Here is a 234,828-nt window from a genome sequence, read left to right as displayed (position 1 = left end):
CAGCTCTACTATGCATAGAATTTGGAGTAATTCATTTCACAGAATAAGGTTTTCTGTGAGAAGAATACGCTGAGAATTATGAAGTATGAGGGAAGGCTAGGAATTCAGAAAAGACAGTAAAGAGAGTCATGACTATGCTTCCACTCAGTGAGGAACCCAATGTCATGATTTCAGGGCTAGAAAGTGACTTTGGTGACGCTAAGCTTGGAAGGATTTTGTCTGGTTCTCCCCCCCCCCCCAATTAACAACCCCTATCTCATGGTTCCCATCTTTGTATAAAGTTCAAACACAGTTTAGTTCCTCAAAATGATGTATATACACATACATGCTAAAAATTAAGAGGTTTCTTTTTAGATTTCTCTAACTGCAAAACTCTATATAGCTTCATCAAAGTTGAATGGTTGTGTGTGTGTGTGGGGGGGGTTCCTTTCTTAACAGCTTCCCTAAGCACCCTATGATTTCCTGAGCTTTTGTGGGAGACAGAATAAGTACTAATTATTTTAAATAATTTGGAAAAAGAATTTTGTGCATTAGTCTACTTTTCCTCGCTTATATGAAAGCAAAGTTGACCTCACTGCAGGGAATGCAAACTCAGGTCTATAGTGATTAAGCGCGAAGCATCAATAACATGAAGGGGGACAGCTGTAGCTTGACAGATGCTGTGCTGCCTGCACTACTAAGCACCTGCCTAGTGACCTTGCCTTTCAAGCCCTGTACAGGTCTATATGACCAAACAAAATACTTCTGAAGTTTGGTTGATTTAAGGGTCATTAGTTTGCAACAAGAAGGTTTCTAATATTCAGTTCTTCCCAGAAATAAACTGAGAAACTGCCTAGCAAGAAAAATTGACAAAGGTTCACAAAGGTGGACAAGTAGCAAAAAATCCTCAGGAAAAATGACCAAGAATTACGAGGCTGAAGGTGCCATTACTGCTTTCTGCATTTAGGTGTTTCACCAGTTCACGATCATGTGCTCTAGACTGTACGGTGAGGGTCTTGGAGTATTGCCATAGAAGGATACGGCGACGTGTAGAAATGGAAAGCTCTACATGCAAGGTCCTCACATTTACAGATGTGGCTGGAACCCAAAGAGCCTACTTAAGTAAGCCTAAATGACATGAGCCAGGCACCTCAGTGAGTTCACATCAGAACCAGGCCTGGAAACCGGTTATCATGTGTCTCCAAATCACTTATTATTTGATAGGAGAGACCAGAATACCAATTTACTCTTCTTTTCATTTTTCCCAAAATGAAACTACCGTTAGGTGAGTGAGAGTCTATGAACATCGTTTATCAACTTGAGTCTGCCCCCTTTTGGTCACTCAGAAAGGCAGCTTCCTTACTTGCAGCTCCTGGGATTTAGAGTGTCATTCGGTCTATTGGCAATGGAACTAAGATGTTAAGAACCAGGTGGCAATTTTGGTGAATGATAGAAAACAGGGAGATGCCTCTTTGCTTTGTTTTTAACTTTTTCTTAATTGCTTTTGATTCATTAGAACAATAGCACATCTCTGATATTTCCACCAGTTGTAGGTGACCTCTGGCAATACCTTTAATCCTGTCTGCCAACCATTTCTGTGGTCTCTTAGTCAAATGCTATTCAGTCTAATTCCTGGTCAGATTTTCAGTGGTATTAAAATTTATCTTAGGTGTGTTCTTGGTTGTCTAAATAAATGACGTGTTTTGTCACAGAAACTGATTTGATTAAATGTTGTTGTTTTTTAAAAAAACTTCCATTGTTAGTTGCAGAAATGCAAGATACAAAAAAAGGCTTTTTGATTTATTGTATATGTCCTCGTTTAATTGAGCTATCCTTCCTTCCAATTCATAATGAAGTTTTAGCGTCTTGATGAATATTGATTAAATTTTCCTACACCATATGACAGTAAGTTATATTATGAAATTTGTGTCTAAAACTTTTAGGCACTCTTGTCTCAAAGCATGTAAATTTTCTAAGAACAAAGTTTTTGCCATTATTTAGGTTTGTTATTTGTGGTTGCTACTATTCACTCATTAGTTCTCTGAATATTTGATGCCTTTTCAAATTCTAAGTAAATTTAATACATATGAGTATATTAATTTGTCAAGCTGTTGTTTGATATTCAAATGGAGAGCCTTCAAAGCAAAACATTTTTGAGCTGAAAGAGATCCCAAAGATAATCTAATTCAGCTCCAGTATTTCATTAAGGAGAAACCCAAAACAAAGGAAGGAGACATAACTTTTCCAAGGTCTCACCATTAGTGTGTGATAGAACTGAGACTACTAACCAGCACTGATCTATTCACTCTTCGTGAGGTTTGTGACACATCATGCAGACTCAGCCATAGACCCTACCCTTTTGGAGATCACTATTTAAGAAAAGAAAACCCTGAGAATCCACTCTGTAGACATATAGTATAAATAGGGGCATGCCCTACACAATTTTTTTTATTAATTTCTCCAGTGAGGTATAGCCAGGGGCTTATTCCTTCACTCCTGAAAAACATCAGAAATGCCAGAAATACAATGCTTCCATAAAGTATACAAGAGGCACAATCCTAAAAAAAATGCATATCTTAAATATCAAATGTGTAAACTTCATATGGAAGTCTCCTGAGGTTGTCAAGAGAATGTGCCTTGCAGACCACCAGCTATTGAAAAGGTCATTGACCAAGGGCCCAGCTACTGCTCTGAAATTCATCACTACGTTCTGTGAAAACCATGCCTTCCAACTGATGACTGAACACAACAGGGAAACTCAGGCAGGCCCATTCACGGGAGACATGGGACTTCTCTGATGACTGAACTTGGCTATGGACTTCCAGATGGTTTTGCTGAATTTCCTTAGACTACATGGCAGTGTCGGGGGCTACACACTAGTATGGGGTCTTGTCTCCCATCTTCCCTCTCTGTTTTCTTCACTCAGGGTCAGTGTTGCTTCATAGTTTCACAGCTCTCCCAATATTATTTCAGTTCCTTCTCCATCTTCTTTCCCACAGAAATTTCCTCTATTAAAATCTTTGCACATTTAACTTGCTGGGCTGCAGAGTTTTAAGAATTCACTCCAGGATTCCAGAAAAAGACCATTCAACCCCTTAGCTGTTCTTCAACATCTTTATTCTTTCTCTTCTTTCTGCTTTTTAACCTCTGTTGACCAGTTAGCAACTTCTATCCCACTGGCCTCCAGCCCAATGCCCTCCACACCTAACACGCTGCTGCAGTATATACATCATTGGATCTTAATCTTGCTACACAAATCTGTTTTCCTAGTGGGGTCTTGGTAGTCTGTCCATCTGCCTCCAGGATAGGATTAGAAAGCTTTTATTGGAAGCAGAAGGACATACTTTTAGGCTGTTCCAAATTAGTAGCTATCTTCAGCCATAATTCAGAAAAACAACCACATGTGATAAACAGGAGCTTTAAACAGATTCATCTTGATGGACATTTTGGGTTTTAAATTATAATAAAAACCTTGGAAGGAAGCATTATAACTATTATATGAATGCAAGGTTTTATTATTTGCTATATAACAGAAATAGGAATGATCTCTGACAGTAGGAAAGGAATGTGTTGTAATTAGTCCTGCTTGGTAACTACCTAGAGATGGCCACTGGAGGAGTCATCAGGGAAATAACATCACTGGGGTCCAGCAAAAATAGAAGTGAGAGGTAATGAACAGTCTGTGTGATATCAGAACACCCACAGTGGGAAAGTAGTGGCCCTCACATCTAATACCCTAAGTTATTACTTGGAAAAAAAGTAAATAAAAGGTTTGCCTGTGAGATTGAGAAAGGTGCAAAGTGTTAATAGACTGCTATCAAAATAGGGGGAAAGTAGCCTCTGTAATCCCAGCTTTCTGCCTTATACTGAAACCATTAATGGCATCAGGTCCCTTTGCTTGGCCTTTGTGTGAGATGCTCTATATTTTAAAGATCATTATACTTACAGGGTAATAACTGAATCTGAATTAAAGGAAGCAAAGTAGTTATTGAAGGAAGGAAATGATTTCACGCAGCCATCATTTTCAAAAGCTATTCAACTTTACAGTGAAGAGAATATTTTTACCTTTTCATAGGCACTTGGTTTTTCCACTAGCCTGGCTTTACCCCTCATTCACTCAATGACCAGTTTTAATTTACGGAAACTCCCACTACCCTAGTTTTCTCTTCAGAAAAATCTTCCTAGGAATAGTAGGGATGATTTTTATGTGTTCTTTTCTTTGAACAAAAGCTAGCGTGGGTCAAAGATATAAGTAATAATAACAAAGTGACACTGCTTTAAAATCTGTATTTGTATTTACTCATATATTCTTCACAATAACCACTTAAGATACTGTCAGTATGTCCATTTTATAGAAGCAAAAATTGACTCATAGGAGGTTAAGGAATTTAATCAAAACCACACATTTTGATCACACAAAATCGCATCTTATGTGGCAGTCACAAAATGGTGTCAAACTGAACAATCTGATTCTGGACCTTGTACTCTTTTCTCCAGGACTCTGCAGCTCATGCTTTCTCAGCATTGTCATTTCTCAAAATATCCCTTTGCTCTAAATTATTTTTCAAATTCTTTTCAAGTGCTACTTCCCATATGCTCTCAAATACTCTCAGTGGCCCACTTCCCTTCAAATATAAAACTCACTGATGATGTCCTCTTCACCCGTGTCCACTCTTTACCACCTTCCCCACCCATTCTCTTTCTTAACAATCCTGCTCACTTTCTCCTTGAATCTCCCCACCAAAACCTACATAGCTCCCTCTGTCTAAAACTCTCTGTGACCTACTGCTCACTAAATCCAGGGGATTTGTCCTTGAGTTAACCCCTAGCAGCATCTGACACTATGCCCTTCTCATCACTCTTCACCCTTCATCCAGAGGTTATATCATAAGCTGACCTCTTCTGGATTTGCTTTCTTTCCTTTTTAATTTTAGTGTGTCTGAATTAAAAAGAAGCTCTTTCCACCCCTCACTTTGAATATTTTCAAATATTCTTTGCTTTGAGCATTTCTCACTATAGTTTCACACTCTGTGCATGTTCTCCTGACTTGATCTTCCCCAAATCTAAATCTCTATAAGAGGTAACGAAATTAGTTACAAATCAACTACATTAGAATCTTTTAGTAAGGCTAAGCATCATATATTTTAAAAGCTACCCAAGTGATTATAATGTACAGGCAGGGTTTGGTTAAAGTGACAAAGGTCTACATATTGAGATTTTTAAATAAATGTTATTGTTAAGACAAGAAGTCATTATACAATTTACAGTGTGATCTTCTATTATAACTAGCAGTAGAGAAAAGAGTTTAGAGAGAAAGAGCGTCTGTGGGAGGGGATAGCTCCTGTTTTTAAAGATCCTTCCCAGGAATAAACCACACAATTTTTTGTGTTTGTTTATAGCATTTTTATTCATAATTGCCATGACTTGGAAACAACCAAGATGTCCTTCAACATGTGATTGTATAAACATATTATGGTTTGTATATAACAAATTATCTAGACAATGGAGTATGCAGCGCTAAAAAGAAGTGGGCTATCAAGCCATGAAAAGACATTAAGGAATCCTAAATTTATATTGCTGAGAAAGAAGTCAATCTGAAAAGGCAACAGTGTGACACCAACTGAATGACACTCTGGAAAAGGCAAAGCTATGGATATAGAAAAAGTATTAGTGGTCAGGGGTTGGATGGAGGGAGTGTTGAATGGGTGGAGCACACAATTTTTAGGCAGTGAAACTATTTTGTATGACACTACAATGGTGGATATGTCATTATGTATGTGATAGCAGGGAAAACAAGGGAGTGCAGGGAGCAGTATTTGGGAACTCTAGTTTCTGCTCAATTTTTTTCTGAAAGTCTAAAACTGCTTTAAAATAATCTATTAATTAAAACAAAACCAAATTATATTCTATATAGCTAAATACCTGAAGCAGCCGTGGCAGTCACTTTTTGGCAAACCTCAGGTGCAGAATCTAGACATTCACACCTGTATTCAGTGCATCAGGCAACACTGAGGATGGTCAAGACAGAGCAATCGTTGGCATGCAAGTTGTTGGCATGCAAATCAAATCAGCTGTGAGGTGTCCACCATGTATTCTTAATTAAGACATGGCCCATCCAGAAGGAATGATGTGGGTGTGTTCAAACCAGATTGCTTGTCCTTCCCCATCATCCTCTTATTCCTCTTAACATATTCAAGGCACAACATATTACATTATCTTCTACTGTGTTTCCTCGAAAATAAGACCTAGCTGGACAATCAGCTCTAATGCGTCTTTTGGAGCAAAAAGTAATATAAGACCCAGTCTTATTTTACCATAATATAAGACCAGGTCTTATATAATAAAATATAATTAATATAATATAATGTAATGTAATATAATATAATATAGTCATGTCATGTCATATCACATCACATAATATAATATAATTATAATATAATACTAGGTCTTATATTAATTTTTGCTCCAAAAGACACATTAGAGCTGATTGTCCAGCTAGGTCTTATTTTTGGGGAAACATGGTAGGTCTGGGTATGGGAAAGTGCAGGCCAGTGACAGAAAGAGAGGCAGCCAGGGCTGACCTGCATAGAACTGCAAGTGAACCCAACACTTTGGTTCTGCCAAGAGAGGTCTTCCATGGACCACACGCCACCTGACACCAGAGGTTTGCAGCAGAAAGTTCTCAGCAGAAGTAGGAATGGAACATGAGTTCACAGCCTTAGGTTGAACAGCTCTTGCAGATTTCTTACCCTTATTGACAACATCACCTCCTGAGCTGAAGTTATTGGTCAGCTCAGGAAGTTATGTTGGCAGTAAGGGCAAGTCCTCTCTATTGGTCGTTTCCTTTCTTTCACTCATTTTATAGCTTTTCTGACTCCTTGCTTCCTTAGCCACCATCTTGCTTTCCTTTGAACTTCACTGCAATGTGGCCTCCTGTGGTGTTTCAGGAATATTCTTTACACTGTCTCCATACTCTTCACTCACTTGTTTCTCTTCACAGTAAGCTTGTTACTTGAGCCTCAGATAAACCTTTATCTTCTTGCCATTGGTACTCAAATTAAATTGTTGGCACCAGTTCTGCAAAGTGTCCCAACCACTTTATTAATTGGAAGCAAACTGGTTGCCAATGAGAGGATTGGTTTGGGGTAAGCTTTGAGCTGTTCATTCCTTTAAGCAAGATAAACTTTACCATCTGTCCTAGGAGTCTTCAGGTTGGCTTCTGAGGGTGAAGAAACGCTTGGTTCTATTTGGTGTTCTTCATTAGCTTCCTCATTAACTGGAACCGATGTGAGAGTCACATTTTCTTCATCTAATTCATCCTCAAAGAAATCCTTTCCGCTGCTATCAGAATTTGTGCTTGCCATTTCCAGGAACACTCAGAGGACAGCAAAGCCAGCATGGTTAAGGATACCCACAGTTTACTCCTTTTAACCTCCAGACATTCTTTATTTTATTTAGTTCAGTAAAGGGATTATCTCACCATCCAATAACAGTGTCCCTCTTCTGTACCATGCTGCCAGAGATAGGGAAAGTCTTCTTTTTACTGGATTTCCACAGACATAGACTCCAGAATGTGTGGTCTCCTGAAAATTAGAGGAAAGGAGTGTGTTTTGCAATGCCCAATAAAAATAATTATAAAGAGAATGTTAGATAAAATATCATATCATAAAATATCTTTCATCTTCCTCACCCCATAGTCATGTTTCATTGCTTTCTAAAGACTTTCCCTTATCTATTTCTGGAAACTTCATCCTTTGGCTTCATTCAAATACCATCCTTCACACTTTATTTTACTGGAAAAGTTAGTTCCTAAGCCTCTCCTCAGCTACAAGTCTAACTTTGCATGTTGAAAGATTCTGCACCACCCTGCCATCCAGGTTTCTACTTTTTAGTGTAATAATAATAATAATAATAAACTGGAAGAGGCTTAGAAATTTTCATATTCTCCAGCCAGTGCCTATAGGAATCAGCATATATTATCCATTAATATAAATCGTGGGAAGCTAAAAGAATCCTACCTTCTAATAATCATAATATTACTTTTATTGTCCTGCTATCATTGGGTCTATTTGTTGAATCCAGCATTCTCCTATCAGTTGATGACACCCTCTACTCATGCCAGTTTCTTTCTTGATACGGCTTTCCTGTTGCTATGCTTCATCTGCCTTTGTTCTTGAAAGACCTGTAGTGACTTAATTTCAGCTGCTTCCTTGAATGGCAGCACAACAGAAAGAGTAGAAAGAATCAAGAGATTTAGATTCCAATTCTGACTTTGCTGATACGTAACCAGCTTTGTGTTCTTGTGTCAGTCAGTTATCTTCTCAAGTGCCTCAGTTTCCTGACATATACAATAGGTCAGGTAGTACCTACTGTGCATGTCGCTGAGGTTGTTTCATGTGGTAGAGTTCAACACAAGAGAACTATAACTATATTTTTGCCCAAACTTTTGCATGTTGTATTCTGTCCTCCAGAATACGCTCCTTCCCAGCCTCTAGCTGGGTTCAGCCACCTAGGATTCACATTTTCACCTTCCCTAATCTGTTTGTCTGCTTGAAATCACACCTAAATTATTGTTCTATGTTCCCTGATTACTGTCTGTTCCAAATACCAATGATCTTGCCTGTTACCTCTAAGATAGTCTTTCTCAAACACTCTTTTATCCTTTCATTGCCCTGGTCATTAATAACTCTATTGTCTAGTTTACAGAAATAAAGTTTTTGAATTGTTTGTCTTATAGCATTCCACAAAAATGGTTGGATAGATGTTCACAAAACTTGGAAGTCATATTTGGGATGGTCTGATTTAAAATCTAAATGTGTGGTTATACCCAAAGTGCAATCAGAACACCTTGAGACAGCCAATTTTAGGACTTCTACCACTGTGAAAAGAGTATCCTAAAATTTGAGAATATGCTTGATGTGAAATGACTTAAAATTGGCTCCATGGCTTATGTCTAATTAGCTTTCAGAAGTCTTAGTGGGCACCTCAAATAGATAGGCAGCCAGCCCTCTGAACTGCCGAAACTGAGGAACAGTTAGATACCATTTTGAATCACATACTGCAGAGAGAAACCAAACTAAACAAAAACAAGTAAATTGACCTACCATCAAAAATCACAAGGACAGAATATTGAATTGCTGGTGTTGACACATATTCAAGCTGTTTGTCACATGAGCAGCTCCATGTGGTCACTGCAAAATGAGTAAAAACAGAAGTGACTTTTACAAATAAGGTTGTTAATGACTTTACAAAGTGTCATTAGGTAAACTAGCTGGTTGGCATATAAAACAACATTCCCCCCTCAAAGGATACCAAAAACTGAATTTAAGTTTCTAAAGTAGTTCTTAACCAGGAGAGCCCAGCAAAATCACCTGTAGGTGTTTTGAAATAAAAGCCCTAACATCAAAGATTTTGATTCCGCAGACCAAGGGTGGCATCTGGACCAGAGCTTTTGAAGAAACAATGAAAATAAGACATTTAGACAAGAACTAATTACCAAGCTCCTTGAAAGAACAAGAGTGCTGCTATGTTTGAATTCATTCTTAGCAGGAGCTGTATTTGAGAGAATTGATTTTTGCTGCAGAGTACTTTTGAATACACAACATAAAATTATTCTGGTATTTATTGTTTTTAAAATCAAGACATTTTCTCAAAAATACATATTTCAGGACAGATTTTAAAAAATTAAAGTAGATTGAGAGATATTTTAAAAGAAATGTAATAGGAGAGAAAAAAGCATCTATAATGCCATAAAATTTTTAGCACAAATTCTAAGGATTAAGGAAGGAAAAAGTGGGATAGTTTTCATTTAAATTGTGTTGACTAGTTACATTCTCTAAACTGTAAACAAAACTGGAAGATTTCTTTCTGGAGAATGGTAAGAAAAGCCAGTTTCAACTCTCAGGTGGGTGCCAATAAAAGTCTGGCAATCAGTCTTCAGAAAATGTCTACTAATATCTTAGCAGAGAGTCTTTTGTTTGTTTGCTTATTTTTTCCCCTACAATTCCAAGGTTCTTTCCTTAGAGAAAAATAAAAACAAGAGATTGAGGATGGATAATTTTTTCTAGAAATTTAAATGTAGCAAATGAGTCTTTAAAAATAAAGATAACTAAGAGGCTCCATCATTTTCCCACGTACGGTGTTTCCCGAGCGCTGTATTGAACAGCTCACTCCACATAGTGCCTGTTATCTGGGCTGAGGCTTGAGATTTCTAGAGCTCAACACTTTAATTATAATGCCATTGCCTAAGCTACTATATCACAGTGTGGACCACTTTTTAGTGTGCAAAGGGCAGTTAGTTCTGAAGAACTTACTAGGTGTATCTCATGACTCTATTTCAGTCTTAGAGGGTCAACTATCTTTGCTCTGATAATAAAATGAATGCTTACAAGTTCCCTTAAGAAAAAGCAATGTTTTATTAAAATTACCGTTCTTGGGATTATCATAACTGGAAATATTGGGTAACTAGCTAGTCACAGCCAAACTCTCACTCCTGTTGTACATCACCTTTATTCCTTTGCATATTTCTTTCTCTTGAAATAGAAAAAAAGGTGAATCATCTGGATATGTGATATTCAATCAAACAAACAAGCCAACGGACAACAATAGCCACAACCGGGACACATGCTCCAAGTCTCCATGATGTCAAGCCTGGGTTAACTGCAGGAGTATCCTAACGGTTCTGTCCTCTTCATTGGTTCAGCTCACAGCTGTTCCCATCATGGCCGCTAGAAGGAGCTAGGCTACATGCAAAGCTGTGCCCAGCTTTTCCTAACTTAAAACCCTCCAGTACCTTTTCATTTATCTTTGGGACAATGACCAAGTTCTTTCACAGAACCCCTGGGTTTCTACAGGGCAGGTTCTCTCTCTTCTTGGCTTATCACAGCCTTCTCAACTTTTGCCCTCTAGGTTCTAGTCACCTGCCTTCTTCCAGCGTTTTGATCTTGTGGCCCAGGCATCTGTACCCGCCTTGGACATCTTCTATAAAGAACACTTCACAACCAGTCCTGCTCCCCATCTAGCCTCTGTTTATTCTTTTCATCTCAGCTGACACTGTTTCTCAGGGAAGCCCTCTGTGACATCCCAGTCCCGATCAGAGTCTTTTGTAATAAGCTATCAAAGAATGGTCTCCCCTTTAACACTAATTTCAGGTATGATGAACTTATTCTTTTCATTATTTGGTAAATTCTGTCCCCCAATAAATATATGTTTCATGAACCTCCACTATGTAATCCCCCACATAAGTAACACTAAATAAATACTTGTTGAAAGAACACAGAAATTATAAGTAATAATTGGCAAATACCATAGGAGAGTAGATTTCCCTCGATTTATACTAACTAGTCTGAATTAACCAGTGCTGGTGTTTCCTCCTGGTGCAATATTCCTCTTGGCGGAGGTAAGACTTTCGTCAGGAAGTTTCCAGTAAGAAGAATCATGGGATTAACAACTTAATGTCATGCAGTCATTATCAGCACAGGGACACAGCCACAAATTTCAGAGAAACTAGAGAAAGATAAAAATCTCTCCTGTTTACCACATTCCACTTTTAAGAGACCACAGGAGGCTAAGAAATTGTCCACTGACAGAGTCATTTTTGACATAGGGGAGAAGATTATCAGTGGGATTTTATGGCACTTTTGCGGCAACTATTGTTCTCCCCCAGACTGCACCCTGAGGGGACGTTTTCTCATGATTGTTGCTGAGGACCACTTGTACACTCCTGTTATAGCTTTAGTCCTTAGAGGCTCCTGTCATCGCACACCAGGCCTCCAGGTAAACTACTCTAGCTGAATTCTTGCTGGTGTCTAGCTGCACCTGCTCAAGGTTATCAGGGATTTGCCCCCCATGTCTGCCTGCAGGCTTCTGCCTCTCCTTAGATTTGGGTCTTGCTAGTTCTCCAAATCTCAGCTCTCAGATAGGTTCAAGAAAAATCATAGTCTATCAGCCTGTCCAGATTTTTGGTTTTGTTTTTATAAGGATGGAAACAACATTCTTTTGGGCTTCCTGCATTCCCAAGTGGAAACTGGAATTCAATCATTGATGTTTGAATGTAAAATAAAACTTTAATTTTAGGAAAGTCCCTATTTACTTGGTCATATTACATTAGTAATTTTTTATATATCACTGTACTTGATGTGCTTATACAGAGGGTGCCAAAAAAATACATACACATTTTAAGAAAGGAAAAAACTGTATTAAAGTTGTAATACTCAATATATACCGATAACAAGAAATGAATACAAGTCATGTTTGACTTCTGCATTACAAGAGGTGCTCAAAGTGGTTACCATCAGTGTAATTTTAACACAGTTTTTTCCTTTCTTAAAATGTGTTTACATTTTTTTTGGCACCCTCTGTATTTTGTTGAGGATTTTTGTGTCAATATTCATGAGGGATATTAATCTATATTTTGCTTTCCTAGAAATGTCCTTTATAGGTTTGATCACAAGTTTATGTTGTTCTCATAAAATAAGTAAAGAATGCCTCTCCTATTCCATATTCTGAAGGAATTATAATTTGGATATTATTTTATACTTCAAAAGTTTTATAAAATTTATCAGTGAAGTAATCTAGGTCTGACTTTTTTTGTGTATGGGAAAATGTTTAGTTACTAATTCAATTTCTATCTAGATATAAGACCTGTGTTAATTTTGGTAAATTGTGTCTCACTCACACGCTGGGATTCACCATGCTCCAAGATCTTTGCCTCTCAAGTCTGGGCTTGATTTCAGACTTTGTTTTCTTTTTCAAATTTCCCCCTAAATTTTCTCATTGTTCTTGGCTGGAAAACTGGTCTTAACAAGGTAGCTCACCACTGCTAGAAAGACAAAAACAGAAGCTCTTTATTAAATTACAGAGCTATGTTCCAATCACCACTCTGTGTGTGTGTGTGTGTGTGTGTGTGTGTGTGTGTGTGTGTGTTCAAAGATTCATTCAGAGATGAATTAAAAGATTTATTCAGTATTCAAGTTTTGGATATGCACACAAAAATGAAGATATTTCTCTCCCATATAAATTGAAATGTCAGGTCTTATAAATACGTTCCTGAATGCACCATGAATACCAAGGAAATTTCCTGTCATCCTTGACTATGTCATCTGTCACCTATTCATGGGAACCAGTAAGATTTCTAAATTTGGCTGGAATGTGCCAGTAGGATATCTGATATTCTGTAGTTAAGATCAGAAATAGAATAAATTCACTGAGAATTATCAGAATGTGAATATTCCATACTACATTTTATCCAAACTTAATGAGAGCTATTTTAGCCTGCTTGGAAATGGAACATAATTTTGATGGAGCGGGTCCTTGGAAGAAACGCTGTAACTGAGAGTAGGGTAATTAGTTAAATGCAGTTGGATGTCTTAACCCTTCAATTATACCGGTAAAAATAGCCATCAACATTCACCACTTGGATCCAAAGGACCTTTTGTTTTTATATTTTAAGTTATTTCATGAATAATTTATAGAAGTAAGAATAAAGGGATAGTTAACTTTACTGAAATTGTAATAAAATTAATCATGACATCCAAAGTTTTATTCTACATTATCTTGGTTTTAAGAAGATGATTTCAATGCAATTAATGCTTATTAATTGGAATATATCCATCTTATAGATATTTCAGATTTAAAATGCATCTCTAATAGGTTCTAGGGTATGCTCACTTCAAACTCTTCTCCTTGTACTTGAATCATCAAAATTCAATACTTTTGAATTGCTGACATCTCACAATTTTGTTGGAGAGATGATAGCCACTTTTGCTCCATAATTACAAAAAAATTTTCACATTTAGAAACCCTATTTAGAATGGTCAATTGAATATATATTTTTTGATTTCTACATCTTCAGTTTCCTTCCAATCACCTTCATATACATGCCCACCTTTAGTGTTTGTCCCTATAAGCAGTAGCAAGTAAAGTTTGCAGGAAAAACACTATAAAAATAAAAGAATATGGTCACATACTCTTTCAGGAAATTGGGAGGTTCAGGTTTTTGTCACAAAAACATTGTGTGAAGAAGTGCTTACTATAAGATGACTAACTGGATAATAATGCAATATTTCCCTTTTGTACCTAGGAAAATTCTGTTCATCCATTAGTTCTTGACTTTGAAAAAAAATTGGTGCAAAATTGTCCTGTGCATTAAACAGAAATGTCCCACCCAGTTCTGATACATCTGCCATTCTCAGTTAATGCTGGGAACAGCCTGGGGAAAGTGTGGCCTTGATGTGACACCTCAGTGGCTCTAAAGGTGTGACTGATGGATGCTGTCAGTCAGTTATTCCTTGCAAATCACTCTCAAAAAATTTGGGTGGCCCAGCTTCATAGTGACCAGTGAATGGGGACCAGAATAAGACTAATTTTCTTTTGTTTTCCTTTTTCTTTTTCCTTTTTTTTTTTTTTTGCATGTCTGATCATTTTTTATTGAATGCCACATCATATTTATGAAAAAATTGTACAAACAAATTGAAGCTATGGATATTACTTTCCTTCAACCAAGATTTCCATTTGTTTCCGAAAACCTAGTACAGTAAGGGTAGGAACACATAAACCTAATTTAACCAGTGATTGAAGGGACTTGGACAGTAATTTCAGTCTTGAGGACTGTTCTGTTTCTGTTTTTCCATTATTCTCAGTGCACAACCCCTCAGGAGTCCCTATGAAAGCCTGACATCTTTATCACATCATCCTACTTAACAACTTTGGACCTCCTATTTTTCCTACGAGCCTCATAAGGCTGCTCAAAGCCTGTCCGCATTCTCCATCTCTCAGTTGCTAATCTCACAAAGCAAATTCCTCGAGAAGAAAAGCAGTGCCAAATACCACGCTTATCCCTTGGGTCACCTTTCATTGCACAATTCTGGCCCCTCAAGATTTCCCTTGACTGCAAGCATTTCAGGTTTTCTTCTAGATTTTCGAATTGTTCTTGATTGGAAAAATTGGTCTTGAACAAGCAAAGTAACTATTGCTGGAATGATATGTTATTTTATTATTGTAGTAACTCTGCTATTATTTTTTATTGGAATATATATGTATTTTCTTAGCATATATCCTTGACATTTCATTTTGTGTTTCTGTTGCCAGATTTTGGTATTCAGTTCAAGTCATTTAGTATATTTATTCTGCCTTAAAAATGAATTTAAACTCCATCTTGAAATGAGGATGTTTTGAAGTTTATAATAATTATTGGGGGAGAGAAGAAACTTTCCACTAATTTCTCCATAAATTATAAAAAAATTATCTGCTTTTGTAGCATTCTTCTCTGATCTTTCTCAAAGACCAGTTATAGCTATATTGTTGCTCTTCCATTGTTCGCACTCCATAACTAGTATTTTTCTATTTTTATTTTTTTGTCCTTCACCCTGACATATTTTAAGTGCATGTTCTATGCCACTATTTAAATTTCTATACCACATTTTATGCATTTGTTTTCTTTTGAAATCTACATAAATCCAATTATGCTGTGATTACTTAAAATCTATACTTTTTTCATCCATCTCCCATTTCATTCATTTTTGATCCCGCCACATTTCATTGCCTCTTAATTTCACCCATTTCCCTTCTATGTCATTTTACCCCCTCACCTAGGGGTTATCATCCTCTTTATTTTCCCACATCTGAAAAGTGGTGTACTCTTTACGCAATGGAATATTCTGCCTTAAGAAAGAAAAGATCCTGGCATAGGCGACAACATGGATGAACCTGGAGGACAGAATGTTAAGTGAAATAAGCTAATAGCAGAAAGACAAATACTGATTCCACTTATACGAGGACCTGAAACAGTCAAACTCACAGAAGCAGAGAGTAGAATGGTGGTTGTCAGGGGCCAGAGGAGAAGGAAAGGGGGAGTTCTTCAGTAGGTATAAAGTTTTAGTTGTGCAAGATGAGTACGTTTTAGAGAATTGTTGTACAACATAATACCTGTAGTTAACATATCCGTCACCTCACATGCGTGTGTGAAGAACATTTAAGATCTACTCTCTTAGCAACTTTCAAGTATACAATACACTGTTGTTAAAATATAATCAGCATGCTGTACATTAGATTCCCAGAACCTGTTTTTATTATAACTGAAAGTTGTGCCCTTTGACCAACATCTCCCCATTTACCATACCCCCACCCCTGCCCCTGGAAACCACCATTCTACTCTCTGTTTCTATGAGTTCAGCTTTTATTTACAATAGTCAAGACCTGTAAGCACCCTAAGTGTTAACTGAGAGATGAATGGATAAAGAAAATATCATATGTAAAACTGGCATGCCTAGAATATTGGTTGTCACAGTATACGTTTAAAAAAACAGTTCATTTCCATCCTAAAGAATGGTGGTAACCCCTTCCCCCAACCTTGGTAGGAAAGGTAGTAATGTCAAGTTGACTAAAACCTTTAGATATATTCTTTCATTTACAACGTAAGACACTCTGAGGTGGGTACTATAATAATCCCATTTTACAAATAAAGAAATCAAGGCTCTTAGTGATTAGGTAAAACCCCTGACTTCAGAGTCAGTGACAGGAGCTAGGATCCAAGCAAAGGAAATTTCCATCCAGCGACCACACTAACCATTGCACCATCTTACCTTCTACCCACCTTCATTCTCTCGTTTGCTGCATCTTCTCCACAGTGGGAACCTAAGTGCCCAAACATTCTCATTTCCTGACAGCAGTTCTTATCATAATAAATGTTAAGGAGTTTCTGGTGAAAAAATGTACGGCATCAGAATCCCATCTTAATGATTGATGATGCTGTTAATTGTCTCATTTCCTGGGTCCTTGACATTGTCAGGCTCTATCTGCAGGAATCTGTTTTCTAAAAGGCTTGGCAAGGAACTTGTATGTTGCTACTGCATTAACGTAAAATTGAAAAGAACATGAGGTTTTAGAGTTTTCACATTTAAATCTTTATATAGCCAGCCTGACACGTAAAAGTTATATTTGGACCTTGTCCTGATAACTTTCAGAAAGAAAAAAAGAATTGCATTCTGAGACATCAACCACATAAGCCTCAAAGAACCAACTTGTCATGGTGAAAACTATGTTTCATTCTCTCATAGCCATTTTTTTTATATTCTATAAAATGTTCTTTGCCCTTTTATGGCAATACTTTTACTTCTTTCACAATACAGTTTTATGGGAGTTGCACATCTCATTCCCATAGAAGAATAATGCAGTATTATGTGAAAATAAGAAAATATAAGTGGATTGAAACAAAAATTGAGTTTCTGGGCTCAATTTTGGGGATGACTCAGTAGATATACTTTTCCCTATTCCTCCTCTTAAGTACAACTAAAAACCCTGGATATTATACATAAAACGAACATAAGAACACTCTGGAAGGTGAAGCCAAGGAGACAGACCACCTAGAGACCTCAGAGCCTGAGGAATGAAATGACATGCTGATGAGTTCCTTGGGCTTTCTTTTTGTCTTGTGTATCCCAGTCTAAGTATTAGAGAAGTTGACAGCCTGAAATTGCCAATGGTCTAAGGAAAAATAAATAAATAAATAAATAAATAAAAGCCTGTTCTCACTAGTAAAAAACAGGAAAAGGCATCCTAGCAAGACAGAAAACTTTTAGCTAATCGCTCGGCTTTGCCAAACACAAAGTAAAAAGCTGCAGCCACACTCCCACCTCGACCAGGAAAGGTTGAGAGGAAAGGCTAGTCTTCCATTCTTGCCAGGCACTGATGAAGTGCCTCAGTGCCCAGTCAAAATGGTGTCAGAGAAGGTCAAGTGGAAGCCAGGACATCCATCCCCACCAGGTGGTAAGCAGATCTCCTCACTCCCATGGCATCAGTGGACTTCCACCGCTCCCCCTCTTTACTGGGGTGGTGTCAGAGGCAGTGTACTGGAGAGTCAGGGCTTCCTCCAACATTCAGTGGCAACAAAACCACCCAATACAATATCAGAGAGACAGTAATGAGGAGCAGTAATGAGGTCCCCCACCCAGCCAGGGTGATATCAGCGAAAGCCTAGTGGAAAGCCTGATCTGCCAGCTTCCCCCAGCAGTAGGAAGAAGCCCGTTCTACGTCCAGGTGGCAATGGCGTCCAACAGGAGACTCTAGATGTCCATACCTAGCTTTGCCTATTAACCTCTCAATTTGATGAAAGAGCTGCTTAATATCTGTGTGTAACCTCAGCACTGAAGATCACCACACCTATGCTCATGGGCATTTCTGCTCCCAACACATTACTTCCTTTAGCAGAAATCCAACCCATCCCCTCCAGCGTAATATATCGTACACAGTACGACAGCATTATCACTTCCAACAAGACCACTCCAAGGGCAAATATACAAGAAGAAGATATTGCTAAAAACAAAACAGAGTAACAAAAAATAAAACAAACAAACAACACCCCCTCGCACACACTACTTCTCCATAGCATCATGGTACATGGATGAAAGGAAGGTAAACCTCATTAATCCCCTGTTGCCTTCCTCATTCACATTCAGCTTTGGCTGCTCACACCGCTGATGTTTAGGGTCTCTGCTGTATAATTCTCATGCTCAGGCACAAGTCATATGGGCAAAAATTGCATCCAGCCTAATATCACTGGACTGGCTATGCAATGGGATCTTGTGGTTTCTCTTTCTATCCATTTGAAATAGAGTGCTAGTATAAGTGACACTGTAGGATCTGGATGAGACATCACAGAAGCCCAAGCTCCAAGGTCATGATGGAAAGTAGACCCTCTGACAGCCTGCTATGGACTCAGTTGTATCATCCTCAAATTCATATGTTGAAGCCCTTCCCCTGCAAGGTGATTGCATCTGGTGATAGGACCTTTAAGGAGGTAAATATCAACTAAGCATTTGTAAGTGTTTATCAGATGTCGAGAAATGTTCTAGATATAAAATACAACTATGCAAAATAGATCATGTTCTGATTTCCTTAAAACTTATATTCTAGTGAATAGAAAGAAAATAAATTAATTAATTTCAGGTAGCAAAAGGGTGCACTGAAAAAAGCAAACCAGAACACTAATTGATAATCTAGAGAGTGACAGGAGGAACGTGTGTGTCTTCATATGATATGGTGTTTAGAAGAGGCCTACCAAAGGCTCATTTGTTGTTTTATATGTATGTTAGGTGTACTTCCGTTTACCATCCATTCATTCTCTTTTGAATAGGCTACACACTTTTCTCATTTCCAGGACATTTATCTTCTTTTTGTTCTGTAATTCCCTGATCAGGCAATTTTATAACAATTAAGAGAGTACCTTAATAAAAATTGTCTTTTTGAATAGCCATCTATTACTTCACTCACCCTCTCAGTATACTTCTATTCACATAATTAGAATAGGAGGCAACCATGGATGAATAAAGATTATAAAATAGCTTCGGGGCTCTTATGGGATTCTGATTTATTGGTTTTTCATTTTGAGATAAATAATCTATTGGGCACACTGTGTGTTAAGTCTCTAGCAGATGTTTAATATCCCTATTGCAGCAGTTGAATTTTTGAAAAAATATTTGTATAAATCATATCATGCCACTTTTCCAAATACTTCAATTTCTGTCTGCCCAACTCAGAATAAAACTTACTGTGCCTTATATTATTGGGAGGTGTGGCATAATAAGGAACAGGGTTTATTTTCTTTTAGATTTTGCTTACAAAGTATAAATATATTACTGTTTATATGGCACTCTTTCAAATTTTACTAATTTGGTATCTCATAAAAATTCAAGCTTCTATAGTTTAAAACCTATTGATAGCTTTCTTGGATATATAATAATATGACCTATAGCTTTGCCTTTCAAAAACTGAGAGGAAATTAGCATTTAACATTTCTAAGTAATGATATTACCATGCATATCTTACATTGGAAACTTACCTGCTTCTGATCTGAATTTCCAGTTAAAATTAAGATTTTTCTCTGCATCTTGGCACTTCAGAAAAAAAGTAGAACAGATCCAATTTGGGAAGATAATTTAAATGCCATTGAAAATATGAATGAAGTTGCTTCCATCTCTAAAATTCTTCCAGGAATGTTATCTGATCAAGATAGGATAAAATAAATGAGTTTAGGTTAGATAAATAAACCTCAAACATGGGTAATATTATTCCTCTTTCTTTTCTTGTTACAAAAGCAAAAGCACACGTGAGCTTATTATTGTCCCCTTTACTCTCTTTTAGACAGGACATATTATGGAGATTCTGGTGAAGAGAGTGGGGTGAGGGGGTCTGTACATTTTGCCCTTTTTTATCATTATTTTTAACCATTCAGCAGGAATGGTGGGCCTACAACTTTAGAAGCAAATCATAAATGGGCAACCTCTACAATTTCTGGAGCACGTCTGTGTGGATGTCAGGACCATGCCTTCCACACCTGCCCCAGACCTCAATCAGTAGTTGAATTGAGCAGACAAGATGGCATTCCCCCGGAGAAATCCCACAATCTCACTGTGAAAAGAGTGCATCTTCCTTGTTCCATCTTGTAGAGCGAACCTCTGTCTACTATTGAGACCACTGAACTGTATGTTCACCACCCAGGCCTAAATCATTATTGACATTCACATTTGTATTTTTTATAGGAGTCAAATTGCCTTTTGTGAAAATATGAATGAGGGCAGTTTCTGAATTGTGTTGCTAAATGTGGTGTTGGTCAAAACAACTTCAGCTAAGGTAGCTGAAGAATTAAAGAAAAGCCAAGATCAATAGTGTTTTCTTAAAAAGTCTAAAATGGTAGTTGCCTCTCTTCCATCAAAGGACAAATTTGAAACTTTGACATATGACACCAAATAAGTCCATTTGCACATGTTTTTAGGTATTGCTAGCTTTGACCCTCTTCTAAAAACAATTATTTTGCAGTGTTAGAATTGTATAATGGAACCCAGTAATTTTAAAGGGGCTGTCAGTATGCCAAAATGTCAATAGAGCAATTTATAGATCATTTCCCCTAAAGAAGAACATAGCGAAGATATCACAAAATGTCAAAAACTGAGAAGTAAAGATATGAAAGCCAAGAGCTGTGAATCAGTGTTCAATTTATAATCACACAATAAAAGGCATGTTCCTTAAAAGAGAAAGTCTTTCCAAAGAAGCGTAATACATATTCTGCATAGCTGTCATAACACTGTCATTTATCTTACCTGTAGTCTTGAATAATGTAAAAATAGGTACCTATATATAACTCTAGGCAATGTACAATAATGAGCAAGTTTCCAATTTCCATGATGTTTTTCTTTGATGTTCTTTAGCTTGACAGTCAAAATCAGTTACTTAAAATGTGAATTTTATGTTGGCTTGACAAGACTTACACTTTAGCATGTTTAATATAACTTTGGTATAGTCTCCATAGTATACTGTGCGGCTAGGTTTTTTATGTACTAATATGCAGATATTCAGAATATACTGTTAAATGAGGAAAGCAAGTTGCAAAACATTGTATATGCAGGAAAGAGATAATTAGGAATCTGTATTATTTTTATTTGCTTAATAATGGCCTGAGGGAATGTCAGAGGATGTATAAGGAACTAATAAATAAATTTATATAGAGAGTGAAATATATATAGGTGACAGGAACACAGAGATTGAGACTTCTCAAAGTATGCCTTTGTACATAATTTTGATTTTTAAAATGTAAAATTATTACCAATTTGAAAATTAAAGTATATTTTAAAATAGTTATTAGATACTCTTTTGTCTTCCAGACCCAATTCCACTGTGAGGTAGGGTTTTTTCTCTACATACCACCAAGCATTCTTGGACACCAGTAGGGTAACTTAAAAACTCAACTCAGTTCTGACTCAATTCTGACACTATCTACCCTAGTGACAGAGTCCACAGGTTAAGTAAGGTTAAGGTCTCAGTCCTAGAAGACAACCCTCTCACCCCCACTTCAGACCCAGGTTGCTACTTGTGCTTCTAGAACCCACTGGCTGTCAATCTGATATTTCCACAACCCCTCTATGTATCCAATTAATTTTCTAGAGCAGTACATAGAACTCAGAGAAACATTTTACTTACTAGATGACCAGTTTGTTATAAAAGGGTATAATTCAGGAACAGCCAGATGTATACCCTTTGCATACATAGAAATGCATAGGACAAAATATGGAGAAATGCATAGGATATGCACAAAATATGGACAAAATATGGACAAAATATGGAGAAATAGCTTGGAGCTTCCAATCCCTCTCCAGAATACTACTCTCCCCAAATCTCCATGTCTTCACCAACCCAGAAGCTCTCTGATCCCCAATCTTTTGGGTTTTTATAGAGGCTTCATACATAGACATGATTGATTAAATAATTAGCCATGGTGATTTAAACTCAATCCCTCTCCCCAAAGGTCAGAGGTCAGAGGATGGGACTGAAATTTCCAACCCTCTTATCACAGGGTTGACTCCCCTGGCAACCAGCTTCCATCTAAAGAGGTCCACAAGTAACCTCATGAACATAACAAAAGACACATTTATAGGTCTCCTCACTTAGGAAATGCCAAGGGATTTAGGAGCTCTGTGCCTAAAACCAGACAAAGACCAATTACATATTTCTTATTGCTATTCACAATGTCACAGATACTTATTAAAAATCTGTGACCCATCCAAAGGAAAAGATTATACCCTTTTATCATTACTAATGCCAAGTCCTTCTTGATATATTATCAAGAATTTTTTTAAAAAAAATAACACTAATTATCTCTCTAAAATTTGTCTTATAAGCTCGTCTTTACTTTTACCATTATCAACACTGGACAGATATGCCTAAATAGAGAGAAACTAAATCCTTTTGCATATTATATTACAGGAAAAGAGGGTCTTGGCTTCCTGTAGGAAAGAATTCAAGCATGAGCCCATATGGAGTTTAAAGTAAAAGTTAAGTTTATTTAGCAGAAAGTAACTGAGAAAAGAAAGACCACCCCACAGACAGAGTGACGATCTATAACCATCTATAACCGCTAGTGGAAGAGAGATTCTCTCCATGCCCCAGGCTAGGGTTTCTAAGTGTTTTCTGTTTCCATGGAAAATTTATTGGCATGGGGGAAAGAAGAACAATGGTAAGTTTATCTTTAACATCTGTAAGCTACAAGAGGAATAGGGGCAGGTTTGGTTTTTTTCATTTGTTTTTTTAATTAAAAATGTATTGGGGTGACAATCATTAGTAAAATTACATAGGTTTCAAGTGTACAATTCTGTAATACATCATCTATATGTCACATTGTGTGTTCATCACCCAGAGGCAGGTTTATTTTTAACTCTTGTGCCTAAAACCAGAACCTGTGTTTTATTTGCAGTGGGCTTAACTACCTGTAAGGCCACAATGGAATCTCTAGTCTTTGGATAGTTTGTTCTGCATGACTGATTAACGTGTTCGTGAGTTCTGTGTTGTGGAGCACGTAGGCAGCAGGCTTGGAATCCAACCTCCTAGTTCCTTCTTCTGTAAAAATAGTCCTCATGCTCCTTCCCTATAATATTTATGTATCTCTTAAGAAAGAAAATGTATTTTTCAAGGTGAGTTAGATATCTTCATAGAGATACAAACTCAATGCTATGTATTATGGTTCCAACCTTTGCACTTACAACCTGGGTTGAGATTGACTCAAGCCTACTTTGAATTCTATTTAATCTAACAAATATTTTTGGAGCCTCTACTATATGTCAGTGAATAAAGCCTACAGATATCCCTGTCCTTGTACATATAACATTCTATGTTGTTGAGAAGGTTAGGGAAACAAACCATAAATAATAAATGTAATAATTTAATAAATTTTACATTATTATTATGAAGTCCTATGAGAAAATGAAAAAGTAGAGCCATGTAAGAGGGATTCAGAGTACCAGAAAGAAGGTTGGGGAATTGATTTTAAATAAAACAGTTAAGGTGTACCTAGCTAAGAAGGTAGCATTTGAACAAAGACAAAAAGGATGTGTATTAGCCCCATAGATATCTGGGCAAAAAAGTTTTCTAGAGAGATGGATAGCTAAAACAAAGGCCCAAAGGCATAAGCATGCCTGAACTACTTAAGGAACAGCAAGAAGGCCCTTGTCAAACATGGAAAACAGAAGAAATTAGGTGAAAAAAAAAAAAAATAGACTAGAACATATATGTCATGTGGTCTTGGTTTTTATTCTTGAAGTGGATAAAAATGAAGTTGGAAATCATTGTAGAGTTCTGAGCAAAGGTACCATGTGATCTGATTTATGTTTAAAAGAATAAATTGAATCAAGCTTACTTTGGTAGAAGGATAAAGGCAAAAGTAGAAAGATAAAGAACATTTACGTATGAGGTTATTGCAATAATCCAGGCAAGGGATGTAGTGGTTTGGGCCAAAATTGTAGGTGGAATGATGGGACGCGTTATCTAGGTAGAGCCAATACGATTTGCTATGATTTGCTGACAGATTTTCTATGAGAGAAAAAGATGTCAAACCTGACTTCACATCTTTGGCCTCAATAACACAAAGAATGAAATTTCCTTCAACATAGACTGGGAAATGTGGTACAAGAGAGAGTCACAGGCACACATCAGTAAGACCAGGGGAAATACAAAAACACCAAAGGTGGATTAGGAAAAACTTTTGAGAGTAGTAGGATGTAGACCAGAGTAAAGTAGTTCTCCAGCTATCTGGTCCAGTAGTGCAATCAGTGATATGTGATAATCTCATTGCTTCTATCCCATTCACCATGTCTCTTGGGAGACAATGACTTCTACTGCTGTTTGTCTTGGAAACTGAGGTTCTAAGCTCAGCATTGTCCCAGCCAAGAGTTAGGACTATAACACTTCCTCTGAACTAAAGGTTATGACTATAATGCAAGCTTATAATTTAGTTAACCCTCCAATGTCTATAATAAAAATGATAACAAAAGGTAATGATGGCCCACATGTCTTTTACATTGAGTTTATTGTATCATGTAGAAGTTTATGAAGCAGATTTACTTCCCTGTTTATTTTTTATAATTAATGTTTAAGGAACTTGATTTCATATAACTGAATTAAGTATTGTTTAGGATTGAGAACTGAATTAATTCCGTTTAATTAATTAATTCTAAGTGGATCTGAAATCTTCCATTAGGCCTATAATTGTAAAAGTTGAGAATGAAATATTTCCAATATCATAAGTACTCATATGTATGAGGCAAAGATAATCTTGTTATGGGGGAAATGCCTAATTCCAGACACAGACTTTTATTACACTGTTCTTATTTTGGCTAAGATGTATGTCTTGTTTGTGAATCTGTGATCTGTATATGAGAATGGGGATACAATTTTATTGAAGTGTAGTAATATAGTAAAGGAATATTGAGAAGGCTTTTAAGATTTGATCCACTGAGGGCAGATTATTGATTTTTTTTTAAGATTTCTTTTTTTAATTGGGGAAGGGGAGTAGGACTTTATTGGGGAACAGTGTATACTTCTAGGATTTTTCCAAGTCAAATTGTTGCCCTTTCAATCTTAGTTGTGGAGGGAGCAGCCCAGCTCCAGGTCAAGTTGCCATTGCTAGTTGCAGGGGGCACAGCCCACCATCCCTTGCAGGAGTTGAACCGGCAACCTTGTGGTTGAGAGGACACGCTCCAATCAACTGAGTCATCTGGCCACAGGGGAGCTGAGTGGAACCTCATTGACTTCATTCTAGTTGCGGGGGGGTGGAAGAAGGGGGTGCAGCGCAGCTCACTGGCCCATGTGGGAATCGAACCGGCAACCCTGTGACCCAGAGCTCGTGCTCTATCCAACTGAGCCACCTGTCCGCCCAGATTATTGATTTTTTAAAAATATATTATCATGTCTAGGTGAGTGTCATCTAGGTGTCCCCTGTGGTGTGGTGTAGTAGGGTTCAAGACTAGTTGCACAACATTAACATAGGTAAAACAATAAGCTTCATTAAAAAAAAAAAAAGAAAAAACTTCTAAGACCAGGTCAGCCATAAGAAGAGTGAAGGCACAGCTTTCCCTCTTCCACAGTCATCCCAAGGAAAGCATGTCAGAGACAGGGCACTGCTGCTGCCGCCCACATTTCAGTTGGAGGAACCCGCTTCATCCTTCAGGTCTCCATCTATAAAGGTTACGTTTATAAAGGCATCCGTGAGAAAGTAGCTTTGTCAGTGAGGGAATATACAAGCTGCTTGGTGCCAGAGAGTCTAGATTTGGAATGGTAACTTTTAACAGGAGCTGTCTTGGAATCTAGATGCCCATCTCCTGGCGACATTGACATCACCCTACCAAAGCCCCTGTTCTCTGACATGGTTCCAGTCCCTCCTGGTTTATTGTTCAGGCAACCCACCATAAGCTCCCAGAGTCGCATCCAGACAACTCTGCTTGTTGCTTCACATAAACTTCCCATGTGTGTCCATGTGTGGGTTAAGTCAAATATTTTTTATACAAAACACAGAGCATTTTCATAAATGTCTGTAACAAGAGATATTGAAATAGTTCCAGTCTGACAGTACAACTTTAATTTTATTCATGACTGAGTCTGTGACATTTCATGTAAACTTCTGAAAAATTTAACCTTCTTGAGTGTGGGAGGACTTTTGCTTATCAAAGATGTTTATGTTATTGTTCATTCCAGTGATAATAAATAGCTTTATAACTGCATTGGGTTTAGAAGACTGTAATTTCCCCTGTGGCTTTGAAAACTTTGTTTTAACTCTTCTCGATGTAGAGATCATTTCATCAATAATTAAAACAGTACACTTGTTCCCAAGAGCTAGCTAAAAGAATGAAAACCAGGCCCTATTACAATTTTTTATTAGCTAGAATGTTTTAAGCCAGCCTTTTTTCCTATTTGTTCCTTAATCAGCAGTCAGGGAACAATTACATAGAGTATTTTAGGAAGTCTTAAAATGCTATTTAATATTTACTGCTTATTTTCAATTACTCACAAAATCCCTTTAATCATGTCATAGATGCTGGGAATAAGACAAATCGCACTACTCTCAGTTTCCAGTAAGTACTAAAACTTAGAGAAATAATTGTTTTATTTCCTAAAATCTGTGACGCGCTCATGTATACCAAAATATTTGAAGAGAAGAATTTAGAACAGTGATAAGGAAAGGAGCCAACAATAAGAAAACCCAGACAGAAACGAACTACCCTCCCTTTAATCAGCTAGCACTTGGTGTTAATTCCAGGGATTCGAAAAATCTATGAACATACATCGAATATATAGCAAAGAGTGGACCCTGGCGGCCATGAGAATGCACTGCTCAAATCTCTTGCTGCAGTGAGCACAGCTGTGTGACAAGCGTAGCTACTGCCTCTTTGCATCATCTCCCACCATGTTTTCCCCGAGACCGTGCTGTCTGCACGCTGCCCCCAGCCGGTGACTGAACACAGCAAAAGTATTAACTCAGGTCTGTTCCCTTGAAACATGTGTTTCCTCTGATCTGCAACTTTGTCGTCTCCATCAACCTGACAGAGAGCTCCTTAGGACTGTTTCTTACTCAGTCCTCTTTTCTCCCCAGACTCCTTCACAGGTATCAGATCTGCATCATGGTCTGAAGCTTCTTTCTGCCTACTCCTGCTCCTCTCGTCTCTTTCATATTTCCTAATACATCTATCACATTTCCCCAAGAAATCCTGTATCTTTAATTCCATCTTGGCGTCATCTTCTTGGAGGGCCCAACATAATGCACGCTTATTCCTCACATCTCATATCACACTAATCCTCCTCTCACTCCACCCAGCAGACACAGTAATTTTGGTGGAGTCCCTAAAATATGGTAAAATGTTTCTATTCCAGAGCCTTTGCACTATCCTGGATTCCTGCTCTCCACAGCTCTCCACATCACCAACTAGCTAACTTTCCTTCTTTCAGGTCTCAGGTTAAAGAAAACATCATCAGGAAGATTTTCCATGACCATACTATCAAAAGAATACCACCATAGGTCAGCCCACTGTTTATTTTATTCAGAGCACTCAACAAAATCTACATATGTGAGTGCTTTGTGTTGCTTAAAAAAAACGGTTTTGTAATTGAATTTTGACTGTCAATTCCATTTATAGATATTGAGTTACTAAAGTCCTTTTAGTATCTTTACTTTGTGGTAGCTTTATGGAACAGCTAGGGACATGTGGAGATTCCAGTGTACTGAAATGTATTGCATTGCTTCTCACAAATGTAAGATAAACTAAAATATTTTAAAGTATTTCTGAAGATGAATGCTTATAGAGAAAGAAATATTGCAATGGTGTGGATGGAGGAGAAACAGACAATTCCAGAAAATAACTTTTTTCAGTGAATCTCTTAACAATTTACTAGGGCAGTGTTTATGAAATTCTAATCTGTGGGCAACTATGAGATATCTTCTTCTCTACATTACCACTTGGCGGACTCTTCTTTAGCATGAAGCTTAGGAAACTTCACTGCCTATATTAATTTGGATTAGTGGCATCTCTCATATGGTCCTATATCACCCAGCATCTCATAGTACTTGTACCAAGGAATTTATCACTCAAGCTAGAAATTGTCTAGTTATTTATCACTGTCTTGTAAACAAGACCCTGAAAAGCAAAGAATATAACCTTAGTCCTACCATCCTCCAACATTATTACAATACCAGCCACAAAGTAAACCCAAAAAATACCAACAAAGAAGAAAGGGTTTATATGAAATCAAGGGTTGGATAACTTAAGTTACCATATACTCCTTATATAACAAATTATTAAAGGAAATTCAAAACATCTTTTTTTTCTCTTTTTATTGTATGAAATATATGTGTGTATATAAATAGACTTCCATTCTGTTGCTATGTTACATTTACAGATCACTAAATCCACAAGCAAATAAGACACAATAAATGAGAGTTAGCACAAATAAACAACAATGAAAATTTTTTAAAAGATTAGATCTGTAAGGACTTTGGATATTAAATAATCAGAAACATAATATAAAATAAGAATATGTGAAAATTTTTAAATAATAAAAGATGACCAGTAATACCATCCTATTTAAAAATGACTAGAGATTTTAAAAAAGAACACATAGAATTTTTATAAATGAATATATACATACATAATTGTTGATGTCAGAAACATACTACATTATTAAAGAGCAAACAAAATGTAGTTGAGAATAGAATTAATAAACTACAAGATTGATTTCACAATATTCTAGTTTTCCAGAGAGTCAGAAAATGGAAAATATGAAAATGGCATTAAGAGATATGGGAGAATGGAATGCAAATAATTCATGCATAACTTCTATGAGTTTCAGGAAGAAAATAAAGAAAATAAAAGGGAGACAATATTTTCAGAGATAATGCCTAAGAAATTTTTAGACCTAATGGAAGACCTCAATTTTCTGATACAGGATGAAGAATAAATAAATTCTTGCATAAACACATGAGAGTACAACTTCAGAACACTGAAGACAAAATGGAACTACTAAACACCAGCCACAGAGGAAAACAATAGAAAGAAATGACAGACTTAAAGCAAACTTCCCAATATCAGCAATGGCTTACAGGAGACAATGGAAGGGTATTCTCTGAGTTAAGAGAGAAAATAACTGTCAACCTTGAATTGATACTCAGAAAAAGTATCTTTCAAAAACTGGAATTAAATTCTTTATTATATTCGAGATAAATTAATAGGGGGAAAATTACCTGCAACAGACTCAAGCGTTTGCTTTAAATAGGCTATAATATATTTCAGGATGAAGGAGAATGACCATACAAAGAAGATCTGAGATGGAAGAAAGAATAGTAAACATTGAATTTGTTCAATGAATGGGTAAATTCTTAAAACCTCTATAAAATAAGAAAAATAATAATGGGTAAGTTGTAGAGTTTTTAAAAAGCAGATGTAAAGATGTTGGGCAAAAAATAATTTGACGTTCCCATGTATCTGTAAGAGTGGCTGGACAGAGCCACTCTTACATGTTTAGAAATGAGACAATTCTTCTTTTTACCTTTTCTTTCTATAGGTAATCAGAACCCTAAAGTACCATATGATTGTTCATATTTTTCTTTTATTTTTCACTCAGACTACTAAACTTATATCTGATTTAATATGAAAATATCATGCAGTGGTTTCCAGGAAAAATCACTTGGGTTTTTGTTTTTGTTTTTTTGAAAATTCCAAGCTATAAAGGGCTTTAGGATCATCCATGCCAAAAGCTCAGTTTACTGTAGAATCGGAGAGGCTGTGACTTGCCCATGCTGATCAGGCCAGAAGTGAACCCGGAACCCCATCTCCACACTCCAAGCTTCATGCTCCTTCCCCTGAATTAGCACAATGAAGCCAAGAAACAGTGATGATGTTGATGTAAAAAAACACTTAAACCCTGCTTGCCATCTACTGGGCATAGTTCTAAGCCCTTAATTCATTTAATTCTTACAATAACTCTATGAGGTTAATACTATTATTATCTTTGTTGTAAAATTAAGGGAAAGAGAGGTTAAATAATTTGCCCAAGACCTTACAGCTAGGAAATGGTGGTGCAGGGATTTCCAAAGCAAGCAATTTGTCTCTAGATTTCATGTTCTATAGCATTTACAATAGAACCCCAAATTGTTGATAACCCTCAGTATTCCCATCCACTCATATGGCTCACCCTCCGTCACCACTATCAAGATGTCCTTTTTATTGCTATAGGTTGTCTAAATGGCTCAGAGCCATTCTACTTACTACTTCCTCCCCCTGCATGGCTGAGGTACTCTCCCTTTTACTCATCAACTTAAATACATACTGGAACAAAGAAGAGATGAAACAAAAGCCTAATCAAGTACAATTATTTCTGAATTTATTCTGACACAGAACTTCTGATTCTGTTTCTCCCAGCCTGTTCATTGTGTAGGTAGGGAAACTGAAGCCCACACATAGGCAGTTCATCCAGTTAGTGTGAAAAAAAACAGAGACAATAAAATTTCTTTGGATTTTCAATCTGGTGCTCTTTTCATTTGCATTCAAAACATGTCAAACTCTTCCTTAAATGCAAGTGAAAGCTTATTTGGCAATATTTGTAGTTTTCTGTAATCTTTAGCCTTCAGATATAAAGAACTTTTTATTTCTTCTTCTTCTCTTCCTCCTTCATTTTCCTATTCCACCTCTTTCTCCTCCTCCATTTGCACTTATATTTCCTTCTCCTCAATCCTGCATTGGATGTGGAACAAGTGGGACTCTCATGCACTGCTGAGAAGAATGTAAAATGGTGCAACCACTTTGGAAAACAAGTTACTTAAAAAGTTCAACATGCACCTACTATGACCAGCCCTTCCATTTCTAATTACTTAACGCAAGAAAAATAGAGCATAAGTTCATACCCAGCTTATACAAGAACATCCAGCATGGCTTTATTGGCAATAGCATAAAAACTGGAAACAATCCAGATGTTCATCAATATGTGAATGAATAAAAAAATTGTGATAGATGCATATAAGGAAATGCTACTTAGCAACAAAAAGAAAGAAACTATTGGTGCGAACACAAATACAAATGAGTTGCAAACAATTATGCTAAATGAACAGAGCCAGCCAGACCCAAAAGGATATATACTCTGTGGTTCCATTTACGTAAAATTTTAGACCATGCAAGCAAATCTATAGTGATAGAAAACAAGGCAGTGTGTGCCCGGGCATGGGGGTGGGGCAAGGAGAGGGGACAGTAATGAATTACAAGAGAGGTTGAGGACACCGTGGGAGGTGGGTTTTTATTGTTTTGCTTATGGTGATTATTTTGATGATGTGTACATATGCCCAAACTTATTACAATGTATAATTTCAATTTGGCACTATAGTGTATGGAAATTATACCTCAGTAAAGCTGCTTTTTATAAAATTTTTTTAAATATGTTCTTTCTGCTTGCCTTAGTTATTCTTTTATGTATTAAGATGGTATCTAGCTTAAAAATTCCATATTTGATTAGATAATTCCTCCAAGTCCTAGAGAAAAATATCGGCACCAGAAGACAATGATCAGCAAATTAACCATTTTATTATTTCAATCTAGATCCCCAATAGGCTGGTCTTGAACACATGGGAAATGCCTTATTTATATGAGAGCCAGTCTGGAGCCTAGAACTGAAAAACTAAAGTGCTCATTCTTTCCATTGCCCCACTTTATTCAAAACTAGCCTGGAGAAGCAAAGAATGGCCATACCAGAACATTCTAGCCAGTAAGAAAAAAAATAGAAAGAGTTCTGTTGGGAGCTCGACCTCTCCATTTTCTCGAGGTTTCTATGTGGTAGAAAGACAGGGGTAGGGAGTTTCCAAGTAGGAGCTGCCTTCCAAACCACCTGACCTAGCACTGTGACAAAGAGACTATGTAAAGACAAGGTAGGAAACTAAAGAAGTCCCAGGTCTGCCACAAGCAAGTGACCTCTGGCTCCTCCTGACTTCTGTAGGTTTTATTGGTGGTGGTGGTTTGCTGTTTCTTAAAAAAATAAATAAATAAATAGATGTATGTAAAGGGGAAATTACCTTATGTGTTCTGCATAAGAAAGTCTTTACACCCAGAAACGTGTTCCAGTAATATGTACCCAAATTTAAAGAATCCATATAAAGACATACCTCTTCTTTGGGTTGGGCAAATATACAAAGACAATTAGGAAACATGGGCTTTTTCTGGGCATCTTTGTAAAAGTTAATAGCAAAAGCAGATTATATCAGTATTTATTTTAGTATGGTACGGGATAACCCAAGTAGAGGTACAGGTTATTATCATGGCTGTTGGGAGTTTGGGACCCTTCACATAGAGGGTTTTTAATTCCAAGCTATTATTTTATTATTATTACTGCTTCATTCATAGTGTTCTTGGACCTCAGCAAAGGTGAAGAAGCTGTTGTTATACAGTTTTGAAACAGAAGTCCAGTCCTCCTTAATGCGGATTGTGATTCGCCACATCTGCCAATCAGGGTCTAGTCCTTACCTAAGCTTTTGGGAAGAACAGAAACTGTATTTTCTACAAGTGAAAAGCAGGACCATGTGCTTAGACGCAGGAACCAACAGAACTGTCCCAACTGGTATTTGGCCCAAAGTAGACCAGAGAGATAATATTTAAAAACCCTGAAGGGCATATGCAAAATTTGATAGCATCATGCTGAAAGGAACTTCATGTTGCTAGAGTAGATAAGTCTTAAGTGATTTTCTTCCATCAGATAATTTTTGGTCAAAAAATAAAATGATAGCTGTACGAGTTTCAATATTTATTCAACAAGCAAACATCAAGTGTTCATATGGCACCTGCAGTACACTGGACATTTAGCTAAGCATGAGACATGTCTAGCAAGATATTCATATGATTCAAAGAGCTGGCAGTACAACTTGAAGAATAAAGACTGACATATTTGAAATAATTATAAAATAATAAATGTAAGTATAATCAAGTGTGTGATGGTTTTCAGACTTTAGGGTGTTCATGAATAATCTGAGCTTCTCAGACCCCAACACCAGATATTTTAATTCAGTAAGTCTGCGGTAAAACCTAAGAATGTACATTTTAAACAGTTACGCAGGTGATTTTAATATAAATGGTCCAATGTCTCACACTTTGAAAAAGAGTAACAACAAAAAATCTAATGGAAAGATGTGTTGAGCTTGTAGCAGTTGGTAAAGTTTTGCTGAAGAAATGTGATTTAAAATTATTATTGTACAACATGATAATAAGTTTGATTTATTTTTTTTCCTTTGGATGTTTGGAAAGGTGGGCTACAGATTATTGCATTTAGGGGAAAATAAAAATGCTGTTGTACAGTCATTCACTTGATTGATCTCTAATTCCCTAACCCAAGTAAAAAAGGGAAAAACAATAAGTGAAGGCAAAATTAGATATAGATATGGGAAAATTTAATGATTGCCTTCCTATATTACGTGGAAGGTGTTCATACCCAGAGACTCTTTCCCCACAACTTCCTTCCTTGGGATAAAACACTGAAGGCTTGAGTTAAAATATAAGTGCTCCACTGAAGGGCAGTATGGAGAGATGGCATGAACCCTGGAAAGACACCAAAACAAAAGAAAGAAATAAAGCTTCAGTGAGAGCAGCTGGTGTTTTTGTTGAAAAAAATCTTGCGATGCATGACTAATTCCTCATCAGCAAAAAGGCATGACTATTGGTGATAAACAAACACATCTCTCCTTTGTCTGACATAGGAAAAGAAATGTATTTATTTCAATTAGTAAAATGATTTTTATGATTCTGATGTCAGGGGACAGAGGATTGCATGAAACTCAGAAATGAATGTTTACATCTTGGCTTTTCAGAGAACATGTTTTTGTGGGGGAGGGGCATTGAGTATAACAGCCAAATCAATGATTATAAAAACTAATATTGACATATCAGTTTAATTGATACATCAGATTAATATTGATCAACATATGTGAGACTTGATTTTTGCTTTAGTTTTGCATTACATAAATCACAGTGGAATGATATTATTGTTTATTTGATCTTTACTCCATTCTACACCCAATGTTATGACAGCGTAACTAGGGCAAAAACTTAGAGGGGACATCTGTGTACAAGTATAAAGGGGCTCTTCTCTTTAAGTCTATTCTTACTTTCCATGGAAAGACATTGAACCTAGTATCTGGATTTTCCCCCTACTGTAACAATTTATCTTCACAAATGGTAATGTAAGTCGCATTATGATATTTTCCCTCCTTCCTCTTCAGAAGAAAGGTAAAGGCATTCTCATTGATCATTATTGCATAATCTCATGTCAAAAATCTTTTACCAATTCTAAAACTCAGGGCTTTTTAAAATGGAGTATTGCTCTTTTGTTGTGTGCTGTGTTTCTGACCCTCTGGAGGGAGATGCATTAGTTATCTGTGAAAAATCAGTCTCAAATCCCAAGTCTGTGGAAAGTTCTCTACATTCTGTGCTTAAGCATTAAAGGAAAATCTATTCAGAGTATTCAAAGTAGCTCTGAGTTTTCCCACTTCAAGGAGGGAGTACGAATGAGAACTGTGGGTAACAATATTGGTAACCAAAGCAGCCTTTCCCTCAGACCTACTGACAGCATCACCAGAACCCCACACACCTGACCCTCTTCCCTTTGGTCATTCAGAATCTCTGGAAGTGGCCCTTTGGGCTGCTGAATTGTCTCCTTTTTGCTATTTCCAGTGATCACTGAATGATTGCAGGAGTCTCCATTATTCGTCCTGTTGTTGGCTGCACACCTTACTGGCATTGCCACAGAAACGTTCTTCTCATTACTATTGCTAATGCTTTTCTGCTCCTCTCCACCGATAACTGCAAAAAAATGGATGAGAAGTACCCTCGCCCCACCTTCTTTATTAAACTCTTTGCATTATACTTCTGAGGTGGCTGTAGCGCTTAGTTTCTACGTGTTTTTCGTGATGTGAATTTTAAATGTAACTGACTCGTTCAATTCACTATCACTTTCATTTTATGCCACTCTCTCCTGTCTTCCAGAAGCCATGCACAGGTTTCCTAGCCGATCTGATGCTAGGGTAAGAATCTGACAACAGATTTGAATATGTACAGCTGATGCTATAATGAAAATCTTCACTCAATTTCAAAATAGATAATGCAACTTCAAATTCCAGCATCAAGTTAAATGTATACACCTCCAATCTGAGCTCACTTACTGTGAGCCTTGCCTCACTTGCCATCCCCTTATATAGCCTGAAGTACATTAAATCGTTACGTCTTCCCTAAGGTTTCTTATGTCCTGTGCAGCCCACCTCCATTCTTCTTAGCTAAGCCACCTCAAATCTACACATCCAAACACAACCTCATTTGATTTGTTCTGAACCAACTCTGCAACTTATGGGAGTCTCATACTGCCACTCCTAGCCATGTTGAGCTCGTTCTCTGGTGAGTCTCCTTTTAGAGTACTCTGGTGTTTTTGCATCTTAAGCTTCTGGTTTGTAGCACGTCTCTCACTGGCTTGGTATTTTTTGGATTGCAAAACCAGTAACGATTCATCAATCATGACTGAGTTCTTCCTCCTGTTAAAATGTCCCTACAGAGACTTCCGAGAAATGGGGTCAATGTCTTTGATTCTGACCACTGAGCCATTGACTAGCTCTAGCTCCCGAAGAGCCTGGGGCTCCACACACCCAAATTAGAAAGATATAGTCAGTCATGGTCAAATATGCAGTATGGTCCCCTCACCTGGCATGCTGGCTTTGTACAGCAATAAAATCATATCTGCTCTCTATGTGCTATAACCCATGTAAAAGTGAATGAAAAGATTTAAGTGCTGCATTATAGTCTATATTAAGTTGTCACAGAGTCCCCAAAATATAGTGGCTCAAACAAGGTGTATTTCTCTCACACATAATAGTCACGAATTGTAATCCCAGGGGATTTTGCTCCAAGAACCCAGGTTCATCCTGTTTTATGCCTCTTCAGTATCCTGCGATGACAGCCTGTCTGATCAGAGATGACTTATGACATTTACATTCTAAGCCAATAAAAGGGAGGGAAGAGAGGAATGGAATGCAGGAAATGTTCTTTTTAAGGAATTTGACCTGAAAGATACAACCGTTTCTTCTATCATATATCACACGCTGGAGCTTAGTCCTATGGCTAATTGAAGCTCAAAGGAGGCTGAAATACTAGTTTCTGGCTGGAGAACCATATGTTCAGCTAAAACCTAAAAGGGAGGTTCTATTACCAAAAAAGAAGAATGGACACAGAGGGAAATTAACTATGTCTGTCCCGGGTACATATTTGTGCTATTAAAACAAAGGGGGGAAAATCCATCCCATCTAGCTTGAGCACAACCTTATATTATGGTGATTTGAGATACCTGCAATGTGCCATAGTATCCCAAGAAATTGAACTTCTTAATGAGATCATAAAAAACCAGATGGTCCTTAATTAAAAGTGAGGAGATTTAGGAGGTGCTGCCATTTATTCCAGGTTATTAGTTACCGTGCAAAAAAAAAAAAAAAAGCCAACTTTGAGAAAATTGATATAAAAGTGCATCATAAAGACTAACCTTATCTCTAATGCCTATACTTAATACTTCTTAATTAAATTCCTCTGATAATATTTAAATAACATAAATAGTCAAATTGGGCAACAACACTACAGAATGTAGATAAGAAGAGAATGTATGTTGAAGTCTGCATGGGAATGGATTGAGAAGCACAGATTTGAAACAGCAATGAAAACAGTTCCACTTGTCCACCTTTACCTTCCCCCACACATACACAAATGCACAACATAACAAAGGCTGCAGATTTGGCCCTGAGCTTTTTGGAAGCTAACTTTTAAATTAACAGGTCCACTGAATCATAAAATCTTTAAAACTTGATTGCTTCAAACTGAATCAATAATCTAGTTATACTGAATATTTATCAAAAGGAAACAAGAGGAAATAAATTATAAATCCATTTTTTTCTCTCTGTGTTATGGTCTTTACTGAGTGGTAGGTGCTTTGCGGTCCTGAAACATTTTCTTACAGTAAATCTTCATATAAACCTAATTAAACCCTTTTTTTCTTTTGCTAAAAAAGTATATTCAGGGAAAATAATACTTTTTAGTCTAATGCAAGGTAGTTGTCACGAAGAAAAACAAAGAACAAATTGGAAATAAGGAATTACAGATAGTAAATATGTATTGGCTCACTTTCCTCTGTCTACTGGAGAACTGGGCTGAACAGTGGATCTGATCATTTTGTCCTGGCACTCACGATTGGTTATGACAGTCCTGATGGCGCTTTACCTACGACCAGTCCCAGTATTTATGCTAGAGGATGGATCTTAGAATTCTTTCTACAAGGAAGGTACCAAGGCCAGAGCCAGCCCATTCTCCAAAAATATAAATACAAGATTTAAGTTATAGAGTGATCACAAGGGGTGTAGGAGACCTAAAAGAGCTAAGTGGGAGGACCAGAAAGAGGAGTCACCCCTGCAAAGGTTGCGGGAGAGCTCCAGAGACTGTAAGCTTCTTCACACATTTCTCTCACGTTTGCATAGCAAGCCCTAGACATTAAGGGGGCCCGCACATGTAGGATAATGCTTCCCACAGAGTTTTCTCCTCGAGTAAGATACAATAGACACTTACTAGCTAATAATCAGTAGTTCTTGATATCAGCTTTAAATGGCACTGATGCTGGGGTTCCATATCCAGAGATTCTGATTTAATTAGTCAGGAGTTCAGACATCCATTGGCAGCCTGGGTCTCTTTTTTTTTTTGCCAATATCTATGCTACATTTGGTTCTTCCCCACCTTTCCCAAATACAGATCAAAGGTAACAATGCTTATACAAATCATGTGTAGTTTTATGAGAATATGGAGAAATGAGACTACATGAAATGGCAAGACTTTACGTAAAATTAATTTTACAGAGTGTATTAGTTTTCTAAGGCTGCTCTAACATAGGGCCACAAACTTGAGTGGCTTAGACAACAGAAATTTATCCTCTCACAGTCCTCGAAGCTAGGAGTCCAAGATCAAGATGCAGAAGAGTTGGTTCCTTCTGAGGACTGTGAGGAAGAATAAGTTTCATGCCTCCTTCTAGCTGATGGTGGTTTGCCAGCAATCTTTGACATTCCATGGCTTATAAATGCATCCACCCGTCTCTGCCTGGATGTGTACGTGGCATTCTCCCTGTACCTGTGTCTCTTCACATTGTCTTCCCTCTGGCCATGTCTGTGACCAAAACTCCTCTTTCTGTAAGGGACATCCATAGTACTGGATTAAGGTCCAGCCTAATGACCTCATATTAACTTAATTACCTCCATAAAGACCTTATTTCTAAATAAGGTCACATTCTAAGGTACTGGTGGTTAGTACTTCAAGATATCTTTTCTGAATTCAACCCATAACAAACTATTTATTTTTCCCAAATTTCTCTTGGAGCTATAACACTATATTTTCAGTATGGCTGTTCTTCCCAGCCTCTGTGATCATTTCTGTGTTCCTCATTCATGGTTACAAATATTTTCAGTTTCAGCTAGCTGGCATATAAAAGACTTAAGCAGTTCTCCAAATAAGTCAGTAAAGAAAACCTGCCAGACGTTTTGGGAACAGAGGCCTCCCACGATGCCTACTGTGTCTGTAACATTTACATGTGGACATTTTTCACCATTGGGAGCTCTGTGAAAATCAAGAGAAACAATGAGAGCTTAAAATTATAATGAATACCCAACGCTTACAGATAAAAAGTTACCATGATTTTAAGAATTGTCTGTTGAATATTAACAGGATATTGAAGTGAAATTTCCTTATAGGCCTGACACAACTGAATTCCAAAAACCGCTTCTTCTTACCATGATTTCTGAGAAGTTGTTAGGTTTACAGTTGGTTAAACTTTCAGTTTGACAGCTATTTTCAATAGTGTTTATGTTATAAAATGTCAAAATTGCAATGCCACTTCCCCAATGGAATCATTACCTGATTTTTCACTTTCCAATAAGTGACTATTTCTCACAGAAACGTTCTGAATGGTAGAGGTGCTACTTTAATCAATAAAGGACAAAGATTTCAGAAAAATAAACTCAACTTTTCAATATTTGGGTTTCACCAAAGAAATATCCCATAGCAAAAGTTTATCGCAGGCCACAATACTTGACCCAATTGCAATTCTTTAGCGAAGAAGGAGGAAATTTAGATCACATGCTGACTTTCTGGGAGAATATTGGCCTCTTTAATGCGGTTCTTCAGACGTGGGTGGGTGTGGAACATCGCCTACAATTTCTCTGCGGAACAAACCCATGTGGTGAGGGCTGCTCTTAAAAGGATAATGCCTAAAGTCAATATGAGTTGCAGTTTTGGAGTTCTGTTACTGAGAACCAAAGAATATGATGCCCCAGCTCCAACCTCAATGGTTGTGATTTAATTTTGTATAGGACTTGTGCACTGGAAATTTAAATATGTTCCTCTGATGATGCTAATGTGCAGTCAAGGTTGAAATGTTGAGTCCGAGAGGAAAAATCATTCTCTTGTGCTCCATACCTTCTTCTAAACATTTTCTATGCAGGTAAAATTTGGATTAAGTATGAACAGGCAAACAAAACACAGAAAAGCAGACTGCAGCCAATAAAGATTATTGAGCAAACAAGTATTTGTTGACTATCTACCATGTTCCAATTATTTTGTTGGCACTGGGTTTACTGTAGTGGAAACTATAATGTTTGTCACATGAGTTGGTCTGGGCACACACAGTCTGACAATTTATTTCGCGAACTTGTAACGATGTTACTAACTCTTTTTGATATCAGAGAGATTATTCATTATAAATTTGCACCAACTGGAAAACAGTTAACCAAGTTTACTATTTGGAAGTGCTGAAAAGCCTGCATGAAAAAGTTAGATGACCAGAGCTTTTTGCTGACAATTCATGGCTCTTTCATCATGACAACGCACCAGCCCACATGGCACTGTCTGTGAGGGAGTTTTTAGCCAGGAAACAAATAACTGTATTGGAACACCCTCCCTACTCACCTTATCTGGCCCACAATGACTTCTTTCTTTACCCAAAAATAAATGAAATATTGAAAGGAAGATATTTTGATGGCATTCAGAACATCAGGGGTAATACGACAACACCTCTGATGGCCATTCCAAAAAAAGAGTTCCAAAATTGCTTTGAAGGGTGGACTAGGCACAGGTGTCGGTGCATAGCCTCCTAAGGGGAGTACTTCGAAGGTGACCATAGTGATATTCAGCAATGAGGGATGTAGCACTTTTTCTAGGATAAGTTTGTTAACTTAATTGTCATACCTCTTACAGCTAATTTCATCAACAGTAGCATCAGTTAAAAGTTATAATCTTTAAATTGAATTCATACAATCTGGCAGCTTGCCATTCAAGGCTAACTTATTTTAGCAGTCAAGAATCCTAATATAAATTGATCCAAAGAGAATCTTCAAAAATAACTGCATTTATAGCTGCGGAATAACGTATTTCTTTTCTCTTCTACCTTTTTACAGAGATATTGTAAAAATTTATTGGGTTACACTTTACATCCAAAATATCTGTAAAGACTTTGAGCCCTTTAAAATTAATTCCATTTTAACCTGCTTTTTTATTATTGGTGCTTTACTGTACAGATTAGTTTGTGTATGCAATGTGTTATTTATTAATTTAATATTTTATGTTACATTCTATAATTATAACTTGTATTAAAATACTTCAACTAAAAAAGACAAAAAGCAATATTTTTAATTGTACCTACTTCATTGTCAGAAAACACATAAACATATAGAATGTCCTTCACTAACTGATCAAAAGTTTAAATGATTATTTGTGACAATAATAATTATTTTCTCTCCTAAAACAGTGGTTTTAAAAAAATCAACTCTATTTGTAGGTTGCTACACTTACATGCTAACATTTCAAATGAGAAGTAAAATTAAACACTAACATAACTCTAAAATATTCTTGAAAATAATTTAACTTGATGTTTTACTGAAATAAATTTTAAGAGACATTAAGCATAGATTATTATAAGCCGTTTTACTCCACAGTGCATACAAACATATACATGCATGCACACATGCGGAAAACTTTTTCCTTTTCACGGTTTCATTTTAAACCAAATTTTTCACTCACTTCAACATAATGAAAAAATTTTAAAGAGATTTTGAAATAAAGTAATTGAAATATTTTATCAGTTTATTATAGGGACATATTAAACCAAGTCAATAACCAATTGACTGCAATGTTCAATTTCTCCTCACTCAAATGTGCCTGGAGTTAAATAGCTTTCCTTCTCTATTTTGTTTGTCTGACTTGCCAAAATTAAAAGACAGTGGAGAATTTTCTTTTAATAGGATGTGGAACACAACCAAGGAGAAACAATCACATGTTTTGTCCTAACGATTTTTTTTTCTATTTTAGTTTGTTTGTAATCTCAACATGCTTTTCCACTAGTGACTTCCAAAAATTTCATTGTTATAAAAGAAATATTTTCTTGTTGCATAATCTAAACAATATCACTACTTTACAATACTTTAATATATTCAAACATGCAAACATATATTAAAAATACATATTTACATAGATAACAGTCATTATATTAATATTTAAACAATAGAGTATTAAAATATAGTACAAACAACACTTATTTCAGTCTCATTATTCAATACATATTAAATACAAAATACACATTAAATATTATTTAAAGAGATATGAAACCTGCCTTCAAATTATTCTAAATGATAAAAAGCAAATAGTATATAAAACCACATCCATATAAAAAGCATTTGCTACACAATAAATGTTTTAAAAAAGCAAATATAATTAAGAAGTTTAAAACACTTCAAGAAATTGTAATACCTTCACTTTTTCTCACTGCACTGTGACTCAACAGCTAGAAAATCAAGGACAAGTAGAAAATTACAGGATGGGAATGTAATCAGACGTTTGTTTAGAATTCAGAGAGTGGATCTATTTAGATGATTCATGGAAGATCTATTAAGAGTTGATAAGACACTATAATGTAATTTTTTTTTAAATAAAAAATTGTGTAGGACTCAGAAATTTTTCCATTTGTGGACACTATGTTTTTTGTTGTTTTTTAATCTATATCATGAAGGAAGGGATGAATATGTTTTTCTTTACATTTTTCACCCATTTATCACCAACTTTTATGTATTAAATTGTTGAGTTTGCAAAGGGGATGTGAGGTTTGCCAGACTGATGGTAATTAACCAGAATACCTATAGCCTTCCTTACATTGCACAAAATGCTCTCACATACAAAATTTTGTTACAACAGCTCTGTGAGGCAAATATCATAATCACATCCATTTTATGAGAAGCTGAGGCTTAAAGAAATTAACTGACTTACCAAGATCAATCAACAACAGAATGGTGAAACTAGAAGCATGCAATCACTCCTTGGTATACCTTCACAGTACTAAGTAAAGGTATTTTGTGTGATGTTATAGACGAGATGTAGTTCTGATGAAGTTTATAGGACACCCTCACTTCCCCTTTAACTCCCCCAACCCTTGCAAAAAAATATCCTTGGTTTACATTGTTCTAACCTTTCAGTGTTTGGCTGAGTTAATGGCCCCAATTCACACTGCTCACAATATCCCTGTTGGTTCTTTCATTGTAATGTTGTGGTATGATCCCAGCTTAATTTCCTGCCTATGAGTTTAGGGGTGTGACTTGCCAATATGATGTTAGCAGAGGTGACACCAGCAGTCTTAAAAAGTGCTTGTGTCTTTGGGCTGGCTAGCTCTGATGCTTATTGTTGCCAAGAGAAAGACTTACCTCAGGATGCCTTGCTTATTTTAGAAGGAGGGTAAGAAAATCCTGAGGTAGAACTGTCCAGCCACAGTGCCCAGCCAAGCCCAGGACAGAGCACAGCCTCCAGCTGACTGCAAACACTTAAGTAAACACTGCTGAGACTAGTAAGACCATGACATTGAATACGGTCCAAAAATTTCATGGTTAAAACAGTCTAACTCTGAACAAGTCAGTAGAACTCAAGAAATGTTTGAGAACATTTTATTGTTGTTTTCTGCGGAAGGTTTGTTGTTGTCTGCTATGTGTAATAAATTAACTCACAAATCATCAAAAAGATGGCATTATGATTCAACTATGAATTCCTTTTTCTTCCTCCAGTTTTATTTTTACCAAGTTATCCTCTCCAATTTTCAAGATATCAGAAGCTCCTCAACAAGAACACAATCTTCTGATTATAAAAATTCACTCTTAAACATGGAGAAATTAATAGTGCTTTTCATGATCTCAAAAAAACTTCACTGAACTGAGTCAATAGGAGCAAAAGTATTTACTAATTTTTCAGATACAGATGGAAAGATACAGATGGGAAGCAGTATTACATGCTCATAAGTTAAGAAAGAAAGCCCAATAACACAATGGTCTTATCAGTCCCATTTCGGATAATGAAAGTTGTCTCCCTAGCAAAAATGTATTTGTGTGTGGAAGATAGTTGTATGTACAGTACACACACAAGCCACAGGAACAACGTGTTCTCTGAAAATTACAATATTTCAACTTTCTACATCTACTTGCCATTCCATGCCCTGATGCTTTTTATTATTAGGAAATATCTTTAACAATCAATGAGCAAATTTGAGCAAAGAGACCAGTTAGTGATCTCTCAAAGGGTAATTGAGTATTTGGTGTTGCTACACCAGCAGTTGGTAGCCAGCATATTCCATCTGCTGCAATTAATTTACAATTAAGATGTTATAGCTGATGTCAATGGCCTTTTCAGATTCTTAAGTACGAATATAAGGAAGGAAAGAGACGGCACAAACTGAAGCTGATAGATGGGTCAGGTTTAGAGGAAGTAAAACTTTAGTTGTGTTCTGCAGAAGGAAAAGAGTTACCAAATCAAATTGTACATGTCTGCTGGGAGCACATGGGCTTTTCATGGAACACACCTTTCTTTTTGTATATAAGTATAGAAATGCCTCCCTCTAAACGTTGTAGGATGTGATACCCATCATTTTCCCACTATATGATGTTAACCTGGTACACGGCTGGCATTAAAGAAGATATTTTTTATTGACTTGTAGAATAAATGACCATGATGTTTAAATTTGATTATTGGTAAAATTACAGCATAAAAAAAACTATTAATTACAAAAAATGCACATCATTCTTTGGTGTTTGACTCCAAAATTAAACTAAAAATTGTTACTATGCCTCTTAAAAGAAAAAAGGAAGTTGAGCAATATTTTAAATTTGCCTTTGAATAAATCATTTTTCCCAGAGGAACTAGTTATTCATAATCAGTATTATTTGAATATTCTCACAATAGCATTGGTAAATGCTTTGAATTTATCCTAATGGCTAATTTTTCTCCAAAAATATAATTTTCCACTTTAATCTTCTTCTGCTTTAAAAAGAAAATATTGCTTCCTGACAAACAAAAAAACCCACCAATTTTTATGCTGTTGAATTGATTTAAATGCTTAAATATTTCCAAAAGTTGTTTGCTTATGTCTTTAGCATGTCAGGAACTCTAATACGTGAAGGTGTCAACTGGACAAATAATTCTCCAGGTAGTCCACCAAAAGAACAGTTTATTCAGGAAAAGAAAAAGAAACAAAGCCACCAAAGTGTGAACGCACACTTCCAGCCGGGGCTCCAACCAGCCACCCACATGCAAAAAGAAGACAGAGCCCACTCCCAAGATGGCCTCTCTATATAAATGAATCCCTCCCCCAGAAGTTACCACAAAGTTTAACAGGAAGTCAGGACTAGAGAATTAACAAGGGGCCCAACTCCACCCACAGTCCTCCCAGCTCTATGGCTGATCATCTTAAGCTGCCAGTTCACTTTTATCAAAGTTTTGCCACATTTTGTAAATGCGTAAAAAAATATGGAGTCTTTTATTTGAATGTCTTTTTAGTAGCAATATCACACCATACAGAAAAGCAGAGTAGTTGAAAATTAGACAGAAATTTCAAAGTAATAGCAGAAAACATTAAAAAAGTGTGAAACTGCTTGATTTTAAACTAAATTATACAAAATGAAATTATTATCTTTGCCTTTTAATGAATTATCCTGAATAAGCTTAGTTCAATAAAACAGAAAATTTTCTTTTTGTTTCTAACCTTTTATCCCTAAAAACCAGTGATACCTAGTATAAATTGTGCTACCCAGTTTTGTAGCACAAATAAAATTGATTTAAACCTTATCCTATATTTTCATCGGATCTCTAACATTTGAAAATTCCAATTTCTCCAAGAATTTGCTTGCAATCTTGTATTTTTCCTGGTTTCACTGTTCAGTGCCTGATATGTTCATTCCACATAGTCTTATTTCTTTTCATTCTTCCATTTTTGATAGTCTTTGCATGACTACCAAAAATAAAATAAATGTTAACCTCACAAGTGCTGTGTGCATGTGTATGTGCATGGAGAAGGTTTTACAGAAGACCTGTGGAGACAAAAGTTCTTGTATCCCCATCTGCTTGTTTCAGAAACAATACACCTGACTGATTTTGTGGACTGCTTTGCTCTTTTCTGAATGGTACTAGAATCTAAAATATATTTTCAAGTGATGAATTATAATGTATTTTCCCCTGTAGAGTTTGATAAAGAATCTGAAGATTCTGTTATCACATCAAATGATAGAGCAATATTTTGCTTCTAACTGCTCTAACACAACCACCTTGCAGTTGCTCCTCTATTTACAATGATTCTGAATGTGTCTTCAGAACTTAGGCTGCTGCTCTTTACACATTTTTCAGCCTCATGGTGAAAATGTCCAATCATAAATCAGATGGAAAGAATTATGGACAATCAAATCAGTCAAAATGGTTCACAGATGTAAGAAAAATTTGGTTTTACAAAGATCAAAGGCCATATATTTATTCTAACAGTTACCTTTCCTGTATGAAAGTATACACTCTGTAGATATAAGAGGAAGCATAGCTTAGTGCTTAAGAGAGCACTAATGGTCTAGAATTAAATATGCTAGGTATTAATTAGTTATGAAACCACAATAACGTGGTTTTAAAATGAAAAAAATCGTTTCTACATTATCAAGTTGTAAAGTTTAAAGATAATAATGCATGGAACTATTAAGAGCAGGTACATGATAAGTTCCAATAAATTATAGCAATTTTTATTTTTAAAATATTACAATGTAATTCAGGGAATGATGGATAATCTGCAGTTATATATATTTGGGTTTCAGCCCAGATAAATCATATTTCCAAATGAAGAATTATAAAATGTGGCTTCTTAAGTTACTTCTGAAACTTACTAGGTCTGTGGCCTTTAGCATGTAATTTACATACAAAATCTTACCTCAGCCTCAGTTTATTTACATGTATGTAATAAGGTTATGTCTCTATAGCATCTTCCGGCTTAAAACTACATGACTTCATTTTGTACTCAAGTTTTTTACTTTAAGTCTCTAAGTTATTTATAGTCTGTATTTGACACCTTTAAATCTCTATCCCTACCTATCCATATCTATATATCTCCATACCTTTATTTGTTTAAAAATAACACATTTAATCACAAAGTGTTGGAGTTATTATGTAGTATAGAGCCACTAATATTTCATCCATCTCATTGACAATATGCATCAGATTGAATTACAAAAAAAAATATGGCCCCAAGGTTTGTGGATATGGAATTGTGGACCTCTGCTATTGCTATAAGTAGGGCAATATTCCAATTTGAGAAAGTCCCAATAACACCCATTGCCTTAGCATACTTATTAGCATCCTTATTGACACCCAAAAGTATCCATTTTGAACAATAAATTATATGGTCATCCTAATGACAAACGAAATATAATTTACAGTTCCTGCCCTCAAAAACATTACCAAATAAAGGAGGATGGAAAATAAAATAACATTATATTACGCAGTTGGAATATTGGCTCTCAGTGGAGAAGGCACCCTTCTAGAAGGCATTTTGAAAATTTGTAGGCGTGTTGTGAATTATTACAATGACTGGAAGATACACTGGCTTTTAGTAAGTGTGAATTAGGGATAATAGATGTGCTTCAATACATAGGACTGTCACACAATTGTACCTGCTTCTTACAACTTTCAAATGCTCTACTGGATAAAATTCACTACAAATATAAAATGGTCATACTTTGGTCAACGGAAAATTAAAAATGTATCTTCATAAAAATAAACAACCTATGTACAAAAGCAGTAAGTTAAAAAAAATTGTAGCTGAAGGCATTTGATACTCTCTACCCAAGATATAACTGCAATAAGATAATAGTAATTCTTATTAACCTGGCCAGTAAAAGTTTGTTACTGATTCAATAATTTTCACTTGCCCTAGTATTTCATCCATCCCATTGGCGACACACAATAATTTACCTGTATGTGGTAGTGTTGACATGGGAAATGGTGTGCAAAATAGATCCCCCAAATCAGGCAATACTAGAACGTTTGCAAAACACGCCATGTTTCTTCATTGTCTCCATTTGAAAAACCTCTCATTTATTTTAGCAAGTTATCCTTTCTACAATTAAAATAATTACTATTTATTTCTTATATTCATTTAAGTCTGTGGTATTACTAATTTTCCTAATATGAGGTTTTATTCTATTGTTCACCTGTATTTCTTCTCTTTCATTGTCAATTCTAGTACGAAATGGATTCTCATGTTCATAAATTCCATTAATTAATTGCTCATGCATTAATATTATGTTGCTGCAATCAACTATTTCATTACGTTTGAGATCAACATGCCCAACCATGTAAATAAAGAAATGCAGGGGCCGGCCCGGTGACTCAGGCGGTTAGAGCTCCATGCTCCTAACTCCGAAGGTTCGATTCCCACATGGGCCAGTGGCCTCTCAACCACAAGGTTGCCAGTTCAATTCCTTGAATCCCACAAGGGATGGTGGGCTCTGCCCCCTGCACCTAAGATTGAACACGGCACCTTGAGCTGAGCTGCCTCCCGGATGGCTCAGTTGGTTGAAGTGCGAGTTCTCAACTACAAGGTTGCCAGTTCGACTCCCGCAAGGGATGGTGGGCTGCGCCGCCTGCAACTAGCAACGGCAACTGGACCTGGAGCTGAGCTGCGCCCTCCACAACTAAGACTGAAAAAACAACAACTTGAAGCTGAATGGCACCCTCTACAACTAAGATTGAGAGGACAACAACTTGACTTGGAAAAAAGTCCTGGAAGTACACACTGTTCCCCAACAAAGTCTTTTAAAAAATCTTAAAATAATAAAAATAAAAATAAAATCTTAAATAAAATCTTTAAAAAAAAAGAATGACATTAAAAAAAGAAAGAAATGCACATGATTTTATTATGAACTATCTTCCTATATTTTACCATTATATTTAAGTTAGGGCATCCTAAAGTTTAATAACTTTTTTAAAGTGTGGAGATAGGTTATACTATTACCCATAAATTTCATTTAAGAATAGTAAAGATGGATTATGAAAGATTGGTTCTAAAAGGGGGCATTGAATTTCTTGGGGTTGCTGAATCACTGACACAAGATGATGTGACATAACGTGGAATAAATTCCAAGTTATACATTCAGTAGATGCCCAATGAAATATCAGACACAATCTATACAAGGGAAAATTGAAAACAACCAATGTGCCCACTCTTAGGGAAATGATGTTATGCTGTATGGTACATCAACTTAATAAAACATCACGTAGTCATTAAAGGTTATATTTGTGAAATCTAGAAATACATGTGTGATACAATATTAAGTAATGAAGTTAAGTAAAATAATAAAATTCAAAATGGTATGGACTGTACAATTTTGACTTTGTAAACCTAAGGGTCCTTGTGAAAGAAAATATGTAAAAATCACAAAATGTATTGAGCTTGGGTCGTGCATGATATTGGAATGTTAAAATATTTCATAAAAACGTTTTCAACAATTTGAAATTATAGTTTAGAAAGAGGAGAGATGAGGAATGACAGTTAGAAAATATAGCTTAGCTGTTTGTTTCTTGGCCTTTTGGCTAAGATCAAGTGTAGAAAATATAGCTAAAGTTACATGGTGACAATGGCCTGACAAGAGTTGAGCTTTATTGACTATTGGACTTTTATTGACCATGTTCATTTGACTTGAGAGGTGGTCAAATAAGCAAAAATGTCACAAGGGGAGAGGAATAGTGATGGCATTCATGGCAGAGAATTGGCCTGCCAGAGGAGCTCTGCCCTGGTTCTCATTATCTGGAGCAGGGGACTGCCTAGAGCCAGAAAGAATTATGATGCAATTTAATAAAATTCTGATGAGCATACATTAAAGGCTAAGTAGGTAATACAATTGACAATGAGGTCAACAGCATAGATCCCAATGGGATGGTAAGATGAAAGCAGTGTCGTAGAGGAATTGCATGCACCATCACTTATCTAAAATAAAATCCATTATTTTGGAATATACACACTTCCGGAACAAATAGCTTCCTTGATTTGTAAAACAATTTTTTGTAATTGGACACTTCAAATGAAAATATATTTATTCCTTTTGTTTCTTTAGTAATTCATTTGAATAATCACTGCTAAATAAGAAAAGTTCAACAAAATAATGATCTAGTTTTAAGAAATTCTTCTCTGTGAAAAAGTATCACCTCCTATTTTATTAGGCAAGAGGAAAAATAAAATAAAACATTCAAACCCTTGAGGGTAATTTAGGAATAAATGTTAAATTATGTTAATTCATGATGTTCATTGATAATGCTTTTTTAAAAAAAGAGCCTTTCAATAATTCTCTGTAAAACTCATGCAAAGCAAAGACACCAGTAAGTATGTAATTTCCTGCTAGTGTTTTTGGGGTAATTCTAACCTCAAAACTAGAGCACCTTCATGAGAAATGTGTGATCAAAATGATTAAACAAGAAAAATGTTCAGTTGAAGAATCCCAGAAATTTCCCTTCTTTCTTCTGACTCTCTCCCTCCTTATCAGAGCATTCTATAAGGAAATGGAAACTGGGTGGACTACAAAGGTTATTCCCTGTGTAGGGATTTCTAAATGGTAGAAACAAGAGCTGAGAGGTGGAATAGAGAAGCAGCACAGCCAGCATTCACACCATAGTCTCAAAAATGTCCCAAACTAATTTTGCTTTTTTTCTTTCTTCCTCTCTTTTACACTTCTCTTTCCCTTGTCTCCTCTTCCTTCCCTTTCCCCAGAAATATAATCAAAATATTTGACCTCCTTTTCTTTCCTTTAACAAAATGTGATTTCCACCCAGTTCCTTCTTTATTTCAAAAGCATTAATAATTATTTTATATGCATTTAAACATGAAGCTGAAAGCTGCGTGATATTAATTATATTTGTTCAAGTGAAGTGCCTACTGAAGAACTTACTGTCTTACATTTACAATGATGAATTACTTTTAGGAAGCTTAAAAATTGTCTCAATTTATTCAACAGTCATGAATCAAATGAAGCTTAAAAATTATCTACTATTGCTGCCTGGGAATTATTTTAGGAAAAGATAATCCAGATGATTCCGATATTTATTTCAATTTATATTTAGTCCTTCATCTTTTGGTGTAGCATTTACACACAATGAAGTACATAAATCTTAAATAAATATTCACTGAGAGTTAATGAATGCAAACTTCCATGTAATCCAAATCTGTGTCAAGATATAGGGTACTTTCAACACCCCAGAAAGTTTCTTCATGTGGGAGGGTCAATCCCCTCCCACATCCTCTGCAGAGACAAATGATGTTTTCATGTTTTCCAATAGAGATTAATTACGCTTCTGCCAGAACACACTATAAGTAGCATTATTCAATTTGTCTTGTCTTTGTAAAGTTTCTTATAACGGTGTTCGATTAATCCATATCCTTCTGTGAATCAGTAGGTTGTTTCTTTTTATTCATAAATAATATTCCATTATATGAATATGCTATAGTTCATCCATTCTAATGCCAGGTACCTGAGCTGTTTCTAGTTTGTGGTCATTATAGATATAGCCATTTACATGTTTGTAAGAATCTTCTTGTGAACAAGATTCTTGAATCTTCATTTCAAATAGGTAATGATCTGGAAGTATAATTTGTGGATCAGAGGTTAAGTTTTAGAAGCAATTGCCAGAATTTTTCCCAAATGGTTATGCAATTTTTGAGAATTTCAGATGCTTCACATACTCTCCAACAGTTAGTGTTGTCAGTCTTTTTTCTTTTATTGAGCCATTAAGGTGAGTGTGACGTGTTACCTCATTAGACTTTTACTTTGCATTTCCCAAGTGAAAGATGATGTTGAACACATTTTCATGTGCATATTTTCCATTTGTATATTTATTTTTGTTCAGTGCATGTTCAAGCTTTTTCCTGATTTTTCATTTAGTCATTTTTTCTATTTTGTTGTTGTTGTTATTAAACTCTAAGTGTTCTTTATTTACGCTGGATACCATTTTATTGTCAGATACATATTTTGCAAATATTTTCTTTCACTCTGTCACTTACTTTTTCATCTTTTCAAATGCATTTTTTTGTTAATATATATAATTCATCATTTTGAAGAAGGTAATATATTGATTTTTTTCTATTACTGCTTTTGCTCTTCGTGATCTAAGAAATATTTGCTTATTACACCTGAGTTATGAATATATTCTGAAATATTTTCCTCTAAAATGTTTATCTTTAGTTTTTATATTTAGATCCATCTTGAATTAATTTTTGTGTATAATATGAAGTAGGATGTGAGGTACATTATTGTTTCTATGTGTAGGTCAAGTTATTCTAGAACAATTTAATGGAAAATCTTTCTTCTCAATGCTGGAGGATTTTAGCAACTTTTTTGAAAATATCAAATGATTGTAAAGGTGCGCAGTCCATTTTCTGGGCTCTCAATTTGTTGATATATATATATATATATATATATATATATATATATATATATCCTTATTTCAGTATCACACTCTATTGAGTACTGTAGCTTTATGAAAGTCATTAAGACATGTAATGTAAGTTCTTTAACATTTCAAGACTGCTTTGGATACACTGAGCCATTTGCATCTTCTTGTAAATTTTAAACCAGCTTTTAATTATTATTTTTTTAAAAGCTGCAAATATTTTCATATGAATTAAAAATAATCCACAGGTCAATATTGAGAGAACTATCTTCCTAGGAGTATTAAATGTTCCAATCAGTAAACGTAAACTATCTTTCCATTTATTTAAGACTTCTTTAATTTATCTTGGAAATGTTTGGTAGTTTTAAATATAAATATCTTACATATCATTTTTTAAATTTTAGTATTGTTGAATGGGTGTTATACGACAGGGCATATTGCATTATTCCAGTCTTATGGAAAAATCCTTTAAGTTCACTAGCAAATATGATATTAGCTACAAGTATATAGATACTCTTTATAAATTGAAGATGTTCCTTTTGACGCCTATGTTGGTAATTTGTGTTCTTTTCCATTTTTTTCTTCAGTCAATGTAGTTTAAAATTTATCCGTTTTGTTGAACTTCTCAAAGAACTAAATTTTGCCAGTGTTAATTTTCTCTATTGTTTTTGCCTGTTTCCTAGTTTATTTATTTCTGTTCTTATGCTTATACTTTATGTGTCAATTTTGGTAATTGTGTTTTGAAAGGAATTTATCCATTTAAATTATGTAGTCATACTCATTGGAAGAAAACGTTCATGGCATTCTCTTACTATAATTTTTAATATTTTTATAATGCATAATCAGGTGCAAATCCTCCAGAGTAGTGGGTTTATAAATTTACCATACCAGGTAATTTTTACCTTGAAGTGTTACTTTATTTATTACTGAATACCTTAACTTTTATGTACTGTATACAATTTAAATCTCTGATAGAGTGTGGTAGAAAATCACAAAGAAATTTGTTGTCCTTGTTTTACTTAGAGGAATGCCTCAACCAATCTTTTCCTCACAATTTCTTTCTCAAACAGAAAGGAGATTTAGCAAAAATGCTACCTGAGAAATACTAAGTTCAATAAGAAGTTACATTTTAGATAAAGGATTTGAGGATACCAGCAAGTTGTTTTTTCTCAGAAACTAAGACCAAGAAAGTGTGACTTCTGTTCTCATCTCCATTACTAATGAACCACGACTATGTGTAACATCTATTTATTCAGAAAAGCCTTCTTATCAAGTTGACAGAAATAACCAAACTTAAAAATCAATTAAAGAGCTTAAAATATCAAAAGATATTGATTAGTTGGGTTATGTTTGTAGAACCAAATTAAATGGAATTGTTTATGTCAGAGACGAAATAGAGACAGTCAATACAGGCACATAAAGGAGAATAAAATTTAACCCCACCTAACAGGAGTTTACAACTCCTCTCAGAGATCAGCAGAGGATGCCAGCCAATCCCCAAGGGCAAGTCTGTTCATGCCACCTCTGGACTTCCTTGTTCCCCTGATCCAGCCACCCTCATTCAAAAAAGACAAAAGACCACTAGGCAACCAATCAGCTGAAAAAGCCGAATAACTTTCATATTTATCCCATAAAAATCCCTTAATTTCTGAGCAACTTGGAACTCATTGTCCCTATCACCCTAAGTTTCCCAGCTTACAGGTCAAAAGCTTTCATCTTTCTGCTTTGTTTTACTTGGAATGAAGACTTTGGCTTTTTTTTTTTTTTTTGACGTGTTGAATTGAAAATGGAGGAAAACACACCTAGCTTTGTCCTTAGGAATGTACTCAGCAGCATTCCTCTACCGTTTCCACAAGGTCCACTTTGTTTCTTTAAGTCACTGCACAAAGTTTCCTTTCCTTGATTAAAGAAAACATCTCCTGCTCCCATTCATACAGCAACAGAATATCCATAAGTTTGTAAACAAGGAGCCTAATGGTAAATTTTTGCACAAGTTTTGCTCTAAGAAAAAGTATATCACTAAAATGAATGTGCATGTTTTTTAAATCAACACATGAAAATGTGTGGTCCACAATTTATCCTTACCTGCATTAGATGTAAAAAAATCTCCGACCCAAACTCATTGACTAACTGCTTTGAGGTGCATTTTCTTTACTTCAAATAGGTTGTTTTATTTTAGGCTTGAATGTCTTCTTTCATTTTATATTTCAATTTCCAAGCCATTTACGATCTTTTTAGAGAGCGGCATGACATAAATCTCTAGGGGAAAACATATGGAAGACTTTATTAACAATAGAATCACTTGGGTTTTTTGTTTGTTTTTGTATTTGTTTTTTTGTTTGTTTGTGCTTTGTTTTTTCATGTGCAATAGAGAGAGCATGCAGCAGTCCCTGGAAATGAAATCTAAAGATAGTCATGGTTTCTTTATTTCTTGAAAGTACAGATGTCATCGCCAACAAAACGTTTTGTAATGGGAAGCGATGAAATTCTTCTGAGTGAACAAAGCAGTCTGAAGGGGGCTTTTGAGTTAATGAAAGTGAGATACAATCAATCCTTTTATTTACAGAGACTTGAGCCTCTCTCACCACAGCGGAGCCAGAAGCTTCTGTTGGATGAAGACCCGTTCAGTCTCTCAGCCAGAAGAGAATGCAGAGGCAAAACTTCAAATTAGACTTGGGATTTGTCAGATAGACTCAACGCTTCTATTTTAACAATCCCCTCTTTAACCCTACTCCTTGTTTTCCCTACATTCACCTAACGATATCCCTGACAAAGTATTAATTTAGCACGTTTTTCTCCACAACCGCTGACACAGAGATACTGACATTTTTATAAGACAGGTTTAAAGAATAAAAACTTAGAATACCAAAGAAATGCTTCCATAATTGTAGAGTCCATCGCTAGAGGCAGTGAGAATATTTGGTGGTGTGTTTTTTGTCTGTTTGTGTGTGTGAGAGGGGTGACATTCATTCTCTTATTCAAATCAGAAGAGAACTATGCTCTGATGAATATAGTTTCCTCAGAGTTTCATTTCAGTTTTTGAAATGAAATAAAAACTGCCATTACCAAACATAATTACATACCATATCACCATATCCACCAAAATGGCATTATAAATTTGGCCCATTTCCATAAGCTGAATCCATTCTCAATTCTTAAAAAATTGTCATAGGCAATAATCAAAAGAATATGTAAGTCTATAAAGGCATTTCCCAAAGAAAGTCACCACAAAAACATTTCTGAGTCACAGAAGAATCACCGAAAACATGTTTTAATGTCCCAATAGAACCTCTCTGAATGAGCTAACATTCACATTAGTTTTTAACTATTTCATTTAAAAATTGGATCATGGTATTATTTAAATTGAAGCTTTATTAATATTAATATATGTTGCATGTTCTAAAATTTATCATGGGTATTCATGTCTGGCCCTGAGAATAGGAAAAAATCCACCAAAACAGAAATCAAGATGATTTTTGCCTCTTAAATCTCGTCTCATGACACTTGGAAAACTCAGTGAAAAATAAACATTTTTTTTTTTGATCATTTGTGCCTCTACAAGTGTACATTGCCTCAGGAAGGGACTCTGGACAAATTATGAGATTCTGGTCCTAGCTGAAAGAGCGAAATAATTTTGACATTTTCTCCTATTAGTGTTTATAGTCACTTATGTTTGCTGGTATGAGAATTTCTTTTGTTTTACTTCTCTCTTTTTTCTTTTTTTTTATACATGTGAGAGTCTCTGATATTTTCGTACTTTTTAATCCTATTCCAAAACCCTAGATGTCCTCAGGTTGTTGCTTATACACACAATAAAAATTCATCCGGAAATATACCAAAGATAATGTTATTTAGAGACAGAGCTATTTCGGCTAGGTTGCTTTCAGTTTAAATTCACAGAAAATTTGGTCAGAAAATGACATTTTAAAAGCAAGAGGAATTATTAGCTCGTGTATCTGAAGTGTTCAGTGCTAGATGTGATTTCAGGACTTTTTTTTTTTTTCCCCATGAACTCAAACAACAGGACAACATTCTGTTTCTCTTCCCCCCATTTCTTGGTTCTTTCTGTGTCAGTGTTTTCTTTTTTAAACAGATTCTTCTTCTTCTGATCTCTATAAAACTGTCAGCTGGGTTATCCACATCCTTATTCATGTCTAAGGGAAGTAAAAATAATCTCTCATGAAACACGCTAACCATGAATGGGCTAACCTAGTCACGTATCCAGTCGGAACTCCCATTATGAAGTAGAACCCCACTAAGGCTCCAAAAGCACCAATTTAGTTCCTTTTGCATAATGACTTTCCATTGGATTCCCAAATTCAAACCAAATAATTTTGTAATGATCTTGAAAAATGTAAAACACCAAAGGAGATAACAGACTAGTAACGTAGCATTAGAGAAGAAACTGAGAGCTGTTGATGGCAAATCCAGCATCAGTATTTTTTCCTAAGACTTTCCAGGAGTAAGCTTGTGAACATGTTACTATATTGGTTCCTGAGTTCTACTCACCACAGAGGAAGCTAATCCTTGAGGAAGTACAATTGTTGGAAGTTTGTATTTTGGATGGAATGAAACCTGTGATGGTTAATTCTATATGTCAACTTAGCTGGGCCATGATGTCCAGATATTTGGTCAAATGTTAGTCTGGATGTTTCTCTGATATTGTTTTATGGATGACATTAACATTTAAATCAGTGGACTTGGAGTAAAACAGATTAACCAACATGATGTGTGTGGGCCTCATCCAATCAGTTGAGGGCCTTAATACCACAAAGACTGACCTCTTACAAGGAAGAAGGAATTCTGCCATCGGACTGCCTTTGGACTTAAACTGAAAACCCTTCCCTGAGTCACCAACCTGCTGGACTACTCTGCAGATTTTAAATTTTTACCTCCACAATCATATGAGTCAATTCCTTAAAATAAATCTCTCTCTTCTCTCTCTCTCATACACACACACACACACACACACACACACACACACTTCGTTCTGTTTCTTTGGAGAACCCTGACTAATACAGAGTCTTAATTAATAACCATAAAATGTGTCTTTTGCATAAGTTTACGAAGAAGTGTGTGAGCCTTTTATATAATTATATCAGATAGGTAAGTAGAGGTAGATAGATAAATGAGAGAGATAGATGATAGATAGATAGATAGATAGGTAGATAGATAGATAGATAGATAGATAGATAGATAGATAGATAGATGATAGATGATAGATAGATAGGTTTTTATTGACCTGAGTCACTTGCCATCTCCCCATCAAACATTTCCAATCATTAAGCAACGGAAACTTAATTGATAAAAATGTACTTTAGTTTCTCTATGAAATTATTAGTATTAAATACATCCACAGCTCATTTCTTTATGACTTCTTTTTGTTTAAAACATTTGCAGTTCCTATTCTCACAAGGAATAGGATAAAAAACATTTCCATGCTTCAATAGCTGTAGGGTTTTCTGTCCACCCTCTCTCAGCCTCTCCCTCCCAACATGAAGACCGGAATATTGCTCTGCAGCAAGACTGTAAGAAAGGCAAATATAAGTATCCAACTGTATTGATTTTGCCTTACGTATTACAATCTCTGAGAATTCAACCCAATAAGAACATTTCTCTCTAGTAATTTCTCTCCATGACCATTCTTTATTTACTCTTGTACGAAGATCCTTTAAACAATTTAATGATTGAACAATTTTTGTTTACCATTCTGGTATAATCTTTGTGTACCAACTACTGCATGTTTTTGATTCTACAGTTATTTCAAAATGTCTGCTTTATACTCAGCATATAATTGTGTGTTCACACAATTAAAAGACAGAAGATTTTACTTTTTTATGCAAGCCATTTCAGAGACAGAGATTTCCTTTTCTATATTTCCTTATTAAGACTCAGCAAGATGTTTATATCAGTATGTTTGCCATCTTCCGTTACAGAAACTACATGTAGGACCAATGGTTAAACTAATTAACTAATTAAATTAATTTAAAATAAAATACAAATTAGGAAAGAGTCGATTTGACTCTAGAAACCATGTCATGGACAGCAGGATATTTCTCAGAAATACTGTGAAAACTAAATTCTCTTCTAATCTTATCTCCAACTTTTCAATTCTGTCTCTGTGCACCCAACAGTGCAAGGACACACTCCAAGACAAACTGAAGTTCATAAAATCGCACATAAAATTTAACAAGTGCCATGTGTGTTGGAGGCAGCTTCAGTCTTGTCAGCATTGCCAGCACTTGCAGATTTCTCTGTTCTTTGCCAACAGAATCAGAAATACACTCGATTAATTATACGGTAAGGCGCATTGGACAACTAATATGAAAGAGAAGGAAATCACTGTATATAGGTTTAAAATATGTGTCAAGATTGACTATTACACTAGAATGTTTATTTCTGATCTGATTACAGATACATTACTGAGCCAAAGGACCATTTCATCTTTTTCTTCATATTAGAGTCTTTCTGGAAGAAGTAGAAATTGGACATTCACAGGAACCTTTTATAATACAACAGCAGTAAAAGTCAGTTGAAAAAGAACAAAATCTCAACTTAGTCTAAAATAAGAAAGTAATTGGTTGGTTTTTGTAAGGGGAAAATCCAGAGAATGGAACTAGCCTTAGATGTGGCTGAGAACTGAGATTTAAACAAGTGCAACAGGTATCTAGCTCTCTCCTTTTATCAGCTCTGCTTAATATGCGGTGGCATTATTCACAGGCCAGCTGTCTTCTCAGGGTGACAAAGGGAGTCCCAGCAAGTCTAGACTCTCCCACAACTCAGTTATCACTCCTAATGAAAATGAGCTTGCTTTCCCCTGGATTTGTCATAAAATCCCAAGTAAGATTATAATTAGCATGTCTTTGGTTATGTAAACACCCTATGGTAAACTCATTATATAGAATGGGAGCCCCTCAGGCAAGAGAGAATGTGATATTAAAAGAATGAAGAAGGAATTCTAGGCAGGCAAAATCAACAGATGGCTTCTACAAATGCTCAGCCTAGTTCTTTCAAAATTAGAGTCCACAGTATGGGGGATTATTGCAATGACAAGAAGTTCCGCTTAACAGAAAAGGAGAGACAGAACTGCTGTGGCTAGTGGAATAATCGCTATTCTGGGGACACTTCCCCTCTATTATAACGTCTGTTAACCTGTCTCCCTCACTAGAATTCGAATTTCTTCTCAGTAAGGATTCTGAATATCTATCCTCAGTGTGAGCCAAGTGAATGTTAGAATTTAATACTGAGTCCAAATTAAATATTTGAGACATATCAAAGGGTGTTACCACATGGAAGATACAGAAATTATCATATTACTCCAGAATTTAAGCTTCAACTATTTCATGAAAAACGTTATTTAGTGATTGTTGCTGTTAGCTTTAACAATGATAAGTCCTTGAATTTAATTTTCACTTTGTTGATTTCCAAGCACTTTCACATACTTGATTTCCTTTGGACTTTCAACAATCTTGTGTCTTTCACAGGGTCATGGTTAATACATTTGTTTAAGGGGATATCATTTTATGTCAAAACTGGTTCAAAGTTGACATCTTCTGGCTATTTACCCAGACTTATTTCTATTATCTGTGCTGGATTCTTTCCATATTACATGTAGGGTATGGTAGCCTGGGCGCCTAGGTCATTTAAAAGTGAAGTAGAATCTGAAGCAGGAGGAAATGTTCAGAAGACAAAACCAAAATGTAATAGTGCCAATGGCAACAAAAATAATCTAACAGGAAGAGCAATAACAGAATTTTAGACTAAAGAAAATGCTTTACATTGCAATTTCATTGGTTCATGGTACTTGCTAGCCATATGACCTTGGGCCAATTAACCTTGGAAACTCAGTTTCAAGCTCTGTCACAATCTGGTACAGTAAGAGCATCTCACATTGTTCTGATATAAAAATCCAAATCACCACAGGCAGAAAGATGACCAAAAAGAGGAAGACAAATAAGATACCAAAGAATCAACCTGCTCCAGGATACATGCCAGTTAGAGTTATCCTTAACAATTTATAATTTATAGACTCCATTTGTGACTGACCAGCCCTAACGCCAACAATCTTCAAGCCTTATATCTGGTAAAAACATTGTACTAATATTAATAGTGAAAATACAAAATGCAATTTCTTCCCTGTCTCAGGGTACATTCCTTGACAGTTATTAAAATTTAAATAACCACTAAAAATTAGTCTTATGTGATAAAGTCCTATACAACAATAAACCAATCACAGTGTTCAGCACCACGTAATATTCCCATTCTTTTGAGACAAGCCTTAGAATTAGTGACACCTAGAGTCAAGATGAAATTTGTGACGATAGATAATTGGCTCAAAACCTAATACTAAAATGTTATAAACCTTTTTTTAAAGAAGGGACTCTTAACCTGAATACCTTGAGTGCAATTCAGGTGAACAATAAACCTCAAAACTGAAGAAAAGTTGTATATGTATACACTTAGAATAATTTTTCGAGAGAGAGAACTTATATCTTTCAAACAGATTTAAAGGGTTACAGGTTATGAACCACTGTTGTAAAATTTTGCTATTAACGTGCCTCCCACAGAATGTTTAAATACTAAAATCTTGTTTGTACTTAGCTCAGTACACTTAGTAATTCTTTAGTGTGCCTGAGATTAAAATATATTAATTTTAATATTAAATATTGGGTTCTTAAATTTTTTCATCTCTAGATAAATGAGTTTACATTTATCTGAGGTGAGTTACATTCAAGTGTTTCTTGGACTACTCAAAAAATGTCTTGCAATAACATTCTTACTTTCTTTCCACTTATACTGAAATTGGAAAATACTCCCAACTGTACTCTTCACCATATTTAGAGGATAGAGATTAAATGAAACCAATCTCTATGGTAATTCTGTCTATGTTTCCTCTCATTGGAGCACATTCCCAGTGTTGGCTAACATCCAACTGCTTTGTGCACCTGAGATAAAGACTTTTCTGACCAACAGAGCCTGAAGACCTTTTTTTCTTATCTGAATTCTTTAAAAAACTTACAATTGATGACTCTTAGTTGGTAATTAATTATTTTCTGCTCTGCCCATGACATTTCCTAGCAGATGGCTTAATGCTAATTCAAATTAAACGAAATTGGTGAGTATGTTACTATTGATGTTGCATTAGTGCTCCACTAATTAAAAAAAAATGTAAAAGGGCCTTTTCTATTCTTTAAGAATGGATTGATGTTTTTTCTCTAGAAAATTTACATTTTTATGGCATGAAATTTCTATTTAGTAAATGAGGCCTGGGTCCTTCAAAATTGGAAAGAGCTGCCCTTCAACAGAGAAATTACACCATATGTAATAATCTGGACAGACAATTATTTAGTTAAAAAGAAAGGCAATGGTAAGTTTTGTTCTTTAATTGGAATGTGACTGAATCACAAGAGCAGTTCAACAAGTGTGCTCTGTCCCTGCCATTTCTGGCTTTTTTCTTTAGGTTTCACTTCTATCTCCCACTAGAAAATACAGAGCATAGAATTGTCACGGATGGTTTCAGGTCTTAGCTAGAACATTTCTTACCTATGACATGTTGTTCCCTCATCTATAACATTAGTCCATACCCAACTGGCTTACTGTGATTTTTCTGAATAGCATTGTCTAGAGACCTTCAAACCAGTACCTATACAGAGTGGCAAGCCTAGGCTAACCATTTGTTTAAGAGGTATTTTATATAAGCCATATCAAAATAGCCTGCTGCCTATTCAATGGATGACATGTCTTCATGGAGGTGAGAGGAATGAGATTCATTAAATGCTCAGGAAGATTGTTCACCCATTTTAAGAGAAGAAGAAAACAAATTAAAAATTATTTTCTTTCTTAGTGGTCTGATTTCTTTCCACCTTTCCTTGGATGCAATAATACTCATTGAATCTTCTGCATTGCTGAGCCTCCATTCATTCATTCCATTGATTAAACATGCTCCAGAAACATTCATCGTAACTCATATTCCTAACTCCCAGCCATAGAATCTATGGCTTGACGCCAAATATTTCACAGTGTAATTTAACCTTTAGAGTATCAAAAAAATAATAAATGGAGCCACTTTTAAATGGAGATGCAACTGTCTTGCCAAAGGAACTGCCTTGCATGTCTAACGCCTCAAATCTTTGGAATGTTAAAACAAGGCAAAATAATCTCTGGACTGGGCCTAAAGCAACCTTGTGTCCCAAAGAGCTGTTTGCAAATATAATAAGAAATCAGATATTATGACTACTGGATTGACGACTACTGAGCTGAACATTAAAAACATTCTTTAGAATAAAAATCACTATATTATGTTATCAGCATCAATAACGTGCTTTCCTTCTGTTGATGTAATTGTTCTCCTTCCCTTTCTCATAAATACCACTTGCCTTTTTCTCCTAATTGGAACACTACTTGGGGTTCTGCCTGAATCAATGTGTCCCGAATAGTTATTTTTTTGATCTCAAATAAATGCTTGTTGCCTCTTACTTTGAAAGGCCTTTTCTATTTAGGTTAACAGCAGCATATACTCTGAAATATTCTGCTAAATCTACCTTATCTAAACTATTAGAGAACACTCAAACTTCAATAATAAGAAAATGAGAGCCCCACCTTCCAAAAAATAATGGGCAAAAGATTTGAACAGACATTTCACCTAAGAAGATGTACAGATGGCAAATAAGCACATAAGAAGCGCCTTAAAATCTTTGGTTATAGTTAAATGCAAGTTAAAACTGCAATAAGCTATCACTACACACCTATTAGGATGTCTAAATTTAAAGGGATTGACCATACCAAGTATTGGCGATGATGAAGAGAAACTGAAACTTGTATACACTGCTGATAGGAATGTAAAATTGTGCAACTGCCTTGGAACACACTTTGGCAGGGTTTCTAAAACTTAAAAATACAGCTACCATATTGTCCAATGCTTCCACTCTATGCAAGAAAAATGAAAGCATATATTCATACAAAGATTTGAACATTTGTATGGCAATGTCAACATTAGCTTTATTTGCAAAAGTCAAACACTGGAAAGAACCTAAATGTTTATCAGTAAGTATTTAGTTTATATGCTCAATCTTTTAAATGGTAGACATTTTAAAGAAATGTAATGAGTGATTGCTTGCTGTTTCTCTCAACAGTGAATGGCAAATATGCTAAGTTTATCTTTCATAATTGTCAGATTATACTCAATGAATACCCAAAGCCTCTTAGGTAAATCAATACCTTGCACCTGGTGGTAAATTACAATAAAAGTAAATCCTAGATCAAAGTCTGCAACACACCAAAAAATCCACTAAAAAGGGGGTTCAAAAATAGTTCAACTATTACTATAAACTTGAACTCTCTCCTTTTATACATTCTGACTAGCACCTTGCTAGTTTACTCTGAAACTTGCATGACAATATTCTTTTGGTGGGACTAGTTAACATCCTGATTGGACCACACAACAGAATCCTCTGCTAAATGATGGGTGACAAGAGAAAAAATAGGGAGTTCTGAATTGCACATGCTGCTCCAAATGTGGGGATAAAATCTAGCTACCCAGCTTGCTTGGTTCATTAACCACCTTCATGCATGAGTACAGGTGCCTGTACAAAACGCAGTCAATTCACATTTTCTGAAAATTACTCAATTCATAAGTAATTTGTTAATCCCTCATGTTCATCAATGAATTCTTTAATACGCAGATATAGTTATTTGAAATGTAAGCCAAAGCAGCTAATTAGGGACTTTTAGTTCTTCCCTAACTGGTCTTAGAGTTTATTTTTCTAATTGGGATAGTTCAAATTTAACTTTTCCTTGGGTGCAGATAAATAATCTACATATATACATATCACACTGTCAATGCTGAATTATTTTAAAATAAATTATAACTAATTTTTTTGCTGATAATACGTTTTCTAGACAAAACAAAACATTGTTTTGAATCCTTGTACACTTTATATCTTTATTAACCCCACTCTTCACCCAGAGCCTGTGGGTTCTGGGCATTTAGAGATCTTTCTATCCTCATCAAAATGTATTTTCTGTGTGCTCTAATTTTTCACAGCACTCTATCCTACTGGTACAAATCTGTTGCATTATCACTTGTTGAAATAACTGGCTTAGTCATATCACCCCCTCTCAAGTAACAGTTTTCCTTTAATGGGCTTAGCAAAATGGGCAATCTTAGTGACCTACAAGTATCAATGTAAAAATATTGTTCACAACAATAACATTTCCTAGTGCTTCCCAGTACTACCTGTAACTACTCTAATATGAGAGACTGAAAATTAAAATAATCAGTAGTTTCATGAGACTGACTAAAATGTACATCATAGATTAGTGATTGGAAAATAAACAAATGAATGTGACTGATAAGTGTAATGGGAGGAATTCTAAGATGACCCCAAAGCTTTCAATTCCCTGAGGTACATGCTCTGTATAATCATCTCTCCTTGGATGTAGACGGATGAGCTAGTTGCTTGATTAGATTATGCTATATGACAAAGGCAAAGTGATTTTGCAGATGTGATTAAAGTTCCAAATCAACTGACTTTGAGTTAATCAAAAGGGAGATTATCCTGGATGAGCTTGATCAAATCAGGCCTTCTGTCAAGAGATTTGAAGTAGAGAGATTTTTCTGATGGCCTTGAAGAATAAAAAAGTGTCCATGATGGGAGCTGCTTATGGAGAGGGCCACGTGGCAAAGACCTGAGAGTGTTCTGGGAGTTGAAAGCGCTTCCCTGCCAACAGCTAGCAAGAAAATGTGGACACCAGTCAGAGAGTCACAGGTAAATGAATTCTGCTAGCAACCTAAGGGAGCTTGGAATCACATGTGCCTTTAATAGAGCTTGAAGATGAAGACACAGGCAACCAACACTGATTTCAGCCTTGTAAGGCTCTGAGCAGAAGACCCTGCCAAAATTGCCAGACTCTTGGCGCATGGAAACTGAGATATTAAACATAAGATGTTTAAAGGCATTAACTCTGTGGTCATTTATTTTGTAGCCATAGAAAACCCATAAACTTCTACAAAGATGAAAACACAGTTCCTGGTAGGTCTCTCTTCCTCAATTGAGAAAATTCCAATTTGGGAATAATGCTCTAACAATATATATCAGGTGACATGAAAAGCTGCTAACATGAACAAATATTCAAAATCTTCATGTCACCCACCACTGTTCCACCAACAATTCTCTCAGCTCACACCTAGAGCTTTCTTTATATGGGGAATCACTCGTGATCAACTGATGAAGGAGGAAATAATCCAATGGACCAAGCTTTTGGGTCATAAATACGTCAGCTTGGTATGTGGGTGCAAACTGAAGGTGGATAGTGGCAGTTGCTTTATAGCCTCACTAATGAATGACCTGGGAAAACAGGGACAGATGAACTCCTCCCACTAAACAGAAGCTTGGGAATTGTACCTGTTTTCCCATTTTCTGTGGGCAGATAAGTGCCCCAAAATTAGAATATACAGGAACACATGGGCAGTAGCAAGTGGTCTGGCTGGCTACTCAGTAGATATACATATGGGAATAGATACAATGTGTAAACATCTTTATATCACATGTACATGCCCACCAGACACGATTTACAACCAAGAGTCACAAAAATAAACTTGAAGATCAAATGACTTGTCCAGTTGATAAAAAACAGCCTCTACCACCATAATGCTGCCATGCTGGCACATGAATGCAGTGGCCATAGAGGCAAAGATGGTGACCAAATAGAGGCTCAACAACATGCCCTACCTCCTTACGAAGTCCATGTAGCTGCTGCCACGGCCAAATGCCCAACATGCCAACAATAAAGACCAACGCTGAGCCCCCAATATGGCACATTTCCCTTGAGGAGACCAATTGTCAGTTGGTGGCAAGTTGACTACATTGAGCCAGTGATTCACTATGACAGGAATAGACGTGCCAGTTGGATATGCGTTTGCCTTTTCTTACAGGGCTTCGGCGAGCACCACCATGGAGCCTTTGAGCCATTTTCACAGGATCTTGTATAACATCATATCTGCAAAGAGTACAACTGTACAGTAAAGAAGGTATGAGAAAAGCCCTGTGTTGCCACCCAGAATCTGCCAGCCTCATGGAGCATCGGAACAGTTTGCTGAAGGCACCATTGCAGCACCATCTCAGAAATGCTACTCTGTGAGCACGGGGACCATCCTCCAGAACGTAACTGACATACGGAATCAAAGAATTGTACATAGCGTCGTCCCCAGTAGAATGCATAGATCTAGGAGAAAAGGGGTGAAAGCAGGAGTGACCCACTTATACCCTCCCAAAGACCCAGGTGGAGAATTTGTATTTATTGTCCCCACAGTGCTAGGCTTCAGCATTAGATAACTTGGATCCCAAAGGATGAAAACTTACACCAGGGCTGCAACAAGTGTCTTGTTGAACTATTAGATACGACTGTTACCTGGGCACTGAGGACCCCTTGAGTTCATGGACCAGCAGGTGAGAAGCGGGTCTTGGTCCTTTCAGGAGAAACAGGAATGTGTTACATTACAGGGACTGGGAGAAATATGTTTGGCATCTAGGCGATCCTCTTGGTACTCCTTTCAATTCTCCTAGTAAATAGCCAAATGTAGCAAGTATTTGGGTCTGAGAAAGGCATGGTGGTCAGGGATTCAGGTTCTTCTGAATGAAAAACCTTTCATAGAACATTTTTTATTCCCATTTTCTTTATATTCATTATAACAGGGCTAATATCTTTATTAATTTTAATATTACAAACTGTAAAATTTTAACTGCTTTTTGCCTTATTATTTTAAGAATTACTAAGCATTTAACTCCAACTCAGATAGATGAGGTACATTCTTTCCTGGTAGAAAAAAATAAAATAAAAACAAAAGCAAGATACTGTTTGCAATTCATTTTAGAAATTAAATATTTACTGTGTTATAGCTTGAGACGAAAATACTTTCCAAGAGTAAAACTTTGATCATGACTGCTGATTGATTTTCTTGACCTTTAAGAGTACACAGTTTAATTGTCATGATATTTAAGATAACAAAAGGCTTTTGAAGCAATTTTGCGAGGAAAAACAGTACTTAGCTACATAATCTATCTTAGAGTGACCAGTAAATTTTTATCTGTTTAAATTAGATATAATTTAAAAAATACAAACACATCTAATATATTTGATGTTTAAAATTATATTTCCAACAACAAAAAAAGGGAGGCTCATAAAGCCACTTGAAAGGTTTATTTCTGAATTGTCTTTTTTCTTCCTCTTATTGTATAGCAAAATAGTAGAGAGTTAAGGTTTGAAAATGATTTTCAAATCATTTGGTTCAGCTCCCTCATTTTTTAGAGAAAGAACTTAGAAAGTTTATTTGAGTTACCTAGGGTCATGCTGCTAATTACTGCCATAACTCCCAACTAACATGTGTCAAAATCTATTGTAAAATGTTCTCTGTCTCAATGTTCTTGGAATAATTATAGTCAGTGTTTATTTTTTCCATATTTCTTGGTGACAAATTTCTTGCTTTCATTAGTGTGCTTGTTTTTCAATATCTAAGTAAATCGAAGTAGTCTGCATTTTTATTTCTTCCCTGAAAAATATTTCCCAGATATAACACAAGTATTTAAAGAGGCTTGCTTTATATGTGCCCATCTAACATTAAAATTTAAAAGAATCATCATATATAAAAAAGGCTATTCACCCAATACCTATTTTTTTGTAACTCACAGTAAGTTTAGAATTTCTTTCCCATATATTTTACATAAGAATGATGCTCCTCAGGAAACCAGTGCCAGTAGTTCAAAGAAGAAAAGATATTTAAATTTTTCAGAGTTTATTTGAGCAAGTAGCTATTCGAAGAGGGCAGCACCGAACTGAAAGTGGTTAGGGGCGCTGCTGAGACAGGCATTCAGGGAGAGAATTTTACAGAGAAAAAGTGGAAGCAAAGTAAGAAAATTATTGATTGGCTGTTGCTTAAAGCCTGGTTGACTGTGATTGATGTCCTTAGGTTTGGATTTTGTAATCTTGAGGCATTCACAGACTTATATTTTGGTTTGCTGATATAGGTCGCCATGGCATTAGAGCCACATCAGTCTAATGGTCTCTTTGTTTAATAATTAACAGTATGAATGTAAATAGATTCTTATTGAAACTCTTGTGTTGCTTAGATTTTGATATCTCTTAAGTCTTGGAAAGGTTTTGCTAGACACAAGGTGTTTTTTATTGTTGTTTTTAATTCCCACTAAAAGTATTAGTGATTCAATGGAGTTTGCTAATGGTTAGAAAGTTTCTAATAACCTACTATTGCCAATTTTTCTCCCCGGGTTTCATTTGTCCTTCCCTCTTTTTCTTTGGAATTATATGAAATCTAATACCTTAAATTTATTAGAGTTTGATAGGTTTAAAAATAACTTAGTAACTATAAAATAGAATAACTTGATATGATTTTAAATTTTGATTATTCTTCACCCTACCCCTTTCCTGTCAGAATTTCTCTCCATTATCCCTTCATCATAGATGTAATTGATGTTTTGAAAAATATGAGATATTTGTGATGCAGTGCTTCTATTTGACATTTTTTTCAGTGCTTTACAATTGAATTTTATTTTTATTACCTTTTTTAACATACTGACACTAATGGCATTTATGTACTTATTGCTTATTGTATGGTATACATTTCATAATGTTTTCCACAAATGGAGCCAGAAAGCAAATTACTTTTGTATGATTTATTGCTATTGATATGGGTGCTATAAGCGTCAAAATAAGTACAGTTTTATTTATATTGATATTTGCGAATGGTTTATCTGGTCATTATAGGAGAGGTTTCTGTGTGGATCATAAAAGACATTCTCTCTGCTGCAGCTTATTAATATCTGTGCTAATAAAACCACTTTGCTTTTATGTGACATATTTCTGTTGGGAATTTGAGCACTTTTCCTGTGATCAGTGTCAGAGAACTGCAGCTGCCTCTAGCTGAGAGCACCTCAATTACTAAATTATGTATAATTTCATGTAGGACACCATATATTTTATTTTCAGCATGCTTTAAGAACACTCCAATATGAAATACAGTTACTTGAAAATGTAATGTTTGAAACTTGGGCATAAGTAGCTTCAGTGTTAATCAAGTAGATTGAAGTAATAAAATAGTACCCACTACTTATTCATTAGAGACTTAAGCTTGCCACATTCTTTGAGAAAGCATGTTAAAAAGCCTTAGCTCAACAAAGTAGTTTGGAGGCAGAGTTATTCATTTTCTCTGCTGATCACTCAGGAATGTGTTCATTTTTTAACTTTTTGCAGGCCTCCCTTTACCTCATTTTGCACCATTTCTTTTTAAAATACCCCTAACTCAATCATAAACTTGATTATCAAAAAATACTTTGGGGGACAAAATAGATTTTATGCCTTGATGTTAAATTCTGTGTTCAATGACTCTCATGCTGTCTTTATAAATCAGCATAAAAATCATAAGAAGGATTTCATCAAGATTTTCCTAATTCATGAAAGGACTGATGGTGTTTATTTTTAATTTCGCAGAAACCTGTACTTAGAAATGAATCTATTTAACTAAAATCTTGCATTATTATAAGCTTGATGTTGTGTTCAGAAATGAAAAGTATCATGGATAGCTAAAATAATTTATAATGACAGAAAAAATCCTAAGCACATCCTCTAATATCTCTAAGAGAATCATTTAAAAACCTTGAAAATAGACTCCAACCTGAAGTCATCACCTACATCCAGTCATGAATTTGTAAAAGCTCATTCGTAGCATACTCTTTTTTCCAGACCTTCAGAATCCCTGACCCTCCTGCTCTGAATCCTTAGCTGAAATCTGGATGCCGGGATCTTCAACAGGGATTCCCAATCATTTTTGACCTTTTTAGAATTGTGCCATGAGCCAAACATTTTCCAATTTCTCTGCGTCCGGAGCTCTCATCTGTATGTTGAATTTTCTAAACAGGAGTCTTTTGTGTGGAAATGATATGTTAACTAGATAAACTTGCTTACATGGATCTATCATTTCTATATTGTGATTTGTAGGTAATAAATTTACATTTAAAAGTGATTAGTGTTTGCAAAACACATTAACCTAATGGATTCCAAATTTTTATTTTAATAAAATGTTATTTTTCACCACTTTCAAAGAAAACATTTCTCCTCTATTATACAAAACAGGTAAAAGTGGAAATGCTCTGGAGAGTAGAGGAAGGTGACAACCCCACTCTGTGACTTGCTGTTTGAGATGGCACAAAGGTGCTTTTCAGAAGCCCCCAGTGCTCTATAGAAAACAGTCTTCAAATCATCTCCTTAATCTAATGTATTCACTAATGTGGGAAATTTTGGAAACAAACTTAGGACAACCTCTTTTTAAGTACACATTGAGCACACGTCATGACTATAAAGCTGAGTAAGATGAACATATTTGTAATGATTTCATGAAGAGCCTGAATTCACACAGATATTTTCTGTGGAATGATTTTCTTGTTTAAATGCTCAAAAATATTGTAAATTCGAGAATTCATTGGGTTAAAATTTGGTCAAATTGCAGTAATAGAGTGCTGAGTCTCATATCTTGGAAAATTATAAAACGCCTTATTTTTCTCTTTCTCTGCTTCTTCCCATTGTCTATTGCATTGGTAAAAAAATTTATCATGAAGAACTAATTAAAATTATTAAAACAACTTAATTCTGTTTAACGTATAATTTATCACTTTGAATTTATAGAAAGTAAATATATAAAAAGAAATAGAAGATGTAACAAAATCAGAGTATTGTTAGACACTCTGAAATCTCAGATATTCCTGACAGAATATTTGGATTTCGTTTTTTTGCTTTTGGTATTTACAGATGATTGTCATTCTTAGAATAAACCAGCTGCCAGCTATTTTGCAGAATGGAAAGAGGAAGCAAAATGCATTAGAGAAATGAATCAATGTTGCTCTGAGGCAACAGTGCTAATGTGTTAAGAGCCCATATTTTATAAAAACTGTTGAATGTTAATATTACTAACACTACAAGAGTTTTCTAGTTTCTGACGGCCAGACTATAAGATAATGAATTCTATTGTTTTAAGCCACTAAATGTATGGTAATTCATTATAGAAGCAATAGGAAACTAATAGACTTAGCCACTTAAACCAGGGCAAATTAACACAGTGTAGAAAAAACAAAATCTGGTCAGTTCTTTTTTAACTGATCTTATCAATTAAGAAGTGACCGGATTTTGTTAACAAGGAACAGAGAAGAAGAATACTGAGAGGAGAATGGATTCATCAGCAGGATTATTACTTTGTTTACTGTGCTTATGAAGGCTGTGGGACACCTCTAAACCTATGGGCTCCCAGCCCCACAATGCTCTCTGTGCACTTATTGGTAGAGAAGGGAGAACAAATGTACTCACATTTGTCTGTCCATTGTCTACCTCATTAATTGTTTGGATGGCTTTTCTGCTTTTGCATAAATAATGAAAGGGTTAACCAAGTGTGGGGACAGAGTCTCAGAGAGCAGTTTCCAGGCTCTCGGCCTCACATGGAAAGGTGCTGGCTCGGTTATTAGATGGCCATCAGCTGTGGCTGGGTGGCCATCAGCTGTTACTGGTCAGCCATTAGCCACTAATATAACTGCCGTGGCTACGCTAGGGGGTTGGTTGTTGGTAGAGAAGTGGTAGGCGGATTGTGGCTAGCAAGTGGGGATGGTTGGTAGAGAAGCACGGATTGCAACTAGAGAGTGGGGTTGGTTGGTTGGCAGAGAAGCAGGCGGTGGATCGGGCATCCTGTGTCTCCAACCCAGCCGCCAGTGTGAATATAGTGGTGTGAATCCCCTATCTATGGCTCCATGGGTGTTCCTTTTTGGCCTCACCATATCCTGTGTTCTTGTGCGGGGAGCGGGAGCTGAGTCTCCTGTATGACACCAAGTTACTAATATTTGAAGCTCAATAGCAGTATCTAAATTATAGTTTTTGGTTGTCTTAACTCACATTTTTGCTTTTCCCCAGTTTATTGAAAATTTCGGTCATGCTGAGCTGGGTTGGAAATTTGCCTTTTCTACTCACAATCATATCTCTTGGACATACTGCTTAACGTCCCCAAATCTTAGCTTCCTCATCTATAATAGGGGGAGGTAGAGCCATTTCATGCTTGGTATAAACTATTTCAAAATATGTACTCAGTAACAAAAGAGGAGTCTTTTCCCTTCATCACTGAAATTGATTGCCTTAGTAACCTGTTGATTTATGGCTTTACACGTTACTGTAGTAAAAGTATTATCATATTTAGCTCAGCTTCCTGCAATGTCAAAAATATTAGATATGAAGACAGATACCTGTTTGACCTTGACAAGTTTCCTTAAGCATTTTGAGCATCACTTCTCTCATCAATAATACAGAGATAATGGGAAATGTGAAAATAGCATGACCACTTTCTGGCAAACCATACGTGCTCAATGAGTGTCAGTCTCTTCTCTTTTTAAAAAAATAATGAACTTTAAAATTGTGACAGAATGTATTACTTTGAAAGGTCACATGAAAATTAACACTGTGTTTTGTTTCACTTAATGAACAGCCATCACTAACGAAATAAAGACACAATATCTTATAACAGAAATTTTTGATTCTCTGAATTCTAATAATGACCATGACCGATAAATAGGATTTTACTCAATACATTCTCACTTTAAATGCATAAGTAAATTATTTCACAGTTTATGAAATGTAGTCATTAAAAAAAATTCTTAGATTTTTAGCATTCACTTACAACATTTAATCTATGCTAGCACTAGTCTTACCCCTCTCCTCCCAGAAACATAATAAGCAGATCAGGGAAGGAAATAGGGGAAAGAAAGTCTGCAGGGTCCTCATCTGAACTGAAACCTGGTCTGATCTGAAAAACATATTCTTGCCTTGATTTATCTCCTCTGACAAACTCTGCCAATCCCGTAAGATCCCCACATGGAAACCAATCTTAATACTTGAGCCCAAACATCAAAACCTCTTAAATAGCTATCCTGCACTAGACTATGTCATAGTGTGGTCTCACTTACTGCAATAGGTAATACACACAATCACTTGATCAACAGGTTATTCTCTTCTTTTGGGGTAGTTGGCATTCACTTTGATAATCCAAATGACTAAGTGAAGGATGGTGGGCTGCGATCTCCTAAACTAAATGATTGCAGTGAAGAAGAGGCTAGTGGAGGGGAGGATATGAAAGAAAAGACTGTTGAAAGAGGGAAAAGAGAATGCATCTGGTGAAAGCTATGTCTATTTTTGATGTTTTTTAAACCTCTTCTATGGTATAGGAAAGAAGTGGACACTGGGTGACTTCACCTTACAACAAAATGCCCTGACTAACCAACGGGAGAAAAGCAGCCCCAATTCTTTGCAAACAGTATAATTGTTTAACTCTTACTTTCAGTAAATTCCTCTAACCTTAGCAATCAGAAAACTTCATACTTTCCCTTTTCTAGCTCTTTGGTGGAAATGACACTTGTACTTTCACAATATAATACATTAAAGATATCTTTCAATTTTTTTCCCCCTCAGGAAGCTGCACATTTTTTATGGAATAGGAGGAACAAAGAGTGACTTTTTTCAGCTTTACCCAGTATTTTTCCCCCAGGGATTTATGTCATGTATCGATCTGAAAGAACTGAAGATGGCTTAGAAAATAAAATACAGTATGAAAGAAGATATATAAGGCTAAAGCAAATAAATGAATTAACATGCTTGTGGGTTAAGGAGATTTAAAGTATTTGGTGCTAAGTTTGACTCCAGGCTTTCTGATAGTTACTACAAACAAGGGAAACATAATGGGCTGTACAGCTTTTATAGTCAGTGAAGCAGCAGATATATTCATATATCAAATTAGACTTTTTTTTTTATTTAGCATGAATCTCAGGCAAGAATTTAATGTAAGGCCCTTGTTTACAAAGGAAGAACACTAAGCTATGGCTATGTATGAATAGCTTGGCAAACACTGAAGGGAGAAAAGATCTGGCAAGTAAATAAAACACTCTATGCAGTGACTTAAAGTAACAAGACAGAAACTTGATTCAAATACAAAAGAACATGTCTATGTATTTTGATCACATTGTTAATACATAAAGAGCTTGGGTTTTTTAATTGTTGTTAATCAAACACAATGTTTTTCCAGCTAGTCACTTTATCTAATTTTTTATTCTCCAATTGGTTCTTAACTTTGATCATTTAATCATGAGGCTGATAAGAACATCTTTATTACTAATGAATGGAGTATAGAACATTCAAGGGGCTTGTTCATGGTTAGATGAGAGCAAAGCAAATCAGAATTTTCTGATTCCCAATGTAGGACTTGGTTTCTTAGCAACACTTCCTTCTGGGTGCTGGTTCAATTATCCAGTTCCTTTACTAGGAATAATACCACTTCTAGAAACACAGTTCTCGCTACCAAATTAAGAATTGTCAAGTGGGGCAGTGGGGTGGCCCAATGGTTAGAGTAAGGTGCTCATAATACCAAGGTCGATGGTTTGAGTCCCACATGGGCCAGTGAGCTGCTCCCTCCACAATTAGATTGAAAACAATGACTTGACTTGGAGCTGAGCTGCGCTCCCCACCGCCACAACTAGGTTGAAAAAAACAACGACTTGACATCCTGGAAAAACATACTGTTCCCCAATATCCCCCCCACACACAAAAAAATTGTCAAGTGGAAGTATTTATTACAAGATCTCCTTATCAGATGCAAAAATAAAAAAATAGTTTTGACGTTCCTTGACATAAAAGCAAGGATTACCAATGTCTTTTCTCCTCCCTGCCTCCATCCTATCAAAAAATATGGAATTGTAGAACTCAAAGAAACATTCTTGAGGAATGGAAACCAATTAAATATGTAAGAGAGAACTAGAAGCTGAGAGAGAAAGACTTGCTAATTAGTTAAGAGCACAGACCCAACAATTCTGGAAGATTTTGACCTGATGTAACAGTTTAAAAAACAGACAGATTTACAGTAGCATTTGACAACTATATGAAACCATCAATATATACACATTAATTTGTTTTGATATTTGATTAAATGCAAATATTTAAATATGGATAAACAGTTTTTTATCCAATTTTTTTAAATCAAAAAGTTCAATAATATTAGAAAGATATCTTACCAATTAGCATCCTGTTTTGATCTAAGATTGATATTATTGATCCCTTTCTTTCTCTTCACTTGGTGGTTCATTCATGATCTCAGTTTCATAAAAATAATCTTTCTTACCCCTAATTAGACTTGTTATTAAAAATGAATTGTATAGAATTTTGAGTCTACAACTTCATTTTTAGCATTAAAAAAGTATTATATAGTTTCCTTATTGTTATGCTAGTTGCTGATACTTTGTCCCCCCTAATTTACAACCACCTCCAAGTAGAATGAAAGTTCCCTCAGGAAGATATTTTTATTTTATTGTTCACTGATATTACCTAAGAACATCAAAGAGTATCTGGCAAGAAGAAAAACTCAATGAATACTCTCTGAGTCAATTAATTAATCACTATGATAAAATAAAGTGGCAAAGGCTTTGTGTGACAGCAAATTATTTATGTATGTTATTACACAAAGGTGAGTTAAAGGGTGTCTGCTCCTAGAGTCAAAATACATGCTCTGCACGATACTGTGTGGATGGCTTGACACTGGTCACTTGACATAGATAATTGTCTTTCCCAGTGTCTTTTAATTGTAGCACAATGCCTCATATAGGCTTGTGAGTATCTAGCAACCAACCTGGTTTCAAATGTTAAATATCCTACTTATGACTCCTTTGGTGTTTGTTATCTTTTTCAAAATTGTGATACAAAAACTAGGTAAAACAGGAAGGGATGATTAATCTCCATAATTCATCCTTTTTTTGTTTTTTCCTCTGTTTCTGTTACTTTTACTTTTTCCCTCTTGGACTTCTTACTACCATCATTTATCTCTGCTTTTATATTTTCCCTTATTTCTTCTCTTTCTTTTCCTTTTCTCTAGTAATCCAAATTCTGTCCAGTTTTTTGAAAATAAATAAAATGAGGAAATAAGTTAAACATAAAAATTGTGTTTTATATGAAATTCTTATTTTATGTACATAACTATTTTTAAATGTAAATTATTGTGTTATAGTAGAAGTCTTTTTCATATATATGCATGTACATCTTTCTTCAAAAATCACAGAGCCTATTATAAAAATTGAGAAACTATAGAAGAGTACTAAAAGCTTTAAAATTTCACCATTCAAGTACAACCACTGTTAAAATGAGTGCTGGGATGGTAGTGACAGAATCACAGTTTTGGACATGTTAAGCTTAAGATATCTATAAGACATTTCAAATATGTAGTAAGAACTATCGATTTGAAGTTCAAGAGAGAAGTTCGATTTGGGGATATATATTTGGAAATCATCAACATATAAATGGTATTTCAAGCCATGAGACCAGATGAGATCATGAAAAGAGGGAGAGTAGAAAGAAAGATACCAGATGCAATGACTGGGTCTTGGAAGATTTCAACGTTAAAAGATCAGGGAGACAAGAGGAACCAGCAAGCGTGTCTCAGAGTAAATAGAGTATGGAGAGGGAGGGCAACGAGGAAAAATGGTGTCCTGGAAATCAAGTGAAGTAAGTCACTCAAGGGAGAGTGGTCAACTGTGTCGAATGCTAGTATCATATGTGTTTCTAAATGGTTCATAGATACCTTAACACTTACTCAAATCTATCTGAGTTAGTAAAATAATAAATATTATTAACATCACTCAATTAAAATTATGTTGAGCACTACTTAATATCAGGGATATGGATGGTATTGGAGATGCAAATATATATCCCATCCTCAAGGAACTTGCAGCATGATATGATTCCAGGCTCTTTGAAGCTTTTCTGTCTTGTGTGGAATGAATGAGAGACAAGAACAGTAAGCATCCCTGGCAGGAAGGATCCTGTGGTGTATCTTTATCTTCTCCAAAGAATATTCAATAATTTATACAGCTCAGGTGGAATAGGAGATTTTTTCTTTCAGACTCAATATCATGATAAGTCTCCAGTAGCGAGACTTTTAGAGGTTTCAGTTTATTTCTGTGATGTTAGACAGTCCAGGATTCTCAACAGAATCAACTATTTAGGTGAAATATAAATCTATATCATTGAGACTCTTGAGAGATTAAGATTACAAAAATTAATAGTGCCAAGTCTTTCCCAAAATACTTGTTGATATTTAACATCAAGTGAAATTTTCGTTTTTTAATTGGAGGTTAATTTGGTTCATGACATTTTTTATAGTTTTTCCAAATCTTCAGGCTTTCTATGAAGGTTTTCTACTTTATCCTTTTTCTACTTTAAACACAGAGCTGTTCCCACAGAGAAGAATTTTTTTTTTGCCATAGGGATCTCACTTGAACAAATATAATTAAAATCACAGAGGCTTCAACTTAATACTAAAATACATTTTAAAATATTATTAAAACCTTTGAAATGATGAAAACTTGGATGGGAATTTCTTTAGAGAAAAGACTAAAGTATCTTAGCTCCATCTCTAGGGAAAGTAAAGGAAAAAGGGGAGGAGAGGAGATAATTTCAAAGGGGAGGGTAAAAGATGACAGGAAAGAAGAGAAAAAGAAAACTAATTTGAAGAATATTTGATACCTGGGGTTTCAGTCTATAGTTCTTCCTTCTCTTTATTTTCTTCTTCCTTGCTCCCATAGCTACTCTCAAGTAGCACATCTCAAATCCTCTAGATGACGGGGTGACCTGGTAATTCGCTATTTTCAATTTCCTTGAAGAAGAAGCAAGAAAAATTAGAAGGAAAGTCCCTCTTTCTTTACAGCTCAATTATGTTAATATTTAAATAATATGCTTTATTACATATTTTTCAGAAAGCTGCTCCAATTTTAATATGCTCACACTTAGAAAGATTAACACACACACACAAGTCACTCAGCATGGAAAATTATGCACTAGTCTTCAAATTTCAAAGCCACTCATTAGGTTTTATAATATTTAATAAATATGTGGAAGCGTTTATACCCACATCCGGCAGTGGTTTTGCAATCTCCAATATACGATGATGGACATCTTAGAAATGATTTAAATGTATAAGAAACACACAAAATGGCATTCAATCATAAAGCAGATTTGTACAACTTGCTCACAAATTGCTCACACTCCTACAAACATCATTCAGAGCATCAACTAGAACACTCCTCGTATCCTAGAAGGTCCCTCCTACGCTCCCTTCTACCCACTGTTTTGCCCCCTGTAGGTAAACACTCTCCTGATTCTAAAACCATAGGTTAATTATGTCTGTTTTTACAATTTATGAAAGTGTGATCGTAGTTTATTAAATTATTTTACATCTGGCTTCTTTCACTCAACACAATAATTTTGAAATTGATTCCATCTTTTTCTGCTTAGTTGCAGATCATTGTTTCTCAGTGATAGCATAGCAATGAGTGCTACTATATAGCATTTCATTGTAGGAATATACCACCATTTATTTATTTATTCTACAATTATGGGTATTGAGATCATCATTTTCAGTTCAGGGATCTTATGAAAAATAATACTAAGAATTTCTAGTAAATGTCTTTTGTGAAGATATGTACATACAATTTAGTTGGGTATTCCTAAGAGTAGAATTTTTGAATCATAGCTTAAACAGAAGTTCAGCTTTAGTAAATACTGCTAAACTATAAATTGCCTCAATTCACAATCCCAGGAGAAGGTATGAGAGTTAAAGCTGCTGCTATACATCCTCACCAATACTTGGTATTCTAAAAAATATTTTTCATTTTAGTCATTCAGACGTGTATGTACCTTCAGCTCATTGTGGCTTTAATTTGCTTTTCCCTGCATGGCGGAGGAAAGGTAAACATGCTTTTATAAGTTCATAGGCCATTTTGATTATCTATTATGAAATGCTTATATAAGGCTGTGTAAGATATTTTAGTTATTTTTATGGGGTTGTCTTTTTATTAATAGGATTGTAACAGTTATGTGTGTATTCTTAGAGTTCGTTGTTGATGTGTGTATTACCAATATCTTTTCACACTGTGCTTGTAGCTTATTACATTGTGGAATTTAAAAGCAATTCAAAACAATAACAAAAATTTGCTTTTCTTTCCACTTTATTTTTCACTTCAATAAGTAAATATCGAGTGATATGCATTCATAGAAAACACTGCTTAAAATTAAAGTTTTGTGATTTTAATTTAGCAATAATTATTCACATAAATCACCCAAGAACATATATAGGAAAGTTTGTCATTTGAAGTGTTTCTATTTCAATAGCAAATCAAGGATTTTATTTTTAGTCCAGAAACATATATTTTTGTGATAATAAAATTTATTAAAGTTTATGGTCTATGATGTCCCTTAAAAATACTGCTGTCACCCTATGACACTCCCCCATTCAGGCCTACAATGATGACTTCATTGTCAATTCCACTATCCACTTGGAGGGTAACTCATGCCCTTTACAGACTGAATTCTGCCTTCATTTCCTAGACAAAATTGGGAGCAATCCTGTGTTCCAGACTGGTGACCCATGCAGAGCTTACCTGACTCAGGTTATCTCCCTCCTTAGAATACCTTTCCTTTTATCTCTGACTTCCAATTTTTTTGCTTATTTGATTTTTATTCATCTTCAAGGCAAATTCTTGTCTGATCATCATCTCTGTGAAACTTTAATTGTATCTTTTTAATTTTACTAAATTTATTGGGGTGACATTGTTTAATAAAATTATATAGGTTTCAAGTGTACAATTCTATCATATATCACCTATATATTGTATTGTGTGTTTACCACCCAAAGTCAATTCTCCTTCATCACCATATATTTGAGCCCGTTTACCCTATTCTACCTACCTTTCCCACCCCCTTACCCTCTGGTAACCACTAAACTGTTATCTGTGTTTGAGTTTTTATTACTCTGTCTTGTTTGTTTGTTGCTTTAAGTTTTATGTCCCACATATGAGTGAAATTATATGGCTCTTGACTTTTTCCATCTGACTTACTTTGCTAGCATGATATTCTCAAGATCTCTCCATGTTGTCCAAAATGGCAGTATTTCATCTTTTTTTATGGCTGAGTAGTATTCCATTGTGTATATATACCACATCTTCTTTATCCAATCATCCATCGAAGGATATTTTGGCTGTTTCCATGTCTTAGCCACCATCAATAATGCTGCAATGAACATAGGGGCACATATATCTTTATGAATAAGTGCCGTCAAATTTTGGGGGTTAGATACCCAGAAGAGGGATTGCTGGGTCATATGGTAACTCTATTCCTAATTTTTTGAAGAACCTCCATAGATAATATAATAACTACATACATACATAACCCTAGAGTCAGGGGACACCAAAGCAATACTCCCTGATCTGCCAAGTGTGCCACAGGATCCCAGGAAAAATCCCAGAGAGAGTTTTCATACTTTATTCAGAATCACCTCACCTTTCTGAGAGCTGGGGAATGAATAGGCAAGCTTCTTGCCTAACTCTCTCACTCATTTAAAAAAAAAAAAATGCTTTTCCTAGAAAAACTTTAGTGAATTCATGGTAACTGGCTCAATATTATCCCCAATCATATTTAAAATCAGTGGACAACACAGCTTGGGCCGTGTTATTTCAGATGACACAAATGAAAAGATTTTAAGAGCTGGCAAATAACAACGGCCTCCTTTTTTATCTTCACACACACAAAAAATAATCAGTCATATTTTTTTTCTTTCTTGTGCTTTATCTATTATAAATGGTAGTATTTATCTCTTATTCTTTGAGTAATTAATCTGTGGACTTCTCCTCCTCCTCCTTCTTCTTCTCCTTCTTCTTGTCTAGAAAGAGAGCCAGTACCACCTACTGTGTATTATTACTTTCAGTGTACAGAAACAATTTTTTATTCAATGAATTCAAGGGTATAAGAATTCTTTATTTTCATTATATTCTTTTTATAATTTTATTTTTAGGTTAAATCTACAAATCTATAACAATGCAGAAAATAGTTTTGATCATCCAGAGTATGGCCTTACCAGGGATTCTTAAAGCTGTTCCACTTGTCCTTAGTAAATAACAACATATTTATGAAAACCTCAAGAAAAACAGAAAATCCGTTTTAAAGAGACCACTTTTTCACAATAATCACACAATGGTTGCTTTTTTGAAAATGGATGTAATCAGTAACATAAATCAAAAATATGCTTTAAAATAATGATACAACCATTTTAAATTTTATCTTTTCTTAAAAATATATAATTTTGTTTCTAGGTTTATTTGTTTAAATATCCGTGGATAATGACTAGGCAACAAATACCAGTGTACTACAAAATTTGCATAAATCACATTATGACTTTATTTACTTGAGATACCTAAATTAGTATGATAGTTTAAGAGCATTATAAAAGTTTTAATTAATTTTCTTTTTGTTTACTATCTTCATATTTAAGATGAGCTTTTATAGGATTGGTGGCAAAGTCAACGTCTTTTTAAAATGCCCAGAAATTTTTAAATGATATCATAATTTCCTTAACACAAAGTAGAGTTCATTAAATATCATCCCAGTGGATATTCCCTTTGAAAATAATCCATCAAAACATCTTAATAACTGAAAACATCACTAAGCAGTTTAATTGTAAATGTATGGTGAGTATGATAATCTTTGACTTATTTGTTGCCTTTCTCTCTTCTTCCCTTCCTTCTCAATCTTAGGGCCTGGTCTTACGGAAAAGGTTTGAGACAAGCATGTATTAGTTGGTTGGGTGGGATGGTTATTGCATGATTTTAAGCCACATGTTGTAGAACAATCTTATCTGGCGTCTCTGCTTCTCCCACTACCTTCTTGGGTCCCTTCGCAAAACTGCACGTGTAAGGTCCTGTTCCAGAGATCATCAAATAGGGGGTTAAAAATCATCAGGGTTGAAGTATTGGGCATCATTTTATGTTGTTAAAAGGGCAAAAAAGTGAAAGTTAACCCCTTAATTTTTTTAATTAACTGGGTTTTTCATTTAAGGAAAAAAATACAATTCATAATATTTACTGATATCTAAATTAACCCAAACCAACTCTTCAAACTGTATTACTAGTTTGCTATGGGTTAAATGAGAGAAACTGAGACTGCTGTTCCATACTGACTCTCAAGTCAATTCATTACAGCGCAAATTCAGTTGACAATAGGAATATTTTTAGCCATTGATTTTTGACAGAAGGGAAAATAGAAATTTTTTTTTCTGAATTATAAAATGTTTAAAGAATTAGAGAGGAAACGTATTTTAAAAATAATGGTACTGCAGTTCTGTCATGGTAAAATATTCCTAACAAAATCATATTCCTGGAAACCAAACATTGAAGATACCAAGGCATATTCAGCATGAAGTTAATAAAACTAGAAGTGTTCATGTGGTCATATGTTTCTGTAAAACTTTTTTTAAATGTTACTTTTCATACACAATGGGTTACAACGTACATTGAAAGGCTGAAGTAGTCATTGGCTTTCTGACATTCCAGTAAAGGACAAGGAGACGTGTGATTGCATTTTGTTTGGATTTGTGGGATATATTTATGTATTTGTTCCTTGCATATAATAGTGAAGTTAATGCTGGAAATCCCAGAACAGGAAAGGCTTCCAGGAAAATGCCTACATCATCTGTGCCAGCTCACCTGGGTCATGAAGGTGCAGGGTCAGAGGTCATCTTGCAATATGAGCATATCCTAAGGCATGCAGCGTGATGGAGAAGAAAAAAGTTTGGAAAAGAGTGAGTCAGACCTGAAACATAAAAAATGGAATTCTCTTTCTGCATTGGAAATAATAATATGAAATCATTCACACATTAAGAAAGCATGAAAGTATGCAATCAAAAGATGAAGAGAAAAAATATATAAAAGACATGTGAGGCAGTTAATTAATTAGTAAGAACATCATGTTATTTGTCTGGATTTTAAGATATTTATGGTATGGATCAGCTTCTTAAACTAGTTAGTATTGATTCATTTCTTCGTTATAAATAAAAGTTCATCTTGTATCTGATAATGTGCTTGTGATTTTAGATTTTTTATCTTAAAAAATTTTCCTCAGAGTGTATAATTTTCTATACTCACAAAACTCCCCTCAATGGAGCACATTAATTGTCCCTTTAAGGGTACTATATTACCCACTGATTTTAGGTAGGATATGTGAGTCAAAGAAAAAAACCGTGTTCCACAGCCTACTGCTTCCTGATACCACATATTACAATACTGATACACCCTGGACACGTCAGCATCACTTTCCTACAGACCTCTTGGTTCTTGTAATGTGTTTCATTGACAGTTTTCTCTTTCTCTAGGTGGTACATTCTTGACCGCTATAGGATCTTTTGGGATCCTAAAAATTTGTTGTGGGAAAGCAATACATTCTCATTCAAATGTGGAAGAATGATGATACCTTAGAGATTTTCCATAAAGTATTGACCTACTAAAAACTACGAATCTAATTTGCAGTATAACTGTACTGCTTTCCTCTCTTTACGTCAATCTCTTGGGATAAAGTTGTCCTTTCACTCCTAGGGGGCAAAGTTCTCACATTCTTAAGAATACACTTGTTCTTAATCTAGAAAGCCCTCTGAATCCCAAAGTCAGAAAAATCTAAACAGATTGTCTGCCATTTTCTATATTCATTTCAAATTTTTAGCATCTCAGGAGAGTAAATTCAGTAGCTGACATTGGTTGAAACATTTGAGGAGTATGCATGCTGAACCTACCTTTACGTAGTTGTTAGGCATATTTTCACAGAAACTAGTCAGAATAAATTATTGTTAGGCATATTTTCATAGACACTGTTCAGAATAAATTAACATGGATTGATCTTATCAGAGATAATTTCTGAATGGTGTTCTGGGACCTGGGAAGGGATAGTTCATCTCAAATTCTTTCCTCACAGAAGAATAAATACATTTATTAATAGTTGGTCTGACCCTTTGCGTCACTAATTTCTTGCTTGTACACTAAGGGTCCATTAGCAAACATTTGCTGAAATCAAGTTTGTTAGAATTTATTTTGACTCTCATATGATAGAATGGATATCTTTATTCAATGCTTCTTTTAAGAAAATAATAACAGTAACGAGTTAGTGAAAAAACAATAGCTCATGCCTCTAGTACCGCACCATCTTGGTGATTAAAATACTGAACGCAGACAGCATTTGATTGCGTTAGAGTCCCCATTTATAGTTGCCTTCCCAGCTGATAGAAGGCTAATAAGTCGTCTCTCACAACAGATGCCATTAGTCTAGCTTTCTGAACTGTAAGCAAAGGGAAAAAATAAACAAAGAAATCCTTTAAGAGTTCAGCTGCACACTTCCATTTTCTGTTTTATTTTTTTCTAGTATATGAACTCCTTCTTCAAGTTTGAACACCTTTCTGGAATTATTGAAATTTAGATATTGACTGGGTTTTATTCACACCAGGACCATACAAGCAGTGTTTCTAATTGAAGGCAGGGCTGTAGGTTTCAGACAAAACAAGGTGTCGTGCGGGAGACCCTGCTCGCTGCGCTATTTGTCATGCAGGGCGTCCGGTGGGGTCTCTGCTCCCGCTCCCCATACAAGAACGCAGGATATGGTGAGGCCAAAAAGGAACACCCACGGAGCCATAGGTAGGGGAGTCATACCACTATATTCTCTCTGGCGGCACTATACTCTCACTGGAGGCTGGATCCACACTGTCCGCAAACCGCCATCCATGCTTGCCAGCCCAGCCGCCATCTTCTTGCTAGCCCCCATTCTTCCTCTCTTCCTCTAGAGTAGCCACAGCAGTTATATTAGTGGCCAATGGCTCACTGGTTACAGCTGACGGCCAACTAGCCACAGCTGATGGCCATCCAATTACATTGATGGCCATTTACTACCTGAGCCAGCACCTGTCTATGTGAGGCCGAGAGCCTGGAAACTACTTTCTGGGGCTCTGCCCCCACACAAGGACAAGTAAACTTTGCCTTTTATTAGTTAGTGTAGGTGAGTGAAACTGACAGCCATTCTCAGTTAGCACTCCACCAGATATGACAGTGTTACCTAGGAAAAATACATATATTGTGTCAGTAATGAAGTTATTTAAAAGTTTGGAGACTTTCCTTTGCCTTAGCTTTGCATATAAGAGCATAACACTCATGGTACCTAAAGAAGAGAGCAATGAGAGTGTCTGGTTTCTTGAATCCATAAGTGATTCATAGCAATAACTGATGTGCTAAATAATTTTATGTTGCCGTTATTTCAAACATGGAGTAAGGAAACTGAGTAGGGGAGAGCTGGTCCAATTTATGCAAGAATATTACGTATAGTAATCCAAAGTAAAAGTGTTTGCTGACAGCTGGAATGCATAGTAAATACTTATTACACTTCAGTTGTTTTTCTTTTACTGCCCCTCCACCTCCTAATATCCTCATCATGGATCTGCATTGCCAGGCTGAATTTTCTCAAATATTGTAAACATTAGTTCTGTAGTGTAGCAATGTCACACATGAGCATGACATCCACCTTTTACTGTTGAACTTTTATCTACAGACAGAAAAACTAGTTGCAATGTGAAGCTGAAAATAGGGCCATTGAGTCTGTGAGTTTAGCTCACACTGGGAGAAATAGGCATCACCGGTGGGACACATCCAGAAAAATGAAGTGTGAGTTTGGGCCTTTTCCTCTCCTTTTCTGAGAACTGAAAGGGACATGTATTTTCAGTGGACACTGGGACTAGGGTTAGCCATTCTCTCATGACCTGACCTCCTCCAATCAACTGGACACAGCATTTCTTTATTGAAGAGGATGAGGAAGGTGTTGCCATTCTGATCATTACCCTCACACACAAGATTTACAGAATTGACTGGGCTCAGATACTTTTCACTGAGGACTGCTCAGATCAGCAAAACAGAGGTTAACAAAAAGAATTCGGCACTTAGTCCTAAAGGTGATATCTGGAATGTAAACCAGCTCACAAAACACAAGCTCACAACCTACTTGGTGCTGTGCTCCACAAGAAAAAAGGTTTGTGATAAGTGCTTTTAGTGAACGTCATATCTTAAGTCCCATTCTCAGAAAAGAGTTAAAATGCACTTAAAAAGTTTGAGAAGCCTTCCTAATATAGGAGTTTTTAAATTTAATTTATCACAGACGCAACTTTTTTCCCAAAAAGTATCTTACAGACATTGTGTGGAACTAGAGTTTTGTGAAACATTTTGAGAAATGCTGTTGTAGATAATTAAGAGTACAATGTAAGGCATGCTTGAACTAGGTGAAGATCTCCAGAAGAATTTAAATTTGAAAATTACACTACTGCATACATTTTCTTTGTTCCAGGGGTTCAGTGCCACTCAGATATACCTCTGAGAACTGTATTATAGTTCAGAGAGATAGATATTTTAACACTATTTTACGAAACTCCATTGACAAAATTCACATATACAGCTTTATTTTGTGGTTAAGATATTTCCAAGATGAGAAACTGCATGGGTATTATAATTTTATTTATTTGCCTAAAATTTCCTAAATGACTAAAATTATGTGCTATGCTTTTGGATCAATTTGATTATTAAAGACTTTTTATTTTGCTGACGATTCACTAGAGAAATCAATAATCTCTATTTCAAGTATTCAGGAAACTGAAGAAGATGAATTTATTATTATAAATATAATCAAAATTGTAAAATTGTTGAGGGGAAGAGATGTAGCTGGAAAAAAACAATAGAGCTTTAAAACAAAAGAATGAAATAAGTAGGGTGTAAAGTTAACACTCTGGAGATGTCTGCATGTGGGCAAAGCGTTTCTCACTCAATGGGCAGAAGACAATACATAACTGATGCATGTTTATGTCCATGCATAATATAGCAACATAATGGAAAAAAACAAGCCCCACAATTATTTCTGAATTTTCCAAGTAACTCTTACTCTATCTTCCAGTGGAACTCTTTATATCAATTGGAAATTAAATATCTAATTTGCACCCTTCTACTTTAACAAATAAAAGCAAATACAAATTTTTGAATCAAAATCTCTGTAGTTCTTTTGTACTGTTGAAGGGAAGGACCCAGAGAATTTATCCTCTCTTTATTTACGCACACACATGAGTTGTTGAGCCATCAAAGTGGGCCCAGGACTGTGGTAGAGATGGGAAACTAGATTTTGCTGCACAATAATAACAAGGTAGACATGTCTAAAGGTGGAGTTATGTGGCTCTCTAATGGCATTTATTTTCATTGGCAGCGCACCGATGCTGATGTAATCAGAGATGAATATGTATTAATAGATTCTTGAGCTTACACTGGATTCATCTAATGAACAAACCTCTGAACATGGAAATAAAGAACTTGAGTTTTGCAGAAATGAAGAATAAAGAACAAACTCGAAAATTCAATTTAATTGCAAGAAACTCCTTGAGGCTAAGCCCTTGAAGAACAAGGGTATAAAACTTTCATTTTCATGATATTGTTGTCAATCAACCAACTTCGTACTTTGCATATTTTCTACAGTATTCCCTGTCTAATATTTTTTATTATCTTTATTGTTCATGATATGATATGACATTATTTCTTGGGAAAATGGCAGTAAAAGACTCCATTGTTGTTATGTATTTGAAAAACTTGAATTTTAAATACATTAGAGTTCCTGACCCACCACAAACAAACAAACTGACAACTTTTCAAAAGATTTCAGCCTTAAATTGGTATTTTCATGGCATCAAATTTATTTTCTTTTGTCAGGTATGCTGGATTTCTCTTTAAAACAACATAAATATTAGAGTAGAACATTAAAATTATATAACAAATAGCCATATATTGAAAGAATAGCATTTGCATACATTATTTCCAGGATATTGGGATAGAATTGACTTTGAAGTAAACTGTGCACACATAGTTCAGTTAAAATAAAGTAAGATATCTCTCAATGTGTTTATTTCCCTCTACAATGTATTGTAACCACTTTTCTTAGAATACTGATTGGGGTCAGAATTTTGCAAAGAATGTGTTTGGTGATGAATTCTTACTACTGTATATTATATACTCACCATACTGAATTGGATGATCATAATCATTGATTTTATAGGATTATTATATGATAGAAAAGATAGAAATTATATCTATCTATTATATGATAGAAAAGAGCACAGTCTGTAAAAATAATACAGACCAGGGCATCTTTCTCACTAAGTGTGTCTTTGCCAGGGATATGACTTTTTTCTATCAGAAATGGGGCTGAACAGACCACACTGTGAAGGGGATTTCTTTTTGTTTAACCTGAGAACAGTCTGCCTTCTTCTACCCACCCATCTAACCTCATCTGAAAGGCCAGTAAACATCTCTGTGAAAGTCCCTTTCAGGCTCCAAAAAAGTGCTTTTAGTTTTATCATGTTTAAATGCAATTTTTGGTAATCAGAAAATGTCATTCTCTCTGGTTAGCTGAAAATCAGAGAGGGAGAGTTTGAAAGGTAAAATGAAAGAGGAAGATGTTAATAGTTGAATCTTATTTTCATGTTTTGGGCTGTGATGGCCTAGGGGTAACCTATAAAACTTTTCAAAATGGCTTTTTATCCTGCACAGCCAAAGTAATAACTTTATTAAGTGGACTTCAATTGCCGTCCGAGCAGGATGACTTAACAAGCTTCAGTTCAAATCTCTCTGATGATTTCTCTTAGAATCATGAGGTTTTGTGCCAAAGGATCCTTTCATCTTTGATAGCCCACTTTCTCTCTTGGTCATCATTGTCTCCTCTCCTTCACCAGACACACTCAGCATTATATATGTGTTATGGTGGAGCCACACTTCCGGCAAGCCCAACTGATGGACAAGAAAAATAGAATGAAGAGACAAGGAAATGAAATACATGCTTTGAGTTTTTAAAATGCAAATCAAATTATAATCCTATCAAATTGTTTTCAAATCAAGTATTTCAAAATAAGGATGAAGTTCTCAGTGGCATAATGTACATATCTGTTAGACTGGTCATGTTGCAGCTAGTGTAGATGCCCCCAAAAGGCAGAACTATCAAAAATATGTAAAGACAGAGCTTTAAGGCCCCCTCCCTTTATGTTAGATTGGGCAAATCACTTAAACGTTCCTTGTCTGAGTTTCTTCTTTTGCAAAATGGGGACTTTTCTCTAAAGTTGTTGTAAAAATTACTGAGTTGTTATATGTAAAGCTCTTAGACCAATGTCTGGCATATAATGATCTCCACATAAATGTTAGCAATATTATCATTCTTTTTTATTAATGTCATTTCTTAAATTGTTTCTTCTAGAATCTAAAAGAGATTTAATTTTTCAGATATTCCTCATATTTTAATTTCAGCCGTACAAAAAATACATATTCTGTACACAAATTTCTTTTTCCGTTGTTGTTACCAAGACCTTTTTTCATTTACATGCTTTAGAATTTTTATTTGAAAGCTCATTTTGAGTAGGAAGTCTCCTTGTATCATTTTCCCTCTTCTTCCATTCATTTACTTCTCATGTTCATCACAATCCTGAAATCAGGTCCTATTCCAGAGTTTCTTTTTGTATATTGTAAATAGCTCACACAACAATAGTTGAGTGCCACTTTGAGCTAGCTTTGTTTCTTCATTCCTTAACTTACTATTTCAAGTCGAAAAAAAAAATCAATTCTACTGATTATGCTTTCTTCCATATTCAGCCCCTCCGCTCTCCATTCCCAGAGCCAAACATTTTCATTTAAAAAGCTAAACATTCTTCACCCTAAAAGAAAACCCTTGGTTATAGGTTCAGCTGTCAAGCCCATCATTCTCCGCTTCTCTCAGAGGCTCAGAAAGGAATTTAGTATATCCTGTTTTACTGTTGGTTGGTTCTTGGGAAAACACTGAGGAGGTTTATGTTCCCTCTAATTATCAATGAAATGTGAGAGTTTTTAAAAGAACTGCAGAGAGTGGAACTCCCATCTTAGCAGAGAATGTGGTATTCTGTCCTCTCCTTCCACATACCTCAGCAAAGAACTTCCTTAAATAAGTCAGAATCTTGGCAGAAAACCAAAGACTGAAAAATCAAGGACAGAAAAACAGGCTAAGAGAAAAACACTTTTTTCTTTCCTTGCTACAAAGCAAACTTTCTTTTTTGTTTTTTAAGTTTCTCTATGGAAGTTGAGCCACGGTAAAAGAATTATTTACTATATCAATATAGTTATAATTTTCATTGTTACTACACTGTTCTTTTTAGCTCCTTTAAATATTCACTTATTGTGTACGTGGCGTGTAATATTGCACATTGTTGCTCAATAATGGAAGCCACACACTCTAAATTTTGGTCTAGATAATACTGGCATTAGGACAACGTTTTCCTTTTGAAATTAAGCAAAATATTTACTTAGCCATTTTGCAAATACATATTGTAATCATGAGTAAAATATGCATCATTAAAAAGAAAATTATTTGGGCTGATTTTTACCTTGTTATATAAATCTAGAACCATCTGTTTTGCATTAGTGAAAGATTTTTAACTCTAATTAAAAAGAACAAAAATTGATTTAGTTATCATAGCCACTAAAAAGCAAGCATAATCTACCATTAAGGCATACGAACAGCTTGAGTGATTCCATTTTTAGATGTTCTTCATTTCTAATTCTCAACAGCTCTAAACATTAGTTTTATATTGTAATTGGCTTTCAGTGTTATTTGGCCCGGAAGGACCTGTTGAATAAAATCTGAAAGTGCTCAATTTTACAGATCATTTGGAAAGTATTCTAGTCTTGCTGCTTTTTCCTGGACATAAGTCACTGTATCTCTGTCTCTGTAGTCACTGCTCTGCCTAGATAATGGCTTCTGTGACAACACTGCAGGAAAGATTCTAGCTTCAGAGCGCTGGCTCCTGTAAATTCTGAGAAGGACCTGTATATTTTTCAATTGCTCTGCAAAATATTCATGTATATATTCTGAGCATCTCCTAAATGTGATATCTAGGGCTACAGTATTCACTGGAATGCTTTCTTGCCAGAGAGATGGCTTAAGAGAAGGAGGGATAGCAGCCTCATATTACTGCTGGAAAATAATAAGATTTACAATCCCCTCTATTGATTTCTGTTGGAAAGGCATATGATATCTTTCTCAGTCATTTCTAACGATTAAAAATCTAACCCTAACCCTAACCTTAACCCTAAACCTAATCCTAGTGTGAAATCAGAAGAAGTGATTTTTTTCAAAGACCTAAATCTGAAGACTTTTATGGATCTGATTTTGTTGTCCCTTCCTAGGGTTGTAAGTCAGAAGCACGAATTCAGAGATACTGGCAGTTTTCTTCATAAAATTCAGTCATCTTACAGGAGTATTTTCTCTCACCCATGGGGGCAAGAGACAGAAGAATGATGACATATGCCCACTCTTAATTTCTTTGCATTTCTTTCATTCAGATTCTATGCTGAGAATGAGTCATGCGAACCCAGTTAGATTCAGATTGACTGGCAATTGTATATGGACATACAGCCATGGATATGTTGTGAATATTAACATCCTCTGTCACAGTCCCTTTTTGTATACTTGTATCTCCCTGTTTATGTTTTTCCCTACCAGATGGAGGGAAAAAACCCTCCAAATGCCTAGAAATGATTGGTCAACTGAAATAACTCCTGATGTAATCATACTCCTGCAGTCCCAGCCATGTGGTCACATAGCTGAGGTCTGTGGTGCTATTACCTCCAGAGAATGTTATTTTCTACTCTCTTGTTCTTTCTTGATATCTTGCTCTGCATGCAAAATAGGCATCTGTGGAGAAAAAATAAAATAGCCTAAAATAAAAATGAACTGCTTTTAGTTTTTAAAGTGAGATTTGGAACACTGATACAGATGTTTGGTCCTCTATTTCCTTCTGCTCTGTTCCCCTTCACCTCATTCTCAGGGTCTATGGATCTAGTTTGGTTGTGTATTTGTTCCCAATGATAGCCTGAGTGTGCTTCTTCAAAACAGCAACCCGTGGAGTAAGAATAAGAAGTGGTTTGTTTGTTTGTTTGTTTGTTTTTATTTATTTAAAAAAAGGCAGCAGGATCCTGAAAATATTTCATTTTATCTTCTTGTGATCAAGCTGTACTGCAGAAGTGAGGACTTTTGCTGAGGAATAAAGAAAATCTTTATTGCGTGTGTATTTTCTTTTGAGCAGCTTCACCCCATCCTTCTTCTCTTTTAATCTTCAACATTTTTCTGTCTTCATGTTCCCTTTTATCTCTTCTAATTTTCTTCCCAAATAAATAAATATTTAAATTTATTAATAAAGTATATTTCCTCAAGGGGCAAGGGAAGAGCAAAAATCAACAGGAACTCATGAGATTTTGGTAAAATTAAGAAGATTGAAAAAGAATATCTTTGACAACCATATATGCAACTCAACTGACTCATTTTCAAAGCTATTCTACACATTTTCCATTTACCCACTTTTTCTAAAACTTCTTTTTTTTGTTACTTTCAGGTGCACAAAATATTGTAATAGTTAGACATTTATAATTTATATCCCTCACACAGTGCATTTATCCACGTTTAAACCATATGGCCCAGAATTCGATACTCTAACATTCAACAAAGTACATCCTAGTACTCAGAAGTAATTTTAGAAACTGATTTCAAAATTGTGTCTACTGATGGGGATTCAATAAATAAATTATAGCAATACTTGCAAAAATCCCCTTTTCTCTACTGTCCAGTTCTCTTAGAATTCTAGAGTTGCTCCAGGTATCTCAGTGGCTCAACCTCTCTTCCTCTAGACTTTCTTAAAGGTCATTGAAAACACCAATTCATTCTCATAATTCTTCTCACATTTCCTTCCATCTTACTAGTTTTGCCTCTTTTACCTCATGTTCTTGATGCAAGCAATCCTTAGCATAATGTCTAGGACCATATGAAAAAGACAGAACTTCATTTAGAATATGAGTAAGGGAGAGAAGTTTGAGAAGACAGACAAAAGTTACTCCACATGGACAGAGAGGCTTGGGCTACACAAGTGGTTCTGTCACTAGAATGTGAGCTCCATGAAAGCAAAAGAAATATTCAGTTTGCTCACTGCTGAATCCCCATTACCCATTATACCCTGTTTCCCCAAAACTAAGACCTAGCCAGGCAATCAGCTCTAATGCGTCTTTTGGAGCAAAAATTAATATAAGATCCAGTATTATATTATATTATATTATATTATATTATATTATATTATATTATATTATATTAAAGACCCAGTCTTACATTATAGTAAAATAAGACTGAGTCTTGTATTAATTTTTGTTCCAAAAGACGCATTAGAGCTGATTGTCTAGCTAGGTTTTATTTTCAGAGAAACATGGTAGTACTTAGCCCAAAGTGGTGTTTAATAAATATTTGTGAATTAATGAATAAATTTTCCCATCCTTTCATTCTTTTGTTCATTTAATTAATCTCTTTTGAAACTGAGAGCTATTCAGTGATTTAGACACTATAGTTACTTTGATTTCATAGAGGAATTTCACATAGGAATGTCTTACTCTGGGTCACTGAGAAAGCATATCCTGGGAGGAAAGCTTATTTGATGACACTCGAATGGAAAGCAGTTCCAGGATGAAAGGGTAGGAGGAAAGGAGGAATTCATCCAGAAAAGTAAATATAAGAGCAATATTACTGAGCTGGTTACATCTTCATAATGAGTGCATTTGTTTTCTCAGTGTCAGGAGACATGTTCCCAAGACATAATTGTGAACAATAATACAGGGACTTTGGGGAAAAGGAGGACAATTTGTCCACTGACTTCCTCCTATTTCCTGTGTCTCATCAGTCCAATCTAAATCTTCCACACTTTCTGGTTTAGTTATCTGCTGTCTCCAAGGAGCTGTTTGAAGAAGAATAGTCCTGAAGACCCGATACAGCCAGTGCACCAGGGTCTGCACGAGTAGTAGCAGTGGCACCCTGGCTCCAGATCTTAGGCAAAACACAAACTGTTTCTTGATCTTCTACAACCAGAAAATTGAGCAAGTATGAATGTCTAGGATGAGCATAAACTGAGTTTGTTACTACTAGTAACAAGTCTCGGGGAGTTCAAGTGTCTTGCAAGGTGTGAGTGCTTGAATCTTAGTTATTTTGATTACATATCTATCTTGTTACACATGAAGTTTTCCTTTCATCTATTTCTAGTTTTAAGTGTATGAATTTAAGTCAATAAGGAACTGTGCTGAGAGAGAGAGAGAGAGAGAGAGAGAGAGAGAGAGAGAGAGAGAGAGAGAGAGAGAGAGAGATTGAGAAAGGGAGAAGTTGTTTCAGAGCTGGGCTTTTTCTAAGAAGTTCTCAGGTTCATTAATCAGTAATGTATTTTCAGGTAAACAATTGAAATTTAATCTGAGGAATCATCTTCATTTACTTTTATCTACTTAATATATTATCATGCTATCTTTCAAAACACATTTCACTGCTAAAAAGTGTTTGGAGAATATAGAAGTTAAAAACACCATCAACATTAAGTCTGTTATTTACTAACTGAAATCACATGTGTGGATAATTGGCACTTTAGAATAAATACAAAACTTCTCTGTTCATTAAACTATAGAGGGTTCTGATGAATTAGAAGACACCCAGAGTTTATAGCTGATTTACTCTCCTTAACCTCTGTTTGCATTTACATAGCAGTGGGATCCAACTTGGATATAAATCATACTGCACCTGGGGACAGTTGTGGAAATACTCAGAGCTCTCGACTACAAGTGGATGGGGTGGAGGAGATTATTACAGCTGTTCCAGGACAAGGCCAAGATCAGAATCACATAAGACGTATTAATAAAAAGTAATGATCAAGACCCAATTTATAATAACTATTTCAAAGCTCTTTTAGGAAAGACCAAAAATGCGTTGGGGCAGTGATACTTAATTTACATGATAAGGAAAGCTCATCCTATCACACTACTGACTTACTAAGGTCTAGAGTCTCTTTGAGTGGCACAGGATAACATACAGCTGCCAGGTGGAAATGTTAAGCACAACTTTCTACCAATCCACCCCCACTCTTCAAAAGAGCATCAGTAGGCACACAGAGAATTCTGACTCAGTCAACTTCTCTATATGGGAGGGTATTTTCCATCTCCCCTGTTGGGACAGAGTCCCAGAGAGCAGTTTCCAGGCTCTCGGCTTCACATGGAAGGGTGCTGGCTTGGGTAGTAGATGGCCATCAGCTGTGACTAGTTAGCCATTAGACACAGATATAACTGCTGTGGCTAAGCTAGCAAAGGTGGATTGCAGTTAGCAAGTGGGCTGTTGGTTGGTTGGTTGGTTGTTTGGTTGGTTGGCAGAGAAGCGGATGGCGGACTGCGGCTAGCAAGTGCGGTTAGCAAGTGCAGATGGTGGATTGTGCATCGTGTGGCTCCTGCTTCCTGTGTCTCCAGCCCAGCCGCCAGTGAGAATATAGTGGTATGACTCCCCTATTTATGGCTCCATTTGTGTTCCTTTTTGGCCTCACCATGTCCTGCGGTCTTGTGTGGGGAGCAGGACCAGAGTCCCTGCATGACATCCCCAAATTTCAGTTAATCATTAAAAAACCATTAGAACTCATAGCACCTTATGCATACATCACCACATTTTTTCCTCAAAAAATCTAACTGCCAAGAATTTTTACATGACTTCATATTACCATGTGTAACTTGACAGTGTAACTTGTTGGAAGTGTGGAAGTTTCTTAAATGGTTGGCAATGGAAACTACACATACATGGAGCCAGGAGATGTGGACTCTGGTTCATAGTTAATTATTAATGAGTTGTGATCCTTTAGGCAACTCACTTAATCTTCCCTGGTTCTAAGTTTCTGCTAGACATATATAAAGCCCTACATCTTAGTAATTTTATAGTTCTAAATTTTTGTATTCTAATAAAATTATCAGCTACAGAATTTTATAGGGTTGCAATCACATCTCTAAAACAAAAGAGAAAAAATCCTCCAGGAAAAATATAGATCAATCAAATTGCTGGCATTCAAATGAGCTGAAAATCATTTTTCTAACTACAAATTTTGTTTTATATTTATATAAACACACGCACGCACACACACACACATACAAACTCAAACCTAAGGAAAATACCACAGATTCTCAGATTCTGGGTTAAGGGAATGTTTAGATCCCAACTTCATTTTAATCATTTACGTTCTTAGTGATATAACATGGAATGTATTTTATATAGAATGAGTTGATGACCAAGAAATGCAAGAAAACATTGCTTTATTTTCCCCGGGACTTTACAAACATAAAAATTCAACTACAGGGCCGGCCCAGTGGCTCAGGCGGTTAGAGCTCCATGCTCCTAACTCCGAAGGCTGCCAGTTCGATTCCCACATGGACCCGTGGGCTCTCAACCATAAGGTCACCAGTTCAACTCCTCGAGTCCCGCAAGGGATGGTGGGCAATGCCCCCTGCAACTAAGATTGAACACAGCACCTTGAGCTGAGCTGCCTCCCAGATGGCTTGGTTGGTTGGAGTGCGGGCTCTTAACCACAAGGTTGCCAGTTCCATTCCTAGAGTCCTGCAAGGGATGGTGAGCTGTGCCCGCTGCAACTAGCAATGGCAACTGGACCTGGAGCTGAGCTGTGCTCTCCACAACTAAGACTGAAAGGACAACTTGAAGCTGAAGGAAGCTGAACAGCACCCTCCAGAACTAAGATTGAAAGGACAACAACTTGACTTGGAAAAAAAGTGCTGGAAATACACACTGGTCCCCAATAAAGTCCTGTTCCCCTTCCCCAATAAAAAAGAAATATGTATATATATAAAAATTCAACTACATTTGGCTTCAAGAAGTACAAGATGCCTAATAATTTGTTAATTTAAATTGCATATTCAAAATTTTATTCTATTTGTTTAAAATAATAAAGTGGTAAAACTTCCAAACGCATTTTTAGTTCAGTAATAATATGACTGGAATTTTTTGTTTAAATATGGACTAAAGTTTTATCAGGCCTAACTCTATCATATTTTTGTGTAAAAATGTCCAAAAATTGTCTTTTTGTTCACTTTTGTATTCATTTTTATGTTTCAAAATATTCCCATCTTCACAAGTTTTAGACACATTGTTTATTTATTCTTCTATGTGTAATATATATGGTGTACAGCTAAATTCTCACTTACTTTCCTTTGCCCATACTCTTTTCTATGCCTCAAATGCCTTTTACCTCCTTCTTTGTTTCACTCCTACCCATTCTTTAAGTTCAAGACTAGAAAATTCTTTCTCCAGAAAGTCACCCATGATCCACCAAGATAAATTAAGATCCCTTATCAGTGGTTTTATGGTAAGTACCTCTGTTGTTATAGACTTACACAATACACTGAAATGTGTCTACATCTCTTACTAATCATAAGGTCCACTAAATAAGGACTGGATCTTATTAATTAATTTTTCCATGCCTACTACTATATCAAACACACTATAGATATATAGTAAATATTGTTAAACTTTTAAAGAGACACTGAATGGAAAATGTTGTACTAGATACTCCTTGAGATCTCTTTCAGCTCAAGATTTTATGAACCTTTACATACATTTGTTTCATAATGAATTTTCTCCATGTTGTTGCCCTCACATCTTCAATAGGGTTGCATGAGGTTGATGAGCCCTTCTCCTGACGATATTTGAGAATAGCCATGAAAAGAATGCCCACTTTGTATAGAGGCTGGAATGATATATACGAGGTCTGACAATTAAGTTCACAAACTTGTTGCAACAATGTTGCTAACATTTTTTGATGTCAGAGGGATTATTTATCATGAATTTGTACCAACTGGACAAACAGTTAACCAAGTTTACTATTTGAAAGTGTGGAAAAGGCTGCGTGAAAAAGTTAGGTGAAAATGACCTGAACTTTTTGTCAACAATTCATGGCTCTTGCATCATGACAATGCACCAGCTCACAAAGCACTGTCTGTGAGGGAGTTTTTAGCCAGTAAGTAAATAACTGTATTGGGACACCCTCCCTACTCACCTTATCTAGCCCCCAATGACTTCTTTCTTTACCTGAAGATAAAGGAAATATTGAATGGAAGATATTTTGATGACACTCAGGACATCAAGGGTAATACGATGACAGCTCTGATGGCCATTTCAGAAAGACTTCCAAAATTGCTTTGACAGGTGGACCATTTGCTGGCATCGGTGCATAGCTTCCCAAGGGGAGTACTTCGAAAGTGACTATAGAAATATTAAGCAACGAGGTATATAGCGATTTTTCCAGGATGAGTTCGCGAACCTAATTGTCAGACCTTGCGTACGTGCGTGCATGTGTATAAATTTTGCTGTAGTCGGTGCTAAAATAAAGGGAAGAATGTGAGGTCAAATGTTTCCTCAGGGTTTCCTCAGAATTGTTTCTCAGAAAAAATTTCTCACAAATGTTTCTTGAGTGTCTCTGCTGTCACTGCTGACTCAGAGCCTCAGTTTTGATAATGTTAAGGCAACAGTAGAGGAAACCAAGGGCCTTAGAAGGATGGAAAATTGGTTTGGATACCCCCACCACCATTTAAGGAAGGTTTACCCAAATAATAATACCCTCAGTGCCTTAGTGTGTGAGTTACCCATTAGGAAGTGATTTGCCTGTCTCAGCCTTGGCTCTGTGTGAAGTGTGTATGTGTATTGGTGGGAGTGAGGGATGGAGACAAAAATGTTCCTGATATTTCTTGCCACATTTCCATGTGTGACCCAAATTTAATTACAGTGGACTCGGGATATTATTCTCTTTAAGCACCTTGTAGAAGTTAATGCAAATGTTCTCTGGAGTAATACACTTTAAACCAAATCTTCTTAAACTCCTACTAAAAAGTCACTAAACACACAAGGATATGAGCCACCATGTCATAGCAGCACTGGACTAACAAAGCTAAATAGACATGGGAATTATTTAATAAGAATATAAAATTTGTTGAAAAAATAAAAGTTGAAAGAAAACTATTAGTTCAAGACTCTATTGAAATTTCACACAAGGTTTTGCGAAAGTGAAAAACATAATAATTAAAATTAATTTAGCAGGTGTCTTAAAAAATACATTAGACACTATGAGAATTAGTAAAAGGAATAGGTCTAAAAAATTAACAAAATTATTTTTAGCTCTCTGATCCATTCTAAATTCAGTTTTGTATGTGGTGTGAAGTAGAGAATAAAGATTTTTTTTAATATGGATATTCAGTTAGTGAGCAACATTTGTTGAAAAGTTTTCCTTTCCTGAAATAGATTACACTGGTTTCTTTGTCAAGAACCAGCTGAAGATATAATAGCATTTTTATAAGATCCCAACAGAAATAATTTTCCCAAGATAAATGAAGTCTGGCATGAACAAAAACACCCCAAACTGTGCCATTTCCCTGGTATAAATCCATCATCATTCATCCATAGCTACATATATACACAAGTATAAATTATTGGTAATGAAGATGATAATATACCATGGCTAGTAAAAACAATAACAAAAAATCATTATCTTACCTAAAGGAACTTGCTTAGGAGAAGTTTAGCTTCTCAATGCAGATATTTTTTGCATACCCACCCTTAAAAATGTCTCCTTTCTTCATTTGGATCTCCTCCACTCAATAAGAACATAAAGAATCATATCCATATTTTTATATCTAGCATATACTATGTATAATACCTCATAAAAATTTTCCACTGTGGCATATGTTGTTCATCATTGACATTATTGTCTACTTGTGTTTCTCCCATACTTGGCTTTGAACTTCCTTAGACAATCATTTTATTTTATAAACCTTGCAACTCATTTCTACTCCTGTGTCACAGTGTTTGAAATTTAAGTGTTTTTAAAAAAAGTGGATATAACTACTTGGGCTTGGCTTTACTACCACCAGTTACCAGAAGAAAACTCTATTATTGAAATACTTTACATTCAGCTGAAAGTATTTTAAATGATAACAAATAACGTTTTCGCAAAATATGTCACTCTATCAGAATAACATAGGGAACCTGTAAAATCAAGCTGCAGGCTAGTCTTGGTGAGTCAGAATTTCTCAGGTGGAGCCTGATAGGATCAAATTCAGGAATTACAGATTAGACTCAAAGAAATTGGAGAGAAGTCAACAGAAACATTTCAAATCACAACTTCTATCATATTCATTTGAACACATTCATTTTTGTTTCCGGTAATACACATGTAGCCATTTCACTGCAATAGCTCTTTCAATTACAAAGGCATTCTAATGACTACAGCTTTAAATATATTTTGCCCTAAAGAATATGGATAGTCAATTATGAGAAAATTTTATTTGACTATAACAATTATAATTTATTAATTCATCTTTCAACATCTCAAAAGCAAAATATATATTATATTGTTTTATAAATATGTAAAATGACATGAAAATGATAGTTTATTTCAAACATATAGGACACTTTTGTATTTGGCAGCAGTTACATCCAAATAAAATGATATCCACACAAGTATACATACATATATAAAGAAAGATGTGAGCATTATGGTAACAGGGTACATGGAAATACTGAATAGATTTTTTCTAACTCAGGGTAGGTAGATTCTTTTATATGTAACAACACATTAGATTTGTACAAGGGAAACAGATAAGGGAGATCAAAATGATGCATTATGGGGACCTGCCTATGCAGATTCCAAATGTCAGGCTTCAACTGAGCTGTATATGTCTAATGATTATTTAATGATTGTCAACTCAGTTTGAAAGGATTCTCCCCTCTCTGGAATTTCAGTTCATCTAGTCCTAATTGCTTCTATTTCATTCTTATGCCTTTAAAAATATTTTTGCAATTCACCTAGGTTTTTTTTGTTGTTGTTGCAATGAGAAATTTGGCCCATCGTAAATTATTATATCTTAACTAGAACCAAAAGATCTGCCTTCAAAAAAAAACTGGTCGATAAGGATAAAAAGTTTTTATTTTTCTTTGTTTTATTTCTTTAATACCCTACTTGGCTACAAGCCCTAAAATTCGCAAGATAAATTGATGATAAGGAGCAGGTTTAAAACTTTAGAAGAACAAAGTTAATGAGAACAATATTTCATTAACTATGTGACTGTGGCTCATAAACAGTTATTTTGGTTTCATTGGAAAAAGGACAACATAGACCTGCCATCTTTCTATCTATTAGTTATCTTTTTCTCTTCAATTTTAACCACCCATTGATTTATTGGGAGTATTGCTAGATGTTTTATTACTACATAGAAATAAATCATGGTTAATCGAAAGCTATATCATAGAGATTTCATAAAAGTGATCATTGTAATACATATAACTATGGAGTTAAAAACAGCAACAATATTTTAAAAATTAAACACAGTGACCAAGATACATTATATTCAATATTTTTATATTATTTGATACTCTATGTTAATACTTTTATGTAGTGAATATTTTAAAAATTTGGATCAGATCGTTTCTGTAATTTAGAGGCTTTTATACATAACATGAGAAATTCTCATTAGCCTCAAAAATTTCAATAACCAAATAGAATTCAGAATTTAAAACTGCTCAGTTATCATATTTTATGAACGCTCCATTGGTCACCAAAAAAAAAAAAAATGTAGTGACTCTCAATAATTTACCAGTAAATGTATATCTTTTTACAAAGTACTTTAATAATAATGCAAAAAAAATAGAATTCAAAAGTTAAACATAAAAAATTAGTCAAGGCATGGAAACAAGGCGTTTAGAAGATATCAAATCTTAAGAACAAAAGGTTATGTTTGTCCTTTGAGTATAGTCTCCAGAATTTTAGTAGAAAAAGATGTTTAAAACTTATTTAGTAAGTACATCTAAAATAGTATCTAACTACTCAGCTCTAAGAATTTATTTCAGCTCTACATAAACATGGAAAAACTGAGTTCTCTCGCTTTGAATTGAGTCCGTGAAAGTAGGAAAGCCATCAAATGGTGAGATAGTTGGGGCAATTTCCATTTCACTACTCACAAATTACTTTACTTTTTCAGCTTGGTTTACGACCTGATGTGAGAGCGGAATAGATAAAGATTGTGAATTTTTTTTCCACCTTGTACTTTTGAACATCTCTTCTTTAAGGCATAGTCAGAAAACATTTTCTATGGACTGAATCGTGTCCTCCCACTGTCAAATTCATATGTTGAAGCTCTCGTTCCAATGTGATGGTATTTGGAGATGGAGCCTTTGGGAGATTAATTAGGCTTAGATGAGGTTTTGAGAGTAGAACCCTCATCATGGGATTAGTGCCCTTGTAAGAAGAGACATCAGAGAGCTTGCTCTTTCTCTGCCACATGAGGACACAGCAAAAAGATGGCCATCTGTAAACCAGAACCTAATCACGCTGTCACTCTGACTTCACACATCCAGCCTCCAGTACTGTGAAAAAATATATTACTGTTGTTCAAGCCACCCAGTCTATCATCTTGTTATGGTAGCCTGAGCTAAGACAAGTTTGAAACAAAATATTTAGCCTATGTTAATTTAATCAATGAATAGGTTGAGTAGAAAATATTGGCTGACTTACTCTCCCAGTTGCCACTTGCTCTCTATTTTAGAACCCGACCATTCTGCAGATATCCACCCTCATTATTTTTCCTCCCTGGCCTGCCTATGACATTTTCAGACAGTACTGAATTTCTTCTACTATTCAACTTCCTCTACTTTTGCTTTTTTTAATCTTTTGATGATTTCTGAATTTGTCAAGATTGTAGCCAATAACAGGATTTATTGCTCCCTTTATGATAGAAAAAAATCTGCCCAAACCACTCAGTGGGTGAAAAAGTTGACAGACAGGACTAAGGATGACAAAGAGAAACCCAAGGTGGGGGTGGGGGGAAGAGAGAGAGGAGGAAGAAGAAGGAGCGGGTTGGGGGCGGGGGGAAGAGGAGGAGGAAGAGCAGGGGAAGAAGAATAGAAAACTAGCAGGAATATGAAATGATTTCCATTCTTTTAATTCCAAGAGCAAAAGTAATCAAGAATTTGGTCAGTCCTAGCACAGCTGAATGTGTTAGCCAAAGTGGCCTTGTACACGCTCTATTCCTAGTTAACCCATTTGAGGAATGAATTTATATAGTGAAAAAAACTACACGAGCAAGAAATACACGGTGATTAGAGAAAAAGCCACGCATGACATCAGTACTCAAGCTCTGGAAAACATTTGAGAAGGAGTTTTAGACGTGTTTGTTTCTGCAGGCAAAAAGACATTATGAAAGGAAACATTATGGCTAACTAATGTGTAGAAAGTATAAGTTGACCTTGGGGGTTGCTTGAGAGACCTTCTGAGTGTTCTTCCGTGGACTTTCTGGAGTCAATATTAAATAGTAAGTCTGGCAGTTACAGAGCCACCTTGTTTCACTTGGACTTCTCTAATATTGTTATTGGGAAGAAAGCCTCAGAGAGCAGAATCTCTAGATTAGAAGAGACAGATTGTCACTTTTCCAGTGTCCTAGGTAAGGGTTCAGAGCAACCCAGGCCACCTTCTCCTTGCCCTGCTTTCCTTCTCTGGATTATTGGACCTACTCTGCATTCAGGATGAGGCACAAAGGAAAAAGTGAACAATTTCCAGCTATGCCAACACCTTAGTACTGAATGCATCAAAGTTCTGTGGGATGGTACTTCAATTTCTCAGTATTCTGTTCTTTTGCCATCCAATCAGCCATTGATTCTGAGTGATTACAGAATTTGGGTGAGATCAAATTTCTAAACCATTTACTTCTGCCAGTCTTACATACTGCTTCCTTCATAAAGAAAGTTTGTTGTACCATATCTGTTCTGTACATAGATAACATCATACATCCATAATCTCTTAAAAAGGAACCTACTAATACATTACCCCATTATTTTAGATATGGTTTCGTTACCTAGATAGTCTGGAATTTATTAATTATTCCATTCCTCTTTTTTTATATTACTACCTGAAAGAACAGAGGGGCAGGCTATGTTGCTCTTCTACTCTGTTATGTCAAAGTTTCATCTCTCAACTGAAGTTACTAGGAAACTTTATTTGGAAGCACTGAGCACTTTATTGACCTGCTGCTGTACTATTACCAGTGACATTTAATTACTGAACTGTTAAGGACAAGGCAATTTCTAGCAGTGGCTACAGCAGTGCGGGGAGATCAATGAGAATACACTAATTACTATTCGCTGAGTCAACTTCAGAGGGTTCTCTTCCAAGCTTTGCATTCTGAGAAGGATATGATAGGTGACTGGGAGATGTAATCCATCTTCCTGCTCTATTATTGTCCTAGCTCCACAGCTCAGGAGGAGCTGGTCAAACACTCTACTTTCGGCCTGGACTCTGACTGCACATCTGCAGATGAAGCCAAAATATTTTTAATCATTATACAGCCAGTTATCACGCTCTGACCCTTTTAATTAGTATTTTTATTGAAATTCACGTTTCTCCCCTTCGTATAATACACCTAAATCTTTAACATCTTAAATGCAAACTGAATAAAACTAAGTGAGAGGCCAAAACAAGAATCAGGATGCACAAGTTTTCATGAATTTCAAATTTCCCAAAAGGCGATTACTCAGCCCCCATACATAGAGGTGCTAATTTATTTAATCATAGGTTAGTGGAACAGTGCTCTGGAAATAGTTGCTTAGAAACATGAATGCTATGATGAAGCACTTTGAGGCACTTTATTGAACTACTGCTGAACTATAACCACCGAGCTTTAAATTGCTAAGCTGTTAAGAAGAAGATAATTTTCATCACTGGCTACAGCCACATGGGGAGATCATTGAAAATACATTAATATCTGCCTAGATTATTCATAGTACCACATTATCATCATTTTGAGATGACAGCATCCTATGTGCTAATCAAGAGCCATTTGGCCACCTGGACCCATAGCTTTGTACCTTTTTCCCCCTTTACTCTGTTCCTTTTTTCCATAATTTTTTTTTTTTATGTAACATTTACTCAAGATACAAAAGAGCATGTGTTGCAGAACAAAGACCACAGCTGCCTAAGTGTTCATGCCTGAACGAGTCATGTCCTATAGAAGTCCTCTATGTGTGGTTCAGTAGTCACCCTGTGATCCCAAAATCCACTTCAGAAATTTTTATTTCTGGCTTAAGTACATAATTTACATACAAACTCACAATTAGAGGAGCCATCTTGAATTAACATATCTAAAGCCAGGAGGTGTCAACCAGCAGGAGTTGGTCAGGATGTAACAATTACAGTGGGAAAATACCCACCACTGACTGATTCTCAAGGTTTCATTCACTAGCACTGTCTAGCAAGAGGGGATGTGTGCTCTGAAAAAGTGACTTCTGTGTGTTTTCCATCCTCTTTTTCCAAATGGGGATTTCACACATTTAACTTATTCCTTCAATGCCAGTGTGTTGGGAGCCTATAATTTGGCTTTTAGTTAGTGCATATGACTTGGCCTCTTGTGGGAATTAAGCTGCATAGTGATACTGATATCTGTCCTTTCTTGTTTTATCTCTAGTATTTCCCAAGAACTTGTAATGGTGGCTGGCACATAGTAGATGCCCAATAAATGATTAAAGAAGCGGACATACAGTATGTGTTGAATGAATAAATAAACAAATGTATGAATGTTGAAAAAGACTGTAACTCACCAAGAGATTTAGGATTTCAAGGTAGATAAAGAAGCACCTGGATGAGAATTTGGAGTGGCGTCCATAATGACAGGTATGCTGTGTATGGAAAAAGCATGGGTTCTGAGTTGCCTTCCCTCTTCAATCCCCACTTCTTCTTTACTAAGTGAACTCTGATTTTGCATGGAGCAGCAAAGTGTAAGCATATGTGAACTTCTTTTCTTTAGCATGCATCCTGCTTTAACCCAAGCCAGCTTTATTTATCCCGATAGAACTATAACTCACTTGCATTCTTTCCCCAGATCTTCCTACTTGTGCTTATACTGTATGTCCGCTTCTTTTAATCATTAAGCCCTTAGGACATTGGATTCTGGTCAACAGCAAATCACTTAAGAATAAAGCTTCAGGTCTATCAACCATGACTAGATATAATAACTAAACCTCAAACAATGAGTGAGGGTTTAATACAACAAAGCTAATGCTTTGGCTTCAGTTATGTTTCAGCTCTGACTCATGAAAACGGAATAGTCTCACGGACCTCATCTCCTGGAAACCAGACCCAACAAAGATGCCATGACTGCCATCAGGATCTGAAGTCATGATTAATCACTCCCTGCCTTAGCCCCCAACCCATCAGTAGAGCCCCCAGCCCCAGCCCCCTTTAGCAACCATGATGAGTGATTGTCCTCTTATATAATGTAACCCCTAGAGGCCCTCGGGGAGCCAGGTTTCTGAGAGCACTGGCTCACGGGTGTCTCCGGACTCCTTTCTGCTAGTGCTTCCTTTGGGCTTGGATGTACACAGGCAAGCCAGCCCCTTTGAGTCTGTGGTAACAAAAGTGCCTACCTCAACACACACAGTCCCAGCCTCCCTTGATGTGGGAGTCAGAGGAAAAGGAGGAGAAGTGGTCCCTTCTTTCCATCTTTAATTAGTACCAAAAAAATTGTACAGAGTTCAGCTCTATATTGTGCTTCTGATCCGACAATGGCAGCTGCCTAAATCCATACTTCCTGTTATGTAAGAAAAATAAGTACTTATTGCACAAATGAAGTTGCTTTTCTTTTACTTTGTACGTGAATGCATTTCTAAAACATATAATCAGTATGTGCTCTTTTCCACTCCTTCAACTTTTTTTAAAATTATACTTTATTGGGGTGACAATTATTAGTAAAGTTACATAGATTTCAGGTGTACAACTCTGTAATACATTATCTATATCTCACGTTGTGTGTTCACCACCCAGAGTCAGTTCTCTTTCCATCACCATACATTAGACCCCGTTTATCCTCTTTTACAGGGCCCTATTCCCCCTCCCTGCTTACACTCTTGTAACCCTTAAACTATTGTCTATGTCTATGCGTTTTCCTTTATTTGTTTGTCTTGTTCTTTTGTTGTTTTCAGTTTTATATACCACGTATCAGTGAAATCATATGGTTCTCTACTTTTTCTGTCTGACTTATTTCGCTTAGCAATATAATCTCAAGATCCATCCATGTTGTCACAAATGGTACTATTTCATCTTTTCTCACTGTCGAATAGTATTCCATTGCGTATATATACCACAACTTTTTATCCATTCATATATTGAAGGACATTTTGGTTTTTTCAATGTCTTGGCCTCCGTAAATAAAGCAGAAATGAACATTGGAGCACACGTCTCTATGGATAAATGTTTTCAGATTTTTTGGGTAGATACCCAGGAGAGGGATTGCTGGGTCATATGGTAATTTTATTCTTAATTTTTTGAGGAACCTCCACACTGCCTTCCACAGAGGCTACACCAGTCTGCATTCCCACCAACAGTGTATGAGGGTTCCTTTTTCTTCACAGCCTCGCCAACACTTGTTACTATTTGTATTGTTGATGATAGCCATTCTAACTGGGGTGAGGTGATATCTCATTGTGGTTTTTATTTGCATTTCTCTGATGATTAGTGATGTTGGGCATTTTTTCATGTCTATTTGCCAGTTGTATGTCCTCTTTGGAGAAAGAAGCTCTGCCCATTTTTCAATTGGGTTGTTTGTTTTTTTGTTGTTGAGTTGTATGAGTTCCTTGTATATTTTAGATATTAGCCCCTTAACGGAGGCACTATTTGCAAAAATCTTCTCCCATTCAGTTGGTTGCCTCTTTCCTTTGTCGATGGTTTCTTTTGCTGTGCAGAAGCTTTTAAGTTTGATATAGTCCCATTCGCTTATTTTAGCTTTTACTTCCATTGCCTTTGGAGTCAAATTCATAAAATGCTCTTTGAACCCAAGGTCCATAAGTTTAGTAACTATGTTTTCTTCTATGCAGTTGATGGTTTCAGGTCTTATGTTCAGGTCTTTGATCCATTTTGAATTAATTTTGGTACATGGTGACAGGTAGCAGCCCAGTTTCATTCTTTTGCACGTGGCTTTCCAATTCTCCCAGCACCATTTATTGAAGAGGCTGTCTTTCACTCCTTCACTGTTAATTTTCCCTTCTTACACTTTATTTTGAACTCTGATTCCAGACATCTCTGAAAATGCACCTGTTTCTCTTACTCAGTCTCACTCTAGCGTAAAACATTTTTAACCGTTACATTTTCCCTGTAATTTTCTCCATGTGGGTTTTATTAACACCATTAACTTGCTGTCCTCCTAATCTCATCCTCCTTTTACTTTCGTCCACAAGCCTCGCCATTGTTGGTATTCTCCAGGATTCCATCCTCAGTTTTCTTCCTGAAGTAGAAAGTGGCTATATAATTATTTTGAATTCTTTTATAAGGAAGATTTGTTCCTTCTCCCCTTTTTATTTATATAATCATTCATGTATTTATATCAATATGGACTCATGCATATTTATTTTATACTTGAGTTATCATCCAGTACTATGTCATTATTTTTTTTTTTGCACAAATTATTCCAGCTTTGGCCATTGGAAGCTTTTTCTGGTTGGCTCTTGTGTCCCTTTGCTATGGCCCCATCTTTTTTTTTTTTTTTTTTTTATGAGAAACTTCTTATTTTATGGCACGATAACAGTTTCATTTATTTTGTTTTTTAAGTACCTCTTTCATTTGTAATTAGTTGTTACAGAAAATCAAAGTCTGTGAAAGAAACTTTCACTGGAATCTTATTTTCACGTGGCAGAGACAAAGTGTAATCTTACTGATATTTTTATTTCTCTCTCTTATGATATTATAAGCACAATAAGTCCAGTATCAGTAAATTCTCAAACAGTAAATCCTCTATACCGTCTTAGTATATAAGGTAGTTAGTGTTCACATAGGTATATGGATGAAAAACAGATTTACAGTGACTATTTATAGCATGCTTTATTAATGGAGTAGTGACACCTAGAGGCCACACTTTACATTAGCTGAAAGATCTTGAAGAATGTTAACATTTATTGAAATCATATCTACTCCACCTCAGGTTCCTTGACAGGGAAGGAGTCAAAAAGACAAAACCCTACCCGATAACTCACCTAAGGATATTAATCTTATATTGATTGGCTAAGGTATAATTGTGTGGAGTCAGCATTCACCACAATGACAGTAAATGATAAAAAAAAAAAAAAAGAGGCAAGTTGATTCAGAATGAACCAAAGAAAATATTATATTGACTGAAAAACTGTGAGATACTAGTAGCTGATATCTTTATCCCAAAAAACAAATTTAGAGAGTGCACATTAACTCATCTATTAAAAAACAAGGATTTGCCAGACTATACAGTTGATACTTAAAGACACTAAAGTAGAAGATGTTCAAGATATAGTTTGGAAACCAAGATATTACTGAAGCAATTACACGTTTAGACCACTTTAAAGATCTTTCCTGAATAACTAGCATATGTCACAAGAGGAAACCATCAGTCCACAGCACCAACAGGAAAATAACAAAGTTTTTCTCTATTATGTAAGTATCCCCAAGGACAATACAATGTTCACAAAAAGAAGTGGAATCTATGGAGATCTAACTCATGGAGACAATAACAGTTTACAAGAACACAGATGCTTTTACAGCTTTGAGAAACCATGCATCTTATAAAGTAGTGAAGACAGATTTGCATCATCCAATTTATCAAGAATTTATCAGTTGTTTAACGTGTCCACTATTGTGTTTTTTGAAATGCCATGATATGCTCTTAGCTTGAAAAGATTTTGAAAAGTTTGTATTGTTTTGTTCCTTTTAAAATGATACCAAAGTTCCACTCAAGGCTATAACAAAGTGGCTGTAGTGAACCTTTCTTATAGGACAGCTAGAAAAAGAGAAGAAAACTATCTGTTTGGAGGCATGCAAGGGTTGCTAAGGTAACTAGACCTTCAAATGATATAATCATGTAGATAAGTGAACCTCACAGAGAGGGAAGCCAACATTCTGAAGTGGCCATATTCCTTTGGTTATTTGCTAATTCTGGGTAGAGGCCAAGAGGCTGAGACTACAGTAAACGACTCAGGTAAGTTTGCTATTAGGTGCCAGAAAAAACAGTAGAGATTACAGAAGAGTCTTGAACCTGAAAATATAAAAACTGAAGACATGAAGGATAAGTTAGGAGCAGTAGCAGAGAATCATTGTCTTTGATAATTTGACTGTGACAATATGACAATAAGACTTGCATATAACTATGGTTTTCATCTTCAAAAGAATAGAAACATATGGAAGATATAAATTAAACTTGGAAGTATTTCACCAGGAATGGATTCAACAAATTAAGAATAAAATAGAAATTATACAATTTAAAAATACTGTAAATTACTAGTTTAATAGGTTAAAGGAAAATTAGACAATAATGTAACAGAGTTATAGTTAACTGAAAGACAAGTCAATAGAAAATATTTAGATGAACAAGAGAAAATAAAGACTAAAATACAAAAAAAAAAAAAAGCATATTTTTTCAAAAACAGAAGACAGTAAAAATGCCAATCATCTGTTTAGTTGAAGCTGTAGAAAGGAAGGAATTAGAGAGAGCTGAGAAGAAGCCATATTAAAAGACATAATGGCTAACACTTTTTAAAAAACAAGTCATAGAGTCAAGAAGCCCTGAAAACATCAATGGTTAAATATTTTTTAAAAGCACACACACATTTAGGCACATGATATTTAAACTGAGGAAAATGAAAGGCAAAGGATATATAAAATTAGCTACAGAAAATAAGACACAATACTTTCAAGGAAGGGCCATGATGTATTAGATTTCTTAATAGAAATGGTAAGTCAAAGAACAATGGAATAACGTTTTAAATATAAACTAAAATAAACTTCAACCTATATTTTAATATAAAAAATAAATTAAAAAATGACAGGAAAATGAAGATGTTTTCAGACAAATAAAAACTGGGATTAACAGTAAAACTAACGGGAAAATTTCAAACAGAAGGAAAATGATTCTATCTTTAAAGTCCCCAGTTTGAGTCCTTTACTTGATGTAAAATCTTTAAATGATACTTGCACGTAGTACCTATTGCACGTAAATTCTTATGACTAGTCTCATTTCTAGTTTCAAATATGCATTGATCATCTTAAAACTTACCCTCCTTTTAATTTTCTTATTTCTTAAAACACAAAAAATTATGTTGATACTTAATCCTGATACATGCACACACAAACAAAATATGTTACACACAAGTATCTTCTATAGAAATTCTATTTTATTATTATTATTGTTCATAGCATATAAATCCCCACAAAAATCCCACTAAATGCTTGTTAATTGAATAATCCCTTTCCTGTGTGCAAATAGTGCTAGTGATATCATTAAATATGGTGGCCATGGTAAGCCAATTAAGACCTTCCACAACTAATGCAAATTCTTTGCTATAACATGAAATGGATGTCCAGGGCCTTTCATTCTTTAGGCACTCAATACCATTACCAAGACTTGACTGAATATATGAATGAGAAAGATGCATGCAATTTCGTAATCATTGTTAAAGCCTGCTTCCAGTAGTGACGCTGATTACTCTGTCATCCTGCAGCTTCTCCTGCCCCCCGCTCCCACTCACCGATTTTCCATTACTATATTCCTTTCTCTTTGCTCTAGAAGGCTGTATATATGGGCTCCCTTGCATCCGAGCTTTAGACTGGGCTCTACCACGGCAAGGCATCTGCAGGAGAGTAGGAGAGAGGGCTCAGGCATTTCCTTGTTCCCTGCCTTCTCTGGCAGAGCACCTCTGCACACAGCTGTCTTTCCCTATGACAGTAGCTCCTGCAGGGCAGCCCTTTTTCTTGGTTCCTAATTTCAGTGGGAAACACTAACTCCATTTTCTCATTTCTTACTAGTCTAGTTCCAGGAGTGCTAAGAGAGGCACCCCTAATTCCGGTGTGAATCAACAACTCTTTATTTATTTTGCCTTCGTCCTGTCCACTTTACTGTAAGTAGTTCCCTTATTAAACTCTCTCCATTTAAACAAACTACCTGATTGATACAAAAATAAACCAACTTTTCTTTTTTTATATGTATTTTAGTGATATCTTACCCATATTAAATACCAATCTGTACTTGAATTTTAAGAATTAACTCTCAACCACCTCTCTGGATCTCATTTGGAAAACTGGAGATTTGGGGCAACTCCAGCATTTCTGCCTAGATTTTATGAAATTTTATTTCTTATCACAGTATCTTCCCCAAGGTGTTTCAAGTGGCCTTCAAGGACACGTAGGTCAAGGCATCTATTATGGTTCCTACTCATTTACAGAAACATGGAATATTGGCATTATATGCTCACTTAGTGTTATAACATGCAATGACCAACAGGAGACAAAATTTCAACTTAATGCGTCTTTCCTAAGGTTAAATTATTATTTTGCTATGGTTAATACCATTTCTACTACATAGCAAAGCAATTTGTATTCTCATTTATAATTCAATGTACACAACTAAAAATTTTTAGAATGTTCAAAGTTGTAATTTTTTTTAGATTGAATATTCTAAATGGTCCTCTTAATCTAAGTATAACTGTAAACTCACATGACTTATTTTGTTACTTGAGACAAGAACCACAGTCTCAGGAAAGAAGTTTGTATATTACCAAATTTTTGTTTGCATTTGATGTCATCATTTTAAATCTGGCAATTAATTTTCTTCTAATTGAGCTATATGTTATATCTATGTCTAAAATTTATTTTCTATATCATTTTTAGACATACAAATTCTTCCTTCAAATTTACAATACATAATTATAAAATATAATATGAATTTTTAAAAATATTATATGATTATATATAATCTATTTTTCCCTTTCCTATTTGTTCAGTTTTCCTCTCTTCTTTGCCTATTTCTTCTGAAGAAGTTTCTTCTCATTTTTAATTCAAAGATATTTTTATAATTATTTGAAGACAGAATGTCAGAAATGCTTTTTGTGATATTTACCTGCCAAGGATTTTGTATGTAGCCATTTCTTCAAGAGAGTTCCAAACCATAATTTTCTTTTTTAAATGGTAGCATAAGAACACTTAAGGTGTTTAATTCAAATTTCAAGTGCAGAATTATAATTTTAAAACATAAAAATGTAACTGAAAAATTGATGCAAGAAATATGTTCTACTATTTTAACCATCATGAAAAGAAATGACAGTTTTCCTAATGAGTTGTGAAAACCAAGTAACACTTCCCCAAAAAAGTTACAATGAAATGTATTGTCAACTGATTGAAAGATTCAAACAGAAAAATTTCCCCAAGTTGTTGTATAATTGAGGGAAGAAAGAAGAAAATGGAAACAAGACTTTTGAAGTGCCTACTAGGTGTCAGACATACAGATGAGTGTTTCACATGTTATTTTATTAAGCCTCACAATTATCCAGTTAGGTAAGTAACCCAATTGGATAATTGTTTCAGAGATAAATAAATGAGGGCTCAGAAAATTTAAGTAGCTTGCAAATCACAGAAACAGTGTTTGCTATTTACCTGCATAAACATTTACATTTACTCTTTTGCCTCTCTAATGATTTCCAGTGTAACACACACATTCCCATAGGGCAAAAGATAATGTCACTTTAATTTTTGATTCCTTAAGTTTATTATGTAGAGAAAATCATAGTTTGAAGGTTGAATTAATTACTAATTATTTTTCTTACTCCAGGATGTCTTAGATTATTTGAAACCTGCCAATGCCCCTTTGGGTCGCCACTGTGTACATTTATCCTTCCCTTGACTTCTACTTTGTTTCCACACAATATATGAGAATCATTCTAGGGGGCAAAACACATTAATATTGTCCTTGGTGTCATATGAGTTGCATTTACTATTCAAGGTCCCAGAAGGAAGCAGCTGTTTCAATAAATGGTGTCAGACTTACAAATTGTTGAGTAATAATGATGGCATTGAGCTGCAATGATCACAGTCGGGAAACTCTCAGAGGAATTTTATGAGTAGAAAGATTCAATGTGTTTTAATAGTTTTCTCTTTTTTTAATGTGTTTGTAGTTATATTGCTTAAATCACTATGGATTGATGCACCAAGTAGTCAGCTAGTCAGTTTGCATATATTCTCCCTAATCCTAATAAAACCACCATGAAATGTGGGTTGCTATCCACATTGTATATCTGAGTAAACTGAGGCATCAAGAAACTCCATGAATTAGACAAAATCACAGAGCTGAGAGTGATGGAACTGAGATTAGAACTCAAGGGCTGGAGACTGTGAAAGTATCCTTGCACTACTTCATGAGAACTCCTTAAAAAAATTCCAGAGCCTTAAAAAAAACAAAACAAAACAAAAAACCCTATTTTTTAAATACCTTATTATTAAATAAACTGCATTATTCAGAATACATTTTCTTTTGGAATATTTTACCACCATGTATATTTTGCTTATTCTATTGAAACATTTTGATGATTAACGGGTCCATCTGTTTCCTATTGTGCTAAATTCATAAAACAAAAGCTTTGTTTCTCTATTGGAAATTTTTTGCTAGAAATCTATGGTAATAATAAAAAAAATGCTTATTCCCAAGGGAAATCTTAGAAGAAAATGATAATGTATCTAATCTGCCCATGTATAAGGTGAATATAACTTCCTTTTCAGAAAACAATTACCTTTATATATTATTATAATTGGGTACCCTACAGAACATATCCTTGGAAATTTCTCATTTATGAGGAATTTTTATTTTTCTCATAAAGCTACATTGAACATACAGTTTTACTAAAAAGAAGCATGTGCTTTGATTAATACAGATAGAAAATCCAGATTTTATCATTAGAGGGAAATTTGCAACACAAGAAATCTGCTTGAGAGCTACAAATTGTCAGAATAAATATAGTCATTGTCCAAAGGATTTTTTTCACTAGTTCTTCAATAAATGATATTTCAGTATAGAAGGCAATGAGTGGTTCATGAATTTAGACAATGTTTTTGTTTATTTGTTTGTTTGTTTACTTTAAGCTCCCGTAACAACTGGATGAAATTCCTACAGAAGCGCTGAGAACATTGGTCTCTGGAAAGTACTTAATGTGTTACTTTTCTTTGAAAGGGAATTGCTGTTGTTGAATTATATTAAAACAGAAGTAACTTTTCCCTGAAAAATTACTCTTAATATTGGAAACATTATTTTGAATAAATAGAGGTATGTTAACCACAAATCGAGAAAGGAAAACTACCAAGAGTTAAACAGTCAAGAACCTTCGTAATAACTTAACAATACAAACTAGACTGTATGTTCAGGACTTAGAAATTAGAAATATTGCGATACAAATCTACCAGAACCCTAAAACAATTGGCTCACTTTTTCCTGAACTTCCTACATTTTTTCATACAGTCTCATAAAATTTGTAAACTTACAACAAAAACTTCAGAATATTTCGAACATTTACATGTGTGTTCTTTTTCTCAGTTGAGCATATGAACAGAGCTGTGGTTGGGAGTTGAAGGCATATTTGCTAAAGGCTTTGAAATGCGCAGAATAGTGAGAATTAGAAAAAGAGTTTACATCATCTTACGTGCTGGGAAAAAAAATCAGTTCTGTCTAGGAACAATGAAGTGCTAATACCCTGAACCGGGTTAATAATTAAATATAATTAATCTAAAACAACAAGGTAGGATAGTTTATGTTAGAGCTCTAGTTAGTCTTTAACACCACAAATGGGTATTGGCGCTATGAAATCAAATAAATCTCAGTAATTGAGTGAATTTTTTTCATTTTAAATTTGAATTTCTGATTTACTGCACAAATAATGATTGTCTCAATTCCCTAGGAAGCCATTAGGTTTTGAAAGGAAAAATCTACCTATGGGAGCCTTGACTAATTTAAAGATGTATTTTACAATTAAAGGATTATTAGCAAAGACTGGGGGTGGGTGTAGGCGGACATCATATGGGGAAACTCCAAGATAGTCTAAAATAATTCAAAGAATAGAGTTCATATTTATTAGACATTAATGTGGCCAGATAATGTGAAATACCAAAATTGCATGCTCTGCCACCAAATGGAACATCAGTGTAAAGAAATAATTCAGATCAAGCTTTCCCTTTTATATTCATACTGCTTAATTGTCATTGGGTGGTGAGGAACAAGTGCAAAAATAATGACTGAAACTTCATAAATTTCCCAAAATAAATTCACATGTAATTTTGCTTCTCCTGATTAATTCATGTGATAACAAAATTTTAGAGGCACAAAAATAAGTTTTACAGAAATATTTATTCTCCAATTACTTAGAACCCCATCTAGTGAAAATCACATATTTACCTCCATAATTTAATTTCAATTTACAAGAAATACATTAAAATAAGAGCAGATGTTTTTACTTAAACTATAACTGTTCTAAGAGCATATGCATTATAAAAATTCTTGTAAGCATAACTGGTTAATTTTCTTTGTAATACATTTTTCCATTACCAGCATACGTAAAGAAGCCCAGAATTTCAACCAATAGTACATAATGCTATTCATATTATTTGGCAGAAGTACAATCATTGCTGATGGAAAAATATTAGAAAAAGCATAAAGCTATATGTAAATAATATGGTGTAAGGTTGGCCTACTGTTCAAATGTGCGCTACAGCAGTGAAGCATTCATTTAATTCTAAATAATGTATAAATACTATATTAAGCATTTTCAGATGATAAGAAGCAGGACATGGTAGGTAAAATGATTGGCATTTATTATCTGAACACAAGAGATTAAGAAAACCCAGACATCCTTTTGGGTTTTGGAGAATTAACACAATAGTTGAAATCATTCCAATTGTTATGACTACTCTTATGATCCAAAAGAAATACTAGACACTTATATATGTTATCCTTTAGAAGCCAGATTTTGCTTCCTCACTACTCCATTGATCTCATGATAATTATGACAAAGCTTCTTTACTATTTTTACCTCTACTATATGTGTAATACAGTCCCTGATTCTACTCCTCTCTCCTGAAATCAAAATGTTCTATAAAGGGGGTATGAATGAATATCATTAGTCCCCGTCTTATGTGGAGCAGAGGTCTCCACCAGGTCACCTCATAAGCTATGGGCTCTGTACATGTAGCCTATAGAGACTACATATGTCTTTGGCTGAAGTGTTCGGGCAGTTAGTTGTGTCCATGGAAACCAAAACACATGACAAAATTCTTGGTGAGTTATAAGAAGAAACTGCTTGTGGCTACATAATTCAGATGGGAGCACAGCCACAGCAGTCTTTAGTTCTTTACAGGTTTGTCACCTATATAGTTATGCAAGGTTATGTATTATACAGATTATAAAAATAATTAAGTCCTGTTCTTTACGGAGGTTTCAGTCTCAACCCATTTTTTTTGTGGTTTTTAGGTAGGATCTTAGTGAAACTGTCCTCATAGAGGTTCTGGGTTATCTTTCCTCTGTAGGTTTGGAAGATTTCCCTCCCTGAAACATTCAAGGTTTGATCTATCATGGATCATAAAAAATATTCGAAAATGGGAAATCAACTTACTTCTCCTTAAAATGGCATATACCACTTTACCAAGGAGACTGTGTATTATCTAGCTGTCTGTCTATCTATCTATCTATCTATCTATCTATCTATCTATCTATCTATCATCTTTTTACAAACAAATATACATTAAATATTACAGAATTCTAGATCTTATGTCATATGTATTTAAATGGTGGAAAAATAATATCGGGTTTTTATAAAATATGAAAGAATTATAGAAAGCATAATATAAGCCGATAAAGTCAGGCTTGGGGGGAATTAAACCACTTGCCTTAATTTTTTAAAAGCGTGATGTTCTTTATTTGCTTATGTTAAATACTATTATTTAATTGAGGGTTCATGGTTTACATGTAAGAAATCAAAGATTTTTGTAAGCAACATCATTCCCCAAATTTAACGCATCTCTCCTTAAATCCAATAAATCATGAAATTTTTTTAACTTCAATTTTTTTCATGTTCCTAGGTAAACGTCCTTGACCAGCATATGACGACTCTAGCAAGAAAATAAACCTTTGTGAGTTGTTGCCTTACATTTTATGGCTGTTTGTTTCATGTCCACTGTCCTCGCTAAACTGTTAAGTTCCTTGGTGCAATGAGTAGTATATTGTATCTCTATAGCACCAGTGGCTGGGATGCTTATCTAATATATGCTATTTTCTGAATTTAGTTGTTTTAAAAAACAAATTACTTCGATAAGAAGCAGAGTTGATATGCATTTAGAGTTCACAGTTGCACTAAGTCAAAGGTTATATGTGACGTTCAAAAAAGCAATTGGGGTCAGAAACCAGATTGCAGTGAGTAAAGAGAGGTTGGTGAAAGTAGTATAACCTTCACAAAGTTTTGTAATGAAGAGAAGAAAGAAAGGGAGCTGAATGAGTGCAAGAGTGAGGGAAAAGACTTTGTCTGAGGACAGTGAAACTGAGATCTGTGTACTTACAGAGGAATGATCAGATAAAGCAAGAGAATTTGAAGGTATGAGAAAATAGGACCTGTTCTTTTGGGGAAAAACAAATAAATCCAGCAAGAGGCAAGAGAGAAAAGGTTCAAGAGCAAAAGAGAACATAAGAAGGGAATCTTCTTTCTTTGGAATGTAATTTAAGATCACAAGGATATATTTTGAACAAATGCCTCCAGTTAGTCTATTGAATAAAATATTATGTAAATATAATTTCTGAATTACACTCATATTCTGTCTTATTTCATTGGCTAATCTGAAAAGTAGGGATGAAGATATCATTTTGAAAATCTTTTTCTCCCTAACAACCAACAAATTCTTAACTCTTACACATAAATGTATATATGTATACATTTATGCCTATGTATAACGCATATACAAATGTGTATATATAATATATATATTAGTAGCTATATAAACATTTTTCTGGAAAAATAGTGTGTAAATGATGAGTCTTAGTGTACAATTTTTAAAATTGGTTGAACATGGCACCTAATACAATTAAAATTAAAAATTATAAATCTTTCTATAAGATCATTTAAATATAAAGGCTTCTGAGTCAGCAGCTTACTCATACTGTTACATAAAAGAATAAGCTTGATAACAGAAATAGCTTGTACACAAGTTTAGCTTCCTTTTTTACTTAAGCTATTTGGTTAAGGCAAGACAAACAGACAAATAAAAAAAAGCATTTCATCCAGGATTATGTTGATGAATATACACATGTGTGTACTCACATACGTACACACACACACACACACACACACACACACTGCCATTATAGATAATTTGGATTTAAAAACTGTTTTCAAAAAATGAGAAAGGTTTTGATACTAAGCAAATAAGCCATGGTTGATTCGTTCTACAGAAACTCTGTATTTACTCAGTGGTATTCATTGGCAAACTAGTACAGAAACCTGTTGCTGAAATATTAAAGTGAAATAACACACACCATGCTGAAGGGAAACAGCAAACAAAACCCTGCTCCTGCGAGGAGACAACGCATGCCACCAAAAGCACCATTTAGCCCTGGCTTAACCGAGAAAGCTCTGTGCATGTCCACCATGGCTCCAGAGCTCCAAGACATGTCATACAGCTTCCCTGGGGTCACCTGTACTTGCATTCAACTTGAAAAGTACAAAGAGAAGCAGTGACTATGAGGTCCTGCTGCAGGGTCAATCCATCAGCATTAGAATAAAGCTTGATGAGATTTCTGCCTACAGAGTTTAGACAGCAGCACAGGAAAGATACAGCCAGGCTCATACATGATGATGGGGTGGCCCACCAAAGCAGGATGTGAATAACTGAGTTACCAAAAACCAACAAGGCCACCTTCTTAGAGACTTCTGAGAAGGAGACCATTAGCAGCAACCTGCTATTGTATTTTGGCACTTGGGGTAATATTGCTGGAGGTGATGATGCCTATCAGATTGTGTGAAACAGAAAGCCAATGTCAACAAATAAGGGAGACAAACGGACTTTTCTAAATGGGGTTGCATGTTGAGACCAGACAAGCCCCACACTCTCTGTGATGAAGAATCTGACGGGACTTACAAGTCCTGCAGCCAATAACAAAAGAGCAATCAATCATAGCGGGACCCAATTTTGAACAACTCTGAGTTTACATACATTCAACAGCACGGTCATCTATATGTAAGACAAATAATTAAAGATTGCAGCAAATCCAGGAGTTTGCCTCAGAGTTCTGAATTCCCAGGAATGCTTTCTGCTCCAGAAAAATGACACTTTGTGTGGACATAGAGGGTCACTACCACTTGAAGAGCCCTCAAAGCATATTTCTGCATGTTGAACTTACTAAAAGTTAGGAAATGTACATTGGGCCATATTACCACCTATTCTGTTTATGGCACTTAATGGAACTTCGATTTGGAGTGGAAGTTGTTGTTAGCCATTTGTTTTAAAAAATTTTATAGGAAACATGAAAAAAGGCTGGCTGTTATTTCCCACAAAAACCTCTTTGTCAAATGTTCAACATACACATTTAACTGTAATACAGTTTCATCTAATTTGGTTACAAATGCAATTCATCCAAAGGGTAATATAAACCAAATGACTTTTTTTTTTCAAAATGGAACTAGACAGCTTAATTATAGTTTTAGGAGACTTTATCAGTTGCATTTTGCTTTATTTTAAAATAATACGTATATATCTTTATTCGACACAATAACTTGTTTATTTTATACTATTTAGATACAGATACTATTGGCTCTCTCTGTAGATAATTGTGAAATTATAATTAGAGATTTTTTTACTATTATTCCATTCACTTTTACTTGATAGTTTTGATGAAGATGATGATGATGATTCAACAATGTCTCCAGGATAATGTACAGTGTTATAAAAGAAATTCAGGCAAATAATTTTCTTAAAATGTTTGTTCAAAATATGAATGATAGCAATAAAAAATAAATGCTGTCAGTGGTACCCAAGATGACAGGACACAAGAAAGACAACCTACGGTGAATCTCACTGCCGTCAATAGGCAATACGCATAAGTAATTTGCCTAATTCTGCCAGAGATACAGAACGTATAGCATCATGAACCGAGAAACAAAGCTAACTTATGCCACACAGGAACTTTTATACCTGCTTATTCAAAATAAAAGCAACTGTGAAATTTGTGAATTTTATACAAAATAATCAACCAACAATGTGTGAGATTATTAAAATCATACAGGATTCTACATAATTAAAAACAGCAATTTTTAAATTAGAATATCATTATTGTTTTGTGCTTGCAAAATGATAAATGAATCCCTTCATAGCAATCATGGAAATCACTAGAAAGTTCCCATCAGTGGTAAATAGATTTCTTTGAGCTTATGCTTTGATCCACTTATATTTTCTTTTTTTCACACAATGCTTTATTTTTACATTTGAAACACATGTATCGCTTGCTAAAATGCTGTGTGAAGAAATTAAGTACTATTTATGAAGACATATATATTTATATACGCATAGAACTAATAAGGGAGTTTAGTAAGGTCACAGGACAGAAAGTCAACACACAAAAATAAATAACAATTTTATATACTAGCAACGTACAATTGGAAACCAACATTTTAAAACAAAACACCATATTCAAGCCTACAAATGTAATACTCTAAATATAAATTTAACAAAACATGTATAGTACATGTATGTTAAACCTACAAAATTCAAGTGCCCTCTCCTCTTTCTGCCACCAATGTCCTAATTGATATTCTCTACTCAAACTCCATCTCCAAATTCAGAAATTCCTCAGTTCTCATGTCTCTACATTCTTTGTTTTATTCATGTCCCCTCACATTTTGGGGATCTACCACAAAAGCCAAAGAACATGTCTGGCAACGCAGGACAGTTTTTGAAAGTGTAAAAAGGTAACACAGTCTAATCATGTGTTTGTTAAATTTGTATAAGAGAGAGAGAAAGAGAGAAGAGAGATCTGCCATTTATTGAGTACTTGCTGCGTGCCAGACCCTATAGAACACCTATTGACATGTTCTGTATCATTTCAGCCTTATGACAACCTTATGAGGTCAGTAACATCTCCATTTTACAGATTAAGAAACTGAAAAGTTTCTGAATTGCCCAAGTGTGAATGAATGCTAAGATTCAAGATGTCTGACTCAAGCCCATGTTTGGACCATTCGGCTGTACTCCTTTTCTAATTAAATGTAAATATGAATGCTTACACTTTCAAGGTATTCCACATTAGTATAAATAATTGTAATAGAGACAAAGTGTGTTCCTTTGAAGGCTGATCTGATTCTTGAAATGAATCAAACTTTCTGGGGCCAAGGTTATGGAATTAGGTTAAGTCATAAAACTGAGTGCAATGATTTGGGGTGGGAATTCACTTCTATGTATTCAAAATAATGAGGCAGAATTTTTGTGTGATTCATAAATTGATTCTAATGGTATTTCAAAGGGAGTCAGAAAGTACTCTCAATTATGGTGTATTTGCATTAATTTTTGTGTGTGTGTGGCTTTAGAACACAAGTTCAAATCTGGATTCTAGAGTATACATATCAATAGAATAGCACATGCAGTTGTTTTTCGCAGGTAATAATAAATTGTGACATTCAAGGGGACCATCCATGCAATGTGCCTAGCAAAATATTAAAGTATTAGGAATGTAGTAAACACTTCATACATGCTTGCCATTGAAGTTAATACTAATTATAATGAATTAATTTCTTTGCAGTCATCGATTATGAATGCTGTATTTGCTACTGAAAAAGAATTGGGGAGGTAAAATCAGATGAATTTTAACGTGAAAAATAATAATAAAGTTACATAAATAAAATAGATGGCTAAGTCAATGGCTATAATGAACCAGAAATGATAAAGCAAGTGAACCTCTCAGATTACAATTATAGGGGAAAGCAGCAACACAGGGAATACAAATACTCAGTCACATATGGGCTTAAACTATCAATAGACCCAGAGCAACTACTTGTATCTAAATATGGAAGGCGATTTATCTTCCAGACAGCAATTAGACATCACTGGTTTGAAAAAAACAAACAAACAAACAAACAAAAAAACAAGTTACTTAATTGATAAGTGGTTAGGAGAGATAAAAGGATTATCAGGTTTTAGAGGGGAGAGAACATAGATGTGGTTATTAGAGATGGATAGGCTAAATAGGGATGTGCTAATGGGGTCTTAATGACTCCATCTGCCATAGAGTTTTCACTAATTAGGAAATTAACAACGTTGACCAAATCAAATGCATGACATTTAGAAATAATCTTTCAAAATTACCTCAGAAGTGTTAAATTTCTAGAGAAAACTTTTTCTTCTTTTTTTTATTAGTTTCAGGTGTACAAAGCAATGTAACAGTTAGACATTTACACCCCTCACAAAGTGATAACCCCCCATCCCCAAGCTACTACCCCTCTGACATCATATATAGCTGTTACAATACCATTGACTATCTTCCCTAGGCTGTACTTGGTCTGTTATAGAAAAACACATATGTATTTCACTATGGAAAGGCTTCTTCCATTGGTTCATGATTCGTTTTGGTGCCCAATGTGGGGCCTGATTCTGGGGCTCGATTCTGAGGCCTCACCTGATTCTGAGGCCCGCTTTTGGGACTCACTTAGTGGGGCTCAAAAAGGACGGTCCACTTCGAGTCGGAATACAAAAAGTTTCAAAGAGGTTTCACGGCACAAGGCCTGGGAGAGGTCGCGACAACTACTGGAAGAAAGTAGGGTAATTCCTGGAGAATTTAACCGAGGTAAACAGGCGGAATTTTCTCTTTCTGTGTGCAAAGGTGTGAACGTGTGAGTGTGTGTTTATGCTCCACGGACTTTTGCTACGGAGCTTGATTGGGCCCGAATCTGTGGTTCCGTGGTCCCGTCATATGGCATAACGGTGATTTGGCACTTAGGCCACCAGGATCAGGGTTTATGGGAGTACACCTTCGCCAAGACGACCTGAAAGTCCCACGGGGGACGCGGCCAGGCGGGCATCTGAATCAGTTCAGAGTGAAAGTCTCTTTCCTCTCTATCCTTTGCTCTATACATAATGGGGAATGTTAATAGCCAATATAGGCCTTATATTTGTTTGCTCAAGCACCTTCTTGAGGCAGGAGGAGCTCGAGTGTCAGATCAGAAATTAGAGGAGCTTCTCCAAGTGATTGAAACTCATTGTCCTTGGTTCCCAAATTTAGGGACGTTAGATTTAAAAACACAGGAAAAAAAAGGAAACACAGAAATCTGAGGAAAAGGAAAAAGGGTTTTTGAAAACTCCCACGGTATATACATCATTGGAGCCCTCAGCTCCCTCCCCTGATCTACAATCGCAGGCTTTTACAGCATGTGAATGGGATTCACCCGCGCAGCAGGGAAAGAAAAAGGCTAATCCCTTTCTTTCTGCTGCGCGCGCACCTCCCCCTCCTTCAGGAGGCTCCCCCACAGTTCTCTCCGCAGTGGAAAAGGGTATAAAGCAGGCGAGGCTGGAAGGAGACATCGAGGCATTTGCCTTTCCTGTGGTCATTCGTGAGGGCGTTACACCTGACACGAATCCAGACCACCCTAACAGTGTTCAGGAAGTTTCACATGAGCCATTTTCATTTAAGCTGTTAAAGGAGCTTAAACAAACTGTAACACAGTACGGCCCTATGTCTCCTTACACCATGGGTCTTACATGGAGTGCAGTTTATGGCAATAGATTAATTCCCACACATTGGAACACCCAAAATTTGTCTTTCCTCATCCCAGTTTTTGCAATTTAAAACTTGGTGGATTGATGGTGCAGAAACCCAAGCTAGACTTAATCAGGCTCACAATATAGCTATTGTCAAAGATCAATTGCTAGGGAGTGGCCATTGGGAAAACCCCCAAGATCAAATAGGAATGAATGAGCAGGCTATTGAACAATTACAAAGAATTTGTCTAATGGCATGGGAAAAAATAGAAACTGAGGGTAAAGCCCCGATGTCATTTCAAACAATCTTACAAGGTCCTTGACAACCATACTCTGAATTTGTTGTCAGGTTACAGGATGCTATCAACAAACATGTAGCCAATTTACAGGCAACTGAGATAGTTGTACAAATAGTGGCATAAGAGCATGCCAGTGATGACTGAAAAAAAGCCATCGGGACCATGAGAGGAAAAACTGACATATGGGACACATCCGTTTGTGTCAAGGAGTAGGGACTGAACTATTTAAAACTAATATGTTAGCCCAAGCCATGACTGGATTCAAAATAGGTCAAAATAAATATTCTGGTAGTTGCTACAATTGTGAGAAGCCAGGCCATATCAAAAAAGAATGCAGAAGGAAAAATAAAAACAGTTCTCATTTGCCTAATGCTAATACTGTTATGGGACCTACACCCCCTGGATTGTGCCCTAAATGCCAAAGAGGAAATCATTGGGCTTCTGAATGCAGATCAGTTTTTCATAAAAATGGGATCCCTCTTCAGGGAAATAAGAGGTGGGGCCAGCCCCAGGCCCCCATGGCGAAAACCAGGACATATGTAAATCAGACTGTTTTACAGAATTATCAGGCAGTACTTTCCCCCGAATTTCAATTCAATTAAGTCCTACTATGGAAAGGAGTGCTGCTATAGATCTCTGCAGCATAAAATATTTTATTACTTCCTGGAGAATCTCATTTACATGTGCCCACTGGACTTTTTGGACCAATCCCCCCAGGTACTGCTGGACTTCTTGGTCGTTCTAATTTAATATCCAAGAGAGTTACAGTTCATACAGGTATTGATTGATTCTGACTATAAAGGAGAAATTAAAATTATAATGTCCTCATCTGTTCACTGGACAGCTAAAAAGAGAAAACGGATTGCACAATTACTTTTGCTTCCATATGTTCTCCCAGGAAAGGAGAGAACTCAAAAAAACAAAAAACTGAAGGTTTAAAAACGCAGGACAGACAGAAATTTTTCTAGCAAAAAGTGTCTACATTCTTCCCTGCCTCGGGCCAAAGGGACAAAAAAGGATTTTTACAGCCCTATGTTGCAGATATTCCAGTTAATTTGTGGGGTTAAGATTTACTTCCATAATGGAAGGCAGAAATTTGTATACCACCTGAACAATACAGTCCTCAGAATCAACAGATTATGAGTCAAATGGGGTATCAAACAGGAAAAGGTTTAGGAAGATTTAATCAGGGAATTACTCAACCTATACAGCCCTCATCTCAACGAGGACGTAAGGGACTGGGATTTAAATGAAAAAATCAGGATGCTCAAGTCCTTCTTTGCTTTTACGAATGTTAATTTTCCCTAATCCACATTCACTTAGGGTGGTAATTGTTCAAACCTAGTAGAGTAGAGTGGTTTTTTTTTTACATAACAAATTCACTAAGTAACTTCCAAACTATGTAGAGTTGATCTCAAAACTCCTATCATGAGCTCACACCAGAGTGCTTCATTTAAATAAACAAAAACCAAGTAAAATAGTGGTTGTTTCTCCTAAAAACTAATTGGACTTTACCTAAAAAACTCAGACAGGCTCCTATTTCTCAAGGTTTTACAGTTTTTACAGATGGATTTAATAATGGTAAAACAGTAATTGTATCAAAACAGACAATGGTTTTACATATACTAGTGCTAAGTTTACAAAATTCTGTGCTGAATGGCACATTACTCACACCACTGGTATTCCTTACAACCCACAGGGTCAAGCCATCGTTGAACGTGCTAATGCCACATTGAAAAAACAATTACAAAAACAAAAAGGGGGGAGGAAAAGGAGACCCCCCACAGATACAATTAGCAAGAGCCATGTTTACTTTACATTTTTTTAATTCTTCTGGCTCAGATTCCAAGGCCAGTACTTGGACATACTGCAGCTGAGAGACATTTCAATAGTCTCCAGAGTCCAAAACCTTTGGAAAATGTGCCTATTTGGTGGAAGGATATTCAAACTAATCAATGGCATCAAGGAACTTTATTAACCTGGGGAGGAGGCTTTGCTTGTATTTCTCCAGGTCCTGAAGAAAAACCTCTTTGGATTCCTGGTCGGTGTGTCAAACCATACCATGAGCGACAGCCCACAGAAGAGAAGACATCTATAGATACCCATCCACGCCCCTAAGGTGTGGGAAAGCTCTCACTCCACACAGGAGAGGAGACACTTTCCACAGCCATGGAAGAACTATCTCATTTGAATCCACTCACATGGGTGAAAACCCTAGGTGGAGGATTTGCTGGTGCTATTGCTATTCTGTTCATTGTTTTATGTTTATTTTGTTTTACAACAAGCCCTCTGATGGGCCATAAGTGAAAGAAAAATCTACAGAGTCTGTTTCTCATACTTCAAAAACAAAAAAGGGGGAGATGTTGCCACGCAGCAGCCTACCCGTCTGTCTCCTTGTACCTGCCCCCCAAAGAAAGGAGAGTCTGTAAGACGGATCCTTTCAGGGACTTTGCTAAACCTTTGTGTTTGCACCTTCTGCCTCCCTGTTTGGTCCCAGGAAGATGGCTGGTCAGCCAATGACAGGTACAACTTTCCACGTGGAAAGCAACCTAAGACAGGCGGAGCCAAGTGGGGACCAACGGGAGAGTCCACGGGGTTCACAGAGGTGGGCACAGCCCCCCACCTTCCTCAGGCTAAGGAAAGCCTCAGCCTCTGTGGCTGCATTCCTTCCCGCAAGGGAAGTGATTCAATGCTGTGCTCTCCATCTATTCATATGCATATAGGCTTTGTCCCTTAGGGAAGTTGAGACTCATGGGTACAGCAGCCTGCAGGCAAGGGTGATTGGCTTGAATCAGTTTCCTATTATGGTGTATGGAATTCACAGATCTTAAGATTGACAAGCTTTATCCCCACCTAACTAATAAAAGCTAATGTGCAGGCCTGGTTTGGTGCCACAGACCAGACCTTGAGGCAGCTGGTCCCTTGGCCTCCGCTTGCACTCTATTCATGGCTACTGTTTTTTCTTAACCCTGTGCCGCCCTCCTCGCTCCCCACAACCGTCATCGTGCTGGAGGTGACACTTTTGTGATAGTGTTTAGGGCAGAGGCTCTTAAACTTAAATAGCATAAGAATCCTAGGGAGGGCTGGAGAAAACATAGTTCCCGAGCCCCATTCCCAGAGTTCCTGATTCAGTGGGGCTAGGATAGGGCGAAGAATTTCATTTCTAAGTTCCCATTGATGCTGACCGATGCTACCAGTCAGACGACTAGTCTTTGAGAACTAGTTTTGCAGTCCTTGTGTAACCAAAGTGCATATCATCTGGGACAAGAAAAACCCACACAGCAGGGCTGAGGTCCCAATAATCTCATTAAATTTGATAGAATGACAGAAACATCCCTTCAAAGAAGATTATTTTGTACTCTGATGTCACCTTCCCGTTCGTCTCCAACGTACAAATGCTTTGGCTCTTGTGCACAAACACTTATGCAGACTTTAACTTGGTTTAGTATCTTGCTCCAATAATCTATAATGCTTTTTGGGGAACCATATGAAATATGCTTCTGCTGTAATGCAATCTTCCGTCTGTGTATGAGAGATGAGTGGTTTAGAGGTTTTCTGTGGTGCACATTCTGTCTCTCAATTTGAGCAGAAGGAAATAAGTTGATGTCAGTCAAAACACTTCTAACCTGTCAGATTATTTTTTAAGAATTTACATGTTTATAAAAGATAGAAAAATAACAATCTTGGAAGGATAAATTTTCTGCTCAATAAATCCATATAACAATTGTGGTTGTTTTTGTTTTTTTACAGTATTTTTATAGTTCTATTATTTATATTTTTGTTGCTCTTTGGAGATATCTCAATGACAGCTCAGCAATAAAGGCCATATTGAATGCCTCTTTGTGGTACAAAACATTTCACTATTCTTAACAAAGGACAAGTGTTAATGTATTGAAACTGAGAATGAGACACAAAAACTCAAGTTCCTGATTCAGATATAATGGCTCTAACTAATGAAATGAATGCATGTTACACAGAATGGCTTCTGGCTATCTTGTCCGCATTCCCCATTTTAGCCTATTTCAACTGAACTGAGTACCATGTATTTAAAAAGATAGAGAAGACTTATTTAGGTGTGTTACAGCAAGGTAGGAATAAGAAGTGACCAACTGCCCTTTTCTCTGCGTTCTATCCTTAGGATAGGACATTCGCCTTGTGCAGCCATGTTCTCTGAAAAGGAATAAGGCTAGGACAGAGCAGATGTTAGTGACACTCTTAGATTACAAAGATTGTTTCAGGAAATCTCATAGGGATCTAATTAGATCACCCAGAACAATTATTCTGTCCAATCAATGAATTCTGAGTGCTATAGAAGACTAGGCTCACGTATCTCTGATATCTGGTCTCTCGTAATCCCTAAAGACCCATGTTTACGAGAAACAGATTTTCTTATACATGTTAAATCTAAAGTGGGATTTTTTTTTCATTAGCTCCTTTCTTCTTCGGAACCAATCAGGAGCGCATTAAAGTTTCCTCTACTTTATCTGTTTATATGATTCTTGTAGCCTGGCCTTCTTATTCATTTTAAAGCAAAAAGTACTCAACATCTAACCTAAACACATTTAGCATTCAATTTTACTTCTCTTTTAACAGTCGATAATCATAAAAATATTCTGTTGGAAAGTTCTCCTAAACATGATCATACCTTCACAGGCTCCCCTTTGGTTTTCAATTTTATTTATCTCATCCAGATTAAATAATCACAATCAGAATTTTGAAAGACATTCTCTGCAATACACCTTCAGAACTAATACTTTGAAACATATTATGAGCATACTTAAGTGTATTTCCTACTCTTTGGCAAATTTCTTTATCTGAAAATTCTTGCCGGATATTTTCACTTCTCATATTGTTTCATCAAATTATTTCATAAAATTGTGAACAGCTAACAGACTACCTTGAGAATATATAATTCTTATTTATTTTCCAATCCAATAATTTTGTTCTTAAAATAATTGAATTAAATTCCCTTTTTAATTCTTCAATTTGAAGGTGAGCCAAAATCCTGATTATGTATACAGCAGTTACACTGAGATTTCAGCTAATAAATAGCATTTTTTGGTTACTTGGTGCATGCCAGAAACCATATTAAGTCCTTTACATGCATTGCCTCATTTAACACTCATAACAACTCCATGAGCGATTTTATTATATACTCATATATTAAAGATACTACTATAGGATGTAATTAACTTGCTCAAAGTCTCCAACTTTTAATGACTAATCCAGGACTCAAGCTCAAATTGTTTTTATTCCAAATGCATGTTTATACAAACACTATGTAATATGAGTATTTTCAAGACTTCAAGGTTGTATATGTATTGTTGAAGTGAGAAGTTACCCCTGGGGTATGATATCAAATATGTCTCCCATGAGTCTATGGTGACTCAAAAATTTATCTTTCAAAATGCATTATTTTGGTGAAAGCTTTTGCCTTATTTTTTATGCCTATTAGAGTCAATAAATTACACCTTATGTATTAATCTGCCCTCTGTTATCACCTGCCTTTTTTTTTCTCTTACCTTATGGATTTGTTTTTCTCCTTGCTTAAGGCTTCTAGCTGGACATTTGTTTCCAACCTTCGCTGCTTCCCTTAGATCAGAGCTGTCAAGCTCTTCACTTGAGGCCTCTCAGAGAAGTCAATCCAGAGAGGGCAGGTCTCTGAACGGTCAGCTAACCTTCACCCAGAGAAGCTCTGTCTTTACCTGTTTCCCATATTGAGTTCCCCCAGAAGTGTTCATTTGAATAACATTTTCTGGCATATTAAATCTTTTCCTCCTTCTTCTCTTCTACACAGCTAGAGGTACCTTTACGTTACTTTGTTCTAAATTTGAAATCCTCTAGAGTGGCCAGAACTCATTGGCTGAGCAGTCTGTTGTACTAGAACCAGATATCTGAGTCTTTGGGCCTTTCCCCTGAAATGGTTTCCCCAGGATCTTTGCTAGTCATCATGCTCATCCCCATGGTCTCTTGAACCAAAGGGGATTTACTCACACTCCAGAGGTGACCAAGGTGACCAAAATTTAACTTTTAATACACCTCTGTAAGTTAATTTATAACAAAATCAAAGGTTTTATTAACATTCCCTTTCAGGAGTGGCTTCCTTCAATATTACCATTTCAATAGTTACTGCTTTCCCCTTACAATTAAACTTCAGGTGGCTAATAATTATTTAATATTTACTGTATTATAATTTAACTTTTAAAACAACTTTGAAAGGTAGATCTTATCATATTCATTTTTCAATGGAGAGTTCAGATAATTTGCCCAAGGGGACACAGACACACACACACACACACACACACACACACACACACACACAGCTTTGATGAACAGCAGACTAAAGTTGCTTTGCAAATTATAACTTCATTAGGATTTTGATCCCAAAACTTGCAATGCATTACTTAATGAAGGCTATAACCAAAATAGGTTACATTTTAAGTGAAACAGGTGATTTAAGATAAAAAACTTAAACTGGACAATTATTATAAACTGAAGAGGAACGCTAAGAAAAATCATATAAATTACTAGATTAATAGTTAGCAACACACACACAAAATAATCAAATACAAAGAAAGGGAAAACTTAGAAGTCAGGGCAAGAAACACTTCATTTATGATTCATCTTCTGACTCACCCTCAAGTAGGAAAAAGAAATCTTCTAACTTGATATGAACAAAAGGCACAGAGAATTCATTTTGAGAAAAGGAATTTTGAAATCTTGAGAAATTTTTAAATATTTTTAAATATATAGCTGAAAATCAACAGGGAAATAAGTTGGCTACGTTTCCTTTCTTTGAAAAATCTTTAGGAAAATTGATCTACATATGTCCAAGAATAGAAAAAGATTACTGCCATTTAATTAAAATTTTCAAAAAAATATCTGATAACTGTCTCTTTTATCATTTACAAGTAGCTGTGTCCTGAATGAAAAAAATCTAAGCAAAACATTTATTGAAAACTACTAGATTAGAATAAAAAATGTTTTAAAATAGATGCTAAACACCATAGTATTTCACTTAGCAATGCATAATCACATCTTTGACAACCTTATTTTGCAATAAGCCAATTGCTAGAATTCTTACTGTTACCAAACATTAGGTTTACTAATAATGCTTTAAAACAGTCTCATATACCAAACTGTAGTTTTAATGCCTTAAATTTGATAGTTTCCAGCTCTCTAGGATATGAACAAATACCAACATTATGGCTTTAGTGTGTTGACAACAGCCTCTTTCTCTCATATACAGAAGATAAAACACCATCATTCAAGTGATGTAATTTTAAGAAGTAAGGACACCCTGTAAATTTAGCAAGTCAGCCTCCTTTTATTTCTTGCTTCCCCAGCTGTGCTACTTCTCACTAAAGGCTAGTGTCTGAATTCCATCATTACAGATGATTTTTATAGTGTGAGATATCTACTGTATCTTAGGTTGTATCAGTTAGGATTTTGGTGTTCTAGCTAAAATTAAAAAAGATAATTTTATTTAGAAAGCTATAGAGGACTTACACATTTGACAGAATAAGTATGAAAAACAAGTCAAAACCTAAACATTTCAGAAGGATTAACTAACAAAGTGAATCTCTGTTATCAGGACTAGTTCAGTCTGGACATCACAGCCATCACAGGACTTTGATGCTTCTGCCACTGGACACATCTTCACTGCCGTCTCCAATCAATCATAACCCCCTTTCAGCTTCCCCTGCCAGCAGGTAGCCAAGCTATAGAAGAAAGCCTTATCTCCCTTGGGAAAAGCCGCAGGAAGGTGCTGCTCTACTGGCTCCTGTGGTCAAGGGCAGGGCATTTCCTCTGTAGCAGTCAGAATTTAGTCAGAAAAAGAGCCCCCTCTCTAAATGTTTCAATAGGCAGAGATTTAATAAGAAGAAGAATTAGGTGCTTACAAAACAATTGGAAGGGCTCCCAGCCCTCATATTTTTTTCTAGCCTTCATATACACTGGTTATAGTTAAAGCTGCTTTGATCAAAACTGTTATGAGCCTGTTTATTACCAATAGCCTGATCATCTGGTCCTTATCTTATACTCACACAATTGGAAAGCAAGTTCACCTAAAAATGAGGCAATAACATCTTTGCAAAAGGAATGTTCCTAGCATGATTCATGTGAATTATCGTGATCTATCTGCATATGACACGAAGCTGTTTAGAGAGTATAATAACAAATTACATGTGGTTGATGTAACTGCATAATAATTAACTAATTATTTATCAGAATTTTAATCTATTTATGCTTTGTCTATTTTATACTTTGTCTCAGTTTGTAGTTTATTCTTTGGTTGCTTATGCCAATGTTGAAAATGGGCATTCCTTACACAAAGCCCATGATCTGTCATATTAACCTCCTGTTTCCTAATCTCATCCAAACAAACACTTTCTGTGAAAACAGATGTCATAGATGTTGAATGCTATTAATTTGTATTGAAGTATAATTGGCGTGCAGTACACTCATATATTGAATGCTCAGTGGTAAGTTTTGACATAAGCATATATTTGACATAAGCATAATCAATATCTAGCACTCCCAGAATTTCCCTCACACCTCTTTAGGATCCCTGCCTATCACTTCCATTCTCCTGCCAATCCCCAGGCATCCTATTTGTTTCACTATAGATTAGTCTTAATTTTCTATAATGTTAGATAAATGGAAAACACAGTAAGTACTCCTTTTTTGGCTTGTTTTACCCAGCATAATTATTTCTCACATAATTATTTTAAGATCTATTCATGTTGTTGTATGTATCGATATTTTATTCCTTTTTCTTGTTGAGTAGTGTTCCATTTTATGTGTATACCATAATTTGATTAATCTTTCTTGTTTTGGGCATTTGGGTGATTTCCAGGTTTTGACTAAACTGAATAAATCAGCTACGATCTTTCATGTGCAAGTCTTTGAATGCATATGTGCTTTCATTTATTTAGCTAAATATCTAGGAATGAAACAGTTGAATAATATGGTGGATGTATGTTTAATTTTTTAAGAAACTGCTAAACTGTTTTCCAAAATAGTTGTGCCATATTACATATCCACCAGCAGTACACAAAAACTCCTGTTGTTTCACCTCCTCACCTATGTACATTAGGCCTGGTTAGTGTTTTTACATTTTAGTCACTCTAATAAATGCATAGTGATGATGTCGTTGGGGTTTCAATGTGTATTTCCCTAATGACTGATGATGTTGAGCATCTTCTCATATGCTCATTTACCATTCATATATCTTAATTAATGAAGTGTTTGCTCATATCTTGTGTTCTTGGGTTAAATGTCATTAGGTCATAGCGTATTGTATAAAACACTAAAAGAAAGCTTCTTTCTGAAAACACTGACACAAAATGAATAATTATAAAAAAATTTAGTAGCATCAAAGAAATGCTACTGTAATATGGCTATCCTAATCTGTTCAGGCTGCTGTAACAGAATACCATAGCTTACGCGGCTTATTTACAACACAAATTTATTGCTTACAGTTCTGGAGGCTGGGAAGTTCAAGATCAAGGTGCCAAAGATTCGGTGCCTGCTGATTCTTGGTTCATAGATGGCACCTTCTCACTGTGTCTTCACATGGTAGAAGAGGCAAGGGAATTCTCTGCGATCTCTGTGGGAATTAATTCCGTATGAGGACTGTTTTCAGGACCTAATCACCTACCGAAGGCCCCACCTCCAAATACCATCACATTGGGGATTAGATTTCAACATGCAAATTTTGGGAGGACACAAACATTAAGCTTACAGAAATGACAATGGTCATTCCACAGCCTTATCCACCATGTATAATAACACGCATAATATGACCTAGCTGTACAAGGTGGGTAAGAATTCTCACCTCTCTTAAATATCTATGTCCAGGATCTTTCCTTTTCTAATTTAGGTTTACCAAAAAAAAAAGATGAATGAAAATGAAAAGCAAAACAGAAAACTTCTAAAGTTAAAAGTAACTTTTAAATTTGCTCCCCATATATTTTCATGGTGTTGATAATAACTTGTTCAGTTAACTTAAATATAAATGGATAAAATATTTTCTTTAAATCGAAGTTCTTAGTTAAAGAATCTGAATGCCCAGGGTAACCCTTTCATCACCACTGGGGTGAAAAATGCAAAACAACTTTCCCTCACCATCTATGAGTGACATCACCCTTAGAGATAAAAACCAGCATACACACTATGTACAAAAGCATGCATTAGAAACTAAGAATAATGTAAGTCAGGGATCATGCAATGTATCTACTTTTAACCCCAAATAATTATGGTTTCACAAATACTAACACTGCTTTATACGGGGAATATCTATAGGGTATTAGGTGTTTTAAAGTTGAAAGCTACTCCCTTATGAATAGTAGAAAAAGAAGGTAGACAACTTCTTTTAATGGAAAGAATATAATAGCAAAAAATAAATGACACCTGCACAAATTGTCTCATTAAGGCTGTGAGAAAAACTTTTGTAATAAACTTACCTTCTCTGCTTCCCCATTGCTTCTGCCTCTGATGACTTTTCCTTAAAATGGCAGGGGGCCCTCAGCTAGATAGGCAGGGCAGAATCTGGTCCTACACACCATCACCCAATTTACATGGCATTAAGTGGCAATGTTAAGCAGACAAGAACCCTCTTCCCACTTCTCCCTTCCTTCTGCAGCCTCCGGGGAGCCAATTTGGAAAAAAATCACTTTTAGGAAGGCATGACTGAATATGCTTGTTAAGAAGAGAAAAATAGAGAGGAACAGGCAGAGAAGAAAATGGTTTGTGGGTAATTGAAATGTGGTGATAAGATTTCTATTATGTTCATATTTTCTATGTGGGGCTTGATCACTACAAATCAGTAGTCTCAGTATATAAAAGCACCCCTTCCCTGGAGTGAAAAAACAATCAGCTCATTAGGGAGGGTGGGTACAATGCTACTGTTTATTGCTCTCTTTTCTGAACTTGAAGGAAAAGTTATCATTTTGCCTTTTATTTGATGTTGGCATTACCCTATTAAGAAAATAATAACCAAGTATCAACATGGTTCCATGTCTTTGGGGGAGAAAGAAGAGTGATTTTGTAGACAGTACATCCACTTACAGGCACTGCAGCAACACCGTTGTTTGAAAGTAGAAAAGTTACTCATAAAAGAATTTTCTTTACAATGTGTAGGAGGGTAAAATAAAATTTAATCAGTTTGAATTTGATTCATATATATCTGTGTTTGCTGAGTCAACTGACAGAGAAGTCTAGACAACATTGTTTGTATGGGGGATAAGGGGTGAGGAGTAGCCTTGGAAATAACTCATCCATAGGGAGGAAGTAGCTGGCTCAGGAAGAAGACTGACTTTATCAGTGAGAGAGGAGAAGCTGTTATGAAAGTCATGCCTGGCTATGGCACTAGGAATTAACTCATGTCTGGGACTTATGTCTGGATCCAGTGGAGAGCAAAGATGCTGTGAATGAAAAGGAAGTGGATTTTCATTAAAAACTCTCTTAGGCATTGTATTGCTGGCAGTCACACCAGTACTACTCTACTAACAGAAAGTGGTGGAACCGAGGAAAGAGTCTGATGACTATCTGAGGCACTCAGAAAGCTCAGGTGCCTGCAAGGATCCTCAGAAATGATTGGTAGAGGTGGAAGACTTTAAGAAGCTCAGCTCTGAACAAGATGGGTTGAATTATCATTTAAATCAATCTACTGTAACAGGAGAGAAGGCAGGATCTCTATACAGATGCAGGAAGGTGGGAAATGTAACAGTGGGAGTTCGTGCAAGTCTACTTGTTTCCATTTCCTTGGTAAGAAAGGAAATTAGTTCATCATGGGAGAGGGGGTAGAGGTGCTGAAGGAATGAGAAGAGAAGAGAAGAGAAGGTTTGAAATAATCATTCATAGGAGAAGAAAATGTAGTCTGATTCCTGGGTGGCACTAAGGACCCACTTGAGATTAGTGTTTGTGAATGAAAAGTGAACCAGCCTGCAGGTTGTGAGTCCCTTTCCACCAACTCTGGACTCCACTATACCTCTGCTGATGGAGGAGTATAAGTGGAGGGACCGGGTGGTTCCCAGAAGCACATGGAGCTCAGGGATCTGGTAGGATCCCATAGTAGGGCATCCCATATGTAGGCTTTCATTCAGCACTTCATGGATATTATGACCAACATCTCTGCAATTCTTTTGGTTGGTTGGTCTCGACATAGTTGTTATTCTTCCAGACCTCACATCTGAGTTCTAGGTAACAGGAAGAAGAAAGGCAAATGGCAAAAAAATGTCTGTCTGCCAAGAAGGAGAAAAGGAAGTAATTAATGGAAAAAGAAAACAAATCTCATGAGAGTCCCTAGATGAAATAAGTGGACCGAAAGGAATGAGTGGGCAGCCTTGGGGGAAAGCCTCTATGGCGTGATGAGTTAGAAGTGTTTCACCAAGAACAGGAAAACCTTCCAGGGCTCACCATCTTATTTGTACCTGCTTCTAAGCGGTATGAGAGAGAGAATAATGACACAGGGAGAACAGTCTCCAACAATGAATGATCCAACTGTCACTGTGATTGATCATGATGGAAAGAGAAATAGCCACCTAAAACATCTAACCTAGGAAGAAAAGCACAGGAGAGATAATGACCTTCCGATTGCTAATGCTGTGGATATACGAGTTCAGACAATTAAGTTCAAAAACTCATCCTAGAAAAAGCACTACATACCTCATTGCTGAATATCACTACAGTCACCTTCGAAGTACTCCCCTTGGGAAGCTATGCACCGATGCCAATGCCTAGTCCACCCTTCAAAGCAATTTTGGAACTCTTTCTGGAATGGCCATCAGAGCTGTCGTCGTATTACCCTTGAGGTCCTGAATGTCATCAAAATGTCTTTCTTTCAATATTTCCTTCATCTTTGAGTGAAGAAAGAAGTCACTGGGGGCCAGATCAGGTGAGTAGGGAGGGTGTTCCAATACGGTTACTTGTTTACTGGCTAAAAACTCCCTCACAGACATTGCCCTGTGAGCTGGTGCATTGTCGTGATGCAAGAGCCATGAATTGTTGGCAAAAAGCTCAGGTCATCTAACTTTTTCACACAGCATTTTCAACACTTCCAAATAGTAAACTTGGTTAACTGTTTGTCCAGTTGGTACAAATTCACAATGAATAATCCCTCTGATATCAAAAAAATATCAGCAACATCATTGCAAGAAGTTCGCAAACTTAATAGTCAGACCTCGTAGAACATGTTAGGTCTAGGTTTTCTCTCGTGCACCTGGGAGCAAAGGTGAAGATGACTTCCAGAAGCAGGCTGGTGAAGTGTGAGGTAAAGGCAGAATTTACACTAAGTGTTTGTGGTTTTTGTCACGAATTAATGCCTCACCCAAATTTGAGAGTCCCTTCAAAATCTGTGAGCAACTCCATGGGGATTAGCTAGATCCCAGAACAGAAACAACAAATTCTGATAAATAACTTTAAACAAACTTACGGGGGAGAAAATATAGCTGGAACCAAACCTATCAATTATGATTACATACAACCCTGGCTGAATTCTGAGAAAGAGGTGATAGGAATATAACACAAAAATAAGATTCAGAATCCACTCTAAAAAAAGCACACAAAAAACAAAAAACTGTACCCTATGCAATAAGCGGGAAGTTTCCCATGAACATAAGAGACACAAAATCTGTGGGGGGAAAAAATCACAGATAATTAAATAACAGAATGAGATGAGGGGTGAGATTGTAGACACAAAGAAACAAAGAAGAAGAAAGCAAATGTCAGTATTTTTAAAAGGAGTGAGTCATAAGATTAACTTAACTGCGTGCTGCCTAATTTCCACCTCAGAAGGATGGAAGTTAAAGAGTGCAAAAATATGCTAGGTAAATGCTCAGGAAAACAAAGACCAAAGCACCATGGGAATGTCAGGTAAAGTTTGAACTCAAGAGAAAAAATGTTAAATCAGTAAAATAAAATAAAAAAGAGTCATTGAAAATGATTTTTTAAAAAAGCAATACACCATGACAATGTACCAGTCAGAGATATCAGTGGATAAAAGAAAAAGAATGTTCAAAAATGGTAGTATATTCTCCCTTATTAGCCTATACCAGGTCAAGTAGGGAAGATTTATGGAGATTTTAGAAAATCTGATATGATTATTCTGGCTAATCTGTACTGAATACAAAGAATATACTTTCTTTTGAAGGATCCATGGAGGATTTAGGGGGGGGGTAAATGATTGTATGCTGGGTCAAAAGAAGAAAAGTAACTGAATTCAAAAGGTAAAGCTATGACAAATTGTATTTGCAGACACCAGTGTAATAAAATGATTAAAATATTTTAAGAATCACTTGAAGCAAACTAGAATTTATAAAACAATCCTGAACATTGGGGTCAAGAAGAAAAAGAGTGCAGAATTTCTAGGATATATACTAAAAACTAATTATAACTGGTAGTTTAGAACCTTTAATTGAGAAATGAAAAAATATGAATTAACTATTAATCGCAAAAATTTAAGAAGAAAACAAAATAAACCTATGTAAAGTGAAAACAAATTATAAAGGCTGCATAAAGATAACATTAAAATTGTAAAAGAACTAGAATAGACCCATAAAACTAGCATTTTGTTTCTGGAAACAAAAAGAATAAAGTAGCGAAATACAATGATCACTAGCTAGACTTATGAAGTCAAAATAGTGAAAGCACAAGCATACAAAATGAAAAATAATTAATGGGAAATAACCACATATACAGGGAATATGTATAAAACAAATAATAAAAGTACCATGCAAATTACAATATAAATGAATTTCACTATTTTGGATAATAAAAAATTATTTCTAAGAATCAGTAGTAATATAACTTAAAAATTAAGAGTAAAGTTACCATATGACCCAGCAATCTCTCTTCTGGGTGTCTACCCCAAAAATTTGAAAACATTTGTTCGTAAAGGTACATGTACCCCTATGTTCCTTGCAGCAATATTCATGACAGCCAAGACATGGAAACAACTAAAGTGTCCTTCAATAGATGATTGGATGAAGAAAGTGTGGTACATACATACAATAAAATACTAAACAGTCATTAAAAACGATGAAATAGGGGCCGGCCCGGTGGCTCAGGCGGTCGGAGCTCCGTGCTCCTAACTCCGAAGGCTGCCGGTTCGATTCCCACATGGGCCAGTGGGCTCTCAACCACAAGGTTGCCAGTTCAATTCCTCGAGTCCCGGAAGGGATGGTGGGCAGCGCCCCCTGCAACTAAAATTGAACACGGCACCTTGAGCTGAGCTGCCTCTGAGCTCCCGGATGGCTCAGTTGGTTGGAGCGTGTCCTCTCAACCACAAGGTTGCCGGCTCGACTCCCGCAAGGGATGGTGGGCTGTGCCCCCTGCAACTAGCAATGGCAACTGGACCTGGAGCTGAGCTGCGCCCTCCACAACTAAGACTGAAAGGACAACAACTTGAAGCTGAACAGAACCCTCCACAACTAAGATTGAAAGGGCAACAACTTGACTTGGAAAAAAGTCCTGAAGAACACACTGTTCCCCAATAAAGTCCTGTTCCCCTTCCCCAATAAAATCTAAAAAAAAAAAAAAAAAAAAAAAAAAAAAGATGAAATATTGCCATTTGTGGCAACATGGATGGATCTGGAGAGTATCATGCTAAGTGAAGTGTCAGATGGAAAAGGACAAGAACCATAAGATTTCACTCATATGTGGAATATAAAACAGAAAGTAACAAATGAACAAAGAAATAAAACTCATAGACAAGGAAACAAAAACTCATAGACACAGACAATAGTTTAGTGGTTACCATAAGTGACAGGCAGTGGGGAGAGGATAAAGGGGTCAAACATATGGTGACAGAAGGAGACTAGACTTTGGGTGGTGAGCACACAACACAATATACAGATGATGTGTTATAGAATTGTACACTTGAAACTCGTATAATGTTATTAATTAATGTTGCCCCACTAAATTTAATTTTTAAAAAAGAGAAAAGAAAATCAGTTGACTAACCTTCGCCTACCAAAAAAAAGCTAAAGCCCCAAATTGTTTCAAAGATAAATTTTCCTAAGCTTTCAAGGAACAAGTTATATCCATACAATTTAGACATTTAAGTGGTAGAAAGAAAAAGAAATCTCCTAATGTTTTATAAAGCTAGAATATCACAGACACTCAAATCTGAAAATTTAGCATAAACACAGAACTCTACAGGAGAATCATATTTATAAATGCGGTGGCAGCAAATCTAAATGAAATATGAAGAGATAGCCCTCAGCAGTATTTTGCAACTAGAATGTACCATGATGAAGATGAATCAGTTTCAAGAATACAAATATGATTCACTTTTAATGAAATCTTTTTAGTTTAGTGCAATGCAATAGCAAATGTTTGTATATTCAGAAAACTAAATATAATAACCTGATAGGCATCAGTTGAGTTTGTTTTCAGTACCTGAAACAGGGTGGGGCCAAAAAACTCAGTAATCAAGATAAATACTAATAATATTAACGCAAAACTCCACGATAAAGAAAATATAAAATTTTAAAAATTTACTCTTTAACTATAGTTGACATACAATATTGTATCAGTTTCAGGTGTGCAATATAGTGATTACCTTACAAAGTGACCACCACGACAAGCCAAGTACATTGCTATTAGGATGTTATTGACTACATTCCTTATGCTCTCCGTTACATCTGTGACTCATTTTATAACTGGCAGTTTGTACTTCTTAATCCCCTTCACCTTCTTTCCCACCCCGCAACTTCTCCCAGTACCAAATTTTAAAAGAAGGCAAGGTCCAACCCTGCACTTACATGACTCACCTCACCCATCCCAGCCCTGTTGAGAAGATACTGGAACACAGGGAGCAGGGTTGCTGCAGAGTCTGGACTAGAAGGGGATGCCCAGACCTGACTTGAAGGTGTTCTGAGCTGCTGGTGGTTCTCTAGGAGATTAGAGAGGGGACGCTGTGGGGAGTTCAGTCCTCTGAGGAAGGCTGATTCCCAGCTGGTGAGGGTGTTTTCAGGGAACATTAATGAGACTGTTCCTGGTCATATGTGGGGGAAATTTTTAGAAACTAGAAACTGAAGCCAACTTCAGTTGTCAGGGTGAAGAAATTTTCCTGGGGAATAGTGACAGGAACAAAAAGCAAGACAGGAAAAAGAGTGTCTCTTTTTCATTCTGTAATCTTCAGAACCCTTCTAATAATTCTAATGTATAGACGACAGCCGAGAAACTTGATAAAATAGAAATATGGTTTTTAACATCCTAGATCTAGCATCATAAAGGAGAGTATAAAAAGGAAGGTTTGAAGTGGAGAATCAATGATATAATAATGACTAATACTTGGAGCTTGGCAGTGTGTGTTGATTTGATCAATAGAATGTGGGTGGAAGTGACACTGGGACAGTTTCAAACTGAGACCTTCAGAGACATTGCATTTTTTTTTTGGTCTTATTCTCCTGTACTTCTGCCATCTGCCATTAAAAGATGTCCTGGGTTTGAGGATAGTGTGGAGACACATGGAGAAGACCTAAGCCCAGTAAGCAGTCTGGAACCAAGCCCAGATGAATTAGCCAAATTCCATTGGACCCACACAGACGTCAGAGTGAAAAAAAAATAAATTTCTTTTGGTTATAAGCCACTGAGATTTTGTGACGGGCTAATATGCTATAAAACTTAACTAATATATTCAGTTTCTTATCTATAAATGGGTTTAATGATGCTGTTTATTTTGCAGCTCAGTGGGACATCTGCTGAAATAACATAAATCAAAAGGGGACACGCATGGTAGAAAGAGACTGAGTAACTCACAATATTCTAGGGAGCCTCATCAAATTTATTTGACTGGGGTTTTGGGCCATCTCTTTCATTGCTTCTTTTTTTTTTTACTGTGGTAAACTATACATAACATAAAATTTACTACCTTCACCATTTTTAAGTGTATAGTTCAGTGATATTAAATACATTTATAAAGTTCTGCAACCATCACCACCATCCATTTCCAAAACTCTTTCATCTAAAACTCTATTCCCATTCCCATTAACGTTAATTTCCCATTTCTTCCCTGCCCCCAGCTCCTGGTAACCACCACTCTACTTTCTGTCTCTATGATTTTGACTACTCTGAATACCTAATGTAAGTAGAATTACATCGCATTTGTCTTTTTGTGACTGGCTTACTTCACTTATCATAATGTCCTCAAGTTTCATCCATGTTGTGGCATATATCAGAATTTCCTTCCTTTTTTATGGCTGAATAATATTCCATTATAGATAGACAATAGATAGATATTGATAGATTTAAATATGATCACATTTTTATTACCCATTCATACATCACCGTATACTTGGGTGCTTCCACTTTCTAGCTATTGTGAAGAATACTGCTGTATATATAGGTGCACACATATCTCTTCAAGATCCTACTCTCAATTCTTTTGTGTTTATATCCAGAAGTGGAATTTCTGTATCATATGGAAATTCTATTTCTAATTCTTTTGAGGAAATGCCAAACTGTTTTCCACAGCAGCTGCACCATTTTACATTCCCACCAACAATGCACATGAGTTCCAATTACTCTATGTCCTCACCAACACTTGTTATTCTGTTTTTTGAGGTAGCCACCTTGATGGGTGTGAGGTGATATTGTAGTTTTAATTTGCATTTACCTGATGATTACGGATGTTAAGCATCTTTTCATGTAATTGGTCATCTGTATATCTTCATTGGAAAAATGTTTATTCAAGTCCTTTGCCCCTTTTTCACTGCTTCTTTTGTATTGGGAAACATGAAAGATTCTAAAGGCAGTTTAAAGTAGTGGGAACTCCACTTAAATGGAAGTTGGCTTTTATTTTTGCTGTACTTAACCTCTTTAAACATCACCCTTTCTTTTTTTAGTAGCTTAGTTTTCTGATTTGCAATTAGTATACAGACATACAAAACTTTATGAATTCTAATACAACACACATGGAATGCTTTATTTTATTGTACATAACTTCAAAATTTCAACTTCGTAACAAAAAAAAATTATTTAAAGATCCATGTCTCCTTCTTAGCAAATGTTGTGCCCTCACTGCATGTAACTAAAAGCATTGCTTCCCAAAGTCAGTTTCTGCTTTGATGAACTTTTCTTCTTCAGAGCAGAGACATTTAATAATGATTTTTAGCAGCTGCTTCCTCATTTCCAACATTGACCCTGCCGTTGTATTACTTCGTCCTATTCCATCTGCAGAGTAATTTTCTAAAGTGTCCCCTTTTCCTGTGTTTAATTTGAAATTGTGCAAACCTGCCACATCTATGTTCAGTTGTTAATATTATAAAACAACTGAAGCTCTGAAGTAATAACAGAATACTTTATCTAAGGACTGAAAACACTTTCATCGTTCACTTTTTGCTCAAAACTAACACTAAATAATATTACCCACAAATGAAATGAAAGCTTTCAGCAGCTTAAAGGATAATTCACGAATATTATGTTCATCTATTGTCATTATGGATACTGGCAATTTGGGGCAAATAATAACTTTGCATAATAGCCCCATATTTGGAGCTTATATTTTGCATAAAAGAGTTCATCAGGTTTTATGGAAATACGTACAGTTTTGTTCTGCATCAGCCTGAGCATGATTTAAAGAAGCAAACTCTCAGCATCAGATGAGGGTTCAATAACTTACCCAAGATGATATGACAGCCTCATCTCTCCCTGCTGCCTCCTCTGAGTTGTGTAGTAGCATCCTGCCTGTCCCTGGAGTTTACACAGATCACATCTTACTGACTCCATTTCTGGGGGGGTGGGGGGGGAGGCCTGTTTGGATCAAATTATTCTCATTCTACATCTTTGCACATGGACTCATACGGCCCCTGGCACAAGACCCTGAGATGTCGTGAGGGTATCTCAGTCTCAGACACAGGTAAGGACAGTGAAGTGGGTCGTCCTAAAAGCAGTGTCATGGATTTGAATTTATTTGACAGGGTGAGAGATTGCAACAATACCAGAGGGGAAGAAGTAGGGAGCTCAACATAGATGAATTATTTTAGGCATAAAGAGATTATTGTGGTGAGATTAAGAAAGATTAATCCAAAATTATTACAAATAAAGATTCATGACACACCAACAAACTGTATATATATATATCATAGTCAATTTCTACAAACTATAATATTTGATTAATCAAAGTATCCCATTTCCCAAATTTACTAAATAGCAAAACAAAACAAACATGATCCTGTTTTCAGAGACAAATTCTTGAAACTGCCAGCTTTCCGATGAAATATATACAGTGCTTCTAAGGTAGGGAATAATTTTAACTTTGTAAAATGTAGATATATAATTGACAGGTGTGTGTGTGTGTGTGTGTGTGTGTGTGCGTGTGTGTGTGTGTGTGTGTGTATGCCTGAAATTTATTAATCTTGCAATAGTATTAGAAGAAATACTTCTATTTTTGGGAGGCTTTTCCTTGGAAGAATGTGGATGTTAGAGTAGAAAATTAGGTAATTTCTAATAAGTGATCTATATAGGAAAATCTTGCTTGCTATATTAAAGGAATAGAAAGAATAATTCAAACAAATTTCCCACTTGCTTGTGGAGCTAAAGGTAATCTGACAAAAGTTAAATACAAGAATTTCTCTTCATTAAATCGAAAATAACTAAAAGCATTTGTTCAGTTTGACTTCTGTCTAAACTTCCCAAGAATGATGGCATATCATATTGGATTTCTTTTCCCTCCTGGCAAAGCCAACTGTCATCATCATAGACTAATTGAGAAACACTTCAGCTAACTAAGGCACAAAAGTGCTAATTTTCTTGAAGTCATTAATATTTATTGGTGTACACATTCATTGCTTCAAAAAAAAAGTATCCCCCTTTTAGGTTCACTGTGCAAAGATTAAGATAGGTAAAGAATAGAACTAAAATAGTTATTCAAGCAAGTGAAAGAAATAAAATGATGGATTTTTATATTGAGAAAAAATACATCGTCTTTCTATTTCACTTATTTTATCTTGGTGATGATGATGTACGTTAAAAATGTCATCTGAATTGAATGACAGATGCAAAAGTACTTGTCTCTGGAAAAATGTAAGGAGCCACTCTGGGTAATACACATTAATTCATTCTGTGCTAAAGTCAAGGTAACAGCTGTTTGCAGTTCAGGAGGCAAATGAGCAGTCAGACTTTGTGCTCATCCCCTCTTCAGAGTCTCTGTCATCCTGCAGAATAATCGGAGTGAGCTGTGGCATACATAGATGCCTGTGTAGAATCTTTGCCAAAGAAAAGACGTTTAGAGCATCAAATGTATCAATGCTAAAATGTATTTGGTGGCTGCTTTCCAACCAGTTGGAGAAATTTACAGTAATGATGGGGGGGGGGGGGAGGGAGAATACCACATACTTTTAGAGATAAGCTTACTTTGGTATCCAAAAGTGTACACTGACACTTTGGGGAAATTTCTGGAGGAGGTGACTCATGGAGAGAGGACTGATTTCTGGTTCTCTTCCCATTTCTGTGGCCTCTTGGGTTTAGTGAAAGACAAAGTACAACAGGGATTCTATTTAAATTAAAAGTGTAGTTGGAAGAACAGAACTGATTAATTTAGAAGGAAACAACGTTCACAAAAATAATCTAGGTCTGAGAAAATAATATCATAATTGGGGTATCTGATCAGAATCCCCCTTACCAAGCGAGAGTTGTGTTTAAGTTGCCTAAACTGCCTTGTCTAAGCTCAAATAAATGTTCAGTTCCTTTCTAGCATTTTCCTTTTAAGTTTGAATTCCTTTGTGTATTCATATGTAAGGATTTTGCAGCTTGAAAATGGAAAGGAAGCACTCACACTTCTTTCTTTAGCAAAGTCAAACTTTAAAGAGCATCATCTCTTTGGGAGAGGAATGATTCCATATCCTCATTTTGTTTGCTTCATTAGGAGGCTTGGTTTTATTTCTCTCATTCTTTAGAAACACAACACATTTCTGTTCTGTTTCTCTTCTCCAGAGGTCATGGAGATGGAAGCAAAGAAAGGCAAGTCCATTCTGGCAGAGTCACTCCCTGTACTGTGGCAAATAACCTGAGAACCCTTCATAACTGATGCTTCCAAGTGAGCTGAACCTGACAGGAGCTAGGCTTTCTCCTCCAGGGACATAATGTCCTTAATAACCATCCTCCTACATTATGATCAGCTAACATTTCTGAAATGTGTTTGAACACTGTTCAATTAAACACTTTTACTTCAAAACAGACAAGCCGAATGAAATCTGAAGAGTAGTGATTTAGGAGTTGAATAATTCCATTGATTTAGCACTCAGCCTGTGAGGAAACTCTTAAATCTTTATATTTGCGACTTTCATTTTTTATATTTAAATTTTTAAAATACCAGTATTGTGATTGTGCCAATAATGATTGTCCTGATTTAATTCTGGCCACCATATTATCTTATTGCCTTGGAAATTGTGTTCTAAATGACCACTCTCCCCTTCACTGGGACATATAGCTAGTAAACAAATAAGCTGCTTAGAAACCCTAATGCTAAGCTACTTGCTACATACTCTGGGGTGGAGTGGAGTCAGCAAAAAGATAGAAAGTGAAATCAAAACAGCAACATGATTATGTTATAAATATAAAAGACTATGTGGACTAAAGGAGTGGAGAACACACCTCATAGTATAGTGGAGATTTACATTGAAATTTACATCCATGATTGGGGAAAATGGAAATACTGAGTGTAGAGGACACCCTCACAGGAAGGTTGATGGTTTTTTTTTAACTTTGATATGTAGGTATAGTTACAGCCATGGTGTAGGGAAAATGTATGCTTCCGTAGAAAACTATGCATTGTGTATAGCTCACCCTTCTGCTTTATCTGACTGATTCTGTGGGAGCTATTTTGCAACTTTGTAGATGATCAATAACTGATAAAATGCAAAATAATTCTTGTCTACAGATATGCAAATACTTTTCTGTCCAGTAGAATTTCAATTGACTTTCCTAGCTAGTTTTGTCTTCATTTGCACAATCACTTCAACATTCCTTTACTCTCAATAAGTTTGTACTTTTTGGACTTTTCCTTGGAACTGGTTATAAAACCTTACTGATTTCCTCATTAATGAGTTAAAGAAAATCTTTAACTTGTGTTCACTTACAGATCTATAATATACAAGAGTCATGAATTTACCTTCATTGGAAAATGGTTTTTTAACTGTAGGAAAATACTACACAAATAACACAAAAGTCCTGACAGTTTATTTTGATAAAATTCAAGCAAAACTGTCTCATTTCAATGTGGACCCTTCCCATACATACAAGTGATTTTAGAGCACTTGCTACACTCTATCCTGTGTTGGGGTTATTTGCATACTCAACTACTCTTCTCAACCCAGATTGTGTAGTGGACATTTTTTAGTTGCCAATCCAGCCCCAGCATCAACCTTCCCTTTCTTTGTTGATAGCACCCAGATTTTCCTTTAAAAACCCATCTTCCCTTATGTAATAGCTGGGATTATCCCTATTCAGAACCTCAAGTGTGAGCCCTGACTGGTCTAAAGCAAGCAGCATAGTCCCATCCTGTTTGCCAGTTTATGAACCATATAAACCAAAATTAGCTATAAAATGAAACTTCGGTCTTCATTCAATGTCTGGAGAGAAAACAGGTAGTTTTGGAAGCTATTGGCAGAAATAGCAGCTGGTTCAAGAGGAAAGACAGTCTTACAATGATGCTAACACTAGGGAAAGTGGAGAGAAAACAAAAACTAGATAAACAAAAACAGTTCCCAGATTCTTGTTGACTTTGTCGAGCCACTGTACCAAACCACCCGGAAGCCTACTTCTCCTTTTAGGCTTCGTAATCACGTGAGTCAATAAATTCCCTTATTTATTAAACCACTTTGAGTTGGTTTCTATTTACTTTCGCTATATGAAATATAGTTACGTTTCCTATATGATACAGATTGTGGGGTTTCTGAGATGAGAACCTCTGGCTTGCTATTTTCTTAATGCTTCTCATAGCATGTTTCACAAGAAGGTACTCAAAAAGTGTTTTTGAGTTGTATCATCCTTTTATGATTTTAATTTTTAAAATAACTTCAGTCTTTCCAATTTTTACACTATATTCCTTTCCAGTTGTCTATTAGTATTTTAAAGCCCATTAGCTATCATTTGCCAGTATCTCATTTCCTTTCTTACTTCTTCCTTTATTTATTACAAAATATCTTTTTATTCCTTTGGCTCTTATTCTAAGCATTTCATTTTTTCACTAGTAAAAAAATATCTATGCTGTTTCCAACTAGATTATGAAATCTTGTCCTAACTGCCAATGCTCTTCTATAGTGAGATGCGGCACAGAAACAGTCAATGAAAAATGACCAACCTGGCCTAACCCGTTCATTAGCTTTACCGCTGCCTCATGTAATCCCTACTTTCTTCTTCAATTAGAAACTATCTCATTTGAGTCTAATGTCATTAGAATATGTCTAGCTTGATTTTCGTCAATCAATAGTTTAGAAGAAAAAGAACAATCTCAAACTCATCTGGCTGAAAGGAAGCTTCACAATTGTACAATTAGGTAAATTAGAAAGGCAGTTTTGAGGGCAAGTTAAAAATGTCTGTTGAAACAAAATAATCTGCAGTGTACACCTGAAGCTGAAGCTGAATAATAATGAATGTCAACTATAATTTAATATATATATAGTCACAGGATGTGTAGCACAGCCTAAGGAATAGAGTCAGTGGAACTATAACAACTATATACCATGTCAGAGGGGTGATAGCTTGGGGAAAGGGGGTTATCACTTTGTGAGGGGTGTAAATGTCTAACTATTACATTGTTTTATACACCTGAAACTAATAAAAAAAATCTGCATGTCTGTTGATTGAGATACTTATTTTATCAAACTAAAATACCTGCATTGTTAGTAATAGCAAAAACATGAAAAAAAATACTGAAGTATCTTTTAAAGGGACAATGGCTTAACATATTTTATGAGAAACTTGAATATATAAACAAACAATGGCCAGACCAAGCATGACCATAGAACTCTGGCCTACAAACTCTGCAACAACCAGTGCAGGAAGCCAAGCAATAACCTTTACTGTTATCAGCCCAGCATGGTCAGGACTGGTAATGACTGCCAGCTTTCTAGTTTTTCGTTCCTGCTTCCAACTCAGGAGCAACCAAAGACAAACATGCTCCCCAAATCAATTACATAAAATGCTTTGAGTTAACCTGCCCCCTGCGGCTCCCTGTCTACAACCTCTAATCAGAGTACAGATGAGGTCTTCACATTATTTTCATTACAAAGCTTTGCCACGCCCCTGCCTACTTTTCAGCCTCTGCCAGAAGCAAGTGACGGTAGCTCACTCCCTTGCTCTAGCAAACTCTGAATAAACAGATTCTGTTTTCCTTTGGGTGGTCTTTGCTTATTCCCACATATTGGGGAGCTCCATTTAATAGGCTATTCTATATCCTTTAAAATAATCAGAAGACATATATTTTCAGAGAAAAAGCAAGCCACACGCAATAGGAACTCATACACTTTGGGACAAAATGTAGCACTGTATCTAGCAAATGTGAAGATGACACTACTTTATGACTCAGTTAGTTCACTGTTAAGTATACATTCTAGAAATTTTCTTGCACATGACACCATGTACAAAGATTTCAATAGCCTTATTTTTTGTAATACAAAAAAAGAGAAACAATTCAAATGATCATCATCAAATAATTAGATCAATAAGTTGTGTTACATTCACAAATGGGGCCCTATGAAGAAGCTTCAAAAATTAATAAACAAAAGCTCTATGCTTTAAAATCAGTGAATCTCCCAAACAAAATGTAGAGGAAACACGTTAATGTAGAAGAATACATATAGAATGATATCGTTTATATGCAGATAAAACGAGGCAAAACCTTAAAATATGTAGTTGTGGTGTACTATAGAAATGCTAAAAATATAAGGAAAATCAAAGGAATACTGGAATTAAAATTTACAATAGTGAGGAGGGAGAAGTATAATTGGTAACAGCAAACATACCATACTGTCTTCCAGTATGTATGTTATAAGCTGAATTGTGTCCCCCTAAAAATGTACATGTTGAAGTCCTAACCCTCAGTATTTCAGAATGTGACCATATTTGGACATTGGGTCTTCAAACAGGTAACTAAGCTAAAATGAAGGCACTAAGGTGGGTCTTAATCCAGTATGACTGGTCTCCTTATAAGAAGAGGAAATTTGGACATAGGCACAGAGGGAAAATAATGTGATGACACAAGGACAAGATAATGGCTATCTACAAACCAAGAGAAAGGAACAGAACCTTCCTTCACAGCCCTCAGAAGGAATCAAACTTGCTGACACCTTGATCTTGTACTTCTAGCCTCCAGAACTGAGACAATACATCACAATTGTTTAAGCCACCCAGTCTGTTATGGTAGCCCTAACAAACTTATATGATGTTTACTTATATGATGGCATACAACTACTGAAATTCATTAAACTGTACTCTTAAAGTGGGCAAATTTTACTATGTGTAAATTATACCAAATAAAGCTGGGAGGAGAAAAAAACAGTCCCACACCATTAATAATAATAATAATAATAATAATAATAATAATAGCTATTTCCTAGAGGCTTTGGTCTATCTATCTATCACTACCTATCATCTATCGATCTATCTTATTTAGCTCAACTTCTCACACACAACCACCCTGAAAGAAGTGATCACTGTTTTTCACTTTCACATAAATAAAGCCAAGAAATAATGCTGGTGAACATGTGAGAGCTGGACTTGGCTGGAGGTAGCTAAGTGAGATCTTTTGTTCAGCCAGTGCCAAGTACTGTCAATTTAACGAACCAAATCAAGGATTTATTGAAGGGGACTTATAGGCATTGACTTTATTGTGACAGCAGATGTAGTTTGTTTTCTAAAGCTGAAAAAATCAGGAGTCATAACCAGCAAGTTCTTTGGAATAATCCTTAGCAAAGCCCAGAGCTTTAAAATGAGCCATTTTTTGATATATGCTAGGCAATGTCATTTTAAATCAAACTGTTGCTCTTTGTGCCTAACTTTCAATGAAAAAAACAAAACAAAACAAAACAAAAACCATTGATTCCTAATGGATAGCTTTTCTGTGAGAGGTAAAGCAAGACCAGGAAGATCCTCAGGAGCCTTCTCCAAACAACATACAAATGCACAAAACAAAATAGTGACTGAGCAGCTTTAATAAGGGCTTGTGATTTTATTTGCTTTTCTGAGAGATTTACTTATGATTGTGCTATTTCTTTTAGGAAATAAAATTCATGTCATTTTTACTTCATGGTGGATAGAGAACTGGAAAACAGATCATTAATTTGGCACAAATATTCCTAGCATGTGCTCTACATTTAAACAATAAGATGATCCAATTTCCAGACAGTATGTGACCTTTGTGCCCGAAAGTTCAGTTGAGAGGAAACCTAAGTAATTCTCCTTGGCTCATGAAGATGCAATCATCAGCTTTGTAAGCAAAATGGAAGATAGTAAGTAGGTTGTTTTACTTGGGTTTCTTTTTTTTTTCCTCTTATTCTTTTAAAAAGAACAGAAGCTCTTCCAGGGCATCTACCACATCCAGTTTCTCTCAAATCCACAAGGATAAATCACCCCAGTGATCAGGAAAAGGGATAACATTTTGCTTAAATCACAATGAGCAATCTCTTACACAAATGCCTATAGCATTATACAAATATTGATGAAGGATAACCAAGAAACTGGGAGGAATCTAGAAAACTTTGCTCTGAAAAAAATCACAGAACCAGAGGTCAGGGCAGCTCATTTCAACCAACAGGTCAGTAGGTTAGAGAAAGAGAGGACTGCACAAAAAGATTAGAGAAAAGCCTGGAAGCAACATGTTCAGGTCAGAGTTTTTAAAGCTCAGTTTATGGATCCATCCTTGTAGCCAAAAGTACTCAAGCACTTAACAAAATTCAAAATCAGAAATGACAGATGTTTTCCTCTCTGCATCACTTTATTTTCTGATTTTTATTATTGCAAGTTCAGACAATTAAGTTCACGAACTCATCCTAGAAAAAGTGCTACATACCTCATTGCTGCTTATCACTATGGCCACCTTCAAAATACTCCCCTTGGGAAACTATGCACTGACACCAGTGCCTAGTCCATTCTTCAAAGCAATTTTGGAACTCTTTTTCTGGAATGGCCATGAGAGCTGTCATCGTATTACCCTTGATGTCCTGAATGTCATAAAAATGTCTTCTTTTCAATATTTCCTTTATCTTCAGGTAAAGAAAGAAGTCATTGGGGGCCAGATCGGGTGAGGAGGGAGGGTGTTACAATACAGTTATTTGTTTACTGACTAAAAACTCCTTCACAGACAGTGCCATGTGAGCTGGTGCATTGTCGTGATGCAAGAGCCATGAATTGTTGGCGAAAAGCTCAGGTTGTCTAACTTTTTCACACAGCCTTTTCAGCACTTCCAAATAGTAAACTTGGTTAACTGTCCAGTTGGTACAAATTCGTAATGAATAATCCCTCTGATACAAAAAAATGTTAGCAACATCATTGCAACAAGTCGCAAACTTAATTGTCAGAACTTGGATGTGTAAGCAAAGAGGAATCAGCAAAAAAAACATTTTTTTTTCAGTAAAGAGGTGATCTTGAGAAAACTTGCCATATGCCAGCCAGGTCTTTGGAGTTAATTTTAGACATGACAGCTTGATCAGAACCTCAGAGCCACACTGACGTTTGAGAAGGATGTGTGGATCTTAGAAGACAGAAAGCCAACTCTCTCCCATTATTACCAGTCAGTGGTGTTTGAGGCAGCAAACCACTGTACGCCTTTCCCCTCATTGGTAGATCAGAAAATGTATCATCTTTACCTGTAGGAGTTAATGAGGAACATAAGTAAAATTATCCTTTGGAGAATAATTATTATACCAGTGGTTCACAAAAAGTTCCAAAGGAATTGCCAGATTTAGTGAAAATTTTCTAGGACCTACTGAATGAAAAAATGTGGTTGTGACAAATATATTTAACTTATCTCAATGCCCAAGACTCTGGATACTGACCCATCACATAGACTTTACCCTAAAACAATTTCATCTATTTGTGAAAACAAAATATTATAATAGCCCATACTATTGTCATATTTCCACTTCATTACACTTTTTCTAATTTTCTCCCTGTTAGCTTTATTTGGTGTTGTCAGGGAAAACAGAATATACTTCAATAAATACCTGTTAATGTGATTTGCCCTGTGCCTTAAGTGAAGGAAAATTTATTCTGTGTGTATTTTTATTTCTGTACTTGTTTTTCTTCTATATGAATATATGGCCTTAGATAACAGTGCTTATCCATGGCTTTGCCTAAGATGAAACACTTGTCACCATATTCAGGCAGATTCAAACTTTACAGATTTTCTCCTCAGTTCAAAAGGCTTTTGGGGGGTGGGGTGTCAGGCAGGCATATTTCAAATTGTCAGCCAGTTATTTCAAACCACTGACAGTTTTTCATTTGTAGTCCTCACAAGAGGTATTTTTTAAGGGAAATAAATTTTATCTTCATTAGGTTAATTAAGAAAAGAGAGAGAAAAGTCAGAAGAGGTTAAAATTTTATTTTTTTTTAAAAGGAAGACTTCCATCAGATAAAAATGTCAGGCATTCTGTTTTCTCTGACAGTTAATACCAAATAAAACTAACAAGGGGAGAAAATTAGAAAACCTTTAATAAAATAGAAATATGACACTAGCATTGGTTGCAATATATTTTGGTTTCACAAACAGGTGATATATTAGTTCCTGTCATATATTAGGGCTGTCATAACAAGATGCCACTAAGTAGCTTAAACAACTGAAAGTTATTATCTCACCGTTCTTGATACTAGAAGTCCAAGATCAAGGTGTCAGCAAGGTTGGTTTCTTCTGAAGGCTATGAGGGAGTAATTGTTCCAGGCTTCTCTCCTAGCTTCTGGTGGTCTGCTGGTAAGCTTTCACATTCCTTGACTCATAGACACAATGCCCCAATCTCTGCCTCTCTCTCTTCACTTGGCATTCTCCTTTTGTGTGTTTGTATCTGTCTGTGTCCAAATTTCCCTTTTAATAAGGATACCAGTCATATTGTATTAGAGCTCACCCCGATGACCTCATCTTAACTTGTCTACAAAGACCCCACTTCCTAACAAGTACACTCACAGGTACAAAGTGTGAAAAGCACAACATCTTACAGTGGAACATAATTCGATCCAAGAAGATGTATTGTTGCTTATTTACACTGAAGCACTCACTCTAAGAGCCAACCACTTCACTAGATTATTTATTTGCTTTATTATTACATAAGTGTTAATTAAGCTTTCAGCAGACCTTCATACTTCAGGAAAAGGAGCCTCAGTGGCAAGAAGGTTTTACTATAGAAAACCTCTTGAGCGTGTGATTACTGAGGGGCGTGTATGTTTTTCAGAGCTTCCTTACAGACCTGCAAGTCAACAGTTTTTCTCTTTCGGCAGTGGCATCCAAAGGATGGTGAGCTCTTAGAAGCCACAAGCCTCAAAACAGACAGCAGGCGTATTATTTAGCCTGATGTGTCCAACAGAGCACCGGGAGTCCAACACAGCTTGGAAAATGATTGAGTCTGTGAGTCATCTGCACTGCATAATAAACATGGCTGAAGGGAGCAGTTTCTTTTAGGGTCCTACTTTTTTAGACTTTTTGGGAAAAATATCTATGTTCTTCTATTGTTTCAGTTCTTTCTCCAGGAAGGAAATACTGAACATTTTACAAAATAGTGATGAATCACGAATAGCTTTCCTCTGAAAACTTTTCAGTAGACCTCTGTGGATGGATGTCTTCCCGACAGGTGAGACAGATATTCGTCAGCATCCTCCAACAGGAAACTATCCTCGGGTTTTGTCTATGGTAGTGATTCTTAAAGGGTGGTCGCTAGACCAGCAGTAGCCCATCACCCGAAAACTTGTTAAAAAGGCAAATTCTTGGGCCAAACCCCAGACCTAGTGAATCAGAAACTCTGGGGGTAAGGTTTAGCGATCTGTGCTTTAACAGCCTCTATTCTGAAGTCGCCTCAAAGTTGAGAACCAATACTACCTAAACAAAAACAATCAGATTTTTCTTCATCACGAGCGTTTAGGGGTGTCCTTTAAGTTGTATGTTTGGTGTTATAGGATGCTCTTGGTGTCCTGAAATGTCTTTGTTAAGAAAACTTTAGAATTTTTTTTTTCTGATTTAAAAAGCAACAAGTGCCAGAATATTTTCACTGTTGCCTGTTCAAACTTACTTTGAGAAGGAGAGAATACTCTCAAATGTAGTCATTGCAGAGAAAAATTTCAGACATAGCATCAGTCTTGTTCATCTCATTCAGATTAGAGAAACCTTCTCATAGAAATCTGAGGGCTGATGTGCTCTTGCTATATACATTAAAAAAAAAAAAAATGAATACCATCCCAGACCTGCTGAATCAAAATCTTTGTTGTCAGAGTTTAGTGGTTACCAGAGGGGAAGGGGGGCAGGGGGAAGTAGAAAAGGGTTAAGGGGGTCAAATATATGGTGATGGAAGGAGATTTTTTTTAAATATCATAATGCCTCTTTTATTATTTATCATGGGAACACATTAAAAGAAAGAAAATACAAGATTTCACTGATTGGCCTAGCACTGAGCCCAGGACCTATTATAATAGAAGAAATACAGATGAAAGGAAGCTTAACAGAGTAGGTGGGAAAGAAAGTTCATTTGAGAGAAAAGTCATATTTGTGAATTCCTATCAGCATGGTGGAGACATCGTATAGCATCTTGGAAATTTAGAACTTAAAGACAGTTGAGAGGTTAGGACTGGAGAGCTTTTTCTTACTTTTAATTTTTGATTATAAAGGTAACATGCATCATTACAAAATATTCCATTTTTAAGAGCATAAAGAAGTTAAACTGCTTTGTATTATAAAGTGAGAGCAATTAAGTTTGACTAGGGAGACTAAAATAGAGAAGTAGGGAGTTTTAGAGATCAAGGGAAGGCTGAAAGATTGTAAAGGACATTCATTTTTTTCTTTATTTCTCTGATATCCCATTTCTTCTCATTTTCAGCAGAAAGTGTACAGTATGTGATTATATATGCATGATTGAAAGGGCTGTTTTCCAATCACAGTTAACATGGTATAGAACAGGGGTACAATGAAGAACCCAAAGAACTAAGGCCTTGAGAATTTAAATAAAATACCAAGGCTACAAAGCCAGTAATTTGAAGAACCAGGATTCAAAAGCAGGACGCCACTCCCCAAAGACTCTCTTTTTAGCAACAGTATTATTTTTCGTTATGTTATACTACTGCTGCACTGATCCACATGGAGATTTAGACCTAGGTAAACTGAAGCCAAAACGTTCAGAGGAGGTGAAACTGTTGAAAGAAGATCCCACAGTGAAGTGTTTGGAAATACCCACAGTGAGGAGATGCTCAAAGAAGCTGAAAATAATATAATCATGGACAAAATGTGCATATTACATAAACGACTGGATGAAGTTTCAAGGATTGGAAAGTCAAAGTGCCAAGAGTCGTTGGGGGTTTACACAAATAAAGTTAACAACAAATCCCTTAGAACTGGCAAGAAGAAAGTCACAGATGACCTTAGAAAGAAAGCAGTGTGGAGGGAGGGAAGCAAGCAAGGTGAGAGTATGTGAAACCTAGACTCCAAGAGGTTAAGACAAATGAATGAGAGGTAATAAGTGAGTGTTTGATAAGGAATAGGATATTTACATAGCAGTTTCAAAATAACTCCCAGATCTCCCTTTTCAGAATTGAAGTCCAGTATTCATTCCTCCAGCCACTGTCAGTATTGACAGCTTACATCTAAATAAATATCCACTCTCAGTGATCGCTCTTTCCTGAAGAGAGATGTATCCCCACCACCTCACCCCCACCCCCACACCCCTCACTCCCCCACACGCACAGAAGGGTTATATTTACTACCTGGGTTACACTTACAATCACTTATCGATGTATGCGTATAAAGTCCTGGCCTCTTACCTAAATTTTGGACAATTCCAAGGGCCATCCGAGCTCCAGGTCTGCCTGTGAGTTAGCTGAGGCCTTTGTCTTGACCACCTCATAGCTCAAGTCCTCTCTTTGCCCAATCAAGCTTCTTGCATTCTTTCTCAGGTTTTGCCCCTAAAAGAATGCCCCCCAAATCTTCCTGAACACAAATCTTCATCTCACAGTGTGCTTCCCAAGGAACCCACCCTGCCACTGTGATGGAAAACATATCTGACCTCTCTTCTAACTGTCTTCTCTGGGCAGATAGTCTTACGTAGAAGGTTTCACTGGAAGCCTTAAAAGGTGGGGCAGTCACATGATGAATCCTTGGTCCCTAAAGGATTCCCTGGAGCCTGATTCTACCCACCAACCAATAGACAACAAGGTTTTTCCTGTTCATTTGTTAAACACCTGAGATTTATGGTTATGTGCTGAAACAATCTATACAGGCTAATATGAAACATTAATTATGGACTCATTAGTAGCTAAATACTAAGTAGACATTTTATCCTGCCTCAAAACTGGAGTATTTTTCCTCCATTCTCTTTGCCAGCCAATTGTGACTACTGGTAAAATTAGTCTCTATTTGATTTTGTCAAGTGATACTGCCTTTTCGTCTTTAACTTTTCAGTTGCATAATGGTAATTCTTTTTTTGTTTGTTTGTTTTGTTTTTAAAGATTTTATTGGGGAAGGGGAACAGGACTTTATTGGGGAAAAGTGTGTACTTCCAGGACTTTTTTCCAAGTCAAGTTGTTGTCCTTTCAGTCTTAGTTGTGGAGGGTGCAGCTCAGCTCCAGGTCCAGTTGCCGTTTTCTAATTGCAGGGGGCACAGCCCACCATCCCTTGCGGGAGTTCAACCGGCAACCTTGTGGTTGAGAGGATGCATTCCAACCAACTGAGCCATCTGGGAGCTCAGTGGCAGCTCAGCTCAAGGTGCCGTGTTCAATTTTAGTTGCAGGGGGCGCTGCCCACCATCCCTTGCTGGAGTCGAGGAATTGAACTGGCAGCCTTGTGGTTGAGAGCCCACTGGCCCATGTGGGAATCGAACCGGCAGCCTTCGGAGTTAGGAGCACGGAGCTCTAACCGCCTGAGCCACCGGGCCGGCCCCCATAATGGTAATTCTTAAAGCTCTTCTCCAAATCTGTTTAAAGACATATGAGCAGGCAAAAGGACAACCCTTTCCATTGGAAATTTGAAGTGATTGAATAAATTTCTAATGAAAGAGGCAATATACAAACCATTTGCAAAAGTGGTACACATGATCTCAGCCTTAGATTTGAAAGTAACTATAAACCTATTAGAGTCTGATAGGTAAGACAAATTGAAATACAATGAAATTGTGCTATTCCAAGCTCATGTTTTTCTGATAAATTGTAACTTGGATAAATGACCTGTCTACCACTAACAAGGGACAAAAGATATAGTTCAGTGCAAATCATACAAAATAAATAAGAGTAGACTGCAATAAAAAGAAAAAGGAGGAGGAGGAAGAGGAGGAGGAGGAAGAGGAGGAGGAGGAGGAGGAGGAGGAGGAGAAGAAGCCATATGCTTAAGCCAAAGAGTACAAAGCTATGCACTGTGAGAATATGCATTTTGTCGACTCATTTGAAGAAGGTGTTAAGATACACTTTAAAGAGTAAACTTCATGAAAAAATGTGAATGGCCTGAGAGTTAAAATTTTATGGATATTGATAGATGACATGAGACTCCTGGGTCAGAGGCAAAGAACAATGTATTACTCATACCAATAACGGAAGCCAAATTATCTGCATTGTTTGCATTGATTCCTTGAGCCTAATTCCCACATTGCAAAATAAAAAGGTACAAATGGCACCTACACACACAATAGGTTGCATTACGTAAGCAGACCCGAGTCTAAGGAACCCAAAGTGTTTAAAATGGGTGGTAAGCATGTCCTTTGCTCCAAAGAGAGATATATCTCTATTTTCCAAGGCTGTAATCAAACCTCTTGGTTCCAGGGGAAAAACAATCTCTCTCATCCAAGGCTGTTCACTATACAAACATTCTTGAAAGATAGTCTAGAACAAAGGGCAGTCAGTGCAGTGATCAGAAACTATACAGAAACTTGAGACCTATAGAGAATTGTGTCCCAAAACCCCTGAGAGGAAAGCCTTTTCTATGTTTACACACATTACACAACATAAAACTAATATTTTATGTAATCAGTGTTTTTACGTGCTTATATGAAAAAGTACAGAAAAGTATAAAGAATAAAATATCAGTGTTTTAGTTTTCATATTGTGCTTAACATCAACCAGAATTATCCCTTCATTTTATAATATCTTGATCCTTTTTAGAGGATAGAATATATTCCCCGAGAGCCAAGAAGATTTGTACAGTTTTCCAAATGTTCTGTTTTCCTTTAATTTCTTTAACACCAATCCAGTCTCTTGGAATTGTATTCTCAGATCCTACCTATGTGTACAGCATTTACCCTCCACTTTTCTCTTCCTTTGTTACTAATCGAGTCAACCACGTCTTTGTGCTTTGTGTCTGGGGGAGCATTTCATCTGTCATGATAAATACCCAATTAGGCCATGTTTATTGCCTTCCTGCTATTACTTTTCCCCCTGAAGTCGAAGTAATTGTTTAATGGACCAGAAAACATCTGATCATAACACAAGACCTCTGGACTCCTGGATTTCTGTGACTGTCTCTGAAGGTTCTTTCATTTGGCTTCTGCTGTGGAACTGACATTGCGTGAGATTAATGTGCTGACCTAATTGAGGCCACTAATGAGTTAGCTATTCCTCTCTCTTAAAAGAACATTTTGTCCAATTTCTACACATACATAGTACAGCATCAGAGACATTAATTTTTCTACCTTCTCTGCTTTATGATAGCATTGAGTGTCCTGGAAATTATTAAAAGCTTCATCATATATACACAGACATGTAATCTGCTAGCCTCCGTAGGCATCTGCAACTGAGACTCACTATTTAAAAGACAGTAATAAGAAAGAAATAGGAAATTTCTAACCTATAGTTTTTGACCTATCAATCATAGTAGATATGGAAGCAAATCTTGACTGACAGCAGATATTCTTCTCTTAGGAAGAATTGGGGTAGAAGTGATCAATTTAATGGATGTGAAGGTTGTAGGGCATGAGAACCTTGATATATTTTACACAATAAATTAAATAAAGGTATTGCCTGGTATCCATTATATTAAGAATAAGATACAAAGATATCTAATGAGTTACAAAGTAAAGATACAAAGTATAATGAGTTATGATATTTCATTTTAATAGTGTTACCTATGAGAAGAAGAGAGAAGATACACAGGTGTGAAAAGTTATGCAGCAAATAAGGCAAAATAAAATAGATAGTAACGAAAGAGAACATATGTCATAGGGAGTAGGAGAAAGTGATCAATTACCACTGACAAGGATTTAAGTGTTCCAGCATTCACCCAAGGGCAAGGGCTTCAGGCTGGGGGTGACCACGGAAAGCTCTGATCTCAGTTATGCATGGCAGCCAGTTGTCTGTCAATGTTGGGAATGTATGAATCTAAGTGAGAAGACATTAACAGGGGGAAAACTACAGTAATGTTGTCACTGAATCTTTTTTTTGGAGGGGGGCATACCTGGAATTTAAATAGCAAACTGAGTACATTTGGGAGCTTTGCCAATTTTAGCCCAGAAACAGAGAAAGTAATTATACACAAACTAGACATTATTCAAATGGTCCAGGAAATTAGAATGCATGTCAGACTCCATAAATGCAAACTTGTTCACATAGGATAGTTTTAGAAATCCAATACTTAATGTTAAAATTAATATATGAAATATTAGGAACAGCATTGGAGAAGTGGAATATCAGAGACGATTAACAGTAATAATCTCAGAAATAAAGTATGTGAGATCTAGAGTAATTCTGATGCAAAAGGTGTCTTACTGGGACCATCAGTGAGACTTTACAATAGCAGTTCTTAACTTTTTTTTTGCCAAGATGTCTTTATATTCTAAGGAAAGCTTTGTTTCCTCTGTCTTTTTCAATATTTTCAAGTTCATGCACACAACATTTTCATTCAATTTGAGGTGCTCACATGTCCCCTGCAACTAATGTACATACCAGGATTAAGAAATCCTGCTCATAAAGATCTGTTAAGCCACCATCTATCACCATAGAAATCCGTTTTGATTACTACATGCCAGCAATGCTGAATTCTGCTTCACAAACCGGGGCATGGGGGTGAGGCACCTTAGTCAGATTGTAATTGTGCAAGCCTTTATTGTTAAGCTATTTCCAGACAGTCTGTCTTCTAAAGAAGAGAGAAGGAATGCTTGTCAGGCAGCACCACTAAAAATGTTCAGCTCTGCCACTCTTCAGCTATGATTTCATTTCTGATGCCCAAATTTGCTCACTGTAGTATGCACTCATTTCTCTGACTATTTTAATCTTCTGTAACAATCAAAGAATATGCTTTGAGATGAGTATTATTTGACCTACATATTTTTACTATTAATATGAGTACTATGCTCATATTATGGTGTTCTGTTTTCATAATCTTAATTTCAGAGCTGGCCAAACCCAAACTGATTCTTTAAATTATGAATAACACCTCTACTTGGCCTGTTCTGGAGTGGGTAGGGAACCTGCATCCCATTTACCTTTCTCTTTGTACTCTCTTTTCTATGTTATGGCCACTTGATTTTCAGACCACAACAATGCGAAAAGCTCTCAATGTACTTGCTCATGGAAGATTTTGAACCTAGGTTTCTATGATTGACTTATTAAACCTTGTTTTCAGCCTAGGAAATGTGTGTTTTTTTCTTGATATAGAGCATGAATTGATGGTATTGTGACGTTGCTGACTCTCCCCATCCCTCTTTCACATCCTCCTCCTTTTCAGAGCCTTCTTTATTTTCACATGTCCTGAGATCTCATGTTGCCGTATGCTTCCCAGAATGAAGAACCATGGGATAAACACAACCCATAGTAGAACAAGAACATTTAACTATGTGTACTAGTTTGAATACTTACCAACTGTACACCCATAGGAATCTGTCTTAAACTCACTATACCTCACCTGCAATATAGGGCTTATAATATTAATAACTGCCCTGAGAAACTTATTGTTGGATTTCTGGTTTCCAGTCCCACATGTAAGGAGCTTAGAAGTCACCACTCTGCCTTAACAATAAGTAAAAAAGTGAACAGACTGAAAAATCAAAAACTCTTCTTGGATCTTGATTATTGTTTTAGATGAGTGTATATATGTATTAAAACCCATCAAATAATACACAAATATGTATTGTGCATTTCATAGTAAATTAAGTGTCAATAAAATTAAGAAAAAAGTTTTTTTTTTTCTCTATGCTGGATCTGACTCAGAATCTCTAATCTCATTATGTTTATCTAAAATACAAATCTGAAGTATGACAGTGAGAATGAATATGTAATTTCAGCCATAATCCTTGTTTATATATAGTTTAAACAATACTCACAGGGTCTTAAAATGTCATACTTTTTGTTTTAAAAATCTAATGGAAAGAACTCAAAATGCATCCTGAGTCACTTTGGATTTGGCATCACTCTTAGGATCCCACTCAGCACAAGATGTGACAGTTTCTGATTCATAACTATCTTCTCCCCAACACATTGATTTCCTCTCTAGTATTTGACATTTATATTTCTTAATTACAAATTTAACGATAGTTGCTGCCTTAATGGAACCCACTCCCTGCTGGCCAAGACTCTCTTTCACACACTCACAACTAACACATATGTCTTCTCTGTTGCATCACTATTTGCCAACGTAACAGGTAATACAACTTTGAAGTTAAAATGGAAATGTTATACTTTCATGTCCAGCCCTCTGGAGAGATAGCTGTGGTGCAGGGAGCTGAGGTGAATGTGGACGGTGGTGAGACCAAATTGAGAAAAAATGAGCTACAGAGATGTCTGAAAGTTGAGAAGAAGGTAGCAGAGAAGGAGGCCAAGCAAGAGAAGCTCAGTGAGAAATAACTAAGCCAGATCAATACTGCCACCACCAACCATATCACTGACAATGATGTGGGTGCTGAGGAGAAGAACCTGAACCCACACCAATACTACAAGAGCCGCAACCAAGTTTTCCACCAACTAAAAGTTCAATGGGGATGACCCGTACCCACACAAGTTCCATGTCTTGCTCACTCACTTCATTCAAGAATACTATCACCTGCAGCCTGGGGACCACCTGAGTGACATCACCTGAAAGGTGGCAGTAGGATTCATGCCAAAGGAGCTCCTGGTGGAAAGTTCCATTTTCTATGACCTTTGAGGAGAGAGGGTCAAGTTGCAAGTCATGGCTGAAGAAATAAATTGAAGAAGATACAAATAAATGGAAGCATATACTATGCTCATGGATAGGAAGAATTAACATCATTAAAAGGTCCATACTACACAAAGCAATCTATAGATTCAATACAATTCCTATCAAAATACCAATGGCATTTTTCACAGAACTAGAACAAATAATCTTTTTTTTCTATTTTATGGTGATTTTATTTTATTTTTCTTGAAGATTGTTTTACTTAGCCAACATTTTTTAAAATGGAAAATACACTTTTATTGTAAGATCCAGTTATTTATTCATTATCATTTAACCAGATCCATGTCAGTTTCTTTTTTTTAAATTAAAGTTTATTGGAGTGACAATTATTAGTAAAGTTATATAAGTTTCAAGTGTACAATTCTGTAGTACATCATCTGTATATCATATTGTGTGCTCAACACCCAGAGTCTGTTCTCCTTCCATCACCATATATTTGATCCCCCTTACCCTCATCTATTACTCCCTCCCCCCTTGCCTGTTTCTATGAGTTTTTGTTTCTTCATTTGTTTGTCTTGTTCCTTTGTTGTTTCCAGTTTCATATACCACATATCAATGAAATCATATGGTTCTTGACTTTTTCTGTCTGACTTATTTCGCTTAGCAAAATGATCTCAAGATCTATCCATGTTGTTGCAAATGGCACTATTTCATCTTTCCTTATGGCAGAATAGTATTCCTAAACATAAGACCTGAAACAATAAACTGCATAGAAGAAAAGGTATTAAACTTATGGACCTTGGGTTCAAAGAGCATTTTATGAATTTGACTTCAAAGACAAGGGAAGTAAAAGCTAAAATAAACAAATGGAACTATGTCAAACTAAAAAGCTTCTGCACAGCAAAAGAACATTTACAAAACAAAGAGGAAACCAACAAAATGGGAGAAGATTTTTGCAAATAACACCTCCATTAAGGGGCTAATATCCAAAATACATAAGGAACTTATTCAATTAAAACATGGGCAGAGGACCTGAATAGACATTTCTCCAAAGAGGACATACAAATGGCCAATAGACATATGAAAAAATACTCAACATCACTAATCATCAGAGAAATGCAAATAAAAACCACAATGAGATATCACCTCACACCAGTTAGAATGGCTATCATCAACAAGACAAATAATGACAAGTGTTGGCGAGGCTGTGGAGAAAAAGAAACTCTCATACACTGTTGGTAGGAATGCAGATTGGTGCAGCCACTATGGAAGGCAGTGTGGAGGTTCCTCCAAAAATTAAGACTAGAGTTACCATATGACCAGCAATCCCTCTCCTGGGTTCCTACCCAAAAATTTTGAAAACATTTATCTGTAAAGATATATGTGCTCCCATGTTCATTACAGCTTTATTTACGGTGGCCAAGATGTGGAAATAACCAAAGATAGATGATTGGATAAAGAAGTTGTGGTATATATACACAATGATTTATTCTTTATATTACTTCATTAAAGAGTTCAATGATTTGCACTCAGAAGTTATATAGCCAAGAGGCAACCAAGTGTAATACGAAGAATTGGTCTCAAGTCTTTGTACTGAAGGCCATACAGTCTTTTACTTCAGGGAAATAAGAATAAACACAAACAACAACAACAAACAGCACAAGCTCCCTACAACTTCTAATTCCATTTGGATTTCTTTCTAATGTCCTGAAATCTAGTGGTCCACAACTGGTCATTCAAAATGCATCCTATATAGATATATAAAAAACAACACATCTGCCTGTTTTTTGAAAAAGGTAAATAAAGATACTGTATTTAGGTTAAAATTAATTTTGCATCCAAATAAAATATAAGAAATTTTATTGACCTTCTTAGAAAATCAGGCTTCTATTCTTGTGGCATTTGTTTACATCATTACCTACTGAACATAAGATAAAATAACAGATAAAAACAGGTTGATTAATTGGTACATATTTTCCCTAGGCTTCAAAAATACTTTGATGTTCTTGTTGATGTCTGTGTCATGGGGGAGATTCTTCTAAGGACATGAACGCTGTAATTCAGAGAAGTGGAATGCTAGACAAAAATTGGACTTCTACTGGAATTCTTGTTTATTCACATTTCATTTCTCTTGGGGCTGATTAACAATTACTAATTCTGTTCCCTGAGTTTTCAGTTTTTCTCTTAATTCCATAAAATAATATGAAATAAGATAGTTGAAATGTATTACATTTTGGTCCTTTGGTTAAAATAGCTCAGCAATTATACAATAGAATGAAAATATATACTTTAATTTGTTCTTTTTTTATTCTCTCCCTTTGTCCCCATCTGCCTTAATGTCAGAATTTCTTTTTGGTGAATACGTTTTCATCACAGGTGTGCTTTGTGTTTTCAAACACTAGAGATCTGCATGATCCAATGCCTTCATGCTAACATCTGGTTTTCGGTGCCTTGAAAATAGAAACTTTAGTTTTATTTTCATTACCTCTCTTAGTGTACTGATGCAAAGAACAAGATCTTTTATACATTTCTTGGATACTATGTACTTCATAATGTTTACCATACATAAACTCAAGCAGGAGTTTGATGGTTAGCCCATAAACGTGTCTGAGAAATCCAAGAAGAGAGGGGAATGAACCATGGAGATAGGGGGAGTTTACAAACAGATAAGAGAGGCTTCTGGTGAGCTAATGAAAATAAATCAATGAAAAAAATAATAATTAACTGGCAAATTGGTTAACAATAAACATGGAGAAGGACCTATATAATCTGGTAATCATTAAAAGTTTCGATAGCACAGTGAGGCAAGAAATCAATTGCAAATGGTTCAGAAAGCTTCATGTTATTTTAACACGCAGCCTTCTTATTCTCTCTGCCTGTTAATCATTCAACTACCAAAACAAGTCGGATAAGGTAGAGTCCAATTAAAGATTCCCGGAACTGCTGTAATTTTCAGTATGGTGAGGTCAGGAGGATAAGTTTTCAAACTGGGGACACACAATGCTCCCTGTCCTGTTGATTAGCCGAATACATGGATAGCCTTTGCCCAGTCCCCAGAATGCATTCCCATTCCAAATATGGAATGACGACAGAATCTTGCTCCTCAACCCAAACATAGACAGAGTCGATCCGAGAGATTTTTTTTTATCCTTTAAAGATATGATATTTGGAATGTTTTGCAGTAACTTGTGTGGTTGGAGATACTTGTCAAATAGTTGGATGCAAGCAGTTTTTTATGAAACTTCAGACATGAGAATCAAAGTCATTTTAGGAAATCTGTGGGCAATTTATTACCATGTTTATGTGGATAACAACCTGAACTTTTGGAAGTGTGGGGTCTTAATAAACGGTAGCAGTTTATTTGTGTTTTGAACAAAGTGCTGATATAACAAAGGCAAAGAAAAAAGAAGAAAGGGAAAATATATTTTTTTATATCAGTTGCTAATGTATAAAACTCTCTTCAAGTAGTTCATTTAATAAGATGCAGGCTGTAGAAATTTGGAGAATGTTTACTCTGAACATGCAATTATTTTCTCCCTGTAACATTTGTAGCCCTAGGGAGATGTTGTCGGGCTAGTTGATTGAAGGAACTCTTCCTGAGCCAAGAACACAGGAATGTTGATGAATATTTTTTTAAATGCTGCTAAACTATGTATGGGACTTGAGATGTACATAGCTGACCTCTTGGAGACATGGCATTGCCTTCTTATAAAAACTGGCTTATTGAGGTTCATTTTCTATTTCATTTTATTTCTTAGTTTCATGTATATTTGGTCATGAAAAAAGGAATCGAGTCCATTTCTTTTCCTTTTCATTGTGAAAAATTTGATACATGTATGAAAGCAGAGAGAAAACCAGAATGAACTAAGACCCAGCTTCAACAGTTTTCAGCTCCTAGGCACTTTTGTTTCGTATACCCTTGCTCAATATGTCACCGACTAGATGCACCATTTTTATTGAACCAGTCAACTGTTGATGGACTGTTGGGTTGTTTCCTGTCGTTTGCTGAAGGCAATAATTAGTGCTCCAGTGAACAGTTTTGTACTGTGGGATAGACACCTGGACCTGGGATTTCTTTGTCAAGAGATTTTTTTAAAATGTCAATTTACTAGATATGGTAGATTATTAACAAAATGTGACCTCAACTATTCTACTATCTATATTTACACAACCTTGCCTTGTGGCTTTGCAACTTCCGATCAATGAATAGAATCTATTTCTCCACTGTTGAATCAGGGCTGGCCTTGTGACTTGCTTTAGCCAAGAGAACGTGGTGAAAATGATCGTGTATACCTCTGATCCCAGGCCTCAACAAGCCTTGCACACTTCTGCTCACACTCTCAAGATCACTGCCTCCATCGAGTGAACAAACTCAGTCAAGCCTGTTGAAGGATAAAAGACCAGCTAGGGCAAGGCCAAGTCAACTTGCTTTTCTCAGCCAATATCCCAGATATGTGATAGGGCCCAGTCATGATCACAGCAGCTGTTGCTCAGATGACGACAGATGTATGAGAGTTCAGCCAAGATTAGAACTGCTCAGCTGAGTACAGCCTAAATTTCCAACCCACAGAATGGTAAACTGAGTAAACAGTTGTTGTTTTAGTTACGAAGTGTTGGAGTCGTTTTTGATAAGCAATAATTCACTTACATACTATGGAACAGCCAAATTCTCCTCTGTTGGTATTATACCACTTTGTAACCCCAACAGTAATTTATGAGAATGTCTATTTCCTCTCTGCTATAGAATATGTCAAAATTTCAGATTTTTTTTCCATATAAAAGGTAAAAAACAATCCGTCACGTTGCTTCATTTTGCATCTCTCTTATTATGAATGAGGTTGAATGTCTTTTCAGATGATTAAGTATCCCCTTGTTCGTGACTTCATGGAAAACTTTGCTCCTCTATCCACCATTAGCGTGTTTATTAAAGCACTAGGGCATATCCAACAAGGGAATGAAGATAATTTAAAATCCTGATTTAAAGTAAGCTTCCCAAAATTTTGACCTATTTATTAAATTCCTTATCTCTTTACTCTCCTAATGAATTGTTTTCGTAAGAGCTAATGGACACTGTTTCATAGAAACTCTTTGCTCTAAAGACCAGAATAGCCTACTTTTTGAACAATAGGAATGATATCAACTTAAATGGTTGATTCTCCACAAGTAACACTCTTTTTTTTAAATAAATTTTATTGGGGAATATTGGGGGACATTGGGTTTCTCCAGGGCCCATCAGCTCCAAGTCGTTGTCATTCAATCTAGTTGCGGAGGGCACAGGTCAGCTCCAAGTCCAGTCGCCATTTTCAATCTTTAGTTGCAGGGGGTGCAGCTCACCATCCCATGCGGGAATTGAACTGACAACTTTGTTGTGGAGAGCTTGTGCTCTAACCAACTGAGCCATCCAGCTGCCCTCCACAAGTAGTACTCTTGAAAAACAGATTTATAGGACTAAATCCGAAATCTACAGCTCAAGTTTAATATAGTATGCATATTACACATATAGAGTGCACTTAATGGTTATTTTTATCCTAAGATAATGTAAGAAATCTAATTATTTTTTACCCAAAGATACCGTTAGAATCTTATTCTAGTGGTCAGAGTAAAACAAATTAAAAACCAAATTCTTCCCCCTTCTAAATTAACTTACCAAGTTATCCAGGAAAGACACACATGGAAGTAACGTATGCAAGGACATAGAGTTTATCATCCCCTATGTTCTCCTTTACTCAGAACTAATGGCCATAGAAAAGATGGACCACAAGCAAGTCCATGAATGGGAATCTGGGTCATCTGCTCCAGGGGAGTCTAGCACCTGTACAGTTAGTTCCACCTTTCTGTGCCCTTTCGATCTTGTCTCTTACCCCAGCAACTGGGAACCATCTGTTTATCCATCTGTCCCCTTAAGAGCAGCTAGATGGATACTGCTTTGTTCATCTAAATATCTCCAGCCATTATTAGTTCAGTACCTGAAACATGACAGATGTCCAACAAATATTTGTTAAGTCGAAAAAAACTGGAAGGTAATTGTTAGCATAATTAAAATTGTCCACCTTAGTGGTAGTTATTAATACAAAAATATGGTTGTATAACTTCCAGATCTTACTATGAAAGCAAGACTTCCAAGTCAAACATACTTGGTATTAAAGACATTCTGATTAATGAGTCATTTACAAAGTAACGTGAAGGAACGTAGGACAACTTAATAAGGCATAAGGGAGACCCTAATAATTTATTTTATAATTGCTATTTCACACTGAAAATGCCCTGATGTTGACATCAGTATAAGAGAGTGAGAAGGATCATGCAGTGAAGAAATGGACTCTTCCAACAAGATTAATTCTTCACTTACTATGTTGGCTTCATGAACACAAAGGTGTGGAACATTTTCTGAACCACTTTCCCAGGACTCATACTTCCTCAGCCCATGTGGGGAACGGATGTGCTACATTTCTCAGTCTATGAATTTATATATGTTTGTTCCATGTCCTTGTCAGCCATTGCTCTTAGCTGCTTTGCTCTTCTACCAAATGATACTCAAGGCTACTATTGCCTTCGTCCCAATAACAGTGGTACATTGCAGTGGTGTACACTTTAGCCCAGCTGATACAGCTTTCGTATAGTGGAGTGAAGTGGGGTAGGAAGTATCTGGCTTTAATTCCACGCTCCTCCCCTCACACCTGTGTGATCTTGGGCTTACTGCCTCACTTCTCAAATTCTTAGTTTCCTCACCTAGAAAAAAAATGGGAATTGTAAGATACCATATATGAAACTGCCCAGAAGTTACCTGGAGAAAACTTGGCTGTTCAATGAACTGTGGATGACTTTCCTGTCTTCCCTGCAAACGATTGCCCTACTAACCTAGACAGTCATAATGAAACACATTTAAAGCCATTGGAAAACTCCGCTCAGCAGGCTATAAAGACTGACACTGGTTTGAACGTGGGTGGGTTGCATAACCTCTTTGAGCCTCTGTTTCCTCATCAGTAAAATAGGAATATTGAGAGCAGTAAAGGTACCTGGCACAGAGTAAGTGCCCAGTAAATGTTAGGTTAATTTCTGTTCTTTATCTAGAATTAGTGTACTTAAAATTTATAACTGACTACATTTGTATGATAGGACACTTAAGAACTAAAAATTAACCTACTATAGTTGGTGTTCCCTGAATTGCCATCACTGACTGACACAAAATGGAAAAAAAAAAATTAGCTCACAGCAGAAATTCTTGGTTCCCTCAATGTTGATGCTTCATGACATATTGATGGGATTTCACCCAGTGCATTCCTATTTTAAAGCCATCAGTAAATATTTCACAGTCCAAGAAATGCTCTCATAGTACAATAGCCTCAGGGTTTAACATCCACTTTTAGACTTTCACTTATTCTAGCCCTGGTTTTTTTTGTTTTACCAGAAACATAATGGGCTAATCAGGTAATGAAAAGAAAAGAAATAAGCCCAAGGGGTTCCACAGGGAGGGGATAGTGGGCATTTAAACTGAAACCTGGTCTAACCTAAGAAACAAAACTCTGGGTTATTATTTTGCCTTTTAGTTACAGATACTATTGCCAGTCAATATGATGTGACATGAAACGAGTCCTGGAATGAAATGGAAATCTCCTTTTTTAGGGATCAAGGAACAAATACCAAAGAAATGACCTCTTTCAGGACAAAAGATGGGATTGAACACAATAGAAGAGCTGGTCATTAGTCAAGTTGTACCCTAAAAAAATCATTTTATTTCATCAGGGACTGTCAAATTCTGTTCCAATGACTCCTTTTAGGAGTCACTAAGGTCAAGAAGAAGAAGTGGCAGGTTGGAGAGCAATAAAAAGGTGTATCTTCAATGCCAGAAGCATGCTTTTTGTCTGATGTGTTTGTGCTCACTCCATCAAAGGATTCAAGACTTAAAGATGATCAGTTATGAGAAAATAGTTTAGCTATTATAAAACCAGATAATAATGGCAATAAACACAATAATTTCAACCATATAACATACATGTTTACTATGTGTGTCGGTTATTTTATTTGTTCAAGTTCTAGTTACACTAGGACTTTGTCACTAATGTGTCATATCCAGTTTTTGCATGTCCTCTGCAAATCAAAACGAGGTAAGCTAGTGGTTTTCTTTATAACTTATTTGAAATTGAAATTTGTAGGATTTTTTTGTTTTTAGGAATAACTAGTCCTGAGTTTTCAAAATTTACTCAGGTTACATTTTATACATATTCCAAACCTGATGTGAAAAATCTATGTTGTTGTAGGGCCATTTGTTGTCACTCTTCTTGTTAACCACTAGACCTTCCTCTGAATGTCCTATGGTGCAATTACTAGCAGAGTAATAAAGAACTCAAATTCTGTTCTAATATTCAATCCTCCTCAATGTGGCCTGTATTAGTCAGGGCTCTCCAGAGAAACAGAACCAATAGGAGATAAGTATATCTCCTACTGTGGAGGCTGGCAAGTTCGAAATCCGTAAGGAAATCAGGCAGTCTGGAAATACAGATAAGAGTTGATGTAGTCTTGAGTATGAAACCTGAAGGGCAGGCCAGCAGGCTGGAAACTTGGGCAGGATTTCTATGCTGCAGTCTTGAGGCAGAATTCCTTCCTTGGTGAACCTCAGTCTTTGCTCTTAAAGCCTTGTATAGAGCATATAAAATGTATTATATATGTTGGATTGAGGTTTGCAAAACAAGTTGTTTACTAGTAGGGACAGGCCTATGGCCACACATGCGTGAGACTGATAAGAGTGAAGTAAAAAACATGTTTTTGTGTGAAACTGAGTGATACCAAAATTGAGTGATAAACACATTTACCAAGCAACTTCTGGTTATCATCTAAGAGGTTAAAAACTGGCAAACAACTTCTGGTTATCACCTAACAGATAAACAACTCCTGACAAACCACTTCTGGTTATCACCTAAGAAGTAAACAAGTCCAAGGGAAAGACGATAAAAGCAGAACTCCAAAGCAATTCTGTGAGAAGTCTGACTGGGCTAAGACCCTCTGCAAGGTGCAAGTCGCAATATTCCGGGACTCTCCAAAGTTCTTCCCTGCAAGATGAGCTCGCCTCAGACCCGTCATGGGCCCAGTCATCTCTCCTGGACCCGGGTCCTTCACCACCTCAGTTGACTCTGGGACTTGGTTAGGTATTAAATTCTATTCTATTCTGTATAAACTTCTGTGCTTACAGACCATTAGCCTCTCAAGGGACACTTGTTCCCAAATAAAGCTGTGTTACTCACTCTATCTGAACCTGTGTGCCAGGATGTTGTTCCCCACTCGTGTTGCGATTACCACGCAGGGACATAGGGCCCTGCCGAGGGGTTAATGTCCCCTTGACTTTCAGGAATAGACTGAAGTATGGCGACTGCCTCATGGGCACTCACTACAGGCCTTTAACTGATTGGATGAGGCCCAACCACATTACAGAGGGTAATCTGCTTTACTCAAAGTCTGATGATTATAAATGTTTAATCACACATAAAAGCTGTTTTCCCAACATCGAGTCTGATGTCTGACCAAACAACTGGACATTATAGCCTAGCCAAATTGACACACAAAATTAACCATCACACTGCCCCTATGGCTCAAGGAAGTTGATCTCGTCACCAGCTCAAGATTGCACCCTGATTATTCCAACCCAATCATAGTTATCCCCATCCTCTTTTCCAGTGGTTGCCTTGGAAACCAGGTATAAGCCAAACAGAACATGGAATCCCCCTGTTAGCACTTATTCATTCAGGGAAAGTTACATGATGGTCATGTGGCCCAATGAGATTGAGGGGATTCTCTTTCATTCCATGGTTAGTGCAGTTTTCTCTTTCTCATGCTTGGTATGAGCAAAGGGGATATTTTGCCTCAATTGCTCCTGATAGACATTTTGAAACCTCATGGGAAGTCAGCCTAATAATAAAGTTAACCCATGGCGAATTGTAAAGAGATGGAGCCAACGTTTTCTTTGAACGAAGCCTGGAACCCACCCTCGCTCTGACTTTCTATTATATGAGTAAACAAATGCCTCATTGTTTAAGCTTACTTGAGTTGGAGTCTCTCTCACATGAAGTCAAAAGCAATCTAATAGATACAAGGAAGAACTAATAATACCTCTTTCAGTTTCAAAGGAGACACTCTTTTTTTTAGTATAAATATTTATATACATTTATATAAAGCATCATCTATATGTTGCATTATGTGTTCACCACGTAGAGTCAGTTCTCCTTCCATCACCATATATTTGATCCTCTTTTCCTTCTTCTACCACCCCTGTTACCCTCTGGTAACGACTAAAATGTTGTCAAAGGAGACACTCTTGAGCTTAAGCCAATAATTGTATCCAAATTATTGCTCCAATGAGTAGGTCAGGATTGAGCACATGACCAGTTATGGCCAATCACAGTTAAAGAGATTCGAATCTGAATCTGGAACTTTTGGAGAAGTGGGCTTTCTTTCATTTCCCAGTGAATGTAAGTGAGAACACACATTGCCCTAGGCATCCCTGACAGCTGTCTTGGGACTATGATGGGAGAACTTGCCCATGGCAGCCATGGGAATGCACTGCATATCTGCTACAAGAATGTGACTGACAGAGGGCCTTGGTGCTGCACTTTGAAATGTATTATTGGACTTGTGCTAAGGTCTTGCCAACCAAGGGCTACTCCCCATCAATGACTAAGCTCCTAGGACACACAGCACTCAGGCTCATTGACTCTGGCTCAAGGACTCCCAAAAAACTTTACTGACCATTCCTTACATTGCATAGCTGTCTAGGTCTCTCCCTACCCTTCTTTCCCCTTCACTGCACTGAGGTCTGATGGCTCTCCAGGCACTCCCAGCTTCCTCCCTATTTCCATTCGCATAGTGACTTTCCTTAATAATATCCTTGCACATTTAATCACGTCTCAGTGTCAGCCGCTAAGAAAGTCTTGGCTCTGTCTAAACAGAGCCAAGAAATTGAGAGAAGGAAAGAAACTGTAACTAGCTATATTGATTAAATTAAGGATAAAAACTTGGCTAAAGTCACATCTAACCTTGGACTGTGGAGTTACATAAGCCAGTAAATTCTACTTTTTCTTTTCTTAATAGAGGTTGATTTTTTTTTTTGTACCTTGCAACTGAAAAGCCTCCTAAATGATACAATTATCTCTCTAAACGACACTAGATCTAGTATATTTCAAAGTGAGTTTTCATTGTGTGTGTGACATCAACATCCTGATAGCAACCATGTTTTGAATTAAGCCTTCACACATCTTGAAAGATCAGAAACAACCATATTTGTAAAAGAAATCTTTACTTAGGAAAATGTAAATCTTTACTTAGGAAAATGTAAATTAACGCAAGAAAATGGACAAAATTCCCTCTTCCTTGTAAGTTTTAAGCCAACGTTAGGAAGAGTCTGCAGCCCATCCCTTCCTTGAACAATGTGCGCTGTGAGAGGAGAGGACAAGTCAAAAACAGTTAGGGGGCTTTCCACTAAATTTCCCAAGGTCCATGAGACAAGCTTCAGAAGGTAAGAACTTTGTGGTGTGTTTCTCATTTATTATGTGGCCAGGCATAAAGAGGTCATGCACTGCATTAGAAAAAGGACAAAAGTTCATATCACTGAATTCTTTAATTTAGATAGTAATATGTCTCAATGTTTTAACAAACTAATTAGAAATGTATGTCTTGGCTTTTCAAAGCAGTCCTGTGGAGTGGTTTGTTTCCAGTCAGGCTGTCATTTTTCAGAAGGGCTTTTGGAGATGTCATTACAGTCTTTGACACATTCTTTTGACTACTATCCATGACAACAAATTTCCTATTTGACTGGGAATCCATTTATGGAAATAATCCAAATGTACTCAGCACCAACCAAGACTTTTGAATAAGATGGTGATTAAGCTGGGAAACACTAATTTTAATTGTTAAAAAATGAGATGACATTATGAAGAAGCTGTGCGTGAATTCTTTCCCTCTGTGATTTGAGTTGATACATGAAGATAACCTGCTTCCCGTCGTTGGGGAAAACTTCTTAAAACTGAAACAACAAATCAATAATTCAGTTTCCCCCACTGCTTATCAGAAAATCAGTCTGACATGAAAAATGATTCCTCGGTTTTGAAAGCTTTATGGTCTTTAAGAAATTCCTATGAAAGGCATCTATATCTAGCTGAATGGTGAAAGGGGGAATCTGCTGAATTTTAATACTTTATAAGAGTTAACAGGATAAAGAAGTGGGTAGTGGAAAGAATAGTGTGAAAGAAGTTGTTGAAAGGTGAAGGGAGAATCTACCAAACACACACACACACACACACACACACACACACACACACACATAACAAAACTACAACTACTTGAGGTTTTACGTAAGCCATACCTATGCTATAGGGAAAAAGTAGATTTTGGTCTACTGGTCAATGGGGGGGGGGGGGGGGGGGAGTTCTTCCAAGTAATTGTAAATATGAAATTGACTAAAACTCATTTTCATTAATTCAGAAGTTTTTTCTTTACTTTTTGTCTTTTTCTTGCATTCAGAAACATAAGGCTTGCCATTACAAACCTTCTTTGTATTGTGATGACAATCACGTCTTTTAAGTATTATACAAGATAGGTAGTTCAGACTTCATTCTCAGATAACACTGTATATTTTTAGGGCCTAGTGGAGACAAAGAATGATTTTCTTTCTAGCTAATAGGGAGCTAACAGCATTTCTTTTTTTTTTTCACATCTTTCAATATAGTTTTCCAAAAATTTCTGTCAAGCTTTTTTTTAAACGTAAAAGAGATTCCTTAAAGATTAGAATATCATGAAGTTTAAAAAAAAAAAAAAAAAAAACATCCTGGCTAAAATGGACTTGAATCCGTTTGACAAAAAATAAATACATTAAGTAGATTTAAAACATTTGGGTAATGAGTTTGGTTTCACTGTATAACGTTTGTTTCTTACACGTAAAAGCAGACTCAGTCATGTTTAGAGAAAGCTTTTTATTAGAAGGAAACTCCAGCAGGAATTTACCATGGGGCCGTGGTTCACAAGCAGAAGGACGTGATGCTTTATGTGACTAAGTAGCAGTATGTGGAATCTAGACACTAGGGGATTATTTCTTTGGTCAAATAATGAAAACTCTGTGCAGCGACTCACAGTTCCAAACAGTACCTTGGTCAAAATGAAAGAATGTTTCTGAGTATTTTCATTACATTTCTAAGGTCAAAAAGAGTTTGAGGTTTTCACACTTTATAATCCAATGGCAACTTATTCCAGATAAACACTTTTTTTCATTTTCTGCTCTGCAAATTGATTCTTAAATTTGATCCTTTAGCCTCTTCATAATTCCAAGAAAGTTTACTTTCTGGATAAATGGAGGGCTGCACATATATGTGGCTTACATAAGATGCTACTTGATTTGTAACAGATGTGAGACCAGAGTACAGATTTTCTGATTTCTATCCTAGGACTTGGTGTCTAAGCAACACTCTCCTTCTGAGTGTTGTTGCAGAATATCAAGTGCTATATCACAAATGAAATTACCTCTACAGAAACATACCTCTGTGTGCAATTAGCCTCTCCCAATTGGTGGGTTCACCAGGTGGCCCTTTCAGATGAGAAAGAGATTCAGAGGACACAGCGTGGTTGTACCACCCCTCTAGGTGAAAGCAACGGCTACCAGTGACTTTCCTCCTCACCCATTGTGGTAGGCAGAACTCTAAAATGACCCCAAAATGACCCTTGCCCTTGAAAAACTTTCTCCCCTTGAGAGTAGGCAAAACATGTGATTATATTATGTGGCACAGTTGACCCTAAAATAGAGGAGATTATCCCGTGGGCCTAACCTAATCATATAAATGCCTCAAAAGCAGCATTTTCTCTAGCTAGTTGCAGAAAAAGAAATCAAATAGATTTGAAATAAAAAGATGTGACGTGTCTCTGCTGGCTTTAAAGATGGAGGAGGCTATATCAAAATAGAATATATAGGAATAGTCTCTAGAAGCTGAGAGCAACCCCCCGACAACGGTCAGTGTAAAAAACAGAAACCTCAGTCCTAAAGCCGTGAGAAACTAAATTCCGCCAACAATTGGAATGGGCTTAGAAGTGAATTCTTCTTCAGATTCTCTAAATGAGAAAGCAGCATGGCCAACATTTTGATTTCAGACTTATAAGACCCAAAGCAGAGAATCCAGCCAGCCCACCTCAATGCTGACCTACATAACTTGAGATATTTTAACATTTTATTAAATGTTTTCTTAAAGGTGTTATTTTAAGCCACTAGTTTGTGGCAATTTTTCAGGTAGCAATAGAAAATTAATATACCCACTCTATAAAAGACGTTGAATTTATATGTATATATATATACATATATATGTAAATAAATGTATATGTATGAGTATATATGTATATATGTACATGTGTGTGTGTATATACATATACATATATATACATATACATATACATATACATATATATATATATGATTCTGTGATGAACACAAAGAATTAATAGAGAACTTGAAATTCAGAGAAACACTAGCTAATTAAATGAAAGCTCAGACCCAACATATCCAGAGGATTTGCTTCTTACCAAGTATTACATTTTAATATTTGACACAAAATGTTAATATGTATATGAATGCCTATCTCTAAGGAAGAGCTTGAAACACACTGCTAACATTCTCTAACAAGTATTCTTTAAGATATTTTACAGCCTGTGAATACATTTCTTTCATTCAGATACCTACCTATTCTACAGGAGCCTCCATTGATATACAAAAATACCCAGATACCCTTATTAGGTCATAGTAACTTAAATTAAGTTGTAAGAGACAAACTCTCAAATCTCGTCATCATAAGTCAACATTATCTCTGTTGAAAAGCCACTAAAGAAATGTCTTCCAAATGAAATCTTACCATTTGCAACAACATGGATGGATCTAGAGGATATTACACTAACTGATGTAAATCAAACAAATTTACAATTTGTTTGAAAGTGAAAGACAAATACCATATGATTTCACTTATACCGTGTTTCACCAAACATAAGACCTACTCCAAAAATAAGCCCCTATTAAGATCATCAGCCAGACAGACGCATTTAGTACGTTATGACGATGTTCCAGAAGAAAATGACATGATTGTATTTAAATAAATATAGATTGTTGTACATGAAAAAGACATCCCCTGAAAATATGCCCTAATGCATCTTTTGGAGCACAAGTTAATATAAGACCTGGTCTTATTTTCAGAGAACTACAGTATCAGACCCGGTCTTATTTTCGGGGAACCATGGTATGTGGAAACACGGTATATGGGGCTGGGTAAAAAGGTAAAGGGATTAGGAAGTACAAATCAGTAGTTACAAAATGGTCACGGGGATATAAAATACAGCATAGGCAATATAGTCAATAATATTGCAATAACTATGTGTGGTGCCATGTTGGTACTAGACTTATCGGGGGATCACTCCATAAATTATTTAAATGTCTAACCACTATGCTGTACACCTGAAACTAATATAAAATAATATTGAATGCCAACTGTAATTGAAAAAAAAAAAAGAAAATTAAAAAAGAAATGACTTTCAGAGTCCTATAAATCAAACTTCCTATTTTCCAAGCCCAGCTGTCATTTTTACTGTTTCACAGGGAGAGAAAAAAAAAAAAAAAAAAAAAACTCATTCAAGAGGAACAAAACTGCATTTTCATCCATTCTTTCATCCAGGCAATTCATTCAATTGTTCATTCAACCCACAAGTACAGTATTAAATTAAGTTCCCCTATATGCCTGCCAGATTCCTCCTGGTACCGCTTAGAGCTAGATGAGGCAAACCACATCTTTGCTTGTATAATCCTATAGCAGCTCTCATTGACTTCTTAACTGGTATCCTAAATGACTGTTTATGCCCTGTCTCACCGGTTGGAAGTTCCTTCAGCATCTTGTTCATTGTGTATTTCATGGACCTAGTCCAGCAGCAAGTATATTATATTTAGTCAATAAATATTTGTTGAAAAATAAATATCAACTGCTGTTCTAGGCACTGGGTATTAAGATATAAAAGGGCGCTTCATTGCCTTAAATAGTTCAGCCTCCAAGCACACATATATTGACCAGAAGAACATTATTATAAGGTGTGACAGTTCCTATTCAAGAACTATGAACAAGGAGCTTTGGGGGCATCTAAGCAGTCTAGAGATTGATCATCATAGATGGTAAGCAGCAGCTCGCCAGGTAAAGGAAAGGGAAATAGGCATTCCAGGAAGAGGAGATAGCGTGAACTAATGTGGCAAGCAGCACACAGCTGAGGAATCATAGAAATATAGGTGGTTCCCTATGGGGTCATAGTGAGGGATGAAGCTAGAGAGAAAAGTAGAAGCCAACTCATAAAGGTCTTAGTAAGCAATGGTGGGGAGTTTGGACTTTGTTCTTAGGATAACAGAGAACCAATAACAAATTTTTAACTGGACACTCACATGAGAATATAATCTGGTGCTCGCAGTGATAGACTGATGAAGCAACTGATATTTGTGAGTTTCTGCAAGAAAGAAGAGGGAATAACCTGGCAGAAAGACAATGATTACTAGAAGTCAGGACCCAGGAACATACAGAGACCTAGACAGCTTGAAGCAGAACCATGCTGCCAATTCCAGCTGCAGTCAACCAACCTCAGACAAGTTGCAGATTCATGAGAATAGGCAACTGTTGCTTTAAGCCTCTGGATTTTGTGATGGCTTATTAAGCAGCATTTGTCAAGAAATGGCTCACTGCTGCAGTTTTGAATGTAGAAATTAAATGCTTACAAACTCATCAAAAAGCTGGGAAACTCACTAAACTTTTAAGGAATGCTCAGAGACGCAACCCAGATATTAGAAAACTGGTGGGGAGACCCAGATGTCAGAAAAACCACTTCTCCACAGCCCCCAAACCAGTAACTGATAGGAAAATGGGGGCATTTTGTTGCTACTAAAATCCATCTGCTAAAGCCCACCAATGTTGGGAGGAAAGTGATTGCTACTTCCCTTCCACATCCCAAATCTTGTGTAACTGCATCCAACTGGCACAACCCTTCTGACAAAGGAGTTGGGAAAATATAGTTTTTAAAATTTTAGCCCCTACACGATAAACACCAGAAGGAGCTGGAAATAAATGTAGAGTGCCTGTGTACATTTTCCAGCAGAAGTTTTAAATTATCTTGTCTACAGTGTTCTTGTAAGAATTTAGTAAACAGGATATATAAATTGTTTGTAATTTACAATTGTGTAAATATGATAGGAGGAAAAAACAAAATGGCACCATTAAAAATGGAACCTATCTTCAACCTGATGTCATCACTTCTGTAAATATTACTTTTAGTTAGGAAATACTTGCTTATGGGCATTTTGTTGGAGAGTGAAAGCCCTGGACAAATTCACCTAAGAAAGTGAATTTAAAAGAGTTAAATTACTTAATTTAGACATAATAAAAGACTTATATGCAATTTGATTCATGAAAGTTCACAAAGGAAGTTTTGGTTCTTTGGGATTAGGAGAAGAAAATGTGTGAGAAAAGTTGAGAAAAGAGAGAGGGAGCTGGAGGGAATAAAGGAGTACCCGTAATGTAGTAGCAGCCAGGGCTTTATCAAGGAAAACAATTCCAGTTTTCTGGGAAGGAACTGAATGGGAAAATTCAGGATATTTGATATTGTTTTCATTTGTGTCTTTGCTTTGCTTAAGTCCTTGCATTATCTACAAACCTTCAGCAAAAGATTGTTACAAAATAGCCTTGTGTTAGTGATACAGGAATAAAGGTGAAGAGGCCACCTGAAGAACTAAACAAAGTGGGACAGCAGCCCTGGGACATATCTTGACAGACAGGAATCAAGAACTAAGGTACGTCTAGGTTCCATTCATCACCATACAACTGACCCTCTTTCCTTCAGTGATGAGCACGCTGTAGTATATACCCAAGTCAAATTACAATGCCGTCCACCTGAAACTTACATAATGTTATAAACTAGTTACTACGATTTGGAAAAAAAAAAAAAAAGAATCAAGCTAGGAAGAGAAATTCAAGGCAAAAAGTGACGGAAAACCACCAGGAAAAGGTAAGCGCCATCCTTAGAATCCTGAAAAAATATTGACAAGGGGTTTGTGCTTTTTCATTTTCATATGACAAAATCTGAGTTGTTTCATTTGGACATTAAAGGTAAAGAAGATCCCAGAATATTGGAAGACTTGCAGACTCTTGCACTACATAAGCAACTACTCAATTTATGAGTAATAAAATAGAGTCCAGTAGGTCGGAAGTGCCTGAGGATGCACAGACTATATCTTATCCATCATTTCCAATTATCAAATTATATAGGAGAAAAATGGGCATATAATTAATATTCAAGTAATCTTTATCTTATTGAAGATTTAAGCATAGAAAGCACCTGCGATATTGGAAGACATTTAACATTTGTCCCATGAGATATCCTGGATTAACCTAGGAGTCATGTCACAGATCTTTTCCCTTTGAGAGTCTTGCCTTAATCTTATCTCATTTAATGCTTTTTTTAAAAAAAAAGTCCTAATTACCTTAGACAAAGCTTAAACTGGGAAAGTAGATCTAATAACATTTCAGGTCTTCAGCAACTAAAAATTGTGCCTTTGTATAGGGAACAAGGGGGAGAAAGGGAATGTTTAGCTTTCTTTTAAAAGCTAGAAAATATAGACAGAGGGATGAGGTATTAAGAACAACAATATGTAAATTATTACCCCAGATCTTTAGATAATACACTATAAGGACCACATCTCATTCAACCCAAAGTGAAGAAAAGAATTCACCTCAGTTTTTAATTTAAAAATGTCTTCCTTCCTCTTGTATGAAAGAATGATTTCTTGGAAGTAGAGTGACAACCAATTTTTCTCTGGCTTCCGCTCATTGACATTAAAATTATATTTGGGTGTTGAATACACTTTTGGGTTCAAGAAATCCCAGTCAGAAATAAAAGGACAAAAAACACCAGAGTGTTCTCCAAAGAAACAATGGAAGTTCAAGGTAGAAGGGATCTTTCTGGAGAGAGCCTTGTCCCATTTATAGTATAATTTCATTCAGTCCTTGTACTGTTTAATATTTCAATTCCAAACAAGTTCCTTCATGTCATCTCTTTTCTGCAGGTGACATAAAACTTTCTTTGGTTAAACAAAGAAAAGGAAAGGGAAATGCTCTGTTTAGTCTTCCTCTAAGAGTTACAACACACAGATTTCTCATCTCAGACATCCTATTTTCTGTTTATATTTGTGTTATTATCATCCCTTGAAGGCACAGAATTCTGTTTTAGATCTTTTGCCTCTCTGCCAGTGTTCTCAATATAAAAGCGACTCAAAAAAAATTGTGTTGTTCAAGATGGCTTTTGTTCTATTGTATCATGACTTCTTTCTGTTTTTTCCTACTGGCCACTGAAATCTCAAAATTTTCCAAGTCCAACATCTTGATCTCACTCATTTTTCGAAATAAATCTTAGTGCATCTGTAGAAAAAAAGCATAATTCTATTTCAGGACCATAGTTTGGTTTTTATGAAAATATGCTAAAAAGAATTAAATAGTATAGGTTTTTGTTTTTGTTTTGTTGTAGTTGAGCTCACTTATTGGGCGTGATCATGGGAGAAGGCATAAAAATCAGGTCATCAACAGAAAGAGTAGACACTCAGGTCTTAGAAGAAAAATGTTGTATTTATTCTTCTATTTTTTCAAAGATTGTTTTATTTGTATGTCTGCTGTGCCAATTTGGCAATTAATAATACCACGTTCTGTAGGGTAGATATCAGTGGCCTCTGGTGATTAGAAGAAAGAGAAATCCATGCATCTCCATCCCCAATAATCCCTCTGCCACATTATGGTGACAGCAAATATCAGACACTATGAAATCTCTATCCATTTGCATTCCAACAAGCCCACCACAGGAGACTCTCATTCTAAAGCATCCACAATAATATTACGACAGGTCATCCAAGTTTTGGGGGGAAAGGCTTTTTCACCAAAGTGTCTGAAAACCTTCACTCTTTATGTTGACAAATGATGTACTTTTCTACCTTCAGCTTAAATCCTCCATGGACCATTTCCAAATTAACACTTCTCAAATATTTTGTTTTCCTATTCTTGAATCCCAACACCATACTGATACCATGTTTCCCCGAAAATAAGACCTAGCCGGACAATCAGCTCTAATGCATCTTTCGGAGCAAAAATTAATATATGACCTGGTCTCATATTATATTATGTTAGATAAGACCCGGTCTTATAGTAAAGTATTTTACTATAAGTATTATAGTAAAGCATTTTACTATAAGACTGGTTCTTATATTAATTTTTGCTCCAAAAAAAACACATTAAAGCTGATTGTCTGGCCAGGTCTTATTTTCGGGGAAACACGGTATCTTCTATCTTCATTTCGCTGTCTTCCTCGACACATAATAAACACCTCAAGGATGGTGCACATTGATTACTTTGGTTTTTCATTTTATTATAGCAACCATGCACACTTGCAAAACAAATGATATTTAATGGCATTATCTAAAAGTAAGTTATTTGATTTTCTGGTTTTTTCACCAAAATGTCTGAAAACCATCTTCATATTTATCAAGGGTTTGCACTATGCATACTGATGGAGTCATATAATAATAACTCACATTATTTTATATTTTATCCCAAAAACAAAGCAATAGCTTAGCCTTGTTATCTTTGGAAAAGGTAACGCTTATAAAGGTTAAGGAATTTTCCCAAATCAGTAAGTGATGGGGCTTTGAGTCTAACTCTGTTTTACTGCAAAATCCATACTCTTAACCAACACTGGACACTACTACATCCCTAAAGATACAGAGGGCTTGATCCTTGGGAAAGTGTCATTTGTTTCTTAAATGAGAGAAATCCAAAGGACCAAATATAGTTCAAAAAATACTTGGAACAAAATTAAATGCACTAGAGACAAACACCTAAGCAAGTTTAATGCAAGTAGAAGTCACAAGCCTAAGAACAGCTACCTCTAAATAGTTATGTAACCACAGGCAAGTGGCTTCATCTTTGAATTTCAATCATTTTACCTGTTAAATGAGGTAGCTAAACTAAATGAATTCACTATGGTACGAAGCTTCACTAAATTTACCTAACACATTTTTTTTTCAAGAGAGAAAACTCAGCACATATGTATTGCCTGTGCAAAACCATATTGTATTGGATAACTTTTATTACCTGCTTAACCAGGCACAGAGCAAAGTTTGTTTGCTAAAACTTGTATTTGGGTATATTATCCATATATCTATAGGTCCCTTCAGCCCGGGGAAAATGTGATCATAATAAACAGCACTTACGTTTGTTGTGCATGCTTATTATTTCAAGCCCTCTAACTCTTCCCCAAGTCATTTTTTGGTATTTCCAGGGCATGTTTCACATGTGTTCACAGGTGGGACATTTGCCCCTTTGTCCCTCCCCTGCTGGGGATCCTCAGCTGTGTCTGCCACAGAGGATTGTGCTGTCTGAGATGCATTGTGAGCCATCTTTCCATGGCCACTGCTCCTGGTACTCGCTGATATCCAGAGCCAAAGCGGCCATGCCAAGGGCACTGTCTCTGACATCCCTAAAGCCATGCTGGTGCTTACTGTTCCTGTTGTTTCTGCTGTGGAACCTGGCAAGCTGGATGCCACTGCAGTCCCAGTGTCCAGAGGGCTCCCCTGTCCAGGCACAGCTGAGCACTGGAGTCAAGCCAAGCTCGTAGTGCTCTTGGCCTAGTTGTTCTCCTCATGTGGTCTTTATTCAGGTCAAGGGTTCTCAACCCTGCCTGACATTAGAATTACCTGGGATATGTGGTGCAATGACAATGTCTGACACATGCCCTGAGGTTCTGATTTAATACACACAGGTCCCAGGTGAGTCTACGGTGCAGATAGATTTGAAGAATCTCTGAATTAGAAGGCTACTAAAACAGTCCTGCCTTCTTTCACAGAGTGCAACAGGGAGTTCAGTGAAAGGGATGTAGAAACCTTGGAGCTCACAAACCCTGAATCTGTCCCAGTGGAGGACATTCACTGAATAAAGTACCTCGCTTATGAGGCATTATTTTGCTGCCTATTTGTTAGTTAGAATATACCAACAAGAGAACAAATTTATGTTCAGCAGCCTGAAACTAGTGATTCTACATATTATGGTATTAGTATACCATGAACACAGTAGGCCCAACTTCCCACAGACCCCTTCAGAAAAAAAGGTATGTCACAGCAACTCTCTCTCTCTCTCTCTCTCTCGCTCTCGCTCTCGCTCTCGCTCTCGCTCTCGCTCTCGCTCTCGCTCTCGCTCTCGCTCTCGCTCTTTCTTGCTCTCTCCTCTCTCTCACACACACACACCAGGTTATAGAACCTTGATATTGGCAGAATCTCCAGAGTCCATGGATCTATTTCTGGGTAAACAATGTAAATGGAATCAATGCAAATAAAAAGAGAAGGAATGGGGGTCTTTGAGGAGAAGCAGTTGTCTCACAGAAACTCATTTCCTCACAAAACAACCAAAAAAGCACTTAAAATATTTGATCTGTCCCTGATTTAGCTAGCTCTTCAAATGCCTTGTTTGTGAACAGAAACAGACGCGTAGATATAGAGAACAAACTGAGTTGCCAGATGGAGGCAGATTGGGGAGGATGGGTGAAAAAGGTGAAGAGATTAAAAGTACAAATTGATATGAAATAGTCACGGGGATGTAAAGTACAGCATAGGGGAAATAGTCGATAATACTGTAATAACTATGTATATAGTGCCAGGTGGGTACCAAACTAATCAAGGGGATCACTTTGTAAATTACATAAATGTCTAACCACCATGCTGTACACCTAAAACTAATATAAAATAATATTGAATGTCAACTGTAATTGAAAAAATTTTTAAATGCTTTGTTTGAATGTCAACTGTAATTGAAAAAATTTTTAAATGCTTTGTTTGTCTATCTCTGTTAGAATCAAGTTTCACAAAATTTATTTTAATTTTAATGTAACAGAATGGTGTCTTTATATTTTTCCTATTTTAACAACAAAATAAAATCAGTAACCAATTAGTGAAAAGACTAGCTTGGATGACATACTCCAGTCTATTTCAACTATTGAAATATTGAACCAAGGAGAGCAGTTTGTTGTGTCTGAATTCCCGTCAATTGTTGTCTTTCCAGCTGCAGGGGGGGTTGTTAAGTAAAACACTTACATAGGATGTAAGTAAAAGATTTATTTGAGTTCTACTAAACACTCTCATTGTCATTTATTCCTACAGCATAGACCCTCTGTTCAAGATTGGATATTCTCTAGTGAAAACTGAATATTTAGGAAAGTGACTTAATTCTTTCACCAGCCGCACACAAAAAAAAGGATAGATAATAAAGTCAGAATTCTAGCTTGGAAATAAACTGTGTCTTTTATATTGGCAAGCCCTCGTTAGAGCTAGCAGTAGACCAGGTAGCAAATAAACACGCTTAGAATCCCTCCTAGGAAAAACTCCAGAGGCTGTGGTAGTCATCGGCTTATTTAGAAAGCCAGATTTTTCCTTTGTATTAATGTTGCATGAAGGGCCATAGCAGTGGAAGACTACAACAGAGCTTGATTTCTTTACGCCATAAGAAATTTTCTTTAAACCAAAGCAGTTAAGCAGAGAGGGCTATGAGCTTAACAGCTTGGCATTTAATCCCTTACTAACTTGGAACGTTAACGGTGCCAATGGAATTGATGCATGTGCTGTGATTTGTGGTATTCTGTGGATTGTTTCATAATTCAGAATTTAGTTCAGGGAAAAGTGGAAATTCTCTTCCTAGAATTGGAATGTTAACTAGTATTGAAGCATAGACTCTCTTAAAACATCGGCAAGAATCTCCAAAATAACCTGAATCATTCATTATACATATGGTTCAATCCAGCAAAATTGGCTATAAAGTTAAGTCCAGTTTCTTATTAACTTCTTGTAGAGTAATGAAGGTCACAGACACCTTTTGCTGCTTTCAAATTCTGGAATTCTTATCCATAAAATGTAACAATGAGTGAGTGAGTGAATGTGTGTGTGCATATTTGGGGGTTGTATTCAGAAAAGAAGACAGTTCCCAAAACACAGGCTCAAGATAAAATTCATTGGTTTATTCAATTGAGAAGGCCTCAGAAAAGAACTAGACTTGTCTCCCTTATTATCTGAGGGGTGGGAAATAGTTCTGATAAGGTGCTCTATTAGATAATCTATTTTTTATAAAAGTTTGCCACAGGCATTTTCTCATGTCAATGAACATTCCTTAAATACAGGATTTTCAGTGTTGGAAAATGTGCCACAGAATATTTGTGTATAATTTATTCTTAAATTTACATGGTAACATCTACCATTCCTATCTATAAGCAAAAACAAAACAAAACAAAAAACAACCAGGAATCACTCCAAGTCTCTTGTGAATGACAAATAAGTGGCTATCTACTGAAGTAAGGTCAAGTATGGTAATACAAGAATTTGGGCAGAAGTGGTGTTAGTTGTCTATTGATATGTAACAAATGACCACAAACTTAATAGCTTAAATCTACATACAGTATTTCATGGGTTTCCTTGGGTCAGGAGTGTGGGTATGTTTAGCTGGGTTCTCTGCTTCAGGGTCTCACTACCTGAAATCCAGGTATTAGCTTGGGCTGCATTCTCATCTGAGGCTCTGCTGGAAAAGATTCACTTCCTGGTGTCCTCAGATGGTTGGCAGAATTAATCTCTTTGCAGGTATAGGACTGAGGTCCCCTTTAATCACTGGCTATTGGCCAGGTGCTGATCTCAGTTCTATCCACAGGCCCTCAGAGCATGGCAGCTTATTTATACAAAGCCAGCAAGGGGCATCTCTCTATCCAGTGTGCTAACAGGAAGTCTCCTATGCCTCCTAATTATAGTAGGTTGGTGCAAAAGTAATTGCGATTTGAATGGTTAAAAATAATTACAAACACCGCAATGACTTTCGCACCAATCTAATACAATGTAACCTCCTCCAGAGGGTGACATCCCATCACCTTTGCCAAGAAGCAAGTCACAGGACCCACTCACACTCAGGCAGAAGAGATTATATGAGGGTGTGTCTCATTGGGGGGTGGTCACGTTAGGGTGTGTGTGCCACAAGAAGCAATAGACACACTTATATAACCAAAAGACAAATGCATATCATGTTCCCATGGAAAGTCAATGACATCCCAACCTGAATGGACACGTAGATATGATAACTCTTTTCCCTTTCAGAGGACACAAGCCAAAGTCATGTTTTCTCTAATAATTGACCCATCCGAACGTCTCAGTGTGTACAGCCTCTCTCTTCCTCCAAATTGCAGGTATCAACTCAGGAGCTTAACTGCAAATTATTCCAGATGGTAGGTGCTGTCCACCAGCTGCTGCCGTAGCAACACCAAATACCCAACTTCACTGTGAGAAATCATGTGTCTCTATGTTAGATACACTTCATTTATAGTTTGATAGATTTCCTAAACCCCACTAGTCCCCCTGGCCCGCCAACCACCACCAAAAATAAACAAGCAAAGCAAGGTTTGAGAAGCCTAGCAAATGTAGGAGCCTGGAAGTTGTCATTTTTAAGAAGCTGAAAATTCTAACTTAATCTCATGTGTACACTGTAAACAGCCTCAACCTTTCTATTCAAATGTGTTATTGACCTCTAAAAAGAGATTTAAACTCTCTTCAGAAACTGAAGAGACCATCCATCCTGTGTTGAGAAATTATTTCCTTTTGTCTGAACACCATCTGTTCTGTCTGCCACCAGTGTTGCCTCATTATCTGAAAGGTCAATAAACATTTCTGTGACCTACCAATGTGGTGTAGTGAAGTCCCTTCCAGGATACTAAAATGAACCTTCGATTTTACCATGTTTAAATGTTCACTCTTATCTTGGACGAGTTTAAAATAATTTAAAAGTCAGAGAAAAAGACTTGGAGAAAGAATATTAAAATGACACAAGAAGGAGGAATTAATATTTGAATCTTACTGCCAAATTATTGGGCTATGATGGCTCAGCTATAACACTGCCTAAGGCCATGCAGGTAACACATAACTTTTCAGAATTGCTTCTAATCCACACTCTCACAGACTTGGAAGGTTTTAATTTGTAGATCAATATAGAAAAACAATTTCTCTGGCAGTTTGCACCTATAGCATGACTTTGTTTTTGTTTTGTTAATGTTCTAAACTTTCACTTTGAAAAACTTTCAGACTCCCCCAAAAAGTTGTAAAACGAATACAAAGAATTTCTGTACACCTTCCACCAAGATTCTCTAAATATTAACATATAACCACAGTATAATCATCAAAATGAGACAATTAATGTTAATACAATATCAGCCCATCTAGAAACTTCCTTCAAATTTTCCAGCAGTCCCACTAATGACCTACTTCTGCTCTAGGAACTAATCCAGAACCTCCACTGCATTCATGTGTCTGTCATGTCTCATTCATCTCCTTTAATCTGGAATAATTCCTCTGTCTTCTGTTTTTCATGACCTCCACACTTATGAAGGATACTGGCCATTTATTTTATAGAATGTCCCTCAATAGGGATATATGTGCCATTTCATCCTTATGAAATTCAGGTTATGCATTTTTGCCAAAATCCCACAGAAGCTTCCTGGTGCCTTCTATCAGGAGAACATAATGTCCCTTTGTTTCATGACTGGTGATGTTAACTATGATCACTCAGTTAAAGTCGTGTATTGGTTTGCTAGGGCTGCTATGACAAAGTACAGCAAAACTGAGTGGCTTAAACAACAGAAATTGGTTGTCTCAGAGCTCTGAAAGATAACAGTCTGAAAGAAAAGGTGCAGCCAGGATTGATTCCTCCTGAGGGCTATGAAGAAGAAACTGTCCCATGCCTCTCCAGTCTTTGTTATTGTTTGGCATGTAGAAGCATCACATCGAACTCTGCTTTCATGTTTACATGGTGTTCTCCCTGTGTACATCTATGTCTAAATTTCTCCATTTTATAAGGACACCAGTCATATTGGATTAGGGGCCCACCCTACTGCAGTATGACCCCCCATCTTAACTAAATCTGTCGGTAACAACCCTATTTCCAAATAAAGTCATGTTAGGAGGTACTGGGGCCTAGGAGGTACTTCAACATATGAATTTGAGGAGGGGGAATGCAATTCAACCCTCCAGAGGTAGTGCCTGTATAATTGTTCCATCATAAAAGTACTATCTTTCCCTTTGTAATTAATATGCATCTTATAGGGAGATAAATTAAGACTGTGCAGTCTCAGTATTTTGTTTTCCATCATACTTTCCGCTATTGATTTTAGCCTCCATTGATGATTTTTACCTGAAGCAATTACTACTGTGCTTGACAAACGGAATTTTCTATTTTCATCATTCTCTACACTTAATCTTTTAGAATTCTACTATAAAGAAGAGCTTTCTCTTCTCTCCCACTAATTTGTTAAAAAATTATTTCTATCACTATGGATTCATATTTTACTCAATGGATTATAATCCATGATTCTCATTATTTATGTTATTACTAATTTGGCCATTGGGGGGCTACTTCAAGTTAGCTCCTATGTCCTCTAACATGTCCCATCATTTTTTGAACACTTTCTTATTTTCTTGCACCACAATATATTCCAGACTAACCTTGTACTTTCCCCATTCCAGCCCTGAAATCAGCCACTTGTCCAAGGAGTTCTGGTTCCTTCTATTAGAGAGTTATTCATTTAAACTCTTTTCCATGTAGTACCTGCCACTAATAAAATAGGTTAGTAACCTAGTCAGCGTCAAATCCCATCCTATTACAGGTGCTGCCCACACTCAAGGGACGAGGCTATACAGGGTACTTACACTAAAGGGCAGGAATGTTGGGGGCCATCTTAAAATTCTGCTTACCACAGGTGCTCTGGCCTTACCCCATTCACAACTTCTGCAAACACATTTATATACAAATGATTAAAAGGGTAAATGCTAATATTTTCAGACAGCAAAGTGAATATTAAAAAGAAAAAAAACTGGGGTGGCTGGATGGCTCAGTTGGTTAGAGCGCGAGCTCTGAACAACAGGGTTGCCAGTTCAATTCCTGCATCGAATAGTGGGTTGTGCCCCCTGCAACTAAAGATTAAAATGGCGACTGGACTTGGAGCTGACCTACGCCCTCCACAGCTAGATTGAAGGACAACTACTTGGAGCTGATGGACCCTGGAGAAACACACTGTCCCCAATATTCCCCAATAAAATTTATTAAAAAAAAGAAAGGAAGAAAGAAAGAAAACTACTGACGTTGAGCTAATTACTTACTAGTAATAAATGGTGAAATAATTACTTACTAGATCAATATATCTGTCTCTTTCATGATTGGTTAGTCTTCTCTGAAACTCCTCCCCTAAAATATTTCCTCTTCCCAGAAGAGCAGCATGGTTCATTCTTTGCACACACTGGAAGCCTCTCACTTTAAATTTTGATCCAAAAAATATGTGACATTAGGACGATGCTTCTCTCTTTAAAGTAAGGTCAATATTTACTTATCTGTTTGGCAAATTTGTATTATATATTGTAATGAGGAGCAAAGTACAAAACAGTAAAAAGGAATTTACTTTAATTGATCTTTACCCTGTTTGTGTAACTCTAGAATCATCCATTTTGCATTATAAATGAGGTCATAAGTAGAGAAAATTTGCTTTGACAGCCATAGCCACTGAAAGGCAAATATCCATCAACAAGAACAGTGTTAGCCACTCAGGTTTTTAAAATTCTTCATCTGCTTCATTACCGTACTACATTCACCGTCAACTTAATTACTAGCTAATTCTCAATAGCTGGTATACGTTGGCATTGGACAGTAATTGGCAATCAGGACTTCTGGTTGGGCAGACCCTGTTACATTAAATCTGAAAGTACTGACCTAATTTCCCAGATCTTTAGAAAGCATCAGTCTTGCTGCTTTCTAGTATTTACCAGCTGCAATGGCTCCTTCAAACGCTGTCCCACTGCTTGGAAGAGCAGATTGCTTCTGCAAAAGCGCCACAGGATTACAGGATAACAGCTGGCTTGAGAACTTAAGCTTCTAGAATTTATGATAGCAACTTAATTATTCTACCATTAATCACAAGTGATCTCTGATTTTGAATCTAAAGTGTCCATTTATTCTTCAGCTGCCTTGCAGAATTGTGCTACAAATTAACCTGCACAGTCCGCACAGGTGGTCTCGAAGCTGTAATACTCACTGCAAAGTTCTTTTGCCACAAAACCTGTGAGGAGCAGAGATAATAGCTTCTTTTGAGTCGTAGGAATTAATGAGACTGACACACTGTTCTTTTCTGCTGCGGAAGGAACTTGGTGTGGTTCTCATTCTTCATATCTTTTCTCTTGACCCTGTGGCCCTGGAACTCAGCCTTATGGGCTTCAATTTGGGTCCCAACGCAGATGTACTGAACCAGAATCTGTATTGTAACTAGAGCCCTGGGTGATGCTCATGCACATTAATGACTGAGAAGCAGTGCTCAGTAGGTCTCAGGAGGCTATCAACCAGCTCTGTTTATAATAATGATGACATAATAATTGTAACTATTACTATTATATTTGTTAACAACATGATTGTTTGGGTTTTTTTCCTGAGCGAATCTATATCCTTTAAAAAGAGTACACAGAGAGAGTGATTTCTTCAAAGGCTCATACTGAAGGTATTCAAGAGCTATTGAGCTTTGTTCTTGCTTCCCAGGGCAGAAAAATGATTGGATTTTCTATAAATTCTACTACAATCGTCTCTCCCTATATAATATCTTGCATTGGTGTTGGCGCTGCAGCATTGAGGGTCTACGCCACAAGGACTTCATGGACATTTGCAGAAACTATTTGGGAATAAGAGCTGCTATGAGCCGACTTGGCTAGGCTGTGTCTGGAGAGCCTGGAGAGGATGGGGGACTCACAAACCTCCTCCCTTAGAAAGGATGGACATCACAGAGATGGATGCCTGGATGCATACATGTTGATTCACATCTTCCCTTCTAGAAACTTACTATCCCTCCCCATATCATTGTTCATTTCTTGCCACTCAAAAGACAACTTTAAACTCACAATAATAGTCAAGTATGTCTTAGCTCGGCTGCTTTTTCTGTAAATACATAAAACAAATTGGGGCATTTGCTTCCCTAAAAAGCCTACTCTTTCCCACCTTATAAAGGACTCCACCCACTTCAAGACTAGATCCCTCCATTACTTCCCTCCAGCCCTCACCACACCTGCTCTGAACTTCCACATTCCATTAAATGAATACATGTCTGATAAGTACCAGTACTTTAAGTGAGTGCTTCTCAAACCTTAGCAAATAGAATCACCTGGAGGGCTTGCTAAAACACAGATTGCTGGGCCCCATCCACAGAGTTCGGATTCAGCAGGTCAGGAGAGGGGCCCAGAACTTTGTACTTCTCAAAAGTTTTAGGTGATGCTGATGCTGCCGGTCTAAACACTACACTTTGAGAAACACTACTTTCCAATGAAATTCCAGGTATTGGAGGTGGGAAGAGAAGTTTGGAAGTAGCTGGATGCCACACTAATGTCACTTCTACAGATCAGGTTAACCTGGGTCTGCTGGTATCCACACAGGTCTACCGAGACTTAGCTAGTCCAGGATTCACACAGCTAGAGCAGTGGTGTGAAGAAATATTCCTCCCACAACTGGTCTCCTCAACCAGGCATCCCTTTGGCCAATTTGTGCACAGGCAGTAAGTCACTTGTGCAAACACATCTCACAGATAAAGAATGTAACAACCATCCTACCACCTTTTGTGTTTGAAATTGACATAACTGGCAATATGGCTTCCCACACTGGATATTCAATGGGTAAGGTTGGCATACCAATTATGGAAAATAATTAGAATTGAAATAGCACAATTTGTATATTGTCTACTTAGTCTCTGGCACCCATACATTAATCAACTATCAAAAATTGATTTCTTATTCTCAAGAATGATAAGAAAACAAAAGAAACTGAAGAGGACACAAAGAAATGGAAAGATATTCTGTGTTCATGGATTGGAAGAAACAACATAGTTAAAATAGCCATATTATCCAAAGCAATGTACAGATTTAATGCAATCCGCATAAAAATCTCAATGGTAGTTTTTTAAAGAAATAGAACAAAAAAAGCATTAGATTTGTATAGAACCACAAAAGAAGCTGAATAGCCAAAGCAATCCTAAGAAAAATGAACAAAGCTGGAGGTATTAGGTTGGTGCAGAAGTAATTGCGGCTTTTGCAATTATTTTTAACCTTTGAAACCACAATTACTTTTGCACCAACCTAATATCACACTCCATAACTTTAAATTATACTACAAAGCAACAATAATCAAAACAGCATGGTATTGGCAGAGAACAGACACACAGACCAATGGAGCAGAATTGAGAGCCCAGCAAGAAACCCACACGCAATATGAGCATGGCAGTGTAAAACTATGCATAGTCACTCAAACATTCATTCATTTAATTATTTACTCAGTATCTGTTATGTACCAGGAACTCTGCAAAGTTCAGAGAAAACAGAGGTAAGAAGTCAAGGGTGATGTTTGTCAGTACTAGGATGTGACTTGTGTCCCAAACTGAATCCTGCCCTGCAATTCTTCCCTCCTTTACTGGGAAATCTAAGTATTACATTATTAACGGAAGTACAAGTATTTCAGAGATGAACTCTGTTAAAATTACATTGGAATATATGAGCTTATACTTAAAGCATAAGGTAGCTTGATTGTCCTATCAGTCACCATGCTGGCAGAAAACCAGGATACACACAAAGGGTTGAACAAAAGAGAATTTAATGAAGAGACTATTTTAGAGAGGTTTGGACAGGGTTAGGGAAACAAGGGAAGTTAAAGCACTCAGGAACTAGCAACAGCAGGAATCTTTTGCCACTGCAGGCCTGATGGGTCAAGGAGAAGAACCAGAATCAGGATTAGAACCTTGGAAAGTGGCTGTCTAATAAGAAATGCTGTCTGAGGAAATGCAGCCCATGCCCAAACCATGGCCAAGATAGGAGGAAGAGGGAAACTTAGCCCAAACTCTCTTTGTTCCCACACTCCAATCCCTTACCAGTGCTTCCCATTGGCTGAACCCAATCAAAGCCCAAGCGACATAATGTGTAAGAGCCAATCTACTGAAACATGGAGAACGGTCAAAATGGATTGTAATTTATACCCTTAAAACCCTTCCTCCTGAACTATAAATTACGGGAATGGAAAAGCCGGGAGTTCACATGGTATTCCCATTGAGGGATTCCCATGAAATCAGAGAGAGATACCCTAGCCTCCAAAACATTTAGGACTGATACCCTTTGATAATTCTACTGTATTTAATGGGAGCTGGGAAATAACCGATGGGCATCCTTCCCTGAGGCATCAGGTAGTGCCTACAAATGTGACAAGCAGGGAGATCAAGAGAAACACAATGCACAGTGCAGACGTGTAACAGTGACCCTGCTTGATGTAAACCAAGACTAACCAGTGGTTTGACTCTGACCAGAAATTCCTTCTCCCTTAGGAGGGTGCAGCTGTGGAGTGGATGGGCACAGAGCTTTCAACTTAAGGTGGAGTTGTTCCTCTTCCTGAAGATTAATATAATTAGTGATTGAGGTTTATTTTTGTAAAATATCAGTCTTTTAAAATTCAGAAAAAGAATGGCTATTTTTTTAAGATACATAGATCAAAATGTAAACTCTTTGAATTATGTCTGTAAATGTTGCTGTCCTAATTTTCTCTTTGGAAATAAAACAAGAGCCTGTGTTCTGAATAGTCATTTTTTTAAACGTGTTTTTGTAAAATAGAAAAAAAGTCTGCAGGAACAATTCAGTAGACTGACTTTTTAAAATAAACAATTTCTTTTTTTAATTAAAATTAAAAATAAACAATTTCAAGAACAGCAGTGCTCTCATTTTGTCTAATCAGGAATAACTAGAGAAACATGTTCTTTTTCATAATGGTCCACTGATCCACTGAAAACTGTCAGTCATGTATCTCAACCAGCAAAAAGCAGCAATCAAGGATGACACACAAGATTAGAAATTTGCTGATTTTTGCTATGCCAAATCATGAGTTTCATGCTACAATTCACTCTCCAAACAACACAGTATTATAAGCAACAATGATGCAGAGTGAGTATGCTAAAATTCTATTGAAAAGGAGGGGTGTGTGCTCTTATTCTGGGTAGGTTTATAAAGGTTTGTCACAGGGAGAATTGTCCAGCAATGGTCCACAAATTCAGAGGCCATACCCAGGATGTAAAGGAAAGAATGTATACAAGGATGATGTTTCTTTGATACCCAGGATGAAGACAGCAATCTACTTCCTTTGCTTTTGTGATGGAAATTTAGAAAGAAGGTGAAGAAGAGAAGGAGCAGCCGGTAAGATGACCAAAGCAAGCAGTGAAGAGTTTTCTCTTAACATGTCCCTGGGGATGGTAAACCATGCGTACCTAAGGCTTCAAGTATTTAAAATAGTCTAAGAGTATTGCTAGTTGGGAGATAACGCAGTGAGGAGGAGGAGGGATGCCTCCTTGCAAATCCCCATCAGACTCCTGGGATCCTCACTGATCTCTAGCTCTAAGTAATTAATTGAGCTCTAATTAATGTGTTGCCAGCACAATCCAACTGGCTTTTATTTCTTTCAGTGGTGTTAGTGGATTTTCCCCATACTCTTGAAGCCAAAGGTTAAATTTATAACAATTCATGAATCCAGCCATTCCCCCACCAGAAAACTTAATGGTTTCAGACACATAGAGAATATTCAGTGATTATATCTGGACTGACATGAATTGGTCCTGTACTGTGACCTATGAAGGTGCATGGCCAGGAATGTAGATATGAGAAGAGCAGAGAAGGGTCTGAGTCCCTGACTGCAACTCCCTTCACAGACCTCAATGCACTGGTTGTGCATTGAGTCTGGTGTGTGGAGGGCAGCTTTCCCCATGATGGTCTGCCAGACAAAGCCATAGTAAATCCCTATGGTCAAGCCTGAAAAATCGCACATAGATTTTTAGTGGGAGCTAGACTCCCCATTACTGCTATCTTAGTGAAAGTTCACTTTGCTATTATCCAGACAAGCCTAATGTTGTTGAGATTCAGCCATCCTTGAGTGGATTTCTAGTTGCTCTTTCTTCTCCACTGCCTTTGACCAAATATGGACAGGACTCGGGTACAAAGAATGGTAATCATGGTTAACTACAGAAAAATAATAATGGTATACGTGTTCATAAACATCCATTTGTTTACAATGATCAAGAATTTACAAAGCTGGGGAGCAAATGAGAATGACAGGTGCCCTTCTTCCTATTTCTTTGTGTTTCTGCTCATATTTATGGATGAAGCATTGACCAAAGTATGGTTAGAAATACTGTTCTAAGTGTGAGGAACTGAGTCTGGAGGGAATCTCAGCTCTTATGTTCCAGCATGTGGGTGTGTGATGAAGAACTAGAGATACCTGCTCTGTGCAGAGCATGCATCAAAGCTTCTTGAAAATAGGAAATTAAAAAGGAGACCACCAAAAGAAAAAGTTATAAAAAATGCAAGAGCTTTACCTTTAGACTTAACAATCTAGGGAGTTAACTTACATGTGTAGCAGACAAAAGCTTAAAAGCTTTTCAGAAATTCTAAGTCAGTTCAAGTTATTTGGGCCACCTACAGTCAGATATTTAGATTATGTTAACCTCTGCTCTACATGGTTTAGGTAGTTCGTGTGAGTTTTTCATCCAGTGGCATATTAATAACTCTGTTTTATCTAATCTCATGTAATAAGTAAATAATTCTAATTCTGCCTTTGTGAAATATCAGAAATCCCTGCCTGTAATAGTCAGAATAGGCTACACTATGCTACAGTAACAAGTAAAGCACAAATCTCAGCTGTATAACACAACACACATTTTTCTTCTTCACATCTTCGTCTAGTTTTGGTTGGGTAGTCCTTTTAAATCATTTGATTCTAAGTGGTTATTCAACAGGTAGCTCCCTTCTTGCAACTCAGTATCTTGAAATCCTTCTAATCCAGTCATCTGGACAAAAAAGAGGCACATACACTTAGTTCTTTCTCAGACTACTTCAAACTCATTTCATCGGTGAGAATGATTCACACAATGGCACTTGGATTGTGGGAGAGCACATGAAAAGTTTCTGAGACCTAAAGATCTCAGGCACCTTCACTAAACCTTTTCTTTCCCACTAGATACAGGGGAAAGCTCTGAAAGGCCTAGAAGTACCTGGTCTACAGGAAAAGGCAGAGTCATCTGTCCTCAGTTCTAGACTGTGTGTTCACTGAGCTGGGGAAATGTGGTTATGAGGCCCCTGTACAACTGAATTCTCTTTGTTTTCCTGTGTTTTCTCTATCTGCTGTTTAAATGCAAATTAGATATTTGTGAGTTTTAAAAAGCCCAATAGCCTAAAGAGAGAATCTATTTTGCATTTTAAATGAGATTTGGAACATTAGCACAGTTTTGACTGGCATCAGTTTATGTCACTTATTCCCTTCTGATCTCCTTTCTTTTACCCTTGTCATACATAAGTCACTTTTCAGATGCACCACTTCTTTGTGCAGTGTTTGCTCAATGTTGGGGAGCTTGGTGGCTCATGTGTGAATGAGCAAGCAGTGAACTAAGAGTGGACAGACACAAAATAAAGTGTTTGGAAAATATAATTACAAACAAAATCTCTTGCCTACCCAGAAAAACTTCTCCACAAAAGCAGAAGAGAAAGAAAACAATTCTATTACTGAATAAGCATTAAACCAGCATGTGATGGGTACCACAGCAACCCACTAATGAGACTGCAAAAACCAAGAGAAATCTTACTTTGTTATATAGCCAGGCAAATACATCTTACATCCATGTCCTTAAGATAAACCACCAAGCAAACGGCATCTCTTGCCTATCACCAGGAGAAGCGCAAACCCTGCTGCTCACTGCGTCTTGGTATCACTCACCAAGGAAAACACAACATGGCTGTTAAAGTAACCAGAGTGGGCCCAAGTCACTCACGCCAGGCCCCACAGCAGCAAACCAAAGCGTAACTAAGTTCCTTTGCTCAGCTCTCCCAGAAGAGCAAAGCCTAGGTCAACCAATCAGCGCTTTACTGCTCAAAACTTCACTTCATATAAGGAAAATAACCCTGCTTTAACTAACGAGAAAATGCCCAGTACAGTAAGTCCTGACTTAACATCATTGATGGAGTCTTAGAAACCGCAACTTTAAGAAAACGTCGTATAATGAAACCAATTTTTACCAGAGCTTAATTGATATAAAAAAGAGTTAAGTCTCTATGACATATTTTTGGTCACAAAAACATCACCAAACTTCCTGATAAAGACGCAAATCACTTCTAATATTAAACATTGAAATAAATGTGAGCTATGCATACATTTAAGAAAAATTAATAAAAACAAAGAAGATGATTATTTTCCAACCTGCTTATTTCCGTTCAGCGTGCCAGGTGGCCAGAATCTCTGCCAGCAGGTCAGGGTGCAGGCGGGATCCACCCTGCACAGGACGCCCTTCCATCTCAGTCCACACTCACACACACACACCCACTCACTCAAGACAGGCACAATTTAGATGTCATTTCACCTCACTGCACATCTTTGGGATGTGGGAGGAAATCAGAGTCCCTGGAGAAAACCCATGCAGACATGAGGAGAACATGCAAATTCCACACAGACAGTGGCCCCAGCCAGGAATTGACTTTTCTCACCAACGTTATAACAAAACAACATTAAACAAAACGACGTTATTCAAGGACCTGCTGTGTAAATTCATTGAATGATGCCCAATTCATGAATCACAGAAGTAAGCCAGTAAGATATCCTCAGTTGAATTTTTGACTACATATGTAGTATGACCAGAAATGAATATCCTCTTGTGTCTTTCTTATCATTTGTTGTATAAACTTAACTGTACAAAAAAATGTAGAAAGTAGACTTCAAATCATAAAAATATTAGACATACATACATATGAAGAGAACAGAGGCTTCATTTAGGGTGTGCTTCTTCTTTTCTAAGGTTCTTCAAACAATGATCCAGTTCATCCAAATTAGCATTAATTAAACTGTGGTGTCGCATTTATTTGCTCTTACCTGTTTTCTGTTTTGGGCTAATCATTCTTTTGAAAAGAGTTGCACTGCAAAAAAAGAAAAGAACTTGGGGTGAAGGGGAGAAATAATGGCACAATCAAGTCTAATATTTATAATCTGAAGTTGTGTGTGTGCGTGTGTGTGGAAAATTAGTACTTTGGGATAAATACAAAACTCCCTGTGGTCATGAAACTATAGGGGAGTGACCCAGGAATGAGAAGACAACCAGAGTTTATAGCTAATCTATTCCATTTAACTTTTGATTATAGCATTTACCTAGCAAGTGGGATCCAATTCGGGTGTGAATCATACTGCCTCTGGGAACAGTTGTCTAAGTGGCTGGAGCTCTCTGCTGCCATGTGGGATTTTACAGGCACTCCAGGGCACAGCCAAGAGAGGCGCCAACAACAAAGGCTCAGCACCTAGTAAGCAAGACTCACAATCACGTCCGTGTTCTTTTCCTGAAGTCCAGAAACCTGTCTGGGCGGTGCGGCCTACTCATTCATATTATTAGGCGCTGTCAAGAGCTCTTCCTACCAGACTAATAATACCTGGAGGTCTGGAGTCCCTCTGTGAGATGCCAGGGAAAAGGGCATCTCAGATTTTGCTCTCACAGAGGGCGGAAAGGGCGGTTTTTAAGAATCTATCAATGATGTTAAGTCAGGACTTACTGTACTGGGCATTTTCTGATTAGTTAAAGCAGGGTTATTTTCTTTATATGAAGCGAAGGGCTGTCTTAAAGTTGGGTGAGGTAACTAGAGCTAAGTGGCAAGTGCTGATTGGTTGACCCAGGTCTTGCTCTTTATAAGAAATTTGGAGGTGGTTCTCGATTGTTTTAGTGGCTTAACAATATAAGGATGCTGGATATGTGTCTCTGCAAATCTTTTGTCATCCTTTTCATGGTGTCAAGCTGGCTGCAGCAGATCCGAATCTCTCATCTGAACACAGCGACCTCCCAAACAGAAACCAGGTAGGAGATGAGGGTGATGAGAGGAGCTCTTTTTTCTACAACAACTCCTCCTGTCAGTAAAGAAACGTATTGCCCAGAAGTCCCCAACAGACACTCCCTTATGTCTCATTGGTCAGCACTGGGTCTCCTGGCTAACCGCACCTGTAAGAGAGGCTAGAAAAGCCACTGGGAGGCAGACATGAAACGGAAGTGTTGGTGAATAGCCAAACAACAGCACAGAGATCCCACATATGGTTGTACACTTCACAATTCTGGGCGAGTTTTTCATATCATATGCACCATAAATTTCTAATCAAAGCTGTAATGTATTTTGAAGGGCCATTTTTTTCTTTTCTACGTAAAGTGCTCATATGAGTTAGCAGCAGCCTCAAAGCAGTTTCTGCTACAAACTTAATAGATAATTCCAAACCGTCATCCAAAAGTGTTATTACCCACTATTACCAACGGCATAGGAGAATGCTATTTTCTTTGCACAACTGTCAACACATGTGTGTGTGTGTGTGTGTGTATATATATATATATATATATATATATATATATATATATATGACAATACTATACATATTTTAAACCTCATTGTTTTAATTTACATACTCTTATTATTCCTGCGGTACACGGTACATGCTTTCATACATTAATTGGCTATTGGTGTTTCTTCTGTAGTTTGCAAATTTACACATTCTGATCTTTCATACATTTGGTTTTGATTTCAGAGTTCCTGGTCCTCCAGGGACTTCATTTATCTAGATTCCTATCTCCAACAGCTTTACTTAAGATTATTTGACAAGTTTTCTTTTTTAATTGCAAGTTGCCTTGAAAGACATAAGAAATGTCCAAACCTGTAGAGAACTTTAATGAATTTATTTGAGCCAAACTGATGACAATTGCTGTGAAGCAAAAATCTCAATGTATTAAGAAAATGCTTCAATTAGGAATAGAGAGTGGAAATGTAATGGCTCTGTGCTATGTCAGAGGGATAGTGGTTGGGGGGAGAGGGGTTCACACAGTGTGAAGGATATAAATGATAAACATCTAAGTTTTGCTTTGTCTTGTGCACCTGAAACTAATAAAATTATATTAAAAAAAAGAAAACGCTTCAGAGAATGGCCATTTTGCTACTTATTTCATACATTAGAATCAAAGGAGGAGACACAAGGATTACATGAAATCCACTGGTGGTAGATTAAGAGGGTGGGAGAAAGCAAAGCAGGGAAATGTCTGGGATTGGATTAAAAGCAAAACACAGAGACACATACTTCTTTTACATTGGTGGACACAGGATAGTTAATAATGAACATTAACAGCTCGTAGATAGTATTTAAGGAACAAAATAACATGACGGGTTCTGCAGTTTCCTGCTCCGGTGCTATGGGTTGTACCCTGAGCGGTCCAGAAAAATGGATAATGACATTCCAAGGGTATGTTATCTTAGATGCCAAAAAACAATAGAGTCTCATTTAAGGTAAAGATTGACCTTTGTCAAGGAAGCTACAGGCCAAGGATGTGACTGCCTGTCATGACTCGTTTTCAGTTAGGAATTTCTGTGTTCAGACCATCCTATGAGGTTACTTTCGGTCTCTGAGTTTGTACGGTCTGCCATGCAGGCCTGCCCTGAGCTTGTCAGGTTTAGTATGTAGCCCCTTTTTCATTCACAAACTACAAATTTCTGAGAAGAGTAAACTATTTAGCCATTGGTAGAATGAAATAAAAATAGAGTTCCTAGAAAAGAGGTGAAGTTAGGAGGAGAGTAGAAACACGGGAGAGAAGAAGCTTGGTGTCTTGGTCTGTTTGGGCTGCTATAACAGAATACCATAAAGTGTGTGGTTTATAAATTACAAAAATTTGTTTCTCAGAGTTCTGGAAGCTGGAAATTCCAAGACAAAGGACAAAGTTTTTTCTCTGTGTTCATATTAGGATAACTTTTCCCTGGCTTCTAGAATGCTTAGTGCCAAAGTTAAGACCTTCCTCCATCCTCAATCCCAGCTTCAGCTCTCCTTTTTGTTTGTTTTCTGTCATTACTTTCAAATTTACTTTTTAATTTTATAATTATATTAATTCTTGTTACCTCCCTTAATTCCATTCATTAAATTTATGGAATATTACTAAGGATATAACTCATATTTCATGATCAACAAATGACAGAACTATTAAAATCAATCAATTTTTATTCTGTGACATAGAAAATTCTAAGCAAACTGTTCAGATCATTCGTAAAGATGTCTTTAAGAATCTTCCTAAAACAGTCTTTGTACTATTCAAATAACAAATTGAAATGAATTTATTTATTTGGGCTTATTTCTGCAGAGAGCATGGGGAGACTAATTTTAGAAAAGTGTAATTAAACCCTACAGAAATATGAAATTCCAAAATGATCAGTTTTCATTAGCTGGAATAATTTTCAATCGTCTCTTAACAGTATTTTCTGATTAGTAATATATTTTAATAATGATGTCAGAGAAATGGGCAAGTTTTTTTATTCCTCCTGAAAAGAAATATACTCGAAGACATTTACACATTGATATTGGGAAGTAATTTCTAATCAACACTTTATTGATTTCCTAGTGGGTTTTGTTTTTATTTCTTGAAGCAACTCTTTTTTGTTTTGGCAAGGCAAGATAAACATACATGCAAAAGAAAATTATTTAACTTTAGCTGCAAGTTATTTTTAAATGGGAAGGACATTCTATTCATCAAACAACTGGTTATTGACTTGATTCAATATTCCCACCACCCTTCAAGCTAATGACCAACTAAATTACTTCATTTTAAACGCTTATAATTGGTCTTTGATTTGAAGTGTATTGAGTACGTGGCTAAAGGACAGTCAAAACAAAAATTATTCACCAAGTGATCTCCACTGAATGGTCACTGACTACACTCTAGTATAAAACTGTACTCTTGCGGCAGAAAAAAAAAAAACTGTACTCTTGAATGAGTCTGTGTGTATTGTAAAGTACACCATAGTGAATAAATTAGGTACATGTTTCTGATATTGTGATTTATAGCTCCCAAAACCTTTGGAATTTCCTAAGTGTTGAGAGTGATAAATGCCTTTGTTATGTTAACAAGATAACTATTGGCAAACACTGAAGGATAGGGGCTGGTTATCAGTGGAGCCAATCATGTGATTAGAAGGTTGGAAGTTTCAGTTCCACCCCAGCCCCGACTTCCAAGTAGGGGAGAGAGGCTGCAGTGTTCAATCATTAATGCCCAATGATTTAATCAATCACATCTATGTAACGAAACCTCCATAAAAAAAAAACCAAAAGGATGGGGTTAAGAGAACTTCCAGATTGAGGAACACGTGGAGATTGGGAGTATTTAGCACCTGGAGAGGGCTTGGAAGCTCTACCCCTCTTCCCACATACCCTATGCATCTCTTCCATCTGGCTGTTCCTGAATTATATTCTTTCATAATAAACTGGTAATTTAGTAAGTACATGTTTCTCTGAGTGCTATAAACCTCTCTAGCAAATTAATTGAACCCAAGGAGGGGGTTGCGGGAACTTCCAATATGTAGCCAATCAGAAGCACAAGTAACAACCTGGGTTTTCAACTAGCTTCTGAAGTAGAAGGGACCGTCTTGTAGGACTGAGCCCTCAACCTGTGGAACCTGATGTTATCTCTAGGTAATCTCAGAATTAATTAAATTGTAGAACACCCAGCTGGTGTCAGAGGATTGCTTGTTGAGGAACCCCACACATACACATTGGAATTGGAATTGGGTTCAGGAACTCTACTTGATGGGGGAACTGACCTAAAATGGTGGCCCAAGCAGAGAAAGAAGTCCCCAGCCTAAGCCCCAGCCCACTTCCGCATAACCCCCTCCAAGCCACACCCCGAGCCAATCGCCAGACGACACCTACCCTTTCCCCAACTCAGGAAGTCCCTAACCCATAAAAACCTGCTCAAATCCTTGCTAGGGGCTCAGTCTTTGGGAAAGATCCCGCTGAACCCGCCGGCGTAATAAAGCCGACTCTCCTAACTCTCTGAGTGCCGCTTGGGTTCTTTCCGATCCTGGTATCCCTAACATACTTAACACTGAATGTGAATTTTTAACTTTTTAATAAAATGCCAAATTAATTTTTTTTCTTTCAAAGGTATTTTAGAACAAATATTAATTTCATTTTGTGATAAGCAGAACTTTAAAATAGCCCCTGCCTGAGTCCTTATGGGTTGTTTTAACAACAGACCAAGGACTACGTAGCTTATAAACAAGAGAAATTGACTGCTTACAGTTCTGGAGGCTGGAAGTTCAAGATCAGGGTGCCAGCATAGTCAGGTGAAGGCTCTTTTCCAGGTTGGGAAGATTTATCTGTGTACTCACATGTTGGAGCGGCAAAGGATCTCCCTAGCCCATTCTGTAAAGGCATTAATCCCATTCATAAGAGCTCTGCTCTCATGACCTAAGTAACTCCTAAAGACCCTACCTCCTAATACTACCATCTTTGGGGATTAGGATTTCAACATATGAATTTTGGGGGGACACATTCAGACCATAGCATCTCCCAAGATTTCCACCCACTTTTGTACTCACCCCATATAGCCCTCTCCTATTAAGTGTGGGCAGAACCGATTCTGAGTAGGCCTGATCTAATCAGAGGAGCCTTTCAAAGAAGATGAAGTGTTAGAAAGATGCTCTCCTGCTGGCCTTGAAGAGGAACTAAATGTCCTTGAGTTTTACAGCTGCAAGAAATATATTTTGCCATGTGAACTCAGCCTCCAGATAAGAACCGAACACCCCCGCAACACCTTGATTGCAGGCTTGTGAGAGGACCCAGTTAAGTCATAACAGGATCCCTGATCCATTGAAAACTATAATATAATTGATGTGTGTTGTTTTGAGTTTAGGTCTGCGGTAATTTGTTGTGCAGCAACAGAAATCTAATATACATGTCAAATGTAAATGTTAACTTTGATAAGAGCAGCAGTCTAAAAATAGAGTTGAAATTTTTAAAAGGTTGTGGTTGCGTGAGGGAAAAATAATTATTATTGCGGGTAAAACTAATTTAAAGTTTAGATCAACTATTGAAAGGCAATCTATATATTTTCTTCCCATTGATTAGGCAAAATTGAAAACATTGGTATCTATTGACTTCAAATGTGTAAATTTTTTAAATGCTCAAACAGGTGAAATATTTTAAAAGTCAGTCAGAAAATCACAATGCCTCTAATAAATCAGTATGGCAATGAACTTATTTCTAAAGAATTGTAAAACATTATAGATTTGATTGAATATGAAGTAACTAAACACAAGTCTTATAATAATTTGTGAAACAGCGTGGCAGGAAAGATACATTATCCTAGGACTGAAATAAACAACGATTTTTGCTGGTAGTAATTCTCTTTTGGCAGAATTTATATCAGGATTCTCACCTGGTGGAATGTCAACCCAGAATAACAGGCTTGCCAGATTGAATGAATTATAATCCTACCTATGACTGTAAATTTTTAAATTTAAATCTTTTTAAATTTAAAAAATTTTAACAAGTGTCAATTTAAATATTTTAAATTTTAAATCTTTCAAAGCTTTAACTTTCACTAAGTCTCACTTGTTAAACAGAGTCCATTTAGAATCACATATAATTATGCTCGATACCGTTCATGTAACAGACAACCACTATATGAGAGCTTTTACTCTCTAGAGGGCTGGAGTCAATTAGGATCAACATGGAAGTTAAATTTGACAGGCTGCTTAGATTCTAGTCTATGACCTAATCAAAGGTGTTATTAATAGCCCAACTCTCACATATCTTAGAATGGTCCTAAGAAATGACTTCTGGTGAATCCATTCAATTTAAGACTGGCTAAGTAGTAATGATGCAGAAAAATTCAAGAGAAACTAGTTCTAAAATAGAGCTGTGACTCTGACTTTTTAATAGAAAATTTCCCTTCTTGGCCCTCTGTATGCCTTCTTCAGAGAAATATCTTTTCATGTCCTCTGCTCACTTTTTGATCAGATTGTGTATTTTTTTTGTTATTTCTCCAAAGAAGATATACAGATGGCCAAAACACATATGAAAAGATGCTCAACATCACTAATCATCAGAAATGCAAATGAAAACCACAATGAGCTACCACCTCACACTTGTCAGAATGGCTACCATCAATAAGTCAACAAATAACATGTGTTGTCGAGGATGTGGAGAAAAGGGAAGCCTTGTACACTGTTGGTGGGATTGAAAATTGGTACAACCACTATGGAAAACAGTACGGAAAGTCCTCAAAAAATTAAAAATAGAACTACCATATGACCCATCAATTCCACTTCTGGGTATTTATCCGAAGAAAATGAAAACACGAATTTGAAAAGATGTATGCATCCCTATGTTCATTGCAACATTATTTACAATAGCCATGATATGGAAGCAACCTAGGTATCTATCAATAGATGAATGGATAAAGATATGGTGTATATACAGATGATGGAATATTACACAGCAATAAAAGACTGAAATCTTGCCATTTGCAACAACATGGGTGGACTTAGAGAGTATTATGTTAAGTGAAATAAGTCAGACAAAGAAAGACAAATACCATGTGGTTTCACTTATATATGGAATCTAAAACAAAACAAATTAACAGCAAAACAAAACAGACTCAGAAACAGAGACCAAAGGCATGGTTACCAGACGAGAGGGAGTGGGGGGATAGGTGAAAAAGGTGAAGGAGAATATAGTCAATAATATTGTGATAAGTTTGCACAGTGACAGATTATTAGACTTAGTGGTGTGATCACGTTGTAAGGTATAAAAATGTCAAAGCACTACCGTGTTTCCCAAAAAATAAGACCTAGCCAGACCATCAGCTCTAATGCATCTTTTGGAGCAAAAATTAATATAAGACCCAGTATTATATTATATTATTATATTATACTATACTATACTACACTACACTACGTTATATTATATTATAATTATATTATATTATATTATATTATATTATATTATATTATATTATATTATATTATAAAGACTTGGTCTTATATTAAAATAAGACTGGATCTTATATTAATTTTTTCTCCAAAAGACACATTAGAGCTGATGGTCCGGCTAGGTCTTATTTTGGGGGAAATGTGGTATATTGTACACCTGAAACTAATATAACTAATATAATATTGTATACCAACTGTGCTTAAGTAAAAATAAAATAAAATGTCCCTTCTTACCTTTTCCGACTTCATACTAGTTATTGATGAACTGCGTGTAAAAATATCTCTGCTATTCTCATAGTAACCTGTACCTGTGTTTTGCAATGCTTTGTTTTTATTTAATTAATAATTTGTAAACATTTACTTATCATCTGTCTTTTTGAAGAATTCCAGCTTCATATAGGCAAGCCCAGCTCTCCAGTATCTGCCACAATTTCCCTGGTACCCAGCAAAACACCCAGCATTGAGGAGTCATTCAATAAACATTATTTATGCACTAGTATTTAAGAGAAGATTTTTCTATTATTATGTGGTTTATAGAGATTTTATCTCTATAAAAAATTTTCAGTAGATAGGAGGAAGAAAAGAGTGATTTCCTCTGGAATTCAGATACTTAATGAATTCAGGTTCTTAATCAGGAATCATTTTTTAAAGAAATAACAATGCTCAGGTCCCATCCAATTAAAATCTCTAGGGGTTGGGTTTTAAGCATGAGCATTTTTTAAGCCTCAGATGACAGCAGTAAGAACCATAGCACTAAGCCTATAACTCCCAACTTTTAGTGTGTATGGAATCAGCTGGGGTAGCTGTTACAAAGCTGTATTTCTCAGTCTCAATGTGATAGGCTAGGCAATTGTTTCAATTCCTCTCCCTCCGTACCTTTGCCACCTAAGTATGCAGTGCCTTCCCACTGTAGATGGGGCATACTTCCTACCCCTTGATTTCAGCTGAGCCATGTGACTTGCTTTGGCCAATAGGATGTTATCAGATATGACACAGGCAGACTCTTGAAAAGTACCTGTGTGATCAGGCCTGCACACTGGCACTTCTGCCACTGCCATGAGAAAAATATGCTTGGCCTCGCCAGTACCCTTAGGAAGAGGATGAGAGACCTGTGGCACAGAGCCAAATTTATTCAACCAAGCCCAACGTAGATCATCTGATTCCCAAATGTGTGAAAGCCTAGCCAAGATTAGCAGAGCTTCCAGCCAATCTCACCCTAGATCAGCTGACCACCCCCACACACACCACCCCCATCAACCTACAGATATGGTGACTGCTTAGTCAGAATCCTTATGTTTATAACTAATTACAAGCTAACCCAAACTTATTTAAAAATAAAAGAGAATTTTCTAACTTACAAAATAAGCCATACAGGAATCAACATAGCTTGAGAAATAACAGAATCCAAGTATTTAAATGATATTGTCAGAATTTTGTCTCTCTGCACCCCTCTGTGTTGGCTTCATTCCCAAGGAGGGTCTCTGCAAGTGATAGTAAAGCCAGTTACCAATAGCTCCAGGTTTATATTCTACCAGCTTCACCTTGCTAGGGAAAAGATAACACTTCTTTTAAAACAGTGCCAAGAGAAGTCCAAATGTTATCATTTACATGGGTCCTAATTCCTAAACTAATTCCTGCCAATTTCTAAACTAATTAACTGTAATTCTGACTGGCCAGGCTAGTGTCTCATGATTATTCCTTAAGTTGGAGTGTCATTATTCAAAACAGTCACATGGACTGAGCGTGTGGGACATGTTCTGCAAAGGAAAACCTGGGTGCTGTCGCTGAAAGGAGAAAAGATTGCTGAGCGGTCGAATTTAAGAGTTCCAGGGCAGTAAGCCTGAGTTGGGGCTAGCGTACTAGGTGGTTTCGATTTTGTGGAACCCCAGGATGACATTTTTAAAGTAATTATATTAGGGATAGGATCCCCCTCCCTTTGGGATTACTCAGAAGGAAGAGGCATAATTTAGCCAGCTTTTCAAATATTGCAAACAGCATTTTAGATATAGGATTTGTGAAGAAATCATGGTCACTAATGATTAATTATTTCAACCCAATGCCTGGGACTTCATGGTGGAAGTGTCAGGATGCTCTAAGTTCTTGTTTCTTGGTCATTTCTTGGGCTATAGAGAGTTGACGTTATTTTTTTCTTTTTTGTTTTGATTCATTTTCTTGGGATGGAGATCCTCTTTATTACCTTGACCATTAACATGCAGTTTTGCTGCACTTGTCAGGTCTGCTTATTTCTCTCTGCTTGATGTAGAAGAACCACACAAGTGAGAATCAAGTATTGATGCCATTCATACTGGAATTCTCTATTGTAAGGCCCTCAAGCTGAAATCCTGCAGTCACAGGACTAACATTCTAAAAGGTCATTTCCTCATGTCCTGAAGAAACTAGTCCTTCTGAAAAGGGCAAAACAAACAAGAAGCAAAAAATAAACACAACCCCTAGATTAGGTTAAATTTAAGTAATGGATGACTTCTCTGAAGCAAAATCATGTTGCCTAGCAATATCACTCACTTTCCTCAAGTTCTTTTTTTCAATTCAGACCCAGAGTTCAACAATTCTTGAAGATAGTTTTCTTCTTACCAAATGCACACAACCAAATGTTACCTTGAATTGTACTTTTATATAGACAATATCTCATTTAAATCTCAATAAAATACAAAAACTTTAAATAGCTTTGTGATGCTTTTAAAAACAAAATAAATGGAACAATTTAAATATCAGTGATTCACCTAAAAATTATTATTCTCTAAAGCAGTGGCACTTACTTAATCAAAAGTCTTTACAGCATTTGGATGGAGCTAATCAGTGCTCTATTCACTGTCAAATGATGGGACAGGTAGAGGCTGCAAGATTTCACTACTTGTCACTGCTGCTGTAAATCTATTGGTCAAAATAGAATCACAAAGCCAACCCATAACTGAGGGGAGGGGATTATACAAGGGCCCAATTAACAGAAGTCAATAGGTAGTTGTTTTCCAAACAATGGAACAGGAAGCATATAACAATCACTAGTCCATAGCAACTCTGAAATCCAGATGGGCATACCACTAAATCCTTGAATGGAGCCCAGTTCTGCTTCCTAAGAGAACTTTTTCATGGCTCTTTCCTTGGCCCCCTGGCCTGTTGGCTCTGAACTCTGAGTTATGCCTCCTTTTCCATAAGAAATGGTTCACATTTTCAGCTCTGTAGATTTCTGATTCTGCTACTTCTTGAGGATCCAGAGACCTCAAGCACAATTAATGGATCATATGGTAAGATAAAATTTAGTCTTATAAGAAACTGCCAAACTCTCTTGCAAAGTGACTGTAACATTTTGCATCCCCACCAGCAATAAATGAGAGTTTCTGTTGCTCTGCATCCTCACTTTCAATTGTTATTTTCCGGTGTTTTGATAGTATCTCATTGTTGTGTTAATTTCCATTTCCTTAACAACAAATTATATTGAACCTTGCCATCTATATATTTTCTTTGGTGAGGTGTCTGTTCATATCTTTTGTCCATTTTTAAAATTGGGTTCTTTATTTTCTTATGGTCAAGTTTAAGTGTCTTTGTGTATTTTAAATACGAGTTCTTTATCAGATATGAGTTTTGAAACTGTCCTATCTGATTTAAAAGACACCTGCATAAATCAATTATAAACAACCATATTTTCATATAAGATCACATTTTTAGGTACTGGGGGTTAGGACTTCAATATAAGAAATGGTGTAGGGGAGGGGAGCAATTTAACTCATAACAACCAGCATAGATCAGTCAACATCCAGCCCAGGTAAGATCAGCAAAGTCACTTGGCTGACCACCCAGACATGTGAGCAATAAGTGCTTATTGATGTAGGCCACTGACATTTTGTAGTAATTTGTTATGTAGCATCATGATAATAAATGACTGATACACGGACTGTGGACATGATCTAAGAACTCAATTTTTTTTCTATTTCTTAATGGACTATAATGCCCCCCTAAAGGAAAGAGAGACGTTAGCTACATTTTCCAGCACTTCTGGGTGCTTTGTAACTTATCTGATCAACATTAATGGCACAAATAAAACAACAATAACAATAACAACAACAACAAAAACCACTGCATTCTTTTTCTATATTCACTTTCCTTATCTTCTTTCATGAGGTACCTGTTCCTGTCCCATTTAAACAATCTATTTTGTATCTTTGTAAGGGCTAAAAAAAATAATTTCTAACATTTTTCTTTTGTTTATCATAGCTAAGCATTCTCACAGAGAGAAGTTCTCTGGATGATACTATTTATCCATTCTATAATGAAGAGAGCCCTATCCAGAATCAGTATTTGGGGACAGAAAAGCTGAGTGCATTGTTCTCAGTTCCCATCATAATCAACTCATAGGCTTAAAGATATTCCAGTCTTAAATCTGAATCCGAAGGGCAGTTTGATTTATATAGCTTTCAGCTCAATTTGCACATCACTCACTTATCTGTAACAGGTCTGCTGCACAAAGGCTGGATATTTTCTGATCTAGCTGTCAGAAACTGCAATGATTTGATCACTGCACATTGGGGATTCAGTTACACTCATATGACAATGGATAGGAAATTAGAGATGACAATTTAACAAAGCAAAAGACAACATGGCCAGGAAAGAAAGAGTTTATACAGAGTTTGTTCAAGATGAGTCTAGTGAGTCTGAGCTCCTACCACTGTAGTCTTTTCTTGTGTGGTTTGGAGTGCCTTGGCTAAGCAGAAGGTGGGTTGCAGTTGTCACTGTAATCTTTAGAAGGGACATGGCAATTTAGAGTATTTGGGCTGATAGGACCCCAGGGAGAAAACAGTGACTGTCCCTTACCCTCCTTGGTTGTAAAATAGGGAATTGGGAGAAGAGGGAGGCCATTGTATTTGAGGACAGAGTCTAGGTGCATAGATTTAGTTTGGTCTTGGAATTCTGATTGGGTTTTAAGATAGATAGAGTAAAATTTGTGAGTTATTCAAATTGTCGTCTGATTCAGCCCCTAGGAAACTTTTGCCAAGCTCTGGAGGAAAGTGGAGGTGGAGACAATGTGGGAGGGAAAGTGACAATGAATAACATCAATTGGTGTTTGACGAGAACAACATCATGAGAAATATCTGGGAAACTGAGAGCCCACACACCACTCTGCTTGGGGCTGTGAAGCAGTGAGTTTTATGCAGGTGGGGGGTAGGGGAGTGGTTCCCATCCCCTCCAATGCAATACTGTTGGAGTACAGCTGTCATAGGAATGAAGAGAAGGTACTGAGGCAATATCAGGAAGCACACACCAGCCTTTCAGTGATTATTGGGAAGGAACGGATGCCCCAACGTGGTCAGGAGGACGGTGCCATTTACAGGACAAGAGAGACACCTCCAAGGCTCCAAATGACGAAGAGTAGTGGTAAGAGGCAGGTCATGAGTCAGATAATTTTGAGATTCTGGTGACATTGCCAATTACCACTAGGCCAATAATTGGTTTATGCTTAATCACTACTGCTTCCACCTTCCATATGTGTACTCTCTGCACACCATGGAAATCACTGTGTAACTTTCAAGACGATATTGAGGATGGGTTTTATTTTAAAGTCTGAGGACATCAGTATAGAGAACTTGCCACTGGCCTGGGTTTTAGGGTTGTTTTTCACAGCACACTAATGAGAGTTTCATCAAACTCAGAACCATGCACCATGACAAAAGGATAATGTGCCAGAGAACAAATGAAACTTAGAGATGCTGAGATAGAATAAGAATAGTTCTAGGACGTGAGATGATACAATTATGATTGATAAGAATTCCATTATTTTTCACTGGAAGAGGAAAAAGGGAAAAAATCATAACATGACCTCCTTTAACCATTGTGAACATAATCTATTACAGAAGGGATAAAACAGGTAGTTGCAGTGTCTCTGCAAGGAAACTGAGAATGGTGTTATAATTATGTACAGAAGAGATCCTTTTGAATTTGTTCACAGACTTTCCCTCTGACATGTTCATCTTGCCACACTCACATAGCATTTGATTTGGAACTGCTTATAAATGAAATAAGCCATCAGCTTCAAGTCTATTCTGATTAATCTTGTTTTGGGATATTTGAAACAGCATTGGGCTATAGACTATAATATACATGATAATGATGAAAAACAGGAAACGAGAGGTGCTAATAATTCTCTATTCAGACAAAAACAGAAAATACCTGATCTAGACATACAAAACCAACTAATGGTATAGAAATTTAGCTGGTGTCTAAAATCACTAACTAAAAAATCAGTAGTAAGTTTGCCTACCAGTAACCCTAAGATGTCCTCACCAATTTCTTCCTGGAGACTAGACACCAAATATGTGAGTTAAAATGTCACGGCTCCTTTGGAGGGGTGCCATGGTGAGATGAGAGAAGCCCTGGCCTGGACCCAGAGTCCTGTCCCAGGTCTGCCACTTATTCACTGTATCATACTGGACAGCAGCTTAACCTTGATGGTCCTTGTTTTCACCACTGCAAAATGACAGTGACACCAGTCTTGAGATAATTTATGTGAAAGCACTCCTTCACATAAATGAAGGGTCCAAATTCATTTATAAGTAGGGGACAGAGGAAAACAATGAGAGGTAACCTGAAACAAGTAAATTGGATCTGATAAGAAGAAATTTTTAATTATAAAGAATATATAAATTACATATTATAAAAAATTCTATAGAATTATAATTATAATTATTATATATAATTCTCTCTATATATATAATTCTATGTTATTATAAAGAATGTTTTAAAAGTAACTACTGAATAGGGAAAATATTCATAGGAACTCTAGTATATTGCAATAATGGACCCAATTCATTATATGCACTCCTTTTGTCATATGATTTTGCAGTTCCTCTTACTGAATAGGCTGTATTTCCCACTCCTTATATTTTGTCTGATCTTGTGACTTTCTACAACTAATGGAATGTAACAGAAGTGACTTTATTCTCTAAGTAACAGTAAAAATGTTGACAATACAATTTAAGAGTGTGATTTTTGTCTACTCATATTTGACTATACTCATAACTCTACATATTGATTCAATAAATTTATTCTAGATTTGGACTATTTATGTTAATCAGAAACAAAGATTCCAAAACGCTTGACTTCAAGAATTTATTTTATTACACAGTGTGAAACTTTCTCTGGACTCTTGCAATGATCTGTTTCCTTTCCTTTCTTTCTTTCTTTTTTTTTTTTTTCCCCTTCCCTAATGGAAAAAAAGACAGAGAACTTTGAATCAAATTTTAAATGAAACAGTGGGATCAATAAATAAGAAATCATCCCTCGGGCATAAAAACTCACTTGTTTTGCAGTTTTCAATTACTTAAGAAGTGAAGTGGATATTAATGTCTTGAGATATATACCCTGGCTTATTTTCCTAGAGAATGATAATAGCTGCATCTCAGCGTTGTTAAAAAATAAAGAGTAAAAGGAAAGCAAATGTGCTAGAAAAAGTCATTGCTAAAAACTGACTGATTGAGATAATATCCTTAGTTTTATTTCAAAATAGGCCCATTAACTGGCCATTCCTACCCCTCCCTACCGGCACTCCAGTGTTAATAAATGATCTGGGCCAACCCCCTTTATAAGCAGCTAATGATATTTACTAGTGGAAAGTCCATATCTATAAAATGTCCTTTAAACATGGTATTCCTGGATTTCTTCATGTAAATAAACGTGGAATTTATGGATTCATGGAGCATACCTGGAGACACAGGTATACCTGTAGTCACGTAAGCTATGAAACCGCGCAAAAACTTACCTTTTTCGAAATGACTTTTTCTCTTTTCTTTCTCCTTGATTCAAACTGGCCTTGTCTAGTCTAACAGCACCATGAGTCACTTGCTTCTTTTCTTTCCTTATCCTTCTACTTTGGCACATACCACAGGACCACTCCCTTCATCCTTACGCCGTTAAGACATCAAATTCTGGTCAGCATCAAACAGTCTTAGGAAAAAAGCCTCAGATCCATTGACCACAGAAAGAGAGTTTTGGTCAAACTAAGGATAATATCTTGACCTCAGTTGTGTTTCAGCTCCAGACCCGTAAAAGCTGAGAGACCCTACCAGCCTCATCACCTCGACACCACACAGAACGACGGACATCAGGACCTGATACAGTGACCAGCTGACTCCTACCCTAGCCTTGACAAATCAGGAGAACCCACAATCACAACTCCCTTAGCTACCAGCTGAATGATCTTTTCCCTCAATAGCTTACCCACTAGAGGCCATGGAGAGCCAGGTCTTTGAGTACTAACTCACCTGTGTCTCCAGGTTTGGCGCCATTTCCTTCAATAAGCCTTTCTTCACTGCAAACCCGTTCAGGTTTCATTTGGCTTTGATGGTGCACAAACAAAATGGACCCCCTTTAGTTCAGTAACACTCTGTGATTAATGAAGTATAAAATACACATGTCCCCAAATCTTAATGGCTCCTATGGGAAGCAATGTTTCTGTATACGTTGCTCAAAACTTCTGAATCCAAAACAGATATTACTATAGAGTAAAAAGACATTTTTGAGAGCAGAGTGATGGCTCTAGACTCCTGCAGGAAACAATTCCATCTGTGCCCTATGCTTGCCTGTAGCTAATCATTCTAAGGTTTGATGTTAAGTAAGTTCGAGTTTCATATGGATTTACTTTGACAATTCAACATGCCATGCTTAACACAAAAGGTAATTTAAGAAATATAAACCAATTAAATATAAGTTTCAGCACTACTCAAAGTATCATGTAAACATGTCTTATAAATATTCGTATTCTGTTAAAGTTCACCAAAAAGGGTTGTACCTTTCCTGTTTCTTTTGAGGATGCACCCAATTAAAAATTTATCTTTCCAATTTTATATAATTTTGATTTCACATATCATGGAAATAATTAGTAAAAAAAAAAATCATGAGGAAACATTCTACAAGGTCACATTTACTAGTGGACTAACATAAATTGTGTTTGACCAACTCAAACTAAGAAAGTAAATAACAGAGTTTTTTTTATTATTGTAGTTGGATAGCATGTAATTAATGTCAGTGTATATTTGCAATTATACCTAATGCAAACAACATCTGACACAGTGAGGTGCTTTATTAGCAAGAGAGGTCAATGACAGCAATGGCAGGGAGATTTCAATTTTAAAATTTAAGAGAAATAAAAACAGGATATCTTCTTATAATGAAATGTTAAGAAAATCCAGCTTTTTGGCATTTTATTACTAAGAACTTATTTTTGTAAAACACAGTAGTGTCTTAGGCCTTCAAAACATATTTTGCTTAAAAGAAAGACTAAAATTCATACAAAAGAATCCCTAGATTGGTAATCAAAAGACCGAGGGATTGTATTCATGTCTCAGTTGCATACAAAATGTGTTTTCTTGAATGAATTGTTCTTAAGTTTGGTTCCCCCAGAAACAAATCTTGAGAAAAAAAATTGGAAGTAAATAGTTTATTGAGGTGATTCCAGGAAGCACGCACCTCTTTAAATGTAGGAAGGTTGACAGGAAATGGAAAGAAGCCAATAGAGGGTATGTTATTAAACAGGTCACTACTTTGGTCAATTGGATTTGATCCTGCTCAAGAATTCTGGGAGACTGTACAACACATCTTGAAGTTATCCTGTCAGAGGGGTGAAAGAGCTAGGTATGTATCCACCAGCTCCTGACTATCCAGTGCTGCTCCCTGGGTGAATTTACTCCCCAACACTTTAGGTAGCCAGAAAAAGTCTGAAGGCAAACAAGTGCAGGTATTTCCAGTTGGAAGTCACAGCATAGGTGTGCAAGGAATGCTAACTCCAGAGGACATATGCACTGAACTAGCAGCTTCTGCTACTTCTGTGGTCTCAGTTTCCTCATCTGTAAAGTAGTGATGCTATTGTTGGGTGTACCTACCTTTCAGTTCATGTGAAGATTAAAGTGAGATACATGTGGAAACACTTTGTAAACGTTTGCCTTGAAACAAGCATGAAATATTATTTGCAATATAAAAAAATAGGCCAGATAATTCAGATTTCTTTCATGTTTACATTATATTTATTGTCCCATAAACTCCAGATAGGACTGATATAACTAAACTTCAGGATTATGAATACAAAATTGAAAAGGTGGAATGTATGATTCTTACTGATATGTTTTTAAACTTTTAAATTAGTAATCCATCTTTTACATGTGGCAAATGGAAATGTTTAATTACTACATGCTGGTTAGATAGAGGATATTTGAATATTCATGATTTACTCCATATAATTTTACACAAAATTAAGGTAAAAATCTGTATCAAAGGGATTAGTATCTTGAGTTGTATTTCTATTGCTTGTGTGACTCATGCATTTAGTCTTTGTTTGGAAGAATGTCATTTATAATCAGAAATCTTCAGTCTCTGCCATAGCGTTTTGTAGTCTAAGCATTTTAGACATAGTTTCCATTAAATCTACTTTGCAATACACCTATGGTACCAACACCAGATGAAAGAGTTTTAGAATTCTGAGACTCAAGACAAGCCACACTGAGAATTAACATTGAATAATTGCAATCGTAGCTTCTTTTCCATCAAAATAGATTCTTTTTTGTTTTTTCATTTAAATAAATAGGAAGACAGAAAATACATCAGTTTGTTTGGGTTTGTTTTTCTTTGTTTTCATCTCTAACTTTAAGCATGACTCACTGCACTGGTCATTATGGCTGATGATCCGACATCCAACAGATGATCAAACTAAACCCAAAATGGCAAACCCTTTTCCCTTGTATTGATAATACAGGCACATGATTCGATTGAGGCTAATATGAAGGAAAGGCTGCAGGCGGCTTCTGAGAAATATTTCCTCATTCTTAGGAAGTAGAAGAGATGGTCTTTTATTCTTTGCCCATTTTCCTATTGCTTCTTTTATCTTTTTGTGGTCAATTAGTTGGTGTTTTTTCCCATATTAGGGGATATATAAAACTAATTGGAGAAATTAATTATTTTTCTTTGATATGAATTACAAATATTCATTTTTTACTTTACTTATGGCAGATTATGAGATGCAGATTTTTTTTTTTTTTGGAATAATCTTTTCTTTATGTGTCCTGACTTTTGTGTCAGGAGGGCCTTTCTCATCCTGGAGTAATAATTTTCCTATGATTTCTTCTACTACTTTTATGCTTTAATTTCTCAAAATATTTTATCAATTTTGAATTTATCCTGGTGTAACATGAAATAGGAAGACATACGAGGTAGGAATCCTATATTCTTATTGATTTTCAGACCCATAGTTCTAAATTTTGATTCTTTTGATTTCATAGTTGAATATATAATCATTCATCTTAAAAGCAATAGGATGAAAGATACACTATTTTCAACATTTTAATAACCCCTATCTTTGTCTCAATAGTGTTGATTATGAGATGTATACAAGTAACCATTAGTATTAGTAATCATTCTTTTCCATTTTTTCAATCACTCATTTTCACTAAACGCTAAGGGGAAAATGAAATAAAATATTCAAAAAGATTGCTTAAACATGGCCTACCAGTACGGCAATGCTGCCACAACTGAATTGCTACCAGTGTTATCGTTTGAAATGTTTATACAGGAATCATGACATGTCATTTAGGCAAAGAATAGTTTAGGGGTATCACTGTGTAATGTTTGGAAATTAAGGTCACATGAAAATGGTCAAGAGCGAATTAATATCTATGTAAAATAATATATATGATTTATAACATGATTTATACTTTTTCATAATAATTCCAAAGCATATCTGAAAATATTTAAAATTCTAGGTGCAATAAAATGAAACCCATTACCTCCTCAAAATCTGTCAGATACCATTCTTCTCTATCCGATAAAGCTGAGTCTCACACAGTTCTCTGTAGTTGGCATGCCTCAGACGTATCAAATGGTTGAATGAAGGCACCTTGTACACCACCCAAGTATCTGTGTCCTGAGTTATTACTTTCCTCCTACTAAGAACACTTCACTACTATTTCCTCCAGTGTAACTGCCCCCAGTTCTTGTATTAAATAACAATAGAGATGTTAACTCTATTGATTCCCCTGAGCATTGCTTCTGGGACATTTAGTCTCCATGTTAATTGCAGAGCTTGAAGTTCTGGGATGACCCCCATGTCTTTAATTCCACTTTGAGAATGACATCTCCTTTTCTCCTCTCAGCCTATAGAAGAAGACTTTCTCAGGAAATTAAACCACTTCAACTCAGATGATAACACAGATCACATCCCTAAATAGCCATGCCAGATCAGAGAAAGAGTGAGAGAGTGAGAGTGAGAGTGAAAGTGAGAGAGCGAGAGAATGAGAGAGAGAGGAGGAAGAGGAGGGAGAGAAAGAGAGAATAAGAGAGAGAGAGAGAAAGAAAGGAGGAAGAGAGAAAATAAAAGAGAGAGGGAGGGAGAAAGAGAGAGTAAAGGAAGGGAGGGAGAGAGACAGAGTGAAAGAATCTAGTCCTTCCCAGTGTCATCTTCCACTAGAGGTGGAGTCAGGGTTTCCCTACTAAGATGCTCATGTTGGCTCCATGTTCCCAAGAAAATTCATTATTTTCCAAGTTCTTTTTCTGGACAACCACCTCCCACAGAATTTAATCAGCAGGTTTGAATTAAATTATGTCTTTTTCTTTAAAAATGTCTTTCTCTGCTAACAAATAGAAAAATAAACAAACATAAAGAATTAGACTACCACTACATGCCTGTGTTAAAAAAAAAAACAACTACCCATGGAGATGTATTACAATCTCTTTGTGAAAATTATCCACAAAATAGTCATAGAAAATCAATCAAATTTCTAAGAACATGATATATATTTTTTAAATCAGATCTTTAACAATCCAGACATTATTAATGTAGTTCAGACATTTACTCTGGAGAAATAAGCTGCCAAAAGTATTTTTCATTAATAGCAGAAATTCAGTTAACATACTAGAAAATGGAATCCATATAGAACACGCCTTTGCAACTGGAGTAATATTGCCCCAAGGGAGTAAAATTTGCCAGGGGAGGGTGGTATCATATATTATAATGGTTTATAACCCTCCAAAGCTCAACTTTACCCAACAAAATCTTATTCCTTAGTACTCAGTTTCTCTCACTAAGCAGAAATTAAATTTAAATTGAATTGAATGTTTCTCTTTATGGGGTTGATAATGAAAAAACAGCTTGAGAAACACTGGTACAGAATAATTCACAAAATACAATATAATTTGTATACAGTATCAGTTAACTACATATGAATACTTACAAATGATATTGGCTTTAAGTCCTACAACACTAAGTATTAGCTGGCTGAAGAATTTGTCCTGATTCTCTTCTTTTACTGTCAGATAATTTTGACAATCTTCTTTTTAATCTCTCATGTTCTTTGATTGTTTGTGCTAAGATCACTGCTATTTTCAATCAGAGAAGTTATTAATGGCAGAAAAGGCCTTAGTTTCTACTTAAGTTGTGATTTACATAAATTTAAATAAATGGGAATGGCTTTTTTCTTTGTGCATCCCTGCCACACTCTTAGACCAGCCCCTTTAACTGCTGCTGGTTGAGGTTTTAGTCTTGAGCATTTTGTTCCTACTTCTGTGTAGGCTGCAGCCACTGTTGAATTGATTTTAAATTTAAACTTTTAAGTTTAAAAAAAATTAATGAATAGTTATTGTTTGGAAGATATTTCTGAAAGAAAAAAAAATCAACTTTTCTTAAACTGCAGTAATTTTTCCCCTTGAGATGACTTTAAAATGAGGGTAACAGTATAATCGTCTAGACTTAGGCAATTTTACTGACACTTTAAGCAAAGAACAGTTTTGCTAACTCCTTGATTTAACTGAGTCATCTAATCTTTTGGGTATCATAATTATCTTATTTAAAATTCATGAAATAAATATTTCATAGATATTTTGCATTTTTGATCGTGTCTTGAGAAAAGGAAACACAGTAAGCAATACACATACACACATATATAATTTGAAATTGTAACCCTTGATTTTGGGAAAACAATAAAATACTCAATTCTGAAAAGACACATTTCTATTAAGTATGGAAAGCAAGAAAACTGTAGAAACAATTTAGTCACTAAAGTTTTACCATTGTTTATGCAATTTCCCACAAAAAAATAATTAGTAGTTTATTGAAGCTAATGCTAATTGTACTAAACAAGTTGTATAACACCTGCTTATTCATTTAAGAAGTGTTTGTTTTGCACCTACTATGCATTACTTTATTTTGTGTTTTAGGGAAAACAAATTTGAACATAACTCTTTCTACAGGCTATTTACAATCCTTGGAAGCAACAAATCCAGATTAACATGTAATAAATAAAAGGAATTCAAAAAGGATTTGGATACCTAAACACAGAAAAGAAATACCAACAACTTCAAATGAAGAATAAAGGTAGAGTGGAAATGAGAGCGTGTCAAAATACCGTTGGGGCCATAATTTTGAATATTCATGATATTGCACTATAAATTCACATAACACCAAGGAAATTACAGTTGACTCTTGAACAACGCAGGAATTAGGGGTGCCAACCCACTGTGCAGTAGAAAACCTACACATATCTTAAGTCGGTCCTACACACAGGGAGATTCCCAGATCAAAAATACTGTGTATATAAATGTTATTGTTAACTTAACTCATATAGAAGTTTAAGTCAGATAACTAGGATAAACTGTATGCACTTTGGGTTCTAAATATTTGCGTTTGTTGCTTTTTAGCGATGATATTCTCAGACCTTCATACCACTTAGTGCCATGAAAACTACCTTAGAATATATATTGGAGACAATGAATCCAGAATTTATGTTTACTCAGATTTTTATTTTTAGGATGAAAATACATTTGCCTTCTGCTTTAACTGGTGGAAGGAAAATATGCTCTAAAGCATCAGTTCTCAAGCTTTTTGGTCTCAGGTCCCCTTTACACTCTTAAAAATTGAGAACCCAAAAGAGCTTTTTTTGTGTGTAGTTATAGTATATTCATCAGTATTTAGAAATTAATACTGTGACATTTAAATACATTTTATTTATAAGGTATTGTAAAAATAACAATAGCCTGCATGTTTAATATGCACAATAGTAAACATTTTTATGAAAAATGACTATAGTTTACAAAACAAAACAAAACAAAAATTAATGAGAATAGTGTTGTCTTACATTTTTGTAAAATCTATTTAATGTCTGGTTTAACTAAAGACAGCTGAATTTTCATAGCTACTTTTGCATCCAATTTGTTGTGATATGTTGCTTTTGGTTGAAGGGTATGAAAAAAACCTGGACTTACCAAGATACGTAGTTGGAAAAAAGAACCTCATGGATCCTGAGAAAAGGTCACAGAGAAACTCAAGTGGTCCTGAGAACACACCTTGAGAACAGCCGCAGATCGGCTGAAATGAAGGAGTTACCCTAGTTACTATACAAAGTAAAAGAATCTTTTCTGTACCTGTAGATTCTGACTAATCATTTACAATCCTGACTTGCAGGGCGAGTTGTGTTATTGACTGCAAAGCTGGAAGTCCCTGTATTTGCCCACGTTGTAATGTTGGGGAAATTTTTTGCATAATTCCTGCCCTTGTATGCTTTCTAGTTTCATTAACTTTCACAACGGGAAGCAATGTTGTTGCATCCATGTGAAAAGAAATTGAAGAGGAGAAAAGGGCACAGAACAGAACAACCCATGGAAAAGGATAATATAATCTATATACTGAGTTATTGGACAATTTTACTTGTTAGGGAAAGTGCACTTAGGAGCATGATAAAATAGTGTAGTAGGTTTATGCTGAAATACACATGGATAGTTCCAGCCCTCATTATATCACACAGTCTCTATGTAATGCAATTTCTGCTAAGCGTGATGTAATGAAAAGCTCATCCCTAAGAGTTCTGTAGGTAAGAAAAAAAAATTAAAATGTTGGCATATGCTTAGAAAAATGAGCATTAAAAGCCTACATCCATGTGCCATAATTTCATGAAAGACTTTCCATTTTCCCTCACACTTTCAAGTCACTCTTTTCTTTGATTTAACAAACACTTAAAATATCTACTTCATTTTAAAATGTGATCCTTTTAAAAGATGGAGGATACATTTAGTCTTCTTTCATTTTTAAATAAAATATTAGGGAGGAGAGCAACACCAAAATACAAATGGATTTCTTTATAATACAGAACACGTATAATTACTCATATATAACTTGGTATTATTAATCCATCTACAAAATACTAAGCTTTTGTTTACCAAGGACCAAACAAAATGCTAATTGGGGTATTATTCTCATTGACACAAAAATAAGGGAAACCAAGCTTATCTTTACCCCTTGAACCTAATTTTAAACATGACCACTTTGCTTCAAAATGGAATCTTGATGGCTCCATATTCTAGAAAGTCGTGCCAGAGGTTTTGTCAGTGAATTTTCAAAAGGAAATATTTTTTTTCTATATAATGGTATCAAAAGAATAGACTCACTTCTTCAACAGAAAACGTATCAATTATATGTACGAATAGTATCACATTCATACCTAAAAATTATCAGGATTCTTTTATCAAGAAATGTTCTAATTAAATTTTACTTTAGCGATTTAGGAAAGTCAACTATTTCTGAAACAGTGTTTAATTATTACTCATCTATGGAGCACTGAAGTAATCTAAAAACTAGATAAATTATTACATGGGGCAAACCAAGTATTTACAACCTCCAGAGCTATTGTACAATCACCCCCTGCCTGGTAGAGCCGAAGTGCCGTGTTTGCTGCCCAGGGGTACACTAGACTCTGCTGCATGGGAACTTCTGCTCAGAGCCCTGGAGGACCCCTTTATTCTGCCCAGCAGTTTCCCACCAGAGTAACATGTAGTAAAAACCAGGGCAGGGTGTAAGAATAATATCCCAGGCCTCATGACATAAGAAAACAGTGAGAAAATATACAGCTAAGTTTGGTAATTTTCTCAGGTTGTTTTCCAAATGGGAAGATTAAATATTACCCAAATAGAATATTTTTAGTCATGCGGATTTCAGGCAGAGAATTTGAATATTTGCCCTGTTTCAAAATAGAATACCTTGCAACCTTATGGGGGCCGCATGGCATGCTTGAGCCAGGGCTGAATTAGAACAAGTCCTTTGGCTCCCAGCCCTGTGTAGCTTCCACTTAAGTGAGGTTAATTCCCTCATTTTCTAGTTTAATTCCCATTGAACAAGGAATTAGTAATTATAGCAAACCAATTATCAATGTGAACATAATTTATTAATAACCTGTAGATAATGAACTTTAAATCCTATGTGGTCACACTGTGGGCATCAATTTCATTATGAACTCACTGAGAATCTAGTAAGGACTGATTAAAGCAAGATGGTGAAAATATTGTTTTCCTTTTCCATTTGGATAAGCTGTATGATTTAGGGACTTTCTGCATTGGGCACTCAGTCAAATCTCTTATACTTAAATATATTTCATATTATATTCCCCATTCATGGCCCTTCATTTCACCAAGATTTCATCATTTTCTTGCATAAAAGGACAACACGAAAAGAAGTAACTGACCAGTTCTCATTATGTACTCATCATTCTTAATTAAATCCCATTACTCTTATTCAGGAATAATGACTCCATTTTTATAGATTCTTAATGTCACTGTGTATGAACGTGCTCATTATGCCAGTATTCTGTTTTAATATCCTTTCTATATTTTAACATCTTTCAACAAGCCATTAATTTAACGTTGTGCACATTATCTGATGAGGACATATCACTTCCCAATAGAGTACCATTGAAACATACTTCAGGTGCTTCGGATTTTTAAATCTACGCAGAAATTTTAAAACTAATCACAGTTACTGTGGAAATATTGTCGCTAGGTGTGACAGCTCTTTAATTAATTTGAATGTATTTTTGTGTTCATTAAGCCTTCTTTGGTTAGTTTTCAGTTTTTAATAAAAATCACTACACATCACTATGTTTATCTGACACCAAGTTTGATAAATTACGTACAACTTCATTATCTATACCCATACTTCTGCCACCAACTTTATTCAAAAGCAAACACACACACACACACACACACACACACACACACACACACTGTAAAAATGGAAGAAAGGGAAATGGTTTATCCCTGTTTCCTTTGTATCTGAGTTTAGTTCTTACTAATTTAGGGTTATGGTTTCTTTCCATTACTATAATGATTATGTGTTCTTCTATATTACTCATAAATAACTACACGGACTTTGAATGAGGTATCACTAGATATGGAGAGTAAAGTGACATGCCTTGACATTTCCCAAAACCTCTTATTCACCCACGTGCTAACTGACACAGAAATCACCATTCAGTTTTAATACATGATGTACCTACTTCAATATGAATCATATGTATATGAATTACATATCCATGTTTACCTTCGAATTCTGAATGCATCAGTACAAAATTTAATTCCTCGCTTTAATGTAGCTCAGGACACCTTCTCACTTACTACTAATCAATCACCGTGACAGTACATTTGAAGAAAAAAAGACACCATGTCTTATCTTAGCATGTGCATTATCCCTGAGTGAAGGTTGTGTGAGAGATTACTACAGACAAACCATGTTGTAATATATTTTCTTGAGTTGCAATTCCATGCCTCATTACATTCAATTCTTCTCTTTGACTAGTTTTCCTTTGGATGTTTAGAAAAGATAGTTTATTGGTTACATAGCCATTTTTGCTATTTTCTTTGCAAGAAAAGTGTGCTTTTACACAGGTTACCATGGCTACACATGGGTCTGTATTCAGTTTGTTTTGAACTTGTTATAAACCAAATAACAATAAAATTTATAAAGTGGATATATCCTCACATCTTAGAATGTTGTGGGGAGCCATGGTTAAAGCTAATTGCAAGCCTTAATGGCTCTGCTAATGCATAACCGGTTTGTGCTCCTGAGGCATTGTCTTTGCCTGCACCTGGAGGGTGCTTACGAACTGCTAAGGTATGAAGTGGGAACAACCAGTTTCAAGACATAGTGATGCTAATCAGGGTAATTGATGGATTCTGTCATGGGACAATCGTTTTGGGGAGTTTCAGTGATTAAGTAAGTTTCTGTGAAAAAGTTAAAAAATCAACTGTTAATGATGTAATGCATTTTTGTGATTGTGAGCTTGCATGTACTCAAAAGGTATAAATTCAGCAGAGAAAATAAACCTGGTGCTTCAGGACCACTGAAGACCGGCCGCATTAGCATATGTGTGAGTGCCTTTTTTCATTCCCACTCCCCTTGTCAGGAACTGTTCGACTCGTGGCGGCTGGCTCGTCACAAGTGGCGCCCGAACAGGGACCTGAATATAGGGGTAATAGTGAGGAACACCGCGTGGGAAGGGCCCGGCTCATTGGAGCTTATCAGTAGATGCGTGGTGAGTACGGCACTGTCCCCTCGGTCGAATGAGTGTGTGAGTGAGTGATAGCTCCACGACTTTGTGTTACGGAGCTTGATTGGGCCCCAATCTGCGGTTCCGGTTCTGTCATACGGCATAACGGCGACTGGGCTTTACAACCCACCGGTCCGGGGGATTATACCGGAGCGCCTCTAGCTAAGACGGATTTAGCCCCGCAAGGGACACGGCCAGACGGGCACCTGGGTGATTTCTGTGTGAAAGAAGGACTGAGTCAGGGAAAAGGGATGGGTCTCGCAACCAGCAAGGACCTGTATGTTAGAGGACTTAGGAAGTTGCTTGCCGCTCGCGGTAGTCGTGTAAGCCGAGAGCAGTTAGATAAATTCATAGACTTTATAAAAGAAGTCTGTCCGTGGTTTCCTGAGGAAGGAACAGTCAGCTTGAAAATCTGGCAGAAAGTGGGAGAACAATTAAAGGATTTTTACACTGTCCACGGGCCTCAGCAGGTTCCGATTGAAACATTTGGACTGTGGACTTTGATCCGGGACTGTATGAACCTTAAAAATGAGAAATGTAAATTAGAAAAAGTAAAACAAGCCGGCGATGAGGAGGGAGGAGGCGCAAAGTTTTTAGAAGGAGTTCTTAAGGTTAACAAAGAGCCGGTTGCTCAAGAGTTTCCAGACGACATATGGAAAGATTTGAGCCCTCAGGATCAAAAAAAATTAGAAGATAAAGTAGCCAATTATGATAGGGACAAAAACCCTCCTTTAGTGGCTATGGCTCAAGGAGACAAACAGCCTGCAGGCACTGCACTTTCTTTTGCAGATCAGCTAAGAAAGATTCAGGGACAGCTGATTGAGCTTAAAGTTGCTGTGGATGGAGGAAATTGTCCTCGGAGTCCCCAGATTCCTTTTAGAGATCAATAAAATCCTCGGGGTAAAGATCCCCCTACAGTTAATCCCTCTGCACCTCCTCCTGAGGAGCCCTGTAGGTGGGGACCTCTGCTGCAGTCTTCGGTTTGGGAAATGCCTGCTGAGCCTTCGCCAGGTTATGTTAATCCAGGATCCGACTCTGTTGTAGGATCCCCTCTTCAAATGGCTTGTGAAGAAGCTCACAAGCAGGGCTGGATCCACAGCCTGAGGCCCCTGTTGTAGCCCCTGTGACTATCAGACAATTATCAGGCGTAAAAGATCAAAGGTCCCCCCTACAAAAGATTTTACAAGATGCTAGTACAGGAGCAACTTTAAAAGGGACACATTGCTTCCTCTAATTCCACTGGAATTCTCCCATTTTTGTTATTAATAAAAAATCTGGTAAGTGGAGATTATTACAAGATTTACAAAAGGTTAATGAAACCATAAAATTAATGGGAGCCTTACAGCCAGGCTTGCCCTGTCCTACAGCCATACCAAAAAACACATATAAAATTGTTTTGGACTTGAAAGATTGTTTTTATACTATACCTTTAAATCCTGATGACTGCCCTAGATTTGCTTTCAGTGTTCCTTCTGTTAATTTACAAAAACCTTTTAAGAGATATCATTGGCTAGTGCTACCTCAGAGAATGGCTAGTAGCCCTACATGATGTCAAAAATTTGTATCAGCTGCAATAAAACCTACCCAAAGGGCATTTTCAGATATTCACATCATCCACTACATGGATGACATACTTCTTGCCCACTCTTGTAAACCAAAGTTGCTTGCTGCTTTTGCTCATTTACAAAAAAAAGCTCCACAATTATGGGCTAGTTCTAGCCCCAGAAAAAATTCAACAAGTGCCTCCTTACTCTTATCTGGGATATTGTTTAATGCCTCAGGCCATTGTGCCTCAAAAAATACAAATCCGGCGAGATTGTTTAAAAACATTAAATTATTTCCAAAAGCTACTGGGAGACATTAATTGGATTAGACCTCAGTTGCAGTTGACAACTGGTAAATTACAACCTTTGTTTAAAATATTACGTGAAGAAGCTGATCCTGCTTCTCCCTGTGAGATAACATGGGAAAGAGGCTTTGCTTGTATTTCTCCAGGTCCTGAAAAAAAACCTTTGTAAATTCCTGGTCGGTGTTAAACCATACCATGAGCGACAGCCCACAGAAAAAAAGACATCTATAGATACCCATCCACGCCCCTAGGGTGTAAAAAAGCTCTCACATTCCGCAGCTGCAAAAGGACTTTCCACTTCAGACCCTGTTAAATGGATAAAGACTTTGGGTAGAGGGTTTTTGCTGGGGATATTGCTATTCTGTTTATTGTTCTGTGTTTCTCATGCTTCAAAAACAAAAAAGGGGGAGATGTAGTCACACAGCAGCCTAGCCGACTGTCCCCCCCATGTCTTTTCTTAGCAAAAAAAAAAAAAAAAGTCAGTGAGACTGTGCCTTTTTAGGACTTTGCTTATCTTTATGTTTTACACCTTATGTCTCTCTGTCTGGTCCCCAAAATATGGTTTGCAGCCAAAGACGGGTAAGATATCTCAAGGGAGATACAACCTAAGCCAGGCAAAACCGAGTGGGGACCCCCAATGAGCTGCCTTAGAAAAATATGGGAAGAGGCCTTGCCTCTCCTTCCCCCTGCCTGGGAAAAGCCTCTGCTGTCTCTGGCTTTCCTCAAAGGAGATCGGTAGCCAATGACGGGTAATGATCAGTAAGCGTTTTTACAACCTAAGACAGGAGTCGATCGCTTTGATGATTGATATCCAATAACGGGTAAGTCAAAATGTCTGTACTGACCACCTAAGCCAGACACGATCTCAAAAATATAAAATAAAAAAGGGGGAGATGTGGGGAGCCATGGTTAAAGCTAATTGCAAGCCTTAATGGCTCTGCTAATGCATAACCGGTTTGTGCTCCTGAGGCATTGTCTTTGCCTGCACCTGGAGGGTGCTTACGAACTGCTAAGGTATGAAGTGGGAACAACCAGTTTCAAGACATAGTGATGCTAATCAGGGTAATTGATGGATTCTGTCATGGGACAATCGTTTTGGGGAGTTTCAGTGATTAAGTAAGTTTCTGTGAAAAAGTTAAAAAATCAACTGTTAATGATGTAATGCATTTTTGTGATTGTGAGCTTGCATGTACTCAAAAGGTATAAATTCAGCAGAGAAAATAAACCTGGTGCTTCAGGACCACTGAAGACCGGCCGCATTAGCATATGTGTGAGTGCCTTTTTTCATTCCCACTCCCCTTGTCAGGAACTGTTCGACTCGTGGCGGCTGGCTCGTCACAGAATGTTAAGACAATACTTTCTCTACAAAATGGATGTAACTGCTTGCTGCACATTTAACTGTTCGTATCTCCAAGCGTAGCCTAAGTCATACTTTCAGACAGTTTTTCCTAGTTACTAGGAACATAACATACCTCTCCCTGAACGCTTTCATTATTCCTCATCTGGGTTAAAATAGGGGGTAGGATTTGTTCATGGAAGAGGTACACTAAGCTCACCCTTCCAGTCATGTCTCTCTTTCTTGCTCATTATCTTCAAATAATACTGATTTTCATTATGTTTTCAGAATACTCAAAAGATCTTCCTAACTGAAGAATTTTGCCCTGGCTGTACCATCTGCCTCAAACATATTTCCATAGCTGACTTTTTTGTCTCAACTAAAAAGCCACATCTTCAGAAAATGGCTCTTCCTGACCTACTGTATCTTAAGCCATCTCTCCCAATTCTGTCACATCCACCTATTAATTTTCTTCATACCAGCTAACTTAGTCTGAAATTATCTCATCTATACAGGACTTCATTTGTCTGTCCTATCCTTTCCTAAAGAATATAATCATCTTGAGAATAAAGACCATGTCTACCTGGTTCACTGCTTTAATCCCAGCTCCTGAACACAGCCTCGCATGTTCAAGTTTGTTGAATGGATAAAATTCTAAATAAAGTGTGACTTTTTATGTCAATATACTTTGGGTTGAAAATAGCAGAAAACCGTCAAGTGGCAAAACACACACACACACACACACACACACACACACACACACAAAACAAACAAACAAAAAACCACTTTATATATGAGGAAAAGAGATTCCTACCTCAGTATTACCAGGATGTATGCATCAGCTTTGCCTCTTCAGGGCTGGCTCCATTGTCAAGCTCATTGTGATGGCAGCTTAGGCACACATCTTAGCAGTCACTCCAGTAAGGAACAGAGCTTCTTTTCCTTAGAAGTCCAACCTATTTCTTCTTGGTTTCTGCCCTCATTGCCAACCCAGTATCTGGTCAGAGGGAAGAAATTAGTTGCTTGATGGAAGCCTAAGAAGTCCCACCTGGGGGTTAAAAGTGGAATCAATCCCTCCCAAATCACATGCCTGAGAATGGGGGATGGGTGTTTTCCCAAAGGGAATTTGGAGTATTATGACCAGAAGGAAAAAGAATGGGTTTTGGGCAGCAAAAACAAGATGCCCTCTATTGTATCTTATTCTAATCCCTTAATTGCCACCAGTCATAGCTTGATTCAAATCAACGCTTGTATTTGAATGGTATTTAGCTTTACACAGTTGTTTCTGATCAGAATAGGGAAAACAGAAAGGATAACAGAGGCTATGTTACTTAATATTCCTTTAATTGTTCGTATTTCTTTGCTCCTACTTAACCTTTGCTAGCTCATTATCGTATAGCCTGGGCGTTATTTCAAAAATACACACCTGCCCTCCCCTGTTTACATCTGTTAAGGATTCCTTACTCCCTTTAGATTACAACAAGGGATACAAGCCCTTCCCAGTATTTTCCCTACCGCCCTCTCCAGCCTCATTTCTTGTATCTCTTCCTTCGCAGCTCACATTCCATCACGAAACCCTGGCAGTTCCCTGAATGTACCATGTTCTCCTACACTTGTATAGCTTTCCAGCTGCAGTTTTTACTACTTGGAACACCTTCCTTCCTTCTCTGCCTGCTCACTTCTACTCTTCTTCAGCGATTCTGCTTTACTTCCCCCAGGAAGCCTTCTTTTCACTCCGTATCTGAACCAAGTGCCTCCCCCCGTGTGTCCCCATAACCACCGTTCTCCTAACAGTCTTTAAATCCGACTCTGAGCTTCTTGAGAGTAAAGATAGAGTCTGTTATTTATGTATCTCAAACATGGTTTGTAATCTGAGTTCAATAGATTTTGGTGAAACGAGATTGAGTTGATATGTATCACTGTTACTTAACTGGAAATTTCCAAGATTGGAAGGGAATAGCCTTAAACGCTACAAAGGAGAAATTCTACACATTCCTTAACTCTAACCACAATCAATAAATGTATATACGTATGAAAATTAAGATGAAAGGAAAACAATGAAATTATTGTGATTATTTCAAAGGGCAATGTGTGTAATATAGATGATTACATTATAGAAACCGATTATCTTCACAAAAGGGAAATTGTCAAATGGGAAATAGGCAGAAGAGTTTGTGTTATATGCTTCATGGTGTTACAGCTAATATAATAAAACTACAAAAATTGAGTTCCACGTCCGACCTTTTACCAACTCTCTTCAGTGTAAGAGAAATTCAACTATAATAAAAATAACATTCAAAAGATGGGGAGGGAGGGCTTTACCAGGGAGTGAATAGTGACAAAATAACAACTCTAAAAGCAAAAGCCTCCAGACCACACTTTCATCATTTACTTTTTTTTCCAAAGGTTTCAAAAACTTTAAGGTTAAATTATAACCAGAAAATTTGCATTGTAATTAGTGAATGTGAAAAAGGTAGAAGGTTTGCCATGGGAACAACTGAAAACACATATTTAACATCTTCAGATAAAGGCAGTCAGTAATTATTACTTACTCTCAAAAGTGGGATTAATAGTAGATATATTTATAAGCCAAAGTATCCTGGTGTGTTTTTGTTCATGTCATTTCAATCATATCAAATATTTCACATGGAAAAATTCAAGTGGACTTAGACTATGATATCCCTACTGATTTCCTAAATGTATTCCCAGTTTGCTAAATGAAATTTTTCGAGACTTTTTATTTTGCAATAGTCTTATATTTACAGAAAAATTGCTAAGAAAGTACAGAGTTCCTGTACCCCTCACCTAGCAATGGATTTACCCTTTTAACATATTACAGTACCTTTGTCCACTTGTCAAAACTCAGAAACTCACATTGGCACATTTGCTATTGACTAAACTCTGGACTTTATTTGGATTTTACCAGATTTTCCATTAATCTCTTTTTGTTTCACGATTCCATTCAGGATGACACATTGCATTTAGTTGTCATGTCTCTGCAGTCTCCTCTGACCATGACGGTTTCTCAGTCTAACCTCTCTTTTCATGACCTTAACAGTCTTGAGGAATACTAGCCCAGGATGCTGTCAAATGTCCCCAATCTAGGATTACTGTTTTTCTCCTGTTTAAACTGAGGTAAATGTGATTTGTCAGGGTAACAGCACTTGCTTAAGTAGTCCTGATTTAAGGAGTCACTTTCTCTGTGTACAAGAAAAGCCTGTGAAAACCTTTTTGATATATTCTGCCCATTATGAGATCCCAAAACAAGATCCAGAAAGATTAAAGCACACGTGGCCATTTTTGATGC

General features: G+C 36.4%; 1 long non-coding RNA gene across 1 annotated transcript; it reads right to left on the bottom strand.

The window, feature by feature from the left end:
* Positions 1–4,232: 4,232 nt before the first annotated feature.
* On the bottom strand, positions 4,233–224,351 carry LOC109445101 (uncharacterized). Its single transcript, XR_016019633.1, has 12 exons — positions 224,228–224,351; positions 201,078–201,121; positions 134,271–134,400; positions 82,700–82,750; positions 80,060–80,231; positions 77,691–77,820; positions 54,180–54,353; positions 19,814–19,974; positions 16,560–16,675; positions 12,656–12,799; positions 9,084–9,170; positions 4,233–7,562 (listed from the first exon to the last, which is right to left on the bottom strand). It is a non-coding gene; the product is annotated as an uncharacterized LOC109445101 (long non-coding RNA).
* Positions 224,352–234,828: the final 10,477 nt, after the last annotated feature.

This window comes from Rhinolophus sinicus, chromosome 17 (genome assembly GCF_057876585.1).
Source record: "Rhinolophus sinicus isolate RSI-liver-muscle chromosome 17, RSI-T2T, whole genome shotgun sequence".
In the NCBI taxonomy this organism is placed as follows: domain Eukaryota; kingdom Metazoa; phylum Chordata; class Mammalia; order Chiroptera; family Rhinolophidae; genus Rhinolophus; species Rhinolophus sinicus.
This window is presented reverse-complemented; position numbering and strand designations above follow the sequence as displayed.